Below are 255,116 nucleotides of genomic sequence, written 5' to 3' on the forward strand. Positions count from 1 at the left end.
ATTGACTGAAATTGCACTCGTGTATTTAGCAGAGACCAACAAAACGAAACACACATCCCTTTACAACCATACAGCTTCCCAACAAAACAGGTTTGTGTTTTTCCACAGGTGCTATTATGTCGTAACATAGAGGAAGAGATTAAAAACCGTTTTGTTACGTCATAATCCCCAAAACGCTCATGCCGCCCGTCGAGCAAACGCGTAGCAAATTAAAGGTAACTGTATAAAACGTGGGCAAAGGAAAATAAGTGGGAAAAGACAAAATAAACCGCGCCAGGGGAGCAATTAATATAATTCGTCATAGGAGAGTCCTAATTTTTAAAAAAAACTTCCGATACGGGAAAAGTTACAACGTGTGTAGTAACTATGACACGTATGCCTATTGAACTCAAGATAAAAGTGTTTTAAACTGGCGCAATAGCGAAATATGTCACGCTGTTAAGTGTGTTTGGAGTACGTGTGGTTCATATATAGTATAGGGTGGGGAAAGATGGGACACCTATTCATTCTATTTTCTTGTCCTATTCGGTAGTAAACAAAGAATATTCAAAAATTATAAGACCGTTTTCTCGCGAATACCATATACCGTTGTTAATTGTTTAAAACACGATCAGAATAGTTTGATAGTATGTCCCAACAGGGCCCGTCTTTCCGCACACTTCTTTATACAACAGTTTAGCATTCAATGAATTCCGCTGTAAATTTATACGAAGATAAAAATAAAACTGCGACAGTTTGAAACGGCGCTTGTTCAACACATCCGTGAAATCGAGCGGTTTATCAGATCTGATGTAAAGAATTACAATTTCTCTGACGTCTGCCTTTAAAAATAAACCCAGGACAATTTCGAATATTGCGGCACGATTACACAATTCAGGCAAAAGGCGCCGGGTGTCATAATATTCACAGAATATCAAGTTGCGGGTTATGTTATCGACAATTGGAAGGTGTCAAAGCGACAGAGGTATTAACGGCCGTCATACATGTAATGGGGTGTCCGTTTTCATTGCGACCGTCGCTGAAATATCTTATCGTGCGGTTGGCGCCTCCAGTGACAAAGCAACGCTTGTGCAGTTACAGTCACGTAAACTTGTTTCGTTTGTGAAATATTGCGCTTACATCGTATCATTATGCCAGGAATGTTTTAGAAATGGTTCCCAGCCCCACTCGGCCGACGTCACAGCACGAAATAATTCCCTATTGTTACGTTCGTTTTCGACCCGCTCATCAGAGGTCGTATCTATTCGGCCTTGAACCGAGAGGCCCCCCCGCAACTAATTACAAGGCTATTGTTCAGCACAAAAACTTTCCTACAATAACGTCTGTCAAGGTGACAGCGTGATAAAGCGTATATTTGTACAGAAAGTAGAACTGCAGTAGCCCACTAATTGTTTCACTTTACAAACCTTCGCAGCAGACGGCTCTATTTCGTAATTTTAAGCAAACATTAATATCGAAGTTAAAAATATCTTATTACAAATCAATCACAATCACCAAAAAAATGGATATTAAAAAAAAAAACTTAAAAAAAAAATTATAAACCATAATAATATTCTTGGGTATTTATTCTAAGTTTAGTGAAACCCGCAAAAAATAACTGTTTCTAAAACCTCTGAATTGACCGGTTTTACCCTTGGCTTAGACCTGAGTGATTTTAATCGCTACACTTGTTTGTTTAGCAAAAATATATAAAGCAAGCCGGTACACGAGCTTAATCATATTACGCAAATATTCTCAACTAATATCTACCCTTTACTCCAACCTAGCGGGCAAAGCTGAATATTATTATTGATATTGGTATCTTGGCTACAAAAGTACAATCTCACTATACGTTGTCGCAGGAAGTGAACAGTCGTGGGACAGAAGCACTTCACACGATTTTGCTTAACAAGGAAAATTAAATTCTCGCTAAGCCGCCACTTGCCCTAATTCCCGGCCTATGATAGCGGGCTGTTGTAGGGCCGCTTCAAGCACCAAACACCGAGAGGGCTATTGTTGTCGCGACCAACTTTACACAACGCCGAAAATTTTGCTGTATGTATGTACAGACCGCAGGCACGCTTATTGTGCTTTAAAAACTCTCCGTCTTTCGCGGCGCTACTGTATTCATATACTGCAACCTTGGCAAAGTGTTCGGCGCTGCTGCAATGCGAAGCGCCGCGTTTTCTGCGCTTTGCTCTGTGGCCAAGCTGCCCACACAATCGAAACTGCTTAGAAATTAGCGCCGTCACCTCAAGTGCCCGTAAGGGGCTCAACAAATGTGATTGGATTGATGGAAAAAGCGCTGTCGCTTGTAGCGTGCAGTCGAGTCTGCCTTCCTTAACACTAGAACTACAGAGGCCCAAATAAACAGCTGTATACATACTTGCTGAGGGCTCGGCAACTAACATCAGAACGTTTAAACTGTGCACTAGCCGAGGCTGATAAACATCCGATCGCAATCGTATGGCGCTCACTAAGGACTAAAACTCCCTTGTTTACATACAACTTTATATTACATGTGCTCTCTGATTCTGTGCGTCACGCTCTCTGTGTGCGATAAGCGTTTCCTATAAAACAAGTTGATGTAATTAACCAGCAGTCAATGGACGGCAGGCAGGCGAACAACGTACTTGAGGAATGGGAAAGCGGTATCTCAGACACGCGTTGTATTTCCCATTATCGGAGGCTAAACAATGAGAATAGCTGGGCCGGCATTTTTCACAACACTACCTCTGGGAGAAGCGGGGTTTCCGGACACCGACGCCGACTCTTGAAAGCGAGATACACCCAGCCGTTTAAACATCGACTGCTTTAGTAACAGAATTTGATTTACTGTTTTAACTGGTACACTGCTTCGTAAAAAGGTAATACGAATCTTTTCCGCACATTGCTTGTTTGCTCATAATCGATTTTCTGAAATCAAACTTCAAAATTAATAGTAATCCTTTCGGAAAACATGCTCCTACATATACACAGCTCGTTGCTGGATGACATGCTAATCACAATATCATGATCCTTTTTTTAATTGTCATTTTCAGTTGGGAATAGTTAGGAGAAACGTAAACTGAACCCGACTTCGCTTATTTTTGACGGATAATCCGGCCCGAGTAACCGCAGTAACCTCAAGAATTTCGAGGTATTGAGTTCGCAACAGTGTTAACTTTTACCGATCCGGTTTTGGCTAAGGCCGTTGATCGTAGATTAGACAGCCGCGTGTTTCATGAAAACGCCGTGCAGGCAGGAGCCGCCGGAACAATGCGCTACCCCGAGAGTGCTGTCACGTTTTTTTGCGAGAAATTGCGGACTGACATTTTGCAAGCACCGCGTACTTGTATGTCAATGCGGCCTCAGCGGCCCTTGCCCTGTTTAGGCTGGCGGGATTATAAATTTGCACAAACACCGACGAGGTCAAGTCGCTAGAGCCGATACACAGCCTATTTGTGTACCCTGTGCTAGCGGTACTGGATAGTTGGAATATTTGGGAAACTGAAAACTGATGATCTGAAATTCGAGATCATTAAACCAGCGCGATCTGACGCTTTGTTGTGGACAAGACTCAGAACAAAGGGAGACAAGCCCTATTTGTTTTCAGTCCAGTAAACTGAGGTTGCGAGATAAGAATAGAATACCGGTGCTATATATATACACATAACTTATTCATTATTGGTAAACCACGACTTTTCTGTACATGTACGTTTGGTGTATTGCTAGCTTTTTATAACGCTTAAACTTAGGTATGTTTATTGTAACAACAAACGCTAGCATATTACAGCATTCCATGGGGTTCTCTCAACGCACCGAATTAGCATCGGAAAAATACCAAACAGCAGTTTCACAGAAATTTTCGCTTGAACACCTTGCGTTCAACAGCTTTAGATCTGTGACCTTGGCATTTTCGGTTCAAACCAGGCATATACCTATAGTCCATCATTATACCGCGTTTTTCATATTTATTCCACATTTTTTAATGTCTATGTCCATACTTACCGGCAAAACAATAAGGAGCAGATGTTATCAAATGCGGTTTGATTTTATCATAATTTATCTGATCAGAAGCGGCTTTAGCAGCAATATTTTAACCTACGACAAACGTCTTGATTGCACTGATTGCTAGAGCTCTGTTTGTTTTAATTAAACCCGCCAACCTCACGAGGTGGCTTAAATCTATGCAGATAACAGTAGAACTGACTACAGAACGAAGGTTACATGTTGTTATTTAAACAGAACGTGGTGTATTGTCGCAAACGATGGCGCCAATTAAAAAAAACGAAATGCACGAAGTTGAAAAATGAACGCATCGATTGAGAGAGAAAAGGTTTTTGATTATTATTTGTTTTAACATTATTGGTGACGACACAGATCGTGGCCACGATGTTGGTTTAAAAAGTAAAAAGCGGGCAGTGAGTTTCGAGACGCTTGTGACTGTTTATAAGCCAAGTTCCTTTTTGTGGGCTTTCCACAGCTCTTTAATCCACTGCAAAAAAGAAACGTTAAAATCGGAGAACTTCCCTGAAGTGTAAACAATCAAAACAAGTTTAAACAGGGGCAGAGCAGTTTTTAACATTGTTTAGTACGCGTTAGTAAACATATAAATGCCGAAAACAAATATAAAGGTATAGCTGGCGTTGGGTAAGTTACCCAAACAACTACAATATATGCACTGGTAAATATTTTCTGGTGTGTAAAATATAGAAAACAAAATACCTCGTCATTTTTCACTTTAAATGCAGATTTAACCCAGTTACCAAACTTGTCTTCTTTTCTTGGTTTTCCACCAGGGTACTACAGAAAAACAACGCATTGAAAATTAAAATGCACAAAACATTGATTAGAGTTCTATACACAACAACATGCGGTGTTAGTAGCACGATAAGACAAAGCGTTAACATAGAAGTTTGGAAACAAAACCTCAAGAGAAAGCTTCTAAGAAATCGAACTTATATACTTTGTAATCTGAATGTGGTGAATCAAGTAATACAAACAACAGGATTTTATTTTCTGCTACTTTCGCTCGTAATGCAGTAACGTGTAGGCTTATGGCATTTCGTTGGTAGATTTTTGACGCCTTCCATTAAGATTTAAAACGTATATAAAAAATCCTTCAAACAATATTCACCAACAAAGTAACATACATGGTAACTCGTAGGCTGGCACGAGGTGTATGAAACAGAACACCCGTGTTATAACGACGGTCATTTTCCGGCCACGCGGGATTAAGTAAATTGCATTTATTTATTTATCATTTAATTAAAACATCAGAATTCACAGACCGTTTGCAATCTACATAAAAACTGCTACTGCCAGGCCATATTATTTCTAAAACAACTGTTCTGGTATTTTTTACAGACCGAGTTTTTGGCGTTTTTTTATATGCGGGTAAATGACTACGTGAATTTTACATATTTGTATTTCACTATTAAACAAAACGACATTATATTCATAGATTTAAGTTTTGCTTTGGCTTGTTTTCAGTTGCTATAATCAGTTTGACGGATTGTGGCAACTAAAAAGTAACCGCCGTAATAACACAGTATAATATGGGCGTTATTGCACACGCATCTAACATTTTCTGATCGGCTTATGCGTAACAGCTGACAAACATCATGAACTGGTTAATCTGGTTATCTTTTAAAACTAGATTTGTTGCGGTTTTGACAAAAACAGATGGAATTTGAACATTTTAAGCTAAATATTTCAGTTGTTTGTAAGTTTTAGTAATTTAGTATTGGAGACATATAAGAGGGTGGGGAAGACGGGACACCTTAATCACATATTATCCAAATATCCTGAACGTGTTTTAAACCAATAACAACAGTCTATAGGAGTCGTGAGGATACGGTTTGATAATCCTTTGGATGTTTTTGTTTACTACCAAAGGGACGAGAAAATAGAGTGAAAAGGTGTCCCAACTTTCCCCACCCTACTATATATACTCTTTAGCTTTTTACAGCGCGGCACGCAGGGGACCTGGGATGTAAGCTAGAGCTAGCCTATTATGCAATATTTAGAGACAATACGACAATGGGGATTTTGGTTGGGTGCGATATATTTAAAAAGCAGTTCAAACCTTTTTGATCGCGTCTTTTACTTCGTCGACGGTATCGTATATTTTAGCTGGGGTTTTTGGCGTTTTCTTTGCACTCTGTGGAGAAAAAAAAAGAGGATTTAAGTGCTACGCAAGTAAGGGTATTGCGGAAATGAGTATTCACGCCCACAAGGCGTTAATGAGCATGGATAAGTTGGTAGCAGGAAAGGAATCTGTTCAGAGCAGCCTTAAGAGACCTCTCGATTGGGGTAAGACTAGGTATCCAGAAAAGTGGCGGTTAGCGGTCGATTTATACGAGTGTGCTCTGGGCTTAGAGAATGCGAGAGGGCTGTAGCTTGGAATGCAAGACGAACTAACCAGATGTGCATGGTATTGGTATGCCACTAATTTTTCAACTTTTGTTTCGTCGAAAAATGCTATTTTTTTCTGTGAAAAATTGCACAAATTTGGTTAAAAGCATTTACGACCACGAGTTTGCACTTTGCAGCATTCTATTTGCTTTTAAAGCACTACCGACATTCAAAATCCATATTACTGTATATTGGGTGGGCAGCTGGAAGTACTTGAATTTAAAAAATGTAAATTATAACTTGATTAAGTTACGACCGATAGCTTATCTGGAGTGGCTGCTAAAACAATAGAGAAAAGTGATTCTAAGCCCTAATTGACGTCATAATGTGCTTGACGACAATACAGAGAGCCGCGTTATGGGTGTGGAGGGTCATTAGTTTTGTCCCGGGTTTGCTGCCACGCCAGGTTCGCATGAGGCCCGCCAAACCCAGACATTGTTTCAAAGTCTAGTGATCTGATGTACGAAGTGGATTGGGTAAAATGTTTAAGAGAATCCGATTTCGAGAGCTTTTAAACAATGGGTGTTATAGGACCGAAATATTTTAGATTTGCATACTAGATTGAGGAGGTAAAAACATTCCCAGAGCTTCTTAGCGCTGCCAGTCATCAAGCACGAAGTGGCTCCGTGCCGCGCATGAGTGTATGACGGCCTACAGAGCGAGCTGTCTCGAATCGTTTTGAGGTAACTTAAGGAGGATTAGGTAAACCGTATGTTAGGATAACTTGAGTAAACTTTGTTAAGCGTTTGTTATGACTATGTTTATGTTAACAGTAGCACAGTTGTAGGTTTTCAAGTGTATGAACGACTGAATGCTACGAAATTTACGCGAATGACTCGCCAGCTCAACAGCGCCAGTTAGGGGATGAATGATTTCGAAATTTGGCAAACTAGATTTTTCTAAACCAGCCGAATTCACCTTTGCAGTTAGCCCTTAGCCCCTTAAGTATTGGTTTTCACCTGAAAAACGGTATGTGTCTTTCCATACTTTTTACTTAATTACATTGTAAACTGTTTTATTTAAATATTTGCTTTTTATAAGTATTACCAGACATTTTCAACCAATGTTTTTTTATTTACTTCATTCTTATCACGTTAATATAAGATTTTTTTGCTGTTAAATTTCTATCTCTAATACTGTTAATTAAATATGAACTTTGTTAATGTAATTGCAATTGAAATAAAATAAAAATTGTGTTAAATTAAGAATTTTGGGTAAAACAATTAAATATACGAACCAGGGGTGCTTTGTTCTCTTTTTGTTGCAGGGGAGTTTTTGGTTCGGAATCCGGACTTTTCTTTTTCTTTTGAGGCGAACCTTCATTTGGTTTCTTGTTTTCATTCCCTTCTTTTTGTGCAAGTTTGCGCTTCTGGAGGAAAAAAAACATTTGTAAGAATTGTTGCATCATTCAAAAATAATTAATTTTTCGGGCAGTTTCAGACTTACCTATTTAAATAAAGATTTAAAAGTTTAAAGTTTAAAAATGGTAGGTTTACATTACAAGTTAAAAAATGGAAAGTTTCACCCAATTTAATCAATAAGTGTAAAACTTTACAATCGATTTGACGTGGGCCTTAAATGTGCCCATTTTGTGCTTGAATTACATTATAGTAACTGAAACTTGGTAAAATAGGTTTGGAATAAAATTTGAATCGTTTTTTCTGTTTTTTTTTTAAGAGAACACCCCACCAATCAATGCATCATGTACAATGTCGATGACTTACTTTAGAAGCAGGGACAGGTTTTACTTCCTCTTCTTCTTCTTCTTCTTCGTCCTCTTCATCATCTTCGTCTTCTACCATCAGATCATCACTAAAAATTTGAAAAAATAAAAATATTTTACAAAAGTTTGTAAAATACTTTTATAAAATTTTATCGTGGAAACATGTCAGTCATAAAATTTCCAGTTCCGACCATAGGCATATAAAAATGTCAAAATGAATTAAATGAAATATTTTCCTTATATTTAAGTGAATCTTTTATTATATTTCCATATATCTATACCAGATATACTCACTCATCTTCATCCTCCATCTCTTCATCATCGTCTTCCTCAACTTCAACTTTTTTCACATCTTTTTTCGCCTCGGCTTTTGTTGCTTCTTTTTTCTTATCCTGTCAACCATTAAGAGGGAGTCAATTCATTTTATGCTTAACTTTATAACACCTACAATTTCAATGGCTATTACTTGGATTTACTGCAGGTTATTGTGAGTTTTTCCACAACAGTAAATAGAACTGCCCTAATACTACACTTAAGGGTAAAGAATTTGATTAAATTGTAGATAAAAAAAGTTTTTTTTTGCTTTTTTTTATCCATAATTTTATTAAATTTATAATTTACCCTTGGTGCTTTTTTCAAATCAATCAAAAAATTTGATTTCCATTTTAATATCAATCAAAAAATACTTTTTTATCACTCTAAGAAATAAAATGTTTACAAAAAAAAACATTTTATGTAATGAAAAAAAAACACATTTAATAAAATGTTTACAAAAAAAATGTTTACAACTGTATCTCTACCGTGTAAAATGCCCAAAACATGGAAGTAATATGTAATAACCCCTACATTACACTCATGAAATATTACTTAAAAGTTTCCTACCTTCCCATTCGTGACTGCGGCAACTTTTCCTTTTGGTTTTTGTTCTTCTTCCACATCACTGTCCTCCGCTGAGAGTTCCGATCCTTCCTCCTCAGAGAAATAATCCTGATCCTGTTCAGAATCTTCATCGTTGTCATCTGATTCAAAATTTTCAAATTTTTTAAAACCAACATTTTTAATAAAAATTTTATACAGCAGGGTGTAAGATTGATCATTCATTCTTTTTCTTGTCTCATTTAGTAGTAAATAAAGAATATTTACAGAATAACATAACTGCAGCCCTGGAACTCTTCCTGTTTAAAATACGATTAGGAAGTATGTGATTTAAAAATACAATAACTATTATAATCTGTCTAATGTCTATGTTGGTATGTTATGTTGATAAGAAAGGTAGATTCTATTTTATTTAGGTGTGGAGTATGTGAACCTATAGCGTGGCACACCAAGGAACTACAGATGCATGTATGGATATGCTTACTACCTCCAAACGACTTATTACAACATTATCAACATATATGTGACTGTTAGTAGAAATAGAATTTTTAAGACAGCACAATTGTTATATGGTAGGAGATTACACTTCTTATGTAATTATTAACAAAAATAATACCAAAAGTATGCTCGAAATTGTTTTGACATGTTTTCGTTTGAAAGGAACTGCACTACATTTGTATGTATGTTATGTTTATTGTTAAGGTTAATATATATATATTTATATTTATTATTTACCCATCATCATGTGGTTTCCAACAATATGAATTGGTCCATTTCCTGAAAAATGATACAAAACGCATTTAGTACAATATTCATTCGAAAATTAGCATCGCAAGTAGCAAAAGATTTTATGTGTTTAACTGTTTCAGCAAGCTTTGAACTTTTACTTTACAAGTTACACTTTATTCTACCAGACTGCAGAGTATGGCAGTTACATGGGCGACAAACGTTTGGTTATGCACGCCAATTAATTTGTCCAATGCACACCAATTAATTAAACAATGAACCAAATCTGAATCAAATTCATTGGGATTTCCAAATGTGATTTGGAAATGTACATGCTTTGAACGCTGGTTTTTATTTAATAGGACGTACGCACATGAAAAATAACGCTCTTACACACGTGTGTTCACGTCAGGAAATGCCATATTTTGCAAGACTGGTAATCTAGCACAACAGAAGTGTCCTCACAACCATTTCAAAAGATTTAGTTATCTTAATAAACTTTCAACAAACCTTGAATCAGTTTAAATATTGCTGGTGGGAATATAGTAAGATCAGCAAGAGCCACATCTTCTTGTGACCCACTTCGTAACGAACAGATACAAGCTTCAACTTTCTCTTGCTTGTGGTTGAACGAAGTAACTTCAACCAAGTTTCTTTCGCCTTCCTTTGCCCCGGGTGCAATGCATGCCTAGGGATGCACATTACAGAATAATTAGGTATTCTAGGATATCCTAGAATACTTTATTTCGAATCTAGAATTTCGAATCTTTTTATATTTACAGGAAAATGAATTTTACCCACAAAAGTCAGCTTATTGACTCTTTCATAGCAGCCTTGTTGGATCATGAGCTGTAGAATGATCAAAAATTGTACCATTGGGTAGTTTTTGCGTCACGAAACGTATAGCAAGCTATGAAAAGACGTTACGACGTTTACTCTCGAAAGTCCCACAAACACAAAAATTTTTTTTTTCAAAATTAATAAGTTTTAAAAATTGTTAATATAGTATGTGAGGTGACGTGTGATGACGTCATTAAACAGAATACCGAATCCCGTAATTGATTCGAATACAAAAGGATTCGAATCTCATGGATTTGAAATTCTGTAATGTGCATCCCTATACATGCCTTGATAAATTATATGTAAGTGTAAATATATTATATTTATATTAGATTGTGCCCTATGAGTCTTCTTGTTCTTCCCATTATGCAGCTATTTGGTTAAGGGTTATCAAATTATCTTTTTAATTTTTATAGATTCTAAATGCAAAGTATGCACAGATTTTACAGAATGTCATGAACATTTTTTCCTTTAACCTGTTATATAATGTTGGTGAATTGGCAAATCACAATAATGGCTTATATCTTATTATGGGCTTATTGCTTACAGAGTATTCCCTATAAATACAATACATGGAGCTATACAAAGAAGACGGAAAAAATTTTCCGCTAGGAGGCGATGACAAATTCGTTTCTCTATTTTATGGGGAGCAGTTAGTTTCACGGTTTATACACATAAGATATAACCCCCTAACCTCTAACCCCTAACCCCTAACCCCTAACCCCCAACTCCTAACCCCAAACTCGTCAAACAGAAAAAACTTGAAAAAAAAAGATAAAAAAAGTATTCCACTGTGCGGGACTCGAACCCGGTAAAAATGAAACAAAGAGAGTTTACGACCGCACGCAAACCGCTACACCACAGACTCGACGACACTAGACATAACGAAAGAGCGTATATAAACGACCTAATGTGGGAAATATGTTCTTACTAGTGTTTTATGCATTTGGAAAGGTATTTTTATTATTTAATTAATTTGTTTTACACTTATTAACACTTTGTAGTGCTGTTTTGTTCGTTTTTTCGTATTTTTTAATTTAAATAATTACCGCCTCTAGCGGAAAATTTTTTCCGTCTTCTTTGTATAGTCCCATGTAAATACAATAGTTTAAATGCGTTGGCCAATATCAACTTACTCTTTTTAATACAAGTTGTTCCATCATACCATCATCTCTGCCTTCCCATTGGTTGACTTTGGTTTTCTTGTCCAACTTTGCGCCTATGCAATAAAATTTAAAAATTAACAAAGCATGTTTAAGATTTAAAAAAAGAAAAGACAAAATACTTACACCAGAAATACTCCTTGCTTGTGTCTGGAAGATCCATGTTATATGAATTTAGAAAAATACGAATTTTATTATGAAGTCTATTTAAAGCTAAAAAGCAAAAGGTAGAAATTGTTTACATCGAAATTTACGATTTTTAAAACGATACTGTATTCAACTTTAAGCAAACTAACGTAACATTAATCTGTACAAGTTTTGTTAGCGTTATATTGCATTGAATTTACATGAAATAAAAACTCCATACAAAAACGTGTTACCCTCATACCTTACCACGCTTTACTAAACGAACTGAAGCACGTTTTGTCTTTTACCCACGTGGTCTATTGCCATTCTGTATACGTGCTATAGAAATAACATTTCAATTTCATGAATGTTCCTTTTGGGGTAAATAAGTTTTTGTCACAAACGTTTTTAAACTGTTTAAAATGTACCTACATTGATAAATATTGTCTCTTTGACGAACAGAAGATATATGGTTGCTCAAAACAGTTAATATTAGTATTGGATGGGCTAGATTTAAAAACTAAGCTTAACATTTTTAGAGTAAATGATTAAACAAAATACTTAACACTCAAACAGTTGGCTCTAATTAATTAGAACAGTGTTCTTCAATATGTGATTTCTTTATTTGACCCCATAATACAAAATGCTTTAGATAAAATTGTTCAACACAAAATTTCAAAACATATGCTGTCAATTCATTTCCATTTCAACAGACCAGACTACTTTTTCCATAATGTTCCACCATAAATTGAAAGTACATGACTAAGTTGACAAAATAATTTTATATTACATCTTAATTAAAAGTACAGTAAAACATTTTTAATATAAACATTTTGGAACTTATCTAAAATAGAATACCTAAAGGACATAAAATGAAACCATAGATAATATTCTTCAAGTATTACGTAAAGTTAATCAGTTACTATAAAACATTACACTAAAAACACAAGTGCAGAAATAAAAATGGAAGAATTGGCACATAATTTAAAACAGATTTTTAAAAAGTTGCATAAAAATTTTTCTGTATAAAAAGTGCAAAATTACATCAATTAAAGAGCTTTAGCATAATCATTGCATAAAAGATTTATTTTTAGCGAATTATTAAAGAATCTATTTATTTTTTAAATTCTTTGAAGAGGAAATTATATTCATAAAAAAAAACTTTCCGCCCACTGTTGTTAAAAACATGCTATGCATAAACATGGAAAATGCTTTATGTTATATGTTGGGTATTTTATACCTCAATGTAGCACAAATGGCAAAAAGTGTTTCCCAAATATTAACAGTTAAGTATGATTCAAAGTACTCTAATGCACAAATTTATTCATTCCGAGGGCGCTTTGCAACACTTGCAACCCCAGGGTTTTCCAAAGCATGTTTCACTTTTTTGGACAATTCCTTTAATTTTCTGCTGTTTTCATGTCGAGGAACCAACAGCCTGGCCTTGTTGCACCGTTCAATAGCTTCAGTACAGAAAACCCTACAAAAAATATAAAAAAAAAACAACAATCACCCACAAAGTAACATACATGGTAACTCGTAAGCTGGCACGAGGTGTATATAACAGAACACTTGTGTTATAACAACTGTTGTTTCCCGGCCACGCGAAGATAAAATATGTTACATACATAAATACATACAAATACCAAACTAATTATAACAGCATAGGCATTAAGATTAAACTATCATCAATCTTATATTTATAACTAACAGTAAATAAAGTGCACATTAAATCAACCTATGCAGTTGTGCATACTGCATTTCTTATCCATATTTTATTGACTGTTAAGAAAACCAATATACAATCGGTTACCTTTTGTCATCAACATTGTTTTCAAATGCTTCAAGAGAAGCTTCTGTAAACTTCTCTGTGGCTAAAAAGAGTTCTTTCTTGTAGGTTTGCTCCTTGTCTTTTACCCTATCCATGGCTTTTTTATAGAACTCCAGGGCTTTGTGCCACTGCCCACCCTTGTGGTACAATTCACCCGCCACAATAAGACCTTCTGTGGCGGTTTTTCCGTATGCTGGGTGATTCTTTACTATTTCATCAAACAATTCACAAACCTATAAGAGAAAGTTAGCATGAAGGCAATGACATGGCACAGCATTTAGTGCTTAAAACTTAGTACAGTATACTAGGTTCAAAGCTTGATGTCGCTGCTATTGTTGTTGCATGTGTCCTTGGGCAAGATATATATAGTTTATTTATAGTGGTTACTAATGGGTTGTTCAAATGTAAGTCATACAAAAATAACACAAAAAAACGTCTGAAATTTGCACTTTAAAAAGAGACCAAATAAGTGACATTCATTCATGAAGGCATAAATAACACATAAAATAAGCTATATTTCTGAGAAGTTTTTTAATTATTAACTATAATGAAAGAAATTTGTTGTTTACCTCAAACCAATTTGTTTGCACCTCCTGTTCTGGTAGTTCCAGTTGTTTTATATTAGCAGTCATCATTTGCCTGTGGGGACAGAAAATAAATAAGAAATTGATAATACAGTCTTTAAAATAAAAACTAGCCGTGAATAAATAGAGACAGACTAGATCAATTAACAAATATTATAACAGGGAAAAACGCGCAAATTATTAAAACAAGATTTTTTTTGAATCCACAATACAAAATGCTTCAACTTAAAAAATACGCAAATTATTATAACAGGGATTAAGAACAATAAATCGATTTGCTGCCATTAATAATATTAAATTTGTCACAAACTTTTAATTTTGTTTACCAAGCGAGCTATAAAAAAACAAAATATTCAGATTTCAGAAACTCACTTGTAACATCTCATAATATGGTAGCTGGTTTTACCATCTTCTTTCAAAATACCATGCTCAAAATATTGGTAATTGGATTCACAAAGTTCTTTGTAACGCCTATACGCATACTGATAATCTGTTCGTTTTTCTTCATCTGATTTTCCATTGATAGCAAGCTTAATGTACAGCAAGCCATTGGTTTCAGTAATCAGCAAATGGAGAAGCCTTATTCCAGTCTCTTTCTTAACCTGCAAAAGCAAGGTGATATATAAAAATTAAAATCAAAAGAAATATGGCCATTGACTCCTTTTCCTAAAAATACAAAACAGTAAATGTTTAAACTGCTTAGTATAATACCTGTTTAATACTGAGCGTATAAAACACAGTGGGTATAAAAAAACGAGTGTATAAATATACCTACTACCTAGTGTATAAAATACTTTGGTGTAAAATGGCTTATTGCAGATAATTTCCTTGGCTAAAATTTGTAAGTGTACTCTGTGCATCTCAAAAACAATCAAGCCATCCAAGCTGTATACATTTGTTTAAATAACGCAAAAAATCAATACACATAACATGGAGCTTACCTCTCGTGCTACATAATTTGCAAGCTTGATGTACTTGATGTATTCAGTTTTATCACCTTCAAATCCTTTATAAAACATAAGCCGGCCTCTGGTATACAGAATAGAAGCAAGCTGCTCAGCCAGATACACACTTTTCAGTTTCTTGTTGTCTTTTGCAAGCCCATGCCTTCTGAGCTCCTGGAAAAAATGTACCAGGTTAAGACATTCTAGTTAAGTAGCTACTAAAAATACTTAAATTACATCAGCCAAAAAAGCATAAATAACCATAACCAGCTATGTGGCTCAGTGGTTAGGCAAATGCATTGTTTGTAACCAAAGGGTACCGGGTCCAATGCTTTCTACGGACATTGCTACATCCCAATGGTCAGTAATGGGTTGTAGCACCCTGGGTGTCAACTGTCAAGTAAAGCCAACTCTGGTCTAAATATAGCATGTTATACTTCAGGACCTCATACACACACAAAATTGAATATATATAACATATAATTTTAAGTGTTTTTGTAATTATACATAAAATTAATAAGTGATACTTTTTTGGTCATTACATATGAAAAGTGACAATTGTATTTTTTTTAAACTTAATATGAAAAGTGATAAATGTGTTTTGAAAAAATAGAACATGCAAATGCATTTATTTTAAATAAAATTCAACAAATACCTCTAGGTCCTCACTGGTAAGTGGGGTGTTTGCTTTCAACGGGGTCCACCCTTCCTCACTTCTTGTGAGGAGTTCTATATCCTCCTCATTTAAAACAATTGTATGAAGCAACCTATCGAAGGTTTCAGGAGGAATATCTGACACTGCTCTCTCACAGAACTGATACAAAACCCTAGCTCTTGTTTCAATTACAGTGTCTGGGCCATTGCCTTCCAAGATTCTTTCCTGCACTGTGGCGTCTAAACTATCAAGGGTAATTCCGCCAGCAGCACATAGTAGATTCAGCATCTGATCATGGGCTTGCTGCAATGCTTCTTCGGCCTCTTTGATCATGTCGCTCTGGGTGCACGCAAATCCCTTAACCTCCAGCAAGCGAAGGATAATCATATGCTGCATCATTTCTTCTTTTCCTAATTTTCTCGGATCAGCTCTTCGTTCGTTAAACTTATTTGTAGCCAAAGATAAAGCTTTAGTGACGTGTGGTAATAAAACAAGGAGCTGGTTATGCTGGGTGTGGAGTCTGTTGTCTTTCTGGAAATAGCACGACAAGCAATACAGAGCATTAAGCAGATGATGATTCTCACTGCCTTCCCTTTTCAGCATATTTGTCAATGCTAACTGCACCACTTCGTGTGTACTGATGTAACGAGTATTGAGATTTTGTTCACCACTGTCAACCACTATGGATGAGTTTTTCAACTGGTTTAATAATTCCAACAAAGCCCTTGTCACATTTGCTTTACTAATGGCAGGAACTAATGGCTGTTGCTTAGCATGCTCTAACTCTGCATACAGAATGCGTGGCTTTGAAATCATCTCTCTGAATAAGTATACAGGTATGATTTCGTGATGCAAGAATGCCACCATGGAGAAAACTGCCTTTAAATCAACTTCACTAGGTCCGACTCTCATTACGTTTATCTTGCCAAGGCACAAAACCATTGTAGCAATGATACTTTTGTTAGCGTATTCCAATTCTGGTGATTCGGATTCTTCCAGCAACACATCATAATAATCCTTGTAAGAAAAGCGCAGATTTTTGCAGTATGCATATGCAGGAGCGAGTCCTAATGGCAGACAGCTGTATTTTTCCGCTATCTTTTTGGCCCATGGTTCATCCTCATCCTCAGATGCTTCTCTGTCTTGCATCAGAAAATTGACTGCTTCGTCCAAAGTAAAGCCATTAACTTTGTGCAGATCGAAATCGTGGATAGTAAGAGCATTCCTTGAGGTTCCTATAATGTAGGACTTATCATAGTTCAACACAGAGTCGACGACAGTCTGAAGATTTTCACTCCAATCATCCATGCCCTTCTGCAGGTCTTCAAGCAGTAGAAGAATGTGAACACCTGTTTTTTTAAGTTGCACAAAAACCTCTCTCCAATCATGCTGACCTTCGGAAAGAAGTTGGCTACTAAAAACGGCTTTACGGAGCGAAACAAGAGAGGCATCCATTGCTGAGTGATCCTTGCATTCAATAGACCAAATAATAGAGCTTGGGTGTTGAATGTTGAAGTGTTTCACATACGCACAGACAAGTTGAGACTTGCCCGACCCTGGCATTCCATGCAGAAGAACATGCCTTGTACCTTGATCTAACTTTTCTTTGACAGCCCTGTAGTTGTTGTTTTCAGTGAAATGGGCAGCGAGAATATTTGCTTTCTTCATGTGGAATAGGTTGGCGTAGTTGGAATCAATAAAAAAATGCTGGAGGGTGCTTTGTATGTTGGTGGCAGGTGGCAACTGTATGGAAGACAAATAATGTAAAGTCATTATAAATGTATAGTTGAGACTACACAACATGTATACAGGTGGTGTTGTGATCTAACACACATTGAACACACAAGATATATTATAATGCATTTTTTGACTTGTGTGATTATGTTGTAAAGTGCAAACAATCACGTACAATTTCTCATATTAGTTGTAAAACTTGTAAGTACAGGGGTGTTTTGAGTAATGCATATGCAGTGCCAGCAGTTACGTACAATTATTACTACCAACTTACATTATCGGTAAGAACTTTAATGAAATTGTGAAATCCAGCATTTCCTTTACTCATAACAGATTGGAAAGCATTTTCCTCTCTCTCTTCAGTGGGGTCCTCTTCACTTTGGAGAAGACTGTTGATGATGGACCTTTTTTGATCCTCTTCGAGTTTGCTGAAGATACGATCCCACTCGTCCTCCAAGAAATGTTCATATACTTTATGCGGAGTGTTGTTTCTGCCTGTAGTGTAGTAAAGCTATAAGTGAGCTAAGAATAAATACGCACTCATGCTGGTTTTGGCTGGCAGTTTGTTTTTATGGACCATTCAAGAAGAAAACATAGGAATATATAACATTCGTTTGCAATGAGCTGAATACCATCAATCATTAATAAAATATCAGCTCTGAATTTTTTGCTTAAAAAACTAACATTAGATTATAAATAGCAAAACCTAATTGAATTAATATGACAATGAAGGTAGCTTTAGATATAATTGTGCCCATGTTTATACATGAGGGAATGTAAGAAACTACCTTCAAGACCTGCTATTTCGCAAATAATGCGACGAAGTTTCAAATCCTTTAATGCAGCTTGCAAAGCAGGAATTGTAGCTGTTTCATATCCTTTTATCTGTACCCATCTGTAAAGGGGAAAATTTGAAACCATTATGTAATGTCATTTAGGCAGTGGCATCAATTTTATAAAGTTCCAGGAGATGCTTTGTTGTTGCTGCAACCCCTGCAAAACTCTCAGGATAGGCTTGTATACCCCGCAACATCATTGCTGATTTTTTCCGTTTTATTTTAAAAATTATTTTTTAATGATTTTATCCAGTATTAAAAGAGTGTATGGCAAATTTGTTGGTAATGTTTAAGAAACAGTGTATGTTAATAACTTTGGGCCAATCCTGACGTGCCACCCCGAAGGACCTCATCCACATAGAACATAGGCCCTACTGTTAATAACTTTTCTATAGTTATTTTCTAATGCTTCTAAATTACCCTTCAAGTAGAGATAATCGTTGAGAAAATTTGTTATGTCTGTGACGGGACTCCATGTTTTCCATGTGATTATTACTTAATCCAAGTTTGACAACCAGTTTAGACCACTCTTCTGGTGTAAAGGGACAATCTGACAGTTTTTGAAAGTATGTTTCCATCGTCTTCCTATCTTCTAAAAACTTCCCATCTGTTAAAACGTGGTTAAAACGGTCAAGTCTTAAATGTCAGTGTACACACACTGCCTACCTTGTTCATCTTTGTATGAATTCCACCATATTTGCTTGATGCCGATTACACATTTATGCAAAATACCAGAGATATTTTCAATTGTAGCACCCTCTTGTTCATTCTCTTTCCATTTTTGAAACATTTCCCTTATCTATGAGTTACAAAGGAAATTTCGTTCTAAAAGCTCATGTTTCTTGGTAAAAAATAAATTTCGAATATCATAAAAAAAATGTGAGGTCCTTACCTGAGTTGGCAATTCAGTATTATCTGCTTCAATATTTTGACAATCCGCTGCGCTTAAATCGAGAAACTTCCTACAAAACTCGGACCAAGTGTATACAACGCATTCTTCAAACGCCTTTCCAAGCAAAACTACATCACGTTCTGACAACGTTTCATTTTTGCGTGTTTCCAAACTCGCGGGAATGCAGCCAGAAAAAGACATTCAATTATCAGCAAATGGGAAAATCGTTCCCTACAGTATTGCTAAGATAACCCGCCCTTCCAAATAAACTTCTATTGCGCATGCGCAGGAGCTCACCTTTAATACCGTATCCCGTTGAATCACCACTGGATGGTACAGGTTTAAAAATCTTTAAATGTTCCAAATAGTGAATACTACTACAACTGTATCGCAGATGAGAGAGGCCACTCGTAAACTCGTATATATATATAACGTGCCTGTATACAACATTCATAACATAAACCCCTTTAGTATCCGTGCCTTCGGTTGGTAAGCAATTTACTGTAGATAATTAAATTTTTGTTAATGCCTTTCAATGTGTAACAAAATCAGCGACCACACTACTAGATAATATTTTTCAAATTATCAATCTCAAAACTGTAAACAAACCGTGTACATGGGAATGTGCCAAAAAAAACCACTGCATATACTCGGTTGATTAAAACCAGAGTCAGTATATAAACATGTTTATATACGGACGCTGATTAAAACCATAAGTTTTAATCTTTTTGTTTGGTCACACTACAATTTTGATCTAAAAATGCTGAATAAAACTATTTCAAAGCATATATGATTGACATCTATTTTTGCAAGCCCCACATAATTCTGACTCAACCACACATTTGAGTAACGAAATGAACTTCCAGTTTGTAATCCAATGCACTCAAACCATTCACCTCAAATTGTTGTACTATTGCAACACAGCTATTTGTTGGTGCTATGTGGGAGTATATCATGGAATTGTTGTATACCAAATGGAATATATTTATAATAAAGCAGACATTCAAAATCTGTTGTAGCCTATTATTTGTTTTAATTTAAACTTGCAGAGAATAATATCCAAACTCATTGCAGCTAAATAAACATATATGTTTTGTAAAATGCATGTATTATTACAAGTTACAATGAATATTGTATGCAGTATTTGCACAGTTTAGATTGGATTACAGTTTTACAAAACATTTGCAAATTTTTCTTTACGTAGAGATTGGCTATTCTTTAAAAATAAATTACCTCAAAACCAACTTTTCACAACCACATCACATCATCAGAGTTTATATGTTACTAAAATCAGACCTTTATCAGTTTAACTCATTTAGTAAAGCAGCAAAAGTTTTGCAAACATGCCCCCTTTTCCACCTCCGATATGAAATCTTTTGTATCTTTTCTATTTTTGTTACTTCCAACCAACAAATAAAAGAATCATAGTACTTGTGCAGGGAAAAATAACATACAGCAAATGTAAAGTAGATTCTCTTATGAAATTGTGTGTTTGGTCTGTACGTTTTTATCCTGAGTAAACATTCCTGCAGTAATATGACTGCTTTTGCATAATTATAGTTTCTGAATAAAAACAAAAAAACTTCGATTTTCAATTCAACTTCCAGTAGTGGATGTTCACATTTACCATGAGGTGTTTGTTTATATTTGTTATAATAATGAAGGTCTTTTACAGCAAGAGGTTGTTTTTGATAAGTGGTATTTCGTACAGCCTTAGTGTACGAATGTAATGCTTGAAAATATAAAAAAGATAACTGTTCGGATTTTTCAATACTTTCACAAGAACGTAATAAACTGTTTAAAACTTCATTTTGATGATCATTATATGTCTTATCCGAATCTAGTTGAAGAAGGGACTATATAAAAGACTCACATTTTTTTTTCGTTTATTTCTAATAATAAAATTATTTATTAATTAAAATAACAAGGATTTTAAACTGTCCCGCATTATCCTGTGTTTCTTAAAAAAACAAGTATTTAAAGCAGTTAATAAAAATAAAGTACTTACCTTAACTCCATTTTCCTATTTAAAAGTACTCTCTAACTGTTAATTTTGCTTTAAATTCTTCTTATCAGTATAACTGGTAAAAAAACAGCAAAGGATTAAGCAACTGTACTGATAAAAAAATTGCCATATTTTAATTCTCTCAACAACTAGCTGTTAAACCAACATTGTTAACGTTTCAATAAAATAGTTTTGTTAAAAGTTACAGAGTTGATAAGATAAACTTGACTTTTGTTTAAAGCGAGAATATTTGTATTCGAGTGAAGAAATTTGAAACCAACCAAAATAAGTATGATTTTAGTAGGTAGCACACAAATTACATGGGAACTACACAAGTTATAATATCATGCACAGTTTGCACAGCTTTGATTGTTGAAACATTGTGCAAACAATGCAATGTTGCGTAATAACCTCACAAGATGCATATAAGCAACACAACATAATATATATTGCACTTCACGACTAGTGTGGTATTTGCTACATAACTTTTGCATACATTTGCTTTGCGCTATATCTAACTACACACATTTCCCTGGCAAAGTCTAGCATAGCGCCCCCTTAATTATAATGCAGTGTATTTGGACAATTTTATCGATCACTGAAGAATCCCTTGCTCTCCATTGATGCGGGAGATGCAGTCCAGGAGGAGCTTGTATGGTGATCCTTGTTCTCTGGATGATGACGATGTGCTGAAGATTGCATGAAAGGAGCGACGATCCAACTCCTCTGAGAGCTAAATGTTTTTTACAATACGTGCCCATTAAGTGATGTATCAAAAATAAACAAATTTATTAAGTGATAAAAAGATTATGTAAACAAATTTAGTTCAATAAATAATTTATAACCAAAATAGTTAAAAAAACAATATGCAAATGCAATATCTGGCAAAAGTAAACATTACAACTGCTTCATATAACACAAAGGCAATTGGCTGATTCAAAATAAGCAATGGACCAATTAAAAAGAATAATATATTTCTACAAATAGTCAGAATGCAAAAATATTACAAATCACCTGGCATGTGTAAAAATCCACAGCGGCTTTGCAGAAGCAAGTCCAATCCACATCCAATGTTGGATCATGTACTCTACTTATTATCAATGGAACCCTGCAATTATAAATACAGTAGTACCTATGTATTTGTCACAGGCAGCTATTTCATTAGATTTTTAAATCTTTTATACTGTTGTTTTATCGCAGTTTTCTATTTTTGTTAACAAAAAAAATATAAAAAAAAATTGTTAAAAAGAGTATAAAAACACAAACAAATATAGGCAAACAGTTATATATATATATATAAAAAAATTGGAGGTCTAAAGAAGCCCATAGTTTAAAAACAAGTACTACAAACAATGTACATTAGTTCTTACATGGAACTAATCCATCTGTTGGTAGAAGCACTGGAGAATAGGCAAGTCAAACACCAGACTGCTGTCTGTAACGGAGTGCGTTGAATTGCATTACCTAAAGATAACATCACCCACTCCTGCACTAAATGTGACTGATCTCGTTCAAGTAACGACTGGAAAACCTGAGATTTCAAGCAATTTAAACTTTTTAAAAAAATTGTTTTGTAAAAAAAGTGCAAATACAGCAAAATTTTATAATAAAATTATTATTTGTTTTAATGAAATGTGTGTGAATCATAAATATGGTATTTTAACAATAAACTTTTTTTCTACCTCATAAAGTATTTGCGCTACTGACGCAGGGAAAGGTTGAAGGGTGGAGATGAACTCAGCGATGATCTTGTTCATGATGTCCTGAGCAGGGAAGAAGTCATCCAGCATGGATGGGAGGACTTTGCTCATCACTCTTGCTTCGTGAGGATAACCTTTACGAATCCTACAAAAAAAATTACAAGTTTGTTAAATATAGTTCCTACTATTGCATTGCACACTACACAATCACAGAAGTCTTATGTATACAGTACTTAGTTAGTTTAAAATGGTTTATAAGTATAAATATTTTATAATACGACATTCAATTCCTGTTATGAGGGAAGGGGGCTTGGGATATTTAGACCATCATTGGCGCAATACACCTATGATATGACATACCTCTCAAAAAGCAGTGTAACGCGTTCCATAGCGAGCAATCTACTTTCTACAACATCTTCATGCTCTGGACTGCCACCATGTGGTGAACCATGATCAGGATTTGAACTGATCCTCATTCGACCTGAGAAAAGCATTTGCAATGGTGAAACTAAACTTTTTAACTAAAATATCATCATGTACGTATAAACAGACTTTTTAAGGTTTGATTTTGTAAAAATCTGTAACATTATGTACAAGAAAGGTTTTCTACTGCTCTTTGTTTAATTTCATTGTTTGTTTTTAACATTTATCGTTAATTTGTTAATTTTTGCTGACTTACCACAATACATGCAAGTCATCATCAGTCCGCAAGCAGCGGTTGCCCGTGGCAACCAAGGATTGGCGTGCACCTGCTCTGCTGCCACCTTAAGGATAGAATCACACTCGGAAGCGGAAATGGAAAACGAGAGAATAAGTCGTTGTAACCCATGTGTGACGGAGTGAAAAACACGGGATTGGACAGAAGTTACATCACGTGAAGATATGATCAATGTGCAAGCCTGAATAAATGGAATTTTTGCTTAACCAACCACTGGTAATAAAAAGTACATCTTTACCCAAAAACATTTAAACATTAATATATTTAAGTGTGTTATACGGTTGTTATATGAATTCTATTAGAATAAGATTCTGACGATGCAATTTATAAGAAATATATATTTTTTTAAACAATTGGTTGAATTTGATTTTTGTCTGTTACGTTTTTCTGCCCCTGGATCCTTTCTGTATTTCTATACATAGGAATCATTCAGCTGTATATGAGCGCCAGATCAGGGTCAGATTCACTGAATTTATAGAGTTACACGGTTTAAAGAATTTATCTTACCTGTGTTATAACAGAAGTAAACTCTGGCATAACAGCATCATGGCATTTCTCTATGATATAAAACGCTACAGAAGCTAGAAGGACAACATAGTCTTCATTGAACAACGAAGGGCATCTGGATTCAAACATATTTATATTTAAATATTACTTAGTTACGTATATTTATATTTAAATATATACTGGGGTAGGGAAAGATGGGACACCTTTTTACTCTATTTTCCCGTCCCATTTGGTACTAAACAAAGAACATTCAAAGAATTCTAAAACAGTATTCTCACGACTCCTATAGACCGTTGTTAATTGTTTAAAACACGATCGGGATATTTGGATGTTATGTGCTAAAGTTGCCCCGTCTGCCCCCATCTTACTATACTATATATATTTATGTTTAAATATATAGGTTAGTCTAAAAAAACAAGACATAAGAAAAAAAAATTCAACCTAAAAAAAACACCAAAAAGGCCAAAAAATTGACCTAATTCAAACTGAACCAAAAACTGTTTAGTGCGAAGTTATACTGACGTTGAAATTGCCACAAAGTTGGGAGGAATGAATTGCGAAGCTAGGTCTATGATGCCACGTAAATTAGGGTTTGGGTAACTCTCAATGCATTGAAGTAACCCCACCAGTGCTGAGGTACGACATGATAGCAAGGTGCTACTCAAGGAAGGTTCTAGAACTCTTAGAACATTTTCCGAGGTTTCTGAATTCTGTAATGCAACAGAATTGTTGATATGAAAAAGTTGTATTTTTTCTGCGCTAAAATGTAGAATTAAACTACTGTATAATTCTATTTATAAATTTTCAAAGAGTTATGCATTTCAAGGTTATAAAAACTAAAATTATATTTTAGTTCATGAGGCTTACCAATCCAAGTACAGAGCCAGCTTTACACATGGATGGGGTGATATACTGCATTAATACATCATCATCTACAGGCTGTGCACTGTATAGGAAAAAAGAACACAAATTATACAACTGTTATTAGGTAATTTGTAAGAAACATATCTGACTGCAAGGTGCTGTAGCGGCGCCAGTTAAAGAAAGACTTAAATTGGCTTTCCGGGTGTTGGGGTAATGGGCCAAATCTGGACTAAATCCCAAGTCCTTGACAAGGACCTCACCCATGAAGAATATAAATGGGAAAAAAAGTATCTTGTTCAAGAATGAAACAGACAAGAGAGTGTCTTGAACTTAAGAATCTAAGAACCTTGTAGTTTAAATCTTCAATGTAATATAGTTGACTTATGAGTGGTGTTAAAATAATTATTGCGCATTTTATAAAGTAATCATCCGGAACAAAACTGACATTTGAGTGACTTTGTTTTTATAAACTAAAGAAGTTCACAGACCAATGTGATACAGTTGACTTATGAGTAGTGTTAAAAAACAAATATGTATTACTTGTGTAATGTTGTGAGTGCAACAAACATCCATTCGAACTGTTGTTTCTCGGTGAAAAGATCCGATATTAGTAAGAGTGATCGGACACACTCGCATAGTAAAGGTCTCGCGATTGTTGAGGAAGATCCTGAGATCTGATTGGTCTGTGCAGTGGTGCGGAACCACTCTGTGTAGAGCTCGAGCAGGAATTGAACGCATGAGTGAACATCTACACCATCTCGTATCTACGGGAAAATCAATTAAAAAATAATAAGAACTGTTTTTTGTGAAAAGATAAATTGCCGTTTTTGTAAAAAAAAACAAACGTTTTTTTAAAAAAAAATAACGTTTTTGTAAAAAAAATTGATGTTTTTGGAAAAGAAAAAAATTGTTTTTGTAAAAAAGAAAATGACAGAGTGCTTTTAAACACAGTGCTTTTTAATTTTAAAAATATATTCATAAACATACTGATGCTGATTCTTTACTGCTACATATATTTGCAAGAGCACTTTCATGGTATCTTATAAACATTGCATATTGCGTAAGAACTTACTCTCAATGGTGAGAGGGGTGGAGCTGGGTTGGTTGGAACATCTGGTGTTTCAGCTTCTGATGTTTCAAACATATCACTCACATCACTACCATCTGTATACAAGTACTCCGTTACTCAGTACAAGTTGCTATCATACAGTAGAGTGGGGAAAGATGGGACACCTTTTCAATCTATTTTCTCTTCCCGTTTGGTAGTAAACAAACAACATTCAAAGAATTATAAAACTGTATCCTAATAACTCCTATAGACCGTTGTTAATTGTTTAAAACATGATCAGGATATTTAGATATTATGTGCTAAAGGTGTCTCGTCTTACCCCACCCTACTATATAAAGTAATCACCATTATATGAAATAGGTAAGCACGAGAATGGTATGCTTACATTCAGAGTAAAAAAGAAGCCGGTATGAGTTAAAGAATATTTTAGAATCCAAGACTCATGAACAAGGTAAGTATGAACATGAACCAACTTTTTAGTTATCAGCATATCACCATTATATGAAATAGGTAAGCACGAACATGAAAAATTTACATTCACGGTAAGGGTTAAAGAATATTTTACAAGCCAAGACTCTGAACACAGCAGTCAGTATTGTTTATACAACAATAAATGTTGAGATTAATTAGAAATTTAGATAACTAGGAATAAAGCAGCAAACAGCGAATTTTGTGATAATTTAGAAGATGTTTAGTTAAGTATGCCATGCAGGGGTGTTAGTGTTTGGTACCGTTACTTAGCGAGTTATCATATTCAAATGAGTGCATTGTAGCCGAGTCGTAATCACCATCATATGATTCCTCTTTCATGGGGGTGATCCCGTGAAGCAGGTGAAAAGATCTCACAGAAGACTAGGAACAAAAGAAAGTAAATATGGAAAATATTGGGAAATTGAGATTTTGTTACCTGGGCAAGACCATAAGCAGAGGATGACAATACACGTTCTGTGTTCATTGTTATCCATTTATTTGATTGCAACGATGAAGAGAGATTGCTTGAATCATTGAGTGAAGTCTGAAATATTAATAATAATTAATATAACATTGGGTTATAACTAAATTTTCAAAAAAACTTGACCTAAATAGACTGTTGAAATTTCTGTTGTTAATCAATAAATTTCCTCTTTTACATATTCCTCTAAATACCAAGTTTTCAACTTACATTTTGGTGGTGTGTGTCTTGATGTGATTTTCGCTGTGTCATGAAGCGTGACTCATCATCCAAAATACCCCGAACTTTCAGCAACTGCCTTCCAGGTTTTGTGTTGCCAAGTTTAAACGTGGGGTGGCGATAAAACACCTAGTGTGAAAATTTGTTACAATTTTTTTCGATTTTTTTTCCGGTAAATATGTTCTATAAAATGTATGATAAAAACTATGCTATATATTTTAATGATAAAATAATACAATGGTTTGTCGTGTAAGAAGAGTTATGTGACCTGGTATTTGCTTGTAGCCTTCCTTCCACATTCAGGATACAATGCACAATCTACAACTAGCGAGGTAAGACCTCTGATGGCCAAACTTGATATCTCTGTGTGCATAGCCTAAAAATGGATAAATTTATTAAAACCTCTTTTTAATGATAATGGTTTACAATTAGTCAGCAGTTTTTACCTCTCCTGATGACTCATCAGAAATCACAGGTTGTGAAACAAGCACACCAAGCAGAGACGCCCATGTTTCTTCAAATTCTGTTCGTTTTGTCCAACCTAAAATAACATTTCATTGTAAAATTTCATGTCTGTCGTAATGGCCCTGACCATGAAATGCTGGCTGAAAAATTCATCATTGTAAATTTTAACACTAACTAAAACGCAACTCTGGTCTAAATTCCAGATTTCATAAATTCCAGGCACCATTGCAAAACACAACATCTCTCACCAATTTGATTCACAATTGCAATATATTCCTGCAAGACTTCTTTCTCTTGCAAGAAATCGGAAGGAATTTCGGGCAGTGAGGTCCCTGTGTCTCCACCTAGTGCTGGGTTCCATCCAAATGTCCAAACTACGAGAGGTGTTCTCACATAGTCTTTGAACAATGGAGAAGTAGCAAGATGTAGGATCTGGAGAAAATGTTAAATTTATTTCTTATTTTTTCTTCAGTGTATTTTCAGACCTCCGGTTCTCACAGAAATTATTGTAACACTAAATAATGATAAAAAATAACTTTTTTAATTTATTACAAAACAGAGAATCAACTTACAATGTTATTAGTTGGTCTAACGATATAGGTTGGAATTTTTGCAAACATTTCTTTATTTTTGTGTTGCCTTCTAAACAGGGAGAGCATCTGATATAGTTTGATGCAACTACTAAGTGGGTTGGAGGAGTTGTTGTATATTGATGACGCCTCCTCCTTGTCAATGCAGCTGGGTAGGTAAGGTGGCTCATAAGGAATTCTCCCAATGTCTGAAATGATATTGAATTTGTTTTGTACTTGAGTTTGAATTAAGACGCAAAATAAAGGAATGAAAAGTAAGGCGCCCATATATAGAGCACTTAGTTATGACATAGCGACACAATTAATAATGAACCACGTTAATTGCGGCACATTCCGTAAATCCTGTGACTAAGACATGCAAGTCCGTCTGCACTAAGGCGTGTTCATAACAGAACTATTAAAATGTGTTTATAACAGAACTATTAAAAAGTGAAGCATAGTTTTAGCAAAACAGTAACCCACGTATCTCCATTATGGTAAATAAGACTTGAACAGTTTGTAACATCCACTTGACTTCATTTATAAACATTGCATGGAGGGATTGTACAGCCAGTGCTTGTTGCAAGCTTTCCAAAACACAAACTATGTCTTGCAATGAAGGTATCTTGCCTTTGTGTATGCCATATTGGGTTACCTGCAAATGTGTGAAGCCATGTTAAAACTTATGTTATATTCATTAAATTGTGATACATTCGCATTTAACATCTACACAAACTGCATAAATACTTTCTTAATAAAAGAAATATCAAAACGAAGTAAATATGGTGGAACTGATATATAAATCAGCTTTACAGCAGTCAGCACAATGGTTAGAGCAATCATTTAACGCATTTTACTTACCTTAAAACCAAGAACAATGATATTTAAATAATCATTAGAGTTCACATTTGGTAGTTGGTATTGTGTAGGTAGGATGTGATGAAATTTCAACATGTTAACTAAGCATCTGTTTAACCACATCAAATTTTGTTGGAAGTTTTTATCCCCAATAAATTTGATTTCTGTAAAACATCATAAATGAAGGAGAAATTAAAGTGCCCCACCATAAAATAAACTAGAATATTGAATATATCAATGTTTGTGGTGTGCAAGACTTTTTCTTTATTTGTGTTGTGCAATGTTTGCATAGTTGGTGTTAATTAGGTGGAATGTACGCTGATGGAACATGGTTCAATAACAGTCTTTTTTAAAAAAGACTAATTTAGAAATGAACTTTGTTGATATTAATGAAGCAGAGAGAAATCTAGTTGACAAATTGAAGTTGCTATGTGATACAAATGGAAAAGAAATTGATCCAAAAAAATCAGTTCCTATATTGCATGACCTGGCCAAGATATATGGATGTAAAACTAAACACCGGAAGTTGAACTATATTCGCAGTGTGGCTTTGTATAATGCTGCTATAGTAAGAGATCCAAACAATGATGAAATTAAAAGTAATCTTAAAAGATTTCATTTAGTTGTTTTAGTAAATGCAAAGGCCAAAAGATATGACGCTAATTTGAACAAGATTTCTGCAAATCTAAAAAGTAAACTAAAACAAGCAAGAAAGAAATCGGGAGAACAATACAACACAGTGACTCAAATACCAGATAATGTAGAACGTGATTCCACTGCAACGAAAGAACTGTTTCCACTGCAACGAAAGAAAATATCAGATGTTCAAAATATTCAAAATAGTGTTACACAGCACTTCACTGAATTAATGAGATTTGTCTCTAATGAATGCATTGGAATTATGGGGAATCCCCCTTGTAAATACTCTGTAGTAGGATTAGGTTCCCTGGCACGATCAGAAATTACTTTATATTCAGATTTTGAACACATCATTCTTCTTGAAGATGAAGCAGCTTGGAATGAAGAGCGTAAGATGATCATGAGATACTTCAAGTGGTTCTCCACAATATTTCACATCGTCCTAATCAACCTTGGAGAAACCATGATTCCTTCAGTTGCAATTCCAAGTTTAAACGGTGAAACCACCAACTGGTTTTATGATGCTTTTACACCAAATGGTGTAGCGTTTGATGGGTTAATGTCACATGCAAGCAAGATACCACTTGGAAGACAACCAACTGTAAACAAACCATGGAAAATGGAGCTTATAAAGCCGGTGAAAGAAATGCTTCGACTGTTGGAAATGGAACAAGACATAAAGCAGGGATATCATTTGGCTGATATTTTATCCAAGCCTTGTTTTGTAGCTGGTGATGAAACAATATTTAAAGAGTATCAGGATAAATCGCGCCATGTTGTTGTGAATAAACAGGATATGTCACAACTCCAAAACTTGACAATGTTCATTGCTCAAATAAATGAGGAGTTAACAGATTTGCACATTATGAAACAGTTACAACTATTTAGGGATGGTGAAAGCTTAAACCTTAAAAAAGTATTCTACAGAAGTGCAACGATCTTTATTGCATTAATTGGTCGGCGATACTCAATAAAAGGATCTTCATGTTTTGATATCATTGATATATTGGAACAACGCAACTTATGCAGTGAAATAGTGGCTCATGAGGTTCGATTAATGGTTGCAGTGGCTTGTGAGATAAGGTTTAAAGTTTATCATTCAAGGGGAAGACAAGATGATGTTTTCATGGAAGGTTCTAATCCAAAGACAACAGTGTCAGGGTTGATTGGAATCATTGGAAAACAAAGCCTCTGTGATTTTACCGAAACAGCATATTGTTTGCATAAGTTTGCAGTCAAGTTGAAAGTATCAGTAATGACAAAACTTGATGTAATGCTAAGTGCTTCTTGGAAGTTAAAAGCAAGAATTTCAGCTTTATTTTATTTTGGATTGGAGGAGGAGCTGATTGAACATGCGAGTCTCATCGTATCAGACAGAAGGCAACTTCAAGGGATAGAAATCCAAACTGTGAACTGGTCAAAAAAATACTTACGTATTAAAAAATATGATGGCTTTCGAGTTTTAAATTGTGTACAAAAACAATCCCTTTTCACAAAGCGATTTTGGCAATCTTTTAAAGCGAAAGTTGCTCTTCAATGCTAAGATAAGTTGAGTAAATACTTCAATGTACAAAAGCAAACAAAATATTTGAAAACTATTAACTTATTTCTTGTTGTTCAAAACATTTATAAGCAGCTTGTTTATTCAGTTTTATTAAACTTAATTATAGTAATAACATCACGCTTCTTGTGATTTATACTGTCTATTCCACACCTTGCCATATTTTCTATTTTTGTGTTACTGTGAATGTGCTGTTAACTGTGAATAGCAAGAACAGTTTTAAACTGTTCAGCAATATAGCCTTCGTAAAACGAGCTGTTAGAAATGTTATGTTTATTTTAAAGCTTACTATTCAATAAATTATGTGGATTTAGTAAATAAAATTTACGCAATAAATGAAGTTGTTTTAAGAGTCCAATTGCTATATTAGGACAAAAACAAGAATAAATGCCAGCGACATTTATACATTTAAGAACAAGAAATAATTTGTAACTACCAGTTGCCTATAGTTAAATGCGAATAAAATCCCACAGTTGACCTATACTCAACTTAAGTAATACAACAAAACCTCACCCTCAGCTGACTAAAAAATAATCAATTTCTCTTTTTATAAACTTATTTTCTACATGTATACCACATTTCAAAGTGTCTGGAATCCAGTTTACAAGCATACACCTAAACCAATTAAATACAGACTCTGGGTGGATTTTATTTATTTATTACGGAAAATACTTTGGTGCAGCTGTAAAGCAGAAACTAGTTTCAAGCCGTGTAGGTTTTTGTTCTCGATATTTTAACTTGCTGCTTTATCTGTCTGATGAATTCTGACATATGAGAAGTCTGTTTAGTCTGATCTGGTTACTATATCACAACTAGGAGAGCAATCTCTTCACAAAGTTTCAGTTGGAATAATCTTTCCCTGTTACTAATAAACTAAATTTGTTTAGCATAAGTGTAATATTTGGCTTTAGCATAAGTGTAGTATTTGGCTTTAGCATAAGTTTAGTATTTGGCTTTAGCATAAGTTTAGTATTTGGCCTATTTCTACTGTTGTATAATGTAATTGTTCGTGTATTCACATACAAATAATAAGATTACCTGAATTAGAATTATCCTTAAGTGGTGTGTCAAACTCAGTGTTTCCAGGTGTGATTTCCAAAACAGCCTTGATTTTTTTATCCAAGGTAAGCAGTGATGCCGCAAGCAAATTGCTGCAAAAAGTTTGTAATAATCTTATATATAAACACTTTAAAAGCCATCAATAATGTTAGACTGTTTTGAATATATACTAACCACAAACTGTTGTGGTTGATACAGCGAAAAGACGACCCCATACGATATACTTTATAACTGATGGTAAACAAACCTAAAATATTGTAATTTCAAAGGGAGACATACAGACTAAATGTCATCATGCCAATCTAACCTGGTTTTATCCTCAGGATAAGGAATGAGTGGTGCATGTATTGAAGTAACTTCATGTATTCCTATATATAAACATGATGCAAGGTGCTGTGCTGTGAAATTCTGTAAAAAAGGAAGGATTTTTAGTCAGTAGCAGAGCCAAAAAATTAAAACAAGATTTTTTGGAATTAACCAAGAATTTTGTGTATTTTACAAAAAAGCTGCAAAAATGATTGAATCTCAAAATGTACAGTCCGAAGTGTTTTAACCAAATGATGAAATGCGATACAAAAAAAAATTAAATAAAAAACAATCAATTTGTTGATTGTTTTTCACAAAAGGGGGGGTCTTAACTGCAACCATTTTTGTTGTTACATACAGATCAAGTCTGATATACAAACACATAACTCACAACTTACATTATTTCCTTGAATATCAATGATGTCATCAAAATCAGCACAAGCTAACACTCTAGCACACTCTGGTGTCCATCTGTTTTCATCAAGGCAAGATAGAATAACAGATTTAAACCAATTCTAGATAGAAACAACAAACAATTCAACAATAAAAAAAAACAACAATTTAACAATAAAGAGTGGGGAAACAAAAAAAAAACAGTATGCATTAACCTAAAAAACAGTGACTCACAAAATCAAATTTAAATGAAAATACCTTGGTACAGTTTTAGACACAAAATCAGAATTTGTAAATCTAGCTTAGTAAAAACTACCTGTAAACCAATTATAAATGTACAAGTGTAGAGTTAGTAGTTAATACTGTAATGTTATACTTCTTATTACTCGACAATGGGTACAATAGAACAAAAATGTTAATAAACCTGGTTTGGTTTCTCCATCAAGGCTTGGATAGTTGGACCAGGTTTCTCGCTTGTGATTGGCTGTTCTCCAGTCACATGACTATGCAACTGACTAATCAGGTCACAAAACAGAATATATTGGGACTTTTCCTTTAAACTTTCACCTTTTTGCTAAATTTTTAAAGAATATATATTAATTTGGAATAAATTTTAGGGTATTGTTGGAAACTTATTTTAAAAATACAAAAATGAAAATTTACCATTAAATTTTGAGTAAATTCTGTTGGGATAATTTCCAAAGCCTCCTCCTTGTTTAGTTCCAAAATATTTTCCACAGTTGTTTGTAGAAATAATAGAGAAGCAGCAAATACCCTCCTAACTGGTGAGAAAAGGAACTTTGGAGAGAGCAAAAGGGAAATCAAGGATTCTGAACTTTTTATCGAAACTCCAGACAAACATTTTAAAATCCTTAAAATGAATGAGGCCTGAAAAGAAAAAAATATAAAAATTAATAAAATTTAAAATAAACAAAGAATAAAAAATAACTCTAGACATCTTAAAATGCTTAAAAGAGTAAAGCCGGAACAATACACAAATTTAATAAAATTTATAATATACAAACAAAGAATAAAACGTACCTTTATATTTTGTTGTGTTTTCGATAATTTTGAAATTGCTTTGATTAAACAAGCGCTCTCTTCTGCCCCCAAGTGGACAGATGTGAGAAAGTCTTGGACTGGAGGCTCCTCTGACATCATTATGATGTCATTAACATGGTGTTCAGCCAACCATAACGATAACTCAGATTGGTTCGAGTTTTGACACTTCAAAAAATTAAAATCAGTGTTTCCATGATGTAAAAGTAATTTTATGCTAACGGCAACACTAAAAGCTATAAGCAAAAAAAATCTTTTGAACAGTTTTTGTATAAGATATTGCATTTTCATAAATAACTATATTTAGATTATTTTCCAAGAAAAGTTTACTCTTAAATAATAAGTATATTGCTGAGTTTGAATTTACATTAATAAAGTGAATTATTTAATCTAATTTAAACATAGGTAAACTATATTAAAACTAAGTTAAGCAAGCATCTAATGAATCCTATCACCGAGTAAATTTGTTTTGTGTTAACTGTTAACATGTTATACATATAAGAAGCTTTGACGAGGCACGTTAGGAAACCTAAAGATTAAGTCTGAGTTGGCCCTTTAAGTGTTTGACCTACATCAGAAAATGATGCTTCAACCACCATGTATAAAATAAAAAGTGCTATAAAAGTGTATTGTACTGTGGGGTAAGATGGGACACCTTTAAAACATTATATCCAAATACACTGAACGTGTTTTAAACAATTACCAACAGTCTATGGGAGTTGTGAGGATACAGTTTTATAATTCTTTAAATGTTCTTCGTTTACTACCAAATGGGAGGAGAAAAATAGAAAGAAAATTTGTCCCATCTTCCCCCGCCTACTATATACTTAATAATATAAGTGTATTACAGTTCAGAACACACTGAATGAATGAATTGTGTATTTTAAATGAAACTAGTGATAAAAACAACAATGACCATTCCACTAACACCCAACACCACCAAAACAGTTATGTGACTAACACCATATGATGCGTTACTAGTTACCACCATGAATTGCAAACTTAAATGTTTAAACAGTGAAAGAATTCAGATGATTATCAAATTTTTTTCCCAGTCTGGGATATTATTTTTTTTAACACTGTTGTATTTTACTGTTGGTTCAAAGCAGTTTGACAGTTTTTATTTCTGCAAAGCATTGGTTATTGTTTATTTTAAACACAAGTATAAATCTGTGGTTTTTTGAACTTTATATTAATAAAAAGTTAGGTTTTTGAATTGGGTTGCTAAACTTTGTCATGAATTTATGTATAACATTTCGCTTTATTGCAAAATATAATTAAGTAAAAATATGATTAAAATTTATTGAAAATATCAAAGTAGTTTTCTCACTGTATTGAATATTTAAGTTTACAAGTTATTCAGTGTTAGCGTGTTAGTTTTGTGTGATGCATACAACATACCCTCATTCTCAACATGGACTTCTTGCGAACTGATTTCATTAGATAAACTTCACTCAAACAAAACTAGTAAAAAACTTAAATCAAAACAAGGACAAATTAAAAGCAAACAAAAGCAAAATAACTGGATTTTTTTAATTATGTTCAATTTTTACATTATTCTTACCACATAGTCAGCTAATAGAATGACACAGCCCCTTTTTACAATATTTCGATTTAAAGGGAAATCTTTGGCATCTTTACAACCTGGAATGCAAAATTTAAATTGAAGAAACTAATTTTAATAATATATAAAAAAGGCACATATGCTAAATTTGCGCTATTTTTTAAAGATATAAAAAGTTATAAAACATTTAAATATATATGAAAACTGATTATTATCGCTTACACTAAACAAAAAAACTGAACGGCAGTAAATTTTCTTTTCACAAAAATCTATAAACAAATATAACAACCAAGTGACTATTGTAATGTTCCACTTCCAGCTATACTTCCTATACCAGTATATATATAACTTTATGACTGTTTTATAAATGTATGTATGTGTATGTAACTTCTTACTTTATCCTCTTGTAGCCAGAAAATGAGTTGTTTAACACAGGTTTTTTGTATCATACACATCGTGAAGCTTACAAATTACCAAGCATGTTATCAAATGAATTTATACAACACTTCAGACTACAAAAATCTAAGTTATAAATACCCGTAAAGTTCTCCCAAAACTGTGCAGTGACTGGCACAAAATGGGATAGGTATTGAGCCCACATGATAGTGATAATAGGATGACTGTAAGTTAAATGAAGGAATGTGGAAACCATTTGATCGCTTGTATAAAATCCATTGATGTTAGTTGAGCTGACCTTCTTGCATGCAGATGTCAAGTTTTTAAATGAACCTTTAAAAATAAAAGTATTATAAAAATAAAAATAAAATATTAAAAAATTAAACTAAACTATTTAAAAGATTAAAATAAATTATTAAAAAAATAAAATATATAATTAAAAATATTAAACTAAATTATTTAAATATTTAAAACAAATTATACAAAAAAATAAATTTTGTCTGGATTAAAGTAGTTTTACATTTTATATTTCTGATCAAACAATTTAAGATATTAAAAAAATCATTTTTCTGTTTTTTTAAGAACATGCGAATAGTTCAGCATAAAAAAAACTAATGCAAAATTGGTCTATGTTTTTGTATTTTTAGGCTTGTAAAGTATATATATTTTCTCAAAACAAACAACAAAAATAACTGCATGGTTTATGATAGGAAATATATAAAAATCAACTTAAAATAAAGTAATTTAAAAAAGATGAGTTGTTACTTACCAGATCTGTGTATATAAGTAAGAGCAAGAAAAAGTTCATTTATTTGCTGACTAAGCAAGGTCTGCGATGACTCATCACTTTTTGTCCTTGGATTTGTGGAATAATGTAGTAGTGTTGAACAGCATGAACCAATCACTTGGTGGAAAAATCTATGCAAAAAAAACACACGAACAAACGTCATTTCAAGATATCGCAACTCAGAAAGGTGGGACTTAAAGTAGGAAAACTATAAAATTTAAGCTGTAAAAATAACGGGCCTAATTGCAGTGCTGGGCTCACTGGATGGTAGTTTGCAACACAACAGATCATTTTTTTAATTTTTTTTTACCTTTTTTTATAAAATATTTTTTTTAGTAATAAAAACAAAGGATACTCGGTCAGTTGTTTGACGCCAACCCAGTAATCACTAAATGATTTGAAACACCCTTGGTATTGCGGTAATGGGCCAACCCTGGCCTAAATTTTGGCAAGTCCCTAACTTTCATTTCCGGGACAGAGAACTTTAAGCTAAATTAATGGTTATAAATTATCGAAACCAATGGTTTTTAAATGCCACAGGTCCCAACAGAAGTTACAGTTATACAGTATATAGTAGTTCTAAAATAACTCACATAGCTAGTATATCTGCTGGTGAGAAATCTTCTTTCATATTTTGTTCTTCTTCTTCTTGTGACGTTTGATCAGAATGTAAATATTCCATGTGAGTGCATGTCATGTGTTTGATCTGTATGATACGTAAACATAGTTACAAACAGTTGCATGTCTATACCATAACAATAAGCAGTCAACGTTGTAGGAGGCATTTATACGTAGAAACTTTATCACAAGTGCAAGTAATTATTATGTTATAGCAGTGCATATTCTTACACAGTAGAAAAGTACTGTACTCTAAACCAAGCACATATATTTTTAAGTACTTTTATTTTAATTACAGATCATAAACCCTTGATTGCGTTGTTTGGTCCTTACAATGCTACACCTGCTTTGGCAGCCAACAGGCTATCACGAATCACGATGGGCAATAATGTTCATTTAGTACGATAACACAATTGAATACATGAAAACTACAGACATTACTGGTTTTTGTACCAACATTGCATAAACAAACCAGGCGCCAAACTTTTTAAAATGCAACGGTTTCAGAGATAATTAGACACAGTTTTTTTATGAAACAAATCTAACTTTGCAATGTTTACTGATTAGGATACTGCAAAAATATAAGGGTAGGCCTGCCTACATTGCCACCCCAGGTTTGGCGCCTATAAGGTTTACCATATTAGTTATGGCAAAGATAAGACTCATTAAAACTACTTAAAAAGTAAGATCAAAATAAATACCTTGACTTTACTCAAGTCAATATTATCCAGAATATCATGCTCACTGGCTTGACAAATAAGCACACGTAGTAGGACAAGTATGTTAGTAAGCCAGCGGTGGATGTGAGATATTGAATTCTGTTGGATAAGTAACTTAATGCTTGGTATAAGAAAGCATCTAGACTATTTAATAAAAATAGTACATGTTTAAAATTGAAATCGTGTATTTAAAATTGAAATAATTCATATTTAAAATTGAATTAGTTCGTATTAAAAATTGAAATAGTTTATATTTAAAATTAAAATACTATATTTTAAAAGTTAAATATGTGTTGTTTCAATGGAAATTCATACTAAGCTTCATCTGACAAATGTATTATCGTCTATGAGTTAAATCTTACCAGTGATTTCGGCATCTTCAGCAACAAATCCATCAAAAGACCAATCGGTCTCAAAGCAGACGGTGATAGTGCTTCAAACAATGAATGTAACGTGCTGACATCATCATGACTCGTCACTTCAACCTAATAACATAAATCAGCAATTTTAATAAATTTCACTCATGATATTACAATTTGTTTTATGGATATTGCAATATTTGTAAAAGGAGTTATATAATGTGTTGGGGAAGATGGGACAACTTTAACTCATAATATCCAAATATCCCATCTTTCCTCAGCCCACCATATTATAAAACGTGCCAATTCAGAAATTGCGTTTAAAATTCACCTTTAGTTGGCTGAGTAATGGAAGTAGAACATCGGCGACTTGTCGGGAATATTTCTTCCATTTCTCAACATTTTCACGACGACCGTGAACCAGAATCGTGATCAGCATTTTGAAAACCTGTTTTTTTTTAATGTGCAAAAATTTAAATGGATTTTAGGAAAAAGTAATTTAATTAGTACCATTTTTTTCTTAGTTTTTAAACTTACGGCATAGGTTTTATGAAGTAAATAAAATTAATGCAAATATAGAATGAATTTTATAGAACACACAGTTTTAAATCATAAAAACATAAAAAAAATTTAAAAAAACAGATCTATAAAAAAATTTGTGAATCAGTATGGCAAACAAAAAAATTTTTCATTTTTTTATTGTTTTTTTTTCCTTTTGTAGCAAAGCAATTTATTTCATTTTGGTAAAATCAGGTTTCTAAAGCTTAAAATAATCGTAATGTTTAATTTTCATGCAAAAGTAAAATCTGCAGAATAAACTTGTTACCTGGTATATTAGAGACTGCCACCGATATGCACAATAGAAAAGAAAAAGTGGGTTAATGGGTTAAGCATTTATAAAGTAGAAAAAAAAGCAAAGCACAACTTTTTAACATGCAATACTATAAAAATTAACCTAAGAAAAAAAAACTGTTTCAAAAACCCCATATTAAAACTACATTTTTAAACTTTTATTTTTTGATAGAAATATTATATTTTTTTATCATATTAGGGAAAGTACCTGTGGATGTTGTAAAAGTTTGAGCAGAGTGAATTGAACAACCTCGCGCTGTGTAGTGACCTCTGGTGGCTCGTTTTTACTCGATGCACGAACAACATAAATATCATGGATTATCGGTTGCATGGCTGGAATCACTGCAAGTCAAGAATAAATGTAAAACAAAATGAGCTTTATATTAAAAAAAGTTGCTTAAAACAAGATGACTTTAATATTTTCCAGTAAAAATGAGCTTTTAATATGCATAAATACATTGGTAAAAGTTCAAGTTTCGCGTCAGTTTCTTTCACTTTAGTATTGTAACCTTAATATAATTAAATAATACTTCATGAGTTCTTAAACTAGCTCGAAGATCAGGTGTGCTATAAAAAGTTGTTTTATGAGCGTTTAAACATTTTTTCGTAGCAAAACGGTATACGTATTGTGGGCATTGTTAAGGGGGTATGCAAGATAAAGAAAATGAAAGATAAAGAACTCATGCTGTATTATATGATTTCAGATGTAGTGATTTAAAATCATTATAATAAATGATTCATATGATACTCACACGAGATATCTCGAACACTATAGATATAAAATCATGTCAGGATAAATGATTTACATGATGCCAATCATGATTCACACGATACCAATCACGATTCACGTGATACTCACCATGAGATGCAGAACCCTGACCACTGGCCATGAGTCCATCACATAATTGGATGATTTTCGGCATCGTGATCACAGCTTTTGTGCGATAACGCTCGTAAGACAAAAGGACGAGGAAGAAGAAGACATGGGGGATCAAGCTCTCTGATCCTCGGACCTGGAAGAGGAAAACAACATCCTTTTTGAATCAAGGATTTTTTAATTAAAAAAAAAAGTATTCGAAACTGTTTTATTCTAAATTTTAATTTTTAAGCAGCATTTATTTAAACAGATTCTATGGATATAGATCCTCGACCAGGAAAATATAAACTTTTTCTGTAATTACTAAAACTAAAATAAGATTACTACTACTTCACAATTTAGTGTTATAAATTCTTTACAATTTCATAACAGAATTTATTTGAAAAAATAGAATTCTAAATTTTAATGAGGTAGAATAATCTAACGACGGGTAAGATTCTGTAGCGTGGCACATCAGGAGACCTAGGACTTGGGCCAGAATTTTTCCATTATCCTAACTAGGGTAATGCTTCCAAAACACAGCAAAATCTTTTATTACTTACTAATCCCCCTTCAATAGATTCGAACTGTTTAATGATAAAATTGATGAAAACTTGATCTGAATCCAACATGCAGTAATTCACTCGTAACTGTACCAGTTGAGCAAGCAAATTTAGGACGTGTTTCTGTTAAATGCAAAAAAATATATTCAAAATTGTAACATTTAACAGTTTTTTTTGATAAAAACCATAAATGTTCTATTGTGTTTCTGTGAAAATGAAACTATACTTAAAATCGTAACTTTCAACAGTTTTAATTGATAAAAACTATAAATGATCTTTTTAAGACGTGTTTCTGTAAAAACGATTAGAATTTTTAACACTTTGAATTAATGGTAAAAACTATAAAATATTCCATTTCATACACATTAGGCATGTAATATAAACCAGAGTTGGTCGAATATAAATAGGATATTCTACACATATAATATAATAATAAGCCTTTAATATAGACCAAAACGGCCCTTTGTCCTTATAAAAACTTCCAATAAACAGATTTTTTACCAAATATTCCGAACACTTTTAAATTTCAAAATAGTAAAACCACAAAAATGCAAATCTTACTTGAAACTCCACAGAGCTGGTGGTTGTGTAAAGCTTAAGTGACTTAATCACAAGTATCTCAAACAATCGAATATAGTTCTGTATTGAAGATTTGCTGCCTTTCGAATTTTTGGAAACGTCATTTAATTTTTTTTCCACCTAAACAAGTTTAAAACAGATTTAAGAGAGATTTTTTTTTAGTTTAGTGTGAATGTATGCCATGAAGTAAACTGTATGTAGAGGTAATAGGGGAAAAAGGCCTTTTTTTAAATTTTAATGATTTTTGTAAAATAAATTAAACTGTTATACACTATGGCAGGCTTTTTAAAAAAAAACAAAAAACAAAAATTTTTAGTAATGTTCAGCTTAACACCACATAGTCAAAATTCTATTACATGATACTAATTTAAAAATAAAAATACACAAATTTTAAAATATTTTTTTATGTTCTGACATAACTTAATAGTCTAAACTATATCAACAATTATTAAACACTTTTCTTTACATAATTGTCACCTTTTTCTTGATAGAACCAAACCATCCATCATTTTCTTTAGGAGGGGATTTAGTTTGTAGCGAATGATGGAAAGATGAGTTAGCGATGGCCATTGTTAGATGGTTGAGTGGATGGTGGAATATCTGGTGTGTATGGTACATGGTTGTTATGGTAACAATGGCGCTTGTTTAAAAAAAATTTTTTGAAAATAATTAATAAAGTAATTTATACATACCAAGGTCACAAAACAGCTAAACTAAATAAAAACAAAACGAAAAAAAAAATATTTTTTTGGGGGGAGGATTTTTTATGAAAAAAATATAATATGCGGTTATATATATAACAAGTTTACAAAAAAGCTCATTGAATAAAAACCAAAGGAAAAATATTACATTATTTTTTGTGGATTTTAATCACAAAAAAATAATATGCGGTTATATATATAACAAGGTTATAAAAAAAGCTCATTGAATAAAAACCAAAGGAAAAAATATCATATTACTTTTGTAAATTTGTATGGCAAAAACATAATGCAATTATATATATATAACTTATATTTATACATTAGAAAAAATAAAGGAACTAACTTGATGGTAGAATCCTGCAGTAGAGTTAAGGAGGATGGGACTTGTAGGGGGGTTTGGTGGCTTGCTATCATCATGGGGTATCATGTTACTTACAAGGTTCGTGCCAAATAAAGCTTTCAATAATTGTTGGACACTCCTGGGGGTAGGGGGTAAAAAGGGTTAGTGGGAATTTTGTTGTGAACGGGGGTGTTATACTGTAGAATAAGGAAAATGGGTCAACTCTTGCCTACACGCCAGGTCCTATGCTGTCTCATAGACTGCTGTTAATTGTTTAAAACACACTCATGATATTTGAATATTATGTGCTAAAAGTGCCCCATCTTCCCCCAGTCCCTATTTTACTTACTGTATAGTTAAAGTAGGCTCCACAGTAAATAGACTCTTCATATAGTTAAGCAACTCTTCAGTGTAACTCCCAATATCTTGGAAGACAGCCAACTCTAGCACTTGTGATAAAACATCAAGCGTTGAAGAGAGAAACGAACAAAATCTGTCATCACAACCAAACTCCAGGCTCCCCTACGCATTGTATTGTTTAGTGGTTAAAATACTTTATTTATTCAACTTTTCTTGATTTTTAGAGCAAGTTTGTATTCATATTTAAAGCATTAAAAACTTATAAAGGGGTTAAACTTTTGTTTGTATTATAAAAATTTTAAAATAATTTTATTATAAAACAAAACACCTTATTACAAAAAAGTTTTATTATAAAAAAAGAAAAAAGTCTTGAGCAGTTTTTCTACTTTTTTCTCAGAATATCAGTTCTTTTAGAAATACTAAAACTTTGTGGTTTTTTTAATTCAAATTAAAAACTTACTTTATAGTTTTTGTATGACCCAGTTAATTGATCAAACAATCTCATCAGAGTTCGGTTGTTGTAAAATGAACCAATCAGCTTCTTTGTTGGCTTCTCATCTTGATTCTGATTGGTCAATGAAATTTAAATTATTAAATTAAATATTTAAAAAAATGTTTTTAATAAATCAGTTTAGTATAGTGATATCTGAACTGTAATACTATTGTAATAAATACAAATAACTGAAGTTTTAGACACCTAATGTAATAGGGAAAAAATCTTTAAATGATGAAATAATGTGTCAATTTAAATGGTTGATTTCTCATGACTCAAAAGACTAAAATAACGACTGTCATTGTCTGCCATGCGATGATAATTAACTTAAATTTATTCATATAAAGACACCATGTATGGTATGTAATAGACTTTAGCAAAGCAAGGAACTGGTTTAAGAGATAATTTTCAGACACATGTACCACTGGATACTATTTGATATGGGTGTGGTCCTACAGCATTGCACAACATGAGACCTGTGATTTATACCAGAGTTGGCCCCCTATTTGTATGTGTCATTACACAGGACTTATGTAATACAACCAATAAAGAACTGCAAAGAATTTGGTTCATACAATTTTGAGATTGGACAAAATGGAACACAAATTTACTGATACATCACTCATAAATAAACACAGTTTCAATCCCATGCCAACATGCATGTTATAAACATGAAGAAAATGCCCAAGCAGCCATGCAGGATGAAAAATAACGTTCAAAACATTCACAATTAAACACCTCTTTGTTCCCAGGCTTGCCGAGCGACGATGTAGGAAGCAATTTCCTCGTCAGCGGAGGAGAGGACCTATTCTGCTCGCCAGGAGCCTTTTCCTTCCTCTTTATCGGACTAGGGATGTTGCCAGGAGCGATATTAGGAAGCACGCTCTGTGTTTTTGCATCCAATCAGTGTGAAATTAAGTAATTTTGTGGGAAAGTGGGGTGTGTGAGAAAAAGTTAATTTTTTTTGTGGATTTTTTGATTTTGTGCGGAAATATTATAAAGTTACAAAGATTTATAAAATCATAGCAGTAAACAATGAAGCTTAAGCGAAAATAATCATTATTTTAAAAACATAATGTTACTTTTATATGCCCACTCTGCAGTGTTTTAAATGATACCAGTTTGTTGTTTTTCAGTTTCTTTTAAAATAAAGAAAAAATAGCAACTTTTTTTTCAAAAGTAAAATTTTATTTTTTAGTTTTTGTGAAAATACCTTATTTGGTGGTGATGGAGTTACTTCAGATATCACGTGATGCATGATAGATGAGAGTCTCGTGAGATGCGTGAAAAGCTGATTTGCATATGAACCAAGCACTGGATCATATATGGTCGCCCAGCTACGAGCTGGAGACAAAAAATGACAAAATTTTGGAGAAATGATTAAAAATGATGTTGATTGAGAAATCCAAGTTTGTATCATATCAGTTTTACAAACTGTATATTTCAAATATAATACTTTTTATTCAAAACTTTAACTATGATAGAAATAATTTTACGCTTATACAGTTGTATGAAGAAGCTAATAAAGTACCATATATACAGTACACTATGCATTTAGATATAAAACATAACATATCTTTACCATTGGAAGTTACAGTCTTAACTGAAACTTTTTCAAAAGACTGGTCTTCAATAGCAACAGGACCAAAGACTTTCAAACCTGAAAATTATACAACATTTATGTGACTTTTTTCTTATCAAAAAATTTGTCTACTTTCTGCACACAATATTGTATTCTATTAACTGGCCATATATATATATATATATAGTATTAAAATACAAACATGATATACCATCACTGGCAGCTCCTGCAACAAGATTTCCCGCCAACACCAACGCATCGCTGTGTGCAGTGACATCAAGTGGTAGCCATGCCGAGTGCAATAATGACATCACAAAAGGAAGAATTCCAAATTGTTGCTGGCTTCCATTAGGATTTGAAGACTTGAAATTTTGGGAAAATATTATTTAGCATTGGGGTAAGAGGCCAATCCTGGCCCAGTCTTAGGACCTATTATGTGCCATGCTGCAGGACTTTTCCGCATAGAATTTTAGTATAGTTACCTATACTGCGCACTGTGTAAAACTGTAAAATGTGAGCTAAAGTACATTTCAAATATTTTGTTTTTTTTTAAATTAAATTATTTTTGGACTATTTATGGTAATTCTTTATTGAATAAACTTCTTGACAGTGAGGTTTACATTTTAAAAAATTGTTTGTCTTAAACAAGAATAAAATTTGTCTTTGTAATATATTCAGTTCACTGACCTGTCTCTTTGGAATTTTAGAATCCGAAGAATTGGAAGAAGTTTCACTTTCATTGCTTGAACTACGAGACCTAAAAAATAATAAAAACAAACAAAATGTATAAAAACAGGAGAATAAGGCAATTTCATTGCACGCACCCTGTGTTTGTGTAAGTATGGGGGGATTAACAAATTTTTCATTCCTGTCATTTTATTTTTTCTGTATTATTGAGGTATTACTATTGCATCGTATTTGCTGACAAAAAACATAAAAAAATCTCAAAAAGTTATACAATAATAAGAACAACGGTTCTCAATGCTTAAATTAATTTACAACACTTAAATATATTACCTATCATCAGTCACTGCATAACATCCCCATGCAACAGGGTGATTGGACACCATGTATTTGATTGACAGTTGTTTGAGTGCAAGCAAGCAACCATATGTTTGGTGTTTGTTGGATGAATTAGTTAGCATGGTGCTTACTTCGCCCACTATGTAGGATAAGCTGGAAAGTAACTTGTGTTAGAATATGGTATAACAATAAGTATTGTATAAATTCATTTTATATATATTATATATATGGTGGGGTGGAGAAAGATGGGACACTTTTAGCATATAATATCCAAATATCCGGATTATTTTTTAAACAATTAACAACGCTCTATGGGAATCATGAGGACACGGTTTATAATTCTTTGAATGTTCTTAGTTTACCACTCAATTGGACAAGAAAGTAGATGGAAAAAGTGTCCTATCTAACCCCACCCTACTATATATATATATATATATTTATATACATATCAGAGCAGAGTCACAGTTCATTATTGTAAGAATTCCACAGCTAGCTTTAAAGAACACAGGTAATAGTAAAAGTAGGGAAACTTGATTTTTAAGAGTTATGAAGAAACAAATTTTCAGAAAATGATATTTAATTACAGGTTTTAATATTAGTGTTTCACCTTTCGCAATATTATTGGTTCTGTTAATATAAATTTTTCTCAAACTCTATTTTTATTTTTAAATTTTTACCTGTCTGTTATGCTCCCACTATTCTTGCAATCCATCTCATATCCTCTGTATGTTTTCAACAAGCTCTTCGCTGATCCCGCATCATTGCTCTGCTCCTCTTCATCCTCGTTCCTCATCTCTGAACCTCCCATCCACTGACGAGTCATCTCGGCAGCTTCAGAGGTCAAAAGGTCACCGTAGAGTTCATTCGGGGTTGGGAAGCTTGTTGGCATGGTTACGATGGTGGCAGCTGCTGTTTTCCGGAGCCGCAGGTCATCGTCACACAAGCACTTGAGGGCGATGGAGAGAGCATGATGGGGTAGTGACTGTGTCTGGTTTAATAAAATAAGAATAAGAAAAGAATTAACTAGTTTAAGTAATGTAAAATATATATACATGTTGTTGCAGACATACTACATATATAGGAATGAAAAGATCTTATGGCAAAAGGTTTTGTTTATGACCCTAAAGGCCAGATATTTTGTCTGCTATAATATAATAGAGTCTGTAGAAATATAAACACTATATATATATATATATGTGCTTAGTTTCAGTATTTTTTTAAGGTTTAGACTCCAGTGGTCTTCAATGAAAAAACAACAACAAAAATCATATGATTGTAAAAAAAAATATGCCAACATATATATAGATATATATATATGCATTATTACATAGTTTTAAAAAAAATTACCAAAGTTAACAATAGCACAAAAATATTAGTCTCAATAATAAAAATATGCACCTTCACAGATGCAGCATCTCTTTTGGTAAGCAGCTCCAAATAAGCGATTTGTCTGTAGTTAAGTGAAGCAAGAAGTTCAAGCAGGCTGACTTTGATAAGCCAATACGTGCTGCTTTGTAAACCAACCACCATATGTAACAACTCCAATCCATAGCTGAAGTACTGGTGAAAAGAAAATCAATATAAATATGAATATGAGGCTCTTGATGACACTTAATGTTTTTTAAGGTTTTTTGGAATTAAAGAACTTTTTTGGTGGTTATTTCACGGTGGAGCAGTTTGAGTTAAGTTTTTACAAGAGAAATAGAACAGAAATCTATGGTTTTTATCACAATAGATAAAAAAAAATTCTGAAAACTGTAAAATTATACATTAAACAATTTAAACAAGTAATCACTTAACATATAATATATTTTTATTATATTTAAAATAAAATCTTTATTTTATATATATGGGACTTCAGATTTAGACCTAATTCAGCCTACTACCATTGTACCCCAATAAAAAGCATTTAATTTAAAATTTTTAAATAATTTCATTGACTTAAAAATAAATTTTAATAAACTTACCATGCTATTTAAAAGTGTGTGGACACATGATGTCACTGCAGAGCACGCTTGCCTCGTTGTCGTGGATGACTCGTCAATTAATCCACCATGAATCAGCGAAATAAGGTCCTCAATTGTTGGACATTTTAAGCTGGTCGAAGAATTTTTTTCAACGTTTTTAAACCAATCTTTTATTCCTTGTCTGTGAAATGGGGGGAAATAATAGTTAACTGCCATAGTATAAACTGTATTTGTATTTTTTGAGAACATTTAAGTTCAATTTTTTAAAATAATTTTTCTGTTAGTTGCATTTTCAGTTGATAAATGCACCATTTTGTTATTTACTGGGGTACCAAAAATTAAACATGCATAAAAAGGGAAAAATTTTAAGAAAAAACATAAATGTAAGCTTAAATACAATACCTTACTAAGTACTTTATTACCTAATACAGTTGCAAAGTGTAAATGAAGTTAATATAATACAATGTTTCACCACATGTTTCACCAACACAAAACGGTTACAAAAAAAGAAAAACAATATTTTTACCTGTTTCGTGTTACCACTGCATCAATAAACACACTGGCTAATGTAACAGCGGAACCTCGCAATTTGGGGTCCGAATGTGTTGAATAGAGAAAAACATTCGTCATATAATGGCTTGAACTCTGTGGTAAATTTAAATTTTACACTTTTTGTAATTCAAACTTATTGTGTAAATGTGTCGTTAAGGGAAAAAAAGTCTAATAAAAAATATGAAATCAACACACACACAATTGTTTATATATATATATAGATTTTTTGTGGCCAGGAATAATTTAATTTTTAAAAACCGTTAAGACTTTATCAAGGTTAAAAGTCTTGAGTGTTTCCAAATGGGGAACGAAAATGGATCTTTAAAATAATATATATTCATCGAATTTTTAGACCAAACAATGAGTTCTTGGGAATATTTATAGATGAGACAGTGACCGTAAGTACCACAGTTCATGGTGTAAATCGTTTAGGTTCATTAAAATTAAACAGTTATGCATTCCAAAAATGCTCTTAAACCTGACAGCGTTATTTTGCAGTCAAGTCGGAGCCCATTATAGATTCCCATGCAAATTAAAATGGGGGAAATATCAATGTACTATACATATACTTTCCTTTACTGTAGGACATCACCCATACAAATATAGATGTAAATTAAATTAACTCTAAGCAGAATCACCTCATAGTATAGAAGTGAGTGGCATACAGCAGCAGGATAAATCTTAACAAGTTGAGATAAAGTGTTCATGGTCAGGTTCTTATTGCTTACTCTGACCTGCAAAGAAAGAAAATATAAATTTTGTTCAAAAATATGAAACAAAAAATTCCTACTAGTTAAAAAAAACAGACAAGTTTGTTAAAAATAGTTTAAAATTGAAAATAAAGCTATGGGTACACTTTTTTAGACATGACCTACTTTTTTATTAAAAATTTTCTGTTTGTCAGTTTTAGTTCAGTTTTACCTGTTTATCTGGCAGGACTTCACCTGTTTCCATTGACAATAAGAATCTAGAATGAAGAAAATTAGAAAATAGACAAGTTACAAAATTTATAACAGAAAATTTTAGTAACTTTAGCTCTGTATGAAATAAGAAACAAAAGTCAAATTATAATGGGTATGTGCATCGAGTATAGGCGCAAATCTTTTAAAAAAACAGGGTGGTCCTTACACAATATCTTATTGTTTTTACCATTTACTGAGGATTTTCATCAATTTACTTATACTACATGTTGGGGTAATGGGCCAAGTCTGGCCTAAGTCCCAGGTCCTCACGGATCTCACCAATACAGAATAGAATATACTATGTGTACTTAGATTATTTACATGGAGTAGCATAATTGATTCCAGGATATACAATATATGTATACCCTGCATAACCAAGTTAGGTACCCTTGGCTTCAAGACCTACCTTTGGCAGAGCATTCGGGCAAGTGTTATGATTGGTAGTGTTGAACTTTCAGTTGCATAAAGATGGGAAACAGGGATGAGGTCCGAAGATGTAGAAATTGGATCAGATGCCATCTTTTCAAGGGAGGACTCGCTTAATGACTCTTCGTGACCATTTTCGGGAAGTTTGGCATCTTTGTCATGATTGGTGATGGTCTGATCCAAATCAGAAGGTTCTGTTTGATCGTTGTGTTCAGTTGCTCCGTTTGTTTGTGGAGTTTGCTCATTATGAGGTAACAATGGATTGGATGGAGGGTCTTGATCTTCCACAGGAAGAAGACGGATGCAGGAAAGTTTATCCTCGATTGTTGAGCTTGCGAGGCTGCTTAGGGATGATACTGCAATAGATATTTGGGCAATTTTAAGTGATGAATGTTCTGTTTGTTTTATACTACTGTTTCATGGCTTTGCTGTAATGTTGGGATAATAGGCCAGGTCTCGCCTAAATCCCAGGTCCCATGGCCTGCAAAGCTATATAGAATACTGTAAAATATTTTAAACTTTTAAGTGGTTATTAAATAATTATATCTCTGTTTCGTATCGTTATACTGTTAACTACTACATCCGTTACACAAGAAAAATTAAATTTAAAATTTTTTTGGATACAAAACTGGTAATAAATAAGTGCTGCACAATATTTTTCAAACCTTCATCTGTAGTAACTGAAGTCGCTTTTGTTTCAACTTCATCTGGCAACACTGTGCTTGGTGTGAAACTCGTTGGTTTAAGCTTTCCACATACAATCAACACGGAAGCAAGTTCTGATGAAAATTCATTAAGCAGATGCTCAAGCAGTTCCAGTGCTGCTGTGACGATGGTGTGGTCAGTGTTGTCCAAATAAAAAACGCAAGCATCAAACACCTGTAAAAAAAACAGTTTGATGAGAAATAGGAAACATTCGAAATTAGAAAAAATATTTTTGTAATATTTTGTATTATTTTTGCAGTATTTTTAGTAATATATTGACAAAAGTGTTTTTTGTAATATTTTTAGTCAAATGTTGACATAAGATTTACTGGGTTTGGGGGTGGACCAATTACAGCCAAAATCCCAGCTTTTCTAAAATAAGGGGCTCACACACATAGAACAACAAATATCTAACAAATGCATTTGGAATACCAAATTCGAGATAAAAAGCATTTCATTAAAATACATTTAATGTCACAAATTTTATTTGCATTCAATCCAAATTATACATCATATTAAAAACAAACATAATAGAATATAAACTAATACCAACATGAATCAAAATGATACAAAACAAGGCGTTACCTTTAAAACAAGGTCTCTGTGTTCATTTAAAATATGTTGCTCCGATATTTTTCCTGGAACACACGTTTCAAACAGCGGACTAAGAATTCTTAAAGCTTGCAAACAACCCAACACAGTGTTCCTGTCTGTGTTTCTTTGAAGTAGGATATCTGAATATAAAAAAAATACAAAGTTAAAATGTGCATTGTTTCGATTTTTAAAAATATTGAGTAAAAAGTAATAAAAATGTACACCTTTTATGATACCAAATGTGACCTTACCTATACAAAATCTAACTATAAGTTGTGTTTCAATAGTAATAATTAAATTATTGATTTGCAAACATTAATTGATAAGCATTAGTTTTTAGCATAAATAATGGTACATGTGTGTGTTTTATTCTTGTTACACCTATTAAATTAAGTACTTCTCCACAATTTTTTCTAGTACACCAGCAACAGAATTTCATATTTCCTTGTATTACACAGGTAATAAACGTTCATAATTTCTTTAATTTATTTTTGCACCCATTGAATTATAAGTACAAAGTACTTCTATACATTTTTTTGCCATTTTAACAGTAACAAAAGCTCATAATTTGTTGTGCTACACCAGTATACGATATTCATAATTTCTATTTCTTTAATTGTATTACTCACCTAATATTGAGTTCATTAAAGGGCCAATTACCAAGTTTTGCTTCCTGCAGTTTAGAATAACAGAGTGGAGACACACACATGCTGTTCGACGCATCGTCGCCGATTTGTGAGAGAGATTTTTGAGAAAAGAAGCAAGAAGACCTTGGATTTCTGATTCACTTGCAAAGGGTCCAAGAATTTTAAAGATTTTCTGAAAAAAGTTTTTTTTTATTAAGCAGTGAAGCCAAAACTATTATAGCAATTAAACAGTAAAAACTTGTTAACATTTTTCATGTTTTTCATTTTATCACATTTTTTCTAGGTCCTCACTCTGGTCCAAATAAGGGTAGCGAGACACAACGTACGACTTTAGCATTACAAAATAGAACCATTTTAAAAAATGTTTTCTAAGTTGACATTTTACATAACCAGTCAAAAAGTGTACAACCTAGCCTATTATAAAATATACAACCCATATCTTCCTCACCACAAGTGATAACCCGAGTGTCTCCTGTACTCCATCTTCCTCACGTTGGGAGATGCGGCAAAGACATGGAAGGAGATTGAGGATGTAGGGACGACATTTATTCGAGCGGATGTTATGAGAAAGACGAGAGAAGCGGTCCAAAGCTGCTCGCAAACTACGAGGGTGACCATTCTAAATGTAAAGAATATTATAAAATGGAATCTTTATATTTATGTTCTGTTCTATATGGGGTGAGCTTTTATTGGCATGCCATGGGATTTATGATTTGTCCCATTAGCGCGAAAACCTACAGCCTAAAGGGCATAGGCTATATAAGTTGCTATAAATCATTGTGTACCAATATATAATTTATTAAATTTAATAATAACTTTTGGGACAATAGGCATCATATACCTTCAGATTATAGCCTACCAAAATTAGGACAAAGATAGCTTATTAAAAGAACAAAATTTTAGGTTTTAAATATTATCTACTCCACCTTTTTGATTTCTTTGTAGAGTTCAACCAGTATCTTACTGTTGCTGATTTCATAAAGACCTTTAATGAGACGATTTAAACATTCGTTTGCATTAAGCCTCACATCTGCATTGTCATCTGCACACGATTGTAGCAATGTCTCAACAGAAACAGCTGGAAAATAATACAAAGTGATTTAATATAATACTTTTAAATAAAAGTGTTAAACATGGTGCATATGCTTTAGTAGTATGGTCAATAAAAAAATCTGTTTATAAATATTGAATAAAAATGGTGTGGCATTTGATATGATACTTTTTATAAAAAGTAAGTGCATTGCTGTCATACTTGCTTAACAAGTTATATATCTGTATCATAAGGTTTCTAAACAAATTTGCATGTTTTGCAGAAGATTTGTAATGACTGCACGCATGCACATGAAAAAAATAACCAACTAGCACATCTTGTCTGCCAGTGCCATATTAGGCAAGTAAAACTGTCTCCAATCAAGTATATATGGCGAATAAAACATGATTCTGTCGTTTCTTACCCAGCAAACCAGGATAATCTGCTAAGCTTCTGATTGAAGGAGAAATTATTGATTCCAATACAATGTTGCAGTGACTTTGGCGTTCATTTGGAGACTGAAGTGCATCTTTTTGACTAAAAATAGTTATTTTTGTTAAATTTGAAACACTTTATTTTTAATTTTAACGACTTTTGTGTGTTAGGTAGCCTAAATAATATAATAACAGTGTTTTAAAATGCTTAGATTTTTAGGCTTTACCAAAGCAACAAGTCTGTTCATGTGTGTGCATTGTACTATTGCAGCCTTCAAAAATAAAAATAAATCGGAAAATTAAATACAGAATGAGTATTATAAGTTAATGGAAATAATGACAATTTAAAGGCAAACTGACGTCTTGTCTTCAGAGCTGAGTCCACCATAAAAGAACTTCAGAGCATTGACAGACTTGACTAACTTTTCCATTATGTTTGTAAGACTAAATAAAGCTTAGCATTCGCGGTACGTTCTCACATTGCAAATGTTTATTTCACACAAATCTATAATCCTGTAAAATTGCACGTGTAAGTATTAAATACATTAATAACAGAAAGAATATAAATAATATTAAAACTACAATTGAAAAAAACGTCATTTTGCCAAAATTATACATATTCAGTGTTTCATGACATATTTTACGCTACATTTCAATATACGTTTTTCCAGTAGCCAATCGTACGTTCTGTCGCCAAAATCGCAAGAAACAATCTCGTTCTTCAACGTTAATATTCGACACACCTTATTCTACTGGTCTATTCCAATATGACTTATTGACTGTAGATTTTCTTCAACGTTAATATTCGGCATACGTTCTCCTAGACCTAGTCCAATGGTACTTATTCAGTACAAACTTTGTCACTGTAGTACCAAAGCGATGTTGACACAGAAGACATTACAGACAAACTGTACCAAACGCAAATGTATTTGCCAGTATAAAATAAAACATTTGAATATGTAAAAATGTTCAATAAGTGGTAGCCGCTTCCATTTAGATTATGTTCCATATAACACCAGCTGCATAAAAACAAAGAATATAGTAGCGACACTGATGAATAGATAAACTTTTACCAGTGATAACACAAAAAAATGAACAACAGACTCTTAAACAAAAGTAATGGCTAGAATTGGTAAAAGTTTAGCAGATGTACACACAACCAGTTGCACAAATTAAAGCAGGGCACCGGAATTGAACTAGTGAACGGCAGTACATATTTCACATGACTTTGGTTCCACCAGATACCACTTCATACAGGTTGGAACTAGATTTCACTTGAGGTAAACTGTCCATGTATGGAACACTGCATTCTAGGGAGCTAAGAGGTGGGTAGTACTGTCGATATCCAAGATATGCTATGCTCAAACCCATGATTGATCCAACTGTTACATCTACAAATCAAACATTAAAGTTTGGGTGTCTATGGATTATATATATGTAAACCAACAAATATACGTCTACACACCCACCTTGCCAGTGGTGCATGTAGTCACAAGTTCTGCTAATAGCTGTCAGTGCTGCAATGAGCAGGGGAATCAGACACGCACAAAGCCTCCATGACTTACCCTGGCCACCAGTTGAGAAACACTGCAGCTTTCCAGCTATGTAAAAAGCACAGAATCCAAGGCTTACAAATGCAACTGAAATTAAAATCAATCAGTTCAGTAACAAAATGGTAGAGAGAAAATAAATCATTTTTTATACTATAACAAATGTACATAGGTTTCATATTTTTACGTATAAGAGGTATGAAAATACAATAGGCCTACATGAAGAATGTCCACTCGGAAAACTTTTTCTTCCTTCTATGATAGTTTCACTATCACCAGTGCAAAGCAAATTGTATGTTGATGGTTGACCCTCAGGTAGAACACCATCTTTAAAACACCTGTTTTAAAAAGACACATTTTAACCAATGATTTATCACTTGAAGAAAAAAAAGACTGGTATTTTATAATATGGTGATCCATAGCCGTAATAAGTACATTTACAAATAGGGTTGTCTGTTAACTCTGCACATTTATATTCGTCTTGGTATTATATGAGTTAACTGGTAGAGTTAAAGTATAAAATACAATCCACCATATTCAAGCATCAGTATATAAAACAAATATATATAAAACAATGCATTTAAATCACCTAAAGAAAAAGTCAGGTCTAGGTCTTCCCACTGTAAGCTTAACAGCATTGGTGAGCACTCCATTGATGACAAGGCATAATGTTGAAGATAGAAAAGCAGGAACAAGATCATTTCGCATCCCGATTCCACTGAAGATGAGGATTGTGATGGGAGGAGAAAGAGTTGTGATCAACTGAAGAAGATCAACATTTATAATAGTGGTAAACAGGATTTATCCAACACAACAACAATGTATACAATTTTTTTATATATGGAAACACACTGTACAAAAATATTAGGCAGCAGAGGATGCATACATATAGCTTTAGAGTAGAGACTCTTGGATTTAGAGATATAGGATTTTTGTACAACCACCATTCTTCTGGTTGGATCAATCTTTCAAATGGTTCTTGCACTTCCGTATACCTGAAAATAAAGCTTTGAAACTTATTTTTACAAATGGCTGATTTAATGTTTGGCAAAATAATACAAACTAAAAATACCTTAGTAGTTAACATTTCTTGCAGTATCTAGTTGTTTTTACATTTGTATTTTTAAAATTACTCTGTACAGCAAATATGTGTCTAAATAAAGTAAAAATTCAAAAACATAGTAATACTACTAATACTTACATAAACACCCCAATCAAGACAAGTCTGATGAGCACTTCACTAAAAATATAAAACGCTCGGTTTCTTAAGCAGATTGAAGCCATTACAATGATATACTGCTAACCAATGGGGCATTTGTACTAGGATTGGGCTTTTAAATTATATAAAAATAAAAACAAGATTTAGAAAAAGCAAATTTGATACTCTGATATTAAATGAAAAAAAATAAATAAATGCTAAAAAGACTTGAAAAAAGGCATCAATAAAATACCATATAGAACATACATATAGCTACTAGGTTATACCTACTACTAACAAATTACCAATAAGTAGGACATTTTACGAGCATACGGCCATGTATTCTGTGTAATATGCGCCATCTTGTTTTACACGTATTTTTAACACATACAGGGGATTTCCCTACGCAAAAAGTGATGCAGATTACAGCTATGTGGCCGAGAAATTAAATCAAGTGTTTTAAACAGGATCTCCTTCACACACAATGCGCATAAAACAGCATTTTTCAGTAACATACGAAATGCTTTATCTTTCGCTCCCCCCCAAAAACAAGTCGTTGTAAGGACGTCATGTCATTTTGAAGTGACGTACGTATACCTGACGTCACTCTTTCATGACGTATCAGGATTCTGATGTCACAACACTTAACCACAAAGGACTGAAAATAACTAAGCGAAATTTAAACGCCCAGTTACACTGTTAAAAAAATTAAGTTTATCTTTTAATGTGTTTAAATAAATCAGCCGTCTTTGTAGCTAAATTAAATTACATAAGTACACGCCTGCGTAACAGTTTTGCATTCACGTCGGTTCGCGTCTACAGTTCAACATCCAAACCCACAGTCACGTGTTCGAAAGTCACCCTCACGGTTTACCACACACACAACACAACCAAACAGCGTGAAGATTGCTGGAGCGTATGCAACGACGCAATACTGAAAAGCCACGCCTGTATCGCTGTATGGGTACTGTTTTATTTTCGTAGATTGATAAAACTTGTTTATTTCGTTGACAGGCTACTTTAAAGTCAGAAAATCATTGATTAGTTTGCAGGCTGGTAGAAGAAATGCCGACCGGTTGATTATTTACGTGAGTAAGTGACATAAATTTGCACAATGAACTTCTATTAAGCAGACACGTATATACTCCGAGTACACATTAGCTGTTATGCTTTTAGTTGCATGGGGACATATTGCTTTTGGAACTTAGGACGGACGGAATAACTGAGAGTAGAAAGGAAGTTGACACAACGCAAAGGCGATGCTTTTAGTTTATTTTAAAGTTAAATCATTGTGTGAAACATTAATAATGTTGTACTACATAGAAGTTTCAGTGACGATGTTCAACTTGATGGTTATACATTAACACGAGAAACTCATGTAGGAAGCACTCAGCTTTATATTTACAATGTTCTTGGTTAAACATTGTCCCCAGACATGGAAAGTTTTATGGGATATTGTAAAGGAACTAAAAATCTTATACTGTCAGCAGAAAACGATTTTTTCGTATGCTAGTTGAGAATATCAAACTTTTAGCCTCAGCATTTATAGTAGGGTGGGGGTAGATGGGACATCTTTTCTTTATATTTTCTCGTCTCATTTGATAGTAAATAAAGAACATTTAAAGAATTATAAAACCGTATCCTCACGACATTCTATAGACCATTGTTAAATGTTTAAAACACAATCAGGATATGTATATTATGTGCTAAAGGTTTCCCGTCTTCCCCCACCTTACTATATACACAAAGATCTTACATATATATTTAGAAAGTGTTGCAGAAACTGGCCTTGTCATTACAAGAAACGAAATTAGAAAAATGCTGTTTCATTTAATGAGTGACGTTAGCGCTTGCTTATCGGTGGTAGTTTTCACTGGCTTCCTTGCTTTGTGTTACTGGTACAGGCGGCCGAAGAACTTCCCACCAGGACCAAGAGGTGTTCCTTTTCTGGGAGTCATACCATTTCTTGGCAATTATCCAGCACGTGTAATGCAAAAATGGAGCAGAAAGTATGGTCCTGTGATGTCTGTACGTATGGGGAGCCGGGACTTGGTGGTGCTTAATAATCATGAAAATATACAGAAGGTAATTGTAGTGGAGTGGGAGACACCTTCCCATTCTATTTTCCCGCCCCATTTGGTGGTAAAGAACATTCAAAGAATTATAAAACCTTATTCGCACGACTCCGATAGACCGTTGTTAATGGTTTAAAAAAAACGATCGTATATTAGGATATTATGTCCCACAGGTGTCCCACCTTACCCCACGGTACTATATAAAATAAACTTGGTGTATAAGCGTCAAATGAAATTACTTCCAACAGGCATTAGTGATGCAAGGTCAAATTTTCTCTGGAAGGCCAAACATGCCGGCATTTACCCAGGTAACAGATGGACTTGGTTTGGCTACCATAGACTATACTGATCATTGGAAAACTCAACGTCGGTTCGGGCAAACTACTCTGAGAGGGTGAGTCAAACGGGTGTACAGTCATTACTGCCAAATTCATTGACGTATATTCATTTAGATTGTTACATTTGGGTAAATTAAACATAAAGTGATATAGCAGGGAGGGGAAGATGTGACATCTTTATCACATAATATCTAAATACCCGGATCGTTCTCTAAACAATTTAATCTCCAAATATCCGGATCGTTCCTTAAACAATTAACGACGGTCCATGAGAAGTATGTGTTTGCTATCAAATGGGACAAGAAAATATAGTTAAACTGTGCCCTTTCTCCTCACCCACTATATTACCTGCTTTACTTATAAGGTTTGGTGTTGGCAAGCGAAGCATGGAAGATCGCATTGTGGAAGAAGTCGAATACTTGAACAATGCTATTCGTTCACATAACGGAAAACCATTCGACATACTGGTAAGCCACCTCATAGGAATCCTCCAACACATGGCATAGGAATCCTCCAACATATATAGAGTTAGACTATTATAGAGGGTGGGGTGAAAATGGGCAACTTTTCATTCTATTTCTTGTCCCATTTGGTAGTATAAACAAAGAAGATTTCAACAATTATAAAACCATATTCACACGACTTCCATATAGACCGTTGGTAATTATTTAAAACACGATCATGGTATGTTTGAATAAAATTTGCTAATTTTGTCTCATCTTACCCCACAGTACTATATGCGTCAACTTTCTAACTGCAAATAAAACCATTATACAGGGCATTCTAGGAAATGCTGTTTCCAACAATACTTGTAGCGTTGTTATGGGAAGAAGATTCGACTACGATAATGAAAGATTCAAAAAGATAATAGCAACACTTTCAGGGCTGTATGTCACTTTATCCAACACCAGCATACATAATAACTTGTTAATATACAAACTGCCACAGGTTTACTAACCCGAAATCAAACTCTACAATTATTCTTGTTTTGTTCATGCCATTTTTGATGAAGATTCCCCCATTTTCTTGGATCAACAACAAACGAGTGGATGGCATTAATGAGATTAAACGTAAGTTATCTTCATACTATATTTGGGGTAACTCTCTTTAAAGACGTCTCCTCCGTTATCCAGGTCATTGCTTTACGCAGTATTAGAAGTTTAGCTGGAAAATAATTGAACATAAATGGCTCATATATTTGTCTGCTAGGTGTAGCGACCACGTTTGTTTTCTTTCAATTAAAAGTAATAAATATGTTTTTAACTGTAAGCGTCTTTTAACAACTGTTGTTTTCACACGATATCCTGCTATTTTGCTTAAATTATTTCTAAGTCTTCGCCACCGTATAGTTTAACAGACAAATAAAGTTAATATTATTAATATACCGTAAATTATTTTATTTACAGTATATATTTGATTAGGGCTACTGAGAGAAATTGTTCATGAACACGAGTTGAGATTTGATAAAGATGACGTTCGAGACTTTATGGATGCTTTTATTGCTGAGCAAAAAAAGAATGACAAGCATTCGTCATTCACGGTGAGCATAAAAAATTACACGTTGTAAATAATCACACATGATTTAATTTTATTTTAGGATCTACAACTGTTGCAATATGTTCGGGATTTGTTTTTTGCTGGGACAGAAACGACAACCAGTACACTAAGGTGGTCAATCCTGTGTTTGATTCATAATCCGGAGAAGCAAGAAAAACTACGAAAAGAAATCTATAAAGTTACAGGTAAATTTTAAATCAAGGGGTATGTTGGTGTTCTAAATGATAAAATTCCTTTTAAATAGGCCAGGATAGGGTACCGGCGATGAGTGACAAAGCTCAGATGCCTTACACTTGCGCGTTCATGCAGGAAGTTTTTAGATACCGCACTCTGGTTCCCTTAAGCTTATTTCATGCAACAAATGACGATGTTAGCTTGAATGGATACCGTATCCCAAAAGGAACAACAGTAAGAATTATATATATATATGCTGTACTTAATATAAGTGTAGTAGAATGGGAAAGATGAGACACTTTTTGATTCTTTCGTCCCATTTGGTAGTAAACACAGCAGATCGTTTGAAGATTTTAATCCATATGTTCACGGCTCCCATAGACCGTTGTTAGTTGTTTAAAACACGATACAGATATTTTGATCTTACGTTCTAAAGATGTCCCATCTTACCCCACCAAACTAGATATACTATATTCGTATCATGTTACATTAGACCCAACTTAACTTGTGCCAGAACTGTGGTTGTATATTTACTTATCCTCCCGTATTTATAAATCATATTATGGGAATCAAAGCGTGTCTTGCTTTGTTTCTCGTTAATGCTTATAGGATAAATTAATTAATAAATATACAGGTATTACCTAACCTATGGGCGGTACACAACGATCCTGATGTGTGGGACGAACCAAGCAAGTTTAAACCTGAGCGCCATCTCGATGAGAAGGGAAACTTTGTTCAGTCTAAACACGTGATACCTTTCTCGGTGGGTCCACGTCAGTGCTTGGGAGAACAACTAGCTCGAATGGAAATCTTCATCTTCCTGGTTTCAATGGTTCAGAAGTTTGAGTTTCTTCCGGATCCGAACGAACCGAACCTTCCAGAAATTGAAAATGGGTCGTGTGGTACTGTGTTTGTTCCTTTCCGGTTTAAGCAAGTTGCAAAGATGAAGTAATTTAATAATTTAACCAAAAAATGTTTATACGTGTTAATTGTGTCTAATTTTTGCATACATATGTAAATAAATTAATTGTATATAATACAATAATTTGTTATTTTGTTAATTTTTTGTAATTGTAAATGCAAGAAAACAGTCATATCCTATCGGTTTTAGGTTCATAGACAATAAGTTTAAAAAAGGAGTACACAAAGGTAATATTTAACAGGATCAAATCGTGTTCTTGGCGGTTGAATGCCTATTTTTGTTTGACCTCGCATGTCGCAATAGCTCGTAGGATTATAACACCTCATGTCGCGCACAACATTGCGCGGCAATCTCTTCTCTGGTGATATAGCAGGGTGGGGTAACATGGGACATTTTTCTTTTTTTTCTCGTTCCATTCAGTCGTAACTTGTGTTAGTTGTTTAAAACACGATCAAGAAATATAGGAACTACTTGCTAGCGGTATCCCATCTCACTCTAAATGCTGTATATGTTTACAACATTAACGTACGAACACATAATATAGTACTGGTTTAAAGCAATTGCCACAAAGGATCTTGCCCAAAGACACATACGTCCACGATGGTGGTACCACCGTAAAACGTCATGAACCCCTATCCTTTCGGTTAGAGGCAAGGTCCTCTGTCTCTAACCCTTGTACCATGACGTGCCGACGTCATATGCGACAAGACCCCCTTCTCTAATACTAACCAATAACCACATCAAAATCCACAACTGAAAATCCGCATTTAACAGTTTAATCCAACAATTTATTCAAAATACGATTTTTTTCAAACCGGAACACAATAGATAAAAGTTGAGCTTATTATTTCTTAAACATCAGGAACCAAACGATGGTATTGAGAGTCATGCCAGTCAGGATTGCATAGAGGCCTTTGTTAAGTATGTCATCAAACTTTCCACTTCGATGAACTGGTAACTTGGCCTCTGATAACTGGAGTAATGCAACATTTAATTATAATAAAATATGAGAACAGTTTCAACAGTATAATATTATATAGTAGGGTTGTGTAATAGGATATGTTTTTATTTTTTTTATTTCCCCAATTAGTAATAAACAAATAATATTTACATAAATTTACATCTAGCGACTCTTATAGAGTGTAATTACTTGTTAAAAACACAATCAAAAACATAGAATTTAGGTGCTAACAGTATTACATATTATTCTTACCCAACAGTACTACACAACACTAATTTACTGGAAGCATAACCATTTACAATCCTTTCAGGATATATTCTACAATTTTGCCTATTTTATATAAAGTTAGCATAAGCCAATAATTCATATTCTTTAAATTAATGACACTTTATTAAAAGATTAATATGTTATAGGATAATGGATAATATATTAAAAACAATTGCTTCACTGTTTCAAGAGTATTTACATGAGAAGATAAAACGGCTAATATTATTCGGATATATCACATAATATATATATATATATATATATATATATATACATCTTTAAAAATAAAATAGAATACATGTATTTTGACAAAACAATAGTTCATGTATGATATATGTTAACATGATTGGAAAACATTAAATTTTCTCACTCGCTGTAACGCCTATATTTTTCTTATGTTAAATGTATTTGTAGAATACTTAAGAAAATCACATATATACCATCTTTAAGTGGTAATCTTGTTTCGCTGCAGTCTTTGGAAAAGCTCTTGCAAACTCTTCTCGGCTCCTTGTTTTCCATCCAACTTCAGCAACTTCACTAAAGCCACGTCGGTATTGGGAAAGCGCAGGCTGCAAAAATACATAAAATTCAAAATTGCAAACATAGTCCAAAATAATCCAATTAAACCATCATAAACTAGTATATAATTTTGTTTTTCTAATATTGGTAAAAAGCCAACAGGTACATGCTCCTTCTAGCCTTCTACATAACACATAGATAATGTTTTAATTTAATCACTTACCCGAATAGCACGTAATAAAGACATAGTAAACAGTTCAAACTTAAAATTTAGCCTGCCAATCTGCAAACACAACACAACCTTCTGGTTTACCCTAAAATTCTTACACGGTAAATATAAGATTGTGAAATGGTTTAAGGAACTTTTTGTATTTTGCGCTTTGCACAACTTATTCTCTACAAGGATAAACTTATTTATAGACGTACAGGTTCCATACACGCCAAAGATTGGCTGCAAATATTGCAAAACTGCGATTTAATCAGAATTGAATTGTATATTGTGTGTACGTGATGTCGATGTCGCGACCTTACAAAATTATTCGAGTGTGAAATTATTGTGCAGTGAAGCGTTTCAACATAGAAATTTAAGAAAAAACGCTGAATGTGTTTTGGACGTTGGTTTTGACTTCTGAGTTGTTGGCATTTTCCCTTGAATTGCATCGAGTGGTGCAATGTGTGAATGATGCAGTAGAACGGCAAACAAATGTTTTCATATAGTTTTGATTCGACTCTGCCATCTATGAATAATATTTGTTCATAATAAACAATAAAACACATGTTAGCTTACACTTACATAAACAAGAAATTCAAAATAAACATAATTCAACTACTGGGGTTTTTAATGATTGTCACATTTTAAACACACACGTGTATAAAAGTTTAGCCACTCGGGCCGTTGATAGAATGTATCCTGCATATTCATATCTCGAACGAGTAAACACAACAGTTTCGATTCGATAACCGGCGATGCGGTAACTCGTGACGCTGTTTACAGTTCTGTTGGTCTAGAGTGACGTCCTAGACTCTATAACCACTGTAACCAGGCTTTACCATGAGTTTTTTTAACTCGAATGGCAAACGATCAAGTAAATATTTTTTAATAGGGTACTAATGTAAGCTTTATTTATCGCCAGATTTAGACTTCATTCTGTTGCGCCTAATCTTATCACTATTTAAAAACAATGAGCAAGGGAAGACAAGGTTTGTTATGATTTTTTGGTTTTGTGTGTATTTTAAGCTTTTACTAGGATAATGTATTGAGTAGGCTTGTCGCTTGTGCCCGTGTGGAAGTGTGCATATTAATATATCAGTAATATAGTAATGTGGGGTAAGATGGGATACATTAGCACATAATATCTAAATATGCTGGTCGTTTTATAAACAATTACCAACAGTCTTTTTTACGCAAAGAATAATTAAATAAAGAATGAAAAGTGAGCTCCTCCTGAATCAGTAGTTCATTTTAATCAATTTTTTTTTATTTAAGGAATCTCTGTTTCAGGAGAAGAAGCGATTTATCGCATTCCACCATATTATTACATCCATGTCTTGGATCAAAACACCAATGTCACAAAACTTGAGATTGGACCAAAGACCTACATACGTCAAGATAATGAAAGGTATTTTTTTTCTGGGCCAAAAACTCTGGGTTACAATTCCGATTTCTGACGAAACTATTTTACATCTACCATACCGATGTATGGTTGCTGAACTTGCTGTCAATGGTACTGACTATAAAATTTGATATCCATCAATGGACAATATAAAAAATTGAAAGTGTTTTAAACTTGTAACAAAACATTTTGTTAATACAGCTATTTTTATTGCTATTTTTATCTCTCAGAGTAATCTTTGGTCCCGAGCGCATGATAACAATCCCACCCCGTCACTACTGTGTCATCCAAAACCCAGTTGCGAAGAATGCTGATGACCAAATTCAACTTGATCCATCTGGCCAAGCTAAATTAAATCACGCTGATCAGGAGATTCGTTTAGCTCAAGATCCTTTTCCTTTGTATCCTGGTGAAGTCTTGAAAACGGTTTGTTAAGTTGGCTAACTTGTGTTTTATAGTATACATATATGTAATTCTTTTAATAAGGTAGATTGAAGTTGTGAATGTAGGCTAAAGTCTGTCTATCCAACTTAGTTAACTTGTTTGTCTATGTTTTGAGTCCGTGGAAATTCACCTATTTTTTATTATTGTTTATTTTGTTTAAAAAGGCTCCATATCATTTAAAAAATTCTTTGTCTATTCTTTTCTTTGTCTAATTAAATGTGGTATAAAGTTTTGGCCTGTACATGTTTTACACAAAAGTAACATCTAGATTCATATATTTTTGGCATTGTATGACCTCTGGTTCTAACTAATCTTATATCAAGTTAACATAAACTGTTAACTTCATATCATCAAAGTAATGGGAGACTTCACTATTATGTTTTACCATTGTTTGTTTATTTCTTTGTAGGCAGTTACCCCTTTAAGGGTTGTAACAGCGAACACAGCTCTGAGGCTTCGAGCAGATCTAGATTTTGATGAAGATGACACTCATCGTGTGGCTGGTGATGAATGGCTGTTTGAAGGTCCAGGTAAGAATGTGTTTGAAATACTACAATACACAATACATATATATATATATATATACATAATATAATATATGTGTTCAATTTTATAGTTTACTCTCCAGTTTATAAAAGTTTTTGTTATTTTGTGTTGATTACCAATATTGTTTAATAGCATTTTGGTCACTAAGTATTAAAATTTATGAAAAGTGTGTTAAAATACTAAAATATATATAATGCATGTTTTATAGTGGAATCTGCATTTTTTATAAGTAAAGTATGTTCTATTTCTATTGATTAACAATACTGTTTTATAGCCTATTGGCCTCTACATATTGATTTAAAATTCAGTCCCCTGTTAAATATTTCATTATATTTGATCCTACAGTACACTATATTATAACATGTAGTTTATTGTGTGCTACTGTCCAATATTCAACAACATGTAATTTAGCTTAAACTTAAGCTCTAATAAATATCCAGTATCCAATATGACTTTAGTACTATACACAATACATGAATATATATGCCTATTGTACACATCACAATATGATATGTTACAGTGTGGTCCAGACTCATAATCAACCTTTTGTGTTGGTAATTTAACATAGTTTGAAGTCATTGATGCATCATACAAAGGAAGGAGCTTATTTTTTACACTTTATGATTATTGCTCTCTGTGTTTCTTTAATTTCATCAAAATAATTTATTAAAACTATTTTTGACATTTTATCATTTATGTAATGTTAAAGTACTATAAAAATTTGGTTGAGCAGTTAAAATGTGAAGCTTTGATCTAACCTCTGAAGACATGAAGCAAACTCAAATTGCATTTTATTAAAAATTTAAATAAAATAACATAACATGACAGCCTTAATTAATAAAAAAAATTCTTTTAAAAACAACCTGACACGAGCTATGGAAAAATCGGAACATAATATTTTAAAATTACCCTTAATGCATATCCTGTTAAAATAATAAAATTAAAAAAAATTCTATTAGGTACAAACAAAGTTTATCAAATTATTAATTATCTTTATGGCTTATCCCATTGAATTAATGCAGGTAATAATTTCCAGGTACCTATATACCACGTAAAGAGGTTTCTATTGAGGAGACAATTCGTGCAACTGTTATCAAGCGTAACCAAGCTATTAAGCTTCGAGCAAGGAAAGAAACTAAAGACAGGGATGGTGTAGATAGAGTCACAGGTAAAAAAATATTTCAAAGGGGTGAGGTTCTATAGTAAGGCACGGCAGGGGACCGAAAATATAGCCCAGAGTTGACCATTACTGATGTTACACTTTTTTTAGTAAAGTAAATGTCTTATGTTACTTAAAACTAGGTGTTCCATATTTTACCAATCTGAATGTATTTTTAAATCTTGTTTTTCTATCAACAAAATGTTTAATTTTTTTTTATTGAAATTCGATATAGTACGTTTGATCACAGCAGAGAATGACTGTATCTATGCTTTTAAAATGTTTGTGTCCTTCTGGACTGCTGGACCTTTTTTATTGACAAGTATGATTTACTGATTGTCACTGTTCCACCACCTAGGTGAGGAGTGGCTTATTAAGAAGGTTGGGGCTTATCTACCTGGTGCATATGAAGAAGTGGTGGATGTAGTTAATGCTTATGTGTTAACAGAAAAGGTAAAGGAAATAATGTTCATTTAAAAATGAAAACCTGTCCTTTTTAGCATTTTATGAATTTTTAACTTTCAAACATAATTTTTTTGAGGATAATTTTATTTATTTTTATTAAAAAAGCTGTCTGTGCATCTAGTGTAATTCACTTTTTTAGTTATTTTGTCTTTTCACTTTTGTTCGATTAGTGTTTTTTTGTGCCTGTTTAAACGTACAGGTATCAGGAAGCAAAAGTTTGTATTTTGTCTCATGTTTTAACTACTTTTCCCATATTTCTCAGGTTGCACTGCACATGCAAGCCACCAGAACCTTCACTGACTTCATGAATCAGAAGAGGAAGAATGGAGAAGAATGGTTGATCAAGATGACCGATACTGAGGCTCATATTCCTGATGTGCATGAAGAGGTAAGTCTGATAAACATTTATCTTTTGTGCCAAAACGGTTGCTAAATATAGACCCTCTTTATATACTAAATCAAGAGTTTTTACTACATCATGAAAGTATCACTGTATGATAAATATTGTAAATAATTCTGTTTTCTTTCTTAGTATTGTTGACGTTGTCATTAACATCACAATCACCACCATTATACCGCAGACACCATTGTTATTAATCAATGCCACATGTTGTATCGCTCAATGATGTTGGAATCTAGTTTCGTGTAAAATGTTGTACATACTAATTTCCTTCAACAATGGTTCCTTAGTGTCTAGTCATTCGTTAGTTTGGTATAATAAACTAGCTTTACACTAAACTTGGAAACAGGCTAGGCTTTATCCTCTAACTGTCACAACTACTACATAACCTTATAGATTTTTTTCTGCAGTTTGTTAGGATATAAACTGTCAGGTAAAAATACCCTTTTTTTGTTAAAAATAGATAAATAAATAAATATTTCCTAAAAGTAATAGGTCTTTTTGCTTAATAACCTTATTATCCAGGTGATGGGAATAGTGAATGTTACTACCTTGACCAGTCGTCAGTATTGTGTTATCCTCAACCCAGTTGGTGCAAATGGGAAGAACCAGCTTGGGAATAAAAAACTTATCAAAGGGGAGAACTCATTCTTTATTCAACCGGGAGAAAAACTTGAAAAAGGGATTCAGGTAAATTAATGGTGATAGTAAAAAGTTAAGAATATAGTATAAGCAAAAATAAGCCTAGAATGTATAGGTTAAATCAATTACATGGGCCTAGAAAATAAATGCGTGAAATATATTATAGTATAGGCAAAAATAAGCATAAAATGTGTGGGCAAATGCAAGTGAAAACAAAAAAATGCATCGGCAATTTGGCATGGTCCAATTTAGTGTAAATATAGAACGTTATTAGCATGTGTATTAAAATATTTCTTGCAAGCTTACTTACGTTTGCATTATAAAAATGGAAAAAAATGACAAAAAAAGATACAAAAGCATGTGCAATCTACTAAAATGCAGCTTTAAAAGATAAGAGTGACGTAACTCAAGAAAATTGTTAATATTATTTATTGTATTTGTAATGTTTATTAAATCTTCATATGCTTATTTTATTTTATAGGATGTCTATGTCCTTGGTGAGGATGAGGGTTTGATTTTGAAAGCAGCCGAACTTTGTTACGATGATGAGAATGAAAGGGAACGTAAACCTGGTGACAAGTGAGTGGCAAATATAGTTGTTTATATCTTTTTTTAGTATTTTTTTTTCTATTTTGTTGAAGTTTTTTGTTAAGTATGGTTCTTTTCTATGTGGGGGAAGAGTGAGGTCTTAATCAAGGACCTGAAATTTATGCCAGTTTAAAAGATTTTTTATGAACCTTTCTTTAGGTGGATGATACGCGGACCTTGTGAATATGTTCCACCGGTTAAAGTTAATGTATTCGCTAAGCGTAAATCGATTTATTTGGATGAGAATGAAGGTATCTATGTGAGGGAAATGAAAACGGGAAAGGTAGGTGTGTCTGTGTTTTACAAATATTAAAAACTTTTGAAATTTCTGAGAAATAATGTAGGATTTTTACTAAACTTAGATCTGCGTTCTGTTGAGGCTTCTATAATCCAAACACGGAAAACATAAAAAAATTTTCAGAAAAATATAAACAATTAACACTGCTTCTAGCCATACATTAAAATTTGGCTATTTCTGTTGCAAGTGTTTTACTTTTTCCCAGGGAACTCTCAAAATTGATGTCTTTTTACTGCAGGTGCGTAGTGTATGTGGTCACACTTACATGCTTACTCAAGATGAGGAGTTATGGGAAAAGAACCTCTCATCCACCGTCGAGGGCCTCCTAGCAAGTGGAAGAGATCCAATGGCAGACAGAGGAACCAGGAACACAGCACCTGGTATTACTGTTACTTTGTTACATTTTTAAATTATGTACATTGTGTTTTTATGTGCTTTAGTACCTGAGACAAAAAGTTTGCCCTACATTGAGCTAAAGCAGTGGTACTCAAACTTTTTCAGTTTTCTCAAACTTTTGCGATCTAAGAAACAAAATTATATAATGTCACGCTCACTGCAAAAAAACGAATATGTATAAGTTTGATATAAAAATGTCATTCTGTAATAGTTTCTTCCTTGTCCGAATTAGTATGTAAAAAAAAAAAAAAATTTCCAAAAAGTCAGGGCTTCAAAAAAATTATTGGCACACCTAAAAATTGATGAATTTGGCACACTAATGTTGCTGCACACTGTTTGAGAAACACTGAACTAGAGGGTAAATTTTGTTGCTTGTTTTTGTAGTAATTGATCCAGGAATGTCATTTCAATCCATGAACTGTATCTTTAGTGCACAAGACGCACAACCATTACAGACTCTGCTTAGGCCAATAGAAGTTAAGTTGCATGATATCAAAAATACCAATATTTAGTAGTGTGATTGCTACACATTGGTCAAATGGTAAATCAAAAGCACACAGCGTTTGATTTGTAGTATTAGTAAAACATTTTAAACTAAACACTTCATTAACACAGTATCACTATTATTTTAATATTTGAGTTAAAACAGTCATCACATTCTTTCATTAGGTACAGAAATATCTGGGATACAGACTGAAAATAATGTCACTTGCTATTTGACCTTTATCAAATGGCAAGTGAATCGCACCAAACTATATTGTCCGGCGCCGTGGCAAAGTTGTTAGCGCGCCTGCTTGTAACTTAGAGGTAATGGGTTCAAGGCTTGTCACTGCTAACACTGTGGGGTATGTCTCCTTGGGCAAGACACTTAACGGCAATTGCTCCAACCCAGTGGTCACTAATGGGTTGTCCAAATTATTAGCCATACCTAAAAAAATGAAAATATCCCCCCAAATAAATAATCACCTACAAAGTAACATACATGGTAACTCGTAAGCTGGCACGAGGTGTATGAACACCTGTGTTATATCGACTGTTTTCCGGCCACACGAGGATAGAGTAAGTTACATACGTTCATTCATAGCTTGAAAACCACAAAACTTTATCTCGAAAATCCCAAAAATATAAAGTTTTAGCAGCAAAAAACCCAGCACACATATTTATGATCCTGTTTCCTTACAGCAAGTGGAAGAGATAAAACTAAAGTTGTCACATTCCGTGTCCCACATAATGCATGTGTGCAAATCTATGATTACAAAAACAAGAAAGCAAGGTAGATTAAACCTTTTTTATTTGATATCTATGTTATACAGATGTTAAGGGCATGTTTATGATATATGCTGTTACTGTCAGGCATATTATAAGTCTCACTAGTTTTTTTGCATTTTATTTTTAAGAACCTACATTTATTGTTTTGTTCTGGTTTCCCACAATATTTTCAGTTTTTAATAATCAGCATTTTATATTTTAATGAGAAAATACCTTAATGATTTTAAGATATTTACTGGTATATTATAAACAAGATAAACAACTGGAAAACCATAATAATAATAACCTTACCTGTCTCTTCGATTACGGTAGCGAAGATTTTAAAATATTTTAAACAGAAAGGCAGGATATATTGACGTAACAACAGTTGTTAAAACACGCTTACAGTTAAAAACATATTTACATTTAGTTGAAAGAAAATAAGCGTGGTTGCTACACCTATCAGACAATTGAGCCATTTAGATTAAATTATTATTAAGTTAGTCTGCTAATAGTAACAAAAGTATGCGTGAACTATTATATATAAAAATATTGCAAGTACCAACATCATACCTTTTGAAATTCACCTTTCCCCCTCACCCTCACAGGGTTGTGTTCGGCCCCCACCTTGTAATGCTCGGCCCCGATGAGCAATTCACCCAGCTCTCATTATCCGGGGGCAAACCAAAACGCCCCAACGTGATCCGAGCTCTTGCTCTCTTGTTGGGACCAGATTTCTGCACGGATGTGATCACCATAGAAACAGCAGATCACGCTCGTCTTTCTCTACAACTTGCTTATAATTGGTTGGTTTAGAAAATAGAATTAGATTGAATGTATTCGTCTTATAGCCTATTTCATTTTTTGAAACTTTGTCGTACTTTTAGATCACATTAGAGCAAAAATGAAATTAGTCTACACATAGTCATCTTATGGACTGTTTTCTGAAATTTTAGTGGTACCTTTGTATTGCATTAGAGCAAAAATGAAATTAGTTTACACATAGTCATCTTATTGGCTGCTTCGTTTTTTGAAACTTTGGTGGTACCTTTAGTTAGATCACATTTGAGTACTATCTATAGACAAATTTTGTTTTTCGTTGGTAAGCAACCTTAAGAGGTTCAGTATTCTATTTTAAGAAGATTTCAATTAGAAATACACCTATCAGCCATAAAGTTATTTGGAATTTTTTTTATGTGCTTAAATCTTAAAGAAAACAATGTTTAAAAATAATTATATATATATTTTGTATTTCTTACCCAGCTTTTAACCAGTTCAGTCATTTTACTTTACTATTAATTTGTGTTGCTACAAATATATTTAAAAATTTCAGGCATTTTGATATCTCTAAAGCAGTTGAAAGCCAATCTGAAGCAGCAAAATTATTCAGTGTGCCTGACTTTGTTGGTGATTTATGTAAAGCTGTTGCATCGCGTATTAGAGGAGCAGTGGCTTCTGTTAGCTTTGATGATTTTCACAAGGTCAGTAATTGTTTTGTATAAGTTTGTAATAAAGTATCATAAATTATATCAAAGCCAAAAAGTTCACACACAAAGTTATATCCTTGGTGGTACGAAGCAGGCATGAGGTGTTTGAAATAAGACATGGCATTTATTCATTATTGAATTACGACCAATTGTTTAAGTAACACTTTCTTTAAATACCAATGTTATAGTTGAAAACCCATGAGAGTTTAATGGCGCAACAATCACATGTCTCAATGACATCACAAAGCTTATTTTGCACCACAATGGCTTTTATTATTATACCTGGTATAAATCCCACGTCTCATAGTATGCTTACTATAGAACTGCACTCGCACTTAAAAAATAGAATACAGAACTCATGCCTGGCCTAGTCTGATGTCCCATGGCATGTTCAACATAGGACCTCACTCATTTAGAAAAGAATATAAAAATATTATTTAACCTAAATCTTAAGGTCCCATGGCATGCTCACTATAGGACCTCACCCATATAGAATAAATATCAAATTATTCTCTAGTCTAAATCTGAGGTGTATACTCACTGTAGAAACAGAACTCATCTCTGGCCTAACTGTAAGGTCCCATGACATGGTTATTGTAGGACCTCGCCCTTATAGAGAACACGAATCTCATTACGTATGATCCTATATTTTTACAATACATTTCGCACATTAAACCTCATTATTCGCCTTTTTATCCCCACAGAATTCATCACGCATCATTCGCTCGTCTGTATTCGGGATAGATGACAAAGGGAAGGTGAAAGATAGATTCGAGTTCCCACAAAACCGTCTCGTGGTTACTTCAATCGACATCCAGTCTGTTGAACCAGTGGACCAGCGCACACGAGACTCCCTTGTGAAGTCTGTGCAACTTGCTATCGAAATTACAACCAATTCTCAAGAAGCCACAGCCAGGTTTGAATAAATGTAACTTATTTATCCTTGTGTGGTAGGGAATGAAAATGACAATTGTTATAAATTCAGTGTTCTCTTTCACACACCTTGTGTTTGCTTATAAGTTACGACTTTTGTAACTATGTGATTAATTTTTGGTGTGGTGTGAAGCAGTGTGGTGCTGTGGACTATAATAAATAGAAATAAAAGTAATATAACAAAGACTTCTGCAGTTTTTACATATGTGCTCTCTAACTTTATGACATTATAAAGTAAAGAGTCATTCTTCTGTCCAAACCTCTAAAAATGCCCTTATTTCTTGATCAATACAAAAGTGCTTGTTCCTTCTATCTAAAACCTTTTTTTAAGACATGAAGCAGAACGTGCAGAGCAAGAAGCCCGTGGCCGCCTCGAGCGGCAGAAAATTGCTGACGAGGCAGAAGCTGAGAGATCCAGAAGAGATTTGCTGGAACTCCAGTCTCAAAGTGCTGCCATTGAGAGCACAGGACAAGCAAAGGCAGAAGCTCAGTCCAGAGCTGAAGCTGCAAGGATTGAAGGAGAAGCTGCTGTTGAACAAGCAAGGTTGAAAGCTAATGCTGCATCTATTGAAGCGGTATGCAGTGTCTTCTGTGTTTTATGACTGACTTTTTTCTGTAGCAAAATAAAGTAGTCTTAGATTTCTGTCTGTTGCTGAAAGGGAAATTTTTATTTTATTAGGTATATATATTTATGCTGTTGCCGCCAGGTATAATAAGTCTGAAAAAGATTCTGACTTCTTGGTTTTGTGGTCTTAACGGTTTGAGATTTCCCCTGCTATACAGTTAGACATTAAGGTATCCTATTAGGTGTGTTTTCCAAGGATACATATGGGCACTTTGGTTTATTAGTTTAATTCAATGATTCTTTTAGGCATCTGAACTGGAAAGGCTGACCAAAGCAAGAGATGCTGAGTTGAAATACATGAAGGAACAGAATGAACTGCAATTGAACAAGGACAGAGAGATTGCTGAAATTGAAACACGAAAATTCAAAGACACAATTGATGCAATTGGAGCAGATACAATAAGAGCAATTGCGGTCGCTGGACCGGAAATGCAGGTATGACATCACAAGACATAAATAGATTTCTTCTAGTTTATTTAAAGTTCAACTAATCTGTGAAGAAAATGGTATAAATTTCCACTTTCCTTATTATTTGATATTATCGTCAATTGTTGGTAGAAAATTTATTTAAGTTTGTTGAGTTTTTGTGCAGTTTATTTTGTTTTTAATGTACTTTGATGGTATAATTTACCATAAAAAACTTAAAATTGCTTTTAAACTAATATTATTTCTTTAGGTTAAACTACTGTCAAGCCTTGGTATCCAGTCAACCATTTTTACTGATGGAAAATCGCCTATTAACCTCTTCAACACAGCAAATGGTTTGTTAGGTGCCACTGCTGGTGGTGCTGCTAAGGTACCTGCAGTGTTGCACCAGACAAAGAGAGCACGTAAAGTAGAACAGGAGAGTGATGATGAATAAATGAACTGGAAGCACTGGTCACTTGTACATAAACTACAATATTAACCAATATACTACTAATCATGTAAAAATCTTCTGTATTTCAATTAGTCTGTGATATTAATAGTGTGGTAATATTGTGTGACTTATTCAGTAGATTTTAACAAGAACCTTGGTTTAAGTATGATTAACTTTTTTTTTAAATATGATAAAATTCACTCGGCGTAAATTACTGTTTTCCCTTAGCACTTTATTCTTTCAGTCTGCAATTTTTCATTCGACATGTATATGCAGTCTTTATATAGCTGTGGGTTTCTGTTGCTTTTCTGTTGTTGAGTAGTTCAAAACACATTTACTATGTCGTCCTGTGATACGTATTCAATTCCACTATTCTGTTCAATATAATATATAATCACTTGCATTCTGTGTTTCCTATTGTAGATCAAGGTATACATCATCGGTTCTCTATGTAATAATGGTTGCTGTCGTAAAAAGAGTCTGGATAAATTGTAAATGGTGCGGGTGGGGAAGAAGGGACACCTTTCTATCTATTTTCTCGTCCTATTTGGTATTAAACAAAGAACATTCAAAGAATTAAAAAAAACGTATCCTCACGACTCTCATGGACCGTTGTTAATTGTTTAAAACACAATCCGGATAATCAGATATTATGTGCTAAAAGTGTCCCATCTTACCCCACAGTACTATACATAGCTTTTTGCGCTAGAAACGTGTTATTATAGTCATATAATGCATCCCTATAAACTAAATCCATGACCAGATTACCATTGTAACAAACCATGCAAGCGTAAGATTCCAATGCGATTGTGATTGATTTCTGGTTGAAGGCCCCCACAAAAAATATCTAATCACTACTACGCTTTAGCAGTAAACGGGGAAATTCTAGAACATATATTTACGGCCAGTCGCAGCTGCAAACGCTAATGTTTCTACGATCACGAACTAAAGTAGCTTATCTCGTTTCTTCAGTTAATTGGCTTTGGATTGGAAGGCGTATGTTGTTTAGGTCGTTACCGCGATAGTGGCACTGTGTATTCCTATTTAGAAGTGAGCTCAGAGGGGAGTCAGACCAGCGTCCGCTGTGTTGTATATCATGCGCTTTTAATATACCCTGCCGCAACTGGGTCGACTTCATTCAAGTGCACTTACTCTTTCTATCCAGTCTCGTTCGCTTCTTTCTCTGCGCAGTGCGCGCCTGTTAAAATGACGTCATTCGTGTGTGTTTGCCTTCGAGAGCGCGCTTCGGTTTTCAAGTTGTCGCGTTTTGAGGGTTGGTTGGTCGTTGGTGGTTTGTGTAGCCAAGCATATTAGATACAGAAGTTTAGCAGTAACGCATATCTCTGCAGCCATTTGTTTTACAAATTCAGTTTTGCCGTGTGCAATGTTTATTCGCCAACCGTGTTTTGTTACTTCCCGCCTTACGGTGAATGTGACCCAAATCGGATTTACCAACTACCTCAGCTATTTTTGTATTTTCAGTGTTAGGCTTTCAGTAAACTCTGTTGACAAGCCGCTTAATGGAATAAACAAATTACAACTGTTAGCATGAAGCCCGAATCTAACGCAAATTCAGAAACGGTACATATATTTTCCAAATCTGTAACAAACATGGAAAAGTTTCGTGTAAAACGTTGTCACTTTTTAAGACTAAATATTTTGTCAACAAATTTCTCTTATGTCACCTTAATTTTTAATAATTTAGTAAAACTTTGATTGTTTTAATGCATGGATACTGACAGTAATACATATATACATAGGGCCTACAATTTATAACTTGTACACAAATATCTTAATGTGTGACAATTTAACTTTCAATACAGGACTTAAAAACCATTAAGTGCGATGTAATAACACCCATGGTGTATAACCACATTTTGAAAGCTGTTGTATTACTTTAAGTAAATATAGATATATACTTTTTATTCATTTTATCCATATAAACAATATGCCAAAAACTGAATGATTGTAACTTGCTTTGTCCTCGTGTGTCCGAAAAAGGACAGTTGTTATTACATTCTGATTCATACACTTCATGCCAGCTTACGAGTTACCAAGTTCGTTACTTTGTGAGTATGTTTTTGGGGAGGATTTTTCTGGGGTGGCGGATCATTTTGACAACCCATAAGTGACCACTGGGTTTGGGCAATTGTCGTTTAGTGTCCTGCCCAAGGACACATACACCTACATAAAACTAATGTTTTTTCCATCTCAGATGAATTACGAAGGCATGGATGAAAAAACAGCTTTGTTGATGGGTATTCACCCTGGCAGGAGGCCAATTAACATTGAAAATGATGTGAGCTCTCTTGGGCAGAAGAAAAGGGTTTCTAACATCCTTACAAGCCCAGTAAGTTAGAAGGATATTGTTGTTGAATTTGTTAAATAAATAATTCAAGTGCTGCAACATGCACTGCAGATGGGCTACATATTTGCAGATTGCTAATGAAAAGTCAAATTGTTGTAAGCAGTTTGGATTTTTAAACTTTCCGTAGTCAATATCATAAAATTATAAATTTCTATGTTTAAATATGTCATTATTTCTGCCACTGCAATATTTTTTTTGCCACCCCATATTTAAAAAAATGTAGTTAAAATTTTGCTTTCCAAAACAATAGCTATTTATATACCACTGCAAATAAAGCTTTAAATTTACATTTCAGTATTTCAAGGAAGAATTGGAAAGTGCTGTGACTGATTTACTCAGGTCAGGAAACGGTGGTGGTCATGTCATTGCCAAGGAGATTGCCAACTTTTTCTCTCCTGCTGGCCGTGTGGGACAAGCATCAGGTATTTAGGGGGTGAAACTTTACATACGAACTGCCATGAGTGCACTATGAAAGTGGGCACCGCTTTAAAACACACCTTTGATTGAATATTGATCTATTCGTGAGCCGAAAGGTTTGAAAAAGGCGGTGGGTCGAAATAATACGCTGAAGAGCAAACACTATGTTTGTTCTGAATACTCTGCAAGTAGCACATTCACATTGACTTTACTTCAAGTTTTAGCATGCTACAACAGTGAGTTATGTTCCCTAGGGTTTGTTGCTCAGGATCTAGTTTTAGTGAATGAATCAATCACAGCAGCAGTCAAATATGAGCCAGTCACTCTATATATCAATACTGCTGTTCCAAGTATATGCAAAGACATTACATTTTGAAACCTGAGCTTAACACGTGTCTCACATTATGTGTTTTTGTGCTTACTGTTTAGGAGACGGATTAATTGGACTGAAAACAGGTAACCTTATCAGCCTACAAACGCCCATGCAAACAATTAACTTTTAATTCTCAGTGACCTACTGTAATTCCATCTCTATTGTTATGTTTTCAGACCAACAAAGCATGCTTGCATTAATCTCTATTGTTTTTGTTCTGTAAGCTATTAAGTGCTTAGGGAATGTTTATTTTGTTAAGGAACCTGTATTTTCAATCACAATGTCAACACAATTTAATGTTTGGATTTAGTTCATTTTATTTAAATTGGCCTGCTGTTTAAAGAAATAATATTAGGAAGGGGAAGATAGGAAACCTTTTCGTTCTATTTTTTCTTCCTATTTGGTAGTAAACAAAGAACATTCAAAGAATTATAAAACGTTATCCTCACAACTCCCATAGACCATTGTTAATTGTAAAACACGATTAGAACATATGTATATTAGGTGCTAAAAGTGTCCCATCTTACCCCACAGTACCAATATATATAAGACTGAAACGAATGGATTAGATTGTTTTGCATAAATATTAATGACAAACTTTAACCTTTGAATTTAAATTTATCTCATTGATCAATTTCCCAGCAATCCACCACAGATCAATTGTAACCAATTGAAACCTTTAGTATTTCTTTCTTTAGACTGCTTAATGACCTAGGAGCTTTTTACCCTAGCATAAATGATTTACAAAGCTACACGCATGATGCTCATAAAAGTATACGGTGCCTTAGACTGCTTTAAATCAATTGTCTAATTAATTAGCCCGCTTGCACAGATAGGGGCAGTGCACTAAATGGTGGTTGATATATGATTGCTTGCATTGCTGCTGGTGATTCTTGTTTGAATGTCAATGTTGTAAATTGTAATAATGTAAAGTAAATGTATATTTGATGTATGTAAAAAAATAGGGATCAAAAATTCGCATCTGAAATTTTTAGCACTGCATAATATAGAAAATAGCAATACATATGGTACAGTATAATTTGGTAGCGGTACTGAAAAAAAATAGAAAACAACCTGTATTTTAGCTTCCATAGGCAATGCATCAATAGGAATATAATATTCTTTAATAACAAGCACTAAGCAGGCATGCTTGTTATGAGTTGTGACATGAAACGTTGACACACTCTTATCACATGCTGCGATAAACCAGACATTTCATTGATTAGTTGCACTCTGTTTTAGTTTACCATTACCTAACCAATAACACAACATACATTTGTAAGTAACCATAGAAATCAACAAAATAAGGCACCTTTGAATTAGGTATTAATAACACACATGACACCCACCCAGACATTGAGATAATAATTAACCAGCTACACCCACAATGCTAAACAGTTCACTTTTCCACCAGGAATTGGCTGTGTCTCTCCAATCAATGATCTCACTGGAGCTGACTCTTCACTGTATGACAAGGGTGAAAAGCTGCTCCGATGCAAACTCTCAGTAGTCTACAGACTTGTTGATTTGTATGGTTGGTCCCAAACCATCTTTAACCATATCACTGTAAGTGGTGACTCGTTTTTTCGATTTTTTTTTTTACTTTCGCTGTTGTTGTAGTTTTTTACCCATCTCAAAATTGGCTACATTCTTTTGTAGATAGTACTTTTTGGTTATCATTTCATTTACAAGTATTTTTACGCGATTTTGAAGCTTGTTTAAACCAATTTTAAGTTGATTGTAGTATAGGTTAGTACATGACCAAGTACCACCTTTATGTAAACTAAGCTGTGGTATATTCTTACAAAACAGTTACTAGTTGTTTTTTAAATGCATTTCCTTTTCATATATTAAAGAAAATACTCCTTTGGTACTAGGTGACAAACACACTATTAAAAAACCACAAGCCTTGTTTAATGTGTAATAAAATTCGTATTTGTTTTTGCGTTTAGCTTCGCACTGGTTCTGAGCAAGAGCATTTTTTGATTAACCCATTTGGCCTGCTATATCATGAAGTATCTGCATCAAAACTTCTGAAGGTGAGTGTATAATCACATCGTATTAAATCCCATGTGTGGTTGATGTGATCTAATTATTTCACTAACTTTAAGCAAAAAATATATTGATCATATTTCTTTAATAGCGGCCTAGTTAAGTCAACTGTGTGACGTTGTGCACACATTTGTTTGCTGTTTAGGGCTTGTTCATTTACTCTGGATTAGTTACAGTTAAATCGTTCAAGATTGAAGCAATTTTTGCTATCTGTCATGATATCAAGGCATCAAATAATATGTAAAATTCCCGCTCAAATAACTGACAACAGTGGGCGTGTGGCTGGATCCAAACAAAGCATTGATTATTGTAACATGAACCATGTAAAGTGTGACATAGGGGCGTGAAGTCTTTGTCACCTACCCAAGTGTGACCCCTCCCTTTGTATGTTTTTACCTACTATATATCAAAACCTTGAATATTTGGCTTTGAGTATAAATTAACATTAAAAACAGCATCTAGCTACCCAGACACACTGGAACCCTTCAGTTTCCCTTTGCTTGCACTGCCCTCTTAAGTACAGTCCGTCACCTGCCTAGTATAGGATCGTGTGTGTACATAGGGTACACAACCTGCCACACGAACAATAGAATCCTCATGATTACTTTGCTAGCGTTGACTAAACGGCTTAGTAACCGTAATGTGGTTATATTCATTGAAATTGGTTAAATTATGAATTTACATCTATTATGATTGTGTTTTTCAAATTAAACACCCGTTTTTCAATCTTATTTTAAACTGTGTGACGCTCATGCAATAGTCTAGAGCGTTGAAACGGCGCAATTGTTTGAAATGGTAAATGTCAACAAGGCAGTCTTAAAAAGTAGTCGCCAACTACTGCGTTTCCACAATGGCACTTAACAATGCAAACTCCACCAAACGCTCCTTTCATCCCAGGTCAACATGCAAGGAGATGTTCTGGACCAAGGCAGTACAACACTGGGGTTCAATCAGGCTGGATATACATTACACTCAGCAATCCATGCCGCGCGCCCAGACATACACTGCGTCATACATGTCCACACCAGTGACATAGTGGCGGTAAGTTGACCCCTGTGACCTTTTGTTCCGTTGTTTTCCAAACAGAGCTGTGTATGCAGCCAGTGTTACCTTTCAAAATAATTCTGAATGGTTTTGCAGTGTTTCCGAAACAATTTTTCTCAGAAAAAGTATAAATAAAACAGCGATGTTGAAAACTGAATGGGTTGAAAAAACTCACTGGAAACACTGCAACAGTCTCCAGTCTGATTTGAAAACTCTCAACTGCGTCATCTAATGTTGTGGTCTTTAGTTTCCCACAGGAGTGGATCTATTATACTGCAGCTTTACCACCATTGTAAATTGAGCTGAGGCATTTTACTGACACCCTTCAAATTTTCCATTGACCAGAATATTGGCCGTTTTTAACCTAGTTCACTAATGGGTTGTCAAAACTATCACTCATACATAAACATAAATTAAAAAATCAAAAAAAAGAATCGCCCACACCGTAACATACTTATTAACTTGTAAGCTGGCACGGTTTATATGAAACAAAACACCCAGGTTATAACAACGCCTGTATTTTTCCGGTCACACGAGGATAAAGCAAGTTACATTCATTTACGAAAAACAAAATTTCCACTTAACATCATTATTCTGTATCACAGATATCTGCCATGGAGTGCGGGCTCCTGCCTCTATCACAAGAAGCAATGGTAATTGGTGAGGTCTCTTATCACAACTACCAGGGCATTCTTGTTGATAACAAGGAAAAGAAAAGCATTCAGAAGCATCTTGGCCCCAACAATAAGGTGCTATAATCTTTCCTATCTACTTCCTATGCCAATATTTGCCCAACATTACGTAATGTGTGTTCTCCTCACATGCTAACAGAAAAACTTGGTGTGCCTGGCTTTCAAAAGCAATTTAATCTTTATTGTTAACATTATAATTATGTGGATGTATGATTACTATTGCAGAATATGCAGACACTTGTAATTAGTGATAACTCCATTTAAATTGACTTCTAAAATCCCAACGGTGAGCATTACTGTACTTGGATAATGTATTTAATAATACAATAACAGCTATCCATCAACTACACTATATCTTGGCTTTTGAATACTAAATGCCTATAAAAAGCTTTTAAATTAGAAACCTAGGCAAGTGTACTTTGTACCCATTTGTTAAGCTAATTTTACAATGCTTGTAAATTACTATTGATAGGTTATGTTCCTACGTAACCATGGTCTGGTTGCTTGTGGGGAGTCTGTAGAAGAAGCTTTCTTTTATCTCAACAATGCAATGCTGGCTTGCAGTACTCAGGTAAGTTGCAGTATAATAAGGCATTAATGCACATACTTTTTTTGTAAATATAACACATTTTTTATCATAAAACTGTTCAATATGAACAAAATACACATTCTTACAAAAAAAATTGAAATAATATCATTTTATAAAAATGAATGTTAAATTTAACACAGTTTTTTATCATAAAACTGTTTAATTTGAACTAAAATACACCATCTTAAAATAAATAAATTTCTAAAAAAAGTTTTTTTTTTAAATATGAGCAGGTTTTATATTTTTTTCTCTGTTTTTTAAACTAAACTACGATCTGTTCTTTTCAGATCAAGGCCATGTCATGCATGAGACCGGAAAAATTAATCCTGTTAGATCGCGCTGCTTTAAAAGCAAGAACAGCAGACATGGTGCATAAGGACATCACTGGAGGAGTGAACGTAGAGAAACCATGGACGGCCCCGGAAATGATGTTTGAAGGACTTGTGAGGATGCTGGATGACATGGTAAATATAATTTGTATAACTGCAGTAATTTATATATTTTTGTAATGCCATTTCGAGGTACAGGCTAATATTATTGATATGTAAAATGTTGGATGACATGGTAGGTCTTCTACATCTTTTTGTATAATTTGTATAAATGTAGTAATTTATTTACTTCTGTAATGCCATTCCGAAGTACATGTTGATATATAAAATGCTGATGATATGGTATGTCTTGTAAATTATTTTACACGTTCAGTAAAAATTTGATGTAATAATTGTGTAAAAACTTAGCAATTTTTATTCTTCTGCATTACTATTCTGAAGTGTATATTGGTAAATACACTGTTTTTTTTTAATTTTCTAAAACTTGCATAGGTTGAAATGTTACCCTTAATCCTAATGTTTAAACACATTAATAGTTGATATTCAATTTTATTCTTAAATTATATTTTCAAGGGTTATCGTTCTGGTTACCAATATCGCAACCCAGTGATCTACCAACCAAAACAACGAGTTAAATATGATGTGGAACTACCAGCTTATGGGCAGCAACCAATACTTCCAGAGGATATTGAAGGTAATATTGTTTTTCCATCTCGTTTAGTGATATAAGAGAGATATTGGTGCAGTATAGGCGTAAAATTAAAATAAGAGGGTGGGGAAAGATGGGACACCTTTAGTACATAATATCTAAATATCCTGGTCGTGTTTTAAACAATTAACAACGGTCTGTGGGAGTCAGGGGTGTACAGTTTTTGAGTTTTATAATTCTTTGAATTTTCTTTGTTTTGTACCAAATGGTGTCCCTTCTTTTTCCACCCTACTTTACAGGAAATTATGTTAGCATTATTGTTTGTACACATTGTTTTGTTTTTATTTTGGTAATTGAAAAAAAAATATTAGAAAATTATATTTAAATTACTCAATTGTTACTACTGTGAAAAACTGTTTGAGCAAATTCTAAATTTATGTTGTTTCTGAGTGCCAAATTAAGTGCACAATTTCAACACTGTCTAAGCGTATGTCATCATGCCATAGATTTAGTTACTTAATTTGATAATAAAAAATAATTTACTATAATTTTCATCACAATATTCGTTTGCAAGTGTCTTAAATTGTCGGGTTTTAGTACGTACAAATAAAAGCTTTCAATATGTCACTATGTAACATGATACTCTCCTAACATATTTCTGTTGTGCTGTGACATTTAGCAGTGCCAATATTTCACTTATACATAATTTTCGACTTGAAAGGAAACAGCATAACATAAATACCATGCTATTTGCATAATAAACAGATGGCAGTTTTTTTAAAAAAAAACAGTGTACATCTGATCAAATATATACATTATATATTGACACAATTGACCAATTCTATTTATATCTATATATATATATATTATAATGGGGTAATGTGCCAACTCTGTCACAATGCCCACGTCCCCTGGCATGCCTTGCCATAGGACCTTACCTCTGTGAAATATTGACAAGTAAAAAAAATAGTTTAGTATCTCTTTTTAACAATATACCATCTATAAACCTATTTACCTATATATATATATATACTATATATATATATATATATACTATATATATATATATACTATATATATATATATACGATGTAAAAATGTTTTTTTTAAATCCATGCTTTCTTTGGTGTATGCAGTTGAAGGTACGTTTCAAATTATATTATAATGTGTAACGGTCACGCCTTTTATCCAAAACAATATTTCTTTTTCTGTTTTATTAATAAGTTTGTTTTAACAATAGTTGTTTCTTTTCGCTTTTGTAAACTTTCGAATTCGTTTTATGACCGTAGAGACTAATTTTTAATTTCATTATTATTAATACAAAATACAACATCCCTAAACTAACCAAACTATCACGTCTAATTATGTATTTAAACGCATACAGTTCTCGCTATATGCGTGGCTAATTATATCTACATGATGTATCTGCATGGTGTAAATGATTTGCATTTTCCATGTCAGTCAACAGTAAGCTATCTTATTTGCCAGCAAGTTTTAAATAATGTATTAAATGAACATTCCATTCAATGAATTCAATACAATGGTGACTTAAAACCACATGTTGTAAATGAATACATTATATACATAGTATACTGAGAATAAAGACCAAGACTGGATTTGGCATTCTGGAAACTCAATATTTCAATGAATGAATACAAAACTTTTTGAGCGACATTTAAACTGAAGTGAATTTAATTTCTCTTTTATATAAATCAAGTTTTAGTTTTTTCTTTCATAAAATGAACTTTTTTAAGCTCAAAATTACTAAAACTTGAAAGTGGTTATTTAACCTATAAACCACTTTTAGAAATCCTTTTAAAAAAAAAAAATTGTCAGTTTAAAAAACAATATCTATATATAAAATTGAATGTTTATTTTCAGATGCTCGTGGATCGTTACGAAGAACTGGGGAGGGGTCACGATGGGTCAACTCACCCAACCAATATACACGGGTGACAGAAAAACCTGACGAGGACATGTCTGCTACTTCTTCACAAAATGGGGATGTTAGTCCAAGAACTAAAACAAAGGTGAATATAACTGTAATAAATTTTGTGAATTTCCACATGGATCTAGTAATCATAAAGCAGGATGACTATTGTTTAAAAAAATAGAACTCTGTTTGAATAAAAAGCTGACGATGCCATTTAGACGAAACATATCTCTTAGACTTTTATATTATTTAATTTGTTGGACTGGATTTTTGCAGTGCATCAAATTCCGAAGGTGTATTAAATCTAATCCAGCCTTTGGTTTTGTAGGCGTTAAGGTCCAACTTTTAGGTACATGTTAGATTCCAATGTCATAGATAAATTTGTGGTTAGGCTTTTGTGTTTTATCTCAAATCGTTTTAGTGCTTTGTCATGAAATCTCGAACCCAGTCTAAATGGTTGTTATTTTAATGTAGTTATTACATTTTCATTATTTGCACTAAGCTAATACATGCTCTTATTATGTTATATTGTGGTTAGGTTGTATATATAGTGACCATCAGTACTAGAACACAAAGCATTTGACGGGTGTATGGTATATTCTGCAAGCTATGTAATTGCTAATACCTAAACAAAAAAAATGCGCTATTAAGCTTTTTTCAAAATTTCTTTAAAGTTTTTATCTTGTTTTTTTAAGTTTTTTTTCTGTTTATTTTAGAGCATCTTTTCAGGAATATTTTTCATTTTTTTAGCTTTTTGATACATTTTTTCACATATTTTTTTATTTATATCAAATAAAAACTTTACAAATTCCCCCCCACAGTGGAAGCGCAAGGAGGAAGCTGCACCAAGTACATCCGTAAAGATAAATAATCCAAACCAGTTTGTACCAACCAATACCAACCCACGTGATGTTCTTAATGTTCGCAAAAGTGTGAGTATGTTTGGAATATTTCATGAGATTCTCTTCACCGAGAAAATCCATGCAAAATAAGACAGCACCATGTGTATTGTTTGTATGGTAGTGGAATGACTAAAATAGTTTTTGTTCTTTATCAGAGTTTTTGCACTTAAAATGTATAACATGTATTCAAAAAACAAATTATTATCCTTGTCTGCCAACGAGTTACCACATTTGCAACTTTGGAAATGGTTTTTGCTCAGTATGGGTTATGTTTCCTAGCAATGTATTATCATAATTTCAATCTGTAATTCAGTTATTGTGTTTTTAAAATCCAAGGTGGTTTTATTTACCTTTAAAAGAGTATTTGATTACATCATGCCAATGCATGATATCATGCTAATTGAAAACAGACTAAAAGTCATTCAAGGTCACACCAAACCAATTAACAAGACCTCTCGATCCAATACATCATATACATGTAATATTAAACTGACATTCAGGCATACAACTCAGCTTATATGACGCTAATATCAAACCAAACTTAATGTATTAGATTCGTGGACAAAGTAGGAAGGAGGTGAACAAACCAGGCCCACAATCTCAGTTGCTACATAGTGTTTCTCCAGAGCGTAGTGCTGTGGTAAGACCTTTGTTTAACATTTGACATTAATCTGTGTTTTTGAGGGTTTTCTTTTATGGGTAAAATTTTGATTTTATTTGTTTAAAGAATATTTAAATAGTTTTTTATAAATTTCATTTCTTTTCCTTTTTTTTACCTTGTCCTTAATTCTGATTTCTCAAGACCTATTTTTTATTTATGAATTTAAAAGAATGTTCATAAGTTTATTATATCTCAAGTATTGTCTTAACCTTTCTAGTCACACTTCAATATATCCATGAACAGCAGAGATTGCACGCATATTATGCCTGTTGGGAGTTACATGCGGTTGCAACTTGAATTATGCAATACATTAGGGATGTAGCGAATAAAAATAACTTTCCAACAATACATTCTCCTTTTGCTTGTATTTTGGCTCTTCCGGCAAGAATTTTGCCAAACAGAATTTTTTTCGGCAAGAATTTTGTTAACAGACATTTTTTTCGGCAAGGGTTTTGCTAACAAACGTTTTTTGGGCGAAAATATTGCTAACAGAAGTTTTTTTCGGCAAGAATTTTGCTAACAGAAGTTTTTTTCGGCAAGAGTTTTGCTAACAAACGTTTTTTGGGCGAAAATTTTGCTAACAGAATTATTTTTGGCAAGAATTTTGCTAACAGACCTTTTTTTTCGACAAGAGTTTTGCTAACAAACGTTTTTTGGGCGAAAATTTTGCTAACAGAAGTTTTTTTCGGCAAGAATTTCGCTAACAGACCTTTTTTCGACAAGAATTTTGCTAACAGACGTTTTAAAAGAGCCAAAATACAAGTGTAACAGGCTACATGCCTGGCAGCAACAGAACATACATGTTTTATCCAGCTAAAAACTGATTCCTACCTTTCCTGTGCTTTTGACGACGTCGCCGGCATTTTACTTAATCCTTTATCCGATAATTGTGAGGTAATAATATTCACGATCACTTCATGAGACATGAATATTTCATGAACTCCCGTGAACCACCCAATGCCCACCAATCTATAATTTATTTTCTATTCACGAAACAAAGATCTCAACTGACTTGTCTCTGTTTCATCATTTCCCATTTAAATCACTCTACTCTTATTCTTTCTTTCTATTTACTCATTAATTTTCTCTTTTTTCTACAATAATAGGTTTTGTTCTTAATTAGATTTTTACCAAGATTTCTAGCTTTAAAACTGATGTGTGCTTTTTAAATTAAAAAGTTATAATTTTTTTTTAAATCGTAATGAAACAGTTTAAATATTGCTAAAACAATGTAACCCATTCAAAAAATATATTCTTTACATTTTTTATTCAAGAATGAAAAATCATAACTCTAGCAAAAAAAAACTTATTTTATTTCAAGAATATAAAATCATAACTGTAGCAATAAAACAAAAAAAACTTTCTTTATTTTGGAAAAAATTACAACATACAATACATACAGGGCGAGGGGGACAAAGTAATGACATCCAGCAAAGGCATCATACAACGTGGGGAAGATGTCGTCCTTGTTGCTCCTGCAGGTCCTCCCAACCCATTCAATGAAATAACATCCGAGGATCTGCAGAAATATCAACAGGAAGTTTCAAAAGGTAGACCAGGATTTGATATTTTGTACTATCATAGTAAATGTTAGTGACATGAATGTTGTACAGTAGATTATTTTTGTTTACTATTACATTGACTGTAGTACAAAAATCAGTCAATTTTGGCACATATTCCTATTCTTTTTATGGGTGAAGTCCTACAGTGTACCACAATTCACAGGACTTGAAATATAGCCCAACACTAGTCAATTGCTACATAGAAAAAGTAAAAACAAAGTATATGCTCCATAAAAACTTAATATATATATATAAATTTCTTCATACTTTTAAAATTTTTTCTAAATAAAAAATTTTACCGAACACCTAATTACATATCATTTGTCTAATAAACTGTATCTATTTAACATTATTAATATTTATTAATTATTAATAAAGGCAAAGATCCAGTTGAGGAAGAAGCAGCCTCACCTGAACTGGTGGTTGAAGCCCAAGCTCCTGTACAAGATGCACCAATAGAGGTGAAAATAACACCAGAGGAATCAGCCAAAGAAGAAGAAGTGATTGTCCTCCCGACAAAGGAGGTTGTTGCTCTTGTGGTTGAAGAAACAGACTCCAGAGGTAAGGATTTTAATTGATTAAAACATAGATTTTTTCTGAGATTTTTACTTTTTAATATTTTTTTAAAAGCTTAAAAGCTAAAAAAAATGTTAATGCCACTTTTTAATTCTGTAGGGTTAAATGTAAATTGTGTATTGTGTTCTTTATACGCAAAGTTTGCAATACCCAATGCTTTACTGCTTCGTTAGTATTTTATAAGTATTTTTTGAAACATATTTTAACTATTTTTTGAAAATTTCTTATTTAGTATTTTTTGACAACTTTTGATAAAAATAATTCACTTTACATTCAAATTAAACATCAGTTACTTAACTACTTTAACATACTTACTTGTCCACAGGCTTTTTGAGTATTTTTTAAAAAGTTAAGTTGTCAGTGTGCTTTGATAACTTAAAACACTGTTTAACTTTACTTTATATTTAAATTAAATTTTCAGCTCCAACAACATTACTTTTCTACAGGTTCCACCCCAAGTGAGCTTGTTCCCCATTCACCATCTATAAGTCAGACCCCTTCCCCTGTTCCCCCTGTGCCTGAAGACCCTCTCGTAGTCCGTACTAGTTTAGGGAGTTCCCCTTCACCCAACCAGTCTGCTATAAGGTCAGATGAAGATGTGGTTTACCGGAATAACGACTCCCCCAGTCGTGGTTCGCACAAGAAAGGAGAGAAGAAGAAAAAGAGAAGCTCTCTCAGTTTTTTGAAGAAAAAAAAGCAAAAAGAGTAGGAGAGAAGTAAGGAAAAAAAGGCGAATCTCTACTTCTGGTTTGATTTTTATTGCGAAACTGTTTCCTGATCATCAGCGTTGAATTTATTCTGGTTGAATTTAGTTAGACTGAAATACCAACATTGTTTTGCATTGTCATATAATGTAATTTTGCTTTGCACTGGTGCTGAGTGCTTGTTGAGTTCATGATTTTTCGCAGCAACAAATGTCGTTGAGCTGTTTAGTAATTTTTTAATACGAACTAATGCAAGCGTCCACTTTTATAAACGCGTTTTCAGTTTCCCAATGTCATACACACATGTACAAATTCTGATACTTAATTTTTGCTCTCTGTAAATAATTAGTGCTTTTTCTACCTAATTCAAAAAAACAGCATTATGGGTTGGGTTACTGAATTTGATTGTCGTGATTTTTTATCTGATCTTCCGTTATTCATGTAAAGTCTCTCACGCTTGGTGCCGCTACTGATTCATATATTAATTCTGTATGTCGTGTTTGTATGTTTACTGTGTATTGTCAGAGAAGGTTTGAGAAAAATGAACTAGGTTTTATGTGTTTTTGGTAACTAAACATGAGTTTTAATTTTTTTTAAAACGAATTTTTAATGTAAAAATTTTCATAAAAATTGTACAAAATTTTGAGTAATTATTTTAAGCATTTTATTTTGTAAATCACCGGTTTTTAAGTTTGCAAAGTTTCAGTTCACATTTTTTCACCGAACGACGTGTTTTAAATAATGTTTATAAGAGCCAATATGCTGTGAAAAGACCATGGAATACTGCTAGTGCATCTGTGCAAATGCTTAACATGTAGTCCCAATTAACATTAGGCATCACTGTCATGTAGTTTTGATCCTCTGGACAGTGAAAGTCCCACTACAAGCCACGAGCAACACAGCCTTTATTTTTCCGTGTCCCAATGTCGACTCCATTATTTTCTTCAATGCATGTTCCCCTTTGTGTTTCAATCCAATCTTCATATTTCAACATATGTCAGGTTTTAAGAAACTAACCCCAGTCCACAATTAACAACATTTCTTTTCAGCTTGTATGTAAATTCTGCACTTTATTTACGCTTACGTACTCCCAAAAAGCTTTCTAGTGCTTTGTATTTTTTCCCACCTGCTTTGTACATAAAGCTGCCATGTAATAATTCTTTAACCACCACACAAATTTTCTATCAGCGCATAAAGTTTAGAACTGGTGATGATAAAACTCCAGCATCAACAATGAAATTTGTTTTGCTAAGTTTAAAAACTGTGTAGTAAGTTTTGTCTACACCAATGGAGTGTTGTTGTCATGTTATAAATTCGGCATCATTTTCATGGATTAAAGCTGCTTTAACAACCGGACAATTGAGTGTTTGATTATTAATTATAGCCCCCACTGAATATACAGGATCGCTGGTTGGATTATATGACTCCGTGCTGATCCGACTTCATATACAGGCTTCAGCGGGGTGCTATATCTACTGTAGTACTAATTGCTTTTATAACCAGAAACCAAACAGTTCATGATATCTTGCTATGTTTTATTCCTTTTTCTGGTATACAAGTACACGATACGGTATCGGGCAAAAGCTTACTTGACGGCTGGGCAATGGCTCGGAAGAGCCCGCCATGAACCTAGACTGACCTCGAGGTCTCAGTGCCGATAGTGGTTTCTCGTTATTAGTTATTGTGTTAGGGAAAAGGCGAATTATATAGCGGACAGAATCACGTGACAGCAGTGTGACGTCATGCGATAAAAGGGAATAGATTTGGGCCTGTCATCGACTGAACGGGATATCATTAACCTCGTTCAACGGGGGGTTTGTTTTCATGGAAAAGTCTCTCATGAGATAAGTCGTATCCGCACTGTTGGCATTGATTAATTAAGTATTGGGATTGGGTTATGTGACGTCACTTTAGGCGTCGAGTTGCAACATAATAAGAGAATTTGAAAATTATTTTCATTGTGTATTTAATAAGCTCTAGTTCATTTACCAAATTAATTATGCTGAACCAGTCTGTAAAAGGGGTTTAATCGTAGAAATCTAAATACATAGAAGACTATAACTGGCAATTCATCAGTCTTATTTTATTATGCAAAAGACTTTTGTTTATAGATATATCTAGTATATAGTATACAGACCAAAATTTAGTTTTTGATACTTTCTACTGATGTCCCAAACATAAATTGGACACTCTTTGAAATATACGCCTTGTTAGACCGCGTTGGTTCTATTTATATTCTGTATCAGAGGATACATAAAACTTTCTCTTTTAAATCATGTAACGTGCCCGTTCACTAGAGCTCATCTCTCTTGTTATGAATAAACGTTTAAAGGTTTAAAACCAAAGAGATTATTTAAACCATGTAAATATTTTGTATTAAATATCATTATGTGACATAAAGAAGTGACAAAATAGACTAAAACTTAGGAAAATACGTTAAAAACGCTAAAATATTTCGCTTTAAACGGTTTAGATTTTAAGAAAATGTCATAATGTAGAAATAACATTAACATCAGTTAGGTGTCGCCGTAACAAAGAAGGCGTATCTTCATGTATTTGTTATTTTAACACGCACCGTTTAAAATGCACATACACGTATTCTGGTCGCCAACTACATTTATCTTCTAGCCTGTGCGCACACACACACACGACCGGTCGGTTTCGAGTCTTGTGTTGCCGATACTGTACTTCGCAGAATCACCTAGGTTAATGTATTTTAGAATTCTTTGTCTCCGTGTAAAGGTTTAAAAATCGGAGGTCAATTAACCGGTTTTAGAAAAGTATATTTGTATAAAAAAGCAGTCGTTTCTCGTTTTGCAGTTCTCATATAGGCTGTTTAGTGTTAAAATCTTTGTTCAGTTTGGGTTTCAAAAACAAATTCGAAATGAAAGTTCTTGGTCAAGAAGTAATGACAGACAAATGCTGTTAGGTTTTGTTATAGTAGATTAGGTAATGGTAAAGCTGTTAAAATAAATTTGATTTATTTAGCCCCTCATTATTATTTCTACTCCTTAAATAAAAGGATATTCTGCCCATATATAATGTATGTTATTTACAAGTAAAAATACAGGTTTTAACTCTCTAGTAATGATTTTTATGTCACCACGCATAAAACACTGTTCTGCTACATAAAAAAAACATGTTTTTGGTAAAAAAAATTTAAGTTTGAATTTCAAGTGCAAAAATTATTTAACTAATAAAGTTGCACTAACAGCTTGTAGGTGTGGTGTTTTAATTTACTTATTTTGCTGCATGATCTGTTGCAAAGCTGGTGGTAACGAACCGTAGACAAGCTACACATACCATTATGGACAGTGACCCTGATGATTGCATATTTGAGGGTGATGAAAATGAAGAAGTCATTGGCCAACAACGAATGGTAAATATATATCAATACATCATAACAGCTCTTAATACCTTAATATATTGTTTATATTCAACTCCAATTACAAATTTTTATTTTTCTGTTAATATTCTCGTAGCAAGTTCTAACTTATGTTGTTGCCAATTTTAACTTATATGGTAAAGAAAAGTCAAGTAAATAACCACTCAAACACAAAATGTCTATCTATTAAAACAACTAGCCAATAAAAAAGCAAATTTGGTGCTGTATTATTCTCAAACCAAAACCTTTAAAAACAGATTGCTATTAAAATAATTTCCTGTTTTTTCAGCTGCTTTATGATTTATTTTGTCTTCAGGACTCCCCACAACACATGGAAATTGCCAACGGTTCAAACAACGACGATTCATCTAATGATGAAGTAATGGATGATAATCTTCCTGCTGCCATGATGATGCAGGTTTGTTCTTCTTATTTGGGCCTAAATCATGTTTAGATCTGTATATATATATAAATATATTCAGTACAATTTCTAAACATCTTTCTGGATTGATAAAAAAACATTGAAATTAGATTTAGTTAAATTTCTAAATATCTTCCTTAGTTTTATTTTAATTTACATATATATATATTATTTTAGATTTAATATAATTTATAAATATATATATGTATCTATTTGTATTGAATATAAAAAAATTTAAATGAAGGACCAACAACAGCTGTTTTTTGGGTATTGGAAGCCTATAATTAGGTCAAATTTTCAGCCTTTTTTTCATAATTTGTCACCTAATTTTTATAAAATAACATAAAATATATGACCCACTTTTTTAAAAGGCAAATTTTAAAGGGTGCCTGCTGTTTGTGTTGCTATCTTTGTAATGTTTTGGATCGTAAATTAACAATTAGAATGCTTTTAACCATATATGGAATTGTGTCTAACAACAATTAGCTTTGTGAGTAAATGGTGGTTTGTTATTTTACTCGGAGTCTCAACCTAAATAATAATATTACCACAATTACGTTGATTGTAGATCTATAATGTTTAGATTAAAACATAAATAACAGCAGAACATCATTTTGGGCTATGTTGTTATATTTGTTAGGAAAGTAGCCTATACTTTTCTCCCCATTTTTTTCATAAAACTAGTTTTTTAGTTTTATACTACAGCTTTTAAATATGTCTATATATTATATAATATACCATCTATTTGTGAATATTAACTCCATTATTGATTTGTGCCACTGTGTCACTATCAGCAGAGGTTATTGATTAATTATTCCTTTATGTTGTTGTTGGGACAAAGCAATTTTTAATAGCTCATGAACAGAAACGTTAAAAAAATGGTTTAAAAAATACTTAAATAAATGTAAAAAACTGGAGAGACCTATGTCTCATAAAAATTGGAAAAACCTATGTCTCATTTTAAAAAAATCAAAATTTAGAAAATGTGACATCTATATCTCAGTTTCAAAAATTAAAAATACGCTTTATTTTACAGGGTGTACCTGTCTCTATCGGCATTGACAACCACCCTACTGCATCAAGCAATGTTTCCAACTCCAATCCCATGCAGCACCAATCTGTCACGCTCTCCATCCTCCCCGCCTCCCACAACATCCAGTCCTTACAGGATCGGATCGACGTGAGGAACACGAACCTCGACTCCGGGCCCATTTTAACAAACGACACGAACTACAACCCAGCACAGACCGTGCTGTCACCCAGACTCCGAAAATTAAGCCAGCAGCTGAGTTTGAGCGAGAATTATAAAAACGAGCGTGACTCTTGCACAAAGCACTTCGACACGTGGTCAGAACAGGAGCAGGTAATGAAAGATTGTAGAACAAAATAAATGATCTTGCTGAAAAATGCCTGGTTTTACTTCTGGAGTAATAAAATGTAATCTAGTCGATAAAAGCTAACTTTTGACCGAATTTTTATATTTCTAAACCCATTTTTTACTTTTTATATTGAAATTTACATTGTTGTTTTTTTCCTTATGTGTCCGAAATACTGTTACACCGTTTTGAAAAGATAGCTCTCTTTTTTATTTTATTACCAACTTCTTGTGCAACAGATTCCACTGCAGTTTATTGCTTGGTCTGTTTTTCAGTGTCTTATTTCTGCTGCTAAAAACATCTGTTTAAATTCAGGTCGACTTTGTGGAGCATCTTATCCTTAGAATGTGCCATTACCAGCATGGACAGATAAACTGCTTTCTTAAACCAATGTTGCAACGGGATTTTATATCAGCACTGCCAGGTATGGAATCTATATTAGATGTTAATTATCTTAAACCTTTAAAACATATATATACACAATATATAGCCTATATGTTTAGCTCTTTTTTGTTCTTTTTGGATGTAAAAATTTTTTTGAGCAGTTTTAGATTTTTATTTGTAAGAAAAATTAGGTTAAATTTAGTAGTAAATTTATAGAGACATACACAAACTATAGAGTAATTTCATGGTCATAGACAAGGAGCTTGATGAAATTTGCTTTCTTGTTGGTTAGAAATTGCTGTGTTATTATGGCAACTGTTGTCTTTGTTGGTGTATTTTAACTACATTTAAAAAGGTAATTTGTCTTTTTGGTGTTTTTGTCTGTAATTTTTATTACTGAATGTAGCTTAATTTGCTTGTAAATATTTTATATTATTCAATTGTCATTTATTACTGTATTACGTGAAAGAAATAGCGTTAATGTTTTGTTTTCTGCTCACACGATTTATAAAAACAAAATCACGTCAAAAACAAAACAAGACGTCATTCTATGTCAGCTCGTTTTCATGTTAGAAAATTGCTGACCATATTTTCTATGCGTGTTTGTAGGAAAAAAATTAAGTACACAAAAATTTTGCTTTATAAATATTAAAGGTTAAGTTTTAAGGTATATATATATGTTGGTTTACGCAAATGTCAAAATTGTTTAAGGTCAATCTCAATTTATGTATGCGTGGATTCTGAATTGTGTGTATGGATGTAGGCTCCAATTTCATTGAGTGGTTTTGTCTGCAATCGATTGGTATTTTCTAGACAAGCATTATCTTCTTTCCCTTTCATTTGTTAATTGACTAATATGAATGTGGTGTACTGTCTCAATCACAGTATTTGTTTTTGTAGTACTGTAAATGAAAATAATGCATTTGGTTCACAAATCTATGCTTTAACAGTATTATAGCAGTTGAGATTTTAATTATTGAACCATTCGGTAAACTTGACTGTAAATAAGTAACCATATTTCAAGAAAGTTTAATTTAAAATATGTGTATATTATATTCAAAAGTTATAAGCCTACTATATTTGTAGGCCCATACAATTGTTAAACATAAAATTCCTGTATACTACCAAATAAAAGTGTTTTCAGTGCAGTCATTCATATATACCCTGTGTACTCCAGTAGTAGCCTATATTACCAAGAAGTAAACAACCAAAGTTGGTCACATAAACATAACAGTACTTTGTACTAGCATACAATAGGAGTCCGAACTTAAGAAAAGTTATCATACATGTTTGTGAGTATTTGTACTATAATGTAAAACTAAAAATGGGTTGTTTTGTGCTACATAATTGTACAGGCATTGCCTTAGTGTGAAAACAAGTCAACCCTATATAAATGATTGCTTAAGTGTAAGGCCACGGTAAGTGCGAACAAATACATGTCTGACTTAATATTTACCACAGTGACACTGCTATATGGTAATGTTGTTGCTTAGGGAACATGAATTTGTGGTTTGCTCGGTCATTTGAGATTGAATAAAGTTGTAATTAAAACATTTTAACTTCTTACAGAAAGAGATGGTTTAAGTTTTCAAACCAAAATAAATAAAATCGTGTTTTACTTATGGGCCGTCATGTTTATATCGGAACCAATCAGAAAATCTGTGGTTTATGCACCTAAATGAAGTTACTAATGGACAAAATCATTTGAAATATGTCTATCCTTAATGTATTGTGGTCATTGAAAATAATACATTGTAGAGTTACCGGTATACATTTACCATTCTTAACCATTGTAATTTAACACCAGGGTTTAATTTCCAAATAATGCTCGATGCTAATAAAGCCTGACATGAAGCAGATTGCTTTAGATTCCATTTCCTTGATCAATAAGTGCTAATTGATTCTCTAACTTTAAAGTGGGCAGTCAAATTCCTAAAGCAGACCGTCTGTAACATCAATACCCCTACAGACAAATAACAAACATTATCAGACTGATGACCAATATAAGAGCATTGCTTGAAGGATGTTGTATTGTATTTGACAGCAAAAGGCCTGTAACATGTAGCGAATAAATATAAAGCAATGACTAATGACGAAATATTTTAGCTGGGTAAATTTGGGGAGAGGGGGGGGGGGGGTAAATTCTTATAACAGCAGTAGCCTATTAGACTAATAACTAAAAGTGTTTAAATTTCTTTTATCTTGTTTTTAACACCAAGGGGCCTTCTTACATGTAGCGAAAAACACAAAAAATAACATTATTAGTCTGATGACCAAATATTTTTGGGGGTAATGAGCCAATTCTCGCCTAAATCTCATGTCTTGGACAAGAACCTCACTCACATAGAATAGAATAAAATGACCGAACTTGTTACAAAACCTCATGTGTTTTAACTTGTCTTTAGGTATTGGAAAAAATGATATCAACAGTATAAGACTTGAACAAATATATATTTGAGTGTAAAGGGTCTAAATTCAGAGTCCTTGACAATGACCTCACCTACATAGAAAAAACAACCAAATTACGACCGAAACCTTATGTGTTTTATTTTTTCTTCAACAGCACGAGGCCTTTCACATGTAGCGGAAAACATACTTACATACCTTGACGCAAAGTCACTCGGTGCGGCTGAACTTGTGTGTAGGGAATGGTACAGAGTTGTACAAGATGGTCACTTGTGGAAACGTCTTATTGAACGAATGGTCAGCACACATTCTCTGTGGAAGGGCTTGTCAGAAAGAATGGGCTGGTAGGTGTTAATATTTAATATCTATATATAATATATTTGTATAAATACATATATATGTATTTGTTATTTTATTAGATATTTATTTATATTATAGTCCAAGTTAAATGCTTTTAATATGGGTAACAGTTTTGTATGTTTGCCTGGTTTGTTTTCAATTTCTTATTATGAGATTAAGTAGTTTGACTATTCTAGATAATAACTATACAGTCATACACAACTGTATTATATTTGGCTGGTAATTGGTATAAAGTATCTGTAAGTCCAACTTGATGAGATAACAAGGAGTTTTACTTATTTTAGTTCCCATATAGTCATACGCAACTGTATTATATTTGCTTAGTATAAAGTAATGAATAAAGGCCAACTTATTTGTTATTTTTTTCTGTCAGTGTTTAAGGTAGTATTGTAGTTGTAAACGTATTAGGAATTTTTCATTTTAATTTGTATAGCCTATCAAATTGAAAGCATTTTCTGAAATGGTCATATGAAGCTGAAATGGCTTGCTATGCAATTAACTACTTACATTACTTAGCGGAACTTATTTATTTACTTATCTCATTCATGTGTAAATTATAGTTTGTATATTCTATTCCCAATTTGAAACTGTATCATGAAAGCATAACACTGTTCTAAATTGCCAACAAACCACAACAATAAATTAACAATCACAAAATAACCCCTGCATTTAATAACAAGCTATATAAATAAAATCGACAAATTAATCCATTAATACGCCAACCAAGGACATGTGATAGCTAACAGTGAACTGTAAGCCACCTTTTGTAAGATCAACATTCTCCATTAGCTTGATAAGCCGTTCCGCAATCAAGCTATCCATTTGTTGTTATAGGGGCCAACATTTGTTCAAAGGAAAGCCGGAAAATTCCGTTCCAGATTCATTCTTCCGCAGCCTATACCCTTCCATAATATCTGACATTGAGGTATATTATTATTATAATAATATTAATATAACAAGTAACAACTTTCTTTGTCTCTTCGACTACTGTAGCGAAGATTTAAGAAATATTTTAAACGAAATAACAGGATATTGCGGCAAAACAACGATTAATAAAATATGCTTACAGTTAAAACATATTTACATTTAGTTGGAAGAATTAATATTGTGTGGATGTAATGATTATATTGGTCATATAATTGCCTTCTGTTTTTATAATGTATATATTACTGTATATATATATATATATATTATATATATATGTATAATGTATATTATATTTTAAGGGCTGTTACTGTTATGTGTTGACAGAATTGAATAAATTAATAAATGTTGACTAGCTTGAGAGTGGGTATACTATTACTAACTGTTATATTTTATAAGTTGACCCTTTGACTTTCAGTTCATATTTAAAAAAAAAAGCGATCAATTTTTTAAGCTCAAATAAACACAAAAATAGTGTTAAATTGTGTTCTCCTAACCAAATATTTTTAAGTGAATTAACTTTACAATGATCCAAATCATTAAACACATAAACGGTAATATAAATTGTTTTCACCGTCATAAAATTTTGAATTTGCCCTTCACTGTTTCTTCTAATTCTCATACAATTCTCTTATCATTCTAGAAAATTGAGTCTAACTGGCGATGTGGCAGACATGACTTGAAACGAATAATGTGCCGAAGTGACAACAGTAAAGGTGTATATTGCTTACAATATGATGATGATAAAATTGTCTCCGGTCTCCGTGACAACACGATTAAGTTATGGGATCGACGCACTCTTGAAAATACAAAGGTGAGACTGGTGTAATGCATTTATATTCTGTTTCATAGCATGTGATGTATAAAACTTAGCAGCTTAAGTTTACTTTTTGAGTTTTTTCTTACTTTTAATTTTTAGTTTTTTTAGCTCACTTTTTAAGTTTTTTTTTTATTTTTAGTTATTAGCTTACGTTTAGTTTTTAGAGGTTTAGCTCACTTTAAGTTTTTAAACTCACTCACATTTCTTATTTGAATTATTTTGAAAAAGTGCTCTTCATATTTCGCAGCCATACCGTTCAAATATTATACTAGGCCTAAATAAGAGGAAAAATAATTTTAGAAAGGCTAGAATAAATACATTCTTTCTCGCTTTTGCCACATAGTTTAAATAATGGAAATTTTATGGCATTAAAAAGCCTTTAATGTTCACATAGTATAACTCAGGTTTACCAAATAGCGTTTCATCATAAAAACAACAACAATATAGAAGTAAATGCCAAAAAGTTATATTTTCTATCATACAACATAGAATATCCACACACCCATTTAATTCCCTTACAAAATTTTCATGCCTTTTTTTGAACATGTTGTCCAAATTTAGACTTATCCTATATCCCCTGACGATACACGTCCTATAAGGCATTGATTTTTGTGTAGTTTCCCACCCTAGAATTATCCTGTGAAATCTGGATTTCGTTTTTGTGAATTGAGCTAATCAATAATTGATAATGCAATGCATACCGTATGTTTCAATGCGGAAATACTAAACCTGCGTTTTAAAACCAAACAGCAGACGTTCTTGGCGGGATTTTATTTTCATATTGACGTTTTTGTCAAAAGCAGCAAATTAATATTTTAGTCATAAATCTTATACAGTAAAAATTTAAAAAAATTATAAATTTGAAAACCCTTAAAAATAATAAATATAATATAGTAAAAATTAAAATATTTATCAATTTAAAAACCCTTGAAAAATATAAATATAAATATATATATAAATATAGGCTTATAGTAAAAATATAAAAATCCCTAAAACATTCATTTTTGGTAAGTTTGTTAGTTTAAAATAATTTGAATATTTACTGCACAATTGTTCCTCTAAATATATTATGTGTGTAATATCAGATGATGAAATGACAAAATGCACAGCAGTTGCCACTCAAGCACGCCGTATTCGATCAGTTCTACTATATATTTTTTTCTATAATCTATATATGGGTGAGGTATTATGTTAAGACACATCATGAAACTTGAAATTTGGTCCAGAGTTTCCATTACTCCCTGCCTCTATATAACATGGTACAGTTTCACATTGGAGACATGTTTTCCCATAATCCAACAAATAAATCTTGGTTGCTTAGCAGCCACTACCAGTTGTATAAACACACGCAGACATTTCTTCTGTTTATTGGGATTTTATATGTTTATTGGGATTTTATATGTTTATTGGGATTTTATATGTTTATTGGGATTTTATATGTTTATTGGGATTTTAATTAGAAATTATGTCTATACTGAATATTACATAAAAGTTAGTTTAATCATGTATATATGTAATATTATAAAACTACTTGCTATATTACGAACCATAACCACATGTCCACATACAACATTATTATATGTTTTAAAATGGTATGTGTTTGATATTTTTGCAAAAATCCCAAAAGAAAAATTCCCCAAAAAGAAATCACTCACAAAGTAACATACATGGTAACTTGTAAGTTGGCACAAGGTGTGGCTTCTGTTGCAACGACTGTCGTTTTCGGACCACTCGAAGAAAAAACAAGTTACATTCATAATGAAATATTTGAAATTTGCCATTGTCAAAAATTAAGCTTTGTATGCAGTCTAAGATCTAACAAGACATGATCAGGTTTTGTACCAAAATAAATTTCCCAGCATTAAATGTTATTTACTTTGTTTTTAGGTCCTAACTGGCCACACGGGGTCAGTATTGTGCTTACAATACGACGAGCGTGTCATAATTACTGGTTCATCAGATTCGACAGTGAGGTTTGCACTTTTTAATATTTTCCAATAATAAATTTGATTAAATTGTGTGGTAATCTTTTATATAAACAGTTTTAGCAACCAAGAATTCTATACAACTGAATAATTAGTCTTCCTACGTTATTTTATATTATTACTATCAAACTGAGATTCTTTTTTGTTTATTCATTACATTTTAATATTTTTTTATTTTAAATTTTATTAAATTATAGGGTAACTTAATTTGTGTATATGGAATCTTAACATTAGGTCTTGCTTATTTATTCCATTATCATTTCTTTTCTTCATCAATTCTTTAAATAGCCTTTTCTGACATTAAAATCACATAAAATCTACCCCATTTTAAATGCTTAGTGTTTTATAACAAAATGCCAAACATTTCCTTTAATCTGATACCGTTTTTCTGAAACATCTATCAGGTTCAATTTTTCTAGTTTTTTAAATTAAGAGCCTTTGTGGTTTTCGCGTGGGTTTGTGTAATTGTTGAAGCGTTCTTAAGCCCAGCCTAGCTCTGCCTGTAGCAATGGCCATGCATTATTGAAAACGTGGTTTTGGTTGGCAGGGTGTGGGATGTAAATAGCGGTGACCTAGTCAACACACTTGTACATCATTGTGAGGCAGTTCTGCATTTAAGATTCGACAATGGGCTCATGGTCACTTGCTCTAAGGTAAAGAAAACAGAATATTTTTTAATATAGTAAGGTGGGGAAAGATGGGACCCTTTTTTATTCTATTTTCTGGTCTCATTTGGTAGTAAACATGAACATTCAAAGAATTATAAAACCGTATGGTCACGACTTCCATAGACCGTTGTTAATTGTTTAAAGCACTATCCGGATATTTGGGTATTATATATTAAAGGTTTCCCGTCTTTCCCCGCCCTACTGTATATTATGTCTGCATACATTAAAATACCATAAATCACTTTTGATAAATAGGTCTTGTTATTCCAACAATTTAAAATAACCTTGAAATTGCCACATTACAAACAATACTGTATGTAATGTAAGAATTTAATAAATAAATAATATTTGCCATTCAAATATTGTTGTGGCATTCCAACATTAACCAACATAAATAGTTTGTTCACAAATAATGTATGTGGTCTCGAGTACATGTAAAACTACAATACTGGTTAACATGTTAAATTGCCAGCTAATGGCAAGCTGTTTTCTTATGGTTGAAAATATATGTTTTTTTTGCAGCAGAACTGCTATTGTGTGTATTATTTTATTTATTATTTAGTTATTTAATGAATTTAGTCAAATATAATTATTAAATGTCCCCTAAACTTGCAAAATTATTCAAAGTTTGACAAAGGAATAAATAATATGATTGAAAATAAACAGTCAGTTCAGGACATATTTATATACTTGATTATTCAGCCAACATAAATGAAATGAATGTTTTTTTAATGACCATATATATAGGACCGTTCGATTGCTGTATGGGACATGGTATCAGCTAAAGAGATAAACATGAGGAGAGTATTGGTTGGCCACAGAGCTGCTGTTAATGTGGTTGATTTTGACGACAAATATATCGTTTCTGCATCTGGGGATAGAACTATTAAGGTAAGAGGTTGTGTTTTTGTTAAAAATACCCGAAAAGATTGTTTTTTTGGATGTTTTTTTTGGTAAAACACAGATTTTCTGGTTAAATTTAATAAAAAGATTTTAAAACCGACATCAAGATTTTGTTTTGTTAAAAACAAACTAAAATAGTGTTTTTTTCAAGAATTTTTGATGTTTTTAAGGTAAAATACAGATTTTCTGGTCAGTTTTTATACAAACATTTTAACTTCTGACATTATTGAAAAAAGGTTTTAAAAAAGTGTTAAAAATGAAGACTTACGTATCATGTGTGGACTAAATTACTGTAATCTGTTTACAGCTATTCCTTTAGCAAATACTGTTTATTGTTATATGCTATACATATCGAACGGAATTTATCACAAATATATCCATATATAATAGAATACTTTTAAATGTCATCAAAGAACCATCCCACCAACCTAATCCTTTTACCATCCCCTAAAATCCGCTTCTCTGTTTAAAAGTGGTCATTTTCTTCTAGTGCGTAATTTAGTGGCAATAAAACCAGCCTTCGATTCGAGGCTTTGGAAATCCTAAAATAATCCCTTTGTATAACCTCAACTTTCCAGGTGTGGAACACACTCACTTGTGAGTTTGTGCGAACACTCAATGGACACAGGCGTGGCATAGCGTGCTTGCAATACCGTGACCGCCTCGTAGTTAGCGGTTCTTCAGATAATACAATACGGTAAACAAACTTTGTAAATGATACGATATATAGTACTGTACATGCATTTTAAAAAGTTATGGTGCTTATATGTTTCAAAAAATATATATTAAAGTTTTTTGCTATTTGTCAACATTAATTCGGGAAATAAACTTTGTAAATACATATTTGATACTTAGTACTACTACTATACATGCCTTTTAAAAAGTAAGGGTAACTACAAGTTTTAAATGATAAAAGTGTATGCCTGGCGATGTAAGTTTTTTTTGCAATTTGTCACATTATTCGGGAAATAAACTTTGTAAATAGATATTTTATAATTAATATTTTTACTATATTGGCCTAACTTTTAAAAAGTTATGGTAACTATGAGTTTTAAATGATCAAAGTGTATGCCTGGCGATATTAAACTTTTTTTGCTAGTTGTCACATTAATACTGTAAATAAACTTTTGTAAATACCTATTTGATGCTTATTATGCATTTATACTGGGCACTCATCGGTACCCTGATTTTTCCAGGGTATTTACGCCTATCTTGCATACCCATGTTAGGTGCCTATCTGTGTACAGGCATTATCATACAGACTATTATATCATTGCATGGTCTAATTATAATTTGCATTCTCAGAACAGATGTCTATTTTAATTATTTATTCAATGCAAATTAAACAGGGACTGCCTTCAAACTAATTGCCTTGGACCGTTATTATAACATCATAATGCATATTGTTCAGCACATAATTATCATTATCTGCCTTTTTCTATTTTGGAAGAATGGCATAATTGCAGTTTAACATCACATTAATTGCTGTATAAGATAAAGCCCTACATTGTAGTTGAATATCTAAAACACACATTTACAAATCAATAAACACATCAGTAATATAATATTAATTTCATAATCTGTGTACACATATCTTTTTAATATCCCTTTTTTATTTGAAAAGCTGTTTTTAACCCCTAACTGCTTAGAGTTTTTAAACAAGTTTTACCAATTGGGCGGGCATAGGCACCCCAAAAAATCTGTAATAGTTCGACATATTTCGGGAATCAAAGTTTGTTGTGTAACTGTCAAAGTTTATTGTGTAAATGCTGTTTCTGTTTGACACTTAATGGCAATTGCTTCGACCAAGTGATTGCTTATGGCCTGTCTAAATTGTCAGCCATACAAATATAAAATTAACAAAATAATTACCCACAAAGTTACAGTTCGAAAGGGAGCAAACGCATATAAAACTTAACACCCGTGTTAAAACTGCCATTGCCTGCTACACAATATTAGTAAGTTACATTTATTTATTCATTCCTTCCAGATTATGGGACATAGAGTTCGGTGCGTGTCTTCGAATATTAGAAGGTCATGAAGAGTTAGTTCGTTGTATTCGATTCGACAACAAACGAATTGTCAGTGGTGCATACGATGGGTAAGAACATTTTCTAATTTCTTCGATTCGTATCGCAAAAAAAAAATATTTTTTTGCAGAAATTGATATATTTTTTTATGAAGTATTCCTAATGTTATACAAACTTATACTTTTCATGTATTTTTTAATCATGGTTTTAATCAAGTTGACAGCATTTTTAATCTTACTTATTTGTATTATAATGAGATTGGCCCAAAAAATAGGTATATACCTACTAATTCAATTTACCTTAATTTAGATTCTTCTAAAATTGCAACATTGCTATATTTCTTTAATGTTAAAGTTGTAAACCAATTAAAAACCTAAAAAATAGTTACAGCTACATATTAATGTGATTGTTTATAACAACAGGAAAATCAAAGTATGGGATTTACAAGCTGCCCTTGACCCCAGGTCACCATCAAGTACATTGTGTTTGAGAACTTTAGTTGTAAGTTTGAATATTTTTAATCATTTTTTGGAATTTTCTAAATTACATGAATGATGTATATAATAGGGTGGGGGAAGCAGGACACCTTTAGCATATAATATTCAAATATCCTGATCGTGTTTTAAACAATTAACAACAGTCTATGGGAGTCGTGAGAATACTTCAATTGATGTATTTATTTAAAAAAAATTGTTTAGATTATTTTACATAGTTCTAAAATTTCAGTGTTTCCATTTAAAAAAACTTATCTTAACCACCTGCTATATTTTTACAGGAGCACACTGGCCGTGTTTTCCGACTTCAATTCGATGAGTTTCAGATTGTGAGCAGTTCTCACGACGACTCTATTCTAATCTGGGACTTCTTGGACGTCCCACAAGCTCCCACTGAAGCCACCAAGTAATTTCCTACAATTTTCCAAAAATATTTCCCAGACACTGTCTAGTTATCATACGAAAAAAAGTTGAAAATGCAAAATTTTGAATTTTTTTTTTCAAAATTTAGGTCTCCAAACCGGACGTACACTTATGTTCAACGGTGACATAACTTCAGCGCAAAATTGACAATCCCCATGTCTGTAGCAACCTCACATTTTCTTTGAAGCTTTTCTTGTTGTAGCTTGAGCCTAGCTCAACACCCTACAAATGAAATCCTTTGCCCCGAAACATAAAATTAATCCCAATTTAAATGCATTTAAAACTAAATTGCCGACAAAGCTTTGTAACTCAATTGCTTTCCATTACAACTTTTCCTATTCTCTTGGCTTCTTTTTTTCTTTCTTTTCTCCTGCGAATATTAAGATCTTATAAGAAGTAATATAATTCCCTTAAAGTACAAAGTGAACCTGCAGGGTGCAGCTCAACGTGCACGAGTTGCACGGTGGACACGAAAGCTTGTGTAACTACAAGGCCCACAGCACCCACACGCCCCCTGCTGTTAAATCAAACGCTTTCAAATGGTTTGTTACTTGTTCCCTCGATTTTAGGTCGCCCACCAAACGTTTGCTATGAATACTGTACAACGTTAATAAATTTACCGGCTTTTGCCAGTTTATTTGTGTAGTTTTTTAAGAGTGTATTAAATAGGCACGATAATATCTTTGGATTTAACTAATGGGAGAAATCTTTTGAAAGCATTAAAGTGTGTATGTATTTACAAACATGAAGGTCTTTTAATGCTATTGCGGAACATAAAATGTCTGTGACAGACACTATATGTCTGTGACAAACAGTAAATATTTGTTCCAAACATAAAAAAAGTCTGTGACATGCAAATGTCTGCGACTACATAAAACTGTAGTCATAATTCAGCAATAGACAGCCATAACACAAGTACACAACTCTCAATTAAATTTATTCAACATCCAGAAGAAATCCATACAAGCAAGAATAGCAGAAACAAAGTAGGGTGGGGGCAGATGGGACACCTTTAGCACATAATATCCTGATCATGTTTTAAACAATTACCAACAGTCTATGGGAGTCGTGAGGATACGTTTTTATAATTCTTTGAATGTTCTTTGTTTACTACTAAATGGAACGAAAAGGTGTCCCATCCTCCCCCAACTAACTATATACCAGAGTAAAATATAAGAACAAATCGTGTAAGTAAGGCATTAGACTACAGAGGTTTGTAGACAAGGTCTCTTATTGGTTGGTTCTTCATTCTCGTCAACTTCAGAGTCTTTGTCCTGTGAAAAAACGGATGTTAAGAGGTAATAGATTAAAAAATACGTTTTTTTGCATTGAAGTAAAACTTTTAAACAGACCGTTTTGTGTGAAATAAGATGGATACCCCCGGGGGTTACAATTAAAATCTTTTTTAGAGTCGACTACGGTTATCAAGTTCTGTAAATATTATTTGTTTACTACCAAATGGGACCAGAAGAGAGAATGAAATCTACCAAATTTTATTAAAAGGCATCTTTTCCACCAAGGGCGTAGCTAGCCTGAAATTTTGGTGGGGGCCAAATGTTTTACGGTTGTATTTTGGGTTTGAAAAACCTCCTAATTACAACACAAAACACGGGTGAAGGCATTTATTTTTCACAATTACGCCGTATGAAAACACAACGATCTACAACTACATTTAAAACTCCATTCGTTGCCTGCCATTTTTGTCACAAATCTTGAGATTTGTTTTTCTTAGCTAGCAGGTAGACTGTTTATTACGAAATAGTATGGATTCACACGTGAATTCATCCATCATAATAGCGATTGTTTGACCTGGCAACTAATTACGACATAATAGCATTTCACACGGCGATTATTTGCGTCATAAAAGGATTGGCACCAAATCATTTAGCATGTGTAAGAAATTTAAAAACAGGCTTAAATGTGTAACACTGTATTTTATTTTTTCACCAATAACATTACTGTAAAACTCAAAATTTGGTGGGGGCCATGGCCCCTCAGGCCCCCCCTTGGCGACGCCCATGTTTTCCACAACAATCACTAAAATTGTGGCCGCAAACTCAAAAAGAAAATCAAATCTCCAACCCTACAAAAGTGTATCTTTTTTACGACAACCACCAATATTTTGACACCAAACTTTAAAAATTGATAACTAAATTTAAAGAAGCGAAACTCACAGCTTCTTCCTCATCTCTGCTCCTCCTGATTACATCATTCATGATCCGGAAATCCCTGGTGGTTGTGAGACGATGATGTCGCATGAGATCAACTTTTGCTCTTCTTCCGAGCAGAGCAAGATTCTTCTCATGTTGTTCAATGGAGTAAATCAACTTTGCTACTCCCTTTGTTTCGCGCAACTTTTTATCCTAAAAATTAAAATAACACAATATTTATTATAAATGTAAGAAATTTTTATCTTTGAAACCAAAATATTACAAACTTTATTATAAATGTAAAATATTCTACCTGTCACGAGCCCCGCTGTTGCAAACTGGTTAGAGCACTTGCCCCTAGCAGAGTATTTCTCCTTAGGCAGGACACTTAAAGGCAATTGTTCGAACCATTGTTATTCAATAGTTACATTAAACAAAAAATAATTATCCGTTCCATGTGTGGCAACTTATTAGCTGACATAAGGTGTATGAAAAAAACACTTTTGTTATAATGAATGCCGCTGTTACGCAAGGATCAATAAGTTACATTCATCTCGACGGGGCAACATAGTCTTTATTATTACAGAGCAGTTTTATTTTTCAAAAACACATAAAAAAATTACCGTTGACATTGCCTGAATTTTCTCAGGCAGTTTGGTTTTGGATTTTTTCTTTCCATCTTTTTTCGCTTTAGCTGTTCCGAGCCTTTCAGACTGTGTTGATTCTACGTGCATGATGAAACTATAGACGTACTGGAGTAGGTCAGAGTTGACAAATTTGCACAACTTTTCAAAACTTGATGGGATATGGCCAATGCCTTGTGAATAGATCCAAATGTACTGTGTGAATTAAAGAAGAAAGAATGAATGTAACTTATTTGTCCTTGCGGGGCAATGACAGCCGTTGTAACAAGGTTGTATATCTCATGCCCGAAAACTATAATATTATTTGTAAATCGAAATCTGTTAGACTAAATAAATAAAAGTTGTTACGTCCTAGAGTGAGGTCCTTTGACAAGATATGCTATGGCACCTGACCTGAGATATAGGCCTAAGTTAGCCTATTACTGCAAAATATTGACAACTACTTTAAGACCATAGGGAAAAAATCGACAATTACAAAATTTTAAAATAAAATTTCTTACAAATTTTGAGAATATGTTCAGGAAAGTGAAGAAAGTGGTAAACGCTTGAACAAATTGCTCCAAGTTGGCAGCTCCTCTAGCCGATGTTTGTGCTAAGTCTAACAATCCCATGGCAATCTTGGTAATTCTACCACATAATGAACCTGAAACAAAAAAACATCGGTAATTGCTCCAACCCAGTGGTCACCAATAGGTTGTCCAAATTATCAGCTTTTCCAAGAAAAAGAAAAAAAAATCAACCCCGAACTATCCGTCACCTTCTGCTTTCCTTCTCTCCTCATTAACCTCATCATCATCATCTGGATCAACATCCTTCCTCTTGCTTCCATTGTTCCCCAACCTCCCCTTCATATCACTTATCAACCAACTCATGTCCTGCATCACTGAATCAAGATGACCAACCACGACCGGCTGGAACCGGATTGGTGGTTTTGGTTAAATTGTGTTTGATAGAATATGGTTTAATTGATGTTTTGGTATAGTCGTTATAGTGAGTGATTTTAGACACAAGTGAGGGTGGTGCTACCAATTACGCCTTTTAAATTTGCTCTGACCGTGTGGTATGCCATCTTATTCTGCATTGTCTAGAACTGTCAGCAATACCGAACAGAACAAATTTACATATAAGTGGGCACAAGATGTATGAAACAGATCACCCGTTTTATAATTTAATAAATAGGTTACAGACACATTTGTTTATAAAATGCAAGCCATATGTTTTTTAAAAAAATAATCCACCAAAAAAGGTTGGTCATTTTTCAAAATAAAACCATCTCAAAATTTTACACTAGAAAAAATATGCTGACTCACAATTACAACGTGTGAATTTTCCTCGGTGACGATGCGAAATTTTGTTTCCGATTGTGACTCATCACTTTGTTCAATGGATCCGAGTTCGTTGCGAAGATCGGAACAAATGTTATGGAAGATTGAATCCACGTTTGTGGAACAGAGGTTGTTGGTTTGTAGAACGAGATGCACGATACGCTTCACTGAATTTGTGTCGTCTGCGTAAAATATTTTTTTAATTTCTTTGTTTGATTAAATTTTTTTTTAAAGTATGGCTGACAATTTAAACAGCCCATTAGTGACCACTGGGTTGGAGCAATTGCAGGGAAGCGTCTTGCCCAAGGACACATACGCCCACAATGGTAGCAGTGACAATTTTTATGACTTTTTAGGCAAATTGTTAAGAATCTACATGCAAGTACTTGTTAATTACTCTATAATGGTTTAAAATGTCTTAATAATGAATTTTTAGGTTACTTTCTGAATAAAATTTTTACCAATTTTTTGGTCGGCGCAAATTTTTCGTGTCCATTTTGCTGCTTCCTCTATTGTGGAGCTGAGGTTGAGATTAGTTGCCGTGGTAACAAGCGTGGATATGAGGTTGGTGAGCTCAGCAACAACTTTTCTATGCGTGGCTGAAAGCGGTGAATTATCTGGTGCAGTGTACGTGGTAACTAAACGCTGGAATCTGTAATGATATTAAAATTGCTTATTAACACCATTCAAACTATATGCGCTGACTTTGACCCTTTCATTCTTTGTGGGTGAGGTCTTTGTCAAGGACCTGGGGGCTGGGATTTAGGCCAGACTTGGCCCATTACCCCAACACCCGGAAAGTCATGTTCACAGTGAAACAAAGAGAACAAAGAAAACAGAAACGCAAATACAAAAAACTCACAATTTCAATTAAGTTATACAAATATACAAAAAAGTTTACAGTCATTCCAGTTACTCACCTTTTTAATAGCATGGTTATATTATGTTGGTCTGGTTGACTAACTTCATCATCTCGACTTATAACGTCTGAAGTGAACTGAATCATATGATCGGGGTGCCTGGAAGGTTGTATAAAAAGATACAAGTTTTCTACACTAAAAAGTTTTAAAAAATAATATTTAAAAATTAAAAAAAATTGTATTCAATTTTAAGCTGTAGAAAAACTGTTGGTAGGTAGCAATTTTTGAGACTTTTGTTTGCCATACAAAAGCAGACATCATCCAAAAATGTTGTTTTGCATTAATGAATATTATTAAAAACAGCATTCTAATGTTATACTTATGTTTTCCTTGAATATTTGAATTTTATCTCTCATAGCTAAAACATAAGGTTTAAATATTTTATTTGATGTGAGTGACACTGACAGTGTACAGTCTGGCACACCATGGGACATAAGATTTACGCCAGATAAAGATGGGACACCTTTAGCACACAATATCTAAATATCCTGATTGTATTTTAAACAATTAGCAACGTACTATAGATGTCGTGGGGCTACCGTTTTGTAATTCTTTGAATGTTCTTTGTTTACTACCAAATGGGACAAGAAAATAGAATAAAAAGGTGTCCAATCTTTTCCCCACCCTACTATATACACATTTTTTTTTTAAATATCTTGGCACCAACACACCACCAAGCACATACCATGTCCCCACGTATAAGAAAGTAAGATGAAAGCATTCAAGACACAACAAAGTCACTGGAGACTGACAAGGATCATTTTTTTCCATCATAAACTTATGTAAAGTGGATTTTCCAACACGCGCCATGCATGATAACATTTCTTTCTTGTTTAATCCTGGTTTGAAAACAGTTTTTTACTATAGCCTACTAAAAGGGGTAAAAATACTGGGACTCTGCCAGCGCTTTTCAACCCTTTTTTGAGACAAACAAAATGTTCAACATAAATTATTTGTAAAGTGTTCAGTTTTAAACAGTTTTGGTTAAATTTTTAAACAGTTTACGTATTTTTTTGAAAAAAAAAAAGAAAAACTGTAGTGGGTGACTCAATCAAATAAAATCTCTCAGTTTTACCTCCAATGCCAGGAAAATATCCGTGATCTTTTGTGAAGATAAGTAGATTGTGCATCGTGTGTATGAAGTGTTTGATAAAGTTGTCATTTCTTCGTAACAAATCAATTGCATCTCCTTCCATGGAGTCATCAAAGAATAATGCTGGAAATGTTTAATTTTTTGTTTATGCGTTGTACGTCTACTTAGTTACATAACACAGGTGTCATATGTTATATAATTTGAACTCGCTTGCATTTATTTTAGTTCTTTTCTGTATGGTAGATAATTTGGACAACGTATTAGTTACCACTCGGTTTAAGCAATTAGTATTCATTTTTCTGCCCAGGGAAAAAACTGCCCAAGCTAGCAGCATTGGGCTTTGAACCTGGTATCCTTGGGTAATGACTTGAACGCTCTAACCACTTTGCTACGGCAGTGGGTATTGGTTCAATTTCCATTCAGTGAAATTTATATTGCTATTATATATGGAAACTTAATGACACAGGTTTTTTCTGCCATTTTAATTTAAACAGATTTCAAACTAAAATTCAACAGTAAAATTTAAAACAGTTATAAAATTCTGTTTTTCGAAAAAATTAAGAGCGAAAAAATTCAACTTACAATAAACCAGATTTGATACGTGCAGTAGAACAACAGGTTGATGTTGATTTTCGTTGAATAATTTACTCGTCAGCTCTGTTGATTTTGTTGATTGAATGAAATCTTGTATTCTTTTCACACAACTATATAATGTGAGGATACCTTCAGCATTTTCACAACTGTAAAATTTAGAAAAGTTTAGCTAGGTATATACTATATATAAAATGTAACAATGTTTTTTTTTCTATTCTATATGATGGGGATTTTGAATTGGCTCTAAACACCTGTAATAACATAATATTGGTGAAATTCAAACAAAATGACTTGAAATTATAAAAATAGAATTAAAAAAATACAAAACGTCACATTGTACTATTTTTTGTAATGTTTACACTGTTTATATGTGAAATAAAATAAAGTTTTTAAATTTAAGGCTTAGGTGTTTTAGGAAATTTTAAAACAAGTTTCTTACGTTAGTTCTTTTCCACTTGCATTGTGTTCAATAAGAACATTGTAAAGTGACAAAACCAAACCAACAGTAAAATAATTACGTTGTCCAACTTTTGTTGTCATGGAAAAATCACTATCTTTTTCCTGGAAATTTAATATATGTAATAAACTAATTATGTTTTTATTACAATTTTTTAAAAAAAATTTTACCAATAGGAAATCCTCTAGTTCACATTTGCACATTCTCTGTGTGAGAGAACGGAAAATTCCATGAATATTTTCAACAACCTCGTTGTCCAGTATTTCCTCAAATTCCTCTTCGTTTAAATTTGTTCGAAGCTGGAAATTGAAGATATTTTTACTGCATAAAAACAAATTTTACATATTTTTTTGTTATTAACAAATACAACAAAAAAGTGAAACATTTTTAAATAAGAAGTTATTGGCAAAAACGGTCATTACGAAATGTTATTAATAAAAATACCCAAAATAATTTACTGTTAAAAAACTTTTAAACTGTAACTTTTAAACAAAAGAAACTTACAGTGAGTTTTCATATTAAATTTAAAGGAAAAAATTCCATTGAAAGGAAAAGCATAGCATAGCATAAAACCAATACAATAAAAATGACTTTAAATATATTTATAGTTTACCTTATACACACATAAATGTATGGTAGAAAGCAAAGCAGCAAACGGTTCAGCCAGCACAGATTTATCCGCAGAGGTAGTGATACATTTCGATAATTTAAACGGGGGAATTATATCTTCTGACTCTTCATAATATAACCTTGTAATGCAGGGAATGTATTAATTATAAAAGAAATCTTTACAAAAATATGTATATTTATATATATATATATATATACAGTAGGGTGGGGAAAGACGGAACACCCTTTACCTCCATTTTCTCGCCCCGTTTAGTAGTAAACAAAGAACATTCAAGAAATTATAAAACTATATGCCCATGACTTCCATTGACCGTTAGTAATTGTTTAAAACACGATCAGGATATTTAGATATTATGTGCTAAAGGTGTCCCATCTTCCCCCACCCTACTATATATCATGTTTTAAATTTTTGAAACATTATTTAATTTAATTCTTTTTTTTCTTTAGGCATGTATTCGCAGTTTCTTGTCAAATAATTTAATACATTCAATGCTTGCGGTATTGTACAGAACTATATAAGGGGCAATAGGCCAGCTCTGTCCTAAATTCCAAAAACCTTGGCATACCACGGCCTAGAGTCTCACCCATACAGAACAGAAAGAAAAAATATAAGAAACAGCTCAAGCCTACGAATTAGATTTCCTAGCAAGCCACAGCCTAATAAGTTCACTATTTTTAATAAAAAGTTAATCTAACAATAATATAGCAGAACTTACTTTAAATGGTTAAGCAAGTAATCCAATAGATATGGAGTAAGCCGTGGGTTCGTGGCAACAACTTCAGCAAGATTTCGATAAATTATTATTTTCACTTCCGCTTGTTGGGTGAAGCAATGTTGGGATAATGTTTGTAAAACTTCCAAGCAAAGAAGTTCATTGTTTACTTTGCGCCCTTGACTGCCTACAAGTTGGGATTGAGTTTGCTGCAAAACAGTAAAAAAATTTGCTGCAAAAAAAAGACAATTTTGGTGCAAAATGGTAAAGAGAATTTAGAAAAAAAACTAATGACTACTCTACAGACTACCTTGTAAAAAAATAACGATTAATGAATAACCATTAGACAGGCCTGTATTTTCCACATTTTAAAGGCAACTGTACCAAATTCACTCACAAAGTTACATTTGTGGAAACTCCTAAGCGGGTATGAGATTTGTGAAACTAAAAACCTGTGTTTAGCGACTGTTGTTGCCCCATTATACAAGAATAAATAATGCTCAAGTCATTTATTCATTAATTTTCCATTTAGATATAGGAAAAATTAAAATTTAAAAATATTGTCATTTATTCATTCATCTTTAATTCAAAAACATACAAAACTACGAACAATTTCACAGATGATATATTTACTCACAGTGCTGGCAGTTGAAAATATAGACTGAGTTGACTGACTTGATATTTGACTTAATGAAGTTATTTCAGAAAGAGGAAAGTTTTGTATGACGAGTAAGAAACCAGTAGCTGCTGAAATCCGACAGTTTACATCACTAAAAAAATATTAACAGTAACTTAAAAAAAAATAATAAAAAGTGTGAAAAATAAATAGAAAAAAGAAAAAAATATTTTCATGTTTCTAAAAACTACAATACATAACAATAAATAAGAGCTTTTAAAATAAATCACAAAACAATGCATATAAAATGCCAAAATTTTTGATAAATAACAAAAAAAAAATTTTACCGTGAAGACAACAGCTTACGAAGAACCACAAGTAGTGAATCTCTTAATGCACCGTTGTTTTTTACAAGTGGCATAATTGCTGGTAATAACTTGTGTGCATTGTACGGATGCATCATGTACATTTCTTCTAGCAATGCTTTTAGCTTGAGAATAATAAAAATATTATTAACATATATATTCATTTTTTTATCATTTTTTTTGTAGACTAAGGTACAAATTATAATAATATATGTATATATATAACTAAAAACGTATTACTACTTTTTTATAAAGATCAGAGGGGTATTAAATTTGTATTAACTGATTAATAAAAAAAGTATTTTTTTTATTTAAATTAGAACAAGGTTACCTGATTTATAGATTGTTGAAATGCATATGGATAGGTTTTTATTATTTCCTTTAGTAAACCTAAAAATTACAAATTTTAAACTAATATTATCAGAATATAATATTAAATTAAATAAACATTTTACTCCAAAATTGTAAAAATCTCCTCCAATAATGTAAAAGCAAGTAGCATAAATTTCAATAAATAAAATTCTAAAATGGGCTTCAAAATTCTAGATAAGTAAACAAAAACAGTTCTCCACTTTTCTTAACCAGGAGCACTGAGACTTTATACTTGGATAATGCTGTTACACAGTGCCAAAAAAAATCAGCCTTTATGCAGCTTAAAATCAGTTCTTATTTGCACTATGACTTTTTATGCTGTTGTCATTTTAAGAGGATTTTAGTCCAACAAAGTAAAAAAAACATCTCACGAATAAAATGATAAGCAGGCATATCGGAACTTGATTGTATTTGGTCAATAACACGTTGTATAATATCCTTTCTAGTTATATGATGTGTTTTAAACGTAGCAGCCAGTAATGTCAACCCAATATCACAACATTCTTGTCTTGGTGAATGCGATTTGGCAATTTCTCTTTCCATGCATCGCCCAAACGCTCCTGAAAATAATATTGTTTTACAAAAAGGCTTACCGTGGGTTAATTCAGATAAAGAACTATTATATAGTAGGGTGGGGGAAGATGGAACACCTTTAGGACATAATATACAAATATCCTGATCAAGTTTAAACTAATTAACAACAATCTATGGGGGTCGTGAGGACACGGTTTTACAATTTTTACTACCAAATGGGATGAGAAAATAGAATGAAAAGGTATCCCATCTTCCCCCACCCTACTGAATGTATAATACATTAAATAATGGTTGTGTGGAGTTGGGTGTGTCAGATGATAATATATTAACAATCATTAAACTGCTAAATTCACCGTTATTAATAATTTTTCTTAATAATAATTCAAGAATCTTTATTCTATATATATATATATATGTATGTGTAATTCCAGATATTTATATAGCAATATTTTAAGTTTTTAACATTAAAAAACATAAAAACTATATTATTAATTTATTACTAATAAAAATGCTAACCGTTTTCATGACAAAACAATATAAACACCAAAAATTTAAACAAAACTAGCAAAGTATGCTGTGTGAAATATACATTAATTCGTAATTTTTTTATTTTAAATACAATTTACCTGGTTTCGGACCATAGCATGACATAAGGTTAAACCCGAGATCCAGTATTCCACTAAGGACATATTCCCAACCATTCCTACAGTTCTTCACCTGTGTTTAAAACATATGTCATTTGTTCGGCTGATAAACTTAGTGTTTAATACAACTTACCACTTTAAGCAAGATGTCTTTTACATTGGGCGGGAATTTTGTAACTTCTTGAAGCCATTTGCTTTTCTGCATTTTATGCCTGTCCTGGCAACTCCTAAAAAACAGCCAAACTTTTTTTCAAAAACGGAAAAAATTGCAACTTAAAAGTGATACATATTTAAAAGTTTGATAAAAAAATCTGCTGTGCGGTATTGACTCCTGCTCGGTATTTTATTCATTAAATTACAAAAGTGAATATCCATTCTATATGGGTGAGGTCCTACTGCCTTTTATGTCATGGGACCTTTGATTTGGGCTGGGGATAGCACATTACCCCACAAAAGTGACTTTTGTTTTTATATGGCAGATTTAAATGAGCAAGTACATACTTGTTAATAATCAGCCGCACAAGTGTTTGTGTCTCCTCATTATATCTGCTATCCTGGGCAAGAACTAATCCAAGAGCAATGAAAAATGGTGACATTACTTCGTGGGAGAGTGTCTCTTTTGCACTCTGTAATATAAGGTCTTAAATTTAATGGTTATATAGTAGGATGGGAGAAGATTAGATAGGACACCTTTTCATTCTATTTTCCCATTGCATTTAGTAGTAAACAAAGAAAATTCAAAGAATTATAAAACCGTTTCCTCACGACTCCCATCATAGACCATTGTTAAATTTTAAAACACGTTTAGGATATTTGGATATTATGTGCTAAAGGTGTCCCGTCTTCCCCAACCTACTATAACTCATTTAACACTTAATGTTTACTACATAATCTCTCTACTAAATCAGGCACATGGGAACTGGTATAAATTAACAATAATTTTTTTTTCATTTTGTTACCAATCTTGCATTCATAACGGAATTTATTTATGTACATTTATTTAGTTGGGCAAAAATTTATATCACAAACAACTTAACTGTGTACAATCTTAGAGTAGGAATGGAAATGTTCACACATATTTACCTTTAGTATTTTCATAAGTCCTTTCCCTAAAGCATGATTCTGGCGAACAGTGTTACTGATATATAAAAGGACTGTTCCTTCTACAGATCGTAATTCATTTGTACTCGTAACTGACATGTTTAGTGAATTTTCACTGTCTAAACACAAAAAGTAAACAATAAAAAGGCTAAGTTTTAATAATAACATGCATTTTAATAGAAATAACTAGACAGACTATGCTGTCATATACTTTAACACCCCAGTTTTAACACATTATATAATCCCTTCTAAATCCAGACTATAATAGGACTAGGAGAGTAACTGTATTTTGACTATGTCTTCATAGATTTTTTGACGCCACAGCAGTTGGTTAGCACGCCTGCCTCTTAACCCAGAGGTAATAGAACAAGGCTACACACACTTAACATATGCTCCAACCCAGTGGTCACTATTTACTAATGGGTTGCCAAATTATCAGCTACACATAAAAAATCCCCGAAAAATAATTACCCACAAAGTAACATACTTGGTAACTCGCAAGCTGGCGCAAGGTGTATGAACACCTGTGTTATAATTTATAACGACTGTTGCTTTCCGGCCCGCAAGGATAAAGTAAGTCACATACATGCATAACTACTAACCAATATTCATTGAATGTTCTTCTTCAGCCAATTTCTCATCCAAGGACACAAAATGTTTTAAAACACCAAGCAGAGCAATTTCCACCTTTCCACAACTTGATGATAAACCTAACAACTGGTAAACATAGGGTGGAAGCTGCTGGGGGTCAATGGTGTGTAGCTGGTCAAGAAGTTTTAACAAAACAGAATCTATTTCATCAGATTCCAGTTTTATGTCCCTGTAAAAGTAGGTATGGTGTTTTTGTATATGTTGGTGCAGCCAAAAATGAAAAAAAATGTGGTTTAAATAAAAAAAGTACATAAGGCCTTTATGCATAGGTGTTTCTTTTTACACAAAAAAATAGGGTCATGCAACCAAAAACTGTTCCGTCCGTGATTTCATACATTGACACATTAGTGTCTAAACTGTTCTGACCAAAGGCACAGAATCTGAAATGGCAGCCAATTAGGCAAAATTGGCATCATAAAAAAATGTGCATTTATGGTAGTTGTATATAGTGCTAATAATTTTGACAGTTACTTTTAACTTACTTGAACATATTAGCCAGATTCACAACAGATTCAGTTGGCCATCTATAAGAACAAAGTTCTCGCACAATATACTTCTTATACTTAGTACCACTGACCACGTCCTCTGATTTCTCGTAACGAATACTGCTGTGAAGTTCAGCCACCTTTACAATCTATAATTACAGCATATGCAGAAATATTAACGTAATTTACAATTTATAATTGTAACTGCCATTAAAAGAAGCTTTTAAAATATAAGAACATTTATTCCTAAACCTGCTGGCTGCTGCAAAGCTTTCCAATTTTTTTAACTTGTAACTTACATGTAATGTACATATTTCCAATTTCAGGCTGTCGGAAAAAAATCCATGTCTACTTTACAGTTGTTCTCTGCCATAATGGCAGATTTACATAAGTTTTTTTACTAAAGGATTAAAATATAGAACTATAATAAATAGTGTAAAGTAAGAAAATGTCCCACTTTACCCCTGTTTTACCAAAATTCTTTTGCATTCTTAACTAAACTTACCTTAGTGAATATTTTGAGCCATTTACCATCGCCCACCTCCCCATTATGTATCATGGTTAACATGATGGAACATAACTCTACCAACTCAGATGGGGAAAGGCGGATCGCCTGTTAAAACATGATAACTAGCTAGTTGGTCACATGTTTTTCAGTGATAAGTTTAGTAGTTTACTTGCATTAATTGAAGACACCCCTTTGATTATAATTAATGAAAATATATAGGTAAAACACAAAAAATATATGAAATGTTGAGAAACAAAAGAGACTTGTATGGAATGTCTTAAAATATTTAAGCACGTGCAAGCATACCTCATGGTTTAGTAAGTCTGTCAAATCCATTACAAATGAGTTCCGGACATTGGCGTCTTGAACAAACTTCAAACACATCTTGTAAATTGTAGAAACCACTTCAGATAACTCAGGTCTGCTCTCCCAAGCTAAAAAATGGATTACCAGATAATTTTGAACTTTATAAAGTAAACTAAGGCCAAAGTTACCGAGAAATATTGCTCGCAAAAGTTCCATGCATTTTTCATGGTTACCAGGCCTTAGAGCGTCCTTTACAAGCTTATTTAATGAACTTAAAGATTGTGACTTGATCTTCTCCACTATACTGTCCGTAGACTCGGCCTCTTGGTCCAACATTCTTAGAATAACAATTAGAAAACCAAAACAGACACAATTTACTAGTTCGCGGTAAAAATCAAAACAAATGTTGTTTTTTTCCCGCGATTCCCTCGTAACCACGTGGTTTGTAAATGGTCACGCTACAGTGATTAACGGTACGCATTCCATGTCATGTGTTTGGGATTGCCGTGGTTTTTAAACTGAAATGTTTTTAGGAATTAATATTAGTTTTGTTTATAATGACGCTATGCAGTTTCATTATTTTAAAAGTAATGCATAGTTGCTTCGTTTTATGCTTAATTTAAAATTGTACACATAAAGAAAATCTGATTTATCTTATTACAATTTTTTGAAATGTAAACGATATTTAAATATTTGTATTCTTTAAACGGTAAATGAAACTTTTTATTCCCTTTTTTTACGTTAAATTATGTAATACTATGTCAAATTCTAACATGATTAACTTTCTAACAGAAAGCAGTGTAAGAAATTATAGTAAACAATATAAAGTATTACATACTTTGATTTTATAATTAAAATGGAAGGTGACAGTAAAGTTGTTGAATCAAAACCCCATCTTGGAATCCCAGAAGCTGTCTTCGTTGAAGATGTTGCAAAATATTTGAAAGAACAAGGCTCCTGTACCTGTGAAGAAGCACTCAAAAAGTTGGAGGAAAATTATCAGAAATATAAACTCATGGAAGTAAATCTGCTGCAGAAAAAGCAGAGACTGAAGCAGCAAATCCCGGATTTGAAGTCCTCCCTGGATATTGTTAAGCACATGAAGAGTATAGAAGGCACAGACACCACAATGACGACAAACTTTTTTCTTTCAGGTGCTCTCCACGCTAAAGCAAAGATTCCCCCCACTAAAGAAGTTTGCTTATGGCTTGGTGCAAATGTCATGCTCTCGTACAGCATAGAGGAGGCACTCGGGGTTTTGAATAAGAATTACACTACTGCTATTTCTCATTTAGATTCCGTCAACAAAGATTTAGAATACCTGAGAGACCAGTTTACCACTACTGAAGTCATGTTAGCCCGCTTGTACAACTGGAATGTTAAACAAAGAAGAGCTGCTAAAGCCACCACTAATGGCTCAGACTCAAAATAAGATATTAAAATTTGTGTTTTGTGTTTGCTGTAGTTATTTTACGTTGAAAAAAACCTGCAAAGTGGGCGTAATTGTCCCATATAAATTGACCATAGCTGTTTTATAACAGTGGTTCACATGAACAACACATAGAGTGTCGCTGAAAATGTTCCATAAAATATTAAGTTCTCTCTAACTTTTGAAGCATGTATGCATGTTTTTGCAAGTTCTAAGAAAAATGGCGTAATATTGGTTTAAAACAATCCTGTTGCATGTGTTTCAGTTTTGTTTTGATATTATACGTTCATGCAGTAAGGTATTGAACTAACATAATTACTTAATATATAAGGTATTAGATAAAATTGTAACTGTTTGGATTTGTATTTAGGTCTTTAAACAGCTAGGTTTACTTTTAAATTTACCAAAAATTTGCCAAAAAAAACTAAAGACTTGTAAAATGCGGTTAACTCTTGCTCTTCTTCAACGAATGTATCCGAAGAGCAGTTTTCGTCGTCCAATGGAGGGAAGAAACATGCGGAGGAAAAAGGAGCTATATCTATGGCCGATGACCTTCGGAGAGCTGGATGAGGAGGTTGAAGAAGATGGTCGAAGGATTCCAGTCCGGGATCGCGTTCCGGAAGTTGTGGTTCCTGATCTGAAGGATTTTTCGTTGAAACCTTATGTTACTTATCGGGCTGAAGGGATACATCAGCCACCCACGCAAGCTAAAGATTTGTTTGACGCATTTTATGCCCCTGCTATTGAAGCGGAGTTACAGAATGTCCCGTTAGAAACTGTTCCCGAGTCTGTCTTAGAAAGTGATGAAAAACAACCTAAAAAAAGCTTTTTAACAAAAATATTTAAGAAAGATTCCACTAAAGAGGATTCAAAATAGGTTGACAATATGGAAATCATTAAATTTAAATTATTTTCAACTTGAATTTACTCCTTTTTGCCACTCATTTATCAATGCTGCTTATGTTAAACTGACCACCATGTAATACTTTCTGTAATATCAGTATGGTATTAATGGTATAACTTGTTTAATATTATCTTTACTTAATTTTATTAGAAGAGTTAAGTTTTATTTAGTTTTCAACAGCATATTTTTGAATAATATTCATTATGTCGTGTGAAGTAGATCATGTGACTAAAGCCAACCTATCAGAAGATGACCCATTCGATAGCATTGTCATGATAGAAAATCGAATGATGGAGCAGGGGTTCAAAAATGGTGTAGAAGAAGGCAAACTTGTTGGTCTTAAAGAGGGGGAATCGCTGGGCAAAAGCAAGGGTGCAGAGGTGGCAAAGGAAATTGCTTTTTACCTTGGATTTTGCACTACTACATTGTTTATACTTAACCAAACTGAAAAGCTGACCAAAACCCAGCTTAAAGCACTTACTGTGTTAAACAATATGAAAACCATGCTTTGCCGGCTGGAACATGAAAATGTATCTATGGCTAGTGTAATAGAAAATCTTGAAATGACAAAATCACAATTTAAGCAAATAACCTCATTGCTAAGAATAAAACAAACTTATACACAATCAAAGTATGGAAGCATGGGCTTATCTTTTTAATAGTACAACATGCGCTATGAGCTGTACTGCCTACATGACCTTTGTTTGCATAGTGTTCTAGTTGCACCATACATCCTGTGTGTTTTCTTGCATTACTTTTCAATGATTTCTTTCCAAGAGATTTTACATTGTGTTTGATCGTTTGTCGTAACTGCTTGAGTTACTGGTATTATTTGTTAGGCACTTTTTTATTTTACAGAAGCGTGCAATACAGTTTTGTTTATCTAGTATAATTTATAATGGAATAAGACCGATTTTGTAAGGAAATCTTAAAATTTCGAGCCATGGCAGCACTAAAAGCAAGCGGTTTCATTCTAAAGTCATTTAGCCTCAACAGGCATGTTATAAGACTCCGAAATATTTACACCACCCCTGCAGCATGTCGAGACTGGGTAATACCTATCGGAACAGAACAAGATGTAAAATCAGATTCTTACAAGAAAAACTACGATGACATGTCAAAACTTGTTGGTGAACTTCGGAACAAAACTGAGAAAATTTCCTTAGGGGGTAACGATAAATCAAGAGAAAGGCACACATCCAAGGGGAAATTATTAGTTCGAGACCGAATTAAATTGTTAACAGATCCGGGGTCAGCTTTCCTGGAGTTTTCACAGCTTGCTGGGTATGATTTGTATGGAAAGGAAGAAGTACCGGCTGGTGGTATCATTACTGGGATTGGAAAGTAGGTATTTTTATAATATTTTAACTATACTTGTAGTTAGTTATACACTTGCAGTATAATATGTTTGAGGTTTCAGTTAGGTGGAGTAACAACTCAAATTTGCCTAAAAGATAATAAGTTATAACTGTCGCTTGTTGCATCCAAAAAAATTTGTCACCCACGATGTGCCTTGTAAAGAGACATGTGGTCATTTGTGGTGTGTATGTATATACAAAAAAACTTGTTATAACAAGTGTCATTGCCCTGCCACATAGAATGCTAATAAATAAGTCAAATTTATCTGTTTAAAGCAGACCAGATTTAACACGCTATAGATATATATTCCTAAATTTAAATTTTCCCTAGAATTGCTGGAACAGAGTGCATGATAGTAGCGAATGACGCAACGGTAAAAGGTGGATCATATTATCCAATCACAGTCCAAAAGCATCTTCGTGCACAAGCGATCGCGAGAGAAAACAACCTCACTTGTGTCTACCTGGTTGACTCCGGAGGAGCAAATCTTCCGAGACAAGCGGATGTCTTCCCGGATCGAGATCACTTTGGGAGGATTTTTTATAACCAAGCGACCATGTCTGCTGCTGGAATGTCCCAGGTCAAATATATTTAATTCACCTATTTTTTTAAGGTTTTTTTAAAAAATACACTAATGTTTAAGAGGATTTTTTTAATCCATTATTTCACTGATTATCAGATGCAATATTATTTAATATTTTTCTGTGGCCTGTTGAAATTGGTTACTGAACACGGTTAGTTAGCACGCCTGCCTGTAACCTAGAGGTAATGGGTTCAAGGCTCGTTTTTGCTACCATTGTGGGTGTATTTGTCCTTGGGCAAGACACTTAATAACAATTTTTCCAACCCATTGGTCAGTAATGGGTTTTTCAAATTATCAGCCACACATTTAAAAAAAAAGAGAAAAAATCCCCCAGAAATAAGTGCGCACAATGTAACATACTTGGTAACTCGTAAGCTGGCGCGAGGTGTATAAACATCCGTGTTATTACAGCTGTCGTTTTCCAGCCACGCGAGGATAAAGTAAGTTTCATTCAGGATTAGGGCAGCAGTACTTCAACAAGCAGTTTTGCTTTTATATTGTATATATTTATTATTTACCCCCCTTAATGTACTGTATATATTTCACAGATAGCTGTAGTGATGGGTTCATGCACTGCAGGTGGAGCTTATGTACCAGCTATGTCAGATGAAAGTATCATCGTGCATAACCAAGGAACTATTTTCTTGGGTGGACCCCCACTTGTTAGAGCTGCAACTGGTAAACATAAATTTTGACTAGATGTCGAACTGATATTTAAACATTGTCATTTATTATATGCCATATAGTTGTAATTAAAAGATATGGTAAATTAAAAAAAAGCTTCCAAAAAGTGTTAAAATGAATCTAAAAATTAGTGTTGAGATAAAACAATGTTCATAGTATAATTGGTATTTAGGATATTATTAGTCCCGGGTCTACTGGTATATAATTGTGTAACTATTTTTTGTTTACCACCAAGTGGGACGGTAAACTAGAAGGAAAACATGTCCCATCTTACCCCACCCTACTATATCACCAGGTGAAGTAGTAACAGTGGAGGAATTAGGAGGCGCTGACTTACATTGTAAAACATCAGGAGTAACCGACCACTACGCCAATGATGATCCTCATGCTTTGCACATAGCAAGATCTATTGTGAAAAATCTAAACTTAAAAAAGAATCCGGATATTGTGATTGAAAAACCAGTGGTAAGATGATATTTATCATTTTTGTTGGACAGTTTTTTTAATTTTTTTAGAATGTTAAACAATTTATAATGCATGGTTAAAGGGCTATTTTGGTGCATATTTCACTTCTAAGTGATTTTTGTTGAACCACAAATTATAAATTATACTATTTCATCAAAAAGTGATCATATATGTACATATATATATTATATCTTATATGTGTGTCTTTTTATATAGCAACTTATAACTGTGTTTATTTTTTAGGATCCTTTATTTGACAGTAAAGAGTTATACGGTATTGTTGGAACAGATTTGAAAAAACAATATGATTGTCGTGAAGTTATAGCTCGTATAGTGGATGGTAGTAGGTAGGATGATCTAAAAATTAAATATTGTTTAATCTTTTTGATGTATTTCACCATCTATTCTATGTGGGTGAGGTCCCGCAGTGTGGCACGGCATTGATCCTAGGAATTAGGCCAGGAGTGGCCCATTACTCGACATCCGGGGTGCTTCCGCATGGACCGGATTTCTTTTTTAGACCTTGTTTTTTGCATTACAAATAATAATTTGGGCTGAAAAGTTACCTTATGGCACCTAATAGAGTAGAGATTATAGTTTTGCTGTGAAAACTTTAACGTAAATGCTAACAACTAAAAACATGTCTAATAGAGGTTATGAAATATACAACCTGTCAAATATACAACTTTAATTAAAGTTTTTTTAGTAATGTAACATAGGGGCATGCAGGACAATATTCCATTCTTTCATTCCTCATATTCTAATTTCAAAAAAATACATTTTTTTTTAAAATTAAATTTACGATTTTACACAGATTCGATGAGTTTAAAAAGATGTACGGAGACACCCTTGTATGCGGCTTCTCTCGAATATTCGGAATGCCTGTTGGAATCATCGCAAATAACGGGGTGTTGTTCTCAGAGTCTGCACTCAAAGGAACTCATTTCATTGAACTTTGTTGCCAGCGCAAGATTCCTCTGCTTTTCCTACAAAATATAACAGGTAATAAGAAAAATCTGGAGTATTATACCACAAGGGGTTAACTTTGGCTGAAATACCTTTACCTTGCATAGTCACATTCCAATAGAATCTCAGTCTTCACATGTAATTCCAAAAAATAGCATTAATTTAACTAAATTACCATAAATAGTAGTAGCAACAAAGCATGCACCAAAGTGTCTAGAGCTGGCTGCCATGTGCATTAGTCCAACAAAGCGTTATTGGTGCTTATTTAGTGCTAGCATTAAATATAGGCTACCCCATTTTATGCTAGCATAAAATATATATACCCCATTTTCTAATCTATTTTTGGCTATCAATTAAAACCAATTTTTACTATCTTAAGGTTCACATTAAGTATAAACAAATGCGTCCCTGTTAAAAAAATGTCTTACTGTGTTTGTGTGTCATCAAGCTAACTCAATACGTATACTTTATAATTCAATAAACAGGTTTCATGGTTGGTCGCGCTGCTGAAGCTGGTGGAATTGCCAAGGATGGGGCGAAGATGGTCACGGCAGTTGCTTGCGCACAAGTTCCCAAAATAACTGTGCTTATAGGTGGTTCATATGGTGCAGGGAATTATGGGATGTGTGGGAGGTCGTATAACCCAAGGTGGGAGAACTTATTTGTGGCAATTTGGAGTATTGTTTTGTTATGAAATTTATGAGGGTTTGTGGCAGTTTGGAGTATTTTTTGTTATGTGTGGTGCTGCTTTGAAAATACTTGTTTTTATGTCATAAAATTACACGATTTTATTGGACTCATTAAATACAATTACGAAGAAACATGTGTACAGTCATGCAATAGCAAAGTAATTAAAGTAAAATTGATGTGACTTTCAAATGCTTACGATCTTTTTTGTGATATCTTCTATAAACCATACTTAAATAACCCAAAAAAAATTTAAATTTAAAAAAAAATGTTTTTAAGTTTTTTTGAGATATTTCTAAACCATTCCATCATATTCTACCCCCCATGTAACTTCCCAGGTTCTTGTACATGTGGCCGAACTCTCGTATCTCAGTGATGGGAGGAGAACAAGCAGCCACAGTGCTCGCCACCATCACCAAGGATCAGAGGGAGAGGGAGGGAAAGGAGTTCACGAAAGATGAGGAAGATCAATTAAAGAATCCTATTATTGCAAGGTTGGTTTTCTATGCAATATAATGAGTTAGCTTGAGCGTGTTTTTCTTTTCGAAAACTTTTACCTCATTTGGAAGTTCTTAAAAATATTTTTCTTTTTCTTAAAAACATTTCTAGCCCAAAAATTTATGAGTTTATAATGTTTATTATTGTTTGGCATTAGAACAATTAAGATAACTCTTTTCTTCTTTAGGTTTGAGAAAGAAGGTAACCCATACTACGCGAGTGCCAGGTTATGGGACGACGGTGTGATTGACCCTGCTGACACCCGTACAGTCGTAGGGCTAAGTTTAAGTGCTACGTTAAACGCACCTATTCCCAGAACAAAATTCGGCGTTTTCAGAATGTAGATATATTGCAGCATGTTTTACATTTGAAGCCATTACCCATTACACGAGGTGATTTAACCATCACACATCATAAGAAGAACTTTTTTCATTTGGACTTCGGGTTCTGTCAGGTTAAGACTGTCAAACTTCTGGCACATAACAATGATAAAATTGTATTTAAAACGTTTTTTTATCAAACTTCACTCTTCAAAGATGACAACATGAAGATCTCTACATTTCCTCATCGTGTATTTGGATGTTTACCTGCTTTTAATCATATAGATATATTTATTTATCGGAATCATTGGTTTTCCTTCCTCAAAATAAAGTGGTACAAAAGGGTGGTAAAGTATTGTGGCAACCTTCAAATCAAGTTTGATAGAAATGCTTCTATATTACACTTGTTGTTTTAATCAAATGGCTGACAACTCATAAGAGATCACTGGGTTGAATAATTTCTGTTCAGTGCCTTGCCCAAGATCACACACGTCCAACATGGTATCAATGACGAGTCTCGAACCATCAACCGCTGTGCTACAGACAAGAGCACTGATCACGGTGCCTCGACCGCTTGGAGTACAGTACTACCAGTTCAGGGACATGGTAGTAAAATGCTTGGTTCCTTTTTCAAATCAAGCCATTTTACTACAACCACTGAAGCACCGATGTTCACAACAAAACGTAGGTGCATTTCCTGTCTTTTTCTACCACGTTCTCTATTACGTACATAGTTGTTTAGGTGAACAGAACGATTTGTGTCGTTATTTTTTGCGTAAGTAGACGGAAGAGATATCTTGCTTTAACAACACGGTAATGTATCACTGTTACTAGGGTATTTTACAAGCAGCCAACAGTTGTTCGACTAGATAATATTTAGGCTTTAGCATTTCTTACACTACAGAATAGCTGGCGTATTCGTTAATTTCACATTATTATGTTCTATGCAGGTAGTATGAACGGTTACTTAGTAGTTTTCGTGGTAACTTTTCTTATCGTATTTACTTCTGCAATCGAAACTGCGTATAGGTGTTTGGACGTTGACGATGACTTAGAATGTAAAAGGCGTGGGAACCAAGGTTTATGTGGCTACACAGATAAAGGTTTCACATGCGGCTGCTTGTTTCATGATAAACCTGCTTCTGTAAGTTAATTGATGTATTTTACAAATTGCCGTCCAATAATGCTAACAGGGGGGTAGCTACATATTCTTATGAGTATAGTTTTGGTTATAGAACAACTGGTTTAACATTACTCGACATTGCTTAATTTGGCCAATTTACCACTGCTGCGTTAGCCTACATATAGTTTTATACAGTTTGATGTCATATGATGTATACTTGATATAAACATGCTGTTTTATCATAACACGGCGCATTATTAAACCAGTAAATCCTTGTCAGGTACAAAGTCATTGGGATGCTAAAATGCAAATTCGATCGTTTTCCCAATATTGTGAACCAGTAACACTTCCTTTCCATGAGGATACATGTAAACTATACCTCGGAAACCCAAACGTAAGTACTAGCAACAAAAATGACTGCAACAATAAACACATCGGGATTTTTATAAAGGAAAAGGAGGACTGGAAAATGGTTTGTCCAAACAGTGGCTTCATTCAAAGTTGGGGCGCATTCCCACCTGTATCCGGTAGCTTTCATGCAAGAATATGGTAAGGTGGTCTTACAATTCAAGATTCTACTACTGAAATTGTAAAAACACAGTAGTTTTTTCCCAACGGCTTTTAATGCCACAGCGTTACAAATTTACAAAAGAGTGTGTACCTGGTCGTTTTTAAACCAATCACCAACTTGTTCCTATTTTACTAAACTAGGCGTGTTATTTTGTTCCTATCTGAATCAGATACGGTATATGTAGTAGGAAACGGGACAACTTTAGCCCATACAATATAGTAGAGTGGGGAAGATGGGACACGCCCACCCTAATATATCAAAAAATATAATGAAACGTGCTCGATCTTACACCACCCTATTATAATAGTTTAAACCCCAAACTATATGAAAACTGTCAAAATCTCTTGTCACTTTTTCCTGTTTTACCAAATTTCTCCCTACTTAAATACTCTGGATCACCCTATATACAAACTCTGCTGAGAATAAAATGGTGTCCCATAAAGGTACCGATGTTGCAACGCAAAATGTCCGAGTTGGACTTGCAAGTGGTCGCCTTTTACTCAATCGAGAAAAGATTTCAACGTCCCTGTATATGACGAATACGTTCGAGCTGTGAGAAGCACCCACTTACACGATAAGATGTAGGTATTTCTCAATATTGGCTATAACCTGAATATAATACTGTGGGGTGTAATAGGATACCTTTAGCACTTAAATCCCATATTTTCTGAGCGTGTTTGACAACGTTCTTTTAGAGTCGTAAGGCTAGGGTTATGAACATCTTTGAGAGTTCTTTGTTTACTACTCTAAGGGAACAAGAATTAAGAATGAAAAAAATATACCATCTTACCCCAACTTAGCATTTTTCACGTGCGGTATATAACTATAAGACATGTATAGGCCGACGTTGGTATATAGGCCAACGTCTAGAAGGCTACCTTTTTTCGTCCAAAAACGTTGGCAGTCAGTCCAAAACTTTAGCTTCGTAAAAAATACAAAATTATCGGACTAATTAATTTTTTATTTACAAAACATAACGGTTTATCAATCTAACAGGGACAACATTTGGTCTCTTGAATTATGTCAATGCGTTCCTACTCCACCTTCCAAAGGTGAACTATGACGTTACCATACGTCACAATCACATTACTAAAATCGTGATCAAAGTTCGAATGATGCAGCATTTTCTATCTGTCAGCAAAAACTAATCAAGCAGAAAGTTATTGCGCCAACACCACGTGATAAAAAGTGGTTATTATACCCTTGCTACTCGTTATATCTTTACACTGTCACCACCGCAGGAAAAATTCATAAAAAAGTTGTACTATAGTGTTTTGTATGTACCGCTGCATTTTGTCTATATAGAGTACTATTATTATTGTTGCACAATAAGACAGTTAGTTAATTTGTACATTTTCAGATTTTTAAAAACTTATGTCAAAATCGATATAGGTATATATAGTACTGTGGGGTAAGATGGATATTGTTAGCACACAATATTGCATATTTTGTAATCGTGTTTTATAACAACTATAACAACACTTTTAAGAGCCGTGACGAGGATACGGTTAGGCTATATAATTCTGTAAATATTCTGTGCATACTACCAAGTGGGACGGTAAAATAAGATATAAAACATGCCCCATCTTGCCCCGAACTACCTTTATAGTCTCACATATAGCTCAGTAACTTTTGTTATATATATATACGGTCTAGAGTTAACAGTTTGTATATCGTAACTTATGCACTGATCAATATATATATATTATACCGTTGTACCAATACATAATCGGATTTTCTATTATTTTCCTATACCCTATTCATTTACTATTTTTGATATTCTATACAATATTAAAACTACAAACTTTATTTTACCAAAAAGCTCATTTTATGTTTACTAAGTTCCACTCATGGGTTGTTTTATAACTTTATGCCAATCTAGTTGTTCAAACTTTGAAGATTCTTCAGTAGATCTCTTCTACAAGCTTCAGGTAGTAGGTTACCCGTTTCGTGTAATATAGTAGGGTGGTGGAAGACGGGACAACTTTACAGTTATATGAAGTCGTGAGAATAAGATTTGGAATTCATTGAATGTAATTTGTTTACTACCAAATGAGAAGAAAAAACACAATAAAAAAGTGTCCCATCTTCCCCCATTCTACCATATATTGATATTGAAATATTATATTAGCGCACATCTGTATATACTAGTGTGGGGTAAGATAGGGACAGGTTATTATCCTCCCTCGTAGTATCATTTGGTAGCTAACAAAGAACGTAACCGGAAAACGAAAGTCGTTATAACACGGGTTTAACACCTCCTGCCGGCTTACAAGTTACCATGTATATGTTACTTTGTGGGGGATTTTTTTCTATGTATTTCCTAGTATTCCCTATAAGAGGAAATGAAATAAGGCAGACCAGCCCACTTTTAAGCATATTTACAACACTTTATTCTATATCCCACAGTGGAGCGACAACGCCAATCTTTTCTTGGTATACCGCACCTTTACTTTCATATACACATTCTCTTGGTGGATCATGGATGTGACATTAAGTACTGATCCATTTTACTACGCCTATCTCACACATTGGGCTGAGTTGGTGATGGTTTTATATTTTGGTAATTAATAAAATACATCTTTTATAATTGTCGATGTAGCAGACAATTTTTCTACTAGGGTGGGGAAAGATAGGGATTCCCAATCGCGTTTTAACATATACTTTTCACTTTAAAACAAAATAAGCAAATATTAAAACGGATGCATGTTGACACAATGTAATTCCATTAGGTTTTGTCTTAATAATTGCTATGTATGCGAAATATAAAGTGGAGGACTTCAAAATTCCGACCACAAATGTAACCGGAACCCTCTTTGTCAACCCGGTTTTTGAGTCAGGAGAAAATTCTGGTGTACACAGTAAGTTGAGGTTCGATATTGTGTTTCTTTAGAATTGTACTGATTCCATAACATACACGTACGTCAAAGCCAGGTCTATAAATGTCACAATTTCCCAAGGCACTAAGCCTATATTAGTGTTTACGACTGTGTAGTGAGTCTCTTATATACGTTACATTTACTACAAACAATAAAACATTCACAGGTAGTTATATGGTACAAGTATACTTATAAAAACAGGCATGCCTTTAAATTTAGTTAAAGCACAAAATAGAAGCTTGTTTTGTTCCAGGCGAGCAGCAAAAGCACACGAAGACGATAAAGTTGTTTTACTTTTGTTCTATAGTTACATTTAATATGTTTATTAACCTAGCATTTGGAGTATCTGCATTATACTGGGCCAACGCCTTGGCTACCGGTTCAAATGTATCTAAGTCTGCGCTTAATATACATGTGCACCTTATAAACTCTGTTCTAGCTTTTGTTGAGTTGTTTTTTACCAGAATTGTGGTTGTACCGTCATACATTTACCAAGCAGTGTGTTTTTATTTCATTTATGTGATTTTTACGTTGATACTGCACTGGGCAAACGTTAATTCTGCGATATATGAGTTACTTAATTGGAAAGCAAACCCGAACCAGGCAACTACTATTATCATTATAGCCATTTGCGTAGGGTGCCCGATAATGTATTTCAGTATTTGGGTTCTGTACAAAATACGAGTGTGTTTGTGGCACAAATTAAAGGCTTGAATGCGTACGCAATATATACCAGTGCACCCTTTTTTCATTCCGGCATGTATATGATTCTTTAGCTGTAATTTTTGTAATATAGTTTGGTTATACCAACGGTGTGGCGTTGGTCATACTTATATTATGGCCCAGTCATATTTCTATGAGTTATTAGGAATCTGATGGTACATATACTTGGGCGGGAAAAGTTGGGACATGTTTTTATTTAACTTTCCTGTCGCATTTGGTAGTAAACAAAGTTTATTTACAGGATTATATACCCGTATCTGAAAGTTTTCTGTCATTACCAAATATGACTATAAAAGAGGAAGAAAACATAGACCATTTTACGACAACCTACTGTATACGTATAAATGCATGGTGAATACGAATATGCCAACAGTGTATTACGTGCGTATTTGCTGTATGCAGCCAAGTGTTGAGTCAACCAAACAACGTTAATACCGTGCAAAGGAACCACTGTCTTTTTGTTAAACCGGCGCCCGAATGAATAAACCATTAATATAGTAGGATGGAGGAAGTGTTATAAACAATTCTACTTTAAGAATAGAGATTTTGCTGTGAAATATAGGCCATTGAAGTTTAACCGGCTATAACGTTACGAGCTTGGCTGAGTAAATTCCGCTTATTATTAAGCACATAGACGCCAAGCGTAGGTGTTAATATCTTGTTTGTGTTTATATGTATTCTTAGTTTGAAATTTATAGAGTGTTATTAAGCACATACTGCCTTTTAGGTGTCAAATATATCCTTCTATAAATTGCTACTCGTTATCGCTTTTTATCAATTTTCCTACAGCACAAAGTGAAAGTCGTCTGTGCGATTTACGTAAATATAAACACAATTAGCATCGAAGAATTCTTAGAAAGCCTTCGACGTAAAATTTATCTCAAATGTCAATACCATAATACATAATTTGAATATATTAACAGTTCATATAATAAATCATATCGATTCGTGCTATTAAACCCCAGGAGGTCATAACCAAAAGTCACGTGGCGTGAAAAGATTTTCAAACTAAAATATACACGACTGCGCTTGAAGCGGACGACTTAATCTGCTGTAATATAAAGTTCATTTTACAGGACCGCTTAAAAGCGCTAAGTTGGATAATTTTAAGTTCGCTTGAAGCGCAAGACAGTGGTTCGACCCTTATTCGATTTTTATACTGCGATTAAATCAGTTTTTATATATGCGCGTAGTTGTGTGAATGCAGCTATAGTGGGACGTTTCGTTTTATTTTCTCGTCCTATTTGGTAGTAAACATAGAACATTCAAAGCAATATAAAACAGTATCCTCACGACTCTCATAGACCGTTGTTAATTGTTTAAAACACAATTAGGATATTTGGATAATATGTGCTAAAGGTGTCCCGTCTTCCCCCACCCTAGTATACATTCTCTTAATTTTGTGAATGCCATTTTAAAAAGTCGCCAAATCGTTGTTATCAATATGTTTAATATTATGGAGTGTTGCCGCAAGACGGTTAAACCACAGGCTATAAGATAAAAGAGCCTCGTCTGGTATGTATGTGTTTTATAACGAAATTAGATTAGTTCTAGCTGATCGATGGCAAATACATACCGAGTAAAATTTCAGACAAATCGATTAGATAATGCTTACATCGCCTTAAGGTGTTACTGTCCTTTTCATAACCACTTTGTTTAAAGTGAAAATGAAGCACATGAGAAATTATGTTATAGAATATAGTGTGTGACCGCTTCGTGAAGTTCAATATATGTAATCTGTATGATAGATATTACAACGTCGCTGAAAAAGGCATGGGTGTATAAAAACTGAACCGGTTGACGCTTTACCAGTGCCTGTTGTGGTTATTAGCGGTTTATACATGAATGGTTTTATTCAGTGCGGATCGAACCACAATAATCGTACATTAATTATAATAGGGTGAGGTGGGGGCAGGCAGGACACCATTAGCACATATTATTTAAATATCCTGATTGTATTTTAAACAATTAACAGCGGTCTATGGGAGTCGTGAGGATACGGTTTTGTAATTCTTCGAATGTTCTTTGTTTACTATACGAAATTGGATGGCGAATTAGAATTTTCCCTACCCTACTATATAAATAAAAAATCATTTTGGGAATTTAGATTCGTTGTGAGGGCCAGAGCGGTAGAAATATTCAGAATGAAGTTTTTGTTGATTTTAATTGCTTTTGCCTCTGTCTCGGTTATTGGAAACTGCAGGGAGTCGAAGTATCGTTGCGAGGACGCTGAGGACGACCTGGAATGTAAAAGACGAGGAAATGAAGGTTTTTGCGGTTACACGGACGAAGACTTTACCTGCGGCTGTCTTTTTCACGACAAACCACTAAAGGTATACTAAACATAACAGTTTTTTATTACTGTAATAAAGGATCAGATCAATTAAAACAACGAAGAGAAGGAAACTGGCAGCAAAACGATAGTCGTTAAATCAAACAATGTAACAAGTACAGATTTGTGAGTTTGCTAAAGGGGATTCTGTATTTTGTAAACTTGTCCCTGCTTCGTTAAACTTATTTCCTAAATATTTTGCGTTACTTGGTTTTAAACTCGTATAGGCGTTCAGCGATTGGAACAGTACGCGGGGGTCTCGTCTGTTTGATCAAGTCTGCGAGCCTATCAAGCTACCTTACCATGAGGATACTTGTCGAATGTACCTTGGAAACCCAAAGGTAAGTCTCTGTCAACATAGTTTCAGCTTACTGCATCTCGACTAGTACCGAGAAGGGTGTGGTCGACAATAATTGTTTTTTCTCATTTGGTTTCAGCGAAAGGATGTTTGGGAAATGACTTGCCCTGGAAACGGCTTCTTTCAAACCTGGGGTGCCTTCATGCCAGAAGAAGACAACTATGAACCACGACTTTGGTTAGTTTACGATATTTATAGTACTGTGGGAAAAGATGAGACACCTTTAGTACGTAATATTCTATAATCCTGATCGTGTTTTGAACAATTAACAACGGTCTTTGGAAGTCGTGGGTGTAGTATTCTATTACGCTTAGTATCGATCACAGCCGATGAATACAGATTCAAATGGTTTATTATGAAGTTACACACTTATTCGGTTACAGTATTTTTAGAATCCTAATCTATTGTCATAATTTCATACACGAGGCGATAAGTGTTGCACATTAACAATTTACAATCACTTGATGGCGTTAGCATTAAACCAGAACACTACAGTGGGGATACGGTTTTATAATTCTTTGAATGTTCTTCAAATGGGACGAAAAAATAAGATGTCTCATTCGCGTGGCGGGCAGTCACAATTGTTATAACTAGGATGTCCTTATTCATACACCGCGTGCCCGCTTACGAGTTACCACGTATCTGTAATTAGTGGGTAACTGTAGCTGGTATAAGTAACGTTTTCGGCGCTATGTTAAAAAAAATGCCAATCTTTTTCTACAGGTACAGATGCTGCCACGTTAAGTGCCCAAAATGGAATTGCGAGTGGTCACCAAACACCGAAATACACAAGCCGTTCTTACTCCCGTTAAGCGATGTATATGTACAAGGGGCACGAGGAAAATACAACCACAAGGCTAAGTATGCATATGTATTTGACTACACGCACTCAGCGTTACTGTATTTGCATGCAATTTTTATTGATAAATGCAAAGTCGGCAAACTAACCGAGTGTGGTCAGAATTTAGTACTGTGGGTAAGATAAGGCACCTTTAGCACATAATATCCAAATACCATGATCGTGTCTTAAAGCCCATAACAACGGTTTGTGGAAGTCGTGAGGAAACGGTTTTATAGTTCTTTGATGTTCACAATGAAATTCCCCACCCTCCCATACTATATATAAAATCCACCAAAACGGGCGTCAAACTTACGTCTCAGACAAGCCTATATATGTTTGACGTGCTTGATCCACTACCAAATGCACCTGAAGAACTATTTATTATTATATCGAATTCCACAGAGACAGTTCCTGGTCGTTGCAGCTTTGTGTCTGCGACACTTCATACGTAGGAACCCACGAAGAGCTGTAAGATACAGAACTGTGGGGTAAGATGGGATACCGCTAGCCCCTAATTCCCGTATTTCCTATTCGATTTTGCGGGGCTACGGTTAACTTTGTAATAACTGTTCTTTGCTTACTACCAAATGGGACGATAAATGAAATAAAAACATGTCCCATCTTACCCCACCCTACTATACATTGGTTTTAAAGCCGTTTTGTAAAATTGGAAAGCAATAAATATTGGTGTTATATGTGTTCATCTTGCTGATTCCCATAAAGTTCCATATACCTTATACTGTATTCTTGTTGTTGTTTTTCTTCAAGTTGCATACATGTTGTTTTATCAATCAAGTTGTTTTTTTCGCATCTGTTTAACTCTTGTTATTGTGATGGTTGTTGTATTTTATTCGAGTATTTTTCGTTGTATTTCTATAAAGTGAGACATGGTTTCCGGATACAATTACATATACTTGTTTGTGGGAAACATCTTTGCACTATATAAAAAATATCATTTCCACCGTGTAAATTACGTCACACATAATTGTTCACGTCACAACCACTTCCATTGATGATAAACAATAGAAAGCAAGAGCTGGGAGGTCGTTGCTGTCAATCAGGTTGCCATCCAAGCGTAACGTGTGCAGTTTTGACGTCACGAACCTAGAAGTAACATTTAAAACACGTATAGTGGGGTGGGGTAAGATGGTCTATATGTTTAGTCCTTTTTATGGGCCTTAGTGGTCATAAAAAAAACTATTTACAGACTTATATATAACCGTATAGCTTCTCAATTCTAAAAGAGCGTTGTTAATTGTTAAACACACGATTAGGGAATATCGGAAAATATGTGCTAATGACATTCGTATTACCCAGCAGTACGATATGTGTAATTAAAACAATCCTATTAAAAGACGGTGCACATGTAATTTTAGTTTTATCTGTAAGCAAACCAGACCTTTCCCCTAGAGGGGCAAATAATTAAATCAGCGCTTAAAATTAAAGCAATCAACGCTTTTTGTGTTTCTCTGCGAAACGCCACTGTACAACAATCTGGCTTTACACTGCACACGACCGATGTTTTAATGCATGTATTCTGTTTCGTACACATCGCAGAGACTTACGAGTTACCATGATATAACTTTGTAAAGGATTGCTTTTTCTGTACATGGCTGACAGTTTAGAGTTTAGACAACCCTTTAGTAAACACTGAGTTTAGTAAGTGACTTTTGTTAATTGTTTTTATATATATGGCTGACAGTTTAGACAACTCAATGGTTAGCACTGAGTTCAGTAACTTAACTTTAGTTAACTAAAAAGTTGTAACTTGGTAAACGTTATACCTTTCTGGGTTCATTGGACAAAACGAGTCGATTTGAACGGAGAAAATTCGATTGGATTCAAGAAACAAAGCTTCCAAAGTGGTAGGGAGACCACGGGGTACGTACAACAAGTTGTTGAATGCAAGATCTAAAAACTAAGGTATGATTTGACAACTTATTACAAATGTGTGGATAGCTGTAGGCTATATGTAAGTGATAGGAACGCGAAGGAATGGTTTAGACTTTAGATATAATAAAAAATGTTTATGTCACATTGCATATGACTAACACAATATACCAAATATCTAAACTGTCATCAATAAAACTTGTTTACATGCTAGAAAAAAAAACGCTAGAAAAGCACCATGACGTATTTTGAACCAATTCGCTCTAGAATAAAACCTTTAACGGCCTAGAATTTAAAAGCAAATAAGTCAAAGACATTTCATCCTATATTCGATGCTTTAATAAACTTACCCTTAAATGAATAAGACGGGTAAATGACCCGGGGGTGATAATCCGTATCTTGTTGAACGATAGTTTAATTTGCGTGAGATTCAACGAGCTTATGAACGTTTCATAGTTTATTTCCTACAATAAGAATTTTTAAAATATTAGGCTTTTTCGCCACCGTTGGAACATACATAGTAAATTGGGGTGAGATGAGACAGTAGTAGCCTCGCGACCCTAAAACGGAATTGTTAATTAAAAACACGGTCAGAAAACACCGTTATAAAACATGGTGTTCCATATTTCCCAAATGTGCTTTCAACAATTAACAACGCATTTTGAGAGTCGTGAAGGTACGGGTGTATAATTGTGTAACTCTGTAAATTTTGTTTGTTTACTACCGAATGGGACGATATACGAGAATGAAAAATGAAACATTTTACCCAAACGTTATATATCATTTATATTCTACGTGATTCAAAACTAGTTATATATAAATCACCTCGATAAAATTATTTTCTATGATTAGTTGATGCAAAGACGGTGGTAGGCCTCGAGGTATTGTTCGTAGTTTATTGTAGGATAGGTCCAGAAGAAATAGATTACTCTGAAATAAAATTTGTTTTCTGTTATAAGAAAAAAAGTATAGTAGTGTAGTCTGTAGGGTTAAGGTGGCTGTACACAGTATCTGGAAATCGTCCGTTTTGTCCGGATTTTGCTGCCGCATGCGGAATTGGACACGGGTTTGCATACGACTCCGCAAGCGAATTCGCACGCCGGATACTGTGTACAGCCACCTTAAGATGATTTTTTAGCACCTAAATCATGTTTTTACAATCGCTGGGGTTACATTCGTGAAAATATGTAAATATTCTTTGTTTACTACCAAATGAAAGGAGAATTATATTGAAAGCATGTCCCATTTCCCCACCCAACCATAAATGGCAATTTTTTAATTGAAAAAAATAACGAAATTAGAATGAAAAATTGAGTTCCAATGTCCCAATAACCTGCCCTACTATAAGTTACCATGTTAGACCATGCATTGAAATTTATTCCTTGGTCCGAAAGTTGATTATTCCTCAGAGAAAAATGGTGAAGAAGTGATTGTGACGTAAAAATCCCCGCTGTGACGTTTTTCAATCCATTGTTTTCAAGTCGAATTTCACGAAGGCTTTCTGGAAGTCCCTGGTGGGAAGTAAAAAAGTGAATACGGGAATTTTGTTATTCAATCTTTTTAATAATACGGCAAAAGATATTTTCCTGTCGCATGATTACGCGTTCAAATTGTTCGGTATGTAAATAGTCATGACCGAATAAGTTTTGTTTTTATACAGTGATTGAATGTGTTTTTATAGCATTACTTTATGTTTGCCAATTATACATTCTATAACACTTTCGATTAGTTTACATTGCGAAAAGTCTTACACATATATAAGAAAACTCAAAACCCGTTAAGTATACATGTGTAAAAAGTTACCTTTATTCAGTTGGTAACTCATTTTAGAGGTATTGTCCAATTAAATACCAAAAGTTCAAACCTGTGGTACAGTCTCTAGCAAATTTTCGTTCAAGTCCAAATAAGACAGGGCTGTCATGTTCTTTAATATTGCGGGTTCGAATCCCGCATCGGTTATCGAATTTCGAAACAGACTGAGCGCAACTAGATTGGTTAAACCACGGGTAGCACCTCTTTTCACTTCTAAAACAATATTTAACACACGTTATTTAGTACTGTGGGGTAAGATGGATTTCGTGAGCAGAAAATATCCCATATTTCCTAATCGTGTTTTATAGTTAACAACCCTCTTTTATAGTGGATAGTATACGATTATATAGTGGGGTGGGGCAATATGGGACATCTTACCAGTCTATTTGCTGGTCACGTTCGGTAGCGAAAAATCAAATAAATATAAATCCGTACCCTTACGACTCCCATAGACCGTTGTTAATTCTTTAAAACTCGATCAGAATATTTGGATATTCTGCGCTAAATGTGTCCCACCTACCCCACCCTACTATATCTTCCCCCACCCCACTATATAATTATTTGATTTTTTTGTTTACTTCTAAATGGCAAGAAAATAGAATAAAACATTACCCGTCTTACCCCAAACTATTAGTGTTAAAACATATTAAATTTGCATTAACTTAAAAATCTCAAAATATATAATGATCATTTTGGTCATTTTATTTACATGCATGACCTAATATATAGTAGAGTAGGGAAATATGGGACACCTTTGGCACATAATATGCAAATATCCTGATCGTGTTTCATACGATTAACAGTGGTCAATAGGAGTCGTAAGGAAACGGCTTTGTAATTCTTTGAATGTTCTTTGTTCCAAGAAAAAAGGGAAATAGATCAAAATAGTATCCCATCTTCCCCCACCCTACTATAATATCATAAGTTGTAATACATTTTTTTAAATTTATACGCTTTACTAGTTCACCCTTGTTACCAACTGACTTGTAATGTTGTTTAAATTCAGCCGAAGCTCGACGAGAGATGGCGGTAGAGATCTAGGAAACCGTGTCAGCTTATTTTCACTCAGGTCCAATCTTTTCAATGCGGTAAGTCCTTCAAAACTCCTTGCTTTCAACCCAGCGCTGATAAGTCTGTTTTTCGTCAAAATTATTCTTTGAATCGCCGGGAAATGACGAAAAACACCCGAGTGTATCCTCTGTGAAACAAAAACATTAAATTATAAGAGCTTAACATAAATAATTTGGCAAAAATTGTACAGTGACTGTGGTGTAAGATGGGACATCTTTAGCCTATAATATCGAAATGTCCTGATCGTGTTTTACACAATTAACAACGGTTTATTAGAGTCGTGAGAATATAGTTTTATAATTCTTTAATTGTGTTTTTTTGTTTACTACCAAATGGGACGAGAAAATAGAATGCAAAGTTGTCCCATGTCCCCCACCCTACTTTATATACAAAAAACATTTTAAGGATAGGCCTGTATTATATTTTATGTTATAATATGTGATTTGGAATGTTAATGCAGAAAAAAATAGAGGGTGGGGGAAGACGGGACACCCTTAGCACAGGTGAGGTCCTACGGCGAACCGCGCAAGTTGGTCTTGGGCCTTAACCCATAGAAATTGGCCCATTACCATGTTTTCTTCTAAACAGGTGAAGTATATGTGCATTCCATTTTTTTGAGTCAACACTCACCGTTATATAGTTGTTTTCCAGGTGTAGAAATTCCCCGCTGCGTGGAAAGGTACTCGGTATTTCATTCAATTGTTTGCCAGAGCAATAAATTATGTTCAGAGAGCATGCACATTGTGGTGGACATATATACCTGTGGTAAAAGGTTAGTTTATTGTAGTCTAAACGTATGGGTAGGTTTAATGCATGTTACCTGTTAAACAGTACAGGTTGTCTTCGTGACCCTGAAATAACGTTTTGTGCGATTTAAACAGTGTTCCTAAAAACAATGTATAGTAGGTTGGAAAACCTGTTTCTTCTATTTTCTCGTCCAATTTAGTAGTCAACAAAGAACATTTAAAGAAATATAAAACAGTATCCTCACGACTCTCATGGATCGTTGTTAATTGTTTATAACACGATCAGGATATTTGGATATTATGTGCTAAAGGTGTCCCATCTTTCCCCACCCTGTTATATTATGAGATTTTAGCGCGCATTTTGTACGTAAATTTACCAAAACGGGTTAATTTTATCCTACCTCGTTTAAACCTGGATCCAAAAGTCGTAGGACTCGTACAGAGAACTGCAATACACAGAAAAAGAGTAACTTGGCTAAAAATTCTCATTTTTCGGATTCCTGCAAATCTAATAAAGTTGCCTACCGCCGTTGTCGATTGTCGTTTTGCTTGCTACGCTGGCTGCTGTTTCTGCACGCTCGACTGCCTGGCTTTTCAACAGTGCGCATCAAACAAAAGCGCAATTGTCGCATATCGTGGCTTTATTGTCCGGTAAATGCCACGTTTTGGCAACAAAGGTTACACACTCCCTTTAGTGGGTCTGGGTTGTCAAAATGCAAAAACTATATCAAATGATTTAAATGAATAAATTTTGAGACTTTGTCACTGTGAATAAAAACATCACGCGAGGTGAGTCACGCGGTGGCGCGAAAGAGCAACTTTAAAACGTTTTACAAAAACATTTATTAAATAATCTCTCGCAAAACTTCGTAAATCAAAAATTTAAAATAAAACTTTTTTTTAAATCCCGAAAATTTATAAGATTTTATAGGTAATATTTTGTTATAAGGTAGAAAAATTCCACACCTTTTTTAAAAACTCTCTGTTTCGAAATCTAAATTTAATCTTATAAGCGTAAATCGAAGTTTTCCGATTTCGTAAAATTTCAGGAGATTAAAGCCGTTGTTATTGTCTGTGTAGGTGGAAGCGAATTCGTCGAATTTTCCAGAAAAACAACATTGTGTGTTCGTAGCCCACTCTGTTCGCAAGGTCAGTCTCGCCAAGTGTTTTTCTGCTTGCGGCGTGTATATATACGTGAAGGTAAAACTACTGCGCAGTTCAATGGCTAATAGGTGCATTAACATCTTATGCATAATCAGCATTTAGAAAAAATTAGAATTAGAAAAATGTACCTGTGTGAAAAATTAGCCTTCGTTTCAAATAGTAGATAGCCTATAGTTTACAATTATAATTTGTTATTTGATTAATAAACTTTTAGAGTAATTTGTTGGATAGATGAATTCTAAGAGTGAGTGTATGTATATATGGTTTTTGAATATTTTGCCACAACTTTAAGGATATTTAAAAAACAACTGACATTTCTTAAAAAAATGTTTAATAAACGTTTTTACTTCTGTGTTTACATTTCTGAGCATGAAATTAACTTCGTTGAAAAATTGGTTCCGTTAAAATATTCCAAATTCGGTTCGGCTTTCTGTACCATGGTGTAAAAAAATCTCCGAAAAATTTATCCTAGGAATTTTGTTCCGAGTACAGCGGTACAATTTGTTTATCCTTTGTGCGTGAGAATACCCCTTTGTGTCGTAATAGTCGAGTGAAGAGAGGTCTTGAGGGTTCGACACGTGCCTATGTTATGTCGGAACATCAAAGCTAGTTTAAGATATAGTTTATATGCGGTATACAGTAGGCTATATTGTTTTTCCCTTTCCCTATTCGTAGCCGAACGCGTGTGTTTTAAAACGCTTTAAAAAGTGATTATATGGTAGGGTGGGGGGAGACGGGACCCGTTTAGCACATAGGATTCAAATATCCTGATCGTGTTTTAAACAATTAACAATGGTATATTGGAGTCGTAAGGATAGAATTTTAAAATATTTTGAATGTTCTTTGTTTACTACCAAATGGGACGAGAAAATAGACTAAACAGTGTCCCATCTTCCCCACCCGACTATATGTGTAAAGAAAGTTTTGTGTCTGTTGTGGCAGAGAATCGCTTTCGTTAATATTTATACCCAAAATCGTGTGTGTTTGCCATACTCTTGTAGGGGACGCTTTGTTTCTGCCTACTTTTGGAGGGACCGCATTGGCAAATCATTTCCAGACGTTCAAGATTAACGTTAGTGCATTTGCTCGTTTATAATCACGGCGTCGCATTCCAGCAATCAGTGTGACGCGTGTGCACTCGGCAGAACGTCAACAGTTTCCGTTATTTTCACAGCGCCTAAATCGCCGGCACCTGTTTATTCTTTAGCAGGTAATGAGAAAATAATTTCACAAAACAGACAGGCCTATGTTGGTACAGTAGGTATGGCGACAGGAACTCGCGAATTTATCAAACCAATATGCGACACAGACGAAGGCTTTAGTTTTATCGAAGTCGTGGACTTGACTTGACAGGTCAAATCGACTGTTGTCTTCGCACTATCTGCTTGACTGGCACTGAGAGAAGTCGTCGCTTTTTTCTGTCAAGTTTCGTGGCGATTGCGGCATTTTCGATTTAAGGTGTAGCTAGTAAGGTCGGGTTGTCGAGTAGTCTGTGTTTGCTTTGCAAATTCTGTCACAGGTGTTTCGAGAAAATGGAATCGTGGGTTTCTGTATGTGTAACCTGTTTGTTGTAGCGACGCGGTCTCATTTGGAGGACATTCCATAAACTTTGGTCGAAAGTTCACACCTTTGGATTACTTGTTCGTTTGCAGAGTTGTTTAAATATTTTTTAAATTATAAACGATTTATGACTGTGTTTGAAACATTGGAACCAGCACAGAAATAATGCATAAGAAATGGTCGATTTCAATATTAATACTTAGTTTTTAACGAATGAAGTGCACATTTTAATGTAAATTTAAAAGTTCTCTCAATTTCGCCTTTAAACAATAAACGTTCGTAAAATAGTCGGCACGGAGGAGTCAAACTAACTAACAATGTTTTTATTTATTACAACGAATGTGATATTTTCGTAAATTTCTTACTTTTCTCATTTTTGTATTTTCTGTTCAGAAACAGTGTCAACATGAAAATCAATTTAATTATTTTTGTTGTTTGTGTTTTGATGTCCGTCGCCTCTTCAAAGAGGAAAGCATCTGTGGATTGCAACTTCGATGGAAGAAGATCTTTTTGCAGGTGGAAGAGGGAGTGGTTTGAGATGAGAAGAGCCGGATGGAGGGCAGGGTCCAAAATCCGGGACTCTTCGGTCCGGGATGTAACGAACGGCGGTAAGTGGTATTATGAAAATGCGCTAACTCTATGTTTTTATCCGGCGCTGTGGCTCAGTGGTTTAGGCGCCTGCATCGTAACCAACGTGTCCCTGGTTCGATGCTCGGCAGCGGTACTAATACTGATCGGCGTATGTGTCCTTGGGCAAGACACTTAACGGACATTGCTCCAACCCAGCGGCCACTAATGTGTTTTCCAAATACTAGCCATATCAATAAAAAAAGCATGCAGAAAGTTAAAAAGTGTGATACCTCTTAAGCACACACGAGGATACAAAAATGGTGCCAATAATAATACGCGCGTGATTGCGAAGCGGTGTCGCGGTACCGGTCGCACGAAGGACTCAATGGGCTTTCCGGGTCTAGGGGTATAATGGGTCAAATCTGGACTGAATCCCAAAGTTCCGGACAAGTATGAATATATCTGAAAAGTATCGAATTTATAGAATTATGTTGAAGACCATAAACCTCGACGTTTTTTCTCCAGAAATAAACCAATTAAAGATTTCAATCTATAATCTACATCCCATAACGTTTAAGCTTTTACTTATACTACAGGCGACGGGAAATTTGCTTTCGTTCAATCTAGAAGTCGACCTGAAGGTTTTCGATCTCGTCTTCGTAGTGCCCGTGTCGCCCCTGATCGTGGTTCATGTTTTGTCTTCCACTGTTCAATTGGGGGTAGCGAGTGGTCGTACCCTGATGGCCTACCTTTACTAAGAGGTTTGTTGCTTAAAATATTATAATTTTTTAACTTCAATGTAATTTTGAACACTATAAATGCAGAAATTTGCATTTGGGGTAAGATGGTTCAGGTTTATTCTTCTTTATGTTGTAAATTTTAAAAGCACGATTAAGGAATATGGGGAATCTGTACTAACGGTAATTCTCTTTCCCAAAAGTACTTTAGATTTAATGTTTATCTTAGTATAGCTTTTTCTAGTAAACCTTCAATTTTACGCTTTTTCTATATAAAACTGACCCTATTTTATTACAAACGAAATTTCAAAGCATATTTCCCTACAATTTTATGCTGTAATATTTAAAAACTCTTTAGTGTTCTAATTGCACCATATTCAAACACCATATAAATTCTCGTGCAGTGTTTGTTTGTGGTCTCTACTATATATGTTAAATCTTAACGTTTAATTATATTCGCAAATTATCGGAACTGGATATCCGCTCTCCCGGAAATTAATGGCAGTTTTAATGATTTAAAATACCGCCTATCTCACCAATGTGATAATAAGTTGTCACATTTAAATGCTGCATCTAAAACGGAAACCTTAGTGTTCAATATGTACGTTTACACAGTTCAACAGTTAGCACGTTTTCGTAGCTGTCTGGAATTTCAAGTGCCTGATTTCAATTAAAATATCTGCATTGTGACGTAACAGTTTTCATTGTGGAGCCTGGCCAATCACCGGACCGATCTGTACCTATCGTCGAACGCGGTGAAAAAATCGAATTTCCTTTTCAAAAGTTTATCACACCGGTTGATGAAAGCCTCGATGCTATAAACGTGAGTATCTGCACCAATACTTGTGAGTTTGTTTTGCAGAATATAACATGTTTTTTGTGCCCAAAATTTCTGTCATTTTTAGAGTGTTAACCAGAACGTCTAAAAATGTATACCACTTAAATATCAATTTTCTATGTGGAATATACAATCTCTTTAGAAAAGTTATCTCACCAAAGTTATTTCATCAATTGTAATTTTGATATAACAGCGCATATAGTGAGCACTTACACGAAATACAGAAAACGTTGCCCGCGAAATAATTAGGTTTAATAACTAGTTACGACACTGTGCGTGCTTCAAATTTATGTCTATACACTTAAGGACTATAAACATTATCCCAATTCGTAATATAGTACTGTGAGGTAAAATGGTAGCCTATATACCGTTAGCATCTAAAAATCCAATATTTCCGTTTATTTTATGGTCCGGAAAATAAAGTTTTATATTTCTGTATCTATTTTTTGTTTACCACCCAATAGCGCGAGAAAACAGAATAAAATATCCCATCTTACCCCACCCTATTATATCGTTCTTCTTTAAACACGGGCCTATACGTCATAGCATACCTTTCAATTTAGTAATTTGATCGTCTAAGATTGTGTTAGATCCTACGCAGATTAGTTTTAGAAAAGACGTAGACTAAAGACTAAAAATAAATTATAGGCTTGTGATGGTTAATGCATTATACAAGCGTTACTCTTTTACCACATGACCCATTATTAAACTAAATTAATTTAAAGTCGTAAATATAAAATTGTACGCTGCGTTGAACACGGCCTAGTAGAGATATCTCTAGTAGACTGTGCATTGAAATCAGTGAGCACCGAAAGCCCAAAAGCTCAATTTAAGGCGGAAAGTGGCCAATTCCGATGTTCAATTTTAACAACGTATCCCTACTTTAAGCCTGTATCGTGATAGACCATGAGCCCGTTATCTCTGATTTTTTACACGCCATCTGTCAACCGAGGTCGTATCCATTCTAAGAACTCGTGGAATGTTAATTGTACTTCTGTGTTCACTCTGACAACATCCGAAATCGAGACACCATTATGCAGTAGGCGTCGAATTGCGGTTCGATGCACGAGGTCTCAGACTATTTTTAGTAGGTTTTCTATTTCGCTCTTTTTCGAGCAGTTTTCTGCCACTAAGGGCACGTTCCGGTCGATAGCATCTCGATTGCAGCAAGCTTACTTTCACACGTAACTTTATTTTCCTTTCCGGTTTGGAGACACTTAAAACGAATGTTTATTTTTTCCAAAATTCGATGCGAACGCGCCGTGTACTAAATGCAAAGAGAGTCTATATATTATGTCACCGGAAAATAATTTATTAGTTTTCTCTTCATATTAAATCAAGCAAAATTATGATATCGTTAAGCATTGTAGTTTGACGAGAGATGTATAAGATCGCAATTGATTATACACTTCTATATAAACTATTCGTAGACCGTGTATTGTTAAACTTTTTTCAGCTTTTTTAAAAGTTTCTCAAATGTTTTGTTAACCTTGTAGTATCTGCAGTACCACCCACAGCAGTTGTCTGTATACCTCCCATACTGAAACCACTAATAGCTTAGTAAACACTTTCAAGACCCTTGTTTCGCGTGGTCTGCGGTAAACTGCTGCGTGCTGCTTTAAATCGCTCACCTGGGCCTATTTTCTTCACTACAGTTTTTGCTACATTGACCCATCATTAAAGTAATAAATCCGCAAATACCGCCTTTAATAAAGTAGAGTGTGAGAAGATTGGATACTGTTAGTATCTGAATCCCATACTTTCTGATTGTATTTTGAACAGTTAAAACGCTATATTTTATAGTAGAGTCATGGTTATTTAATTCTGTAAATACTCATTGTTTAGTACCACATATAGAACGGGAAAAAAGAATAGATCCATCTTACCCCATCGTATGCTATAAAATTTAGTTCTTTGACCAAATAGCTTTAAACGAATTATAGTTCAAAAATTGCATTCTTGTGCTCGCCTGCAACAAATTTGTTAAAAGCAGGCAAATATTTGCGGAATTTCAAATTGCGGAAAACAACGTACAAGCCATCTTAGGCATTTGTGTAGATAGAGTGTTTATGGTGTAAATCCCCCACGCTAATTTTCGTGTTCGATCGTTCAGATTAGGGTCAAATGTTGGCAGCGAAATTTACGAAAGAATTTGGCATTAATTTTGTTCGGCCGAAAATATAAGCGCGAGTGTAATGCAGTAAACGTGGAATTGAAGTTTTCGTCGTGGATAAGTGGAATAAACTATTATGAATAGAAAAATAACGGTCGTGTGTTGTACACCATGTTATACGTATTTCATAAGGATATCAGTATAACGTTTAGCGTAGTTGCATGCAATACTTTAAGCGCGTTTTAGCACAAAAAATGTTCGTACAATTTAATTACTAAGTGTTGATTATTTCCTATTCTGTATATTCCACACGTTCACGGTGAATAACTAAACGGAATGAAACACACCCACGTAAAAGATACTCTTACAAAAACCCTGATGCGTGCGACGGTTCGAGACTCAGACAACCGCAAATAACAAAAGCAAGTTAAATTCAGGTGGTAAAAAGACTAAAATTAAATCCTTGCCTTTATACTGGTGCCAAAACCACCCGTGCAGGAACAGAGGCGCCCAGGCCGCCATAGACTTCTGGGTACAATGTATTGAGTCAAGTATTTCATGTATAAACAACGTACAACTTATTGTCGCTGGTGCTATGACCACAAATTGTAAGAAAGCACCCGGTAAACGTTGTGGGGTGACCTGCTATTCAAGTTCAATGACACTCAAGGCGATATAGATCAAAGCGTTGGCGTAAATTAAACCAGCAATGTGTTTATACAACTAATCAATTACAATTATTTCTTGTACAAATTTGATTGGTTTTCTTTTTAAAGAGAAAATGCATAAACTTACGATAACTTTTGAGCCTGGGAATTTATAACGTTTTAGGCATAACACAACTAATCGGAACTACTGTTTTTTTAACAAGTTACAAACCTACTAAATCTGCAATGACAAATTCAGAGTAATTTTCGATTTTCTGAAAAGTTTACCCGAAACTATATACCATACACTGTGACTGAGAACTAGTTATTTTTGAAACATTACGACATACTGTTGCCGCTGGTACTTCTCCAAGCCGCAATAACCTCTATACACAAATTACGAACCTCGTAAACACACGCTCGTAAACCATGGTTACACCTGTGTATTACTACAATGAACAACACATGTATAGTAGTAGTGAGATAAATACTGTTAGAACATTTACCCAAAATTTCGTAATCGTGTTTTTAACAATCAACAACGCTCTTTTAGAAAAGTGAGCATGTGGTTTTATAACTCTGAAAATAGTTTTTGTTTACTACCAAATGGGACAACAGCACATATATAGGCCTAGGGTAGCCTAAGACAGAACGCATGCACCTTTTTAGCACATAGTATCCTAATATCCTGATCGTATTTTAAACAATTAACAACTTGTATGCGAGTCCTGATGTTACGGTTTTTATATTCTTTAAATGTTCTTTGTTTTCTGCCAAAGGAGACGAGAAAACGAAAAAGGTGCCTATATCTCCCTCACCCTAATATATAAGTTACATCTGGATGTTGTTCTTTTTATAGGGCGATTACGTTCAATTCATTATCGAAGTGGTCAGTGGAGCATCTAAGAAATCTTTTGTTGCTATTGATGATGTTAAACTTCAACCTTGTGGTAAGTTCAAAGTAATTTCACTCCAATATTTTATTATTCGCTTTTATTTGCATTTTGCAACGTCTGTGAGCGTTTTCTTCTAAACGTTAATTTTCACTTTTAATTCGTCCCTAAAGATGGTTCTAGTTTTTTAAACTAAACGTATGAAATGAAAGTCGTACACATATGGGCCGGCATGTTTCTATTTTAAAACTGGCTCAAGTATGTATTTTACTATAACCCTAAAGTTGATACGATATTCACTTTTGGTTAAACCAAAACGTATGAAACAAAAGTCGTTTCTTACACATGAGCCGTCCTGTTTAAATGGCCTAAGTATGTATTTTGCTTTAACCGTGAAGTTGATACGAAGTTCACGTTTGGTTCACCGAGTCCACTTAACAGGATAAAACAAACAGTACGTGCTTTGTATCACAGATGAAGCCAGGGGCACCGTTGCGGTTCCAGAGTTTGACGTCCAGGCAGAAGCTAGACAGAAGATGCATGACGTCACCGATGACCTCATGGAGATGATGCTACCAGCTTTAAGAGGGGATATCGGTGTTTTTCAGGTTAGATGCGGCCATGGTGGGCGTACAATATCCATTAACTTGTTTACCTTGACGTAGATAAAACGATATCTAATATGCCGTAAGCAAAACGATTTTAGATATTCCTTGAAGTAATTTGTGTTTACAGTTTCCAGACGCGAGTGAGCCGCGATCTTTGCTGTCACCTACCGGAAACTTCAGCGCGGGGACTCGAATCGCTACTTCGCCAATTCTGGTTCGAGCAGATGATTATGCTGCTATCTCGAGAAGGCGAGAAAGGCGGAAGCGGCGGAAGAATAGACGGAAGAAGTTGAGAAGAAGAAATAAGGGGAGAAAGCTAAAGAAGAAAAAGCTCAGTAGAACCCACGGTGTGACAGATGGAGTTATATTCCTGCAAGGTTTGTATAACGCAGCAGAATAGGCTATGAATGAATGTATGAATGTGATTTATTTACCCTGGCGTGTTCTGTTTCCTACACCTCGTGCCCGCTTACGAGTTATCATGTGTGTTACTTTGTATACTAGGAATGTAGGTGATTATTTCTTAGTGTATATTGTTAACCACTCAGACTATATACCCAAAATAGACAAATTGTATATAATCACCCACTAAGTAACATATATGGTAACTCGTAAGCTGGCACGAGGTGTATGAAACAGAACACCCGTGTTTAACGACTGTCGGCAACGCGAAGATAAAGTGAGTTAGTTTGGTTGCATATATAGTGTGTATATAGTTACTTTAAATGTGATGTATATATATCTTCATAAATGCCCTATTATAAAGTCTTTGTATTTACGTTTTATCAAAGTTTTACAAATACAGAGAGCCCTACACGAGGGACAACTGGTATCAGAACAGGGAATGTCCCTTCTCCCACCATACCCAGAATGGCAATGTGTGACTTCATTGAATACACTCATCGTCTTAAAAGATGTTTCCGCAGCTTTTTCTTCGACTTACAAAGACAGCCACAAAATTGCCGGTATATACAAATATGTTAATTTGACCTACAGCAGAGTAACAAAATTAAATAAGAAATATCGAAATTTGTAAGTACAGTAGGGTGGGGGAAGATAGGACACCTCCTAACTCTATTTTATCGTGTCATTTAGTGGTAAACAAAGAACATTCAAAGAATTATAAAACTATACCCCCACGACTCCCACAGAGCGTTGTTAATTGTTTGAAACACGTTCAGAATATTTAAATATTATATTTTAAAGGTGTCCCATCTTCCCCCACCCCACTATATGTATCAAAATATGTGTTCATACAAATATATTACTGTGGGGTATAAGATGGAACACCGTTAGCACTCAAATCCAATATTTCCGGATCGTGATTTGAACAATTACCAACGCTTTTTAGAGTGATACTACGGTTATATAATGCAGTGAATGTTCTCTGTTTACTATCAAATGAGACGAAAAAAATAAACAAAAAAATATCCCATCGTACCCCACCTTACTATAATACGTCGAATAAACTATATATGATTTACCATACGCACCTACTATTTGACCAAGGCCTCATATTTTTTAGATCTGTAGTGAGGGGTTCTAAGATTTAATGTTGTACTTTCTTTTCCTAGAACGCTGTACAACAATTTAGAAAACTGTGTTCTCTTTGCTGCGTCATCTTGCGTTCCTTCACGTGACATGACGTCACAGAGAGTGGAAGAAATCGTCATGGGAAATCTGAGGACAAACTTCAAAATGAAACAAGTAATATATATATATATATATATAAACAAATTAAAATATTTAACAAAATACTTGCTCATAAATACTTATGTGGTAAAAGTAGAACAACCGTGTTATAATACTGTCGTTGCTCTGCCATGTTAGTAATTACTTACATGACTTTGCCACACTTACGGTTTTTAATGTGCTTCGCATTAACTGTAACGTTAGTTTAAAACCAATAAAAACATGGGCTACGGAGAATTAAAACCTATACCATCTTACCCCAACCTACAATTTGTGTTTCACGCAAGGTGTACTGCGAGGAAGAAGGCGCGTTTGTGTTCCCGAAGTTTGCGGTGGACAGACTTCCAATACAATGCGGGCCAAGATACTTTATAAAACTGTCGGAATGCGGGGGACCGTTCCGCAACATTTTTAATATACAGCACGGAAATCCCCGTCTCTGCAGGTACATGGACTTTTAAATAAATTTTGTAATAGGTTTTATTATGAAAAATAATCTATTGGTAAAATTAAAAAAAGCCTGCAGTTCAAGAATATATTTGTTTGAAGACCTATTTGAGTTATCTTTATCAAGAAGATTTATAAAAACACTAAACTTTGATTTTGTTGCTACCTGTTAGTACAAATTTAAATTTAACTTGAGGTCCATTGATTTAATACGTCATTGCAGTGGTAAAAGGAATTTTTCACCGATACTTTCACCTGTAATGTATAAGTTTATTTACTCAAATGAAATCGTAACGTGTTTTCGCTCGCTTCATATTGTACTGTGGGGGAAGACGGGACACCTTTAGCACATATTACCCCAATAATATTCTAATCTTGTTTTAAACAACTAACATCTATCTATGTAAGTTATGAGTATACGGTTTAAAAATGCTTTAATGTTTTTTGTTTTCTACCAAATGGGACGAGAAAACCAATTAAAAAGGTGCCCATCTCCCCCACTCCACTACAAATCGATAAAAAGATAGATATCCTATCAAAACTGTTGTTACAGCGAGTATTACCAAGCGAACGAGTGTCAGCGACAAACAACAGCCGAGGAATGCAACTTTGACACGGAGACAATGCTTTTGTATGGACTCAACTTACAGTATCAGTTCGCCCACAACCCCTTCTGCGTTCATCTACCTTTTAGTGCTTGGTGGCCTGAAACGTAAAACTTCATGTCGAAATCGGCAACAACAAAATTCCGAACGTGCGTTTTGCAACGAATGTCACGCGACGCCATGTTTAAAAGTTCCAATTAAATGTTGCTTTTTAAAAAGCCTTTTCAGTATTTTTTATCTCGTGACTTAAAAGTTTCCCCCTTTTTACTTGTTACTTGGTATTAATTTCTTACTGTTCTTTTTATACATACGTGCACCTATTCTTTGTACATTTTGTGTTTATCCTCCTACGTGTTTAATTTTAAAAAAATGTCTTTGATATTAAAATCGTGTTCAATGAAGTTTACGTAATTTTATTCTGGTAAACCTGAATCCAATATGCTAACAAACAAATGCTGAGCAAAGTTTCATGCTTTGGTTTCACTACAATGAATGAAAGAACATGTTGTATATCAATATAGCTATTTACTGGCGATGAACAATATCCTAAAACTACTGCGCTCCCTTTTAAATGTAAGACTGGTAAAGGGGAATACCCAGGGAAAAGTAATTCTACTTTGTTTAAGTTCCGTCTAAATTTCCGTTGCTAATGGGTTTATGTATCAACGACAACGTATAAGACTATAAGAGTATATCTTTATAGTTTCTCAGGTACCAACCAGTACGAGGTCTAAGTTTGTGTATAGACACAAAGTTTTGTAGCTGACTAAATACAGATTAAGGTAAAGTAATAATCTCCACTCTACGTTATCAGCAAACCGCTAAGGCACTAATTCCTAACATAATAACTACTAACTCAGTCTCAGCCTACAAACCACTAACACTTGCCTAATCTGTCACGAACTGAGACTTCTTCACTAGTGCCAATATTAATACAGATTAAGTCAGCTTAAAGGTATTAGGTATATATACAATATACATAACTCAGCAAACTCAGATGCAAATACTAAATTAGTGTTGTTTAACAATATGAGTATAATATTATCCCAATATTATTAATATAAAAAACAGTAGTCTTCAGATTTTTTTGTTCACGACGTACTAGAGATATCTCTAGTAGGCTGTGGTTTTGTTCAAATACTAATGTAGTTGAGCCAATCTCATTGTCATTGATTATCATATTTATACACAAAATGACGTAGAAGTTTCTTCACAGACCTAACGCATTATAAACTTCAATCTGCTGATAAGCTTGTAATTATAAATAGAAAAACCTGATTATTCCCTAAAAACAGTGGTATTCTTTGGCCAATTCCTAATCCCTAAATCAGAGTATCACCGACAAAAGACGGATTTCAGTAGGAAAGTGATGCTGTAATCTCTCATTTAAATCTACAACACAATACTGAACATTGTACTGAATCATCACAACCACATTCTTGAACAATGTTGCATAAAACATTATTTTTCCTTCTCAACCTTGCATATGTTGGACGAATGAAGATTCCAGTGATTTTATCTTCTGCTTTCTTTCTCTTTAACCTACCAATAATGAGAGTGGAGATCAACATAAACATACACTAAATGTGTTGCTAGTCTACGCCCTGTTGTTAAGTTATTATTATATGTAATGTTGGTATTAAGTTGGGTGACATGTTCGTTATACTAAACCATTTAGATGGCCATTGTCTTATATATATATAGATTTTATTTCGTTATTTTTTTATGTTAAAATAAAAAGGTGAAATGTATATAGATAATGTATAATAAAATACCAAATTTGCTGTAAATATTTTTAGGTTAACACTAATGGAGAAATTGCAGTTCTGTCCTGACTTTTTCTTGTTGTTTTGTATATGTATATGTTCTAAGTTTAATGTTATTACTTGTTATAATGATCTGTAGAATGGTAGTAAAGAGTTTTGCTTTTAGCTGAACATTCAAATAAAGTATGTTGCATACAGCAGATACTGTTATATGTAATTCATGTTGTTGTGTATTTATTATGGTATGATAAACATAAAGTATGGATGCTTTTCGACAATTTCTCATTCAGTTTTATTGTTAAAGCTGTGAAGAACTAATTAGGTATGGCTTGTAAACTATTGAACTATTGGGTGAAAATATGTTGTATTTGAGAAGTTCTTGGTAAACTAATAAAAAACTGAAGAATATAGATTAATTCATATAGTAATGTACTAATGAATATTTCAGTTTAAAATAATACACCCAACATTTAACACACTCCCCGAAAATGGTAAAAATAGTTTATACTGTATTCAAAGTGGGGCATTCCCGAGCAGAAAACTATCATTTTCAATTTTGCATTTCACGTAGTTTTGTAATTAAACGTATAAGGTTTTAAGTCGACAAAACAGCTTTAAAATGGGAAAATACGACCCAACATCATACTGTGATCCGACTGCTGCCAAGATACAGCATATTAACATTGACTGGACCGTTGATTTTGAGAGAACGCTTTTGTCTGGATCCGTTGAATTACTTTTTAACGTTCTACAAGACGACATTTCAAGCATAGTAAGTATTTTGATGATTATACCTAAAATGTACTTTTTTGTTCTAAAATTAATTTAGATAATAAATGTGGAATTTTCAGTGTTTTTTTCCGAGTTAAAGCTATTCCATAATCGCAGATGTTCTTTCATTTTGGTAGCTTCCTTAGGATTTTATTTAAAGAATTCCTAATCATATAGCATGTAACCATTAACCACACACTGGGTAGGAGCCAATCGACTTGCAACATTCAATAATTTTTATACAATATTAAATAGCAATAACCTACAATTTGTGTTTTAACATCATGCTTTAGTTGTGCAAATTGTCCTAGTTAAGTTGTTTTAATAAATAAATTGAGACCTACATGTAAAACGTATATTCTGTTCACACACATATAGTATTATTTCGCTATTTAACATAAAGTAACATTAAAAAAAAAAAAATAAATAACATAAACTTACTGAAAATATTATTAAATGACCATTGAACTTTAGACATTGGATTCGAAAGACTTGCATATAAAGAAAATCAGCAATGGCCAAACTGAACTGAAATATTCTTTTGGTGACAAACATAAGGCATTTGGATCGGCATTAACAGTTACATTACCTGCTCCAGTGAACAAGTAAGCCTATAATGTTCTATGGATATTTTATTGTGGGATTCTTTTCTCACATGTAACTTTTTTATTTAAAAGTTTTTTTTGGCGAAATGATTTTTTACAAATTTTTGGGAAAGGATTTTTGTTTAAAATAATTTTATTTTTGAGGTTGATTATTTACTTTGCCCAGTATCCTTTCTAATCTGAAAATAATGTTGTATTTTATATCTTAATTTACTTCACACTTGAATGAATGGTAGGTGTACTGTTGCTGTCTTTTTATTTTTGTCAGAAGACTAGTTTCTTAAAAAGGTTATGTTTTGCCTGTTTGTAGAATATTTTATAGTGATGTTTAATTATTAATATTCATAATTTAAAGTTTTATTTGTTAAATATTTTTGGGACCTTAAATATTGTGATCAAATACAAAATCCTGTTCCAAGAGTAACTTGTGTTACAACTAACAAACTAATTTTTTTAATTTCAAGTGTATTGAAATAGGACTTGAATTGCTTTATCAAGTGCTTTGTAATGGTAGAGGGTATTCAATAAAGTGTTTTGATGTTTTAAAATTTCCCGACTTTTTTTAGACATTTCAAATTGAGAAGAGGTTTTCGTCACATTTTGTTAAACTCTTGCATTTTTTACTTTCATAATGCCTTAACAATATTTCATAATGATGAAAAAAGCAAACATAAATATATTGTAAAAAACAAGTATTAAAAATGTGGTTTACGAGTGTTATTAGTAACATTAAACAAAAGGTTTTGGATTTATCTTAACTTGCAAAATAGTTTTGCTAATTCAATAACTTGTGTTTGCATTGGTGTTTTGCCAAAGAGTTAATATTTAAACTTTACTAATGTGGAAGCTTGGTGATCAGCTCAGTAAATTTAATGATACATTGATTGTTTAACCAGTTCTGAAAGATTTTATCATTTAAACTGTTAAACCACAATGTACAAGAAAGTACCAACTACCAACGCACAAAACCATATATAACCTTTAAAACGCTTGATTAGAATATGTCACCTTTTTTTTATTTTTCTGCTATTGCGTCTGTATGAATTTTGTTTTGTAACCCTATCCAAATCTCATTTATTAAGCATAGTACTGTGGGAAAAGATGGGGCACCTTTGCCTCATAATATCCAAATATCCTGATCGTGTTTTAAACATTAACAATGGGGTATGGAAGTCGTTGGATTACAGTTTTATAATTCTTTGAATATTCTTTGTTTACCACCAAGTGGGAGAAGAAAATAATATAAAAATCTACCCCATCTCCCCCCAAACCTTACAATATATTTTAACACCAGGGGTGCAGAACTCACGCTGCATATCGAATATGAAACCTCAAGTAACGCTAGCGCACTCCAGTGGCTAACAAAGGAGCAAACTGCCGGAAAAATGCATCCGTACGTGTTTAGCCAGTGCCAGGTACTTATTGGTGTAACGGTGTTATTAACAATGTTTCTATAAGGTGTAATCCAGTTTATTTATTTTTACATTCACACAATTAAAATAACCGATTAGTAATAAATACTCTGAATTTAGCCCCGATTTAGTGCTCATGAAGTTGGACGATTCTTGGACCAAAATTCCATCAGGTTTAGGCGATGCACAATACATAACTGACTAAAATCAAGTCCAATGATATATATTCTGTTAGATCGATATTTCGTCTAAAATGGTGTCTTTACTCTTATTGAACAGAACCTAAATATTTTATAGTGACAGTTACCTTTTACAATAAAACTTTTTTTGTAACAGGCTATTCATGCAAGATCATTGTTACCTTGTCAAGACAGTCCGTCAGTGAAAGCAACTTATTCCTCCAAGGTTTGGCGGCGTGGCAAAGTGGTTAGCGCGCCTGCCTCAAAACCAGAAGTTATGGGTTCAAAGCTTGTCCTGTTACTATTGTGGGCGTATGTGTCCTTGGGCAAGACACTTAACGACAAAAGTGAAAAAAATCCGAAAAAAATGTTTACCTACAAAGTAACATACTTGGTAACTCATAGGTAGGCATGAGGTGTAAGAGCTATGAACACCTGTGTTATAACGACTGTTATTTTCCGCCTACAAGAGGATAAAGTAGGTTACATTCATTCATAATCTTCATAATTACCTGGCAATCAGCATGTTTTATGGTGGAATGTTTTATTAGGTAGGCATAATATTTTAGTTTGGAAATATTGTTTTATTAATTATTTATTGTTTCTATGTCAGGTGACAGTGCAGGATCCTCTTGTTGCGCTCATGAGTGCCCTCCAGTGTTGGGATAAATCTAGCAAAAATGAGAACGGTGAAAAGGTAAAGACGTACAAGTTTACACAGAAGGTGAGTTATATTTATTAAAAAAGTAGAACTAGTTTGTATGTTCCGTTCGCCTACTGCTGATTTACACCAGAATACACATAAGTATTTTAATTTTTAATACTGGGGTAATGGGCCATCTAAATCCTAGGACCCATGGCATGCCACGCCGTGGACCTCACCCACATAGAATAGATTAATTCTCAATACGATCCACAGGTGCCGACCCCATCTTATCTCATTGCAATTGTGGTTGGTTTGCTTGAAAGTCGAGACATTGGGCCTCGATCGAAGGTTTGGTCCGAAAAAGAATTTGTTGATAAAGCTGCACATGAGTTTGCTGAGGTAGATGGGGTTATTGTCTATTATTTGCTTGTTTAAAATATATATTTTGTTGCTTAATGCACTTTTCTTTTACTTAGAACTTTAAGGTTGTTTAATTATTTGGTTTATTACTGTTTTTAGGGTATAACAGTCACACCTATCATGAAATAAGTTTTGTTTTCGTTTTTTAGTAAGTTTTAACAACTAACGCTTACCCGTTACTTTTCGTCTTTTTGCTTATGTATACTATTCCCACCTTTTTTACTAAAAGTAACAAAAAAAATTTTTTCAAAAAAAAAAATAAATAAATAAAAAATAAAAATTCTGTTTTTTTTTAACTCCATTTTTGTATTATGTTTCAGACAGAGAAAATGTTGGCAGCCGGAGAAGAATTGGGAGGTCCTTATGTTTGGGGTCAATATGATCTACTTGTTCTCCCACCCTCGTTCCCATATGGGGGGATGGAGAATCCATGTCTCACGTTTGTCACGCCAACACTTTTGGTAAATGGAAAACAAAATTTCACGTTTAAATGTAAAGCAGATACTTTATGAAAAAGTTTTTACAAAAAATAACCATTTTTTTCAATTAAACGAAAAAAAAACTAAATTTGAGTTCATCTTTTTTCTACATTTACTTTATCAAGCTTCTCTTTTTTGCATATATATGCTATAAATTAAAAAAAAAAATACAGTGTATCAACTAAACAAACATAATGATAAAATATAAATTTTTAGATTCCTTTTTTTTAAAAAAATTTAAAATCTTGTTTAATTTTCCAGGCTGGAGACAGATCATTGGCAAACGTAAGTCTTTATTGTTATTTTAATTCCATGAAATAATCTTAATTAAATAAACAGGTTATTGCACATGAGATTGCACACAGTTGGACCGGCAACCTGGTCACTAATCACACATGGGAAGACTTTTGGTAAGAAACAATTAAAAAAAATCGAATAGTTGCACATTTTGAAAATCCGGTATTGGATTTTTTTTATTCCAATAAACTTAGTTTTGCATTTGTGTCAAAACATTTAAGAAAACAAATAGTTTTATAGAAACTTGCCTTCAACAAAGCTGTATGGTTTTTATCCCAGGTTAAATGAAGGTCACACTGTGTTTTTGGAGCGAAAGATAATGTCACGATTAAATGGGGAAAAAACTCGTCATTTTGATGCCTTTAGTAAGTACGAGTTTAAGTACTTTATCAGTTAATATAAAATTTATGATCTTAATTGATTTCTGCTCTTCACTAACATTGTTTTCTTACTTGGATAATTAGTATTTGACGCTTTATATTTCCGCTACCAACCAACAAAAAATTGAACTTCTATTGAAAATGTAACAATACTCTTTGTTTTCAGATGGTCTTTCTTCACTAAGATACTCAGTAAGTAAAATTTAAACACTTACTTATGCTGTTAGCTATTCTCTTGTATGTGAATTGAGCAAACACTGTTTTTTTTTCTATCAAAGGGTGGTTTGTTAAAGTTGAGAAACTTTTCTTGAATTTTTGTTTTATGTAAATCGCCAAGTAAATTTTTTTCATACTTTATGCATATACAGTGTTTTAAGTCTGAAAAAGATCTTTTGTCTTTTTGTTTCAGGTTGAAACTTTTGGTGAAACGAGTCCATACACAAAACTTGTGATCAAGCTTGACGATGTTGATCCGGATGATTCTTTCTCCTCTGTTCCATATGAGAAAGGACACACCCTCCTCTTCTATCTGGAGAACTTGCTTGGAGGGCCAAGTAAGAAGATTCATATTTTTAAGTAAAATTTTTCAAACACATTCGATTCTCCATGGGTCATTGGTGTTTTATGTTAAGGGAGAAAACTTAAAATTTGTCTGCTGTTGGCTTATTTCTCCTGGTCTAACATATTTAAAGGCCGATGTTTGTTAAGTATGTCTATTTTTTCCACAGTACTGTTTGAAAAGGGTTAATAGGCCAACTGGCCCTCAATGATGGTGTGCCATGATATATGGCCTGACCCATTCAGAAGTTAGTTTAATTAGTTTTTATTTGTGTTTGTTTTGTATTAAACCAAAAACATAGATTTTATTGGGTATAGTAATATATAAGACTTGGGCCATTCAACATGTGCTTAAACCTGAAGTCGTTTATTACTCATTATTTGTATTATATATCCAAACTGATTTAAAATACAAATATCCAGGTGTGTTTGAACCATTTCTGCTGAGTTACATAAACAAGTTTAAGTTTAAATCAGTGAGCACGTCCCAGTGGAAAGAACATCTTTATGAATTCTTCAATGACAAGGTATAGTGACAAATTGAATTAGAGAATTTTCAAATCAGTGTTTGATATTTTCTTTTTTTGTAGGATTTTTTGGTGAATGTGTTTTTCCTAAAATGTGTTTTCCCTGTTTGTGTTTTCCCTGTTTTCAAAAACAGTTTAATTTTTAATAAAAGTTTGATAAATTAGGAAAAATTGCAAAATGGGTGAAACATTCAAATAAAACTTAATGAATTGAGAAAAGTGGCAAAAATGGGGTAAAATTTTTGGTAAACATTTTATTATTAATCGAAAATAAAACTTAAACACTAAACCGTACTGCATTCATTGATTGTATTGAAGTGAGGCTAACATCATCTTTTCCTAGAGGGCAGTGCTTGATTCAGTAGATTGGAATGACTGGTTTAATTCTCCAGGAATGCCAAAGAATATTCCTGATTATGACCAAACATTGGTAAAGGAATGCTCTGCACTTGCTTGTAGATGGGCTAAGGTGAGTGTCGGTCATGACATTTGTTATTTCTGTTTGTTATATTGTAACGATAATTCTATAAATGGACTCAGACAGTGAGTAATGGATTTGGTAAAATTTTGAATTATGTCCACTTTAAAAATGATAACTTAAGTTTTCTGTTTATTTCCCCCAATGATTAGAGTATATGTTTGATTTAGTGTCGTTCTTTGTATTATAATACTACTTGATTTCTAAATTTGTTAATTTTCCAAAAGTGTGTTGTCTGGAAAAGTGTGTGTACTATTTTATTTGTTCTAATGATGTTACAATACAGGCTTCTACGTCAGATTTTTCATCTTTCAAATCAAATGATTTGGATAATTTTACTTCAAGGCAAAAAATGGCATTTCTTGGTGAACTTGTACTCAAGGTAAAACAACAAACACTAAACTTAACTTTAGATTTTAAAGCAACTATAGTTAATATATCATATAGCAAAGCAATCTAAATATCTTACTGACAGGCGAAAGTTGGTTTAATAAAATATATGTTTTCACCAGTAAAGTAATTCAAAGTATTACATTGTGCGTGATAACAACAGCCGCACATTAACAATCTTAATTTTTTTTTAATTTAAAATTAAACTGGCTATTTTATAATTGTTATGCATAAATATGCCTTGTTTTTGTAGGACCCATTAACCCCACAACACATAGATGCAATGGAGAAGTTGTATCATTTCAGCAGCAGTGGTAATTCTGAGATAAAATTCCGCTGGTTGAGATTAGGAATTCGTGCATGTGCTAAATGTGTGATAAAGCCAGCGTTGGAAATGGTTGCGGCACAAGGCAGAATGAAATTCACAAGGCCTTTGTATAGGTATTTGTTTTAATTGATATTAGCAGTATTAGGACTGGAATAAGTTGACTGGGAGGTAAAATGTATTACAATCTGAATTGCGTGTCTGTATTTGTTTTCTGTCTTTTGTTCTAATTAATAATAGCATAATAAAGACTGCATTTCACTGTAATTAAGATAACAGGGCAATAAAATCTATCGTAATCTGAGTTAAGTGTCTGAAACTACCAGAATGCCATTCTGATATAGTTGAAAACTTAAAATATTTAAATGGCTGAAATCGTGTTCTGGTCTTCATTACTGTAATTGAAGGAATGTATGATTATGTTATGTGTTTTTATCAGTTTTAAAATTTCTTTTTTTGATTATTGATCATGGGGTAATTTCTAGTAGATAAGGCCTAACCAACTAATTATTACAGAGATCTTGGGGCGTGGGATGAAAGCCGGGATCAGGCTATAGACTGTTTTAAACGGAATAAACCAGCCATGCATTCTACTACCGCTGGGTTGATTGAAAAAGATCTTAAGATTTAAAATTAATTACAATTATTTGTGTAATGATTTAAACTATACTGTCTATAATTAAGAGCTTTAAATATGATCTAATCTTTATTGCTGTGAAATTGAACCTATTATAATAGCTTGCATTTCAGCTTTAATGACGTTAGTTTTTAATCGTGTTAATTAGGACCTAGGACCAAATTAAACTAACAGTTAAACATTTCATGGTTTGGTTAAGTGTATAACAGGTTTTATGTATAATGATTGTGATAACAGGTTTTATTTATAGTAAGTGTGTATACATTGACTTCTGAAGCAGTACTGTAGTTGGTTCAAAGCCTGCCTGTGTAATTGAAATTAAACTAACAGTTGGAAACATCTTATCATTGCATAAGTGGGATAGTGTAACAGGTTTAATAAGTCTGATAAGTACAGATGTATGAAGCAGTACTGTAGTTGGTTTAAAACCTGGCTATGTGTGTAATTAGGATTAAATTAACAGTTGGAAACTTTATCATTGTTTGGGTAAGTGAGATAGTGTAACCGGTTTTATTATGTACCTGTGTGTAACAGTGATTGTGGTATGTACAGATTTATGAAGCAGTACTGTAGTTTCTTCAAAGCTTGCCTATGATGTATGTGTGTAATAGGATAGCATCATTATTGAGAAATTTGTAACAATGTGCTGCTGACTGACTGTTTATTAAATAATTCAAGGGTATTAAATAGTTACCGAAAAATGTATTCAGCAAATCAGTTTATAATTGCGTAACATTTGTCAAAATCCAAAACAACGAAATTTTAATTTGAGGTGAGTCTATTTCTCTGCAATTTGTTTCTTTCCTCTTGTCATTTTAAAAAGTCCATAGAAGACGAAAGGGGTAGCCACTGATGCGACAACACACTGCAAAAATATATAAATTAACAAATTATTAGGTTTTAATAAAGGATGGTTTGAACTTGGAACTTTAAAGTTAATTATTGTCTACATTTTCCCGAAATTTTTAGAACTTATGAAAACAAAAAAATAACTTACATTTATTCTTCCTTTAATAGTGTAGGAGTTAAAATAAGCTCTCCACCCTTTAAGTTCAAACGGAGCTTCAACGTCGCCACCCATTTCTGAAAATAATGTTCAATAAGTTACTGCACATTTAAGAAGAAACTATAATAAAAAGAGTTAAAATCTTAATGTTTAACCAAGTAATATATAAAGTACTGTATTTTAATCCAAATTTGGTGACTAAAAACTCATACACACCTTTTTATTGACGATTTAAATTAAACTACTGTTTCAAAATGTAAACGTAAATTGTCACCTTGAGTAAAACGCCGGTGATGATTCTGTCAAATTTACGTTCATCAGTGTTTCCAAATTTTAGTTGACAGCGTGGATAGAAAATGAGAAATCGGCAGTTATTAAAATAATGCAAAATTGTAAAAATGTTAAAATTAATTATATAAAATAACTACTTTTTTAGTGATCAGCTAATAAAATTCTGATTTGTTTAAGCTGAAATATTTATGAAAAACACAACATTACATTGGCAGTGATGCGCAATAATTAATTTGGCCTAACTCTAAAGTATCAAATTCTTCCTATTTGTGATGCAAAAATTGATAAAAGCATTTCCATATTTTCAAAAATTGTAAGTTCAGTGTGGTTTGCAGTACACTATGAGTGTACGTTTAGCAAGAGTCTGTGTTTTCCTTATGTGTATACTGAAACAGCGAAGCTGGTACGTTAATTGATAATTAGTACCACAGTTTTATTAAAGTTTAGTCACCATTGTAAAAACAGCTATTGGTTTACTTGCATTGTGCAAATACTCGAAAGAAAGCTCACCGCATGCATTGTTGTGCCAACGAAAAAAGCTGTTGCCTGGCTGCCTCTTTAGCGCTACCAGCGAAACAACATGAAAATGGTGCGAACATTCAACAACTGTACTTTCAAATTTCATGACAGAGCGTATGTATGAAGAGGTGTCTTGTCGACTACGATAGGCAGTTCGTTGCATTTTTTATGTTTCATTTAAACTACATGTCAATTTTCCTTTTACTGCAGACGGTAGTTTGTTAGTTTCTGTATCTTTTTTAAGTTAGAATTTAAATATCGTCTGTAAGTGGCCCTGATAGTGGAATCTCAATCTACGAAAACAGACTTTTCACTTTTGTAATTCGTATAACAAGAAAACAAAATGTCACGTCGTCATGGACATTCCGGTATTGGCGATTCAAAGGTGTTTGTTTTATATATTTTTCAAATCTTGCAACGTAAAAAGTATTAAAATAATACATTTTAAATGTAACTAGGCCTACTCAATAGCATTTTTGTTACAATAAAATGTAATAATAAAAGTTTAATTTACAATCTTATGGTTTGTTAGTTAAAACATCTATTAATTTAAAAAAAATATGTTCGTGTATATATTTATGCATTATTTAAATATCATCAAATCTATGTATAAAATGCTATTTTTATCATCTATGCAGGCGGCACTTGCGTTAGAACTACAATATAGTATAGTATGCGGTGCTAGTAAAGAATCCCCCCCTACCTTATTGCTAACCAGTAACCACTAACCCCTAGGTTAGGGGGTTAGGTGTTGATGGTTAGGGGGGGACAACACTAAAAGAAGGGATAGAGGGACGGAGGGACAGAGGGAAACTGAGTACTAAAAGGAGGGAAGGGGGGGACGGAGGGAAGGAGGGAAAATACAGTTACTAAAAGGAGGGAAGGAAGCAAAATGGAGGGACGAAGGGAAACAAAAATTCCTTTGCTTAAACCCTATGGGCGTAGGGACAGAGGGAAACTGGTAGAGGGACGGAGGGAAACTAATTTTTACCAAAAATAAGTGGAGGGACGGTAGGGAAACTGGTGGAGGGACGGAGGGAAACTAATTTTTACCAAAAATAAGTGGAGGGACGGTAGGGAAACTGGTGGAGGGACGGAGGGAAACTAATTTTTACCCAAAATAAGTGGAGGAACAGAGGGAAACTGGTGGAGGGACGGATGGAAACTAATTTTTACCCAAAATAAGTGGAGGAACAGAGGGAAACTGGTAGAGGGACGGAGGGAAACTAATTTTTACCTAAAATAAGTGGAGGGACAGTAGGGAAATGGTGGAGGGATGGTAGGGAAACTTGTGTAGGGACAGAGGGAAACTATTTTTCGTCCAAAAAAAGTGGAGTGACCGTAGGGAAACTGGTAGAAGGACGGAGGTAAACTATTTTTCGCCCAAAAAAGTGGAGGGACGGTAGGGAAAGTCACTCCACTTTTTTTGGACGAAAAATAGTTTCCCTCCGTCCCTCCACCAGTTTCCCTACCGTCCCTCCACTTATTTTGAGTGAAAAATAGTTTCCCTCCATCCCTCCACCAGTTTCCCTACCGTCCCTCCACTTATTTTGAGTGAAAAATAGTTTCCCTCCATCCCTCCACCAGTTTCCCTCCGTCCCTCCACCATTTTCCTCTGTCCCTCCACCATTTCCCTACCGTCCCTCCACTTATTTTGGGTAAAAAATAGTTTCCCTCCGCCCATAGGTTTAAGCAAAGGAGTTATTGTTTCCCTCCGTCCCTCCATTTTGCTTCCTTCCCTCCTTTTAGTAACGGTATTTTCCCTCCTTCCCTCCGTCCCTCCCTTCCCTCCTTTTAGTACTCAGTTTCCCTCCGTCCCCCCGTCCCTCCATCCCTCCTTTTAGTGTTGTCCGTTAGGGGGTTAGTGGTTATAGGGGTTAGTAGTTAGTGGATATAGGGTTAGGGGTTAGTGTTTATAAAATAAGGGGGGAGACTCTTCACTAGCACCTAGTATGCTTTATATTTGACATCTTTTGTCCAAAAATATTCTTTGTCTTTGCCCTGTTAATTATGTTTTAATTTTATCCCACTTCAATACTGTATTTCAATACTGTGTATAATCTTCAATGCAAAAATACCATTAGAAAAAATAAAAATGTCAGTGGTGGTACAGGCTACCACACTGGTGTTCCAGAAATAATCAATATTTCATCTGCCCATAAGCACAATAGCAGGTCTATAATCAAGATTAAAGTATATAATTCCCACATATCAGTTCAAAAAACATACTTCGGGTTTAGGTGTTTTAGGAAAACAAAACATTTTTTTAATTGGCAAGAAAATCCAAGGAATTTATATTTTATAATCATTGTAATGACGCTTGAATAATTAGCGGCAAAGTTAGCGTGATTGCGTGCGTACATTAAAAATGGTTCAGTTTTTTACACAATGTCAAATTTTACTTTTACAGATTTTGCAGCGTAAAATACCTTCAAGTGGGAAGTATACGGACGTAAAGCCTAGAGTTGACACAGGTGAGTCTTGTTGCTTTAATATTCAATAAAAAAAGTATGTAAATCCACATAAAGGAAATACATTTAGAAATCTTAATTGTTTTTTGATGAAATGTATTAATAACATATTAAATTTTGATTTGTTCTTTTTCTATGTATTATACTAGTTTACTGGTGTAGACTACCTTTTATGCATTATTAATAATAGCGATGTAGTTTGCATGACTAACTGTTTCAATTCATATGATTTCATAAATATTGCAGGTTCCAGCATGACAAGATATATGAAAGGAATAGAAGAAATGCAAAGTAAGAATAATTATTATTTTTCTACAAGAAAAAAACACCTAAACCAACTGAATTTAATACTATTTTGTAAGACATAACTATTCATGTTTATATAACTGTAAGATGCCAATGCAATTTTTATGTTTCAAATACCATCTCTTTTTTGTTAGTGTGGTATAGTCAGTGGAATGGCCAATCCATTAACATAACATGGATTTTATTTCAATTGAGATTAGGGGGCGTTAGACAATTCTGATTCATTTCTGACGGTTTCTGTTTTTGTCATGAATGTGGGTGTTTTGAAAGCAAGTTTGTTGATAGAGTACAGACGTGTTGTGAATAGAGTGTAAAAACTATCGTGTTAAGTAACCCATTGTGTTCATGTACATAGAGAGCTGGAAAAAGGACATTTTCGATCACAGATAAGCCTGGCTCTTTAAGTAGACGTTGTACTTATAAACCACAGAGCTGAGGTTTCAAATCTAGTATGTTACAAAACTAATTATAAGCTAAAGCCAATTGGGACATAGTTTTTACATAAAACAGCTTTTATACATGAAGAATAAAAACACTTTTTTGTACCTAATTTTCTGCCTATTAAAGAGTGAAACCCTGTAGAACCTTATGTACATTCTCGTTGTAGTGGCTCTTAACCCTTAGAAAAGTCAAGTTGTCGTTCCATGTGACAAAAACAAGAGGCGTTTGGTATCTATTTGAGTGAGACAACTTGGCAGTAAGCTTCAACTCAGTAGCAGCTTAAATATGACTTGATGTAGAGTATAATACTACCTCAAGATGTTTGAAAGCCACTTCAGCGGATATATTATACAAGCGTTCTGTTTATGCTTAAGCAAAAAGTCTTACAAGTGGATTTTGTCAGTTTTTTGGTTCACTTTTTTGTTTAAACCAGTAAAATTAACACATGTCAATTTTATCTTACAATTTTGTCGTATTTTTGGTTCTTTTTTTTGTTTAAATAAATAAATTTAACACATGTCAATCTCATTTTACAACTGGAATTTCTAAGTTTTTGGTTCATTTTTTTTGTTTAAATCAATTAAATAACACATGTCGGTTAAAGCCCCACCTGCCTCCGAAGTGCTTCGGGTAAATTGGCCGAAACTAGCATCTGGTAATCATTGTTCAAACATTATTGATTTATCGCTAGATTTGATTTCATTTTGATTTCATACCTCAATACACATGTAAACATTTCGTCAATTTCGTTTTGTGTGAATTGGGGTAGGTAAAATATATTTAAGCGTGCGATAAAAATCTGTATATTTGACATTCACGGGTACATTTGTCTATCAAATATACCATGTTAAATAAGTAATATACATATAGTAGGGTGGGGGAAGATGAGACATCTTTTTCGCATAAAATCTAAATATCCTGATCGTGTTTAAACAATTAACACGATCTATGGAAGTTGTGAGAATATGTTTTTTAAATTACTTAGAATGTTCCTTGTTTACTACCAAATGGGTCAGGAAAACAGATTGAGAAGATGTCCCATCTCCCCCCACCCTACTATTTGTAAAATTGTGTACACATTTTGATCTATATATGATACAGATGAGACCACATGGTTATATAAAACTTCCATTCCTCAGGTCTGAGGATGAAAAATAATGAAATCTTCCGAAGAATGAAAGCGACGACTCTTGCTCAACTTGTAAGTTTCTACTATGATGTCATAATTATTGCTTTTTTCATTAAACACAACTATAATTACAGTAAAAGTGCAGGTACCAGGTATAACAGTTTGGACTTATAGAATATGATACATATATATCCGCCATATTGTTACAGTAGAAGTCTAGTAGATTTTGGACATGGAGCATATCATATATATACATCACACATAAAGATGGTTTGTTAGAGCATTTAAAAGCCCGTAACTTATTCTGCACACTGCACTCATGTTTTTACAGCTACATTATTTACCTAACTAAACTAATCTCCTTACAACACACATAAGGTACATCACGCATGATATAATTCTTCACAATCCCAACCCTTCATCACAACAATTGAAAATTTTAAACAAAGGCAAATCTGTTTTGGTTTGCCTGGCCCACGCATTGTTTAAAGCCCTTTTATGAAATCGAAACCAACTACTTTCAGATTAACTTTACTTTCGAAGGTTTAATGTCGCCAAACGATTTATGTACATAGCGTAACCATCTCGTCCCACCCTTGTACTATGCTCTTTGTTCACTTGACATAATCTTAATAAATATTAGCTATGTGTATTTAATGAGGTGGGTCAGTGGGTTTTATTCACATTTACTAATACACACAGTTTTTTTAATAACTCAACTTTCGAGTATTTGCAATAATTTATGGTGATTAAAATTTACTTGTTCAATATGAAAAAAAAACGGCAAAAAAAAACAAAAATTGAAAACAGCATCTTGTGCTAGTAACTACTTGAAATAAAATAAGGTATATACAGTTTTTTAATAACTCTACTCAAGTATTTGCCATAATTTAGGGTGAATAAAATTCACTAGTTCAGTACAAAATAATGGCAAAAAAATCTTGTGCTATTATACTGGAAATAAAAATAACATGAATGACATTGGTATATAAGCATTGCGTGCCATTATTATTCATTGCCACTTAACAGTGCCGTGATCCATTCCATACTCTACATAAGCTGTGTTCAAACGTATTATCTTATGTGTAAACACGGACAGCAGGTCTGTGTCCTTCACAAGCTTAGAAACGACAGTCGTTGTAATTCATCCTGTACCACTTACGAACCTCTCAAAGTTTAAAGTACTTGCGCAGCTGGTAGACAGAATAAACCACCACTGCCCACTTACTATTGTCCACTAACCCATAATTGACATACCGTTATCGAAAAAATGTTAAGTTAGTTAAACATTTGAATAGGATGTTGCTTATAATTGTAGCAATCTATGTATAATTAATGCACAGTGAAAATGTGTATGATGTTACATTTTAATTTTCAGTATAAAAATATTTTTCTGTTTAAGATATGGTTACAATATACACTTTCATGATGCTCATGTTATATATAGTAGGGTGGGGGAAGATGGGACACCTTTTCATTCTATTTTCTTGTCACATTTGGTAGTAAACAAAAAACATTAGTAAACAAAAAACACACGATAATATATGCTAAAGGTGTCCCATCTTCCCTAATCCTACTATAGCTATTTAACAGAAATAACATTTTCTAATCTTAAACCTTTGTTGACCAAATTCTAAGCATAAAATTATTTTACCCATCAAAAATATTTGCAAATTAAAAAAATATTCCTTTAATAAAATATTATCGAATATTGGTCTGCATATTATATATTTTTTCCTATTTAATAAAGTTACTCATTTGTGATAATCAATTATTCATTTTATTATACTAGGTCCTACAAGTTGCTAATGTATCAATGCAAGAAGAAGACTCTTCAATATCGGATCTAGGTTAGTTTTTTTACATGTATTATTATGTCTAATATTTTAATTAAATGTTTTTTATTCTTTTATTTGTTTTTGAGTAAAATTCGGGGGATTATATACAGTTAGTTTTGATATTATTTTGTTTTAGTTTATTTCAAACGAACTTAAAATTTAAATTAAACACCAATTTACCTCAACGTATATATATATATATATATATATATATTTCATATTTTTTATAATATAAAGAAATGTAATGTTTTTATATTTTTATTCACAGCATCTGCTCGTTCAGGCGTATCATCGGTCACGCTTAACGGAGGTGACAACACAGATCGACGACGATCGTCAAGCAGTAATAACTCCGGACTTAATGGTTTCCATGATGATGATGATGATAAAGTCAACTCCCCTCGATCTTCTCTACAAAGGTGATTCCCAAAAATATTCTCTTTTTTTCTTACTTTTTTGTTACAGATGTAATTTTCTACAAATTTTTAAAATATTAAAAAGATCTTCAAACCTGTACAAACATAGGCACCTAACTTTAAGAAAACGAGGGTGCTTTTGGAAAGCCTGTTACTATGTGAACACAGACTGTTCAGATTGGGTATTTTGTAAAATACTTGTTATTTGATTAACGCTGAAAATTCTAAGAAATGTATCAAGCTTGTAATAATTAAGACAAAACAAATGTACAAGAGTCTAAACTTCGATTAGTATGCCAGGTGTATTCTTCCACCTGATTCACACATGTAACAATTGTCACTACATGAAATAAAAGGTATTTCGATATGTTGTTCAGTTGATAAACTAAACTATTTTGTATTCTGTGATTTTGTCCACAGAACCATATAATACATGTTCTAAAATTTTTCTTTACTGTCAATTCAAGTGTATAACCTCATAATAACCAGTGTTACATCACAAACATATAATCATTGTTTGACAGCCTTATGTAACTATGGCCTTCTTCTTAACACTGGAGTGTAGTATGTAATATACTTCATACTTGAACTCCTAATAAAATATGCAAAATTTAATGTCCCAATATAGCATAGGTTGACATTGATAACTCTCTTGTTGTGGTTTAATAAGTCTGTCTATTTACACCAATATTGGTGCACTCAACTTCGCAACAGTGTGAATTTAAAATTTCACACTAATAAACTATTAAATTAGGAAGTTTGATAATAAAAACCGGCATAACTACAATTTTTGGTAAAAACTACAATTTTTGGTAAAAAATAAAACGCTTGAATTTTTTTTTCCTTATTGGTATCATTGCATTATTAAATCTATGTCTAAAAAAACATTTTAATTCTATATGGGGGATGTGTGAGGTATTACAGCAAGGCACACTAAAAGACTTCAAGATTAAAGTCAAAGTTGGCCCACTACCTCAACAAAAAATGTAAAAATCAATCCCCCCAAAAATGTAAAAAAATCCCGAAAAAAATGTAAAAATTTTCTCAAAAATTCTCCTACAGTGTGATCCGAGGTGTTGGGGAAGTAGACATGGTGGACAACAATAAACACAGTGACAATGAACTTGCTGCTGCATTGGAGACACCACACCCTGATTGTCCATACCTTTTACTTGATGTTCGTGACCAAGATGAATATGCTGCATGCCATATTGTGGGAGGTGGGGGTCAATTTTTTTTTGCTTTAAAAATAATTTTATTTAGTAATGAGTATATGTTAGTAATGAATGAATGTCGCTTTTTTCTCATCACGATAAGTTCGCAGCGTGCCAATTGTGGGAGGTGGGGTGAAATTTGTGTTCATTCAATAATAATAACTTTATTTGTCTCTTCGATTACAGTAGCAAAGATTTAGAAATATTTTAAACTACAAGAAACGATATAGCGACAAAACAACAGTTGTTAAAACACAACTGTTGTTTTTTGTTCTTTCAGTTAAAAATATATTTACATTTAATTGGTGTTGAATCTCGCTTACTTTTCATCATATGGTGGGTCAACTGAAGAGTAATTTAGTAACGCGTCTTATACACCTCGTGCCCGTTTACAAGTTCTCACCTATGTATCTTTGTAATTAAATAACTTTTATTACTTTTGATTTCCGAATATATTTTTTTCTATATGGCAGACAATATAAAAAACAATTCACTTTGGTTGTTGTAAAACGATTCAATTCACAATTTACACACGGTAACGACAAGGTAGCGGTATTAAGCTCACTTGGTGTCTGAAATTACTTTATTATCACTTTCTTAATGCATAGCTAATATACCAATGAATGTTTTATATTTTCTCGTCATTTATTCCAGCAAAAAGTTACCCAATTGCAATGCTGTCACGGACAATGAACAACTTCACTCGAGAAATTCTTGAATTTGTATCCTTAAAATCTGCAATTTATTTTTTTTATATATGTATCTACATATACATAAAAAATATCTACCTATCTAAGTTATGACAGTTTCAAGTCAAACATGTTACCTACTCCTAATAAAAAATTCTTTTTTTTTCTTAAAACAAACAATGTATAGATATATATATATATATATTACATTTTTATTATTAAAAGTTGTTTTTTTAAAAAACAAAATTATATATAGTATGTTTAAAACAATAACAGTTTAATTTTCCTTAACAAATCAATTAAAAAGAAAAATTGTCCCGGCCGAATTATCATAATCTATGATGAAGATGAAAGGATTGGAACGGTAGCAGCAAGTACGATGGTGGAACGTGGTTTTGATAATATGTTTCTACTTTCTGGAGGTAAATATGTGATTAATGATGGAATAGTATTAAAAAAAATTGAAAATTTGACTGTATTTGGTTTATTTAGAAGTTGGTAAAAATACAATTGTGAAACTGTATGTGTAAAACTTTAAAATCTAATTTTTGTGTTTGAGAAATGAAGTACTAGCATCTTTATGCCACTTATGTGTATAAGCTGGAACCATTACTGTCATACATATCTATTTGGTATACATAATAGGTAATTGTTCTTCAACGCTTAGAGAACACATTTCGCTGCACCTGTTTGATGCGCATCATATGTTTAAATATTTTTGCACCGCATATACCAATTTTTCTTTGTTCCACAACACACCAGTATTTCATGAACAGTTGGAAAAGGCCTCTTATAGGTCACTAACCTTTTTCATTTAAAAAAGAAAATAACACTGCCTTTCTAATTGTATATTAGACTGTTAATGCCATTTTAGGTGAATTATATATCTCACATAATAATGAATGAATGTCACTTACTTTATTCTCGCATGGCTGGAAAACGATAGTCATTATAACATAAGTGTTCTGTTTCATACACCTCATGCCAGCTTTTAAGTTACCATGTATGTGACTATGTGGGTGATTATTTTTTTAAGGGCACCAACCAATTTGCCACGGCGCTGGTAAATACAATTCGTTCGACTTCTTGTCTGTAACGTACTTCATAGCACCTGATCCTAACACTACATTTATTTTTTCCAGGTTTAAAAATTCTCGCTCAGAAGATTCCAGAAGGTATCGTAACAGGGACTTACCCTCTCAGTTGCAGAGTACCTGGCAGAAGATCAGGGGGCAATCAGGTATACAACGGGCCCCCGGCTAACCCTAAAAAATGTCGTTTTTCCGCTGATGACCTTGACAGAATCAACCACTACCTGGAAGAGAGTCTTGTACCTCAAGACACTGGAAGTAAGTTTTTTGGGGGGGTATCATAGTAAATATTTCTAGTACATTCATAATTAATACTTGGGTGAAAAAGAAGTTGGTGTTCAAGTTTCATCAGCGTAGTAGCATTTATATAAGTTTTGTTTAATAACTTGTCTATGCTAATTCGATTGGATATTATTTTTTTGCAAAATGGTTCGTTTGTAACTGAACTGACTTAGTGACTTTCAAAACTTGCATTTTGTCCAAATTAAATCAAAATCCCCCCAAAATAATCACCCACAAAGTAACATACTTTTAAGTAAATCGTAAGCTGGCACGAGGTGTTTAAAACAAAACACCCGTGTTTACAGCCCTTTTCCGACCACGTGGGATAAAGTAAGTTACATTCATTTATTCATGTTTTATTATTACAGGTCGTTTAAGCCGTTTGACCAACACATCTCGTCGTAGCAATGTGTCAAGCAAAGCAAGTACCATGACCAATGCATCCTCTGTTAGCAACCGTCGAGCTTGGAGATGATTTTTATCGTGGCATTTGTTGCTTTACTCGCTCAGTTTTCTGATTTAAAATTTCGGATAAAGTTTAACTTCAATATTTATGTATGGAAGAGGTTTATTCTGTATGTGACAAAACGCTAGTGATTTTGCGGCATTTTTTTGGTATTTTAAAATGGTTAGTACTAATTTACAGTTTAATGTACTTGTTTGAAAATTGTTTAATTTAAAATTTCTGACTGTGTTTTTACGTACATGCCCCAACAGTGCCTCTAACTGGAGTTCAACACTCTTTTTTTTTTATTTGTTGTACAAAAAAAATTCCAAGAATGTTTGTTTTTTTCGCAGTTTTTTTGTCGATTTTTGTGATGTCTTTTCTCACTTGTGTAAAGATAGAAAGTTTATATTTATATGCTATTTTGTTGTTCTGTGAGCATAAAAATTTCAATGTAGTTTGTACAGCGTCACTTTAAATACAAGAGATTGTTAATGAAAAGATTATGAGTTTTTTGGGATCCGTTTATATCACAGCAAATATAATCAAAAGCAAAACCTTTCAACTAATAAGGTGAGATTTTCTTATGTAAAACTTTACAATAAAAAAAAGAACTTGTTACAGCTAAATAGGTTGCACTACAACAAACACACAGACATACTTTACTAATTAGTCAGTAGAAAGAAACAATGAAAAAGAGAAAATTTAAGTGAGTCGGCCCATTACCACAACAGACATACTTTACTAATTCGTCAGTAGAAAGAAACAACGAAATAGAGGAAAATTTAAGTGAGTCGGCCCATTACCACAACAAACATACTTTACTTTAGTCAGTAGTAAATGAACAATGAAAAAGAGAAAATTAACTTTCTAATTTCCAATTACTCTTCGTGTATATGGCATAACTTTACTTTCTCTAGATTTTTGTCTCTTTTCTTTCCTAATTTCGCTTTTATTTGATGCGGCACCGTCTTTGTTTCTTAACTCTGCTACCATTTTATTTTTTGTAGAGTTCTTTAGGTAATAAGGCCTTTTAATGCCTTGTTTAACTTTTTTCATTTCCTCTTTTTTCCATTTTCTCTCCTCTTCTCTCTTTTCCATTCTTTGTTTCTTAGCTATTTCTTGTTGCTCCATGCGAGACAACAAATACTTCAGTTGTTGTTGATCTTTCGTACCTCTTTTCGTCTTTTTCACTTGTTTTTTTAAATTTAACTTTTCCCTTTGTTTAATATTGTCCAAAAACTGATAGCGATTATTAAATAATTCTTCATTATATTCACTTCCACACAAATCATCAAACCGAGGATCTCTTGTGGCTGTTGCTGATTTTGGAACAACGACCACTTGTCTCATTTTCGGGACTTTGATTTTGGAAGAGATTTCTTGCGGCCGATTTTTGTTTTCTCGTTTAAAAGTTTGTTGCTTATTAGCATCACCTTTAAAAGATTTTGACAACATTTCGTTCTTGACTTTTTTAGCTCCAATTTGATCACAAATTTTGACCATGTCTTGAAGAGAAGCATTTTTATGTTTGGCTAAATTCTGCCAAATTTGGGGAGAATCGTCTGTTGTTTCATTAACAGGTTCTTCATTCTCAGATGGATCACTAGATTCGCTGTCCGTGTCTGTTGTGTCCTTATCGCTTTCTTCATCACTCATTTCATTATCATCATTATCTAGATTTATGTTTCTGGTGTGTAATTCGTTATCTGATTCTAACTGATCGTCAGATTCTGACATGTTTACCTAAAAAAACGTCACTTTGCTGCTGAAGAGAAAGAATATATATAAACTTATTTATTCTTTCGTGGCGGTATAACGTCGCAAACGTCGGTAACGACAGTCGTTATAATAACATGGGACTATACAAAGAAGACGGAAAAATTTTTCCGCTAGAGGCGGTAATTATTTAAATTAAAAAATACGAAAAAACGAACAAAACAGCACTACAAAGTGTTAATAAGTGTAAAACAAATTAATTAAATAATAAAAATACCTTTCTAAATACATAAAACACTAGTAAGAACATATTTCCCACATTAGGTCGGCTATATACGCTCTTTCGTTGTATTTACTGTCGTCCAGTCTGTGGTGTAGCGGTTTGCGTGCGGTCGTAAACTCTCTTTGTTTCATTTTTACCAGGTTCGAGTCCCGCACAGTGGAATACTTTTTTATATTTTTTTTCAAGTTTTTTTTGTTTGACGAGTTTGGGGTTAGGGGTTAGTGTTAAGGGTTAGTGTTAAGGGTTAGGGGTTAGGGTTTAGGGGTTAGGGGTTAGTGTTAGGGGTTTATATCTTATGTGTATAAACCGTGAAACTAACTGCTCCCCATAAAATAGAGAAACGAATTTGTCATCGCCTCCTAGCGGAAAAATTTTTCCGTCTTCTCTGTATAGCTCCATGTGTTATAATAAGTAATCAACTATAGTACAATGACTACTCGGACTATTAGCCGATTACAAAAAAGTTAATACAAGACTCACAAACGTTGTTTAGACTTAACATAATTGTTATCTTAGACAGAAAATCAGTAAAAATCATAAATCTTAGGCAAAAAATGCTTTAGTGCATATACACAATACACATGGGACAATTGGGTAAAAGTAGGCGCCCGACTGGATCGCATGGAAAATATTACAGCCCGATAGTGCCCCGCGTGCCCAATAATGGCGTTTGGTTGACGTAAGTAAGTAATGCGAAACAGGCCCATGATGTATATATCTTACCTGGTAGCATATGTTTCTGACACAAATGTATCACTAAAACAATAACGTATTAAACGTCTCAAAGGTTTTACTGTGGCAAAATCTCTCACCTAAACATATCTATGATCATAGTACAACATATCCTAGTACACTAACATCTTAAATGTCTCACTTGAAGTTATTGGGACAAAATGTCTTACGGGAAAAACATACTTTTTGGACAACACTTTTTACAACGTTTTAAAGGTCTCACTTGGACATATGTGTTTCATACACTTGTTCGAGACATTCTAATTATCTCGGCTCGGACATTTTGTCATGTTTTGTGTTTTTTTTTATCCACCATACGTTTTTTTTACGCTTAGGTTATATTCACTTTATTCCAAATCGAAAATAAACATAAATGAAACATCGAGTGGTGCAATTAAGAAACATGCGGAAAGCTAAAATAATACAAACAACACAGCAACGCAAGTACAAAGCTATGCAGTTGTAAAAATCATTATGTGGAAGTTAGAAACATCAGTTCTTTTTTTTATCAACGCATTTAAAAATATTTTCTGCAATTATATATAGTAGTGTGGGGGGACGCGACACCTTTAGCACATGGTATCTAAATATCCTGATCGTGTTTTAAATAATTAACAACGATCTATGGAAGTCATGAAGATGCGGTTTTATAAATTTTTGAATGTTCTTTGTTTACTACCAAAGGGACGAGAAAATAGAGTGAAAAGATGTCCCGTCTTTCCCCACCGTACTATAATTTACAGTCATTTAAATCATCAAAATCAGTAAACCGCACGTAAGTTTATTATACAACGTTTGTGACGCCAATACAAATTCTGCAAGTGGCTTTCGTGGCTTAAACCTGGAACTTAAATGGCAGAATTGTGAAAAAATAAGTGCTATAGAATAGGAAGAAACACACACAGGGGCGTAAAAGAGCACCATGAGAAACTGGCGCGGAAGAAATTTGTAATGAGGTTCGTTTTTTCGTATTCTTTGCACCATGTCTTAGAAGCAAGGACCCACGGTTTCTCTGTGTAACATTGTTTTTCATGTTATAGGAAGCTCCATAAGGAAAAAAAATGGCACGCGCCAAAGAGCATTAGTGTAGAGAAGTCAGCTTTTAGATTCATTTAATCTTTCAATTAATTTGCCCGTTAGGGATTTGATAATAGCCAATAAGAGTTCTTATATCTTTGTAACTTTTCGTGTAAAATAAGCTGTTGACGTAATACAGACAGTAGCTGTGTCCTGTTCCCTGTTCATGTCTGAGATTTCAATCTTGCTTTGAAACTTTAGCTCCAAGAAATGACTCGCGTGGCCGGTGTGACGACGAATGGCCGATTGGGATTAGTGGGACTGTTGTTGTACAGTGTCGTCTGTCTCGGAACAGCAATCATGGGTTCATGGTTCAAGTCCCGCGGGTGGCTTCCCGGGTCGCTGCCAGGAATTATGACAGCGCTGGCTGGATCACGGCCAGTTAAGTTACCAGAATTGTCCAATTTTAAGCCGAGGTTATCAATATTTGAATTGTTTGAATCGGGAAAGCGATTGATTTTGTTTTTTGGCTTTTTCTGTTTTTCTGCAACTGGTGGTGCCGATTTCTGTTTATGCGGATCCACTACAAAGTTTTTGGGTCGCGTTTCGCCAGGACTTTCAACATGGCGCAGTTTAATTGGCTTTACCGGAGATGTAGGCAAGACATTTACTTTGGTCTTGCTCTCCTGAAATTTTGGTGAATCTTGTCCGTCGCTGTCTCGGTTAATGTTATTCCAAAACTCTCTGCTACTTTTTGCGGTTGGTTTATCTTCATAAGAACCTTGATGTAAATCCTGGTTTTCATTTTGTGAACTAGTTTGATGTTTTGTTGGTTTCTGTGCAGTAGGCGGCGGCTGCTTTTTGGTCTTTTTCGGTTTATTAACAACACTGTAAACAGGTTCGTTATCAACTCTTTCGTTTCTGTCAATCGATTTTACTGAAGACTCCTTTTGCGGCTGTGTGTGTTTCTTTTCTACTTTCGTATCATCAATTGTTTCGTAAAGACCTACATCAACGTTGTTGTTGTTGTTGTTGTTGTTGTTGTTGCTGTTTCTCTTAAAGGAAGACGAAAATGATGATCTGTGCTCCGAAGATCGAGGGGAGGAGGAAGATGAGAGGCAAACATCCGAGAGATTTCCAACGAGATCAATGATGCTCCCAACACTACTTGTGTCGCTCTCATCTTCATTTGTTCCGAGAGTAGAAGTTGATGACGTGGAGGTTTCTTCAAACACTTTGTCGTCTTCACCCTCGCTACTGTAAAGTTTAAATAATGATTATTATAGTAAGGTAGGGGAAGACAGGACGCCTTTGGTAATTTGATGTGTTTTAAACAATTAACAACGGTATAAGGGGGTCGTGAGGATACGGTTTTATAATTTTTTAAATATTCTTTGTTTACTAGCAAATGGGACTAGAAAATAAAATGAAAAGGTGTCCCATCTTCCCCGAAAGTAAAAAACTATTTTTTTGTATGTGACAGTCATGTTGCTGGACCACTGGTGCTAATTTTTTTTGTGGGGGGGGCGCCCCTATATCATTCGACATGTGTCCTTTGGCAAGACACTAAACAGAAGTTGCTTTAACCCAGTGGCTACTCATGAGTTGTGCAAATTATCTGTCATACATATACTACTGTCAATACGAGGACGTGTGAACAAAGAAAATCCATGTTAATTATTTATGTCAAATAATTAGGTCACGCTGACCAGCATCAGGTGAGATGGTATTAGACGATGACCTGCTGGTCGACTTATGTTTAGTCAAATCCGGGAAATTATTAAATTATTTACAGCATGTATTTACATTCATGCACATTATGTCTGAAGCTATATATAGTAGGGTAGTGGAGACGGCACCTTTAGCACATAGTATTTAAATATCCTGATCGTGTTTTAAACAATTAACAACAGTCTATGAAAGTCGCGGCGCTATACAGTTATATAACTTTAAAAATTCTTTGTGTACTACCAAATGTAACGAGAAAAGAGAGTGCAAACATGTCCCATTTTACTACATCATCTTTTAAAATCATTTTGAATAAAATAACTATAAGTCTGGGTAATTCGAATATACAGCAAATCGACTGCAAAATGTTGGATTTAAATAAAAAGTTTGAATTTTTATTCTATATCATTTCATATAAACACCCTAACAAAACGTCAATAGAATTTTTGCTAATTCAACATTGGTTCGCTTCGGTGATTTTAGTTTTACCTTCAGATAAAAATAGCTCCCACGGGATTTCCATTTGCACTGTTACGGAGATTTGCGTACGAGTTGGTAGTACTTTTAATATCACGAAAAAGGTTAATGGCCTTTTTAAGAGATTGAATTTGAATAGATCAGACACTATATAGCGATATGGATCTTTTTCTTGTTTTTTTTTATACACTACCTTGTAATTACTTCAGTTTAATTTACATCAGAAAATAATTGTCTACTATAAGTTACTTATGTGTTAACTTATAAGTGAAACCGAGGTGTATGAAACAGAACAGTTCTCTTGTTATAATACCGACTTTTGTTGCCCGTCACGCAATGAAAAATAGTCACATATTTTATTCATTGATTCAAAAGGTTTTTAAACACGCTTGCATTAACGCTATGCCAGTTCAATGTTTCTATGAATAAAACGGCACTTATCAAATTTACAAATTAGTAATATTTTTTAACTTAGTATGCTTTTCAAAGCCCCAACTAAAGTTTTGCATATGATTTAAAGCGTAACCTCAATTTTTCCGTTTCATTACCCATACACCCACTAAACAAACGGCTCTTTCTATGTGTATATTCACATGCCTGACTGTTTTCGCTCTGCCCTCGAACAAAACAGATGAATTTACTTAATTACCTAATTTGCCATTCGTCGTCCAGCTTAAGTACGTCGTCTAAGAAACGAATCGATTCACGTTCCTTCGGCGTCAGTGCTCTCATGCTTGAAGTGACGTGCATATCCCGACTCGCCTGCGCATAGAACGTAACTTTATAACATAGCTAAAGAATTCTATTTAAATAAGAGACTGACGATGCCATTTAAGCGAAATATATTTCTCTATTAATAACTGGTGGTTGGACTTGATTTTTGTTGGTTACGTTTTCGTAGCACCAGATCATTACTGTATTTCACTATATACAAGAATCGTTCAACTATATGAACATCAGATCGGGGTCAGATTCGCGGAATTTAAGTCAAAGCTAAAGAAATGTTTATAATTATGGTACAGTACTGTGGGGTAAAATGGGATACTATTGGCACCTATATTCCATATTTTCTGATTGTGTTTTGAACTATTACCAACGCTCTTTTAAAGTCGTGATGATACAGGTATATTATTCTATGTTGTCATTTGTTTATTTCTGTATGGAACAAAAAAAAAACAGCAAAACATGGACCATCTTACCCCAACCTACTATAAGCACGAAAGTATGTTTTTAGTCTGTTTAAAGTTATATAATTGTAGCAAAATTTCTTAACAAGTTTAGATCCGTGCTAAAAATACAATAACTTGCTATATACATATTGAATAAAAATACTCAAAGTCATCGTTAACTATACAGAAACGTACACACTAAACAGTATCGTGGCAACAGTTATATACGAGCACGACACTGAACTCTGTACCAGTTGTATTCTAACACCCAAACAGTACAATAAATCTCCATTGTTACGTCACAATATACGCATTTCAAACAGGGCAATATATGAATCACCGCCAGTACAGTGCTAGTTTATTACGTTATAATACCTGTCTTTCTTTCTTCACAGAGAGTAACCCTCGACCAATGTTATTGCTAGTTGTCCTGCTTTTTGACGAATCGGTGCTCGACTCCGACGACTTGGAAGAAAGCTGGTCCTTGCCTGTACATTTATAGGAAAATATTTACGATCAAAATGTAGGCGTGAGAAACCGCTGGGGTTTTGGTTTAGGTGTCCGTCTTGTTATCCAGTATTTTAAATTGCGTGTTTTATACTTTGGTTTCGGGTTTTTAGTATAGTACTATGGTGTAAGATGGATACGTTTAGTATATATACCCCATATTTCCTGATTATGTTTTTAACAATTAAAAATGCCTTTTTCAGGGGCTTTGGTCATATAATTCTGTAAATACTATTTTACCGTCAAATTGCAGGAGCAAAGAGAATGAAAAGTGTACCATGTTACCCCAGCCTAGTATATATTATAGAGTCTATAGACAGTGTTATTTAAAGTTATATCTATTTGACTGTGATTGTTTCTTTATTTGAGCATGTATGTAATACCAGTGCAAATACTATATATAGTAGGGTGGGGGAAGATGGGACACCTTTAGCACATAATATCCAAATATCCTGATCTTGTTTTAAATAATTAACAACGGTCTACAGGAGTCGTGAAGATACGGTTTTATAATTCTTTGAATTTTCTTTGTTTACTACCAAATGGGACGAGAAAACAGAATGAAAAAGTGTCCCATCTTCCCCCACCCTACTATATATATATATAGCCTATATATATGCATTGTGTGATTAAGGCACCGAATGTTTAAACAAGTCATCTGGAAATCCACGCTTTCAATTTATACTAAAACAAAATTCCATGAATTGTAATATTAATACAAACATAAACGGCTTGTTCTAGGAATTTCGACACTGGATATTACTAAAACGAAACTGGAATATCAGAATGAAAACTCAGAATACCGTGGATTCCATCCTATATATAGTAGGGTGGGGGAAGAAGGGACACCTTTAGCACATAATATCCAAATATCCTGATCGTGTTTTAAATAATTACAACGGTCTATGGGAGTCATGAGAATACAGTTTTAAATCCTTGAATTTTGTTTGTTTACCACCAAATAGGTCAAGAAAATAAAATGAAAAGGTGTCCTATCACTCCTCCACATACTTGTGACAAGAGGAGAAAAATGGCCAATACCCCGAACACGCGGTATGTACAAGCAAACAAACGACACACACATTCAGAGATTGGCTAGATTGATCAAATACGTATACGAACAAACCGTTTGTTTTCGCTTTCCTTCCGTTTTTAAACGATCCATTGTTTGTATGTTCAACTGGAATGGCGTGTCCGTTGGATTTTTGGACTCCGTTGGTTATCTTGTGCATCTTGTTTACATTCATGTTTGGGGCTGTTGAAGCTCGGGCGTGATTGGTAGTCTGATAATTTTGTTTAAGATGAAGGCATTTGTAGCTTGAAAAAAAGTCGAAAACGAAAAAGTACAAATAGTATTGCAGGGTAAGCAATCTAAGCAATTACGAACGTTCTTTAGAGTCGGGGGGGGGGGTTTATATAATTCTGTAAATATTCTTTGTTCAAAATGGTCGAAGAAAGAGAATAAAAACACGACCCGTCTTGCCCTAACCTAATACAATTAATAAAATTGCATAATATATAGCACGGTCATATGTATACTATTATACACCACATGTTCTTGTCAAAAACAAGGAAAATGTTCACACAATTAAAGAACAGTCCGATTGCTGCAAAAAATATAAACCTTATTTTAGCAAAACATAGAAGGCGTATTTATTATCAAACACTCTTTGATATTTAATCATGTAGGTACATTGTGTTGAATTTTAATAAACACGGAGTACATATACAAGGTATTTGGAGCGTAAAGTCAAGTCCAAGCGTAACAGCATTGCTGTCAGATCAGCCGAAACACAAGTTCAAGTGTTTACCTGTTTCGGGGCGCTTGGCGGTGGGCCTATGTATTTCATTTCCTGTCCATTAGAACGTATACCAGTTCGGTCAAACTCTGAAAATGAAAATAAACCGTCATATAGTACTGTGGAGTAAGATGGGTACCGATAGTACATAAAACCCATATACAGTGATCGTGTATTTATCAATTAACAACAATCTTCCAACGTCGTGCCGTTGCGGTTATATAGTTCTGTGAAATTCTTTGTTTACTGCCAAATGGGGCGAGAAAAGAGAATGAAAAAACATGTTCTATCCTTATCCACCCTACTATATAAGTTTATATTAAGCGTGGAGTTTCGTCAGATAATAAATTACATTTCTGAGTGACGGCAGCTTATACACAAATATTGGCACAGCGAGCTTTTATACCCACCCAAAATTTACACGACACTACTTTGCGGTTATGTAGAATTTTGGAACTTAGCAATATATAAAACACTTGGAACATTACTTAACCAAAGTTTAGATTTTCCATTAACATGTGTTTAAAATCATTTACGAGTTAAAATGCACTTAAATCATTAAATTGCATTAGAATATGATCCCCTGCCACTGACCTAATACTTAAATAAAAACAAATAAATACAGATACAGTATCAAACTAAACTTTTGCAAATGTTAAACGCATCCTTTATCTAGCTATGTTCTGAAGTAACTTGTAGCAAAGTAAAGATAGAATTAAGGCCACAAAGCTTTTGATTTCTTTACGCAAACGCACAATAGCTCGGTTGTAACAACACACAGCGGGGTGGTGACAATGGGACATCGGCGAATAGTATTACATTTCGGTAACCACAATCGACAAAATAGGTATTCAAGGTTAGAATACTGTAGGGGAAGACGAGACATCTTTATCACATGGAGTCTAAATGTTCTGATCATGTTTTAAAGAATAAACAATGGGCTATGGGAGTTGGGAGGATACAGTTTTATAATTCTTTGAATGTTCTTTGTTTGCTACCAAATGGGACGAAAAATGGAATGAAAAAGTGTCCCATCTTTCTCCACCTTAATATATATTTAATAATAAAGTCTGGTATTACTCACTCGACAAAATACTCATTCAAAGTTAAATGTAATAAAATCTGATATTACTCACCGCTGAGAGACGGATGTGAGATCGTAGGGTCTAATTTCGGCCATAAGGCCTCGGTTCTCTGTGAAGATCTCATTTGCTTTAACGCTGGCATTCCCCTCAACGGTGCTGGTTCACGCGCTATCTCTGATTTATTTCGTTTCAGTTTGGACATCATCTTGAAAGGTGAAACATTAACTCATTTGCCAAATATATCACTCGAGAGAGATACTGCAGAGTACTTGGTATCAAACCGCAAGTAACCTATGTGTGCTCATACCCACTGTGGTATCACTATGCAATTAAAACGGTAAAATTAGAGCTGTCAGATACATCGTTCCTTTCCAGGTATTACTCTAATCATGCACTTTGACTTCAAATACAATGAAAAGTATCCAAAATAATAAGAATTTGATACATACATCACAGCGCAAAATATTAAATTACATGCTTTAATAGTAATACTATCGAACTACACGGCCTGAAATTGTCTGCTTTCTCTCGGAATAAATTGAAAAACAGACTCTGTGATGCCCGAGGCCAGGTTAACTTACATTTCAAGATTAACTGCTTTCTAAACCGGCAGCTCCGCGGGTTTTCTGACTGACTTTACCGATAAAAAAAATTTGGAACAAAATTCGCAACTTGCTTGGACAGTATAGTGTAACTGTAAACATTGAAAAGTAGCCCTTTGGGAAATACGGGTAATGAGATCACTGTTGTGGTTTGAAAGCATATAGACTGCCTCGATCACCAGCTGATGTATAGTAGGGTGGGAAAGATGGGACACATTTGCATTCTACTTTCTCGTCTTATTTAGTAGTAAACAAAGCACACTCAAAGAATTATAAAAAATCGTATCCTTACGACTCCCCATGAGCCGTTGTTAATTGTTTTAAACACGATCAGGTTTTGACTTTCGTTCATGTAACCAAAATACTTATAAAACTATGATGCTACGCATGTATATAACTAGCATTAAAGCATTTAACATTTTCTCTCTCTTTCGCTGGTGTGACTTCTGTATTTATCTGATTCGAACAAAACGCATAACGAGCCGCCATACATGTTTACATACTAAAGAGCTCGACAGACGGCTGCAATATATCTTTGCGACAATGACGGCTATATGCCACTTTATAAAGCAGCTTGAACTGTTGACGCGGTTCATAGTGCACCCGCATAGTCAAAGGCCAATTTCCGACATGCTGCATAAAACCAAGGCCAAAAGTCTTGCATTTTCCCTCTGTCATATACCTCAACAATACAGAATCAAAAACACTGTTAAATAGTCGCTATATGCATATACTTAATGTATAGTAGGGTGGGGAAAGATGGGACACCTTTAGCACATAATATCCAAATATCGTGTTCATGTTTTCAATAATTAACAGTGGTTTAAGAGAGTCGTGAGGATACGGTTTTGCAATTCTTTGAATCTACTTTGTTTACTACCAAATTTAACGAGAAAATCGAATGATAAGGTGTCCCATCTACCCCCACCCTACTATATATTTGACTTATTCAGAGAGCGTCTACGCAAAGCATGTACTGTCATATCAAAGGTACAGTCATTTGAATGCTGTAATAATATCGTCATCTATAAATAGGTCCGCGTTGTCAGTCGCTTAAACGTAACTACAAGCAACAATTGCAACGTACAGCACCCTTGTACACTGAACATATGCAACGTTTTAAAAAGAATCACAGACCTTCTATATTCTACGAAGTAGAAAGAGATATCGACGCTCAAATGACGCAGTGTACTACTTCCGAATCAATACTTTATTCAGTTAAAATAATGAATAATTTATTTATGCCATGGGCAGTTAATCAAAAAATAATTAATCCGACGTTTCTATATAAAAAAATTTCTCGCTAGTTAACCCGTGATATTTTATACCTGTCGACAAAAGCTTGCATTGTTCGGCGTGTTCTCGAATAAGTAGCACACCAAAATAGCGTGTGACCAAAACTTCCGCAAGAACTGTTTTGTTTTAGCCTATTCATTTTTCTTTATAACTATGTCTGTTTTTCGTACTGACTCTATGAGCTGCTGTTTTACTATGCGTCGCCTGCCATGCGTACGATGACGTAGAAACAGTTGACGTGATCCAGACAAAGGAGTGCATAAACAACTAATTGGGGGAAAGTCGGAAAACCAAGCAAAATTTAAACGTTTGAATCATATAGCAGTATAGCCAAGAGTTCAAAATGCTATGTAAGCTAACTGGCGCTTCTTTTCTAAAAGCTGGAATCGTACTGAAAAGTATGGGCTTATCTGACTACTATTTATAGCTGTTCTCGCTACTCGGCTACGGTTAAGCTAGCAATGTAATGATGGTCAGCCACATGTAACCAAGCGAAACTTTTGCCTCAGCTGTTCGTGCTTATTTTACCGTGAAAAACACACCTTCTATGCGTGTTGGGACGTTTTTTCTCTCACTAAAAATACAAAATACAGTTACCGCTTTCGGTTATATTGCAAATGAAACTTTGTAGACTTGGTGTAAAATTCAAATCTTTGTTATTAGTATTCTACACCTAGCCATTATTTTACGCTACGTACTCTTCTAAAGTCGCTAATTAAAATTACGGTCGAATTAGTTTTTCCATCACGCAGGCACTTATAACAAAGAGAGAAACATGCGGAACTTTTGATAGGTATTCAGGCAATTTATCCGGGGCTAGAAATCCATTCAGATTCCATATATTGTTGTTCATCGCAAGATTCAAATTCCAATATAATTAACCACGCTAGCAAAGAATTCCAACACAATAACACAAGTAAGACCGCTGAATAAAAACCCTTTTCCCGTCGTTGAAAATTGTATTTTCAAACATTGAAGCTTTAATTAAATAAAAAGGTTTTTTAAAGTTGACAAGCAGTTTGTACAACTATTTTCCAAGAACTACTTTGTCCGTGATAATTTTGACGCGACTAATGTTTTGTAGGGTAAAATGGGATATCGTAAACATCTATAAATCCCATATTTCCCGATCGTGTTTAAACAATTAACAACACTCTTTGTTTGCTACCAAATCAATCCACATAATAAAATGAATATAAATAATAAAAAATCTTATCTCACCCCACTAGAAATTCACTAGAATTACAGAAATAGGTATAGCAAGGTGGAGAAAGATGGGACACCTTTAGCAGATAATATACAAATATCCTGATTGTATTTTAAACAATTAACAAGATACGGCTTTGAATTGTTTGAATTTTTTGTTTACTTCCAAATAGGACGAGAAAATTGAATGAGTAGGTGTCCTATCTTTCCCAACCCTACTGTATATATCATTACAGAAACAGGTATATTATTACAGAAACACCGATACACTTTTATCTTGGGCACATAGCATGTCTCCCACCGTCCACTGGCAGAGTTACACCAGTTATAAACGAAGCTGCATCTGAAGCAAGGAAAGCAATAGCTTCGCTAACTTCGTCTGAGTGGCCTGGCCGCCCCAGCGCATGCGTTGTTTTAGATTTTTCCAGAAACTAAACGAAAAAGTGTAAATACAACATACTGTATAGTAACTTTCAAAGCAAGATCCTAACAAAAACATAAAGGAATTTTTGGAGTATATCAAATTGTAAAACAAATGTCATGCTTTTTTAATCTGAAATTAGGACAAGGTGAAAACGGAAGACGTACAACTCGTTACCGCCGTCTAGCGGGCAAATATTATACGTTCTAATGCCCATTCTGCCCAATAAATAATCCTGAATTCCTGCATAAAATAGCATACGTACCGCTGCATACGCTGCATCATCTAAACCCCCTCGTTTCTGCAGTTCTGTGATAATAACACCAGGACTGCGGTACAAATAAATGCAAATAAAAATTCCGCTCAAAACTTTTAAAACATTGTAAAACTTACTTCACTGCATTTACTCTGACTTTCATTGGGGCAAAATCTGAATACAAAAGTTTGACTTAGACATAAAGAACTCAAAATATTTTACAAAATGAACGGTTTTACTACCAACTTGGTATCAAAAAAAATTTTGAACAGGCTCAGCAAATGAGAGCTTTGGTAAATTAAAAGTTTACAATTAAAAAAACAATATAGGCAAGTATAATTTTAGAAAATAAGGTTTATCCTGGCCTACAAAAGATATCTTTAGTAAGAATTGTCAGTTTATCGCCTAATGTGGGAGCAATTGGCTTTTTTTTAGATGGTTAATTTAAAACGGAGATACTTTAATAAATTTAAACCAGAGATTTTTTAACAGAGAAGCACAATTTATACGAGAGTCATAAAATATGCGAAGTTTTTTGTTAAGCCAGGACAAAACCTGCTTTTTTAAGTTTGCTTACCTATACTGGTTTTGAAAATATGGTCAAGGCTACAAACAGTTTAAAACAACTAGTTTTGACGTTACACAATATAGATATTATTTTTTTGATTTTGAACTGACATTGAATACCAAACTCATTTCATTTCTGACTATTTTTAGTATATTACACAATAATAGTTATGTTTAAACAGTAGGCTAAGCTAGCATGCTTATATATATAGACTTTAAAACTACATAGTGTAGGATATTGTACAGTGTATTGAGTGCAAAGTAGTATTGTGTTTAAAGTACAAAATAATGGTGACATTTAAACAATACTCTAGCATGCAGATATATAATACTTTAACATAATAGGGTGGGGGAAGACGGAACACTTTTAGCACATAATATCCAAATATTCTGATCATGTTTTAAGCAATTAACAACTCTCTATGGCAGCCGTGACACCCTTGAAGATACGATTTTCTAATTCCTTGAATGTTCCTTGGCTACTTTCAAATAAGACAAAAAAGTAGAATAAAAAGGTGTCCCATCTTCCCTCACCCCACTACACTACATGAACATAGTTGTTTTAAAAACCACTTACCAAGTGCTGTACATCTGGTGAACTGATCCAAAGCTGCTTTGGAGACTCCGTAACTTAAACTACCAGGAAACTGGAACAAGCAAATATATTTATATACTAAAAAAAAACAAGAAAAGGTTCACATACTGAGGAACGTAGTAAGCACTAATGGAATGTCCAGACAATTAGGAAAAAACACAAAAACAATTACCCACAAGTTGTATACTTTGGGGATAACTCATTACCGGTGACTACTTAACTAGTTTTTTTCCTTCATTATCAACCATAAAACAAAGTAACAAACAGCTTAGTTACCGATCTTAATCCATTTACACTTGATACATTGATAATGTTTCCCTTGCTCTTGATTAAGTTTGGTAAAGCAAGTTTTGAAAGTTGGAATACAGATCTGTAAAGCAACCAGTTTGCAGAAATATTAGTTTGGCATTGATTGTATATAAAGATATTTTTGTTTTACTTCGTAGTACTGTAGGGTAAAATGGATACAGTTAGAATTTTCTTATGTTTATAATTATTTTTTAACTTTTTTGTAATTGTGTTTTTAATTAACAACTCTCTTTTAGAGTGGTAAGCATATGCTTATATATTTAAAAAATATTCTTTGTTTACTACCAAGGGGGCGATAAAACATCAAGAGAACATAGACCATATTACCCCAACTTAATATATTAAAATATAATACACAAATTTATGATGCTAAAATCTATTGCAATTTGCAAGCAAGCATTTATTGTAAAATTATGTATACCTGAAATTCACATTTAACATATGATCAAATTCTTCCATAGAAATTGTTTCTAAAGTGCCTAGTGCGATGATACCAGCATTGTTAACTAAAACGTCTAACTTATTATGAAATTCCATAGAGTGTTGTATTGTCTCTTCAATAGCTGTGCTCTCTGCAAGATCCCCACTGATAGTAGTAACCTGGAACAGAACAATTTTTAGAATCTATTAAACCTATTTGAAACAGAAATATAAAAATTAAGACCTATTTTCAGTAAAAATATAAATACCAAAAAGTTTAAACGACTATAACTTAATTGTAACCTAAAAAAAACATTTTTTTCAATATCTATAAAACATATTCGACAAAGAAATATATAAAATTTGACTTTTTAAATGGAAATACAGTTAACCAAAAAGTTTTTGTAGATATTTATTCTTAAAAAGTGCCAAACTTTATATCATTACTGTCAAAATAAAAACATTTACAATTATAAATATTGAAACATTACTTTAACATTGTTGAGTTTGCATTGATCTGCTGTGTTTTGTAAAGATTCTTCGTTTCTGCCACACAGAGTTAGGTTAGCACCAAGTTTAGAAAACAAAATGCTTGTTGCCCGACCAATACCTGAACTCGCACCTAGATAACACAGATAGTAAACCAAAGTGTTTATGTATGAATAACAGTTAATAAGTGATAAGTATAAATGAAGTTATGTATTTGTTTCATTCACCCCGTACCCAATTACAAGTTAACATTTATCTTCCTTTGTAGGTGATTATTTATTTTGAGCATTTTTTTATTTTTTTGTATGGCTAACAATTTAATGTTGGAGTAATTGTCGTGAAGTGTCTTGCCCGAGAACACTGGACACATACACTCACAGTCGTAGCAGCGTGAAGCCATTCTAGTTGCTAATGTTAAATACACGTTTACCTGTGATCAAGGCAGTTTTTCCAACTAAACTGACCTAAAACAAAATAAATTAATATCAATTTGGTACACAATTGCCAAAACTACAAACCTTTGACATTTTATTATTTCTTTAAAAAAAGTTTAAAACCCAATTAAGTGAAAAATTATTGTGTTTGTTGTTAAATCTTGCAAATTTGGATCTGAATAAAAACAGGTTGAATTATTAAGCAATTTCATGGTTAGGGTGTGATTTTATGACAGATAGTGTAAAATTATGTGACGACACCATTGTTTAGATGGACCATTGTTTGATGGATCAAAAAATTAAATGAGAAAATAAAAATTGCACTGTTCAATGGATAACATGATTGTGTGTTACTTTACCCATACTATGTGTTTTTAATTTCTGAAACAATGATGTGTAATGTGCATTGTGTTAATATGTTGCAGTTTGATTGGCTGCACCCTTTAACCAGAGTACACTTTTACTTTAAGTTATTCAAGTCACCTAATATTGCTGATAAATGCAAACAAAACAATTTTAAACATATATATCAGATTACTGACTGTTATAGTGTGTATGAAAAATTAAAAAAACATGCTTGTTATTCTACAAATAAACTAACCAGATTTTAAATTTTAATATTTTTTGACAAATGTCTGTTTTATAATGATACTTATACGTTATTGGTTAGGTTTGTTGCTCCTCCTTGTCTTAATATCAATAAATCAAGGTGAAATAAATAACCACGTGCAGTAGGGGTGTCACGCTGTATGCCCGCAGTTGCTGCTACAGTGATCGCGAGCTATAAAACTTTCTATTCAGGCAGCATACGCCAGACGCCCATTGCTGGACATCGCTGGGTTTTGCCATGCATTGTGCATTAGCATGCAAACAAACGTTTAACCGACTGTGAGGCGAACTTTATTTGCATTGTAATGTCTATACTTTGTAGCATTTGGCAGACACTTTGTATTTAATTGTAACGGCGCAGTGACTCATTGAATGTGTAAAAGTTCATAAAATCGACGAAACACGGAAATGTTTGCAATCTCAGATTGTGTCGGCGTTAACACGTTGACGCAATCGCTGTCCGCCTAAATAAAATTGTGGGCCTGTGGCTGTGTATTAATGTCTGTAATCTAGTGACTCCGTACACTAAAATCCCGTAAATAGGATACACTAACAGGGAACTATAAGCATTCTGACTTGAAATTGCTCCTTCGCTTTGACTAACGTGGCAACCATCAGATCTTATTTTTTGGGGGTTTACGATACAGACCTAGCCGTCTGCCAAATAGACTTCGTCTTAGCGTCTGTCTCTATTTGATTCCGGGGTAAGTAATAACAAGACACCCGTCCGTTACACGAATTTAACGGTACATAGTCCCACGGTTTATGCGCGACCACGATACTCCGTGAGACGCAATATCTAGGCCATATTATTAGAATAATGTTCTTCAGATAATCCCGACCTTTTAGTCAAGTTATCTAGATACCCAACACGCTTACACGGCAGTTACATGCAGCGTTAACCATCCCACTGCTCTTCCGCTTCTGCAAATACCTTTAGTATTGACTTCCAAGGTTGGCACATCAGCAAACTTGATTAAAATGAAACACTGTATTGGTGTTACCAATGGACCAGTTGCTAAAACTATTAACCAATACTATGCAGCTAGTTACTCTACAGATATATGACACAACATAGAAAGTTGAAACTATCAACATTTTATTTCAAACTTTCATCAAACATTTGTTAGAACAAAACAAAACAGTTCGGAATACGGAATATGTATCTGTATGTAAATACATTTTTGTAACACAGTAGTTGTAGACTTTATTATAAAATTATTTGAACATTTTAATTAGGTGAACTTTTTCCTCAAAAGAGTTTATTTTGCATCATGAAGCGCCCAGAAAACAATTTTGGTCATTTTTTATTTCGTAACAGGTGGTTTAATTTGTTGAAGCTTTTCTTCATGCTGTTTGATGCGACTTTGTAGTCTTTCAATCACTTGCTTGTGCTCCTCAATCTCTTCAAGATGATGTTTGCGCAATGCCTTCAATTGCTCAGCTTCTAATTGCCGAACATATTGGTTTTCATCTGCTGCAGCTTTTTTGGCAAGTTTTCCACCTTCTTGTCTTATTGCCCCCTCATCACTCATAGCTCGTGACATACGAGGAGCTGAAACCCTCCAGGTAAGGTTAGCAGTTCGTGCAAGACGGAACATAATGATAATAAATAAGTTAAGCAACGTTTCTGAAAAATAAATTCAAAGTATGAAAATACTCTGTGGGAATTTCAGCATCTAATAAATAACTGTTACAGATGCACGTTTAATTGCCAATTTCACCAAAATTGTTCAATTCGTGCTTTAGTTAGCCTATTTATTACTGTTTTTAGTCTGTTTACCACTTTAGGTACGTAGAATTTGGAAATTGCAACAAATGTTGTCAGCTGGGTTGTTGTTCATTTAGATCCCATGCGACTTAGAAGAAATGTATAATACAAAGTTATATAATTTTAACAAACATACTTAATATTTTTATTAACGCTTGTAAAACTTCTAAAACAAGCAATCACATAAAAAGAAGTTTAAAAAATGCAACACGTAAGCCTATATACATGAGTGTATAGGCTCAAGAAACGTACTAGCTATGGGATCTAGTTACCAAATCCAACCATGCAAATCGAAGGTCATTCATTGAAATCTATTTGCTTTTGAGAACTGAATTTGCACGCAGGATTCTTGGTATTAAATTATTCAACTTGCAAAATAAATTGATATTAAAAACATTCATAATATTTAATTGACAATGATGATTTGTAGTAGCATCAGCACTCTTCGTAACGAAAGAGTAATAAAGAGTCATACTTCAGTAAGTTCAGTTATACTGCTTTAGACGCTGCGTAAAATATTCATTAAAAACAGACACATGTTGAATAAATAAGATTGTGTTATGCGTGAAGAAAGAGCTTAAAACTATTTCTCTTAGTGAATGACAGTAAAGGCTGGAATCTTTTTACCAACGAGACAACGTAAAACATCATTATCCATATGTTACAAACTTGACATTGAATATTTGTAATTAATTAAAACGTACGGATGTCAGATATTAAACAGACCAAGACGATTGTCTAAACTTTACGGTTTTGTTTATTAACTTCAAACAGTGTTTCCTCGCCCCATCTCCAGAAACGGACGCGTTATTCTGTCAGAATTGGCCCGAGGAGGCAAAAACATCGTTTTTTTTATGTAATTTACTCGAAATTCAAAATAACAAAATATTTAAAAGTGGCAAACAAACTGTCGTTGTCACGGAAGTTACTGTTCTCTCTTACACAACATACCATATACCTACGTTAATGATCAACGGGACGAAATAGTAAATAGCGGGAAACAAGAGTAAACTTTCACAAGGAACAGACAGCTAACTAGCTACTATTAGCAACAGGAAACCTGAATGTAGACGTTATGTCACAATACGAGCATGTTACGTCTACGGATCTATTTAAACTATTTAATTAACAAAATGACATTCGGGACTAAGAAACTAGATTCGTATATTCACGAGAATTCAAACAGTAACGGGCGCCAATACAAGCAAGTGAAAACAGAAATATGTGAACAATAAAGGGCAGTGCAAATACAGGGTCAAACACATTTGACATCTATAATTGTTTGCACAGAAAGAGTCCCCCCTGCCTATTTCCACCTTCGAAAACTAAAATTTCATTCTTCTATGGATAACTGCGGCCACAATTCCGCAAACTTTATTAAGCCAACCATGTAAGAAAGGCTTTATTCAATCGCTGTCACTCCAGTTATCTAACAGCAAAGATGATGCGGTGGGCGCCAGGTTCTGACCGTTAGATGGCACTGTAGCTTCCGAATCAGGTTCTGCTGGGCTCCAAATCAGAACGTTGGACGTTTGACCAGCGGAATACAATTCCTAAAACAATAACAGCTACAATAAAAGAAAGACACAAAAATATTGCATTACCTACCTGTCGATAAGGGTTGTATTCGCAGCACCTTACGTCGCTAAAGTGTCCCGCTAAGCGGCGCAGGTGAGCACCAGTGTAGAAATCCAACATGTTGATCTGGCGACCCGAAGGCACGAACGCTATTGAAGAAGTGGCACCGCCCTTGTATAACGTCATACCGAGGTAACGATGTTTTGATGGGTTGTCAATTCGACCGTAGTTCACTAACGTATTTTTGCCTGGATAAAAAGGGTTGTTAAAATCTAAAAAGGTATGTGAAAAATATTTTTCACCAACGTGTTTTTGCTTAAAAAAATGATTTTATTTTAAAATTTGTAATTCACTAACGTGTTATTGCCTTAAAAACGACAAAATGCGAGAAAAGTGGTACGCATGCTAACCACGATTTATTAAAAAAGAGTGGTACGCATGCTAACCACGATTTATTAAAGGATGTTGGCAAAAAAAGAAACTTTTTTATTATTGTTGAAGCCTAATTTCACTATTATTTACCGGTATCAGTATTCCACAAATGCAGTCGTTGGTCGGTAGCAAATGTGAGTAGATACCGACCATCCTCACTGAATAGAATGCTGTTCACACTTCCAGTGTGAGCTGTGCCGACTATTCGGAAAAAAATATCTAAAGTAAGTACAAATAAGTAGAAGTTTACACTGTTACAAATATACATAGCAATATTTGATCATATAGTAGGTTGGTGTACGATGGGACGTTTTCATTCTATTTCTCGTCCCATTTGGTAGTAAACATGAAATATTTACTGGACTATACAATCGTAGCCCTGCGACTCTAAAAGAGCGTTATTAATTGTTAATAACACGATTAGAAAATATGGGATTTAAGTGCGAACGGTATCCCATCTTACCCCACAGTATTATATCAAAAAACCCGCCACGAAATGAACACTCGATCATTGCCCAGAAGGTTTATTAATACCCATAACCACAACTGCGCCGTTTCCCTTAGCCCATACATCAAACCGACGCAGCGGGTTTAATTTCGCGATACGAGCCGCAGTTCACGCGGTTATAAGAGAGAGACGATCAGATTATCCGCCGACGTCAGTGAGGATTCATTTGAACAAGTTAGGATAGTGGATAAGGTTAATAAAAAAGAGCCAGCGTTAATCGTAGTTAAGCTGTAAGCTGATTAATACTGAACGTCAAACAGTATATGGGGATTGGCTTAATGATTAAGGGGTCGGGTTGCATGTGAAACGACTTCCACGCTTGTAGTTTGATTGATTGAATTGCGTTTGAAGCGCCGAATAGCAGTATGTGCGTTTATAAATGCCGAGTAATATACCATGTATTCAGGAACGTGTATCCTTTGTTTTGTAAAAGTAAAAAGCATAAAGGAAGTGCTGCTTTATAACAGGATGGATGTGGATTGTTTACGTTTTAAGTTCATCATAAGTTTACCTGGTCTTATACAAATTCTGGCTTCCAAAGAGAAAAAACACAATTAATGACTGCGGGAGTCGCCTATATTATACCGTAACAATAAAGATATATATTTTACATGATACGTGGTTTAAAAAATCTCTGCTTATAAGAAGCAGTGTTGACCAAAATTATACCTGCAGCTGAGCTTGCCGTGGTGTCCCCGTTGTGTTGATCGAGGTTGTGCAACACTGCCTTTGCTTGTCGGACGTCCCATAACAGAACCCGATTGTCTTCGCTGTGAATGTAAAAATATTGAAGATAAAATTGTCTCACAAATTCAGTGACAGTGTTATTTAGGAGTGCTTTGTTTTCCGCTGATGGCTCAAAATGTGAGGTTTATTTGAGTTTTTGGCGTCTGATTCTCGTCAACCTTTAGGCAAAGCCCACAGCTTCTGGCATTTCCGCCAGGTGGCGCAGCGCGACAAGCTGAAAGATTTACCTGCGGGCTGGCGGGAGAAAGTTAACAATTTCTACCCGGAAACTGTCGCGATTAGAATTCACTTGGGAGTTACATATTCAAGCGTTCACGTTACACACACGACAGTTTTACTTAATCCGCTTATTGGGAAAATGAACGCAAAAGCGGCGATCCGCGCTTTTGAAAAGTGGGTACCGGCAAACAAGGAACGAAAAGTGAATCATTAACATTCGACGACGAATATAACGGGATGGGAACACGCAAACATGAGACCACAGATAGACCTCGCCTTCGACACACAAGAATGACCCAGTTGTTACGTCACTGAACACACTGTTGCGTAGTTAACGCCGACGCTATGATTCAAACATCGCTCGTCCAATAGATTGACTAGCTTATCTCGTAAAACGGCGGTTAAGAATTCATGACGCCCACCGTTGCTAACTTAGAAATGTCAAGTAAAAATATCGCAATCTATAGACCAACATACAGTATTTAACTTATGTGTTTATATACGAACCACGCATAACTGTAGTATGGTAAAAATAACCGGCACCGTGGATAAGTAATGATAATGCATGTATAATAATGGAACTGAGTATCAACTTGCGGCAAAACTTATTTCGAATTCCGGGAAACAAGCAAACGGCCATTGAAGAGAAATGGCCGCGTGCAGCTCAAACGCGGAAGTTGGGTTCAAAATTTCCGCATAACTCAACGGTGCTGGGAATATTGCTTTCTCTTTGCACCCGCTGTGATAATGCGGGCAGGCGGACAAACCCACTGGTTCGGAATGACGTTATTAATGACGTAGCAGGCCGGTACATTGCTGTAAGTTAGGCACTGCTACTGAATTGAATTGATCACGAAATATTAATGCGTGAATTTTGGCCTTAACACGGGATTGGAATTCAATTCAGTTTGTTTATGATTAAAATGCATTTAACGCGGTTTGAGCTGCGTTGTTTTATTGACTAAAATACTAACACTAGAATAAGCTCTGTGGTTTCATGGTAATGATTTTAGTTGATTTTCGTTTGTGCGCGGTTTGGGTTCATGGGGTGTGCCGGTACAGTGCGGATAAAAAGTGGCAACATAGATATTACGTGTTGTGACTGTTTGAAACCTCAGTAGATAGCAGTGGAGTGTCTGTAGGCAACAAATTCAAGCTGTTGGTCTCACTAACAGCCTGAAATTTGATTTACCTAATGCCAAACCACTATTACAAATTCTTAGATCCAAATTGACAAAATTGGCCTTTTCGGTACACACGTCATTTAATTGCTGACTTTATAGAACCAGTATTCCGACAAAGCACTGCTGTTTGGCTGGTAGCGCGATACTTAACTGACGCCTGCAAATTTTACATAAGCCATAATATACCTCTGTGCAGTGATACTGAGTTGTTATTTATGGAGCTACGTAAGGTATTTACGTGCTAGCATATACGCATCATCTATTTGTCCGTCTGTTTAGATAACCTATAAGACGTATATTGCGACTGCATATCTGACCAATCTGGACACTGACGACCCAGTCACCTGACCATCTTAATGACTAAGCTGAGCTGCCTTCCTCGTGCTGAGCAAGCTATGCACTGTATGACGCCCGCCACGAGAACACAGATTGAATAGGCGGTCCAACCCAATACGCGAACACCAACCTAGTGATGCCGTTCGTCATTTTAAAAACTCGTTATAATTTTATTATTCTGATTTTTTTAGGTTTTGAAATAGTACACTAATTTTTTTTGTTCTAAAATGCGCAAGGCAATTGGTTGAAGCGATGATATCATTACGAAACTTCAAAACTATATTTAGATTTTGTGAAACCATAAGGTATAATTGAATAAAAGGGATTTTAACAAAAAAAAAACGAGAAAGCGGTAACACTGGTCACCATTGAGCCTTTAGTCGTCTACCTATGGCATAGAGCAAACAGGAAGTTAATCAAGGCGGTGGAACACCGGTGTCGTGCCTGGTGCGCAATTTACTTAGATCGTCAGAACACTTTCCTTATGCAGCAAACTATGCAAAGTGGTGAAGCTAAATGTAAGCACGCCTTTAACCTGCTGACTGTTAAAGCTTCTGTCTGGCATTACATATACACTGTCATGGGTGGAAACTTTTAAGCTAAATCTGTACGATCTAACATAAGCTGTATAACAGGCTGTATTCGGTCGCACTGCGAGCACGCCAACGCCATTCGTTGAATACCTTTGACTGAGTGGCGAATGTGCGTAAGTAAACTGAGGGAGTGTGATAAATCAGCTCACAATAGATTCGCGCGCTTTTTACGCTCAGAACAGCTTGGCGTATTCTGCTGGTTCACACATTGCGCTGTTGGGAGCCAATACTCGGACGCATATATTCGGTACGCTTGCACTTAGCGGTTAACCCTATATCTATAAATTGGAATAACGCTACAACTGTATGCTCGCATACTGCCATTAGCCATCTACAAGCGAAGAAGAGACTGTGGCCACATAAGGGCTGGGCTGGTTTAAGATAAGTGCGTGTGTTTGCGGTGAATACAGTCAGTTAAAGATTAACGAATGCTGCCATCTCGGCGGCCAACAGTGGAAAATTTTCAAAACGCTGTAATCCCAAATGCCACAAGTTCTTGATGTTAAGTTGCTATTATGACGTAACTGAAACGCTCGGCCGTGTTAAAACGTAACTGATTTCAATCAGGCGATCGGGCCTTAATAACTATGCAGGTATCCATTAGACAGCATTCCAAAAGTAAGTTCAACTTAATACGACAAACCCCATGAGAGAACCGCTTCGAGACCGCCGCTTATAAAATAGGCGTCGTGCCCACAGCGCGTCAAGTTTCTTTTAATTGAAAGAGATAGGGCGGCTTACGCGAGTTAAACCAACTAATCTTATATATATATAGTATGGATATTGTTAGCACATAATGTCCCACATTTCTTAATCGTGTTTTTATCAGTTTACAGCGTTTTTTAAGATAAACGGTTATATAAATCATTGAATATACTTTGTTTACTACCAAATGGGGCGATAAAAAAAATAAAAACATGGACCATCTTACCCCAATATGCTGTAGAAAAATTATATGACGTAATAGGGAAAATCGTGAGCAGAAGTGACTGCAGTTTCGTTATTGTTGTTAGTTTCGTTGTATTGTGATGATGCAGGGACAACAAAGGGTGAGAAAAACTCTCCGATGACGAACTATTGTTTCGTTTCGAAAGATGATTGTATGCTGATACGTGACAAGGAAACTTTCGCGGAACAATTGATTTATCACAATCAACGGAAGGCGGCGCTTGCATAAAAGCATTGTGCAAGGGATAACGCATGTCAGCGTAAATTCCCCAGCAGAAATAGAATACGTTTGCAAAATGCATATTATCATGGAGTATTATTAAACATTGAAACTTTTAACGCATTAAACGTTCGGTTTGTTATTATTACATAAACCAGCGAAACGAGTAAGTTACAACTTACAAAATGAAAGTTTATTAATTCTGTTAAAAATATAGTAGGGTGGGGAAAGACACCTTTAGCACATAATATATCCTGATCGTGTTTTAAACAATTAACAACAGACTATGGGAGTCGTGAGGATACGGTTTTATAATTCTTTGAATATTCACTGTTAACTACCAAATGAGACAAAACTGAAAATGAAAACATTTCCCATCTTACCCCCACCATACCTTATATAGTAATAGCACAGTAAAAGTTTGACATAAACACAAAAGTTTCCGATAAGCAACACAGTTTTAAAACAGGTGTTCACTAGGGATGCACATTACAGAATTTCGAATCCGTGAGATTCGAATCTTTTTGTATTCGAATCTAATTACGGGATTCGGTATTCTGTTTAATGACGTAATTACACGTCATCTCATATACTATATTAACAATTTTTGAAACTTATTAATTTTGAAAAAAAATATTTTTGTGTTTGTGGGACTTTCAAGCGTAAACGTTTCGTAACGTCTTTTCATAACCTGCTATACGTTTCATGACGCAAAAACTACCCAATAGTACAATTTTTGATCATTTTACAGCTCATGTTCCAACAAGGCGGGTATGAAAGAGTCAATAAACTGACTTATGTGGGTAAAATTATTTTTTCCTATAAATATAAAAAGATTCGAAATTCTAGATTTGGAATTCTAGATTCGAAATAAAGTATTCTAGGATATCCTAGAATACCTAATTATTCTGTAATGTGCATCCCTAGTGTTCACACGGTAACCTTACCTTCCACTCGCGAGAACATATTCATCTTTTGGTGACCATTTTACGCAGAGCACGGTATCACGGTGACCTATCACGAAATCGAACATTTTCATATGAAAGGTCTTTAAGTTTTCATAAAACAACAAATTTTCATGTGATAATTCCAAAATAATCTGCGTTTCAATCAAATATTTTTGGATGAATATGGAGAATAAAAAAAACAGCCGTTGAACTAAACGAATATTATCACAAAGCAGGATTTCTTTTTTGTAATTCTGTACCATAAGACATTACATAAAGCAGAAAGGACCCACATTATACAGTATTTTAGTTCATTTGAAGGTGTAATTACCGCAACAACACCGTTCAAAAAAAAACGGTGAAAGGCAATTTTATCCCGATAACGGCTACACCGTTTAAGCAATAACTGCCTGATAAAATAGCTATCTTTATACACCAAAAGCCATTTTACTGGCGATTATGTTTTGTGACGAATGAACAACATATACAGTAGGGTGGGGTAAGATGGGACATGTTTTTAATCTACTTTCTATTTAGTAGTAAACAAATAACATTTACCGAATTATATAACCGTGGCCTTGCGACACTCATAGACCCTTCTTATTGTTAAAAACACGATTAAGAAATATGAGATTTAGGTGCTAACAGTATCCCATCTTACCCCACAGTACTATGTCTAGAACTAGATAGGGGAAAACAAAGAACTGGTCAGTTGTTGGCATCGGTATGCCACGAGACAGATTTGATAAGTAAAGTTAATGTTTAATAGACTAGTGATATATTAGGGGTCATATGGCCTATTTTGAAGTGTGTGGATATTTATTCCCTTTTTGTATTAAGATATAATTATAATAGATTAGATCAAGGTTTACATTGGTATATCATGGGCTTACTCAATGTATTTGGTATGACATAGTACATTACAACCTCAAAAACCTCATACTCCTACGTTGTTAAACCCTAATGCCGCATGCCTACAAAATTCTTTCCACCGATCTTAACTTTAAATAAAAATCTCTATTGGAACAAACGAGTATATCATTTGTTGTGTAATGGTTATGCATTGGTTACAAAGTGTTTTTACAAAATTAAACTAAACACAGAGTTTTTATGAACCTATACGTCGTACGAATGCCAACCAAGTCAACGTTGTAAAAGTTTAAACAGACTTTAAGACGAGTTATTTACAGCGAGCAGTTGGATTGAAGCTCGTACGAGATTTACAACGGGTTTACCGACTCAAACAGGCACTGGTTACAGTTTAACCGAACGCCGGGATAACGGTCGGTCATAAACGATGCAAGAATTTGTTTTATTACCGGGCTAATAGCAGCTAGAAGCGACTGTAAAGCATGTGATGGCCTGCCCGAGCATGCGACCTGTAACGCCATTTTATGACCATTTACGTTACGGTGGCTGAAATAAACGATATTCTCATGACTAAGAATGTGCTGGGGTAAATTTGAACCACTTTAAATAAAAGGCATAAACGAGAGGCGATATAGCGCGATTAGAGTAAGACAGTAAGTAAAGGGGAGAAATGACACGCATCCTGAAAAATTGATGCTCTAGCACCACCTAACGAGCATAATATTATAGGAAATTCGGCAAGGTAACTAACATGTTGTTGCACCCTGATATTTCTAATCCAAAACTGATAATTAAGACAACCCATAAGAGCCCACTAAGTTTGAGCAATTGTCGATAAGTGTCTTACCCAAAGACCCCTATGACCGGCCTTGAACCTATAACCTCTGGGCTAGAAGCTTGCTTACCATTGTGGAATCTGTCATATTTTATTTCGCGCTATTAGATTACTTGTACATCTACAAAATCATACACGTGCTGTTACTACAATTGAATAGGAAAACACACAAATACTGTTTTAGGTCTACAATATACATCAACTTTAAAAAAGTATCCCATTTTTATTAACATGGAAAATGAAAAAAATACATAAGGTAGGAAAAGTATGCAAATGCTTAAACTGCTGTAAAATCCACAATATACATATAACACAAAGTGTCTTACCTTTTAGAGTATGTGAAGTAGCAGAAGATCGAATATCAGCAAGCCTTATGTGGTCTGCAGATGCAGCTGCAAATATACCAATATGTTATTTAAGGAAGAAATAAACAGTCAACCTCATGTAGTATGAGATAACGACAGTGGAATAGACATAGACCCCAGTGGGAATAAGGTGTAGTCTGTTTCATGTATGTCTATCGCCATGTCTATTTCATACATCTCATGCCCACTTACGAGTTAAGTATGCAACTTTATTGGTGACCTTTTTTGTTGTTTTTTGGCTGACAGTTTAGACAACCATAAAGGGAAAACTGGATTGAAATAATTGCTGTTAAAGGTCTTGCCCGAAGACAGATTCCCCACACTGGTAGAAGCGACAAGCCTTGAACCCATAGAGTTAAAAACAGACCCGCTAACCACTGTGCCACGACACAGTACATGTAATAAACTGACCTGCTATCAGAGAGTGTTGGGTGGATATTGGAGAAAGATGGTGATTATGAATAACACAGTTGATCTCCAATGTTTCTGCAGGCTGTTGACAAAAATAGATGATGACACTTTTTTTATAAACAAACGTTGTATATGTAAAAAGACTGTAGAAACACTACAATCTATGTATGTGGTTTAGCAACCACATTTTTTATTTGACACTCTCCTTAGTTTTTACACAAGTGTGTACTTAACAGTTACACATGTCATTTTGTTGCTAATTACCCTCTCTCTTTGTTAGGTGTAATTAATTTGATTTTTGTTATAATATTTGAAATTTGATTATTGTTTTTGTATTAAACAAAAAAGTGTTTTATGATTGGTTGAATCAAATCATTGTGCATATATATATGGATTGTATACTTATTTGTCACGCTTTATAAAATACCAGGCTAAATCAAACGCAGCAGTTACTACCCAAGTTCCCATCATTAATTATTGAAACTATACTTTATGCATTATGCCTGAATAAGAATATAGAATAACATTAAAAACATTTATCAACCAATAAAAAAATGACATGGTATGTTGTACAATTACCCTTACCCTTACTATTATCAATTGATAATAATCTACAACAGTGGTTCTTAAATAGTGCGTTGCAACATGCAACAACATGATACGTCATTAAAATTTAAACTTTTCAAGGGGTAAACACTACCAGTTTTTGTATGAAAAAATACAACTTTGATAAAAAATGTCGCTAATATATTTCCATATAAGCTGATGCTTTGCAAGTCCAGCAAACAACTTTGAATGCCTTGCAACGAACAGTTTGAGAATTACTATAACATAAAGACTAAAGATGGAATGAAATATTGGTAACTATCTATTTGTACCCCATAATTTTTAGACTAAGCATTGAACGAAATAATGCTAACTTATTAAAACTAAATATTGAATAAAATAATTCTAACTTATTAAAACTAAAGATTGAATGAAATAATGCTAACTTAGTAAGACTAAATATTGAATGAAATGATAGTAACTTACTCTCAATCTATTTGTGTCCCATATTTTAATTGTTCCATCAAACGCAGATGTTACAAAGATACCGGTATCATGGGGATACCATTGTATTGAACTCATTGTAGATTTATGCATGTATTTTTTCTGCCTTGTTTTGCTGTATAAAGAAGAGTGTGTTAAATGAATAATATATATATATATATTTATATGTTCATATATGAACAACTGACTTAATATTGTAACCAACAGAAAAAAGTCATTCTTTTAATTAATATTCCAAAGCTAAATAAAGTTTTCTGCAAAAATATAGAAAATTATAAAACTACAAAATAATAGATGTATATATAACATTATTACATTAACATACATATATTCATCGTCATCAATGGTGATTAAGTAATTTAAACAGTATTGTGATGCAAATTTTATTTTAACTATTGCATATCATATACATACAAGCTACAACAAAACAATATGTTATGATAGCAGCATAGCACTTCCCAAACAGTTTAACACACAAATTATAGCGGCACTGTACAAATGATTTCTAAAAATATTTGTACATTTCTTACAAAAAATTAAACTAGTAATATGTTCTTTGTTAGGAATAACCATTTATACTTATATAAACGTCCTAAAAAAATTGGTAAAGGTAAACCTTAAAAAAATTAAAAAAGCATTATTTTAGGGGGCTCTGTAAAATGTACAAAAATTTGTTAAAATTACCGCATAATATGAAATAATTTGGTTAGCACTGAGATACAATATTATCCTTACCTACCAATAGTAGCTATTTTGGGTAAGCCCCCTTGGCTACTCTCATCTCTTGCTAGTTTCCATGTATCATAAATGGTGATTTTTTTATCTGACCCGGCACATATCAAACTGTGAAAAGATTGTCTATAAATGTTAGTTTTAATGCAATTCAGTCATTTCAGTGTACCGGGTTGTGTAAATATATGGATTGAGTCTGGTAGGTTATTTTCGCGCATTGCAGGCAGTGACAAATGTTATAACACGGGTGTTCTATTTCATACACCTCGTGCCTGCTTCACAGTTACCACGCGTGAAACTTCAGGGTTACTGATGATTTCCTGGAGGAATTTTTTTGATTTCTTTACTTAGGGTTAATAATTTGAACCCATAAGAAATAAGTGGATTAGATCAATTACCGATAAGCAAAAAAATGCCCACAACAGTGACAACAGCAAGTCTTGAACCTGAATCCTATGAACTAGAAACAAGCACACAAACCGCTGTGCCATACCATTCCGCAAGAGATATATATTTCAACAAATAAAAATCAAAGTTTCATCTGTTATTGGGTCCTAGTCGGGGTTATTTTCAAGGGTTGAATTAGCATGTCGCAAATTGAATTTTGCGAGAGATAAACCTTCTTTAGCAATGGACAAACGGCTACAAAACATAGAAAACAACGACCTTCATGTAAGGCTGCGTACTCGCAATGAGGACAACGTACTAAGCAGACAAAAAATTATTTTATGTAACAATTCGATTGTTTTGTCAAGTTAAATGAACTATTGTTTGTCATTATAAATGGTTTTGTGAAAAAAAAAAAAAAGAATATATTCAATATAATAATATACAACACATCATCACAAATTCACAAAGCTTACTATCTGCATTCGGTCTTCTCCAAATCCATCGCAGAAATACTGTTTGGTGGGATGCATTGAATTCGTGTCTCCGACAGTGTCAACCTATGATGGAACTAAATATGTAGGCCTATACAACAGATAGTAATACACTATGGTTATATAGGTGTAACTGTAAGTGGCTGGGGTGACATTTAAAAACATGGGCGCCTAACATGGGTATGCAGGGTATGCGTGCTGGCGTGCATGCCCTGGAATAAATAACGATACCCTATGTGAATAATATAACAGGTATACATACTACATAGTAACAGGTTAATTGGTAATGCACCAATTAAAGATAATACCTTGGATATATGACAAAAAGAACACCAGCGTTTTTCCAAAAATATGCACTTAACTTTTTGAAATGTGTGGAGATTGGACTATCAGTTTTAATTCTGCAGTTTGTTATTTTTTAAATAGAAACATAACACCCTATCATACTTTATTTCGCCCATCACTATAAATAATATACATATAATTAAATAATATACCATACCTCAAAATACGACCCAGTTCTATTGATCTACATAACCACCTTGGGTTGCGAGTCCCTAAACTTCTATCTGAATGTAATGTTGTGCAGTAGGACATGTTTCAAGACTTTGAGAAATTGTTTCATTTTAAACAATGCTTACACCATTTAATTAGTCATAGTCTGAAAATGTTTTTTATTCAAAATCTAAGATTCAGAAATTGATATTAATATGCAAACTGTTTTAAATATGAAACTGGTCTGGGACCAATTCTATTGGTGGTATTGATTTAAAAATTGGTATGGGCAAATATTTAAGCACAAAATGTTTGTATATGAATGACAGGCAATGTAATATTAAAGAACATTATAGTAGTAGGAAAAAAACAATGGGCATTAGTAATCATTTTTCGTCAATTATTGTAGTAAATATAAACAACACTGCAAAACAATCCATCAGGGCAAATCATATTATACTTTACAGATTAAATTAAAATTTAGCTGCCTAAACTTAAGGCACAGTCTTTTCCATTGACATAGCAAACTCAGAGACAAAGGCAGTCAAATTAAATAAATAACTGTATATGTTTCTTCGATTACGGTAGCGAGGATTTGGTAATATTTAAAACGAAAAGACAGGATATAGCAACAAAACAACAGTCGTTAAAACACGCTTACAGTGAAAAACATATTTACATTTATTGGAAAAAAAATAAGCGATAATCGCCTTTACCTCACACGTCTCTAGGGTTTGCAAACCGATTACCAAAACATTTTTTTATTTATAATTAAAAATGCTATTTGCATTACATGCATATGTTTCGGAGTTCTACAAAATGTGCTAAATGTTAAACAAATCTCTCAGACACGCTGTATAGTGTTGATCATGTATTGTAAATACATTAACATGATGGCGCTACTGAGTAACCGAATAGAACACACGAAAAACAGGAGAATATATGGATATTATTATTACCGTTGGTATTCATTGCTCAAACCATGATCTGTAGCAGCTGAGCTGCATATTTTAACTTTCTAGACACCCGTATACCAGTATATTTCATAAAAGCGACTCTAAAAGAACGATGTTGATTGTTTAAAACCCGATCCGAAAATACAGGATTTAGGTGCCAGCGGTATCCCATCTTTCTGCGCAGTATCATAAAATGTTGTTTGACTTCGCTATGCTTATACCTCGCAATACATACCGTTACTTCATATACCTGACATAAAACTGACCTGAATGAGTTATTTGAAAGAGGTTACCGAGGTACGGATGCGGAGTCTGAAAGTGATAGCCTATTCAGTGGAGGAATGATGTAACTTATTTATCCTCGCGTAAAGTGCCAACGACAGTATGTATAACACAGGTGTCCTACTTAAAACACCTTATGCCCGCCTAAATGTTTTGGCCAATAGACACATACGCCCACAATGGTGGCAGTGGCGAGTCTCGATTCCATAACTTCTAGTTTATAGTTGGATGCTTTGGTTACTGTGCTACGGCGCTGGACACAATTTTCAGAAAAGGAAAGGTGGCGCTGGATACAATTTACCACGAAAAGGAAAGTTTTTCTCTTGTTTATTGTTAGTGGAACATATGTACACAGGTGCATATATATATATATATATATATAGTAAGATGAGGAAAGATGGGACACCTTTAGCAGCACATAATATTCAAAAATATATCCTGATCGTGTCTTAAACAATTAACAAAGGCCTATGGGAGTCGTGAGGATACGGTTATTCTTTGAATGATCTTTGTTTAGCACCAAATGGGACGAGAAAATAGAATGGAAAGGTGTTCTATCTCCCCCCACCCTATACTATATGTGTATGTCGTTGTGTGTCAGCCAACAGCAGCCATGAAAAAGAAGGGCAGGGAATGAGTGAATAAAAACATATTTAGTTTATAGCAAATAAACCGGTTGTATAGGCCTACATGACTGTGGGGTAAGATAAGTTACCGTTAGCAACTAACATCCACGTTTCCCGGTTTTGAACAATTAAACACTCTTTTAGAGTTAAAGACTATGGCTTATATAATCTGTAAGTTTTCTTTGTTTACTACAAAATCGGACGAGAAAAAAGAGTGAAAATGTGGCCCATCTTACTCTGCTATATTTACAACCTTTATGAATGGAATCAGTTCATTTAATATCTCACAGAGCTGGACGTATCTTCATTTCTGTAAAACGTAGACCTTCCCATCTACCCGATGGACTCCAATTTCTCCAGTAAGCGTATTGTTCCCCAATTTTACATGGATCGTGTAATCCATTTAGGCTGGAGTGTGAACAGTAATCGTACCACCAACCTCCTTTTCTTGTACTTGGACAAGTTCCTGAGGAAATATCCTTTGTGGAAAATATTTTCCCATTAACATACTCCATTGAATCTGCCAGGATAAAGAAATGTCTTAAATTAAGAATTTCACATCAGTATCGGACACAGTGCTGGTAAAAGTACTCCCTTCTTGACAAGAGGGTAAAGGCTCGATCCTCGATGCTGTCACCACTGTGGGCGAGTAGGCGTTTGTAAAATATCATATTTAGGCGAAGTACTCGTGTCATTTGTGCAATTTATTAAAGTAAACAAAACAAAAATACCTGCGGTATAAGTACAGCGATGGCCAGCGGTTGCATTAGCATTGTAGCAGCATTCTGCGTACAAATGCGAGATTATTTACAAATAAGGAATAAATTGTTTAAAAGTTTAAAAAGGGTCAAACAGCAAAACTATAATAGCAAGCGAGGTTTTGCGCAAAAAAGAGCCTTTTAGGGTCGTTCGGTGTGTATAACATGCGCAACTCTCGATAAAGCAAGATAAACACGATTTTTTTGTTTTTTTGATGTAGCATCATGTATTTTATTTGCAGAAATTTATTAACTCACTTTCCTTATAATTTTCACATTCCTCCCGAGATAAATAAGAATATGGACGACATGGTCTAGCAATCGTAGCATCATGCTGGTCACATGTACCTTGATACATACATTATGTTTAAGCCAAATAGACATTATATTTCAATAATTCAATGTATGCAGCATAACTTACCCTGTTTGTGTTGATAACCAGACAATTGCAATCTGTATCTGTCACTCTCTGGACCAACCATGAAATTACTGTGGAAATTCGGGAAATGACGTAATGTACCAACGTCAGAGAATTACCAATTAAAATATAAACACACACAGCTATATACTAGAGATGTCTGTAGTAGGCCGTGATAGACAGTTTAAACAAAAATGTTTTCTTACGAATATTCAGCCACGATCTTTGTGTTGTTGCAAGTTGTTATGTCTATCCGAAGTTCGTTGTCTCCATTCTTTGTCAATGCTCGTATATTTTCCAACCCTGTGTTATGTGTGAAGGTGGGGTGGATAAGAAGTTAAACAAGTTAAGAATAAGTTACCAATCCAAAAGCTGGCAAGCTTGTTTCCAAATCCAGTTTTATAATCTATCCAATTTTGATCAAAATCTGTTCGATTATCCATATTGCGCTGAATCACCTAAACATGACAATTTAATGCGATAAACGAAGACGTTTGGTGAATTAATAAAGTTCTAACCGTCCACCCGCCATCGAGATTTTCCAAGTCACAATAAACTTCCAACTTAGTGCTTCCGTCCAAGTAAATATTGTACAAGCCATTTCTTCTGTAGCCGAAACTATATAGCTGGTAGCAGTTATCTGACGTAAAATATTAAAATAGATGAAAATACCACGCCCTTTTTCGATAGTCAGACAATTCATTAACGGTCTACTCTAGATACACACATATTTCGTTTAGTTACAGAACCCCAATTATGTATAAATATGATCATTTAAACTAAACAATCCAACCAGTATATCGCAACTTGTTAAAATACTATATGCACCTGCTTTCATGTATGCCGTCCACTGTACTGTGAGTAAAATGTTTTCCCATCCAGAGTCGATATCTGTGCGCAATATTTCAACCAAGAAACTATATTTCTCCACTTGTTTGACAGTAAGGTTGAACTGATGTGGTAGAGACGAGTCACTCGGGTTCACAGTAGCGTTCACGTAAATGGGAACTTCATTTAAACACATTTGGTACAAGATGTTCACCAATCGTGTTGGTTTGGTCGATTCACACCAAACTTCGCTTCGTCCACTTGAACCAATTGAAGTCAATGCAGAAACTACACCTGTAGACTCAGTTAGTTTAATGTATAAATCATACCATTAATATAAACGGAATGTATACTGTACTTAAAACGCAGTATAGTAGGAAGTAGGGTAAAATGGGACATATTTTAATTCTTTTTTTTTCCATCTCATTTGGTAGTATAACAAAGAATATTTACAAAACTATATAACTGTACCCGGCGACTGTAAAACAGCGTTGTTAATTGTTAAAACACACGAGCTGGAATATAGGTTTTACGTGCAAGCGGTTTCCTATCTTACCCAATAGTACTATCTATTGAACGCCTTTACTAACAACGGTATACAACGCAACTTACTTGTGGAAGTACAGCACTGGTAAAAACATAGGAATATGAACAACAACTTCATAGTTTCGCTTTCGCTTTTATATCGAAGACGAACAAAGAATACAACTGTTTAACAGTGGCAGTTTAGCTACCGAAGGAAGGCTATAAATGAAGTGAACATTGGTTCGGCTACTGAGTGAAGGCTAATGACGTGCACATCGGTTCAATCAGAGAACAATGTTTACAGGTAAATGTTTCACCTTAGGTATGGCGGAAGTAGGTATATAGAGATAAACATAACCTATAAGAGTGAAAAGAACGGAAAAAATGTCGTAGCCTATGTATAGTAGGGTGGGGGTAGATGGGACACCTTTTCGTTCTATTTTCTCGTCCCATTTGGTAGTAAACAAAGAACATTCAAAGAATTATAAAACCCTATCCTCAGGACTCTCATAGACCGTTGTTAATTGTTTAAAACACAATTAGGATATTTGGATATTATGTGCTAAAGGTGTCCCACCTCCCCCCACCCTATATAGGTCGTTTTAATTTGAATATGAAAATTATTGTAGTTTTATGTATCTTAAAAGTGTATTCTATAACCTATGCCTACATATACATACACAACCAGTAATACATGGGTTATGGGTTTTTCGTAATGGAAGTCGGCCCTTTCTCTTTTTTTCTATGGGGTGAACTCTCTCGCATTGGTTATACTTTTCTCGTTTTAAACAAAAGTCGCGGAAAGTAGCACAATCACAAGAATTTAAAATCACAACCATAACCTACTAACTTCACTAACAAGTACAACCGATTGATTGTTCTGTTTGATTAACCTCGTTTGTTATCAAATGCTTGTTTTTACAGGTTTTGCATTCAAACTTTGCTCCAACCCAGTGGTCACTAATGGGTTGTCCAAATTATCAGCCATACATAAAAATGAAAAAAAAATCCAAAAAAATAATCACCCACAAAGTAACATACTTGGTAACTCGTAAGCTGGCGCGAGGTGCACACCCGTGTTATAACGACTGTCGTTTTCCGGCCACGCGAGGATAAAGTAAGTTACATTCATTCATTCATTTATTCAATCTTATGGTAGAGGTAAAATAGTACGAGGTTTCTTTCTTATTTATGGTCCCATTAGTTAGTAAACAAAAACATTTAAAGAATTCCATAAGCGTAGACCAAGACTCTTTAAGGCGTTGTTAATTGTTAAAACACGATCAGAAAACATGAGATTCGCTAACTATATGCAAATGTCAGTCATATAATAGATCGGGTGAAGATGGGACACCTTTTCACTCTATATTTTCTCATCCCCTTTGGTAGTAAACAATGAAAATTCCAAAGAAACACAAAACCGTATTCTCACGGCTACCGTAGACCGTTGTTAACTGTTAATTGTTTAAAACGCGATCACGATATTTGGATATTATGTGCCAAAGGTATCCCGTCTTACCCCGCCTTACTATATACTGTGAGCTGTTTTAACATTTCTCAAAAATGGATGATTTATTTATTGAATTTTAACCCATAACACGATTTCCGCTGTTTAAGAAATTATGTTTAACCGACTGTGCATGGCTGCGGTTAACTGAGGTTATATTTTAAACAGTTGTGTTGAATATAGCACCCCACTGTCAATTACTTTGTTTGTGATATTCGAATTATACGTTCCGGTAAATTCTCGACGATTTGCCACGCTTTTATTTAAATTTTATTTAACCGGCACAAAATAAACTTTTTCGATGCAAATATAAATTGCACACACTTTGAATTTCAAGGTGTTTTTATAACGATTTGACAAATATAGTAGACGGGGTATGATGAGACATGTTTTCATTCCATTTTCTCGTCCCATTTGGTAGTAAACAAAAACATTTACAGAATTATAATACCGTATCATCACGAAGAGCGTTGGTAATTGTTCAAAACACGATCCGGAAATACGGGATATTTAACTACTCACGTTATCCCATCTTACCCTGCAGTGATATATTCTTCCAAGCAGTATAAAGTTACACATAACAAACTTAACATAATCTAAAACATATCTAATATGCATTTAATTAATTACTGCATATGTTATTCTTAGTGTGACATATACTTCATATGCGCTGTTATTGCAATGCATATAGTGAAAGAAAATCATAAACCGGTCATATATGCCATAAACAAGCACATGTGAAATTTCTCACTTTGTAAAGCATAAAGCAAACTGTATGTAAACAAGAATATTGGCCATGTTTACGAGTAGTGTATAACTCAAAAGCCTGTTTAACTAAACAACAGTATTTAAATGAAAACGGTCCGATGTTATTTTATCATTTTACTTGGTTTAAAGCTTTTTTCAGCTGAAAAGGTGTGTTTATTTTATGAATGAATGAAACTTCTTTATTCTTGCATGGCGGGGTAACAACAGTCATTATAATAAGGGTTTTCTGTTTAATACACTTCATGTCCGTTTCTTCCCCACACTTATTTCAGCGACAAGCCTTCGTTACAATTTATATTCCTAACTTAGCAAATTGGAAAATATTAATTTTATATTCATAACTTAGTATATTTGAAACTATTGAAATTGATGTCTCAAACAGTTATATAGTAGGGTGGAAAAGATGGGACACATTTTCGTTCTATTTTCTCGACCCATTTAGTAGTAAACAAAGAACATTCAAAGAATTATAAAACTGTATCCTCACGACTCCTATATACCTTTGTTAATTGTTTAAAATATGATCAGAATATTTGGATATTAGGTGATGATGGTGTCCCGTCTTCCCCCACGCTATACTATGTGTACGCATTTGTTGTTTGGAAGCGACAGTAAAATCTATATTACAAGCATAATAAGAGACATAAGCAAAATCAACAGCAGATGTATCTACAGCACTAATCCTTTGTGTTTGGTCAACACCGTACTTAACTATATGGACCACAGTTAACCCCGAAGAAGTTATTATCTTTTCGAGGCCGATCGTAATCGTTATCTAATAGTATAAAAACAAATGTTGCCTTTTTCGTCAGAAAATCGCCTATAAAAGCCACGCATTTTAGTTCGTACTACATCACAGACTTTTAACCATTCCTTCTGTAAAACTGGTATTAGGTAAGCACGAGGGTTAAATCAAAGTTTCTGGAATAGTTTGCTTATTTTATACAGGCAGTCGTCGGAAATTTAAGAAAATGAAAACTATTTTATGTTTCTTGGCTGTGGGCGTCGTTGCTGTCGCTACACAAGGTAATGTGTTTTATTCTTTTTAACTTGAAAATGTAAGTTAATGCAGTTTGTAATATAGTACTGCGGGGTAAGATTGATAGCGTTATCACGTAATATTCCATATTTTCTAAACTTGTTATTAAGAAAATAACAACGCTCTTTTACAATCGTGAAATAAAGTTTTCTAATATTTCTCCTTAAATAAAATTTTCTGATTATTTCTCTTTAAATAAAGTTTTCTAATTTTTCTCTTTAGTTAAAGTTTTCTAATTTTTCTGTTTAAACAATGTTTTCTAATTTTTCTTTGAAAAGTTTCCCCTTAACTATTCTGTTTATTCTCAAATAAGACGAAAAAAGACAACATACACATGAACTACTGTATCCTGACGTAATACATATACTAAAAGTAATTTTAAAAGTTTTTTTTAGATGCAAGCGATCCGCAAAACATGCAATGCCTTGTTGGTGTCAGCATTAACGGAGAAGGATTTTTCGAAACCGTAGACTGTGTAAATTCGGAGGTATACGACACATTGACTATATAACTCCATACCGTACCGATAGCACATAGTATTATAGGAAATAATGAGACACTGTAAGCACTTAAATACTTTGTTTCGTTGTTTTAAACAATTAACAAAAATATCTATAAATTTATGAAATTTAGAGTCGCGAGGCTACGGTTACATAATTCTGTGAATGTTCTTTGTTTACTACAAAATGGAATAAATAGGAATAAAAACGTCTCATTCTACCCCACCCTAATATATTAATATGTTGTATCTTTGTTTTAGGAAGCCTGCCAGACAAAAATCGAGCAAAGGGGAGCATTCAACGTTGTGTACAAACGTTGCAAGAGACAGAAGGAATGTGACAATAACGCAAGAAACAACGAACTGAACTGCTATGGACCACTAGCTATCGCCAACAATGTAAATATCGATCGGTGTTTGGTATAGTAGGGTGGGAAAGACGGCACACCTTTGGCAAATAATATGCAAATCTTGTTTTAAACAATTAACAACGGTCTATGGGAGTCGTGAGCATACGGGTTTATAATAAAGTCATTGAACTTTTTTTGTTTACTCCCATATGGAACGAGAAAATAGAAATAAAAAGGTGTCTCATCTCCCCCCACCCTACTAATAAAAAGGTGTCTCATCTCCTCCCACCCTACTATATAAATATCATTATAATAAATAAAATGTTTGGTTTTTTATTTGGACGAGGTTTTAATGGCAGGGGAGGTGCTGGGATTTAGTCCACGGTCGGCGTAACCGTTAAACCACAACCCCCAAATTTACTGTTTTTAGTTGTCATGATGTAAATATAATGCGGTTTTTTTCTCACTAATACGTAACCGTCATTTTCTGTTTACTAACCGTAATATTATGTTAAATAACCGAATATTAAAATTACACCATGTAATAGAGCAATTATTGTTGCACGGAATTAAATAGCAAAAATACGGCTACAATTAATTTATTTACGTATTTTTATCCAATTTAGGTGAAAGTTTGTCATTTCTGTTGCTCGACTCCTGGCTGCAACACAATGAATGAAATACCGAACTAAATATGAAGAAAGTCGATGTTTACGTGTGCCACATTAATCACTGCGTATCATACATTGTAACCAACCATGTAAAATAAAGTTACTAACCAACAGCTTATTTGTACAGTTGTTTACTTGAGGTGGAATATGTTATTATGCGACAACTGAAATTTAGCGACAATATTTGTTTATTGAGTAGGGTGGGGAAAGATGGGACGCCTTTTCATTCCATTTTCTAGCTCCATTTAGTAGTAAACAAAAACATTCTAAGAATTATAAAACCGTATCCTCACGACTACCATAGACCGTCATTAATTGTTTAAAAGACGGTCAGGATATTTGGATATTTGGATATTATGTGCTAAAGGTGTCCCATCTTCCCCCACCCTACTATATTATATTGTTTATAACAAATGCCAGTACAATAAATTATAACAACTTATAACAAGTATAACAGCTATAAAATATAACAATTGTTTTATAACACTATCAACTGTTATGTACAACAAGGAACAACTCGGACACATTCACAAATTTAATAACAACATAAACCAGACACAATGTATATTATAGTATAGTTGCAAGGGCAAATTTATTTTTTTGTAAATTTTAGAGAAATTTGTTGCAAAATTTTACAGTTGTATCTCAAAAACCAAATAGGTTTAATGTTATTCTAATGAAGCAAAAAAAGAATGTTTTAAAATGTTGATTGCTAATAACTATATGTTTGCAGTCACAATATAACATATGACCCAATAACAAGAAAGGAATTCTGGATATTTCATTTCCAGTTGTACAAATGTATTAAAATATGTAACCAAACTATGAAGGTATATTTTGGTGTTTTATGTATCTGTTCAACCTAGTCGTTTAAAATAGTTGTGAAAGTTTTGAAACCATGTAAGCAAAACTATTTGAGAAATTTAAGCTCCATTTATAAGAGTATCTGTGTACGTTCCGTGTAGATATAGATACACCTTTTGAGGCATCGAAATATCTTCTTATGGGAGTCAAAACAAAGGACCGTGTCGAACAATATAAGTGGTGTTGTCATCGGCCAAACGCTCCGGATAATTTTGTCTTGTTGGTAACTGAATACTGTTTCAGCGGGCCGCGCGAACAGACAAAAGGAGTATACGTAATCTAGCATCAGTTCTGCGTAAATGCGGGAGTGTGCCTGGATCTTGTGGTACGCAGGTATGGTTACAGTCTGGAATGACTGTTTGTGTTCAGTTACAACTGTAAATATTGGATTCATAGCTCACAGATCAGTTGACGCACTTTAGGGAGGAAATTGCGCAACTTACAGAAATCAAGGTAGATTACTAAAACAGTACAGCTTCCTTTTACAGTGAAAGTATAGTCATGTTTTTTTGTAGTACGACCAGTTCCAAGCGAGTGAATATTAAGAGTATATAAAACTAATAAAAGTGAGAATTCATCTCGTTTATTTGACTACTAAATTTGTTATAGCTTTATCCATATGTAACTCTACGCGCACGGTGTAACTTTATCAGATCGTATTTATCCAGCTGTTGATTACTATATATTTCTGCATAAGTAGGATATTTGTATTTTAATATATATATATGTCGACTTTAAAAGTGATTTTATAACCTTTGGTGTAGAAAAAAAAACTAAATGAAACTGCTTGATTCCTGTAAAACTTTCAAAAACGACATACTATATTCACGCAAGTTGCAACATTGCTTCTGAAACTAAATGCGTAAAGCAAAAAACTTTTCGAAACTTAAGAGTATTCAGTACATTGCAACATTACTTCTGAGTTCAAATGCGTGAAGCGAAAGGTCTAATAAACCCAAAGCCATGGTGCGAATATCAAAACAGAAACAGGAAAAGTTAGAAGTCATCATGAACTTGGTGGAAGAACTTGGTGTAGACCGTGTTCTGCATAGACTTCGACAAACGAAGATGATGAGTAAAGAAGTCTTGGATGATATGAAGGTATGTTGACATATAGTAGTGTGGGGTAAGATGGATACTGGTTGTACATGGTGTAGTAGTGTGGGGTAAGATGGATACTGGTTGTACATGGTGTAGTAATAGTATAGTGGAGTAAAACAGGACACTTGCATTCTTTTTTTATAACCGAATTCCTCGGCTTAACCTCAAAAAGAGCGTTGTTTATTGTTCATTAGTTTTCGAAGGCAGTTTACCAGCAGTGATAGAATGTGTACGCGGTGTTTACTGTGTGTACATCACACATACAGTGAAATTATCGCGCGAGAGTTTATACGTTTAAAGTATATCGACTTTTAAAGCGTTTTTGAACAGCTCAATAAATATTTACGGAATTTGCAGGAGTGGGAGACGGATTATGAAAAACGGGTTGCACTTCTTGGGTTCCTTGTTGCCCCTGAGGGGAAAAGAGCTTTCGGAGCGTTGTTTGAACTTGCTAAGGTACACGAAGAACAAGTTAAAATGCAAGAAGAGCAGGAAAAACTGAGACAGGTAATGTACCTAATGGGTCTATGTAGTACTGTGGAGTATGGGGTACTTTCAGCGCACAAAACCCATATTTCCTGCTCGTGTTTTGAGCAATTAACAACGCTGTTTTAGAGTCGCATGGCTACTGTTATATAATTCAGCGAATATTCTTTGTTTACTATCAAATGGGACGAGAAAAGAGAATAAAACAATTTCCTATCATATAGTCTACTATATCGACTTGCCCCTTTTAAATGTTGCAGAATATTTTCCGAAAGGTGTTTTATATGGTGTAACATTTAAAGTAGAAATAAAGTAAAAGTAACGTTTGTATTTCGCTATATCGTATACTTATAGTTGTTAATAATTAACGATTCCGTTTACGTTTACTTGGCAAACAAATCCACGTGATGGTTTGTAACCGTAAGTCGCTACATGTTTACATCAATCTGTATATAGAACTATCCTCTTTCCAATTATAACAATTAGACTAATTTGAACTTTTAATGATCGGTTGTTCATTACACAACTTATGGGTTGAACAGCCGCGATTTTTATTCACTTTATTTTTTACTCATATATGTTTTAACGACTACCGTTTTGCTTTTTATTCTCTTCTCTTCGTTGTTTTAATAATTTTATCTTCGCTATCGTTTTTAAAGAGAAAACTAAAATATATTTTTATAGTGTTAAGTGTAACCTTTTAGGAAAAACTATTTTAGGGTGAATTATGTTCTGCAAACAAAAACTTTTTTTCCGGTAATTTTGTTAAATGCGAACTTTTATGGAAAACGAATAAGGCTAATTTATGTTAAACAAAAATTCTTAAATTTTTTGGAGCTTAATTTTGTTGACCGCAAACCTTTAGGAACAGCTAGCTCAAAATCCTAATGAGACAAAAAGAACACCGGGTGGAAATTCAAATGGTAGATCCGAACACCGAACACAAGCTTCGAATATGAAAAATAAACTTCGAGCTCAGTTAAATAAGAAAAGGGGCCAACATGCGCAGAGCACCACTGCGCAGAACAACCACGGTGGGACAGTTACAGGGTAAGAAAAAGTTTTTTTTTCTGTAGCTTGTATTGGGAATATTGTCCACCGCCATGTTGGTACGGTGCTGGTTACTGGTGCGAGGCTCGACGACGGCACCATTGTGGGCGTATACGTGTGCTTCGGCAAACATTTACCGGCAATTGCTTCTTCTAGTTTCTTATAGGATGTCGTAACTCGTGAGCGTCACGAAGTGTATAAAAAAAGCCTTGTAGAAAAAAAACGATAGTCGTTATAACAACGAATGTAACTTTGTGGGTGACTGTTTATTATGTGTGGCTTACAAATTAGACAACACATAAGTGACGGATTGAAGAAATTGCCGTTAAGTGTCTTGACCAAGGACAGATACATCCACAATGGTAGCAGCGACGAGCCTTGAATCCAAAACCACTGGGTTAGAGGCGGACGATATAACCACTGTACAACAGCGCCGATAAATCACATGACCATTTAAAAACAACTCACAGAAAATCGAAGAAAGGAAAAAAAGAGGAAGACAAAGATGATCCTCTTTTGGAGGAAGCTGCTCGGACTTTACAGGAAGCAGAGAGGCAGGTGAAGGAGAAGAAACGAATCGATGCCTTTAGGAGTAAACTAGCTGCTTCAGAAGTACAAGACACGGCGAGTAACGCGAGTGGAAGAAGGTATTGAGAGAATGTTTGATGTAATTTCTGCTGTATGGAAAATAAGCAAAGTGTGTTAACAGGTCAGCTGGCAGTCCACGCACCACTCCCACCCCTGTTGGCCACCCCGATTCACCCAAAGTCGTTCCATCAAACCCGGAAAATAAAGTGGAGAATTCCCCACAAACCGCAGGTTAATTACTTTAATTGTTTTAATTTTTGTCATTTATTAATTTTTTAAAAGTTTTCTAATCCTGTTTTATTATGAAAATGTAGGTATTTAGATAGTTTGTGCGTCTATATTTATTGCGAGGTAACATTTTTTTTTGGTTGGGGCAATAAACGGTATATTCATCCGTTTTTTGAAATAACCTTTTTTAGGAAGCAAAGTTTGTAAAAAGTTTAATTTTTTTACAGAAGTTGTTTCACCAAAGCTGAAACCTCCTCCGCCCATAACCGCTAGAGTGCGCACTGAGTCAACGTCGTCTGAAATCCGTGTACCGGTGAAGGTTATATCACAACCTCAGATCCCGAAGGCGTTAAACGATTTTACTCGGCACAAAGAAGAGCATGAGGACGGAGATTGGGGTCGGATGCCACCGGCAGAAGAAGAAGACGAAGAAGATGACGAGAGCCAGAAAACTCCGCCGTTAGGGGGCGCTAAACAGCCCGAGAAACCAGAAAACAAAGAAGAACCAAAGAAGGAAGAAATGAAAATTGAAAGTAATGAAGTTTCATCGCCAAAAGAGGTAAAAGTTTCAATCGAAAATGATAAAGCCAAAACGTTTATATTTTTCAGGAATCAGAAGAAACAGCGAGCCCAAGCAACAACTCAGAACCTAAAGAACTGTCTGCGGATTTAAAACTGGTATGTATTATAGTAAAGTTTACGTTTGTACTTAAAAAAAAGTCAACAATTTTTTAGGCGCTAGATGACGCTACACTCGTGAGCAACCTAAGCGACCACGTGATTGCGGAAATCGTTGCTGATTGGCGGATTTTAAGATCGGAAAAAGATAAGGAGGGGGGAGTTGAGAAAAAAGATCTTCATCAGATCAAAGAAGATATGAAAGAAATGGAAGCAGAAAAAGAGAAAATGAGGAAAGAGAAAGACCGGTAGGTGGCGCAAATTTATTTGTGACGTCATTTTTTTCATTTTTGTAACGTTATTAGATTTGTTACGTACCGTTTTCATAAATTCGCTGTTTTATGTTTGGTGGGTAAAGCGGGTTTGAAAAAAAATGATCCAAAATCAAAAATTTTGAATAGTACTGGTGGGGTAAGATGGGACGCCTTTAGCACATACTACTCAAATATCCTGATCGTGTTTTAAACAATTAACAACGGTCTATGGAAGTTGAAAGAATACAGTTTTATAATTCTTTAATTATTCTTTGATTACCACCTGCTAATGGGACGAGAAAATAGAATGAAATAGTATCCCATCTTTCCATGAACCACTTCATCGCCAAAACTACATTGCTGTATGATAAAAACTACAAAACATTTAATTTTTAAAACAATGAGCATTATTTTAGATTCGTGTTCAAAGAGTTTGAGCTGCAGCAGAAATTACAAGAATTGACGACAAAACACAGAAGTTTACGAGAAGATCATGAAACGTTAAGACAAGGAAATATCCAGGTAGTTAATATTTATTGAGATAGGTGTAATAAGATAAAGTACTGTGGGGTAAGATGGGACACCTTAAGCACATATTATCTAAATATCCGGATCGTGTTTTAGACAATTAACAACGGTCTGTGGGAGTTGTGAGAATACGGTTTTACAATTCTTCAATTTTTATTTTTTACTACATGTAGCGAGAAAATATATTAAAAAGATGTCCCATCTTCTCCCACCCTATACTATATGTGTGTCTGTACTATAGTTTTACTCTTTGTTGTGAAAATACACAGAGGACATGGAAATAGTTTAAAATATATACCCCCTATAACAGATACAACAAACGACAAAGAAAAGCAACAAACTGCACCAAGAAATGAAACGTAAAATTGCAAAACTTGAATCGAAAATTAAATCCATGGATAAGGTAACAGTACGACGGGGAACGCAAACAGATGATAAATTTGACAAGGTAATTGATAAAGACTATTCCTAATGAACTAACAGTAAACACTGGGAATTTTAATATAGTGGGGTGGGAGAAGATGGGACACCTTTTCATTCTATTTTCTCGTCGCATTTGGTAGTAAACAAAAAACATGCAAAAAATTATAAAACTATATCCTCAAGACTTTTATACACCATTGTTAGTTGTTTAAAAAAAACGATACGAATATTTGAATATTATGTGCTAAAGGTGTCTCATGTTCCCCGATCCTACTGTATAGTATGTTGGGTAAAATAGTCCACGTTTTTTACTAACTTTCATTGTTTTATTGAGTAGTAAACAAAAGAGTATTTACAGATAATTTAACTGTATCATCACAGCTCCAAAAGAGCGTTGGTAATTATTAAAAACACGATTTGGAAATTATTATGTGCTAACTTACCCTACAGTACTATATATTAGTAAAATTACAAAGTTAAAATACATAGCAGACTTTATGTTTTAACAGGACTAACATAGATCATTACCAAAGATTTTACTTTTGTTTTATAGGACGTATACGAAGCGCTACGAATCGCTGAAGAATCTCTTTCTGTGACACAGAGTGACCTTAACACAGCCCAAGCTAAACTAAAGACAACCCAACAAGAGGTAAACTGTCTCTAACAAAAGACAGCTCTCATTTTTAGGTTTTTTTTCACATAAAAATGTACGGTCATTGAAAATTACACGCTGCTGTATTATTTATATATAGTTGGGTTGGGAAAGACGGAACACCTTTAGCACATAATATCCAAATATTCTGTGGCAGCCATGAGGATACAGTTTTATAATTTTTGAATGTTCTGTGTTTACTACTAAATGGGACGAGAAAATATAATAAAAAGTGTTCTATCTCCCACCCACCCTACTATACAAGCATAAACGAATATACTTATTTCTACTTGCAAATGCCACACGCTTTAGTATAAAAGTTACACTCTGCAGATCGAAGAGTTAAAAAAGCAGCTAAACCTAAAAGGGCGAGAAATAAACAAGCGGGAACGTAAGAGTAAAAAAGATGAAGAAAACATTCGCTTGGTGTCGCGCGAGAGAGATGCGATGGAAATCAAGTTACGGAAAGTCAGCGAACAGATGGAATATTATAAAGGGATTATGGAGATGAAGTACGTATGCATTTATTGGGGTACAAGGTTGTATGGTACCGTGTAGTAAGATGAGAAACCGTTAGCACCAGCAGACGGTTTATATTTCTGTTCTCTTTTATTGCCTATTTGGTAGTAAACAATGAATATTTATAAAATTATATAACCTCACAAATCTATAGTAACGTTTTTGATTGTTAAAAGCACGGTTAGGAAATATGAGAAATTATGTGCAAACAGTATCAATTTTACCTTATAGTATTAAATTAAGAACTTAACAACAGTTTAAATGTAAAACTGCAACAGAACAAAGGGGAACTCAAAACGCCCTCCACCGGAGAAGAAAGAGATCAAGGTACAACGTTGTGCCAGTGGTAGACACGTCATTGTGAAGGCGGTGCCTGCTACGTCAGGTCACGTGAGTGCGAGTGACGTAGATGATACGTCACGCACAACTCCACGCAACTCGCGACCTGGAACTGTGAAAACTCAGGCTACGAAACCTAAAACATCAAACACGGAAAAACCGCCTCAAACTCCAACTAAAAAGACATCTACGAGTTCTAGCGGCGGAAAACAAACTCCTAACGAACCATCAGGCAGAGGTACACCGGGAAACACTGTAGGCCAAAGCGAGTCTGGGTCTAAGTCGCAAAATTCGACTCCAAGGGTAAATAACGGCAGCCAGCCGAGCAAATCTACATCTAAATCAAACAATACGCAATCATCTGCCTCGAACCAAACGTCTAGCTCTTTAAAACTAGCAGATAGTGGATCTACAGGGTCCTCCACTGCTAAACCGAAAACCCAGTCAAGTACACAAGCAAATGGGGACGTTAATTCGCCTAGGCCTGGTAACGCAAGTACAGATGCTGCCACACCAAGAAGTAAGCAAGGAATTAAAGTAGTGAGCATACCAACGCTTTCTTTAAATAAAAAGTGACATTTCTATCAATTCAATGAATTATTAAGGTATGTCGTACTACGTATGGTTTATATTTTATTATATTTTACATGGGATGAGAGGTCCTATATGGCGAGACACGCACAGAAAAGTAGGACTAGGGCCAAAATTGGCGCATTGGCATTACCTCAACACCAAAGTAATGTTTATATTGTACGTGTACTATTACCGAACAAACGCTATTGTTATTCAATATTTCCTTTACAATGGCCGTAAAAATGTCTGAACATTTTCTTTGCAATTTTCAATACAATTCCTTTAAAAAATCGTTATTTTAAAATATAATTTTAAGATTGTATTAAAAGCAATTGTAAAATGCCGTTACAAGCTATGCAGCCGCCCAAGAAAAGGCTAAACAGTGTTGGTCACCGAGTTCCTAGCTTAGTAGCACAAGTACATAAAATGGTTGGGCAAATCAACGTTTTCCAGTTTTGCGCGTATTTTGTGGGAATTGTATTCGTACTTTTGACGATAATTTTATTCGTATGTTTTCTGGCAGTTTTCAGCGTGAAAAAAGGTAAGAAGTTTAAACTATGAGCAACATATTACATAAGTTTAAAAAAAGAAAAGTGTCCATATAATTCGTTGTAAAACAATGAAAACACCCCCCAAAAATAATGACCCACAAAGTAACACACATGGTAACTTATAAGCTGGCATGCTGTATATGAGCATCACCCATGTTATAAGGACTGTCGATTTCCGGTCACGCGAGGATAAAGTAAGTTACATTTATTCTTTCAAAAATTGGTAACAGCTTTTTATTTTGTATTTTTAGAGTTGTACAATAAAGTTTAAATGTAATCCCGTAATACTGTGCTATAATTCTATGTTGTAGTTTCATTGCATAATGTGGAAACGAATGTTACTTTTACTTATCAACTCAAATACAACAAAACTTTCGACGTTGATCTGTTAAATACACCACGAACAATATACGAAGAGGAAAAAACGCTTTTCAAAACAAGTGTAAGTAAACATATATAGTATAGGGTGGAGGAATATGGGACACCTTTTCGCTTTATTGTCTTGAATTAGGTAGGAAACAAAGAACACTCGAAGAATTATAAAACCGTATCCTCCCGACTCCCATAAACCGTTGATATTTTTTTAAAACACGATCAGGATATTTGGAAATTATGTGCTGAAGGTGTCCCGTCTTCCCCAGCCTACTATACCACAGAATAAATTATATTAAAATTTAAGTTTTTGGACGAATGTTTTTAATGTACGCTTGAGATATTTTTCTACACCTAAATTCGTGCATATTCTAATGGTAGGTTAGGTAGTTTCTTATAAGTATACAGGGTAATATTCAAGCTTTGTAAGCTATGGTACTGTGTGGTAAGATGGGATACCGTTAGCACCTAAATTCCTTTTTACCTGATCGTGTTTTGACCAATAACAACGATCTTTTAGAGCCACGGAGCTATATACCTTATATAATCATATAAATGTTCATTGCTTACCATACCCATAGTTTAATAATACAACTTCTTTATTAAACTGTGCTATACCGAATGGGACAAAAAAGAAAATAAAGACTTATCCCATCTTACCTTACCCTCATAAGAGTAAATAAATAAGTATAAATGGTATACAGGCTATAGTGTAAGCCATACTATCTCTACATTTGTAAAGGTTTTGAGTTTTCTACTGCAACATTTGAACACAAGTGAACACAGTGTACAGATTACTAAAGTTCTATTTCACCGCTCAGAAAACCAAAGTACCATCGTGACGTTTTCAGTTACTTTTAACTACAATTTCACCTCGGAAATGGAAACTATATTTGATAATATTGAAAGGTTTACAATAGGTGGCAGTAGAGTGCTTCATATTACAGGTAACGCTTTTTAGAAAAGCTAAGTGCAATTTTACGGTATGATATTTACTATCTTGAGCATTAAATTGATTTTGCTTTACCCTGAACGACATATAGAATAGAACATAATATAAACGACTCAAAATAGCCAAAAGAAATGGGCATAACGTTTTTGGACAGTTTTAAATGCTAATGAATTGAATTCTTGGACATCAATCGATATGGTCAAATTTCACCCAACAGACAAATTAAACTGAAAATTAATCATAACAAAATTAAATGACATTTAAATGACTTACTTGTAACGTATTGGCTGTAATGACTTATATGCTATATATATAGGGTAGGGGGAGATGGGACACCTTATCATTTCATTTTCTCGTCACATTTGGTAGTAAACAAAGAACATTTAAAAAATTATAAAACCACATCATCGCGACTCTGATATACCGTTGTTGATTGTTTAAAACACCATCAGGACGTTTAGATATTCTGTGCCAAAGGTGTCCCATCTTTCCCCACCAAATTATTTATATAATTTTAAGCAATCATAGCAGACGAGTTGGAAAGAAGAAAACCGAGTAATGAACAAGATTCAAATCTAGAGGATATTTCACTGGTAAGATTAAATACATTGCAATAACATATGAACAGAGTAACCTATTTATCTTCGCACGACGGGACAACGACAGTCGTTATAACACTGGTGCTTTGTTTTATATACACCTCGTGCCCACAGTTTTGTGCCAACTTCGAGGGTTTTTACTTTTTGTTACACATTACTTTTGGCGGGTAACGACAGTAGTTATAACGTGGGTGTTTGTTTGCTACAACCGCCCCAAAATATTTGAACCTATAAATCCAGTTCTGATCTTAATATGCAACTTCGTATGGCAAATGATAGTACTGTGGCCTGTGGGGTAGGATGGGATACCTTTAACATATAACTGATCGTGTTTTGAACAATTAACAACGGGGAGTCGTAAGGATGCGGTTTTATAATTCTTTTGATATTTTTGTTTACTTCCAAATGGGACGTGAAATAGAATAAAAATGTCCCATCTTCCCCACCCTACTATATAGCATTTAAGTCATTACAGCCAATTTCCTACCCCACTATAACATTTAATATTTACACAGAACAAGAAACGACGGTGATAGAATCTTGTACTGCGACCAGAGAAGAAGTAAAGTGATAAACTGTATTTATACAATCATTCTCTGTCGAAAATCGAATAAAATTAAAAGCCAGAATGTGGAAACTTTTGCTAAGAGACAAAGACAAAACTGTTTCAAACCATAACATGATTTTGCTTATGTTACATACTACTAAAAATATGTAAAGGTAATTTTTTTTATCTACTTATGTTTTCGAAAGCGATAGCAAAGGTCATATTATTTTTAAAAAACGAAGAGAAGCGAATTAACAGCAAAACGATGGATCGTAAAACATGGTACGGAATAACAAGGTGTGGGAAAGAGCGTCAGTAAAAAAGCGTGGGCGTTGAACCCAAAATAGAGAAATTTAACTGACTGTCGGTTAAAAACAGGGTTTTTGGTTGGGAACCACAATTCGTGAGAAAATCACCGTTAGGAATAATATGTATTGAAAGTTTTTAGATATAGGCGAGAAAATCACGATTAAAACGATTCCAAACCACGATTAAAACTATTCTCTATAGAGTTGTGTCGCTACATATAAATATGACGAGACCTACTGTCGGATTTAAAATGTCAATAACACAGTTTCATCGGACCGGTATGTGAAAACGCCACAGAACAAGTTTACGCGTGGATGTACGAGGTGGTACACAGGTATCATACGAGGTTATGCTAGCCAGACAGCCGCGTTTTGGTTACGACTCATTCCCATTGCTTATCTAATCTCCGTAACATTTAGGAAAGCGAAAAAAATGAATTTCTCCTAAAACTTAACTTTACGTCACCTTCAGACAGAAATTCACATTTTTTTAGTTCGAATAATTATGTAATAACAAACAAGTGCTCAAAATGGTTATTTAAAGTAAAAAATCAAAGAATTTTGTTAGAATTAGTTTAGTGCAATATTTTATAAAACGGTTCCTGAAATGAAAGTGTGTAATAAATTAAAAATCAACCGAAAAATGAACATAAAATAACTAAAACCGTTAAAAATGTACAAAGAAAATGTTAAAAAATTAATTTTATGAGATGTGTAGTATATATACTTGTTCGTCACGAAGAATTAAATAATGTACAGAAAAATAACAAAACGTGAAAGATTTTACATGAATAAAATAAGAGAACAGGAAACTGGTTAGAAATGGCAAAAAGTGTCAAAAAAATACCACAAGTTGTCGAAATTTTGGAACAAAAATTAACACGAAATACTTTGTAACTTCACAGTTGCAATTAATGCATAGAAAAAAATGGTAAGAAGTTTCAGTTGTTTATGCAGCGTTGAAATCAACCAAGCAGTATTTGCGTAGATATGGCATTGTAAATTCCTACACTATACGATTCATTTGTCTACACTGTATATTAAGTTTTGGTTTTCAGTGTTTCCCAACTAAAATCGACGCACATCTAATCATGCAGAACAATTATGATTTTGCATCACTGCGCATTTTATACTTACCTACATTAACTAGTCTGTCAATTAAAATACAATTGAAGACCATGACGCCGCAAAGGTTCTTATGACGTAACAGTAGTATTTGTGACGAGATAATTCTCGAGGCAGTGGAATACACGGCAGTACAAAGCACCTAGACCAGCCAGGTCACACGTGACGTACGAAACCAATTTTGGATTCGTCTCGTTGTAGTATGAGATCTGGTATCGGTTTTGTTTATGTTAGATGTAACAATATATAGAGTATTATATATACACGACTGATAACATATACACCCAAAACTACTCCTATATAATTTGCGTATGAATGTGGAGTAAGATGGGACATGTTTTCATTCTCCTTTCTCGTCCCATTTGGTAGTAAACAAAGAATATTTACAGAATAATATAACCGTAGCCCGGCGACTCTTAATTGCGTTGTTGATTGTTTAAAACACGATCAGAAAATATGGGATTTAGCTGCCAACAGTATACCATCTTACCCCACAGTACTATATGTACATACATATACATATACAGTGTGCTTTATTTAACACTTTCCACACGGTACAAGGTAGAAACCGAACACAACAAGTTACTGCTTTCCAAATTGGATTTCTAATGCCCACTGTTAAATATACGGCCATAGATATATGCCCACGTATTATGTGCCAGAGGCGTTCACTGACGTAAAAAAACTTCATGGAAAAATACTGAATGCAATGTAATGTCTATCTCCAAGCTCACAATATTTACGCCAATCCAACTATTGCAAAAACAGCCCAAGGCGCCACGGGTTCAGCGGTGCAATAACAGAAAAATCGAGAACAAAACAACTTGTTACGTGTTTTTCAAACAACAAATAATTTTTGCACGGCAAACGAAAAAACAACCAATTTTAACTAGAAGTCAAAAACAAGAGAGCCCAAGCCACATTTTTCATAATTGCACTCATTTTTTTAACGTGCTGCGTTTAGAATAATATTATTCATACATATGCTTGTAACAAATGTATAGTTTCTGAACAGGAAACAGAAAAACAACCATTTTTTTGCATGAAAAGTCAAAAGAAAGAAGGGGGGTTAATTCTGATGATTGCACTTACTTTTTAAGGTGCTAGGTTTAGAATAATATAATTCATATATGCGTGTGTATTGATATGCTGGGTCAAATGAGTGCGAGTTATAGTAGGCTTAATATCCTGGTTTGCTATCTCTGCAATAGCTATGCGAATACACCATTTGCATATAACTTGTAATACGCTACACCTTTGCAGAGTGTATCTATAAGGCTTATACAGTAGGATGGGGGAATACGGGACACCTTTAACACATAATATTCAAATATCCTGATCCTGTTTTAAACAATTAACAACGGTCTGTGGGAGTCGTGAGGATGAGGTTCTATATTCTTTGTTTACTACCAAAAACGAAAAAATAGAATGAAAAGGTGTCCCATCCTCCCCCACCCTACTATATGATAGAAACAATTAAGGCAAGCATCAATAAACCACACGTAATATTTTACTGTAAACCACATTTCATATTATTATAAGTCATATAGTTTGTTATGCGTAGCAGAAACAATGCAAACATCGATCCGCAAATACTAAACAGGTTCTAAAGTTGGTTTGAAAATCCATAGTTTTAAATCCAAGTAATTGATTATTATTCGGGCGCAGCGTTAAAAGAGCGCTGTTAAATTAAATAATACACTCGTATATTTTGGCCCCTTTTTATGGTGGTCATTGCGCGTCTTTATGCAACATTTTTTTTATGAGTCCTACTATTGCGGTAGGTATTGAATTTTTTCGACAAAAAATGTATAGTTAATAAAACAATGAAATATCACTCTCTTACCTCAGTGCAAGTGCCGCAGTCCTGTCGTATTACGAAACCTGCGCAAGCCACTTCCGTTCGGCTGAATCCGGTCGTTTGCGGGACTCGATCATGCGTGACGGACCGAAATGCGACTTTGTACGGGTCACTGGTTAAAACATGAGTCAGATTTCTACGATTACACGATTATCTGCATTTGTGAATCATCAAATTAACCGCATAGAGGCGCTACAGCAGCACCGAGCTTATAATCTCAAAAGCCGCGACAACCAAATGTTTGCCGGTACCGGTATTATCTGCTTCGATCTAGTTTACGGCGGGTTCAACCGCCAAATTTGGGGCTGTTTTTGAACCCGCTGCAGCGTTCTTGTTTTGACGGAAGCTTGTACCAACATGTTGAATCATATTGTGACGTCATAACGATTGTGGTACGGAAGTGTATAAGAGATTACGGTTACGGAAAGTACGGAGTTGCATTTTCGTTTCCCGGAATTCCGGGTTTCGTGAAAAAAACGACAGCACCGTATAACCAGTTTGGCAACTTATGTAGTCCAGTTCTATTCTCGGAAGTGTATATACAATAACGTGTGGCGTAATGCTATGGCGAAAAATATTTAAAAGATTAATTTTAAGATTAAGAACCGCAACGAATTAGAAGCATAGGTGATTTAAGAAATATGGAAATTAAAACAATTATAAAGTCATGTTTAACGGACCTTACCCTAACTTTTATTCAAATTAGAATACATCACATACTAAACTATTGTCATGGGTAATTAACTAGTTGTAGCATGTAAATTCAAGGTTACGGGTTCAAGGTTCATTGCCGCTACGATTGTGAGTGTATGTGTCTTTAAGCAAGACACTTAATGACCATTTCGGCAACCCAATAGTCACTAATGGGCCGTCTAAATTGTCAGACATACAGAAAAAGCATTCACCCACAAAAATGCCTATGTAGTACATCGGATGCTGGCACGAGGTGTAGGAAACGGAACACCTGTGTTATAACGATGGCGTTTTCCAGCCAGGCGAGGATAAAGTAAGTTACATACAGCATAGAAACCAAGTGTCTTAATAGTTATAGTAGGATGGGGTCAGATGGAATATATTTTCATTCTTTTTTCTCGTCCCATTTGGTAGTAAACAAAGAACTCATCGTTTAAAACACGATCAGGATATTTGGATATTATGTGCTAAGGGTGTCCCACCTTACCCCGCAGTACTGTACGAAGTATATTCTATACAAACCTGTCCGTAGCTGGCCGACGATCCGACACAAGTAATACGAAGTCGTTTGGAACTTCTGATGTTTGTGATTTCATCACGGTGTGATAAATACCATCCTCATCACCAATTCTCTTCACCTCATCACATGATCTATCACGAACAAATATCTCATGAAAAGCAGAACATATTCTATATCATATAACCTCACGTTTAATACGCTGTTCGTTGTACAAAAGGGGGGGGGCTAATAAAAAAAAGTTAAAAAAACACTAATTTAAACTATTATATTACTTGTTTCTTTTTTCGAAAACAAAGTAAATTCAAAGAATTATAAAGCCGTATCCTCACGACTCCTATATATCGTTGTTAAATGTCCAAAACACGGTCAGGATATTTGAATATTATATGCCAAAAGTGTCCCGTTTTCCCCCACCCCACTCTATTACCAAGTACACCCCTAACTTACAATGTCAATGGGTCCCATTCAACACGTTTGAACGGATTCTTCAGAACATCAAATACATCACTTGCACACAGCTCTGTTTGGGGCTTCAACGTAACACAGAAAGATAATACGCCGTCCTGCTCACGCGTACATAAAGTTACCTAAATATAAAACACCTATTGTTTAATATAAATTACAATAGAGCTACCTAAATTGCTACATATTTTAAAAACTGTTTCCTACAGATATTTTACACCAATTTAAAAAATTATTGGCTATACAAAAATGAATAAATAAATGAATGTATGGCTTATTTATCTCGCGAGGCGGGCAACATCAGTCGTTATAACACAGTTGTCCAATTTCATACACCTTTTGCCCATATAACACAGTTCATGACAAAAAAAACGTTGGTGTAAAATTACTAAGCAAACTGAAACAGACCCATGTTATAACGAGTGCCGTTATCCCGGCCTGTGACGATAGAGGAAAAAATATTATTTATTCATTCAACTAACCGACGTAGTGCTAGCTGCGACAGTCCAATCACTCTTGCCAGCAATTCTGCTCAGAGCTGTGATATTTCCATAGCATAAGTACATGGCGTTGGTTCGACTCCATGCAACAGATAGGCGATCGTTGCGTTGCAGGGAAAGTATGTAGCGACGATCAAGACGAATTTTTCGCCGGGCAGCTGCCTCTTTTTGACGTCGCATTCCGTCCTGTACATATAATAGTGTCAGATAATGTAATGTTAGGCGCCGAGGCATAGCGCGTCTGCTTTTAACTCATGGGTTACAGGCTCAAGGCTCGTCGCTGCTACCATTGCGGGCGTTTGTCCTTGGGCAAGACACACTTAACGGCAATTGCTCTAACTCTGCGGGTTTTTTATTGCTTATCTAAAATTTAAATTGTCAGCCATACAATACATACAAATAATAACTATTACCCACAAAAATACATACTTGGTAACTCGTAAGTGGGTACGCAGTGTAAGAAACATAACACCTGTGTTATAACGACTTTCATTGCCCCGTCACGTGACGATAAATAAGTTACATTCATTCATTCATACAATTAAAATGCAGCTTCTTCTGAATATTTTCATAGTAATGTAATTAGATTAAATGAATAAATGTAACTTGATTTATCGTCGCGTGGCCGGAAAACGACAGTCGTTATAACACGGGTTTAACACCTCATGCCAGCTTACGAGTTACCATTATGTTACTTTGTGGGTGATTATTTTTTGGGGGATATTTTTATTGTTTTACAACGAATTGTATTGACACTTTATTTGGTTATAACACAGATGTTCTGTTTCATAAACTTCGTTTATTACACAAGATTGTCACCTTTGGTTCAGGTAGAAATGGCGGAAGTTGTTTAACTCCAGATGAAGTGATATCATATGATAGAAATGCACTGTTAATGTGACGTCTTTCACCTATTTTTCCATTCTCATATCTGTAAGCCTCAACACGGACCCCTACTTCCAAACTGTAATGTAAAAGTAAAAAATGAAAAAATTGAGTTAAACTTTGAAACCGTAACCTAATATACCGAAGAAAACACTTGGCTAAAAACAAATTAAGAAAAAAATAACATTCTAAAAAAATTTTTTTTGATTACAATTACAAAGGTCATATTTATTTAACATAACAAATAAAAAGAATAACAGAAATAGGATAAACATTATAACACGTTCAACATATAAATGAAGGATATTGGTTAAAAATGTAGATTTTAAAAATCACATTGGTTTGCAAATATGTAATTAACAGAATAATATGTAAATAAAACTAAATCCTTAACTGAACTTACACTGTATTACACATATGATATAATACATAGACATAACGTTGGGGGGCAAATTTTGAGTAAGTTTATGGCCTAACACTATTCATATAAAAGAATTAGGTAATTAAAAATGGAACTCAACATAATATTTACGCGTCAAACAAATATTTGCAGTGATCAAAAATTTCAAAACAGATTACGCCAAACTTTGTATGTGTTTGAACATGTCATACTTTTACATTATACAAACAGTTTCGAGATATTTTTGAACTAACGGCCTTGTAGCAAAATGTTGATGAAGGTCAAATATGACTCAGACAAACAAAGACTGATACTCATTGTCGCGGTATGTAACATACCAACATACTAGTTTACATTGAAACATCGTCAATATGATTTAGGTTAATTAGTAACATACGTTGCGGTGATATAACATGATATCATGCGCATGTGTCATTATCAACTAAAATAATGCGTCAACAAATATATTGGGCCAGAAACTTTGAATTGAACAGGCATATATATATATATGTTTAGTGGAAAAACATAAAAAAATGCTTTGCTGTGGGGTAAGATGGGACATCGTTAGCTCCTAAATCCCATATAACATGATCGAATTTTAAACAATTAACAAAACATTTTTAAAGTTCCGAGCTTTGGTTATACATTTCTGTAAATATTCTTTGTTTACCATCAAATGAAACGTAGAAATGAAAATGTGCCCCATCCTACCCCACCCTACTGTACTACAATTATTCACTAAATCTTGAAATTATATAATAAATACCTTGTTTCAAATGAGTTGTTTACTATTGAAGTGAGTACTATACGGTCTCCTACAGTGCTTGGGCCACGGAAATACACCATGTCGACGGATCGAAGAGTTGCTAAACCATGGCATAACCGCCTAATATAAATACAGGAATATTGAAAACATCAGCGTTACTGTTAGTCATACAGAACTCCTAAAATAGGTTCAGTTTTAAACTGCACAAACGTAATCTCTGAGCTGACTGGTAAATTTTAACCACAGAAAATTGTTTGACATAAAGTTAAACCCTATCTCTGATATTGGACAAGAACTACACTTGAATGTGTTTGACTCGGAGGTATCAACATTTTAGATGTATGATGTTTAGTTAAATTCATTCGTTCATTCATGCTTATGCTTATTATTATGCAAAAAATAGGTATGGTATTACCGTTTAAAATTAAAAAAAAAATTAAAAACTAGTTTTTTTATAGTGTTCGTTATCAAATTTGAAAATTAAAACCAATTCATGGTATGTTAAGAAACAGCGTTGATATTTGTTACAGTTTGGAAGACATGAATTAGTTTTAGATTTTTTTTCATGTTAGTTTAGATTTGCTTTTATGTTGGAAATTGAGTAACACACGTTAACACAATGTTACATATATTCTCTTATCTTGGACAAGACTTTTAACATTCATAACTACACATAAAGATTCACAAATATTATGTCATCGCAAAGTGTTTATTCTGTATTGGCTATCAGTTTATGAGAAATTGCAATTCTAATGAACATATACATATTTTGAATTAAGACAATAGTAATGTTTTTTTTCAATGAATTAAATTTAAAAAAATATTTCTGTTTTTTTATGCAATAAAAACACATTTTGAAAAAACATAAATATTTTAATATTAAAAAATTCACCGTGAATCCCAAGATGACTTGTATAGGACGTTGAAACGTCGATATGCAAATAATTGCCAGAGGAGTTGTTTTAGATAAAAATGTAACATGTATGGCAAAAACACTTTATAAATTGTGGTAATGGGGCAATCCACAATTTTGACCCAAATTCCTGGTCCCATAGGGTGTCATCCTGCAGGACCTCACCCACATGAATAGAAGTTTAAAAATTACAAAAAATAAATTCTCACCCAGCAGATATTGAAGCCACGTTTTCCATCCATGCCATAACTTGCCCTCCAAACGTGTTGCCATGGTGATTTGCATGCGGTGGTAGCACCAGTTCAACACTTTCAACTCTGTATATTAAAACTCAATGTCAGATAAAGAATATAAGAATGTTAACTAATTGAATATATGATGTGTACCTTGCTTTATTCTGAAGTGGCAAAAAATAACATTTGGTATAACACAAGTTTTTCACACACCTTGTGCCCATTTACGAGTTACCACGTATGTAACTTTGTGGGTGATTGCTTTTTCATTAGTGACCATTGGTAAACCTGGGTGTCAGGGTAATAGGCCAAAATTACAGGTCCCATGGCCATGGCATGTCATGCTGTAGTACCTCACCCACAGACAATTTCGTAAAATTGAATACTTTCATTTTTAATTTGGAACAAAAATATTTATTTTGAAATAAAAAAACCATACACTTCTTCTACTCTTATATTTGATATTTAGAAAAAAATGCCAAAAAAATATTTTTTTTTAAAATTAATTTTAAAAAATTTTTTTAAGTTCTTGTGTTTTTGCTATCTGTTCCCACCTAGTGTCTGCACCGTTTACGCTCTGAACTGACGGGAAAGAAGCATCATGTAATGTTGATTTGGGAGATGGGGAACGTAGAGGACTTAGTTCATAATCAGCGATGAGTTGTTTTACTGTGTTCGCATGAGTGATTCGTACCTGAAAATCAAAGATATAATAAATCCGTACAAGGTTTAAAAAAAGAATATATTAAAATATAAGGATTAGTTGAGACATGTGGAAAATATCATGGCAAAAAAAAACAGCAAGGGTAAGTCTAACTGTTCCAAGAAAAAGGATCTATACAACCACTTATGTGCTCAATAAAAGTGCTTGCTGGGGACAAAATTGGGAAACTTGGTAATGATTAAATAACCCCCAAAAAAATTGACAAAGAAAAAAAATCTTAATAAAAAATTAAAAACAATTTATATATATATACATACATTAAAGCACTGAAAAGTGCAGGGACAAAGCTGGCGAGGTTCCAAACTACATACATATTTTACAAAAGAAAAACTATATAGGCAAAAAAAAAATCTTGATAAAAAAGGAAAAAACCATTTAAGGTGGCTGTACACAGTATCCGGTGTGTGAATTCGCATGCGAAGTCGTATGCAAACCTATGTCCAAATCCGCATGCGGCAGCGAAACCCGGACAAAACAGACAAAACGGACGAATTCCGGATACTGTGTACAGCCACCTTTAGCCATTTTAAAGGAACTCTATAAACCAATTTTGATCTTTTATGAAAGAGAAAATGCTTAAATGGAATGTGTATGAACAGAATTGAAGGCTTGCTAAAACAAATCAAGCACTTCTGCGACAATAGATGTGGTAGAAAGTAAATATTAGATCAGCATGAAGAAATGTTCTGTTTGCCGTTTACTCTTTGTCCATATTAAACCACAAAAGATAATTGTAGCAGTTCATTGTGTGCAAAAACTACTGTGTCAAATTAAAACACAGAAATGGACATAAAAAAGGATAAAAGCAATATACAAAATAAAAGTAAATTGAATAGTGTTTTTACCTTTCTTCTCTCATTTGCAAGCGCAAAACATGTTTTTTCATCAGGCTTTTGGCACAAAAATGGAGGAAGCTTGACCTAGTGCGTAACAAAATATTAAATTTAATTGTGATTTAAAATATAGCAGAGTAGGAAACTGTTAGCACATAATATCCAAGTAACCTGATTTAACAACGTTATATGGAAGCCCTAAGGAAAAGGTTTTATAATTCTTTAAATACATATACGGCAAGAAAACAGAATGAAAAAGGTGTCCCATCTTTTCCCACCCTACTATATATTAATGTAGAGATAGTGTAATGATTTACCTTTTTACCATTGTTGTCTAATGCAACAAACGTGATAAATGCATCACAAACTGGTTTGATTTCTTGAGTTGTCAAACTTTCAAAGCTAACTTTTACACCAACCTGAAGTGACAGAAATGAAGTAAAGAATATACACTACTGGTGCTAGGGGTAAAAAACACAATCAGAAATAATATAATATAATAGTAGTAACTGGTAACACAGTATGTTTGAAACAATCAGGGCAATGGGTATAACAGACATGACTACGACCCAGAATAATGGCCTACTAATAAAAGCATGTTTTAATAATTAACACATGAAATGAAACAACAAAATTAATGATGCAATGTGTTTAAAAGTGGCTGTTTAAGTTGTCATTGTGAGCTTTCTTAGTTTATATTTTGCATACCACAGATTTGCATGCTTTAATGAGGATATAGACATTGCTTAATATTTTATGTTTTTAATAAAATCTGGCATGCCATTGCTAAAATGCAGTGACAGTAACACTCGGTCACTCATAGTTAACAAACAAAGGAAATATTATTGATTAATGTAGCAAATGCAACATACTTTCTACTTTTTTCCATAAACATCTTACAGCAGGGTAAAAAAAACATATGCTGTCACAAGTCACCCTTACTTCAAATGTTCTGTTTTAAAAGGTCTCCCCAACATGAGGCCTATGAATTTTAACATGATGCCTATGGAAACTATAAGGAAATCTAAACCATCACCAACCTCCATACTGGTAGTAAAAGCTCTATTGACTTGAGCCTTCAGGTTAAGCACTTGACCTAACTTGACCTCATTCTCAAAATGAAGATCATCAACTGAAACAGTCACGCACGGATAACCAGCTAAGCGCTCAGCAGACAAACAAGCGCAGGTGTCAACCCATTTCAATAGCTGTCCACCATCTAATATGTTGTATTGGTTGACATGGCTGGACTGGATAACCTGTATCAATACAGGAAGAATTTTTAACTAAAACTTTAAACTGATTATTTTATAGAAAAGCTTTACTTGTGTACCAGTGGCCAGTGCTATGGCATATTTGCTAACACGTCTGCCTCTAGCTCATAGGGTATGGGCATGAGGCCTGGGAACAAGGTGTATGAAACACAACAGCCATATTATAATGACTGTCGTTGTCTCGCCATGCGAAGACAAATAAGTTATATCCATTTATTTAATAATATAAGCTGAACTAAAACACATATTAAAACCTTAAACTTCAGCAATACTGGTGCCATGGCATAGTGGTTAACGCTCCTACGTCTAGCTTAGAGGTGACAGGTCTACGCTTGGCAGCGCTACCATTGTGAGCATGTGTGTTTTTGGGCAAAAAATTAACATCAATTTCCTCAACTCAGTGGTCCATTATTGGTTATGGGTCTTAACAAATAAAATAATAAAGGTGGCTGTACACAGTATCCGGCGTGCGAATTCGGATGCGAAGTCATATGCAAACCCATTACCGAGTTCCGCATGCGGAAGCGAAATCCGGACAGACAAAACGGACGAATTCAGGATACTGTGTACAGTCACCTTTAATCATCCACAAAGCGATATACGTCGTAGCTAGTAAGCGGGCAAGGGTGTATGAAACAAAACAGCTATATTATAATGATTCTCATTGAATTCCACACGAAAATAAATAGGTTACATCTATTCATTTTATGATAATTATTTCAATATATATTTATTGATTGGGTACCTGGTTCATTTGTATAGCAGTAAGAGAAGGTGAGAAGGCATCTTGTTTGCTTGATTTAATTCCTCCATAATTGTTATTTGATGTGTTACTCTATAAGAAATATGTAAAATAATTCATTTACAAATAAACTTTACAAATAGGCAGAAAATATATAGATCGTTAATTAGATCATATAACTTAAAAAAGGTCGCTACTAATGGTACCGTATTAAAACATCCTACATACAAAAAAACGCAACTGTGTAAAAAAATGTATTAAACAGTCTAATGTCATTGCATATAACAATGTGTCACTTTACCTTGATAGCAGCAACGATTTCTGTAGAATTTATTTCTTCGCGCTTTCTGAAAATTTTTCCCAGCATAGCGTCAGCGGTGTATACAACTGACAGCATCTAGCTACTTTTGTGTGACCGCACCACGTAAAAAAAGCAATTTTCAGCGGCTTCCGGGCACGTATATGTGCTGAGTAAAATCTAATTTTAGCCGAGGGCTATTGGTTTCGACGCTTACGCTTTCATAATTATGCGCAGTATAAAAGCAGTAAATACTATGCTAAGGGGAACCCCCGTGCCTAGAACAACAACACAGTGTAAACGAATGGCACATTTTGTATTTCTTGTGTTTTGTACTTGAGTTTTGGTGTCGTTCTTTTTGTTAAAATTTTTTACTGAGAAAATCATAAAATAGGTTAGTTGAAAAAACTATACGAAAGCTTTGTTAACTACGCCTATTTGGCCCAGAAGTTGGCGCTGGGTCGCTGTTTTACTGGGCCTTTCTCATTTCCAGTCAGCTCGTAGTAAAACACAATATTTTGGTCTTTTGTTCCAGTCAACCAACGTCAAATGTACATAGATGGGAAAATCACCCCTGTCTATGTTTGAATTCGCGTGGATTTGCGTCACAACCTTCATGTCAACAAGCCAATAATTTTTGGAAATTAAACAAATTTTCCTAGAAGCCATTTCCCCTTTCGATAAAAAAGAATAAAAAACAAATCAAATGACTGTATTTAAACTAGACATGACATGTTAAATATATGGTAAAAAGGCTCTTATGTTGTAAACGTCCATTGTCAAATTTAGCCCGGATTACACAACCAATGACCGACAATCGTTCAAAAAAGGAATTTTCTCCTATGGCATAAAACTCATAAACCGAACGCCGGTGTGTACTGAGTACACATTTGGTGTAACTTACACATTACTAGGTTCAATGTAATATTCCCACACGTGAGCTCCCGGTAAACAAAAACCGTTTGTTTTTGTCGATCTTCCATTTTTCAAACCCATTTATGTGTTTTGATTTTGGGCGTTGGGCAATTTTAAGGAAACAACAAAACTGTAAATTATACCGTTGGCTACAGACATTTAGATGGGAAAGTCCAGATGACGCAACCGTTACGTCACGCGGTTTCGAAACAAAGGTCGGAAAAAGTTATCCCAAATTTCGGAAATATTGTTGTCTGACCAGTGTCTATTATTTTAGTTACTTTGCCCCGTGGTAATTATATGACATATGGGATCCTGGTGAACCGGGGAATGTGTTATTCATTTTCCTGACAATGCGTGGGTGTTAAGTTAGATTAATTAAAGACGCGAAACTAATGCTGGAAAGGTCGCGACATACTCTCGTTTGAACTATTATCAGGGACGCGAAATTTTCGTTTCGTTTGGGTGTGATTTAAAACGACTCAACCGTAAAATACACCCCACTGTGTACGTAGCTGTGTGTGGGAGTGTATGATTGTATATTGCTAGGCGTTACATACCTGTACGTATAATGTATGCACACACACGCTTATTGAACCGGAAGCCGAAGTAGTGAGGTGTCAGCAGCTACGTCACTAGCAACATACAGAGGTTGTTGTTTTGCATGAATCTGGCCTGTGTTGCATTGTTTACAAAACAAGGCGTCGGGCACGACAGGGAGAGCTGATCTTTTACCGTCCGAAGTTTCTTTGGAAAGTCGTGCCGAAAAGACGAGTGGGTGCCTTGTGTATCCCACTAAGTAAGACGACTGGTCGGTGGACTGTCACGTTTTCTTAAACTCAGAGACGATAAGTGTAAACACTTACAACAAAGGGCCATCACGATTTCCTGGCTAGCTCATGTGCAGTGGCCCATACTTATGTCCCTCCTCCAGTCTTCTTGGTAACTGGCGCGCACCACAAGAGAATGAGCACTTGGGCATTAATGGATTAGCTTTCTTCGCCGTCTTTATCACGCGTTCCCCTGGGCTCAAACTCGCCGCCCACGAATTTTAAATAATTTATGCGTACCCAGCAGTGTTTTAGTCTAACCATTCTATACCAGCCTATACAATCACCACAATGCACATGCAGAATGTGTCAATATTGCTCCGGCATTCATACCTAAATCGATTATCCCCTTTGCATTAATAGTGGCTATATGTTACCGACTATTGTGTATAAACTGTACAATGTACTATTCATTTAGCTCAACAGGTATTGTATTTCAAGCAGTTATAGTATTTTAAAGATCTGAGTAATCTTATAAGTTCTGATATAGCTTATAGTAATCTACTTTTTATTATAAGCACCACGAGAAACAATTGAAAGAATACAAGTTTATTTCAATGGTATCATCGCAATTAAACACAAATCTGAATCAGTAAAACAGGAAGTAAATTTACTTTTGTACAGTGTTGCAAAGTTAAAATACAAACAATCTTACAAACCGTAATACAAATGAAATCAATTAGCTTTTAATTTTTAGAAGAAATACAATTTCTCCCATTCAGAAGAGTTGTAATTTCGCTCAATAAGGACTGTTACAATATTTGGCTAATAGCATACCACGGGTCCGTAATCTGCTGGTTGCCCATATGGTTTGTACAGCAAGTGTAGTTATGCGAGAAGGAAAATAACGGTATTTAAATCAGCATTAACTTTCTTTTCCGTTAATAAATTAGCGTTACGCCAATACAAAACGGGTCCTATATTGACAGCAATAAAATTGTGTTGGTAACAGATTAAATTGATTTACAGTGATTTCCGAGACCAGTGTTTCCGCAGACACTGGCAATCCGGAACGCTTAATAAAGTGATCTGCTGCGGCGTAAGGAAAGTGCAATGATAGTCATGCGGGGTAGATAGTTATCGAAAAAAGTAATTGGAAACACTGACAACGTAACACAGGATGTTGAGGCGCGAAATTATGTAGGGAGGGCATGCGCTGCAGTGATACCGGATGTATTTATGACTGTACATACCAGCGAAGTAAGGAAGGGCCTACTTCGTACCAGTTTGCAAAAACAGGATACTTTATAACTTAAACAAAGCATGCCTATGAAAACGGGATCGCATCGCATTTTAAATTGATCAATGGAAATTTTGCCTCCGGCATTTTAAATCTTTACATGCGGGCAACTACTTTGATCTGTCAGTTTACCAGGCTATGCAATGCTCAAGATTCCAATCTTTTACGCAAGTTATTTGGGTATTTATGATCGATACCGTATCGGCTTCGACAGCGAACTCGAAGAGGGCGTGAAACCGATCTAAAACTAAGGAAGTCAAAACATAGCGTAGGTAGGAACTTAATTTGATTATAAAATCAAACGAAAATCAACTTTCTGGCTATTTCAAACGAAACAAAACAAATGTTTAAATGATGTGTTGTTCTTTGTTGGGGCGAAAAAGAGGCAAAATAAACAACTGAAAGTTTGGTAAATAGAGTAATTTTTGGTGTCACTTTAAAGTAGGGATCAACGTATAATAGGGTGCGTGGACATTTGGAACAAGTGTGAAAAATGGAAAATAAATAAATTGTTGTGTAAGATGTGCCGGAGCAAATTATACACGTGAATTTTACATAAGAGTCAACAAGGCGTGAAAAAAAAGGCACATAAACAAGAAAGATTAAATAAAATAAAAATAAAAACTGAAAGAAGAATACAAAAACGACGTAGCGTGCAAATAAATAATATAAACTGACCACGGCGTAATAGTCAGAAAATCTCGGGGGCTATGCCACCAGCAGCAGCTTACGTAACTAGCTGTTGGAGTTGCTCGTAAAATTCTTGGTAAATTTCAAACGAATCGCTAAGCAAGGCAACTCAGCTAGCACACTGTAAACATTGCTTACGTCACAGTTTCCGGCAGCTTTACACGAAGCTCTGGCTGTTTGTTTCAGCAGCTGACGGTTTTGAACCGATTTCTGTTACCAATAAATTAAGTGTTTTTTAAATAGTTCGCGTCCTCGTCCCTTCATTCGCGGTCGCACAGCATAATACCCTCTCGGAGTACGCCTTAAACAGGCCTCATGACATTGAGGTCAATTCAGCACCAGTCTTATAAAGACGCTTCAAAAGGTGACCTGCTGTTGGGACATCATAAGCTGGCATCCCGAGTTGACATGCGTCATTACTTTAGATTTGAGTTCTGCAACTTGCTGTCTAAGCAGGTTTGCACTGCTGGTCAGTTCAAGGTTTTGGTTCTTAAGATTGTTCACTTTGTCCTCGAGCCTGGAAATACGTTCCAGTTTCCGCTTTCTGCATTTGCTGGCAGCAACTCGGTTTCTTAATCGTTTTCGTTCCGATTTTATAAGTTCTTGGTGGTCCATGTTTATCGGGGAAACTGGGGGACTGCTGCCTATTGGGACGGTCTGGGGTGACTCCTCTTTTAAGTGGGGCATGTACGCCATTGGTGGCTGTTGGGCAAGGTGAATTGGGTTACCGACATGGTGTACGGTACCACCTAATCCACTGGTAGTAGGTATATCATGGAGTTGTTCCCTTGTATAGTACGATTCTGGTGCGTAGTGTTGATGCGACATCACGCCCGAGGTTATTACGGACGGCTGCGGGGTTTCAGTGGTCGAACTTCCCGCAGAATGCGGACTGGCGGCGGCGAGGTCTGGATTACTGCCGTGTGACTTGAGCCTTTCCAATTCGCGGACAAAACCTTGGGCGTAAATTTCTTGCTCCTGAGTGGCGTTTCTTTGGAAAAACTGAGAGTTATTCTGAGTGTTCGCTTGACTGCTATGTACGAGCATTCTATCAAAATCCGGCGATCCTACTTTGAGCATATTCACCAGATCGGGAGTAGATAAAGTAGCAGCGTTAAGCGAGCCGTGCTCTGGGATGCTGACACTCAGGCTACTTGAACTTGCTGGTACAATCGAAGACTGGATCTGTTCGTATGAGTTCGTTACTACGTTTGGTTGATGGTATCCGGTCGACGAAATTGCACTTGACGTTATCGCCGAGTTCGCCTTCCCTAGCGACTGTCTCGAGTAATTATCACTGAGGTTTAAGCTCATACCCTTCAAGACGGCTGTTTTGTTAAACTCGTGATCGTACTGGTGTCTGCTGTATGGTGGTGGTACAGTAGATATAGCTGAAACTGGTCCACCGTCTGTACTACTAGCGCTCTCTACTGAGCCGGGGGACGAATGCAGGTCGTATGTGATTCTGCTGGCCGGATCGTCGTGGTAAAACGTTACTTCCATAACTGCAGTACTATACGTGCACTGATATAGGTACGTTGGGCTGGGCGGCCGACGTATGAACAATAACGGGACTTTGCTCGTGCTCCTAAGAGCAATAGAAGAGAATAACAGGAGGAGAGGCGTGAGACAGATAGTAGGTATAGTGACTAGTCCTCTTCCTATCGTTTGTCGATAAAGTGTTCCGCGTTAGTAGCTGTGCTTATGAGTCACACCTCGCTACTGAAAAACGTTCAAATAAGTACAGTTCTTTTCAAGTTGAAGTAGTGATGTCTTTCGAGCGTCGTTTCAGTAGAACCGTACAACAACAAAACTAATATGTTCACTAATAGCTGGAAAGGAAGTATTTTATTAATATATAGTAATCTTTATACAGTCATAGAATAATAACTTTTTTGACATAAACACCTCGTTCTAATTCCTTACTACATATTATGCTACTACTCTCCACATGGCATTACACTGACTGTTATAGTCGAAAATGTTAAATTAGATACATTGGTACTGTACCATCCTACCTCACGGTAAGAATTGTTTTCAAATCTGTGAGTAGAATCATGTGTTCAGTTGATTTGTACCCCGGCCTTTTTCGGCGATCGAATGAAAGGCAGAGGGAGAAAGAGTGAATTATTTTTAAAGCTGACGTCTCTCGCTCGATCGGCTATTGGCTAAAAATGACGTCACAGATCATATGACGAGAGAGCGTTTTTCGCTCCGTTCTTGAGACACTTGACGACCGGGAGAGCATTGGGTAAACTTACGAACAAACGCGCAACGGTGAGGAGAAATGTCACCGGTGAGAAAAGCATAAATCAAGTGTACCGATGATGTGTTCGCGACGCGCACCACTAGTTTATTCTGGATAATTCTAAACAGCAAACTAAACAACAAACACAATTTACATCTCGGGGCTAACTGATTAAAATGTAAATCTCATTCATCAACAGTGACGACCAAGTTTCTCCATTCCCTCAACACGTGCTATATGCTACTGAAGTTTATAAGCTGCCTTCTGACAGACGAAGCAAGTTGTCTGAAAAACACCCTTGACTCTGCCGAGTTACGTCTGAACAAGATTCGCACGGATACAAGCGCGCCTGGCATAGGAAACCACTACAGTTTGCCAAACGTTGCTATTTTTCCTATTCTGAGAGAAACAACATCTCTCAAGGTTGAACGAAGCACGAGAGAGACACCTGCACCACTGAAGCTTATGCGCGGCTCACCGGAATATTTATACGGCATCTATTTAGGAGAAGACAGTCCGTTTTTTTCGTGCGTATCTAAGCCTGCGAAGCAACGTAAGTTGCGACTGCCTAAGGCTGTTCAGTCGGTCTAGTTCACTATATTTTAGGCCTACCCACGTGCAATGCTTTATATACGTATGCCTGGCTGCCCAAAATAGACGGGCGCGCGTACTCTGACGATATCGCTACGATTACTGAAGCAAACAAGCCGTTGTTAACACAAACAACAACGCGCGGTTAGGAATCTTCAGGAACCTGTGAAGTACCTTTTGTTTATCAGCACCCATGTAGAGAAAATCGATTCCTTGCTTAACAAAGCACAAACATCTGACATATATAACTTTTCTTTAAAATTATGTCTAAAATTTGCACCCTACAAATATTACCAGTGTTTAATGTTTGATTTAATAATCACTAGATTGGAAAATTAGTTTTTAATAACAATCACTGGATTGGAAAATTAAAATTGTCATTTTCATGTCGTATAGTGACCCTTGCTGATCCCGGCCGACTAACACGTGTTTGTTCCAATCACCGAGATACCAATAGAGTGATGTCATATAAATACGGCTCGGGAGATCGGAAGACGATGGTTCTATCAGGGGATTTCCATTGCGTAATTAGCGAGCGGTAATTTAAAAGGCGGTGGCACGACCTCGGGTATTTATCTTACAGTTTACTGTTATAATGACAAAGTCATATATTTAATTTAACGCTTATATAAGCACGTTCGAAGCGTTTGTCCAATTTAGGCGTGTGTGTGGTCCGTTTACACCTGTAACTGCGCTTTGTTAGCCGCGGAGATAAATATTATGCTTGGAACGGTAATTCTGTTTCGAAACATTATCGCCTGGTTGTTTTTCTGGGATTTAATGGTTTCCTTCGGCGATACGCGTCGATCATTTACAGTTTGCACAACAATGTAAATCATTGTGGACACGGTGATGGTTTTGAGCCCTTGGGCGGACGAAGGCGAAAACAGGGTTCTTTAAGTCGTTAAGCCATTGCGTAGGGTTGTCGCTTTTCGGCGACAAAGTGCCACTTCCGGGGAAGAAGCCAGACAGCCATCGGCAGTGAATTGGTTGCGCTATCTCCCGCCAAGGGAGTCCGACATGAAAGTTAAACATTGCGACGATCAGGACTTTGATGTCGGCTCGTAGATGACTCACCGGCGGGGGGAGGGCCGTCCGGCGCTCGGGGAAAAAACAAGTCGAGCCCAGCACACGCTGGCGTCTTCCGCGAAATGCAGAGAGTACCGTCGCGGTCGCACCCTCGAAAGGGCGAGGTAATATGTAACACAACACCTGTACCTAATTCTAGTTATGGCGGAACGTACTTCGGTCGAAAATCCCCGATTTCGATGGCGAAAGGCACAAGAGCAAACACAGAGTCGCCGCTTAGCGCATAGTTTTAAGTATGTAACATTCTTCACATGCCTAAGCGGCTTACCGAACGAAACAAAAACGTATAAATAGATTTTCCGGGAACGTTTACCGCGTTAAATGAACCGCAATCAAAGGGTTGACATTAGCCTAAATATTTCCGGTGAAAATACTGTAGGTTATCACCGTGGTGGTGTAATATTGTGCACCCGGTACACAAAACCTACTGAAATATCCCCTACGCGTCACTGTTAGCTACTTCAATACACGTGGTGAAGGACCCACGGCAAGGTTTTCAAGAAACCATTGATAGGTAGGGAGAAGAGCCTGGGGGCAAACAAAACAATTTCCCCGGCATACCATACATGCCTTCAATGGCCCATTAGCCTTGTGTGTGAAACGTTATTTAAGAGAATACGACAACACAGTCTATATACAATGAAACAACTCTACCGTGACATATTTACGTACTTTCTTCCATATAGCTCATATGAGAATTGTAACATAACACACCTTATATTTACACACTATTTCACAGCTCTCAACTACCGTGATTTATAGGCTTTAAATATAACGTGGCCTATTGTGTGCGCAGTATATTAAAAAGTTAATTAGGTACTGTAATAAAACATATTAAGTGTCAAAGTTGACGCCCATTCGATTTCTAAACACTTTTTTTGAGTTATTGATAGCAGTATATACTATAAGTACACTCTCAATACCTGTGCAAACTCGGAAAGAATATTTTGACTTAAACGCTGTGAACTAAAACTAATTATAAAGCTGTTACTGCTATCTGTTTGTTTGTACAAATACTGTTCTAATGTGAGCTAGTATGTAATTTATAAACCATCGGTAAATTAAAAAAAAACTGACTTCCTAACATTGTTCAAAGCACAGGTATTGTTATTTGCGACTTCCTTACACGTTTAACAAGCGAAAGCAAGAAACTTATTGTTAAAAATAATGCCTGAAAATTCCCATGCCTTGAAACAAAGAGAGTCGTGCACAGTGCATACTGCACGTATCCATAATTTATCAAGCCATACAAAACTGCTTAATGTGCAGCAGGTGATGCAAAACACTCGCGAAAATTTCCGCTTATAGTTTGACGGATCTGCGTCCGATGAAGTATGGGCCTCGATAACAAGTCGGGGACTTTCCGACGTCGTGACGTCAAGTCCGGCTCTTTAACATGACGATTTCGACAGTTTGTTTAAACAGACAAGCACCACCAGTTAAGTAGTTATCACATGTTGTTGTGCACCACCAAATGCTGTAAACACACACATATGTAAATAATATTTTTTGTAATGTGGTTTCATTTGCTTGGAGACTAGTTTGTTTATTGTAAAAGAAATTAGATTGTATCTAAAATTATCAGTTCGAAACTCAATACCCTTGAACACAGGCCGGTAGTTACCTAGAAACGATTATTTTGCCGCCAGCAGATTTCCTGTGCTGTTGAAACACACCTGACGAATCCGTAAACAAGTTCGCGACAGGACAATTTTACAGCCTGGTCGCAATTTTCGCCTAAAGATCCTTTGGAAAACACCCAGCTTTTGTCTAGGTTTCTAATGCCCCTTAAGCTCTGCACTTAATACAAAGAGACTGGTCGATCGATGCTATCTGCTGTCGTGGGTCCGCGGACATTACTGAGATGAGTTAAGGTTTCGTATTTCAACTGCTCTCTGGTCGCAAGGGGTTTCTAATCGACTGCCCACAAACTTAATCACATTATCGCTGACTAGACAGAAGTTAAGGCTGTCGTTTTAAATTGCCAATTGTTTTTGATTTCGGGAATGTAAAATGAATACTGTGGAAAATAGCAAACACGTATAAGCTTATAACAACCTAGGCAACGATAAATAAAAATACAATAAAAAAAGTACAGGCTGGGATTAAACCGAAAAAATGATATATATTTTAAATTTCAAAGAACAGCGTTCTGATAGTTCAGACACATTTAAACCTAGATTGCAATACATTTAACTGTAATACAGTTTTCTGAATGCTCTCACGCCGAACCAACAGCTGTAACTTACATTTGCGCCAGTTAATTACTATCTCGCATACCAATAAACTAAAGAGTCCGTCTTTCAAGCCTAGCTCTCCATTAAGTTAAGATCCCACGAGGCCACAATAACTTAATTGCTAGCACTTGGTACGGTACTCCCAACACAATTCTCTTGCATGCAGTAGTTACTACAGCATATTGATTTATTTTAAGCCCATTTATAATGGTGCTAAATATAGCCCCGCCTGCAACGGATTTGTTTAAAATACTTGGTTTTAAAATCAATTTTTGTTAAAGTTAAGACAATAGTGATTAGTCTGGTTTGTGTTAACTGACAAGTTGTAATCATTGTGACGTCACAGATATCTCTGTGGCGTCGTTGGACTTAAGCCTGTGTCAGCCGGAAGATATATTTAGTGTCAATCGCTCGAATTTTTACTCTTAATATCCTTCTCAGGGTGTGGCATAAGATTGACACCTTATACCTACGAAAGTGTGGTGTCAAACTACTAAGAACCGTAGAGTGTAACACCATATTGCCTCGGGTATGTTTAAGTATGATATCACATTGCCTTGAGGTGGCTACATTATGCCAATCATTATTACTGACACACAGGATTGAAACATTGGCTAGGATGTTTACTTGTCAGTCATCGAACACCTTTTCTCACAACATATAGTAGGGCGGGGTAAGATGGGCGTGTTTTTTATTCTCTCTCGTCCCATTTGGTAGTAAACAAACTTTACAGAATTATACAGTCGTATCTCCACGACTCTAAAAGGCGTTGTTAATTGTTAAAACATGATCAGGAAATTTGGGTTTTAGGTGCTAACGGTATTCCACCTTACTTGACAGTACAATAGGCTATATAACACAAAACTAGATCCAAAATCGCGAAGGAAAGGTACAGAATGTTATTTAAATATTCAACGTACAGAAATATATAGAGAAAAAATAGGTGATTTTTATGCATTTGGGCAACAGTAACCACAAACGTGGGTTAAAAAACATTAAATTCCCTTCTAAATTTAAAATCTTGTAATGTGTTTTTAAACAATGTATACCTTATCTCATTATAAAAGAATGTGAGGCCGGTAGTTGCTCAAATCTTAAGTTTCAAACTTGTCAACTTGATCGCACACACAACGTGTTAGGCCCCTGACTCATACCCACTATTGCGGGTGGGATTAGGTCGACCATCTCCTTATTTGGGCATCTTCAAAAATAACCGCATACCAGTTACAGAGTACAGAAAATCTTCCGACTTTATTGACAAAATGTAGAAAATACGAATAAATTATTTGACTGTTTTTAAACGCTTCATTTCAAACTTGCATTGTTTCATTACCTTATTTACTTAAATTAATACAGTATCGTTTTTCGCTTTGAATATACAAGTTTATTTTGTTTGTTTTTAAACAGTAGACTTAAAAAAAATTCAAGTTTTGATATGTATACGTGAAATTTCCAACACGTTTGCGTCACATAAAATGGCATGCCGTGCACACGTAGTAACCTGACCTCAAACGCCTCCTTGACGTCAAGTTTGGTCTCACCTATCGCAGTATTGTGTTAACAAAACGTAAAACTTCAGCGCTAAAACGCAGTTTCAAGATTTCAGACGCTCAGGATTTTTTCTTACCGCGGCCGCGATTCTCTCACATTATTACGTCAAAGCAGACGGAGAAATTCGTTACTGCGTCACTGCTGCGCCAGAAACGTCAGCGTAGCTTATTTTTGCAGATTATCGCTTCGCTCGTTGCAACAGGAGAATTTTATTTTAAATTTTCCACGCCTAAAATTAGATATGATGTATTTTTAAATTGCAAACAAATATTGTGCTTTAAAACAGTAGGCAGAATACATTACATTGCTGCCGTAGCCCGTATAAGTACACCGGCATTATCACATTCCATCGCACTGCCATAAAACTACTTATAGTGCTTTGGGGTAAGATGGGATACCATTAGCACCTGGAACTTTTATTTTGTTGATCTCTTTTGGAGCCGTTACATAAATCTGGTGCTGTTTTTACACATTAGCTACTGGTGCTAGTGTTATACATTTCTGTAAATATTATTTCTTTACCACTAAATAAGACAAGGGAAATAATGAGGGCATGTCCCATATTACCCCCATCCTACTTATCTTACAACGTAATGTTTTTAAGACAATTATGTACATCTATGATATCATGGCAAAATTTTATTCAAAGAAATGCCAAAACAATAGCGCTTATTATTGTAAGTGTGACGTCACAGTGGTTATTATGTCAGATTACAATAAAGGTCGATACTGTCATTATAAGAACATGAACCTACATACGAGGTGTCAAATAAAAGTGACCCACTAGCTTAACCCTTTAACACCATTTAAATAAAGAACAAAGAAGATTATGACATCATATGAAACAATCGTGTAACCGGAAGTACTTAAATTTAAACAAAATAATGTCAGTAATGGTCTATATAATCGAATTTAATGGTTGAAATTTAAGAAATTGTAACAAAAATTGATCCTGATGTAGTGCTGCTCATAAAGTTCTCGTAAAGAAAATAACCGTACAAGATCAAGTGCAAAATACGTAACAAACAAAAATTCCAACGAATGGTATTCTGTAAGAGAGGGATATTTTTTTTATTTTTTGGTGTATACGAAGGTATTCTTTAAAATTATAATGCAACAGTAAATGGATATAATAGGTTGGGGCAAGATGGTCCGTATTTTCATTCTTATTGATCTTCTCATTTGGTAGTGAACAAATACGATTTTCAGAATTATATAACCGTATCGCCACGGACCCACGACTGTAAAATAGCGTTGGTAATTGTTAAAAACATGATTCGAAATTATTGTATAACATGTGCTAACGGTGTCCATCTTACCCCATCGTTTTAACATCCAAAACACGGAAGCATGTCACATAGCGGCGTATAAAACAAAGGAAACCGGATGTTTTGTAATAGAGGCATCCGAAACTCGCTGCTGAAGGTGCGAAAAAAATTATAGCAACTGGATAACAGATAATCGTTTGGTCAAGCTAATTTATAGGGCGTAAGTCCTATTATGTTGAGGTATTAGCGCCGACCAAAA

General features: G+C 34.3%; 34 protein-coding genes and 1 long non-coding RNA gene across 54 annotated transcripts; 18 read left to right on the forward strand and 17 right to left on the reverse strand.

Moving 5' to 3' along the window:
* Window positions 1-4,191: 4,191 nt before the first annotated feature.
* LOC149735656 (uncharacterized) lies at window positions 4,192-11,988 on the reverse strand. Its single transcript, XM_089878498.1, has 11 exons — window positions 11,833-11,988; window positions 11,680-11,762; window positions 10,214-10,391; window positions 9,713-9,754; window positions 8,984-9,120; window positions 8,396-8,493; window positions 8,103-8,190; window positions 7,616-7,747; window positions 6,050-6,124; window positions 4,687-4,764; window positions 4,192-4,456 (listed from the first exon to the last, which is right to left on the reverse strand). The coding sequence occupies exons 1-11, from the start codon at window positions 11,867-11,869 to the stop codon at window positions 4,409-4,411; spliced, it is 996 nt and encodes a 331-aa protein (XP_089734624.1). The 5' UTR covers window positions 11,870-11,988; the 3' UTR covers window positions 4,192-4,408.
* A 445-nt stretch (window positions 11,989-12,433) lies between these two features.
* LOC149735657 (uncharacterized) lies at window positions 12,434-19,829 on the reverse strand. Of its 2 annotated transcripts, none has more exons than XM_089878489.1 (11): window positions 19,309-19,829; window positions 19,083-19,215; window positions 18,837-19,023; window positions 18,378-18,475; window positions 17,855-18,075; window positions 15,847-17,589; window positions 15,189-15,365; window positions 14,620-14,849; window positions 14,233-14,302; window positions 13,646-13,896; window positions 12,434-13,312 (listed from the first exon to the last, which is right to left on the reverse strand). In XM_089878489.1, the coding sequence occupies exons 1-11, from the start codon at window positions 19,507-19,509 to the stop codon at window positions 13,153-13,155; spliced, it is 3,471 nt and encodes a 1,156-aa protein (XP_089734615.1). In that variant the 5' UTR covers window positions 19,510-19,829; the 3' UTR covers window positions 12,434-13,152. The 2 variants fall into 2 exon arrangements, with proteins under 2 accessions (XP_089734615.1, XP_089734614.1); XM_089878488.1 differs by having other exon boundaries at window positions 18,369-18,475; window positions 19,309-19,648.
* Window positions 19,830-21,422: 1,593 nt separating this feature from the next.
* LOC149735658 (huntingtin-like) lies at window positions 21,423-54,126 on the reverse strand. Of its 5 annotated transcripts, none has more exons than XM_089878480.1 (63): window positions 53,721-54,126; window positions 53,351-53,463; window positions 52,823-52,974; window positions 52,345-52,515; window positions 51,879-52,068; window positions 51,241-51,389; window positions 50,616-50,829; window positions 49,931-50,306; window positions 49,484-49,529; window positions 49,201-49,296; window positions 48,537-48,655; window positions 48,011-48,191; window positions 47,442-47,603; window positions 46,721-47,031; window positions 46,038-46,196; window positions 45,708-45,777; window positions 45,232-45,382; window positions 45,021-45,098; window positions 44,652-44,782; window positions 44,177-44,323; window positions 43,406-43,510; window positions 42,935-43,107; window positions 42,589-42,724; window positions 42,022-42,144; window positions 41,527-41,664; window positions 40,966-41,088; window positions 40,406-40,559; window positions 39,755-39,888; window positions 39,521-39,535; window positions 39,026-39,142; window positions 38,698-38,820; window positions 38,318-38,434; window positions 37,592-37,704; window positions 36,981-37,129; window positions 36,353-36,544; window positions 35,816-35,895; window positions 35,653-35,715; window positions 34,234-34,419; window positions 33,856-34,080; window positions 33,617-33,766; window positions 33,198-33,314; window positions 32,801-32,901; window positions 32,473-32,585; window positions 29,238-29,398; window positions 28,860-29,031; window positions 28,380-28,585; window positions 28,056-28,239; window positions 27,789-27,883; window positions 27,611-27,718; window positions 27,334-27,471; window positions 27,079-27,186; window positions 26,960-27,023; window positions 26,175-26,266; window positions 25,643-25,866; window positions 25,106-25,184; window positions 24,761-24,948; window positions 24,239-24,353; window positions 23,693-23,912; window positions 23,374-23,494; window positions 22,996-23,158; window positions 22,684-22,844; window positions 22,328-22,421; window positions 21,423-22,046 (listed from the first exon to the last, which is right to left on the reverse strand). In XM_089878480.1, exons 1-63 carry the CDS (start codon window positions 53,789-53,791, stop codon window positions 21,909-21,911), a joined length of 8,865 nt encoding a protein of 2,954 aa, XP_089734606.1. In that variant the 5' UTR covers window positions 53,792-54,126; the 3' UTR covers window positions 21,423-21,908. The 5 variants fall into 5 exon arrangements, with proteins under 5 accessions (XP_089734606.1, XP_089734604.1, XP_089734605.1 ...); XM_089878478.1 differs by having other exon boundaries at window positions 26,903-27,023; XM_089878479.1 differs by lacking the exon at window positions 39,521-39,535 and having other exon boundaries at window positions 26,903-27,023.
* Window positions 29,446-31,878, forward strand: LOC149735659 (uncharacterized). The gene has a single exon (XM_089878492.1). It carries the CDS (start codon window positions 29,605-29,607, stop codon window positions 31,414-31,416), a length of 1,812 nt encoding a protein of 603 aa, XP_089734618.1. The 5' UTR covers window positions 29,446-29,604; the 3' UTR covers window positions 31,417-31,878.
* Window positions 54,127-54,266: 140 nt separating the features above from the next.
* Window positions 54,267-56,464, reverse strand: LOC149735660 (phospholipid phosphatase 5-like). 2 transcript variants are annotated; one of them, XM_089878502.1, is made up of 6 exons: window positions 56,112-56,464; window positions 55,797-55,905; window positions 55,500-55,672; window positions 55,130-55,248; window positions 54,926-55,000; window positions 54,267-54,751 (listed from the first exon to the last, which is right to left on the reverse strand). In XM_089878502.1, the coding sequence occupies exons 1-6, from the start codon at window positions 56,192-56,194 to the stop codon at window positions 54,579-54,581; spliced, it is 732 nt and encodes a 243-aa protein (XP_089734628.1). In that variant the 5' UTR covers window positions 56,195-56,464; the 3' UTR covers window positions 54,267-54,578. The 2 variants fall into 2 exon arrangements, with proteins under 2 accessions (XP_089734628.1, XP_089734626.1); XM_089878500.1 differs by having other exon boundaries at window positions 54,830-55,000; window positions 56,112-56,445.
* A 575-nt stretch (window positions 56,465-57,039) lies between these two features.
* LOC149735661 (cytochrome P450 2U1-like) lies at window positions 57,040-61,297 on the forward strand. The gene is made up of 9 exons (XM_089879141.1): window positions 57,040-58,193; window positions 58,432-58,577; window positions 58,886-58,988; window positions 59,299-59,408; window positions 59,470-59,591; window positions 59,943-60,061; window positions 60,119-60,263; window positions 60,323-60,486; window positions 60,887-61,297. The coding sequence occupies exons 1-9, from the start codon at window positions 57,927-57,929 to the stop codon at window positions 61,202-61,204; spliced, it is 1,494 nt and encodes a 497-aa protein (XP_089735267.1). The 5' UTR covers window positions 57,040-57,926; the 3' UTR covers window positions 61,205-61,297.
* Window positions 61,298-61,934: 637 nt separating this feature from the next.
* LOC149735662 (uncharacterized) lies at window positions 61,935-63,415 on the reverse strand. The gene is made up of 3 exons (XM_089879167.1): window positions 63,145-63,415; window positions 62,843-62,971; window positions 61,935-62,147 (listed from the first exon to the last, which is right to left on the reverse strand). The coding sequence occupies exons 1-3, from the start codon at window positions 63,166-63,168 to the stop codon at window positions 62,019-62,021; spliced, it is 282 nt and encodes a 93-aa protein (XP_089735293.1). The 5' UTR covers window positions 63,169-63,415; the 3' UTR covers window positions 61,935-62,018.
* Window positions 63,416-63,934: 519 nt separating this feature from the next.
* On the forward strand, window positions 63,935-75,027 carry LOC149735663 (major vault protein-like). Of its 2 annotated transcripts, none has more exons than XM_089879125.1 (18): window positions 63,935-64,121; window positions 64,408-64,540; window positions 64,765-64,960; window positions 65,388-65,508; window positions 66,561-66,692; window positions 67,042-67,136; window positions 67,411-67,536; window positions 68,074-68,238; window positions 68,672-68,769; window positions 68,938-69,061; window positions 69,315-69,456; window positions 70,655-70,745; window positions 71,329-71,526; window positions 72,054-72,201; window positions 72,912-73,123; window positions 73,472-73,715; window positions 74,012-74,200; window positions 74,442-75,027. In XM_089879125.1, exons 1-18 carry the CDS (start codon window positions 64,103-64,105, stop codon window positions 74,625-74,627), a joined length of 2,619 nt encoding a protein of 872 aa, XP_089735251.1. In that variant the 5' UTR covers window positions 63,935-64,102; the 3' UTR covers window positions 74,628-75,027. The 2 variants fall into 2 exon arrangements, with proteins under 2 accessions (XP_089735251.1, XP_089735252.1); XM_089879126.1 differs by having other exon boundaries at window positions 63,937-64,121; window positions 64,423-64,540.
* A 1,022-nt stretch (window positions 75,028-76,049) lies between these two features.
* LOC149735664 (alpha-adducin-like) lies at window positions 76,050-90,834 on the forward strand. 4 transcript variants are annotated; one of them, XM_089879128.1, is made up of 18 exons: window positions 76,050-76,205; window positions 76,840-76,974; window positions 77,288-77,414; window positions 77,839-77,865; window positions 79,197-79,348; window positions 79,735-79,821; window positions 80,732-80,875; window positions 81,484-81,627; window positions 82,043-82,141; window positions 82,447-82,623; window positions 83,062-83,182; window positions 85,019-85,167; window positions 85,892-86,002; window positions 86,526-86,612; window positions 87,447-87,527; window positions 88,036-88,183; window positions 88,574-88,756; window positions 89,218-90,834. In XM_089879128.1, the coding sequence occupies exons 1-18, from the start codon at window positions 76,173-76,175 to the stop codon at window positions 89,478-89,480; spliced, it is 2,268 nt and encodes a 755-aa protein (XP_089735254.1). In that variant the 5' UTR covers window positions 76,050-76,172; the 3' UTR covers window positions 89,481-90,834. The 4 variants fall into 4 exon arrangements, with proteins under 4 accessions (XP_089735254.1, XP_089735257.1, XP_089735255.1 ...); XM_089879131.1 differs by lacking the exon at window positions 87,447-87,527; XM_089879129.1 differs by lacking the exon at window positions 77,839-77,865.
* Window positions 90,835-92,660: 1,826 nt separating this feature from the next.
* Window positions 92,661-106,691, forward strand: LOC149735665 (F-box/WD repeat-containing protein 11-like). Its single transcript, XM_089879133.1, has 15 exons — window positions 92,661-92,854; window positions 93,177-93,278; window positions 94,318-94,644; window positions 94,973-95,081; window positions 97,605-97,791; window positions 98,642-98,732; window positions 99,375-99,545; window positions 101,439-101,524; window positions 102,084-102,189; window positions 102,952-103,095; window positions 103,686-103,804; window positions 105,098-105,208; window positions 105,560-105,638; window positions 105,913-106,037; window positions 106,143-106,691. Exons 1-15 carry the CDS (start codon window positions 92,783-92,785, stop codon window positions 106,177-106,179), a joined length of 1,866 nt encoding a protein of 621 aa, XP_089735259.1. The 5' UTR covers window positions 92,661-92,782; the 3' UTR covers window positions 106,180-106,691.
* Window positions 106,692-106,970: 279 nt separating this feature from the next.
* On the reverse strand, window positions 106,971-120,792 carry LOC149735666 (Fanconi anemia group I protein-like). The gene is made up of 28 exons (XM_089879124.1): window positions 120,351-120,792; window positions 120,163-120,290; window positions 119,854-119,961; window positions 119,346-119,497; window positions 118,815-119,032; window positions 118,195-118,331; window positions 117,613-117,737; window positions 117,245-117,338; window positions 117,094-117,184; window positions 116,305-116,493; window positions 115,893-115,951; window positions 115,544-115,686; window positions 115,218-115,350; window positions 114,584-114,789; window positions 113,851-113,986; window positions 113,408-113,536; window positions 113,220-113,341; window positions 112,769-112,926; window positions 112,169-112,309; window positions 111,779-111,932; window positions 111,094-111,192; window positions 110,635-110,825; window positions 110,159-110,355; window positions 109,606-109,759; window positions 109,349-109,491; window positions 108,828-109,043; window positions 108,229-108,417; window positions 106,971-107,328 (listed from the first exon to the last, which is right to left on the reverse strand). Exons 1-28 carry the CDS (start codon window positions 120,496-120,498, stop codon window positions 107,254-107,256), a joined length of 4,035 nt encoding a protein of 1,344 aa, XP_089735250.1. The 5' UTR covers window positions 120,499-120,792; the 3' UTR covers window positions 106,971-107,253.
* Window positions 120,793-120,930: 138 nt separating this feature from the next.
* LOC149735667 (prefoldin subunit 3-like) lies at window positions 120,931-121,961 on the forward strand. Its single transcript, XM_089879161.1, has one exon. It carries the CDS (start codon window positions 121,019-121,021, stop codon window positions 121,592-121,594), a length of 576 nt encoding a protein of 191 aa, XP_089735287.1. The 5' UTR covers window positions 120,931-121,018; the 3' UTR covers window positions 121,595-121,961.
* Window positions 121,962-122,029: 68 nt separating this feature from the next.
* On the forward strand, window positions 122,030-123,355 carry LOC149735668 (uncharacterized). The gene has a single exon (XM_089879163.1). It carries the CDS (start codon window positions 122,031-122,033, stop codon window positions 122,466-122,468), a length of 438 nt encoding a protein of 145 aa, XP_089735289.1. The 5' UTR covers window position 122,030; the 3' UTR covers window positions 122,469-123,355.
* Window positions 122,699-123,355, forward strand: LOC149735669 (uncharacterized). Its single transcript, XM_089879162.1, has one exon. The coding sequence runs from the start codon at window positions 122,699-122,701 to the stop codon at window positions 123,152-123,154; it is 456 nt and encodes a 151-aa protein (XP_089735288.1). The 3' UTR covers window positions 123,155-123,355.
* An 83-nt stretch (window positions 123,356-123,438) lies between these two features.
* LOC149735670 (methylcrotonoyl-CoA carboxylase beta chain, mitochondrial-like) lies at window positions 123,439-128,409 on the forward strand. The gene is made up of 9 exons (XM_089879137.1): window positions 123,439-123,839; window positions 124,185-124,434; window positions 124,986-125,115; window positions 125,417-125,586; window positions 125,830-125,933; window positions 126,401-126,588; window positions 127,038-127,200; window positions 127,578-127,733; window positions 127,925-128,409. The coding sequence occupies exons 1-9, from the start codon at window positions 123,439-123,441 to the stop codon at window positions 128,079-128,081; spliced, it is 1,719 nt and encodes a 572-aa protein (XP_089735263.1). The 3' UTR covers window positions 128,082-128,409.
* A 179-nt stretch (window positions 128,410-128,588) lies between these two features.
* On the forward strand, window positions 128,589-131,020 carry LOC149735671 (uncharacterized). Its single transcript, XM_089879160.1, has 5 exons — window positions 128,589-129,201; window positions 129,461-129,574; window positions 129,632-129,729; window positions 130,195-130,332; window positions 130,748-131,020. The coding sequence occupies exons 1-5, from the start codon at window positions 128,995-128,997 to the stop codon at window positions 130,812-130,814; spliced, it is 624 nt and encodes a 207-aa protein (XP_089735286.1). The 5' UTR covers window positions 128,589-128,994; the 3' UTR covers window positions 130,815-131,020.
* A 531-nt stretch (window positions 131,021-131,551) lies between these two features.
* On the forward strand, window positions 131,552-134,449 carry LOC149735672 (uncharacterized). The gene is made up of 4 exons (XM_089879153.1): window positions 131,552-131,682; window positions 132,161-132,314; window positions 132,484-132,612; window positions 132,884-134,449. The coding sequence occupies exons 1-4, from the start codon at window positions 131,602-131,604 to the stop codon at window positions 133,342-133,344; spliced, it is 825 nt and encodes a 274-aa protein (XP_089735279.1). The 5' UTR covers window positions 131,552-131,601; the 3' UTR covers window positions 133,345-134,449.
* A 990-nt stretch (window positions 134,450-135,439) lies between these two features.
* LOC149735673 (uncharacterized) lies at window positions 135,440-137,850 on the forward strand. Its single transcript, XM_089879157.1, has 5 exons — window positions 135,440-135,686; window positions 135,913-136,026; window positions 136,123-136,220; window positions 136,767-136,904; window positions 137,287-137,850. The coding sequence occupies exons 1-5, from the start codon at window positions 135,498-135,500 to the stop codon at window positions 137,354-137,356; spliced, it is 609 nt and encodes a 202-aa protein (XP_089735283.1). The 5' UTR covers window positions 135,440-135,497; the 3' UTR covers window positions 137,357-137,850.
* On the reverse strand, window positions 137,754-143,077 carry LOC149735674 (lumican-like). The gene is made up of 10 exons (XM_089879143.1): window positions 142,805-143,077; window positions 142,478-142,508; window positions 142,288-142,417; window positions 141,571-141,784; window positions 140,639-140,799; window positions 140,127-140,285; window positions 139,600-139,704; window positions 139,125-139,238; window positions 138,669-138,802; window positions 137,754-137,988 (listed from the first exon to the last, which is right to left on the reverse strand). The coding sequence occupies exons 1-10, from the start codon at window positions 142,890-142,892 to the stop codon at window positions 137,874-137,876; spliced, it is 1,251 nt and encodes a 416-aa protein (XP_089735269.1). The 5' UTR covers window positions 142,893-143,077; the 3' UTR covers window positions 137,754-137,873.
* A 2,420-nt stretch (window positions 143,078-145,497) lies between these two features.
* On the forward strand, window positions 145,498-154,678 carry LOC149735675 (uncharacterized). The gene is made up of 10 exons (XM_089879140.1): window positions 145,498-145,735; window positions 146,294-146,458; window positions 147,133-147,257; window positions 150,892-150,982; window positions 151,400-151,533; window positions 151,661-151,910; window positions 152,339-152,498; window positions 153,108-153,240; window positions 153,513-153,670; window positions 154,226-154,678. Exons 1-10 carry the CDS (start codon window positions 145,534-145,536, stop codon window positions 154,386-154,388), a joined length of 1,581 nt encoding a protein of 526 aa, XP_089735266.1. The 5' UTR covers window positions 145,498-145,533; the 3' UTR covers window positions 154,389-154,678.
* On the reverse strand, window positions 151,941-153,160 carry LOC149735676 (uncharacterized). Its single transcript, XR_016385103.1, has 2 exons — window positions 153,027-153,160; window positions 151,941-152,523 (listed from the first exon to the last, which is right to left on the reverse strand). It is a non-coding gene; the product is annotated as an uncharacterized LOC149735676 (long non-coding RNA).
* Window positions 154,679-155,480: 802 nt separating the features above from the next.
* On the forward strand, window positions 155,481-164,491 carry LOC149735677 (leukotriene A-4 hydrolase-like). The gene is made up of 17 exons (XM_089879134.1): window positions 155,481-156,815; window positions 157,289-157,419; window positions 158,714-158,834; window positions 159,168-159,236; window positions 159,624-159,734; window positions 159,930-160,055; window positions 160,397-160,537; window positions 160,817-160,840; window positions 160,895-160,965; window positions 161,132-161,217; window positions 161,399-161,424; window positions 161,642-161,786; window positions 162,214-162,317; window positions 162,661-162,786; window positions 163,082-163,177; window positions 163,439-163,626; window positions 164,027-164,491. The coding sequence occupies exons 1-17, from the start codon at window positions 156,663-156,665 to the stop codon at window positions 164,139-164,141; spliced, it is 1,833 nt and encodes a 610-aa protein (XP_089735260.1). The 5' UTR covers window positions 155,481-156,662; the 3' UTR covers window positions 164,142-164,491.
* Window positions 164,492-164,829: 338 nt separating this feature from the next.
* Window positions 164,830-165,921, reverse strand: LOC149735678 (ATP synthase F(0) complex subunit k, mitochondrial-like). Of its 2 annotated transcripts, none has more exons than XM_089879169.1 (3): window positions 165,428-165,921; window positions 165,145-165,230; window positions 164,830-165,012 (listed from the first exon to the last, which is right to left on the reverse strand). In XM_089879169.1, the coding sequence occupies exons 2-3, from the start codon at window positions 165,226-165,228 to the stop codon at window positions 164,926-164,928; spliced, it is 171 nt and encodes a 56-aa protein (XP_089735295.1). In that variant the 5' UTR covers window positions 165,229-165,230; window positions 165,428-165,921; the 3' UTR covers window positions 164,830-164,925. The 2 variants fall into 2 exon arrangements, with proteins under 2 accessions (XP_089735295.1, XP_089735294.1); XM_089879168.1 differs by having other exon boundaries at window positions 165,370-165,498.
* A 228-nt stretch (window positions 165,922-166,149) lies between these two features.
* On the forward strand, window positions 166,150-176,786 carry LOC149735679 (centrosomal protein of 41 kDa-like). 2 transcript variants are annotated; one of them, XM_089879150.1, is made up of 11 exons: window positions 166,150-166,348; window positions 168,374-168,437; window positions 168,681-168,725; window positions 170,321-170,382; window positions 172,103-172,160; window positions 172,417-172,567; window positions 173,627-173,784; window positions 174,433-174,500; window positions 174,775-174,889; window positions 175,610-175,816; window positions 176,209-176,786. In XM_089879150.1, exons 1-11 carry the CDS (start codon window positions 166,307-166,309, stop codon window positions 176,313-176,315), a joined length of 1,077 nt encoding a protein of 358 aa, XP_089735276.1. In that variant the 5' UTR covers window positions 166,150-166,306; the 3' UTR covers window positions 176,316-176,786. The 2 variants fall into 2 exon arrangements, with proteins under 2 accessions (XP_089735276.1, XP_089735277.1); XM_089879151.1 differs by lacking the exons at window positions 166,150-166,348; window positions 168,374-168,437; window positions 168,681-168,725 and adding an exon at window positions 169,292-169,836.
* Window positions 176,430-178,152, reverse strand: LOC149735680 (ribosomal RNA processing protein 36 homolog). The gene has a single exon (XM_089879152.1). It carries the CDS (start codon window positions 178,023-178,025, stop codon window positions 177,156-177,158), a length of 870 nt encoding a protein of 289 aa, XP_089735278.1. The 5' UTR covers window positions 178,026-178,152; the 3' UTR covers window positions 176,430-177,155.
* Window positions 178,153-179,338: 1,186 nt separating this feature from the next.
* On the reverse strand, window positions 179,339-187,623 carry LOC149735681 (uncharacterized). Of its 2 annotated transcripts, none has more exons than XM_089879139.1 (6): window positions 186,853-187,623; window positions 185,729-185,805; window positions 185,044-185,200; window positions 183,786-183,898; window positions 182,891-183,003; window positions 179,339-181,290 (listed from the first exon to the last, which is right to left on the reverse strand). In XM_089879139.1, exons 1-6 carry the CDS (start codon window positions 187,004-187,006, stop codon window positions 180,294-180,296), a joined length of 1,611 nt encoding a protein of 536 aa, XP_089735265.1. In that variant the 5' UTR covers window positions 187,007-187,623; the 3' UTR covers window positions 179,339-180,293. The 2 variants fall into 2 exon arrangements, with proteins under 2 accessions (XP_089735265.1, XP_089735264.1); XM_089879138.1 differs by having other exon boundaries at window positions 179,339-181,293; window positions 186,853-187,321.
* Window positions 187,624-189,638: 2,015 nt separating this feature from the next.
* Window positions 189,639-194,811, reverse strand: LOC149735682 (uncharacterized). 2 transcript variants are annotated; one of them, XM_089879156.1, is made up of 10 exons: window positions 193,998-194,811; window positions 193,481-193,571; window positions 193,393-193,426; window positions 192,965-193,095; window positions 192,475-192,653; window positions 192,021-192,114; window positions 191,727-191,796; window positions 190,720-190,756; window positions 190,592-190,655; window positions 189,639-190,336 (listed from the first exon to the last, which is right to left on the reverse strand). In XM_089879156.1, the coding sequence occupies exons 2-10, from the start codon at window positions 193,487-193,489 to the stop codon at window positions 190,178-190,180; spliced, it is 777 nt and encodes a 258-aa protein (XP_089735282.1). In that variant the 5' UTR covers window positions 193,490-193,571; window positions 193,998-194,811; the 3' UTR covers window positions 189,639-190,177. The 2 variants fall into 2 exon arrangements, with proteins under 2 accessions (XP_089735282.1, XP_089735281.1); XM_089879155.1 differs by lacking the exon at window positions 193,998-194,811 and having other exon boundaries at window positions 193,481-193,982.
* A 271-nt stretch (window positions 194,812-195,082) lies between these two features.
* On the reverse strand, window positions 195,083-195,665 carry LOC149735683 (uncharacterized). The gene has a single exon (XM_089879165.1). It carries the CDS (start codon window positions 195,604-195,606, stop codon window positions 195,313-195,315), a length of 294 nt encoding a protein of 97 aa, XP_089735291.1. The 5' UTR covers window positions 195,607-195,665; the 3' UTR covers window positions 195,083-195,312.
* Window positions 195,666-196,923: 1,258 nt separating this feature from the next.
* On the reverse strand, window positions 196,924-209,275 carry LOC149735684 (DNA excision repair protein ERCC-8-like). 2 transcript variants are annotated; one of them, XM_089879145.1, is made up of 11 exons: window positions 209,135-209,275; window positions 208,615-208,698; window positions 207,755-207,862; window positions 207,002-207,134; window positions 205,970-206,051; window positions 205,520-205,585; window positions 203,489-203,555; window positions 198,964-199,064; window positions 197,877-197,987; window positions 197,385-197,602; window positions 196,924-197,329 (listed from the first exon to the last, which is right to left on the reverse strand). In XM_089879145.1, the coding sequence occupies exons 1-11, from the start codon at window positions 209,227-209,229 to the stop codon at window positions 197,183-197,185; spliced, it is 1,212 nt and encodes a 403-aa protein (XP_089735271.1). In that variant the 5' UTR covers window positions 209,230-209,275; the 3' UTR covers window positions 196,924-197,182. The 2 variants fall into 2 exon arrangements, with proteins under 2 accessions (XP_089735271.1, XP_089735270.1); XM_089879144.1 differs by having other exon boundaries at window positions 197,877-198,005.
* Window positions 209,276-209,286: 11 nt separating this feature from the next.
* LOC149735685 (ficolin-1-like) lies at window positions 209,287-214,089 on the reverse strand. 3 transcript variants are annotated; one of them, XM_089879147.1, is made up of 9 exons: window positions 213,608-214,085; window positions 212,996-213,289; window positions 212,686-212,807; window positions 212,529-212,625; window positions 212,374-212,470; window positions 212,171-212,238; window positions 212,008-212,097; window positions 211,723-211,776; window positions 209,287-211,511 (listed from the first exon to the last, which is right to left on the reverse strand). In XM_089879147.1, the coding sequence occupies exons 1-9, from the start codon at window positions 213,657-213,659 to the stop codon at window positions 211,276-211,278; spliced, it is 1,110 nt and encodes a 369-aa protein (XP_089735273.1). In that variant the 5' UTR covers window positions 213,660-214,085; the 3' UTR covers window positions 209,287-211,275. The 3 variants fall into 3 exon arrangements, with proteins under 3 accessions (XP_089735273.1, XP_089735275.1, XP_089735274.1); XM_089879149.1 differs by lacking the exon at window positions 212,008-212,097 and having other exon boundaries at window positions 213,608-214,089; XM_089879148.1 differs by lacking the exon at window positions 211,723-211,776 and having other exon boundaries at window positions 213,608-214,086.
* A 2,531-nt stretch (window positions 214,090-216,620) lies between these two features.
* On the forward strand, window positions 216,621-218,467 carry LOC149735686 (uncharacterized). Its single transcript, XM_089879164.1, has 4 exons — window positions 216,621-216,821; window positions 217,230-217,321; window positions 217,595-217,732; window positions 218,310-218,467. Exons 1-4 carry the CDS (start codon window positions 216,767-216,769, stop codon window positions 218,373-218,375), a joined length of 351 nt encoding a protein of 116 aa, XP_089735290.1. The 5' UTR covers window positions 216,621-216,766; the 3' UTR covers window positions 218,376-218,467.
* Window positions 218,468-218,606: 139 nt separating this feature from the next.
* On the forward strand, window positions 218,607-226,915 carry LOC149735687 (uncharacterized). Its single transcript, XM_089879127.1, has 13 exons — window positions 218,607-220,319; window positions 220,677-220,826; window positions 221,671-221,855; window positions 222,326-222,502; window positions 222,565-222,674; window positions 222,899-223,230; window positions 223,281-223,349; window positions 223,407-223,597; window positions 224,020-224,125; window positions 224,442-224,579; window positions 225,108-225,206; window positions 225,543-225,721; window positions 226,007-226,915. The coding sequence occupies exons 1-13, from the start codon at window positions 220,182-220,184 to the stop codon at window positions 226,641-226,643; spliced, it is 2,511 nt and encodes an 836-aa protein (XP_089735253.1). The 5' UTR covers window positions 218,607-220,181; the 3' UTR covers window positions 226,644-226,915.
* A 64-nt stretch (window positions 226,916-226,979) lies between these two features.
* On the forward strand, window positions 226,980-229,743 carry LOC149735688 (uncharacterized). 2 transcript variants are annotated; one of them, XM_089879159.1, is made up of 5 exons: window positions 226,980-227,181; window positions 227,503-227,633; window positions 228,306-228,510; window positions 229,035-229,108; window positions 229,630-229,743. In XM_089879159.1, the coding sequence occupies exons 1-5, from the start codon at window positions 226,980-226,982 to the stop codon at window positions 229,645-229,647; spliced, it is 630 nt and encodes a 209-aa protein (XP_089735285.1). In that variant the 3' UTR covers window positions 229,648-229,743. The 2 variants fall into 2 exon arrangements, with proteins under 2 accessions (XP_089735285.1, XP_089735284.1); XM_089879158.1 differs by lacking the exon at window positions 229,630-229,743 and having other exon boundaries at window positions 229,035-229,218.
* A 367-nt stretch (window positions 229,744-230,110) lies between these two features.
* LOC149735689 (acyl-coenzyme A thioesterase 11-like) lies at window positions 230,111-242,469 on the reverse strand. 2 transcript variants are annotated; one of them, XM_089879135.1, is made up of 14 exons: window positions 242,202-242,468; window positions 241,904-241,993; window positions 240,925-241,143; window positions 240,202-240,303; window positions 239,897-239,971; window positions 238,882-239,021; window positions 238,304-238,411; window positions 237,182-237,301; window positions 235,950-236,094; window positions 235,113-235,316; window positions 234,616-234,755; window positions 234,171-234,299; window positions 232,941-233,067; window positions 230,111-231,303 (listed from the first exon to the last, which is right to left on the reverse strand). In XM_089879135.1, exons 1-14 carry the CDS (start codon window positions 242,295-242,297, stop codon window positions 231,166-231,168), a joined length of 1,833 nt encoding a protein of 610 aa, XP_089735261.1. In that variant the 5' UTR covers window positions 242,298-242,468; the 3' UTR covers window positions 230,111-231,165. The 2 variants fall into 2 exon arrangements, with proteins under 2 accessions (XP_089735261.1, XP_089735262.1); XM_089879136.1 differs by lacking the exon at window positions 232,941-233,067 and having other exon boundaries at window positions 242,202-242,469.
* Window positions 242,470-245,529: 3,060 nt separating this feature from the next.
* LOC149735690 (transcription factor Jun-like) lies at window positions 245,530-248,567 on the reverse strand. Its single transcript, XM_089879146.1, has one exon. The coding sequence runs from the start codon at window positions 247,374-247,376 to the stop codon at window positions 246,231-246,233; it is 1,146 nt and encodes a 381-aa protein (XP_089735272.1). The 5' UTR covers window positions 247,377-248,567; the 3' UTR covers window positions 245,530-246,230.
* Between the last annotated feature and the right edge of the window lie 6,549 nt (window positions 248,568-255,116).

This window comes from Ciona robusta, chromosome 5 (genome assembly GCF_009617815.1).
Source record: "Ciona robusta chromosome 5, ASM961781v2".
NCBI lineage: Eukaryota > Metazoa > Chordata > Ascidiacea > Phlebobranchia > Cionidae > Ciona > Ciona robusta.

Coding starts and splice junctions, on each gene's coding strand:
- LOC149735656 (XM_089878498.1), bottom strand. CDS start 11,869: ATGGATCTTCCAGACACAAGCAAGGAGTATTTCTGGT. Junction 8,494..8,983: donor CCGCAGTCACGAATGGGAAG/GTAGGAAACTTT, acceptor AATGGTTGACAG/GATAAGAAAAAAGAAGCAAC. Junction 4,457..4,686: donor TTAAAGTGAAAAATGACGAG/GTATTTTGTTTT, acceptor TCTTTTTTGCAG/TGGATTAAAGAGCTGTGGAA.
- LOC149735657 (XM_089878488.1), bottom strand. CDS start 19,509: ATGTCTTTTTCTGGCTGCATTCCCGCGAGTTTGGAAACACGCAAAAAT. Junction 18,076..18,368: donor CGAAATAGCAGGTCTTGAAG/GTAGTTTCTTAC, acceptor ACTACACTACAG/GCAGAAACAACACTCCGCAT. Junction 13,897..14,232: donor TGCAAACAAATTGGTTTGAG/GTAAACAACAAA, acceptor TTTCTCTTATAG/GTTTGTGAATTGTTTGATGA.
- LOC149735659 (XM_089878492.1), top strand. CDS start 29,605: ATGAACTTTGTTGATATTAATGAAGCAGAGAGAAATCTAGTTGACAAA.
- LOC149735658 (XM_089878478.1), bottom strand. CDS start 53,791: ATGGAAAAGTTAGTCAAGTCTGTCAATGCTCTGAAGTTCTTTTATGGT. Junction 28,240..28,379: donor TTAGACCAACTAATAACATT/GTAAGTTGATTC, acceptor CATTTTCTCCAG/ATCCTACATCTTGCTACTTC. Junction 22,422..22,683: donor AACAGATGGATTAGTTCCAT/GTAAGAACTAAT, acceptor TTATAATTGCAG/GGTTCCATTGATAATAAGTA.
- LOC149735660 (XM_089878500.1), bottom strand. CDS start 56,194: ATGGCTTCAATCTGCTTAAGAAACCGAGCGTTTTATATTTTTAGTGAA. Junction 55,001..55,129: donor TCCGAGTGGACATTCTTCAT/GTAGGCCTATTG, acceptor TTTTAATTTCAG/TTGCATTTGTAAGCCTTGGA. Junction 54,752..54,829: donor CTACATGCACCACTGGCAAG/GTGGGTGTGTAG, acceptor TTTGATTTGTAG/ATGTAACAGTTGGATCAATC.
- LOC149735661 (XM_089879141.1), top strand. CDS start 57,927: ATGCTGTTTCATTTAATGAGTGACGTTAGCGCTTGCTTATCGGTGGTA. Junction 58,989..59,298: donor GAAAACCATTCGACATACTG/GTAAGCCACCTC, acceptor ACCATTATACAG/GGCATTCTAGGAAATGCTGT. Junction 59,592..59,942: donor TGGCATTAATGAGATTAAAC/GTAAGTTATCTT, acceptor ATATTTGATTAG/GGCTACTGAGAGAAATTGTT.
- LOC149735662 (XM_089879167.1), bottom strand. CDS start 63,168: ATGTCTTTATTACGTGCTATTCGG. Junction 62,972..63,144: donor CTTTATTACGTGCTATTCGG/GTAAGTGATTAA, acceptor GTATTTTTGCAG/CCTGCGCTTTCCCAATACCG. Junction 62,148..62,842: donor AAGATTACCACTTAAAGATG/GTATATATGTGA, acceptor GCATTACTCCAG/TTATCAGAGGCCAAGTTACC.
- LOC149735663 (XM_089879125.1), top strand. Junction 68,239..68,671: donor AACTTGAAAAAGGGATTCAG/GTAAATTAATGG, acceptor TTTATTTTATAG/GATGTCTATGTCCTTGGTGA. Junction 69,062..69,314: donor GGGAAATGAAAACGGGAAAG/GTAGGTGTGTCT, acceptor TTTTTACTGCAG/GTGCGTAGTGTATGTGGTCA.
- LOC149735664 (XM_089879128.1), top strand. CDS start 76,173: ATGAAGCCCGAATCTAACGCAAATTCAGAAACG. Junction 79,349..79,734: donor CCATCTTTAACCATATCACT/GTAAGTGGTGAC, acceptor TTTTGCGTTTAG/CTTCGCACTGGTTCTGAGCA. Junction 80,876..81,483: donor ACACCAGTGACATAGTGGCG/GTAAGTTGACCC, acceptor TCTGTATCACAG/ATATCTGCCATGGAGTGCGG.
- LOC149735665 (XM_089879133.1), top strand. CDS start 92,783: ATGGACAGTGACCCTGATGATTGCATATTTGAGGGTGATGAAAATGAA. Junction 97,792..98,641: donor TTGTCAGAAAGAATGGGCTG/GTAGGTGTTAAT, acceptor TTGTTGTTATAG/GGGCCAACATTTGTTCAAAG. Junction 105,639..105,912: donor TGTGTTTGAGAACTTTAGTT/GTAAGTTTGAAT, acceptor ATATTTTTACAG/GAGCACACTGGCCGTGTTTT.
- LOC149735666 (XM_089879124.1), bottom strand. CDS start 120,498: ATGTTGGACCAAGAGGCCGAGTCTACGGACAGTATAGTGGAGAAGATC. Junction 119,498..119,853: donor GGCTCAAAATATTCACTAAG/GTAAGTTTAGTT, acceptor CTGTAATTATAG/ATTGTAAAGGTGGCTGAACT. Junction 107,329..108,228: donor GCAGAGATGAGGAAGAAGCT/GTGAGTTTCGCT, acceptor GTTTTTTCACAG/GACAAAGACTCTGAAGTTGA.
- LOC149735667 (XM_089879161.1), top strand. CDS start 121,019: ATGGAAGGTGACAGTAAAGTTGTTGAATCAAAACCCCATCTTGGAATC.
- LOC149735668 (XM_089879163.1), top strand. CDS start 122,031: ATGCGGTTAACTCTTGCTCTTCTTCAACGAATGTATCCGAAGAGCAGT.
- LOC149735669 (XM_089879162.1), top strand. CDS start 122,699: ATGTCGTGTGAAGTAGATCATGTGACTAAAGCCAACCTATCAGAAGAT.
- LOC149735670 (XM_089879137.1), top strand. CDS start 123,439: ATGGCAGCACTAAAAGCAAGCGGTTTCATTCTAAAGTCATTTAGCCTC. Junction 123,840..124,184: donor ATCATTACTGGGATTGGAAA/GTAGGTATTTTT, acceptor AATTTTCCCTAG/AATTGCTGGAACAGAGTGCA. Junction 127,734..127,924: donor AAGAATCCTATTATTGCAAG/GTTGGTTTTCTA, acceptor TTTCTTCTTTAG/GTTTGAGAAAGAAGGTAACC.
- LOC149735671 (XM_089879160.1), top strand. CDS start 128,995: ATGTTCTATGCAGGTAGTATGAACGGTTACTTAGTAGTTTTCGTGGTA. Junction 129,202..129,460: donor TTCATGATAAACCTGCTTCT/GTAAGTTAATTG, acceptor AATCCTTGTCAG/GTACAAAGTCATTGGGATGC. Junction 129,575..129,631: donor TATACCTCGGAAACCCAAAC/GTAAGTACTAGC, acceptor ATTTTTATAAAG/GAAAAGGAGGACTGGAAAAT.
- LOC149735672 (XM_089879153.1), top strand. CDS start 131,602: ATGGGTTGTTTTATAACTTTATGCCAATCTAGTTGTTCAAACTTTGAA. Junction 132,315..132,483: donor GGTGATGGTTTTATATTTTG/GTAATTAATAAA, acceptor TAATTCCATTAG/GTTTTGTCTTAATAATTGCT. Junction 132,613..132,883: donor AGAAAATTCTGGTGTACACA/GTAAGTTGAGGT, acceptor GTTTTGTTCCAG/GCGAGCAGCAAAAGCACACG.
- LOC149735673 (XM_089879157.1), top strand. CDS start 135,498: ATGAAGTTTTTGTTGATTTTAATTGCTTTTGCCTCTGTCTCGGTTATT. Junction 136,027..136,122: donor TGTACCTTGGAAACCCAAAG/GTAAGTCTCTGT, acceptor ATTTGGTTTCAG/CGAAAGGATGTTTGGGAAAT. Junction 136,221..136,766: donor AACTATGAACCACGACTTTG/GTTAGTTTACGA, acceptor CTTTTTCTACAG/GTACAGATGCTGCCACGTTA.
- LOC149735674 (XM_089879143.1), bottom strand. CDS start 142,892: ATGAGAATTTTTAGCCAAGTTACTCTTTTTCTGTGTATTGCAGTTCTC. Junction 141,785..142,287: donor TGGAAAACAACTATATAACG/GTGAGTGTTGAC, acceptor TTTGTTTCACAG/AGGATACACTCGGGTGTTTT. Junction 140,286..140,638: donor TGCTAGAGACTGTACCACAG/GTTTGAACTTTT, acceptor ACTTCCCACCAG/GGACTTCCAGAAAGCCTTCG.
- LOC149735675 (XM_089879140.1), top strand. CDS start 145,534: ATGAAAATCAATTTAATTATTTTTGTTGTTTGTGTTTTGATGTCCGTC. Junction 145,736..146,293: donor CCGGGATGTAACGAACGGCG/GTAAGTGGTATT, acceptor CTTATACTACAG/GCGACGGGAAATTTGCTTTC. Junction 146,459..147,132: donor TGGCCTACCTTTACTAAGAG/GTTTGTTGCTTA, acceptor GTGACGTAACAG/TTTTCATTGTGGAGCCTGGC.
- LOC149735677 (XM_089879134.1), top strand. CDS start 156,663: ATGGGAAAATACGACCCAACATCATACTGTGATCCGACTGCTGCCAAG. Junction 156,816..157,288: donor AAGACGACATTTCAAGCATA/GTAAGTATTTTG, acceptor ATTGAACTTTAG/ACATTGGATTCGAAAGACTT. Junction 157,420..158,713: donor TTACCTGCTCCAGTGAACAA/GTAAGCCTATAA, acceptor TTTTAACACCAG/GGGTGCAGAACTCACGCTGC.
- LOC149735678 (XM_089879169.1), bottom strand. CDS start 165,228: ATGGGTGGCGACGTTGAAGCTCCGTTTGAACTTAAAGGGTGGAGAGCT. Junction 165,013..165,144: donor CTATTAAAGGAAGAATAAAT/GTAAGTTATTTT, acceptor ATATTTTTGCAG/TGTGTTGTCGCATCAGTGGC.
- LOC149735679 (XM_089879150.1), top strand. CDS start 166,307: ATGTCACGTCGTCATGGACATTCCGGTATTGGCGATTCAAAG. Junction 168,726..170,320: donor AGGAATAGAAGAAATGCAAA/GTAAGAATAATT, acceptor TCCATTCCTCAG/GTCTGAGGATGAAAAATAAT. Junction 172,568..173,626: donor CCTCGATCTTCTCTACAAAG/GTGATTCCCAAA, acceptor ATTCTCCTACAG/TGTGATCCGAGGTGTTGGGG.
- LOC149735680 (XM_089879152.1), bottom strand. CDS start 178,025: ATGTCAGAATCTGACGATCAGTTAGAATCAGATAACGAATTACACACC.
- LOC149735681 (XM_089879138.1), bottom strand. CDS start 187,006: ATGATGTCCAAACTGAAACGAAATAAATCAGAGATAGCGCGTGAACCA. Junction 185,806..186,852: donor CTCACATCCGTCTCTCAGCG/GTGAGTAATATC, acceptor TTTCATTTTCAG/AGTTTGACCGAACTGGTATA. Junction 183,004..183,785: donor CTGTGAAGAAAGAAAGACAG/GTATTATAACGT, acceptor TTCTATGCGCAG/GCGAGTCGGGATATGCACGT.
- LOC149735682 (XM_089879156.1), bottom strand. Junction 192,654..192,964: donor GCAAACTCAACAATGTTAAA/GTAATGTTTCAA, acceptor GTTCTGTTCCAG/GTTACTACTATCAGTGGGGA. Junction 190,337..190,591: donor ATGATGCAGCGTATGCAGCG/GTACGTATGCTA, acceptor TTTTTCGTTTAG/TTTCTGGAAAAATCTAAAAC.
- LOC149735683 (XM_089879165.1), bottom strand. CDS start 195,606: ATGTTCCGTCTTGCACGAACTGCTAACCTTACCTGGAGGGTTTCAGCT.
- LOC149735684 (XM_089879144.1), bottom strand. CDS start 209,229: ATGTCCTACTGCACAACATTACATTCAGATAGAAGTTTAGGGACTCGC. Junction 203,556..205,519: donor TACTTCACATACTCTAAAAG/GTAAGACACTTT, acceptor ATTTCGTGATAG/GTCACCGTGATACCGTGCTC. Junction 199,065..203,488: donor TATGTTCTCGCGAGTGGAAG/GTAAGGTTACCG, acceptor TTACATTCACAG/CGAAGACAATCGGGTTCTGT.
- LOC149735685 (XM_089879147.1), bottom strand. CDS start 213,659: ATGAAGTTGTTGTTCATATTCCTATGTTTTTACCAGTGCTGTACTTCC. Junction 212,808..212,995: donor GACGGCATACATGAAAGCAG/GTGCATATAGTA, acceptor ATTTTACGTCAG/ATAACTGCTACCAGCTATAT. Junction 212,098..212,170: donor TGGTTATCAACACAAACAGG/GTAAGTTATGCT, acceptor GTATGTATCAAG/GTACATGTGACCAGCATGAT.
- LOC149735686 (XM_089879164.1), top strand. CDS start 216,767: ATGAAAACTATTTTATGTTTCTTGGCTGTGGGCGTCGTTGCTGTCGCT. Junction 216,822..217,229: donor CGTTGCTGTCGCTACACAAG/GTAATGTGTTTT, acceptor AGTTTTTTTTAG/ATGCAAGCGATCCGCAAAAC. Junction 217,733..218,309: donor CACTAGCTATCGCCAACAAT/GTAAATATCGAT, acceptor TATCCAATTTAG/GTGAAAGTTTGTCATTTCTG.
- LOC149735687 (XM_089879127.1), top strand. CDS start 220,182: ATGGTGCGAATATCAAAACAGAAACAGGAAAAGTTAGAAGTCATCATG. Junction 221,856..222,325: donor CACGGTGGGACAGTTACAGG/GTAAGAAAAAGT, acceptor AACAACTCACAG/AAAATCGAAGAAAGGAAAAA. Junction 222,503..222,564: donor AGTAACGCGAGTGGAAGAAG/GTATTGAGAGAA, acceptor GTGTGTTAACAG/GTCAGCTGGCAGTCCACGCA.
- LOC149735688 (XM_089879158.1), top strand. CDS start 226,980: ATGCCGTTACAAGCTATGCAGCCGCCCAAGAAAAGGCTAAACAGTGTT. Junction 227,182..227,502: donor AGTTTTCAGCGTGAAAAAAG/GTAAGAAGTTTA, acceptor TCTATGTTGTAG/TTTCATTGCATAATGTGGAA. Junction 228,511..229,034: donor TAGAGTGCTTCATATTACAG/GTAACGCTTTTT, acceptor TATAATTTTAAG/CAATCATAGCAGACGAGTTG.
- LOC149735689 (XM_089879135.1), bottom strand. CDS start 242,297: ATGCTGTCAGTTGTATACACCGCTGACGCTATGCTGGGAAAAATTTTC. Junction 239,022..239,896: donor TTGCAAATGAGAGAAGAAAG/GTAAAAACACTA, acceptor TTTGATTTTCAG/GTACGAATCACTCATGCGAA. Junction 238,412..238,881: donor GTAAACGGTGCAGACACTAG/GTGGGAACAGAT, acceptor TTTAATATACAG/AGTTGAAAGTGTTGAACTGG.
- LOC149735690 (XM_089879146.1), bottom strand. CDS start 247,376: ATGGAAGTAACGTTTTACCACGACGATCCGGCCAGCAGAATCACATAC.